The sequence below is a fragment of the Onychostoma macrolepis genome, chromosome 13 (assembly GCF_012432095.1).
Source record: "Onychostoma macrolepis isolate SWU-2019 chromosome 13, ASM1243209v1, whole genome shotgun sequence".
Lineage (NCBI taxonomy): Eukaryota > Metazoa > Chordata > Actinopteri > Cypriniformes > Cyprinidae > Onychostoma > Onychostoma macrolepis.
This window is the reverse complement of record NC_081167.1, coordinates 12,098,370-12,335,792: the sequence shown is the minus strand read 5'-3', so window position 1 is coordinate 12,335,792 and position 237,423 is coordinate 12,098,370. Positions and strand designations below refer to the sequence as shown.

The following is a 237,423-nucleotide window of genomic DNA, read 5'->3' as shown; positions in this document are numbered from 1 at the left end:
TGTAACTGGCCCTTGAGTGCTCTTGGAACGCCGCTCAGCCAATCAGAACCAAGGACTGGAGCATAGTCTGTTACATAAAATGTATACAACAAAGAAAAATCTTCAATTATATGTAAAGAAACTAAAAAAACACACACGCTTCACACTAAAAGTGACACTTATACACACACACATTTGGTCATACTGAGGCATGCTTTTGGATTCACAGACGAAAAAATAACAGATTGTGTGTGGGGGTTGAGTCTGAGACTGTGAATATAATGGTCTTGCCCAGATGTATGTGTCTGGACTGCTCAGACTGGCACAAAGCTGGCCACTGCTCACTGATGGACATCTGGATAGCAAATTGGTTAATGGTGCCTCCAAGCCAAAAGGTAGTCAGCCATCTCTTCTCCCAGCAATGCAAGAGCTGCCGCGCATCTGTGTTCCACCTACCCCAGGAAAACATCCCCCTACAGGCCTGAGAAAAGGCTGGAGTATGAGAGAGGAAGTAGTGCTTAGTCCAAACCAGGTCTCTGTCTGGAGGGGAGCATGTCATGATGTGGGTTTTAAGACCACTGAGTATCCTATAAGGTTATAAATGCAGCATGGACTTGTTTTGTTTTATATATATATATATAAATATATATACACACATATATATATATATATTGTGGGTTTTTTTCAGTGACTCCTTCTGCAGGTTACATTGTTACACCAGTAGGTAGCAACAAATGGTGACAATTGTTCAATTTTAAATAATTCATTCAAAAATGCTGATTCATTAAAGGACCAAAATGTTGCTGTGCTCTGGAGGTCACATTTGTGATCTACGTCTTACAAGGAATAAGTACATTTTATAATGATTACTTTTCCGAAATGAGACATCCGAGATGACATATGCGACTAAAAAATGCAGCCTCCAGAGGGCGCATCCTTTGAAAAAAGACCTAACCAGGAAATATCAGTAAGTCACTAAATCATTCACTCAACCATTTTGTTAAAAAAAGCTGATTAATTATTGTGGCCTTGTTTGGAACTATTTTCAGTGGAGAAATAAAGCTAAGTAAAGTAACTGGCTGCTTAATGTAAGTCACTCAATATCAACTTCTTATTTATTGAAATGTTTTATAAACGTAACATTGCAATCACAATCAAGATATTGGTCTGAATATCAGCAGAGCTGCATAGCACATATATAATGATAACATAGTTTCAAAAGTTTTATTTGTTAACATTATTTAACTACATTTGTTAACAATTTTTTAATGTTTCATTTACTAATACATTTTTATTATAATCCAAAGTTGTATCTGTTCAACAAAGTTGGGGAAAGTTACACTCTTAAAAATAAAGGTTCCACAAAGAACCATTCAGTCAAAGGTTCTCTAAAGAACCATCTCTTTCTTACCTTTTTATAATCTTAAAATTAATAAGGAAATGCCTCTGCCTCTGTACCTCACTCTCAATTTCCCTCAACATGGAGAGCTATCAGTGAATAAATGGGAAAACAAAGTAACTTGCATTACTTATTTGAAAAAGTAACTCAGATATTTCATTGTACATTTTAAAGTAATGCATTCTAAAAGTAATTAATATTTAGTTCATGTTCACTCAACAAATGAGACCTTATCGTAAAGTGTTACCATTATAATATAACAATGTAGTCAGAAGATTTGAATTTCAATGAGTTTTTCAGGGTTGCTAGAAGTGCTAGACTACCAATGGCACATCACGTCCCGCACTGCTCCAGATTCAATTATAAGCAGATGTGATTAGGCAAGCAGATGTGAATGTGTATTAGACCTTGAAATCATAACACAACACATTAATATCTTGGACCTACTGTAACATCTGATACACTGATTTCACGAATGATCCATTCAAAGGGCATTACCGTCACAACTTGAGTAAGCATGTACGTAAGAATTGCTTGACAGACAGAAGAAACGTTGGGAAATTAAACTAAAGCTTCCTTTTTGTGGCCTGATCTCCACCATCTGTGGATAAACAAGTTAAACACACAGCAGTTTCCCCTGACGCCTGAACCCTAGAGGATGTGCCCTCCCCCCCAAACAGATGCAGCACCTCCAGAGGCTTTGGGTGTGCTGTGGGAAAGAACAGCTGTTCCCCTGCCTAATAAGAGGGCTGCAAGTGAGACAGGTAGGTCATGAATTATTTACTTGAAATGTTATTGTTCTTAGCTTCTGTTAAAAATGTCACCGGATCCTCTGATCTGAAGGAAGTGATTTTTAGGGTATGTTTATTAGACTTTACTATATGTTGCAAAGCGGGTACATAACAAGTGCAGTATTGACTTATTTCCTATCAAAACTCATAGAAATACCTTGACTGTAATGTGAATCACTTTAGATAAAAGCGCCTTCCAAATGCATAAATGTTTTTGTCTTTTTTCAATAGCCAATAAGCTCTATAAAGATCATCCTCTGTACTTTTATAAGAGAAAGACTGTACATTTTAAATGCGGAATCTGCTAAAGATGTGATTTTATAAACCTTTACTCATTGTTTAAGAAGACACTAGTGTACAGACGCCTCAAAGCTAATAGGAATGGGCAAAACATAAACTGTTATTGATTGATTGAATAAGCCTAACTCATACAACATTCTAACTTTGTTTTGTAGATAATGTCTTATGCTAAGGTTGTAACTTAATACTTTATGAACTTTAGAATATCTCCCATTGACTCACACAAAGCTTTCAGAATGCTGTCATGGCATCACTGTCATATTTCCATACTGCGTTGCGATTGTTCTATTTTTTATAACTATTTGCATATTGAATTATGGTAGCTTTTGTTTTCATATATTCTACTGGGGATGGGCAATATACCACCAATATAAAGGCCAATATTAACCAATCAATATTGACCAATAAAATTGGTAATTTGCTCATTTTCGCACTTCAGATCTTATGATATAAAGCTCATGTTAAATATATAATGCTAAAAAAACCTTTTTGATCAGTATTAGATCTCTCAGCCTTACAACGTGGTTTTATATGAACTTCTGCTGATTATGTGCAGAGTTCTGTCATGTTGCTTTAAATGTGTTGTTTTGAATGGAAACACACACCCTACTCGAACGACTGATAAAGTTATAATAAATTTTACCCCGCATTTGTATTTCAGCGCAGAGCTATAGCCCTTTTCCAGCTGTGTTATTTATCACCCAGCATTAACCTTCATTTATCAGCATGCTTTCACCAGTTAAAGACGGATTCCTCCATATGGCTGGGTGCTTCATTAAATGCTAATTATTATGAGGCATAATAATTGTGAGGCTGCTGTGTGCACTGGGTGACGTGCTGCTGCAGTGTCCCAAGAGAGGAGGAATAGACTGAGCTCCAGATAAACAATCCCACTGTTCTCCCGAGACTGTGTGATCGCCCATCTGATGATACGGCCACATTTCTCCAGCTCGTCCTCTCCCCTGAGAACATGTCTCTCTGTTGTCTGTCTTTGCTGGGTGTGGAGTAAGGGTGACATTGCTGGGCTGATGTTTCATTGTGCCATCACTGCAGATTTCATATAGCTTTATAGTTGTATGTGTGTATATTTATGCACTACTCTATCCACACCTCGATTTGTAAAAAAAAAAAAAATTTTTTATTTTATTTCTGTTATGCCTCGCATTTTATATCCACAACCCCCAGACGTGGTTGTGTTATATAAATATATGCTGTTCCTGTCTGCTTTATGCCTCCTGCTATTAGGTGCTGTTGTGTCAGCGGGTTTCTTGTATGGGATCCAACTTGGGTCTTTTCTGATGTTGAACATTATACAGTTATTTTAAAGTTGGCCTCTCGTGTTGAAGAGTTTGATGAAGATTTCTTTGGGTTTATTATAAATATCACAATCCTACCTTCTGCCAGCCGGAGTTGTTGTTAGTTGTGAGTAGTACTGAGATGGTGTGGATCATATTATGATGTTGCTGTCCGGATCTTCATCGTCATAAGCCACTCTTGAACATCTGCTATTATGATGGGTACATTCTGGGAACAGAAATTAGAAAATGTATGAGAGAACCTCCCTCTGAATGCATAAGCATGTTTCACCCAGTTCAAATGTAATGGAAGCTCTTATTGATAATATTTGATGTAAATCATTATTCAGTCATACACACACACACACACACTTATTTATATGCTTTTACCAACACTAAACTAATCAAGTATTTTAGTTAAAAATTATTATATACTATGTTTATAAAAAATATTACAATTCTATGCTATTTTAATATTTAAATAAGTCTAAATATATCAAATTAAAATGTTAAAACTAAACATGGTTGTTTTAAATGCCACAAATTTAGAGCTCACAACATTACAATGTACAAAATACAATAATTATGAGATTTGCAAAAGATTACATTTAACAGTGTTATTAAATTATTACTGTTTTACAAAAAAAAAAGAATATTAGATGATGGCACAGGTAAAATATAAAGTAAAAAAACCAATATCAAATAATACAAAAGATTTATTTATTTTTTTAAGCATTGCTATATATGCTTTGATGCTTTGCATTGTTATAGTATATGGAAAATAATCATGCTAATAGACTTTAGTCATTTTAGATGCCACATTGAATTTAACATGGATGAAAACATGGCTGTGGGGGATAGACTTACAGTTTTACAATGGCACACACTGCATAAAGGTCCTTGATCACGTAATTTTCACAACTTCCAAAACTGAAGTTTTTGTTTAGTTTTTTGTTGTTGTTGTTTCATCAGCTGAACAACTGGAATGTTGTTAAACAACAATAAAATCCATTAAATGCACTACATTTATCCCTCACAGCCTCATTTTTATTCCAATCAAAAAATTACTACCCGCTACCCTTATAAGTTTTATTTTACAAAGTACTTTTTGAAATTGAAACTGAGAAAGTGCCCAGTCCAGATGTTAGTGCCAGAATCCAGACCAGAGAAGCTTTGCTCTCTGTGGCTTCATAGTGAGAATAGCCTAAATGTACTTAAGATCTGGACACAAAACCAGCATTGTTAACTCTAGAGCATTCAAACTGACCACAATTTTCAGGACTTTGAATTCATACATTGCTCACTGCTGGGATGACGCAATTCATATCTGCTGTGAGCGGTGAATTTATTAATGTTTGCGTTTGGGGCTGTACATTGTTCATAGTCTTTGTTGTAGTTGTGCAGCTGGACAAGCTCTCTGCTCTAGTGCATGTTCAATCCCATCATAAAGGTCAGAGTACTTGTAAAAACACGTGTTTAGGTCTGTCTAACGGCTCATCTCCAGATGAAATTCCTCATCATTTGGATGAGCATGTACAATTATAGCTTTCCACCACATGTAAATTAATATTTCCAATTTTCCCTATTTTTACTTTATATAACACGCATTCTATACTCTTAAAGTGTGAATTATGTATAATCTTGTGCATGTAAGAATGCACAAAAAGCTTCAGCTATACCATATTTGTATTTATGGTGGAACCACAAACATGGATTCCACAGTGACCTCAAGAGGTGGGAATGCAGAAGTACCTGATTGGGATAAACTGTCAAATGTGTATTTATTGGCTCTCCTAGCATTACAGCCTGTATATATACACATAAATACAGAACATAGTCTTGTTTTGTGTTTGCACATTTTCTTTTTAAGCTTACATTACATTTTCAAACATAAGAATACAAAATCACCTAAAAGACCTCTTGCAAATTCATACTGCTACGGCATTAAAATATACACTTAAAAGTTACCAGTTAATAAAATCAAGTCACGATTATTTCTATTACTGTAACAGTAAAATAAAACGACTTTTACTAGTCCTCTATCGCTCTTCAGAAAACTGCTCTTAGTTGCATAGAAGCGAGGCCTCACATCTTTGACTTCAGTCTGAACAGATGGAGAGAACTCCAGTAAATATCATTTCAAACATCAGCCGTGCTTTGCTGGTGGCACAGCCGCATTCAAGGGACTGTCATCTCCAAAAACCATTTGGGATCAAAAAGGCCTGTTGATTATCTGGTGCAGAGAACTAACAGCAGTTATGCTAATAATTGCAACTATGTGAAACACACAATTTTTTGCATGAAAACAGTTTGGGGATTGTGTATTACTGCTTAATAAAGATTGAAATATTATTATAATATTAAAATAATAATGTGGAAATATTAGTATATTGACTAAATACTGAATAAAATATCTGTGCCTTACAACCATAGATTAATGAAAAGCTAAGTCACGAAAACTTGGAAACATAACATTTGATTTATGTTTCATTGTAATGGATGTGACCTGTTGTGAATAATAACTCTTGTACAGAAGGAATATTGTTGGGTGATGACATGGAAAACACCAACACATCACATGCCTGGACTCATTTGCCACATCAGCTTAATGAGGCCATTATTTGCATTAAATTATAATGTTATTATGTCAAGATTCCGGTACCAGTAGGACAGTGGTTTGTTTTGAAATGTATTAGTAACGCCAATTAGTTTACTGGGACGCATGAGTGTGGGAGCGTGGATGCTGATGGGCGGGTGCGTTCAGCAGCCAAATATGCCAAACACGTGACTGTGTTCACAAGCTCCTGAGTGAACTTAACTAGCGCATCTGTGGACCATTGCACATACTTAGCATTGCAAACGTTCACCTGTTGACTCCGCGATCTCACACACAAACTGTATATGTGGCATGTAAGCACAGGAATCTAGCCTTTAGCACATTGTAAATTATTGTGTTTTACTTTCATTTGATAAAATCCTGCTGCCAATGTTTTTATTTAGGGTCATTATTCATCAATTGATTGATTCATCCATTCGATTGCATTTATTATATTAGCCTATATTATATTATTAGGCTATATTAATTATATTTCTTTATCTAATTGCATTTAATTAATTATTTATATATTTATAAATTATTTATAGTCTATATTTATTTTTTCCAAAGAAAGAGATTTTTGTAATTGTAGTGTATAGGCTAGCCCAAAACATTACCGTGATAGCGACAACACAAACTTTCAGTAACCATATACGCTGCGGTACATTGCATTAAAATTAAGCTCAAATGTTAAACTCCAATAGTGCATTAATGTCGTTTGCCCGCGTATGAAATTTGAATGAATGTAGCCTATTACTAATCTCACAATTAAAGCTGCCACTAAAAGGAAACAACTTGGTAACATTTTAGATGATGATGATAATGATAATTATAATAATTACAATAACCCAAGTTTTTTTTTGTTTTGTTTTTTCATCCGCTTATAGCCCTATTTTGTACGCTAGATATTTGTGCATTACAAGCCCCTCTCAAATGCAATGTTTCACTTAGACTGTTTCTTTTCGTTTTATTTTGTAGTAATAATTCTAGAGTTACATCAGACACTCGCGCCTCTGTTCCTCATTTGGAGTAGGTTTAAGCGGCCGTGTCGTTGTCCCTGTGCCCTATCTCTCCGCAGCGCTGGAGGAAGTTGCAGTGCACCTGTTCTTCACCGCTGCTCGGCCCGTGACTACAGTACCCACGTAACATTGCGCAATGTCCCTCGATCCGCGCGCTGCGCCAGTCTGCTCGAGGAACCCGCTCGCTCGCTCGCTCGGCCTTTTTTTTCTGCTTTCTCACTGTTGCCTGGTGTCAACCTACGCCGAGAAAGAGACATCCCTCCCTCTTCCCCCCTCAGCGGCAGCTTCCAATTTGCCTTCGCTTTTCTTTTCGCCTCTTCCATTGGCTTGCGCGCTGCCAGTCAAGCGCTTCCTCTTTACAGGAGAGTTGAGTAGCAACAGCTCGGAAACATCTGGCTGCCGCAGCTCTCGTCGCTCCGCTCGCCTGCTCCGTCTTTCCTGCCACCGCAGGTTGTTATGGAAAGCTGTTGAAAGTCAATCGAGTTGTTTTTCTCGCTGAGAGGATTAGACGGAGGAAGCAGGAAGACGCTGGACCTGGTTGTCTGTAAGTGCCTGTGATACGAGGTGCTCTTTAAGGAGATGAAAGGGGGGTTGGAGGCACGGGCTGGATTGTTATGGGGAAAAGTAACGATCTTTTTCACGCGACTGTCGGTCTTGACGCGCAGAACGAGTTGCTCGAGCGCGTGGCATCGGGGCCTGTCGCAAAACTGTAACACTGCAGGTTGAACGCTTACTTTTTATTTGTTAGCCACACAAGCTAGCTTTTCCTGAACGTACGGGGTCAGGATCCAGAGAAAGACCGTCGGCAGTGCTCTCTCTCTCTCTCTCTCTGTGTGTGTGTGTTTGTGTAGGAGTAGCCTGCTATAATACCATTTCCTACCTAGGTGGACTCGTAGTTTGTTTTATTTTATGTCTGTTTGTTTTGTATCGTAGCTTTTAAGTTGAAGAAGGGGCTAACTTGGCACCATTGAGATAAGTCTTTCAGGACAACTTCCCAGGTTTGAAAACAAGTTCACTTTGACATGTCACGGTATAAAACAATGCGCTAGCGTGGGCTTAGTTTTTTACTTTTACCTCCATGTTTACCAATTGCTTTGTAAACCAAAACATGCATTAATAAGCAAGTCTAATCGTTCAAGTACATATTGAATGAAAAGCTCTAACTGGCTTAAAAACCTCTGAGACCAAGTGTAATGTACGTGACAGATGCAGCAAACTCTTCATTCTTGTAGCTTTTTATGCATTTAAAAATATTCATGCATATCAATGAGTTAAAAAAAAACAACAACAACTAAATATTCTGTTCCTATTCATGAGTGTGACATCTTACAGAAGAGACCTTCAGATTGTATTTGCGTATCTTTGTTTTGCTGATTTTAGTGGTAAACAGGAAACTGTTGTTTGGCTAGCACTGAAGAAGTTTCTGAAAATGAACACAAATATGAGTGGGATACTTGAGAAGTAATGAGGTTTGTAAGCCCTAATGCGGAATACAGTGCCTTTTGTTTGAACCGTACTTATAAGGCCTGTATGATTGTTCCCATTGTTTCTTATTTCTTTTTTTTTCTTTTTTTCCCTCCTCTGTCAGTTGTCCAAAGGGTTAGTAAAATGAATGACGGTAATGGCGCGGCCAGTGAACCATAAAGAAGTCGAAAACAATATCAGCTGCGTGGATCTGTCAGTTGCAAATGTGCTGTGCTGGCCTTTGTTTATGGTTACTGGAAGGAGAGGGGGGGAAAAAAACTTGAGGGTATTTAAATTCTCAGTGCAGGAAACTAGGTTAGAAAAAAGTGTCGGCTTTCAGACGGACCCATTTCCAAGTTCTTCTTTGCTGAGAGATTACAACTAAAGGGGGGAATTGGCTAGTTTTCTACAGAAGCACCTCACAACACTTCCCTTCCTCCCGTTTTTTAAAGGGGGGAAAGAGAAACAAAGTTGTATAAAGGAGAGGCTGGTGGCAAGAGTGTAGAGGAGTAGCATATGGCACTAAAAGGAGCACAGCTGGAGGTAGCATTTCCATCTGAACATGATGTCAGAGCAGCTGACAGGCTGCCATCCCCCAGTCTTTTCTTCTAACGCACAGACTGGGAGTTAGTGTGTGTGCGGATCTGTGTGCAGGAGGAGGCATCGCATTCCCCTCCAACATCTCCTCCACTTTGCATCTGTCCCTCACAGTTTGATTTTCTCTCTCTTTCTCTCGCGTCTCTACCCTTTCATTGATTCGGCGAAGGGAGTTACAGCCGGCGCTACCACAACAGTGGACTTAATCAAGTTGATGCGTACTGCAGGTACTGTACCGGGGGGTCCGGGCAACAGGGATGTGTTTTGAATAGGGAGCTCTTGTTAAGTCTTTTTGCGTGTCTGCCATCAGCCATCAGAGTGTGTGAAATGGGAAGTAAAGGATTTCGAGCTGGTGTAGTGTAACCAGGCTGGGGGACAAGTGACACTTTTTGTTGCCATGAAGCGGTTTCCAGGCAAGCCTTTGATTATTCTGTTTGTTTGCAGGTCTTCTATTTGGTTACTTCGTTCTCAATGGCAAATTGTTGCTCTGTTGTGACAGTATAGAGTGGCGTTGGTAGGGGAGTTCATTATAGCATTACAGATTTAAAACTAGAAACTCTTATGTGTTTATATGCTGTTAAAACCTGTTTTTGCTTTAAGTAACGAGATGTTTAGTCCATTTAAACCAAATTCCTAATCTTCTAAAGCGACCGAAAATGCAGAAATGCTTTTAGCGAAATAAATCTGCAACTTTATATAATCACGCGTTCTTCAAAACGTCCCTTCGTCAGGCTTTTGCTCAACTCTTTCCTTTTTTTCTTGTTTGTAAGGACTAATTTAGAACTTGCAGATTTGAGCTGCCTGAATTGGCTAGACAGCTGTAATCGCACTCCTCCTAGTCTTAATCTCTTTATCTGGGCAGCAGCTGCCATATGGTCTCAGTCAGCTGGATCAGATGTTCATAAGCCTCCTTCTCCGTCCCTCTCTGTCCTCCCAGTCTCCTAATTTGATCGCTGCTACCTTGTGAGCTGTCCTGCAATCTTTATTTTTAGCCATCTTAGGGATTAGGATTGATGTGGACTACGGGGCACTTAAAGTGATTGTATTGTAAATCTGCTGTGGACCGCCTCTTTGGGGAGGATGTTCCATTTCTCCAAAGATTTGGGGAGGGGAAAAGGGGGAGGAGAGGGCTGGCGAGAGGTTTGTTATCCCCCTGTCCCCCTATAAGCCCCTCATTAATGAAGGTCTGAACGCTGTTTGGGGTGGGGTGGGGGGCTTTGGCTTGCTATCCCAATCAGATTTAAATGAAGATTCAAATGAGTTCATTTAAGTCCGCTGCTTGAACATGACGCCGGTGCATTTTTTTAGACGGGAACGATCTCTGCGGGTAACAGGTGTGATTTCATAATTTTTTGCGTTTATTTTACTTTCAACTTTTTTAGTTTAGTTAAATTGTTTGTGTGTATTTTTTAAAGATAATATATATATATATATATATATATATATATATATATATTTTTTTTTTAGTGCGTATTTTATTTGCAGACTGTCCGTCTTTGATTACGCACGTCACGCTGATGTTCTGCTACCTCAGTTGTCGTAACCTCAGAGATCATGGTATTTATGCAGTGTGCCCATGATGGTGAGCGGTTTGTGTACCTGTAAGCCTGTTACCTATACTTCGCGTCCTGGCCAAAGTGGGTTATTATAAATAACTGCTCCAGGAGCACAGCGAGGAAAAACAGGAAAGATTCTCTCGCGCAGGCATCTGTAGAATCAGGACTTCAGCTCCTTACATCACGCCATCTGATTATATCCGAATGGTACTGATGGGATGCGTACGGCAGTATTGCTTTAAGTTTAATTTACATTTGGGATATTCTTTATTATTTACATTTTTGCATTAATTTCCCAGGTCTCATGCTTTTAAACTTTTAATTAAAAGGGTTAGTGTAAAATGTAATATTAAACACACTACTGTGTACTTTAATGTGCACAAGCGAAGAAAAGGCAATTAGCCTAATATATAATCTGTGATGTTATACTTTTTGCATGTGCTTTTTTGTAATCCTTTTATGTCAGGACTGTGGTGAACATTTTTCCAGTGTTCCCACAGGGGTGGAGGGAGGGAGGGAGAATTAGAGTGTGAGAGTATGTCTGCGTGCATGGAGCAAGAGAGAGAGAGAGGGGACGGAGCGGGTGGGAAAGAGAGAAGTTCCACACAGAGCTGCAGACAAAACAATTGTTGTTCTAGCGAGCCTCACTAACATCTGTGGTCTTTTGCAGGTTATGAAGACAGCATGGAGTTTCCAGACCACAGCAGACATTTGCTACAGTGTCTGAGCGAGCAGAGGCATCAGGGATTCCTTTGTGACTCCACTGTGCTGGTCGGTGATGCCCAGTTCCGAGCCCATCGTGCAGTGCTGGCTTCATGCAGCATGTACTTCCACCTCTTTTACAAGGACCAGCTAGACAAAAGGGACATTGTTCATCTGAACAGCGACATTGTCACGGCCCCGGCCTTTGCTCTCCTGCTTGAGTTCATGTACGAAGGAAAGCTCCAGTTCAAATCGCTTCCAGTGGAGGATGTGCTGGCTGCTGCCAGCTACCTCCACATGTACGACATTGTCAAGGTGTGCAAGAAAAAGCTCAAGCAGAAGGCCACGGCTGAGGCCGACAGCACCAAGCGCGAGGAGGACGCTTCCAGCTGCTCGGACAAGGTGGAGAGCTTCTCTGAAGGTGGGAGCACAGGCCGGCCGGCCACCGCCGACCTGCTGCAGAGCGATGATGAGGACATGGAGAACAAGCGGGACAGCCCTCAGGAGCCGGGGAGCATGTGGATGCGTCTGCCTTCTGACCGGACCGCGTCTCCCACCACTAGCCCCAGGGAGGCGGAGACGCACGGCCCCGACGCTGGAAAATCTCCTGCCGGCAGCCCCAGCAGCTCCACTGGCTCCCTGTCCCGTCGCTCGGCAGTGTCTCGGAGAATCTCCGCTGACACCGATTGCGTGCTTGACCTCTCTGTAAAGTCCAGTCTGGGCGGAGGTCCTGGGGAGACCATGGCTAGCAACCCTTATTTCTGCAGCTCTGTGACCCCAGACAGCCTCCAGAGTGCCCTGGTTCAGGTCAAGGTAGAAAAGGACACGGGCTCGGACGATGATGAGCTGGTGAGCGGCGACTACGAGATGGAGCACAGCGGTGTCAAGGAGCCGCCCAGCACCAACGGGACTCACATCAGCCTCATTGCGCAACGGCGCTTGGGCCTGGAGGCTCACCTCTCGGCCCTACGTGAGGCCTCGCTGGCCAGTGAGCTGGAGCGGGACGACAAAGGAGGCGACGACGACGCAGATGTCTTAGGAGGGGACAGCGAGCGAGCGCAGGAGGCCGCGGGGGTCGAGAACTCCCTGTTGCCTTACGTCTCCAGCATGCTGGGTGCTCCACATACTCAGATCTTCATGTGCCCCTTATGCAACAAGGTCTTCCCCAGCCCACACATCCTGCAGATCCACCTCAGCACGCATTTCCGCGAGCAGGAAGGTGTACGGTCCAAGCCGGCCGGCGACGTCAACGTCCCCACCTGCTCCATCTGCGGCAAAACCTTCTCCTGCATGTACACGTTAAAGCGCCACGAGCGGACGCACTCGGGCGAGAAGCCCTACACATGCACTACTTGCGGCAAGAGCTTCCAGTACTCGCACAACCTGAGCCGACACGCCGTCGTGCACACGCGCGAGAAGCCGCACGCCTGTAAGTGGTGCGAGCGGCGCTTCACGCAGTCAGGGGACTTGTACCGACACATCCGCAAGTTCCACTGCGAACTGGTCAACTCGCTCTCGGTCAAGAGTGAGGCGCTCAATCTACCCACGGTCAGAGACTGGGCACTGGAAGATAGTTCTCAAGAACTGTGGAAATGAAAGCTGAACTGATAGCAGACTGTTTGAACTGCTTGTTAAATTAATGAGAGAGATCTGAGTGGCATTTTGTTGGGGCAGAGAGGTAAAGGTAAGAGTGGGGCGGAGTGACGGCCGAAGGGTCTGAATCAGTCATTTTTCTTGTATGTACATTGCAAATCTTGTTGAATTGCACTTTACTAGCACATGAAAATGTTACTACTGATTTCCTTTTAATATATTTTCTGGTCTCTTTAGGGTCTCTTTTCTTTTTTTCCTGTTCTCCTTGGGTTTTTATAAAACATGGGTGCTGGTCTCAGTAACCAACTTTGACAGAAAAATGATTCATTGGGATTTTCAACTGTATATAATTTACAGTATTTGTATACGCTCCTAAATTTTAAGGAACATCTGCCATGAAAAGCATATGAAGATTTCAGGTAATAGACAGAGGAGTTTAAAACTAAGGACACACTAAACGGGTACTATGGTCATATATTTACCTGTACACACTCGCCTCTTGTTTGAGTATGTGTGTGTGTGTGTGTATATCTATATATCTATATATATATATATATATATATATATATCTATATATATATATATATATATATATATATATATATATATATAATAAATATATATATATATATATATATATTAGTGCACTACTATAATTTGCAGATAATATACCTGATGTGTGACTGTGGCCGTGTGTGCATGTGTATTCATGCGCATACGCACACGCACACATAGTGTGTGAGCAGGTCAGTTTTTTAAATCCCACGAGGAAGCTCTAAGCTCGTGTTACTTAAGCTCTTGTACATTTTTGACTCGTTATAGGAAACTTGACTGATGGAAGACAAACAAGGCACTCATGCAATGTACAGCCTCCTTTTTCATATCAGTTGCCGCATTTTTTCTATCTTTCTTAATATGATTTGAAGTCATTATTTGCGTTTTAGTTGCAGTCTCTCCACATCACTCAGTTGCTACTGAGGTTGGTTTTTACATCGGCTGCATTTCTAGAGATTTCTGTAGTGTTTTATTAAGATTTTTCGTTTTAAAAACGGAATCTGTTGTTGCATGATGTCTGACCTGTATATTGAAAAAGATGTGACTTGCTGTATTGCTGTACACTGTAATTGACTGATTCATTACAGTCAGGGCACCTGTCTGTTGAGAAAAAAAGTACCTTTAATATTACCGCTGTAGAAATTGCATGAATTTTATTTAACTTACTCTTTTTCGTTGTTGTTTTGCATCAGAGAGTGTATTTTTTAATTAACTCATTTGATTCCTTGGTAGATTTGAGTTTTTCCTCTCATTAGAGAATGAATCGGGGGTTCTGGTGAGGTGTTTTTTTCTGGGCTGTGAAGAATGTGGAAATGCACTGACGTTAGGCTGCAGTATCTACACACCAATTGCGACGCGATTCAGTTCGGGCTCGCTGTAGGATTTGGGGGTTAACGAGGGGCCAGGTGTCAGCAGAGGCTGGATCGCTACGTTTATTGTTCAGAAGGCTAGCGTGGCTCCTGCTAGCATCTCCTCGCGCGCTGCTCTTCCCAGTGCTGGGTCCTCAACTGCTGTTTGTCTCAGTGTCCTGTTTACTGGCTGTTGTCATTTGAATCATGTCGGCTCTGTTTGTAATTTATTTATTTATCTTTTCAATTGGCACTTGCTTCAGATTCGATTGCCATGAAGACACATTTGCGTGGCTGATGGTACAGCTCTTCTTTATGGGTGTCCTCAGCAGCGCACATCTATTTGGAGAAGCTGAAGGATCTTTAAACAGCATAAAGCTCGACACACTCTGATCTGAGTGGTTTGTGTGCGTGTGTTTGTTTGTGTTCAATACTTAAGTCTTTTTTTTTTTTTTTTTTGGTCACTAGAACGTGTTTGGCAAGGTTGGTTGCACCTTTGAAGCTTAATGAAATTAGAATGATGTGCAAAAGAGGCCTTTATGAAATGTATACGCTTAATTAATTAACCTAATTGAATTGACTTTGTTACACTGAAAAAAGATCTATAAATTTGTGATTAACTTTTTGCAGCATTTGTGATTTCGAAAAATGTTTATTTTGAAAATGTTAAATTTTTTTATTTTAATTTGCAAAGGTTTCTTTTATTAACAATGTGAAAACTTGTTTGTTTGTTGGTTTGTTGGTTTGTTTGTTGGTTTGTTTCACAAAAAATTTTTTATTGTCAAATTCAGAGAAATAAAAAGCAAAGAAAAATGAAAAACATATGGCTTAGCGCTGTAGACGTAGATCAGTTACTCACATAGTGCTGAAATGCTTGAACTACTTTAGTTAGAGAGGGCCGGGGGCTCCGCACATGTTTGGAGCAGGACAGGAGTGTGCGGCACACGGGCCTACGCAGGCCTCAGGAACTGTCCTACCATATATTTGGCTGGTGCAACGGCTAGTGAAAAGGTTGAGCTTTGCCAACAGCGCACGCTCCTCATGGCGTTTTGCACGGTGGTACTTTTACCTTTTGCACTCTAAAATGTGACAGAAAAAAAAAATCAACTGTGGGGTTGATTTGTTTTCTATGCTTTCTTTTTCTTTATGTTTTTTTGTTGGCTTCTATTGTACTTGACCGCCTTAAACTACTGTTATCAGCTTATACTCAGAGGGTGAAAACTGGAAACTGTCGCTGGAATACTGGATGTCTTTCTTGGACTTTTTTTTTTTTGTTCAATGGAAATGAAGCTGTGAAATGGCCTATGAAGCATATCCATAAATTAGACACCCCTTTAGTTTACTTGAAACCCAGGAACCCCAGTGTGAAGAACAACTCTGTCAAATTCAAACTTGGTGGCTAATGAGTATGGGAAAGAAAATAATAAATATCTGTTGAATTCAAGGACAATCGCTGTCTGGATGGAAAAAAAAAAAAAAGAAGAAGATTCGACTTCACATGTAATTGCTTCCCTTCTGAGATTTTTTTGCTATGTTGACATTGTTCTTTTTATGGATTTAGACATTTAGCTTTGACAATCATAGTATGTTTCATTTTCTCAAGGGAAGTAAATTATGAGGCTGTTTAGTTTTGTACTTTTGGTGTGCTGTTGGTGAAATTTTTAAATTGTGTGCAAACTGCAATAAATTATAAGAACCTTAACCTCTCCGTGCCATTTTTCTGTCAGAAACTTCTGGCGGGATTTGCCAGATCAATGACGACGTGCAGATTGGTGAGACGGTGTTTGTGTTTTTGCATTCAGTTCAATAATCTTATTTACTGTAGATGCTTGTGTGGGTGGAAACATGTTTTCCAGTGCGTGAGGTCTGTGGATTGAGTATACTGTCCGGATGAGTGTGAGTGTGTGTGTGTGTGTGTGTGTGTGTGTGTGCTTGTGCGTGAGCGTGAGCGTGAGTGTACGCAGTCTTACATGGCTCATGTGTATATGCTGCTTTAATGTCTGGCTGGTGCTCCAGTAAAGGCGTGGGTTGGACCTGGGAAAATGTGCAGCAGCTTGTACGAAGACCAACCCCTCCCCCTGCATCTCACACACACACACACACACACACACACAGGCTGCTTCCAAAGCTCCTCAAGTACAGTTTTCCAGCAAACAAATCAGCTTTATCTAATGTCTCGCTGCTCGGCAAACCTGGCCTACAGATGCACTAAAGGCTGACCACTTTTAAGTCAGCGAGCGTTACTCAACAGGCCACTGCCACAGATGGTCTCGTGCTGTAAGCCTGCCCCCCCCTTCCTCACACACACACACATACACACACACACACACACACACACACACACACACACACACACACACACACACAGCACCTCCTTCTAATTGGTGCGAGATTTAGTTTTCGAACTCATTTTGGACTTAAGATCAATTTCCGCTTGTATTATTGAGGAAGTCTGAATAGCGTGCCTTATTGTTTCGTATTTCTCAACAATATTGTGCACTCTTTCGCTGATTTTCTCTGAGAGCTCAGATTTGATTTGTGACATTCACATACAAATCTGCATCTAACATCTGGTTGGAACGGACAGTTGGAGCATAATGGTTTTCTCGCTTTGCTTTTTTACTATGAATTTAGGTCATTAATTTGTATCTGTCCTTTGTTTACTCAAGGAGCAGAGACAAAGGGGCAGCTGTGGAAACATTTGGCTGTGCCGAAGGGTAGTGGGCTCGATGTGATGAGTATGTTACCAGCTTGGGCTTCTATATGTAGCTCCACCACAGAAGTTAGTGGGAGCCGCGTGCCAGCGTACTGGGGGAGAGCGGTGCACATGGCATCGATAGGGCAGCCGTTGCACTGAGGTATGACTGATTCTGCCCACGCAGATAGCTGCCGAGTGCCTTGCCATACTCTGTGACCAGCTCCAAATATAATGTACATTAGAGGAGCGCAGACAGGAAGAGGCCTTTCTGTTTGCTGGCGTTCGAAGAGGAGCCGCAGCAAATGCAGTGCTCCGTGAAGTTAGTGCATTTATTGAATGTCATTAACCCTTTGGAAATTTGAATAGATTATAAAGTGTCAGGTTTATTCTTAATGACACTTTCTGATCTTATGAGAAATAAATATGAACACAATTAATTATAAACAAATTTGATAAAAAAGTGTTAAATTAAGTATATTGAGGCTCTCAGAAACCCCCAGAGAAAATTGATACACTGATTGGTGAACACATGCAGAGATTCCTGTTGGTTGTTTATTTTTATGCATTTATTTTATTAATTTTTTTTTTTGATGAATGAATACCAATCACATTTTTGTCCTGAAGAAACAGATGAAGAACCTTTAATGCCCATGGAACCTTTTTATTCTACAAAAGGATCTTTAGATTATTAAAATGTTGTTCACAGAAAAGGTTCTATTAAAAACTCTTCACTGAAACAGTCTTTACAAACCCAAAATGCTTCTTCTATGGCATTGCTGTGAAAACCCTCTTTATTTTTTGTGTGTAGGTGCTGATTAACATATTAAAGTAATTTGAATGGGAAATGAGGTTCATTTAAAAATTGCTATTATAATTGTTACACAATATGGGTCTCTGGGACATTCCAACATAAAAAATTCAACAGAACATGAAGGTTAAACATATTAATAAAAATAGAAACGATATGAAAATAAACTCAAATTGATATAGGCAATAATACAGAAATAGACTAAAAAATGTAGAAACATAAAAGCCCACAGCTCATTTCTTCTTCCTGACTGAATAAAACAGGTTAACACGAGTATATTATGTAATTATACTCTTATTAATAAATATAAACATAATACATATGAACTATGTAATAATACTTACATGTTTGTATACTTATGTATGTGTATTAACATTAATATACCTAAATAAAATATTTCATTTAGTCTCCTATTCACCACAATTTGGTGAAAGAAAATTTCCACTCACGAAGAGTCCAAAAAGTGCTGGAAATTCAACTGCAGCCAGCAGTTAAGATGTAAAGAATTTGAGGGAATGAAAGGAGCATTAAGTCCTACATGAAAGAGAAAGGAAAAAGGAAAAAAAGTACAAGGGCTGAGCAGATAAAAGGTGAGAAAAGCAGGCAGGAGGGACGACGTCTTTTTTCTTTCAGTTGTCTGCCTCATTTAAAAGGCAGCCATTGTTGAGCGCCCTGTGCACACAGACAGAAGGCAAGCAACAAGCGGCCTGTCTTGGCCCTTCAGACAATGCAGTGGTGCTACAGCCTGTCAGGGGTGGGGGGAGAGGGGTCTGTGTGGGGGAATATTTTTGGTTTAGGGAGGGGCACGCCATGCACCCTGCGTCCCCCAACAAAAGAAGACGCAACCCCAACTTAAATGTTAGCATGCATATGTCTGTCTGTCTGTGTGTGTGTGTGTGTGTGTGTGTGTGTGTGTGTAAGTTGTGGTGCTGTTTGGTGAGGAGTGAGAGGCGCAGACAAGGTTCTCCACACAAGCACATTCAGGGGTCTGTGGAGCTTGCTTGAGCACAGATAAAACAACATTTCTTTTGTGTGATTCTTCCGTAGCAGAAAGAAGGGGGGTTGTCATCTGTACTAAATGATGATGGGGAAGAACTGCAAGTCAGTGAACAGGAGAGTTTAAAGTGTTTCTTAAGTGTCGATTTTTATATTAACATTTTCAAATCCAAAAACCTGTACACCTGACATTGGAATGTTTTAAGGAGACTTTTAATTTAATGCTAAAAAAAAAACCTTCAAAAAGTAATACAAATCCAGTAACACTTTACAATACGGGTGCACAAATATGCATTAAATAATGCTTAACTAATGCACAGATAATCATGAGTTAATGTGTAATCAGCAACTAATGAACATTCGATATGATTCAAAGAGTAAGTAATCAATAAATTGTTATCAGTTAAATGCGTCATAATATATTAACTACCTAATAAATAATTTTATGAACTAATGAAGTAAATTCATATGTTAATTACCACATTGGGTCGAAGCCATGCCTTTAAACTTCCAGTTGTCAGCTTTAATGAATCATTAGCTAATGATTTGCATGGGTATCATTATGTTATGCCTTTAATTGTTGAGGCACATGACTATTAACTAATTATTAAGTAATATGTAATTGTGGTTATAGATTTTGAATTAGTTAGTTAGTTGAGTGCCTCAACAAGTAAAGTCATAACATAATGATACCCATGCAAATCATTAGCTAATGATTAATTAAAGCAGACAACTGGAAGTTTAAAGGCATGGCTTCGACCCAATGTGGTAATTAACATATGAATTTACTTCATTAGTTAATAAAATTATTTATTAGGTAGTTAATATATTATGACGCATTTAACTGATAACAATTTATTGATTACTTACTAGAATCATATAGAATGTTCATTTGTTGCTGATGCAGTAATTATTAATAAATGGTTTAGTTCTTCATGAGTTATATATTAACTCATGATTATCTGTGCATTAGTTAAGCATGAATTAATGCATATTAGTGTCACCGTATTGTAAAGTGTTACCACAAATCCTTTACCTCTTAGTATTTGTCTTGTGGGAGACTATCACTTGATTGCAATTCATTTATGGTTTTTGAAAAACTCTATTCTAAATTCTATTCTATTCTATTTATAATCATACCATTACTCCAGTCTTCAGTGTCACTTCAGATCTTTCAGAAATCATAATATGCTGATTCGCAGCACAAGAAACATTCTTATTTTCAGGGTTGAAAACAGCTGCTTAATATTTTTAAACTAAAAAAAATGTCTTTAATAGAGAGTTTAAAACAACAGCATTCATAGAAATGTCTTTCCTGTCCTTTTTGATCAATTTATTGTCTTTACAGAATAAAAGTATTAATTTCTTAAGCCCGCTGACCCTAAACTTATAAACAGTATAGTGTATACTGATTTTTATAGAGTGATTTGGTTCTGATTGAACAGTTTTGGCATTCAGTGTTCAAATATTTTAGCATAATGACTACTAATGACTCTTATAACTGACAGTTGTCCCAAACAACAGATTTCCTAGCTGTGTTTCTGACATCTCTCTACTTTTCGCTTTCTTACTTCTCAAATAAAAAGAACAATTTCAGCTCAAATCAATATTTCATGTCCACTTAAATGGAAATGAGTGCTATAATGTAGTCAGCCTGAAATACTCCTTAATCTGAGACTTATTGTGCTATAATGACAGGTTGATTTTACATGATCCCTTACATATATTAGCCAATACAATTCAACACTTCAACCAGAAATGATATTTTACAGGACTCTTGCACTTCCCTGTTATACTGCCTTTCAAAGCTGGAGGCCCGGCAAACCCTTGATGTGACTCGTTTGGTCGGCTGTTTCTTTCTCTCAGAACCAGCTGTTGGTAGCACTTTTGCCCACTGTAGATAAGTGGGCAGCAGGGTGTGGGATGTTGATAGGGGGTCTTGGCAGGATTTAGTCAGCAGCGAGTCAGCACTTTTCTTGGGTGCAGTGCTGTGACCTTATTGGGGGTCAGATAGACAATGCATATATACATATGTTTATATATGTATATTAAAAAAGGTATCCATATCTTGCAGAAAAAAATATCGGTAACACTTTACAATAAGGTGTAATTTATTAACATTAGTTAATGTATTAACTAACATGAACAAACAATGAACAATGCATTTATTACACTATTTATTCATCTTTGTTAATGTTAGTTAATGAAAATACAGTTGTTCATTGATAGTTCATGTTAGTTCACAGTGCATTAACTAATGTTAACAAACACAACTTGTGATTTTAATAATGCATTAGTAAATGCTAAAATTAACATGAACTAAGATTAATAAATGCTGTAGAAGTATTGTTCATTCTAAGTTCATGTTTACTAATGTTGTTTAACTAATGTTAACTAATAAACCTTATTGTAAAGTGTTACCAAAATATCATATACACCTCTGTTGAATAGTCTGGAGTCAGTGATTTGTTTTTTGTTTTTAGCAAGGGCACATTCCATTGATCAAAAGTGATGGTGAAGACATTTTAATGTTACAAAAGATTTCTATTTCAAACTAATGCTGTCCTTTTGAACTTTCTACAACTGTTTCAACATTAATAATACAAATTGTTTCTTGAGCAGCAAATCAGTACGTTAGAATGAACTCTGAAGGATCGTGTGACTCTGAAGACTGGCGTAATGATGCTGAAAATTCGGCTTTGCCATCACAGGAATAAATTAGATTTTAAAATATATTAAAATGGAAAATAGTTATTTTAAATTCTAATAATATTGTATCACTTTTACTGTGTTTTTGATTAACTAAATCCAAAAACATCAAATTCAGAACCCAATATTTCTTAACGGCAGTGTAAGTTTAGTAGTTATCCAGTTAACCAACAGGTCAATGCACACCCTATAGACACTTTCAGTGGTGCGTGTTGTAAAAGCTTGTTTTTCCTGGTGTTCTGCAGCACAGTTCCTGCAATAGTCATTTCTAAAGAGACCCCACACCTGTCCACCCCGAACGTGTGACTCAGCAGGGCTCACACACTCTTTACACATGTGGTTGTAACTCCACATGAAGAACACACACGCTGTTAGAGCAGAATATCACACTCCAACACCTTACAGATATGACCATGCCAATACAGACCTCCATACATCCATACAAACATTTCCATAAGGATGTTAGCATCAATACATTTTTGGTGTACCATAGTACGCAAATAAATGAATGCAAACCAACAAGAGTGCAGTGGCCTCATCATTTTCCAATCTTTTTTGTCGTAAGCTAGTTTGCGTACAAAGAGGAGCATTGTCGTCTCAGCCGGAGATGCCAAGCTCTCTGCTCACTGCGAGGTCCGGCAGCGCGGGCCCCATCTGTCGCCTCCACCAACCTGCAGCAACTCAGAGTGGCCCGAGGCCGACTCGCAGGATTAATGCGCACATCCTGAACTGGGTTAGGGAGAGAGAACGTGGGCTCAGCCTGTGGGACCTGGCACAGCCAACGTGCCACATTCCCTCTCACAATGCTGCATTATCCACCACCGCACAGCAACCTTGGCAGGGAGCTGAAAAGAAATCCTGAAGGAGGACGGATGTGATACTGGTACTTTTAACATTGATGCGTCCTCCAAAAGGCCTCTTGATTTTGTCCGTGCATTTAGCATAGATTTGCGCAGAAAATGCCTCTGAGTTTGCAGGTTATTAGGCATTTGAGATGAGGGACACGGCCTGCTGAATGGCCACTGAGCATCAGATCACTCGCTGATGAGATTGTATGTAGACTCTGACAAACGAGACATATTTTACAACCAAGGCAAATGGCATGAAGGCATAAGTGGCAGTCTTGGCTCGCTTGGTACATACTGTATGCAGGATAATGCATGAAGAAAACCCCAAATTTGACATGAATTCCAGCTTTTTTAAAAGGACTTTTATAGAAATGTAGGGATTTTGGGTCTTCTAAAACTATCATTGACTAAAACTATTAAAACTTGTTTGCACTTTTTGAAATAAAGACAAAATATAAATATTATATGAAAACCTTCAAAAACTTGCACGAAGATAGGAAATGTGGCTTTGGACAAATAAAATGATTTAAGCTGAAATACTTAAGTTACTAAAACCAAACCTGAAAATAAAACTAAAACTAAATAGAAATATTAAAAAGATGATGAAGAAGAAAAATGACCAAATAACACACTGAAAAAAAAAAAATACAAATGTCCAAATTGCTAGTAAATTTCACAAATAATTACAAAGTAATGGTAAGTAATAAATTGAATTACACATTAAATTTTTAAGCAGAAATACTAAAATGGTATTTTCTTGTAAAACATACTCAAGTAATCTTATAATAAAATAAATAAATAAAATATTTTTTTTCAGTGTATAACTAAATTACTAAAATGTTCAATTTAAATGAAGACTGAAAATATGAAAATGAAACAAATTTGTAAAATATTAATAAACAACAGTGGCCCATACTGCTAATAACATCGCTTCTATATGATAAAATGTAAAAATAATTTCCAACCGCAATCTGTCAAGGTTTGATGCATATAATTTGTAATTTGGCATCACTTGCACAATTAGCATCAATTATCCAAAATATTTTTGAAAGATGCTGTGATAAGTATATCTACAATAATGCAGTATTTTTCTAGTTTTATTGACGTACAAACATGGCTTCTTTTTGTTAGCATCTATTTGGTAAAATACACACTTATAATAACTTTTATCATTACTGAAATGATAATGGCAGATTTCTTTTTTGGAAGTGACTGGGTGATTTTCTGCCACAGTGTTTTAGACAAACACTTTTTTTTTTTCTTTTTACACATTTATTTTAGTGTTTTAGACAAACACATTTTCACCAACAATAATCATTTTGCTTAATTATTAAAGACACATTTATTTGGAAGTTGCGATTAAAATCCAGTCGGTTTGAAAGGTCATTTGTCAGAAACAGTAGCGCAAACTCAACACTGAATTTCATTAAAGCCAGACGCTCTTAATTTCAGCTTCACGTCTGTATTTCATTTCCTCATTCTGAATGACTCAGTGACTAGTTTTGCTTCACCAACATATTCTTGCAGTAAATATGTAGAACAAATCTGATCTGACACATGCAAAAGTCATCCCACCAACAAAAACATCTGCCTTGACGTCATCAGCTGCGTCCCCCGTCCCAGCCTGAGATCAAGCAGGCCTCAGAGAGTGAATGAGCGAAGAGTCGCCCTCCTCAATGAGCGTCTGCACCCAACACACATCTGCACACTGCATTATCATTAGTGCTCCCGCTTTGCCCAGGATCACTGACAAAATGAACAATACCAACAATCACTCCCTTCAGCTGCAGCCATATGGGCGCCATACTTAGATTGCAGGGGAAGAGGAAAAAAGACAAGCAATTGTACTGGCATCTGTTTGGCAGTCCTTAGAAGCTGTTGCAAGATGAATCTGCTGCGCGAGGAAAGTTTTTCCCTCTGCCTCCCTCTCTCTTTGGACAAGTGAAAGTATTGCAGGTTGCGCTCCTGTCGGCCGGTTCTCGCAACTACTGTACCTACTCTTTAATGTGGCGTCCTAATGGGATGGGTGAGTACAGGCCCAGATGGTGAGACAAAGTGCTTTCTTCCAGATTACCTTTCCCTTTCAGTGCAGCTTTAAAATGACTCACACTTCAGTTACAAGAGGTTTTATCATCAGAAAAAAAAAATTCCAGCTTGCAAGTAGCATTGAGGGTCTTTATCACCTTCAGTGGCCACAAAAAGTGTCTGGACACTTGTCACACTTAAAAATTTAGGACTTTGCATTGTAAAACATCAAAAGCATGCAAACTAGCATTTCGTGTAAATAAATAAATACATTGGTAATACTTTATTTCGATAGTCCACTTTAGACATTCTACTAACAGTAAGTAACTTTGCAACTACATGTCAACTAGCAGTCATTAGAGTATTAGTAGACTGTCTGCTAATATCTTCTAATACTTTATTTTGATGGGACCACAACATACAACATACTACTGACTATGAGAAACTCCGCAAGTATGTCAGCTTATCTTACTAACCATAAACCTAACCTAACAGTTTACTCTTAGAGTTAGTAGACATTGCAAATTAATGAGAATTAGTTGACATGTAGTTGCAAAGTTACTTATAGTAGAACGTCTAAAGTGAAATCAAAATAAAGTGTAACCAATACATTTATTTACCTAATAAAATATCATATTTTGTATAATAGCTTAAAATATTAATATACATACAAATATAAAAGCAAATAATAGTTAGGATAAATATAAAATATAATAAATCTGAAAAATGAATTGATAAATATAAATAAATATATCAATTCATAAATAATTGAAAAATATATATAATAAATATTATATATATACAATAAATATATCAATATATAAATACATTAATAATGGAAAAATATACATAAAAATATATAGATGTAGATATAGAAATCTATAGATGTACTATAATCCTATATGTGTGTGTGTGTGTGTATGTATAAATGTAAAATATAATAAAATGTAATTAATTTAAATAATAATAATAAACACATTTAAATCAATGTATACTATATATACTTAAAATACATAGATGTAGATATAGATCTATAAATAAATGAAAAAAAATATTATAAATAATATTTGGACTTTGTGGACAGTTACTGCGATGATCTACACCTGGAGATACTCTGTTAGGACACCTGTGTGAACTCATTTTACACAACCACTAAAATCACCATGATTCCAGTTGGTTAAAATTAATTAGAAAAATAAAGTGAATCATTTGTTTTCAGATGCCACCTGGTGTAATATTTTGTTTAAAATATAATAATATTCGTCAAACATTTTTAAGTGTCACTTGTGTATCCAGAAGTGTCCCCACACATTTTGGAGCTCCTGTGTAACAATTGGTGAACATCTGAACGTAACTTAAAGACTTCACACTCCTGCAGACTTCAAGTTCTGCTGGCAGGTTTATGTGTTTGTACAGGCCGTGCCTCTTTGTCGGCCTGTCCGTGTTGTTCTCGTCCTATTACACCCAGCCGTGCAGCACTACAAGCCTTGCCCAAACAGGGCAATCCCTCCTGGGCAAATATTTAAAGTCAAAACAGCTCTGGCTCCATAAAGCTAGTTGGGTGGTGTGGCTACATCTGTCAGTTGGGGGAGGTGTGTCGGAGAGAGCGTGCGTGTGTGTGGACGAGCGCAGCAGCTGCTGAAACGAGTCTGGACGCTGCTGACGCCAACACCTGTCTGCTCTGGAGACATGGGGAAGCAAATGTCCAGGCAGAGCTGGCCACAGACTCCCACTGCTGTCCAACCACAGGGTGGACGATGAACTTAAAGAGGGCCACGCTTCAAAGTGCTGCCTTTTCCAGCAATGATCACCATTGTGCATGTGTGCCTTCCTTGCCTGCCAACAAATATTGAGTTACAGTCAGTTTGACTTCAACAATGGATACCATTTAAAGGAATATTCCGGGTTCAACACAAATTAACCTCAATCCACAACATTTGTGACAATGTTGATTATCACAGGAAATGATCTTCACTCATCCCTCTTTTAAAAAAAAAAAAAACCTATCTATCTATCTATCTATCTATCTATCTATCTATCTATCTATCTATCTATCTATCTATCTATATACAGTATCTATCTGTCTATCTGTCCGTCTGTCTGTCTATCTATCTATCTATCTGTCTGTCTATCTGATGTCTGTCTGTCTGTCTGTCTATCTATCTATCTATCTATCTATCTATCCATCCATCCATCTGTCTATATGTCTGTCTGTCTATCTATCTATATACAGTATCTATCCGTCCGTCCGTCCGTCCGTCCGTCCGTCCATCCATCCATATGTCTGTCTGTCTGTCTGTCTGTCTATCTATCTATATACAGTATCTATCTGTCTGTCTGTCTATCTATCTATATGTCTGTCTGTCTGTCTGTCCATCCATCCATCCATATGTCTGTCTGTCTGTCTATCTATCTATCTATATACAGTATCTATCTGTCTGTCTATCTATCTATATGTATGTCTGTCTGTCTGTCTGTCTGTCTATCTATCTATTTATCTATATACAGTATCTATCTGTCTGTCTGTCTGTCTATCTATCTATGTCTGTCTGTCTGTCTGTCTGTCTGTCTATCTATCTATCTATATACAGTATCTATCTGTCTGTCTGTCTGTCTGTCTATCTATCTATCTATCTATCTATCTATCTATGTCTGTCTGTCTGTCTATCTATCTATCTGTCTATCTATATATCTATCTAATGTCTGTCTGTCTGTATGTCTATCTATATACAGTTACAGTGAGGCACTTAGAATGGATGTAAATAGTGCAGATTTTTGGAGCATTTAGAAGTGAAAAATGAGATGGTTTTAATTTTATAAAAGCACTTATATTAATTTTCCTGTTAAAACTTTATTATTATTTATTTAAGTTTTTGTTATATTCATTTTAGGGTTTTAAGTCTTACATTGTCATGACAACAGATTTGAAACATATAAATGTTCTCATATAAGGTGAATTACCTTTTTTTTCTTTTTTTTTTACATAAAAATGTAATAATATGTGGCTGAACTCATGAAACTACGAGTATTTAAAATATTTAAAAAGTGTTTAAAATTAATTTTAGTAATCACCAATATGCCACAAGTGCTGTCAATTAAGCTTAACTTGAATTGAATTGCACTGTTATAATTCTAATAGAAAAAGTAGGTAACACTATTTTAAGGTGTCCTTCTTACACACGTTACATGTACTTGCTATTACAATAACAATAAATGATGCATAATTACATGCAAGCAACCATAAACCAAACCCTAATCCTAACCCTATATGTGACCCTGGACCACAAAACCAGTCATAAGTGTCAATTTTTCGAAAATTGAGATTTATACATTATCTGAAAGCTGAATAAATAAGCTTTGCATTGATGTATGGATGTATGTTAGGATTGGACAATATTTGGCCGAGATACAACTATTTGAAAATCTGGAATCTGAGGGTGCAAAAAAATCGAATTACTGAGAAAATAACCTTTAAAATTGTCTAAATGAAGTTCTTAGCAATGCATATTACTAATCAAAAATGAAGTTTTGATATGTTTACGGTAGGAAATTTACAAAATATCTTCATGTAACATGATCTTTACTTAATGTCCTAATGATTTTTGGCATAAAAGAAAAATCAATAATTTTGACCTATACAATGTATTTTTGGCTTTTGCTATAAATATATCCCAGCGACTTAAGACTGCTTTTGTGGTCCAGGGTAACATATATAGTAAGAACATGTAGTTAATTAATATGACACGGTACTTAATGTATAATTACACTGTACCAAGGACACCTTAAAATAAAGTGTAACCAAAAAGTACTTCCTGGCTAAAACAATGTCAATAAACGGCTGCACGCCACTCCTCCGAAACACTTTGGACACCCCTCCCGGCTAATGTTTTTCCGAGCCATGTGTTGCGTCTATAACCTCCCTCCAAAACCCAACCCCCAGCCCTTATGCCCCACAGACAAACACAAACTCCACAAGTTTCCCCCCAAAAAGCAACAGCCAGTACTCTAAACTCATAAACACCCCCCTGCACACACAGCCAGCCCCCATCTGGCGGCCCCTGGCCCTGCCCCCGTTGGAGCTGGGGGCTGGGGTGGAGCTGAGGTCAGGGATCAGGCAGACGTTGGCCCTTTGCTCAACAGCTGCCCGTGTTCACAAGCCAGGAGGAGGAAGTGGCAGCCGACACTGCAGCAGCAGCACATCTGCTCTAATGAGTGTGTCAAAGCCACTAATGCACAGACACACACACACTGATCTGGCCCTCTCCTGACCTTCTCTTCACACACTCAGCACACCATCGGGCCAGAATGGAGCCCTTTGTGTGGCAGCGTGTCTGTGTGCGGTGTTTCGTGAAAGGTTCAGAGCTCTGTTGTGTAATGAGTCAGCTGTGACAAGAGGAAGAACTGCAAAGACATTTAAATTCATGAAACACACACACACAGACACACTCACTCATTCTCACACTCACACTGTGAAGGGTCTGAATGACATTACACTTATGAAGCAAACTTCAGATCTTACAGTATATCATCTATCTATCTATCTATCTACAGTATCTATCTGTCTGTCTGTCATTCTATCATTTTGATCTATTCTATCCTTCTGTCCATCCATCTATTTTTCTGTCGTAAGAGCTATCGTTCAATCTAACATTCTGCTGTTCTACAACTATAAAAAACAAAAAAAATGTAAACAAATATTTTTGGTTCCTTAAATAACCTTTTAGTTGAACTTTTATTTTCATTGTGTGATGAGCCTACAAACTGTAAGAAACTACTGTTTTTCTGTACACGCAATTATTTTTACCATTCAAAATCTATAAATAATAATTTGTAAAGAATTTTCCTTCACTGTAAACAATTATTTTTCAAAGTTAAACAAAATAATGATCATTGGAGTACGTTTTACAAGAAAATGTAAAAATAATTGTATCAAATATTTTGACATTACAATGCACATATTAATTTAGGCGTACTGTATTTGCAATATTTGTGGAAAAGTATTAACAACAACAACAGTGATAAAATGACAAAACACTAAATCTTAATAAGTTAAATAAATTATTATATCAAAACCAATGATACCGTCAGCATCATATCTAAATCATAATCAGGTTAAGCTTATATGGTTCATAGAAACCAGTGCAGCGAATTTGTAATGAGAGCAGGAAGACTCCTTCAGTCTCCAGAGTGTACAGTATGAGACATCTCATCATTCTCACCACAGTCGTCACCTCCTACTACATCGCACATATGTGTACATTTATATCCAGGCACCTTCACCAGCCAAACAAGCCAACACACATACCTCTAACATATAGATCTGGTTGTGAAAGCAAAACATTTCTATTCCAATATCTCCAGGAACACAATTTTTATGATCTGTACACAGCACTCTTTAGTTTTCATTCATACATGACCAGAACTTTCTACAGCAGTATAAATAGTACTAATATGAAGTGACAAAATTAAAAACAAATTGTTTCACTCTTCTTAAATCATATTAAAACTATAATAATTCAAGCAAATAGTGAAATAGGCTATGCAAAAATCCAGTGTTTACCGAGTGATTTTTTTGCACAAATTGCAGCTATCACACAGGTGTCATTTCCACCTCAATCCACAGTTTTGCTCGTTATAAAGTTTTATCAACATTCCAAAATGTAATTTCCATCAAACAGAAGCTACAGATTGATGTCACATTGCAAGTGACCTGCAAAACGCTTCAAGATGAGGGGGAGAAAAAACAGACATTTTTCACTTCCCTTTATTTAAAAGTACCTTAAACGTTTGTGTTAATGAAAAATGTTTATATCTGTTTTGAATTAGTTCCCAGCTTTACAGCTAAATTTAACCTCAACCATAGCCCATGCATATATAACATTCACCAATTAACATCTAAACTCACCGTAAAAATACGGAGGGAAATCCAAGAACAGAGAGTTATCATTATCTAGGAGTAATTGTGTAGCATCACAAGTTATTGTCAAACGTAATTACGGGGCTCTCTTTTTCTTGTTGTTAAAATCAGCGGATGTCGCCGTTCAGCGTGTATTTCAAGGTAAATGTCTCCCCCTGGTGGTGTGTTGTTGAACCTCGTATTTCCAATACAAGGCCAGATTAATTGTACCAAAATTTACAAAAACTGCCACAAAATAACTGCTAAAAATTAACAAACACAAAAATGAAAGTGTTTCTCACTGTATTACTTTATTGACTGGAGTGTCATGACAGTTGTCTGTCATTCATCCAAGATAAATAAAGTGAGTTAATTTTGGTGCAAATCCCACTAGATGCCTCATGCACACCCATCAGTATCAATCACCAGCAAAGTGTACAGTAACAGTAAATTCAAGAGAATATGGCTTTGTGTTCTGTATATACATACATGAAAACCCAATCAGCAGCAACACAACACAGAAACAGTAAAGGATTTCAAGAAAAGGTTGTGTTTGTGCAAACATACTGTTTTAATGTTTCAGCTTTCCTATGCTTGCTAATTTCATTTGTTCAGAGGAAATTTCGTGGTAATACAAGATAAATGACATGTAATAGATGCTACTAAACAAACAAACAGGTTACACCATTTATTCAGCAGCTGTGAGCAACAGAAAATGCAAAGCATCACACCATCATCAATCTGAAAAAGAGTTATCATTCTGGGTCATTTACAAAGGCTCTTTATATCACAGCATTGATTTATCCATTAAGATACTTCTTTGGATGCATGTACACTTTTGGCAAATGGCAATGACACTAATGCCCTCGAAAAAGCTAAAAGAGGTTTCTCAATTAAAATCCATAAAAGCTCAATCAGATGAAGGATTCGTTTTCAAGTTTCATTGTTCATCTGTATTAACAAGGCACACTTTATGCTATATTACGTATTTATTGGAAGGTGCAATACTGAGACAAAACAGAAGAAGCAATTCTGGGTTTCTGAAACAACCCAGTCATATTTAAACAGGCAAGCTCTGTTTAGATCATTTCTAACATGTGAATTCTGTAAATGTACTACTGGAAGTCAGAAAAGCAGTTGTACATCCTGAGGTGGCGTCTGAATTCACATAAACGTCTTAAGGATCTATACTTTGACAATCTATATTGAAAGGCAAGTTTATTGATATCTCATTACTGATCATTAAAGTGGCTTTAATATGCCTGTGGCATGAAGTTGTACAGTTGAACAATAAACATCTGTGAACTGTGCAAATGTTTACATACATTCAATGGAATAAAAACCCTGGCCTGTATAATAGTATATGCTTCTTGAGGCACATTTGAATTATATACTTTTTTTTTTTTTTTGAGCAAATTACATTGATTCAAATTTAAAGATGCTTCCATAAACTGTTTTACTTCTATTTTTGGAAAAACAGAAAACACTCACTGTAATTGTATTACATTTTGAGGCTGTATTGTACATAATTCGTATTCAGAATCACTGAATACTGAATAACATGAGTTTTTATGCATCTGGTAAAGAAACACTTCAATTGTCTTTTAAAAACTGTATGTTTAAATGAAGTTGACTCGAGTAAGTCAATCATAGTCCATTTAAAACAAGGACAAAGTGTGGTAATACACATTGCATAACCTTTGATTCTTGTATGATAAAACAAACAAAGAACATTAAATATAACATGTATAAGTACCCGGTCTGTGTGAAAAATTGATATCTAACAACAATATACATCACTACTGATGCCTGTTTGAAGTAGTAGCACATGTACAGCATATGGACTCAAGATACTGAGCTTATGAGAGCTCAAAATACCAGAGAAGAATGATGTAAAGCAGATGAGAAACGGTTAAATGATTTAAAAAAAAATAACTATAGTTGAAAAGCCCTTTATGATTTACCACAGGAATTTCATTTTATGACAAATACTCCATTTCAGAGGGCTGTAGGATGATCTGAGTGACACAAAATGATGCTCTTGTCATGAAAAAACGCAAGTGAGGTGGGAAAAGAAACAAATGAGGCAACTTTCCGTCCCCGAGTCCAGAGCGTAATCCAGCCAGTGCTACATGCAGGCCGAGCATCCTCTTAAAAGAGCTGGATCATTGATTCCCGCGACTTCCCAACACCAATCCACTTTACTAAAGCAAAGATGGAGTAAGTCATTAGGATTGCTCTAGTAAAACAACCCAACTGCATTTTAAACGATCAGACTAACAACAACAACAACCCTCCCCTTCATGTCGTTCCAAAGCTGTACGACTAGGGTTGGGAATCGAAAATCGATTCCGATTCCAGAATCGGATACTTCTTGTCAAATTAAAATTCCGATTCCGCCTATCGATTCCTATGCGCTTTTAGACCTTGCGATCTTATTTCTGTTACAAACATTCAAATCACAGAAGTACTGGGATAAAAATGTATAGTTCGGGTATAAACTGATGTGTACGGTAGCAATTACAATAGAGTAAATCACCTTTTGAAAGTAATTTGACACTTCAAATGTAGATTTATTGATTACATTGTTATGCCAGTAGGTGGCGAAAGGGCTGTAAAATGTGTTTGTCTTGAATCATACAAGATATTCGTTCAAGAACGCTGATTTATCCAGTAATGAAACAAGTACATCTTGAGCGAGTCATTGAATCATTCATTCATAAATTACATGTGATTTGGTTTAGTTGTCTGTTTTTTCTTCAGAATCATGAGAGAACCACAACTTCCATTGGGAAAATAAAACTCAATCTATCCAGAATCATGCAGTTCTGTTTTGCACACAAACAGCTCTTAAAGAGTCTAGTTTTTATGTAGCCTGTTGATTTTTGTTCATGGTATTCAGTTCCAATAAATGGTTTGCAAAAAAGAGGCACAGGATAAATCTTTGATATAATTATTTAATCACATTGGAATCGAAAAGAATCGGAATCGGAATTGATCAAATTCAAACGATACCCAACCCTATGTATGACTTTATTTTTTGGTAACCATTTACTTCCATATTTTTTGTTCCACATTTTTGTCTATTTGGATGTCTATAGGAATCAAAACTGTTTGGTTACTGACATTCTTCAAAAGATCTTTTACGTTTCACAGCAGAAGGAAAGTCATACAAGTTTGGAATGACATGAGGATGAGTAAGTGACAGAAGTTTTTGGAAGAACTATCCCTTTAAAGTCTTACCAGGCACAGCCAAGCGATCTTCAATGTAGCAGACGTATTTCTGTGCATTTTCTGGAAGCTCTTCAAAGGTTCTGGCAGCAGACGTGTCTGTTTTCCAGCCTGGCAGAGTCTCGTACTGCACTTCAACCTTCTGTAGTACCTCTTGGTTTGCTGGGAAACATGTATGATATTCAACTACACTAGATTTTATTAAATCTACTTGTGTGATATGGGAAAAGTGCTGCTTACCTGGAAAATGTGGGATGATTTCACCATCTACTTTGTATGCCACACCAACTTTGATCTCAGAAAGCATATCTAAGATGTCAAGTTTGGTGAGAGCTAAGCTAAACAGACATATAGAAGGGTGCATATAAGAAAACGGTATTTTATAGAGCACAGATACAGAAACCAATGGAGACATATCTGAAAACCTACGCTGTGAAGCCATTAATCATGTGGGCGTATTTGATAAGCACCAGATCCAGCCAACCACATCTCCTTTTGCGACCTGTGGTCACGCCCACTTCCTTGCCTCTTGTCTGCAAGAGCTCTCCAATGTCCTATGCAATAAGTACAGTATGCAAAGCGCAACATTTAATTCCTTCATGTATTTACAGTATGTGTACAGGCATTTGAATATTCGCAATGAATGTGTTAAACAGTCAAGCGTTTTAATGACAATTTTACAACCCGAATTTCGGAAATGTTGGGACATCTCTTAAATTTGAATAAAATGAAAACTAAAAGAATTTCAAATCACATGAGCCAATATTTTATTCACATTAGAACATATAACATATAACAAATGTTTAAACAGAAATTGACAATTTTATGCACAAAATGAGCTCATTTCAAATTTGATGTCTGCTACAGGTCTCAAAATAGTTGGGACGGGGGCATGTTCACCATGGTGTAGCATCTCCTCTTCTTTTCAAAACAGTTTGAAGATGTCTGGGCATCGAGGTTATGAGTTTCTGGAGTTTTGGTGTTGGAATTTGGTCCCATTCTTGCCTGATATAGGTTTCCAGCTGCTGAAGAGTTCGTGGTCGTCTTTTTCGTTTAATGATGCACCAAATGTTCTCTGATCTGGACTGCAGGCAGGCCAATTGACCTATCGGAAAGCCCCTCCCCTCGAACGCAGACTAGCCAATGGCAGTCGAGTATCAGTTGCACAGGGAGCGGAACTCGGACATCTTTAGGTTTCAGCGCCATAGAGAAACATTGGAGGATCTGAAGCTTGCATCGGTTTTATGGGGTTTATGCTTCAAAAATGGAAAGACGATGTGCCTGGGGTACTTGTAACACTGATTCCAGGTATCCTGAGAGGATGGGCAATATAATTTATTTTATTACATTTCCTGAATCCAAACAAAACAGAGCAAAATGTCCCTAAGTATTCACCCCAATACAAATGAAGTCAAAAACGTTCATTTTCTGGTTGTCATACACTCATTAAGTTACAGTTTTCATCTGCTCAAGCAGAACGTTAATGTTATCTTGTGCTTTAGCAAGGTATCTCTGGCTAAAACTAGCTAACATTAAAGTTAGTGAGTCCATGCTAATGTACAAACCTAAATAGCGGACTGTTCTCGCGTCTTGTACAGTGTAGGTCAAAAACACACAAACGAAGGTCTACATTTCAGTGCCTCTCCATATTAAACTGGTTAAATGTACATTAATTTAATCATACCCTGCGATACATGAACAGTGTTGATCCGCGATCGTGATGACCGACCGTAATATGAGACTTCTCCCGCTCACATTGTAATCTGTAAACCCTCGCTTCGAGTTACCCACCATATTTATTTTTAAATATGTTATAAATCCCTCCATGGAATATTTAATTCCCATTTGGTGGCCTTCTGTGTCCAAAATTGTGCAAAAACATCATGGGTTTGTCTGAGGGTGCAACAGTAACTAAGGGGGCGGGCTTACCGATAGGTTAATTTAGCACCCGGACTGTTCTACTATGAAGCCATGCTGTTGGAATAGCTGCAGTATGTGGTTTTGCATTGTCCTGCTGAAATACACAAGGCCTTCCCTGAAATAGACGTCGTCTGGAGGGGAGCATACGTTGCTTTAAAACCTTTATATACCTTTCAGCATTCATAGTGCCTTCCAAAACACGCAAGCTGCCCATACCGTATACACTTATGCACCCCCACACAATCAGAGATGCTGGCTTTTGAGCTGAACGCTGATAACACGCTGGAAGATCTCCCTCCTCTTTAGCCTGGAGGACACGGCGTATGTGATTTCCAACAAGAATGTCAAATTTGGACTCATCTGACCATAGAACACTTTTCCACTTTGAAACAGTCCATTTTAAATGAGCCTTGGCCCACAGGAAACGACAGCGCTTCTGGACCATGTTCACATATGGCTTCCTTTTTACATGATAGAGCTTTAGTTGGCATCTGCAGATGGTACGGCGGATTGTGTTTACCGACAGTGGTTTCTGGAAGTATTCCTGGGCCCATTTAGTAGTGTCAATGACAGAATCATGCTGATGAGTGATGCAGTGTCGTCTGAGGGCCCGAAGACCACAGGCATCCAACAAAGGTCTTCAGCCTTGTCCCTTACGCACAGATTTCTCCAGTTTCTCTGAATCTTATGCACTGTAGATGATGAGATTTGCAAAGCCTTTGCAATTTGACGTTGAGGAACGGTGTTTTTAAAGTATTCCACAATCTTTTTACGCACTCTTTCACAAATTGGAGAGCCTCTGCCCATCTTTACTTCTGAGAGACTCTGCCTCTCTAAGACATCCCTTTTAAAGCTAATCATGTTACAGACCTGATGTCAATTAACTTAATTAGTGGCTAGAAGTTCTCCCAGCTGAATCTTTTCAAAATGTCTTGCTTTTTCAGCCCTTTGTTGCCCCTGTGCCAACTTTTTTGAGACCTGTAGCAGGCATCAAATTTGAAATGAGCTCATTTAGTGGATAAAACTTTAAAATTTATCTGCTTAAACATTTATGTTCTCTATGTTCTATTGTGAATAAAATACTGGCTCATGTGATTTGAAAGTCTTTTAGTTTTCATTTTGTTCAAATTTAAAAAATGTCCCGTCATTTCCGGAATTCAGGTTGTAATAATTTGCAATTTTAGGGATAACTGTGTAGCATTCTATCCAGAGACTACAGAAGAAAAAAAATCTGACTCACTCTGGTGTATTTACAGTAAAGTTTATTAATGTTCACTAACCTTATTTAATCAACTAAAAAAACAACAACAATATGCTCTATATGATATAATACGAGCTATGTGATGAGCTAATACTACTGTATTAGCAGCATTATGAATTATGAAGTCTACATTACTATTGTCTTGCCTAAAAAAAAACACTAGATGGAGCCATTTCAAAACTGAAAACTCGAAGTGTTTGAAGTGTAAGAGCAATTTCTAGTAGAAATATATTTGGACTGACATTATATTATGTGTTTTAATATAAATCATAATACTGACATTTCAAACATAATTATATGATACAATGCACTTATTGTCTATATGCATGTTTTTTCATTGCGTTTATAATTGAAAAAAAACCTGCAGTAACTATATCTGCATTTAATTTCTGAAATATTTAATATGTTTTCCTTTAATTTTATTTATTTTTTGGTTAAAGACATTATGTATTGCTATGTACAAGTGTGAACATAAATTTTAACTAAAAACTACACCATTTAGACTTCTTCATGTCTATCTCACAATTTTATTAATTTCCACTGTAGAATCCTAATAGTTCCAGGATTTCCTTGATCGTGGAAGCCCTGCTATTGTTATTTATAAGCACGTATTAAGTCACTGTAAAGCACATTATGAATAGGAAATCATAAATGTCTCATACATAATGTATTCATTGTCATGTAGTGTGACAGATTACTGACTGCTGTTCCTCCAGCCTCATTATTCCTGCTCAAATCTATCCATAACAATAATCGTGTTCGACTAAAGTCAGGGTTATTACTGCCAAAACACTCATAACACTGAATGCACCGGAATATAAACAGTAGTGAGAGCTCATCCAAACAATGCGGAAACAAAAGAGGAATTTAAGTAGCTGCTTACGTTGTTCTGTTCTGTAGGGAAAGCTCCAATCCCAACTCTCGTGGTGTAGGCTTTGACAACTCCATAGACTTCACCCACATTCTGGGGCGGCATGCCCAGACCCGTACACACCCCTCCCACAGTGCAGTTTGAGGAAGTCACGAACGGATATGTCCCTAAACAAAAGCGTCAGATCAGCATTGCTTGCCAGTGAAGCTTTAGGCAAAGTCAGGGTTATTTTCATTACTGTATGCACAATAATAGACCTTTGCGTCTGCCAACGCCTATATTTATTTGTAAAAAGTTAGAGGTGCACAACACTGCTTAAAATCACATCAAATAACCTTTAAAATAAAATTAAGAACTAACAAATGATTTTTACATAGTGAAAAATAAATTAAAGCAACGTTAAACCTATTAAAATAAAAAAATTTAATAATATAATAAAATGTAAATACAATTAAACAAATAGAATTTAAAAGTGACTGAAGTGTTAGTAAAGCTGTAAAGAATGTAATGACACTTATTTTTATCATGTAGAGTAATAAGCATCTCCATCTATCAATGTCAATTTTTTTTTTAAAGTACACACAACACATAAATCATTCAACCATAAAAATAGTAGGAATTATAATATTTAAACATGAACATAAAAAAATCATAAAATGAAAACTGTATTATTGACTTGTAGACTTCTTATTGTTGATAGTTCACAGGACTTAACTAATATGGGAGGACTTTCCCAGAAGTTCACAAATGGGAATCAGCTGGTTAACACATTGCATAATCTTATGTTACACATGGTCAGGGAATGGTATGTACAATGTGTTTCGGTGTATCCATTACTCACCAAAGTCTATGTCCAGCAAGGCAGCATTAGCACCTTCCACCAGAATCTTTTTTGAAGGCCCATGTAGCGCCTCATACATGAAAAAGACTCCGTCTCTCACCATGGGCTTTATCCTGTCTACATAAGTCTGAAAAAAACCAAAAAAAAAAACAGTCAATGTCAGAAAGGGTCAAAAAAGTCAAAAAAGTTAACATTACATGATAAAGATATGTTGTGCATCTCTAACTCTTATCCAAGTCCTATAAAATCTTGTAAACCTAACCTATGGAATTAACTGGCGTGACATCTAAGCTTCTCACCTTGAGTTTCTCAAGTTCCCCATCCACATCAATCTCCAGTGATGGGTACATAGACTTATACTGTGAGGCCAAATGTTTAAATCTGTGAAATAAGACATGAGACTGCTCAGCTGACACTGTGATAGACAAGTAGCGTGATCAGTTACTCTTCCATTGTTTTTGTCAGATTAAGACCTGGATTAAGTGTTTTTACAGAGGGTGAGGCTTAACACAGTCTATGGAAATGTGACATGAATGGGTAAGATAGTTGAGTTGTCAAGCTCATTGGAACAGGTAAGCACACCCTGACCTCTCTGAGAACTCCTGAAAGTCAGCCAGAAGGTCACATATCCTCAGGCCACTGCGAGCTGCTTTGGCAGAGTACACGGGCCCGATTCCTTTTTTAGTTGTTCCTAAACTAGTTGGTGAAACAGAAATAAGGTGAGACTCGTGAGTGATATTCACATGCATTTTTTTCCATGTTGGTTGCTTTAAAACAGGGGTCTGCGACCCTTATTCAGGGACCTCTAAGTGGATTTAGACAGAAGTGAACCTGTTACATACAATATTGAATAAAATTAAGTGTAATTTTGTTTACATACACATTTTTATTCAACACTTCAAACTGATGAAAAGTGAGAGTAAAGACATTTATAATGTCTTTCCTAATCTAAAAGAAATGCTGTTCTTTTGAGCTTTTTATTCATTAAAGAATCCTGAAAATCTTCATTTTGAATACTGACAATAACATTTTCAACATGGACAATAATAAATGTTTCTTGAGGAGAAAATCAGCATATTAAAATATCTAAAGGATCATGTGACACTGAAGACTGGAGTAAAGACTGCAGAAAATTCAGCTTTGCATCACAGGAATAAATCACATTTATATTATATTGAAATAAAAAAATACTTATTTTAAACTGTAAAAATATTTCACAAAATTACTGTTTTTACTGCATTTTTAATCAATTAAATGCAGCCTTGGTGAGCATAAGAGACAACTTTCAAAAACAAAAAAATCTTACAGACCACAAACTTTTGAACAATAGTGTACAACTAAAAGCCATTGAATTAATCATTATTGATGGGCATATTTATTTGTACACTACATTTTAGTTTCACATTATTCTTTAATGTGAGAGGGACTATGAAATATTCATTTTATAAATTCAAAATATAAATTTAATGCCAGATTTAGCCAATATTACATTTAATATTTCATTTGTTTTATTTGTCATATATTAAATGTTATGTTATTCAGAGTATGAAATGTTTTCTTTTTGCAGATATACACACATACATCACATTTCACAAAAAAAAGAACTTGGGACCGAAAGTCAATTACTAAGATCAACCTGAGCGGTTAGAAAAGCCACCAATACACGACTAAAGTTAATCTCTCAAACCATTTTTTTCATTTGTTATGAACTCATGTCATAACATGATGCTAGCGTGTTGTATGCGTGTGCATAAAGCAGGGTTTTTACTTTTTGCCAGCTTGCTGTTGCCTCTCCTGTTCCTGGACTCCATCCACAGCTTGATGGAAATCAAACACTAGAGGCAGGAGAGTGTATACATTACAGTGAGACAACTCATCTCTCTGAACTCTGAACCCAACATGCCAAAGCAGGTCACCATAACAACACTTGGGTTGACTACAATTGATCCTGTGTCCCTTTCATTATAACCACTCCTGCTGAGAATCTAGAATTACAACAATAGTCTAAAGGCATAAGGCTAATGATACACAGGCCACCTTTTTGAGCAATGTTGCTGGGCAACTTTGGTTAATATTGCCGTCAAGTGGCAACCAGGTAAAACACAGGGCCCACGACCAATCTAAAGTATCCAGATAGAAATCGGTTACCCATTCTCAGTGGGAAAGTACCCAAGCAACACGGCTCAAAAAAAGTTGCCCGGCAAAATTGCTCCGAAAGTTGCCCCATGTATCATCAGCCTAATAATTTAAACACAAACCATTATTGATTTTAAAGGACTCTTTGATTATGTGACATTTGAGAGCAATATCTGCCTACTTCAAATCCCAAAAGCTAAAAGCAAAGCATAACAAACACACACAAAAAAACAAAAGGAGTAAAAATGAATCGATGCATCAAACAACATTTTAATGCATTCATTAAATATTATTATTGATATGAAGCTATTATGTCTAGCTAGATTTGCAGTTCCTGAAGGGAATAGCAGTGCTTGCAAGGCATAAAAAGAACAGTGTTAAAGATTTAGGTTCAGGGTTTTATAAATGTGGAGTCAAAGGGAGGTTTTCAAAATTTGATCATAAATTTCATATTTAAAAAAAAAACATATTACTGTAAAAACAAATTATCAGTATGTTAGAGGGGCATCAATAAAATGTCTTGTAAGCATTGTAATAATACCTACTGTATTATGTGTGGTTTTTTTTAAACAAATAACAATTCTTGACAATTTTTGATCAATCCAGAACACCCAATGTACTTAATGTGCATCAGTGCATTAATTTGGCTTAAGTTACGTACACTACCATTCAAAAGTTTGGGATCAGATTTTTTTTCGGCAAGGATACACTAAACGGATCATAAGTAAAGACATTTATGTTACAAAAGTTTTCTATTTAAAATAAATGTGGTTTGAGCTTTATATGCAAAGTATACTGAAAAAAACTATTAGAGTTTCCACAAAAATATTAAGCAGCACAATTGTTTTATTTTTTTTCAACACTGATAAAAATAAATGTTTTTTGAGCAACAAATCAACATAATAGAATGATTTCTGAAGTGTCATGTGACCCTCAAGACTGGACTAAAATGCCGAAAATTCAGCTTTGCCATCATTGCAAATAAATAATATTTCTAAATATATTAAAATAGAAAACAGTCATTTTAAATTGTAATAATATTTCACAATATTACTGTTTGTACTGTATTTTAGTTCAAATAAATGTATTTTTGAATGGTAGTGAAAATATTAAGTATTCAGCATATGTTTATAAATAACTATGAATCGAAAATAATCAATTAGTAAAGAATTGCAATCAAATCAAATTCTTTACAACCATATAAAGCCAAATTGTGCTGTCTTTGGGATATGATGGTGTTTATGTCATAGGAGCCATCAACCTACCAATGTGTGCACGGTCAGAGATGATGAGCCTGTTCTCCCAGCCTTCCAGACCTGCGAGCAAACTCAATGTTAGATTCCAGTCAATGCTCATACAGCCCAAGGGCACAATCAGTTAAGCAAACCTTTTCCTTTCCGTTCATTCTTCTCAGCCTCCTCGAAGAGACCCGGCAGGTGAATGACTACACCATTACCTGCAATCAAATGAGGAGCTGTCAGTCATCACTGTCCAATTCACAGGGCTTTAGGTAAAGCAAGAGATAAAGAATTACCAATTTAAAGTCTGAAAAGCCCAGTTGTGTCATTCCAGGTTTTGGAATGGATAGGAAAGGTTGGAATATTGAAGAAGAATCTTAAAAACCACACACATCAACCCTTAAACCCTGCAACACAGATCTCTGAAACCTGTATAATCTAATGTACTATGAACATCAAGCACTTCCAATACATCATACAGTGCTGACATATGAATCAGAAGGCCAAACACAGTAATGGCCATTAGCAAAATTGGATCTTTGCAAATAAAATGCATAGATTGCACTCAGCTATATTAGTCTGGATATACTGGCCAACATCCAAACACTCTAACAGGAAGCTGTGGTGTTGTTTTCAAAGCAAGGGCTGAGATATATATGCTGCACTGCTTGCATGAGAATGTGCACAACTCATATAAGACATTTTATCCAAATGGAGGGAGGAAATTTGATATATTACTCACCGATGAAGGCAGTGACCTTATGGTTAATAATTCCACTGGGTAGAAGGTGGAAGTCATATTCCACTGAATCAACCACAACTGTGTGTCCTGCATTGTTGCCTCCCTACGGGAGAGAAGAATCAAAAGACTTTTCAATCCTTGAGAAGATGACATACAAATCTGGGATAGTTAGTTCACATAAAAAATTCTGTCATTATTTACAGTACATGGATCATAAAAGATGCTTTGAGAAATGCCTCAAAGTGTTTTTGTCCACACAATGGAAATCAATGCGATCCAATGTTGTTTGGATCTCAAATATCATCTTTTCGTGTTCCAGAGAAGAAAGCAAGTTTTTGGGTGGACTATCTCTAACTATCCCAAGCATTACTATGGTATGGTACAGACATGCTTAGACATGCAGTTGTGAAATGGAAAATTTGAAGCATGTAAACAACACTGATTTTGGTTGTTAGGTGTGGATTTAATGTGAGAAGAGCTCTATTGCTCAATTAGACAAGATACAAGTAGGAAACCAGACGAAATCCATTTCACATTTTATGTATGAATTTTGTGTTGTATCCTTCAGAATAGAATTCAACATGGTAAAATGCATTAAACCGATAGATCTAAAATTACTACATTCTTATTCGAGGCTTAAAGCACAATGAAATTAACCTTGTAAATGAATGTGCAAAGGGCGAACATTCCATATTCCAGTTCTGCAGAGTTACATTTGCTTCATTTTCATTTTATTTGTCATTCCTTAAAGCTGTAAAATTACATTAAGAATGCAAACTTGATTCCTTCCTTGTTGACACGTGACTAAAGAGAAGGGAAACCATAGATTACGGAGCACACTTGGCACGCCAACTGTTACCATCGTCGAGAATCATCGAGAGTCCTAGCATGTGTTGGTTTTCAACATGGCATCAATCAGCTCTGACCTCATGTCACATCTGATGGAGTTCTCATAAAGTGTGCTCAATAAATCAGTCTTTAATCCAGCAAGGAACAGGGCAGAGCTATTTCAGGAAAGGTTTCCTTTGACCAGTTTAGTAGTGCGTGTGTGGATGCCTCTCCTTTTTAGATCCATTTACGATGTTCTCATACCCATTGTGACCAAAAGCGTTGCTGGAGGCACTTAGCATTACAATTATGGGCTCCTATTACAAGGTTGCTTTTGATTCTAAGAGCCCAGCCTGGGAGTTTTTTTCTTTAAACTTATACATCACATTGTTCATAACAGCATGCTGACAATTCAGAAACTTGGGAAGCATTGGCTTCATGTAATGAATGTGGTTTCATTACACACAATTAGTGGTACACCTCCAAATAATCTCTGGGATATCATACATTTACATTTAAGAACATAGAATGCAAAGAATGTCTCTGTAAACCAAGAAATATCAGCATAACACTAAATGATTCATTTGTTCTAAACTATGTGTTTTTATGCAAAAAAAAAAATGGATTGTGAAAAGTTTGTTAATGTCAGCAAATCAATTTGTTTTTTCCCTCTTGGAATATTTTGGAGAATTAATCAGAACACATTGTAAATAGAGTCAATTTTTATTTTGTGTTGACTTTCATTTGTATTTATACTACTACACACCGTATTATAAGATGTAATTTCTAGAGAAAAGATGTTTAGTTTATTTCAGAGAAAACTCAGAAGAGCAGAGTCATATTTTGAGTCAATAATCTGGAACATTTCTTTCATATGACGTTTGTCACATTTGCTCTCATGACTGTCTCTGGGGTTTCAGGCCGTGTTGGATGGTGTCCAGTGTTCCAAACCTGGCATGCTAAAAGTGGCTAGAGTGAGTGATCTTCTCCACCGTCTGTTTGAGGAGGAACAAGTGGTTGAGGAAATAATACAGGGATTTCTAGCAAAGTTACCACCTTCACACACAACGATACGTAAAAAAGCACCAAACCAATTCCATGAAATAGATTGATTACATATTGTTTTCAGTGGTGAGATTAAACTGTTGTGATGTTCTATCTGGTTTGGTTTTTGTAGGTTCCTCAGAATAAAGAGTGGGTACACATTTGAGAATGAGAGTGAGAGTGCATTTATTAAAGCTGCAGTCCGTAACTTTTTTTGGTTAAATTATCCAAAATCAATTTGAGCAAATACATAACCAGCCAGTGTTCAAAACTTCAAAAATCACCTTACCTTAGCCCAATTCACAATGGTAAGTTTATAATAATGTTTTCTAATTTGAGTGGCACTGGTAGGAATTCGCAGGAAATTCGAGCATGACGCTGCGTCATTACATCACATCTGTAAACAAAGAAGTTGTCCCGGCTCCTAGGCTATCGCGTGTGAGGATGTTGCAGGTGGCGGATCATTTATAGCCTATTCTCACAGCAGCTGGAATAATTAAATTTATCATTCTGATGGCGGATTGTAATCCAAAAAGTTTTATGAAACTCAAATGACGGAAATTAGATTATATTCCAGTTTTAAATGTGCATCTGATTGGATAGCCTATGTTCGATTACACAAGTTTTGTATTTTAAAGAGAACCAGTTCTAAGGAAGAGTAATTTTCTCTTTAAGTTTTTTAAAATTTCTTTATATGAAATTTGAATGGTATTGGAGATTGTACAGAAATTGAAATCTACATGTAATGCTAATACACACACTACATACACTAAGTCACGCAATGCTGATGTTGTTAACATTAACAATTTGAGAACAAAGTATAATAATAATTTGCACGGTTTGATGTGATATGAGCTAACCAATGGTTAGATTTAATCACCATTGGTAGCGCGATTTATTGTAATGCTTTTTTCCTCAGTTGGTCAGAACAAAATATCAGACTTGTTACTTCTTCAGATAACAATATCCGGTGAAAATTCTTATTTGGGTCATACTTCCAAGACGTAGAATCTGTGATTTCCAATTACAGTGAATATCCACACTGGTGCGGTGACTGACAGTCACACACATTCCTTAAAACATTAGATTCGTCCGCGCTGAGGAGCTGTGCCGGTGCACGACCCACGTTAAGAAAATTATTGAATGCAATTGCAGGTTTTAAACAGAGATGGCAACAAAGAGGCAAAACTTACAGACTGTAGCTTTAAAGTGTCCCTATTATGGGTAATGAAAGGTTCATATTTTGGTTTTGGGAGTCCCCAACAACAGGTTGACATGCATGCAAGGTCAAAAAACACTTTCATTGTCTTATAATATGCATTTATTTTTTACCTTACTTGCTCAACGACTCCCAAACGATTCGCTCAACGATTCATTTTTCCAAAACACCCTCCTTTGCATGACGCTAATCTGAGGTGATTGGTCCGATTGGTTTCATTTTCATTTCATCATGCCTGTAATGCCTGATAAAACAGCTTTTGTGAGCGCAGTGCTGCTTTGTGTACAGCGTTACCAGGGAAACCGCTGTTTTTACTGCTCCAAAAGCAGCACCTAGTGGCAAAGAATGAATTTGCATTTTCAATCAGACCAAGGCCAAAAGACCAACAAGTGGGTGGGCAATATGCTAATGTTTCATGTTGACATCAACATGAAACGGCTTGGGATTTGTTTTAAAAATGACTTGTTTCAATTATTCAGAGTCGACGCTCTCTTTTGAGAGACAATAACTTTATACAAGGTGCACTTTCAGATTTAAAACTCTGCAGGATGTTTTCATTCACTTAGAGCTGTGTTACACTGCATGAAAGGTGTGTCTCAAATTCACAAGAAAGGACAGTTGGCACTCAAACTTCTCTAGGATGATGAAAGAAACATTCCAAGTCACAAAAAAAAAAAGTTTTCAAAATGCACTCACAAAGGGCAACTTCTAGCTAATGAACCAGTTTTAGAGCTGAGCATACTGTAAAACAAATTTATAAATAAAAAAAACTGATATTTCTACTTATACTTTCTTATCAAAGTCTGTATCTCAAGCTTTGAAATTCCATGACCTTTCTTTTTCTGCAGCAAAACAGTCTTTTAAAGATGCACACCATTTTTCTTTATTTCTTTGTGTCATGGATTGTATGGACTTAAGTTGTCCTTCACCAATGCTTTTGCAGAAATGCACTATTCCCAGTCAGCACCAATTCTTAAATTACTATTAATTTCTTTGTGTAAAACTTTAACTATAAAAAATACTGAATTTTTGTTTTTTTTAATTAATCAGCTGATAAAAAAAAAATGCAATCATACAACACTTCCTGTTATCAAATAAAGCATTTGGGACTTGAATGACACTGGGTTTAAAAATGGCACCTTAATTATCAGTAAGCAACATACTTTGACTCACTGATAAACAAACAGCTGCACATTACACATGACCACTGCAACACTGCAGTCAAGAGACTTCCACAGACTCAATTATCAAGCTGACATTAAAGTCACTTAAGTTAAAATATTTTAGTAGTAGATATATTCTTTGAAGCAAACTGTGTAAATTGCAAAGACAATATAGCAAATCTATATGATTACAGAACTTATCTGTAAGAGCAACAGATGGCCTTTCATTCTTGCCAGATTTGGTGTTACAGTGGCAGACCAAGAAAGAAATGTAATACCAAAAGTATAGCTTAACTAAAGGGTGCTCATATACACTCCTCGAGATGGTTATAAAGCTCAAAAAAATCTCAGTACGTTCCTGTATAACAGGTTAGACTGAAGATAGCGTCTGGTCGGGTCCCACACGCCTGAAAAACCATAAACACTAAGCAAGCCACAAGAAGCACATGATAAATATAAGCCTACAATACCACAATGTGAAAAACAAACCAACTTGTTAACAGATAAAACAGATTTATAGGCTGACATGAGAAGAGGCAATATAAAAAGAGGTTCAACTGCAAATAAAATGTTAAGGGCATTGTTATAAGTGGTCATGCGTTGTGTTTTGATCCTCTGGTTTCTGGACCAACATATCAATTTGGTGTGACATGGAACAGCATGATGGTCTTTTTTCCATTCCATCTGCCTGTAAGGAAAACCAGTCAGACTGCTGAGTGCACTGTTTTTATAAAAAGACTAACACTATCTGCTTTCTGTCCCATCCATTTGCACAGCGCACACATGACGGTTTGCATAGTGCAGCAACGAGTGTCTTGTTTAATGCAGTCACAACCTTGGCAGAATACAAATTTCTTAGGAGAGAATCCTTGCAATGTGAACCTGTTATCAATACCATGCATAGTGACAGGGGGGCGTAAAGCGGCCTGCTATCACTGCGCTCTAGCATAACACAACCACTGCTACGGTGCCATTTCCCCATTTGTCCTCTCTTGACAAATCTAAACATTATACTATATAATTATGTATGTGTAAACATTTAAAAATCACCAGGTCTAACGGAATAAAATAGAAGCATTTAACTCTACTTAGGGAGTCTAAAAAGAAAAACATGGCATACACACACACACACACACACATATACATACATATTTCATGATTTTTTTCATTATACAGATATCTCATATCTAACAGTTTTGCAGTACATGTTATGTGAGAGCACAGCAGCGTCTGAAAGCAATGAGGCTGAAATAGTGACACCTGTTTCTTTCTGACGGGCAGTGTGAGATGTTGACACATGGAGTCATATGCTACATAAACCTTTCTTTAGTACTCTGAACAACTGCTTAACAATATATGTGTAGATTTTTTTTTTTTACAAATTTTTAGAATATATATATATATATACACTTGGCCTGGGGCATTTTACATAAAATGATTTAGGACTATAAACTTTTAACACAGTTCCCATACATTTTCATCAATAAATTATTAACTAAGTTAATTAAGATTAATTAAGTGATTTTACAAAACAAGGACACAGCTATAAAAGTATGTGCGTGTGTGTGATTAGTCTATAAAAAAAAACATTCTAGCAATTGACTAAAATATAAATGTTGCTATTTTTAATGCAAAGTTTAATGCAAAGGTCATGTCTGAAAAATCAGAGAGCTGCAGGATTGTGTACATTTATAACACATGGGCACATGAGACAACTGCGGAAAATCAAGTAGCTGGAGGTTAATGTTCTGTAAAATCAACTAATATTTTAATTATTAACACTTGCAACATCTGCTCTGACTGTAATACCCATATAAACACCACACCTTCGGGCGTCATAGACTTCAAACGAGTCCTGCGCCTGTGTTTACATCCTTTGCAAAACCCTCCGGAAATTCCAACATTAACTGATGTTCTAAATGACATCTGGTGAGATTTCAAGGCTACACTGGGCTGGCCTTCGCTCAGAAATCACGCTGGCTTCAATATCACATAATTCAGTCAAGGTGACATTTGCAAACACCCTACATGGTACACTGCTAGCGAAGCTAAACCAGTATGCTGTATTATAATTGACGTCGCTCGCGTGCAGGCAGCGTAGTTGATAATAATGGAAGCGCGTAGACGCGCGCTGTAATGTCCATTTCCGCTTTGATAATACGGCATCTAACAGTTTACTAAGAATTGGCCTGTAAACAAGTCCTGTAAACACATACCTCAAGAGCTTTCACAGCACTTAACATGCATTCAGTACTCTACAGGCTGCTCTCTGTTCAGCCATGAATATTTCCGTACAAACAAGCTTGTCGATGATGTAAGCAGGGCATCACAACTAACGTAAACGTTACACAGCATACCGGGGATATGTTCACATATTCAAACACTACAGTTCTCATAAACCAACCTGACATCTGCAGACCATGTCAGCGTCCTGGGCCAGCAGGTCCACCACCTTTCCTTTCCCTTCATCGCCCCACTGCGCTCCAAGCACCACGGTCACTTTGTTGCCCACGCTCGGGCTTGTCACCCGGCTCGATCCTCCGTCCTGCGACTGTGCGTTCCCGCTGTCTGACATGACCGTCTCCCCTCTGCTCTCCCTGCAGCTCCGCAATGCTCCTCAGACAGACACACGCACCTGAGCACCGAGGGCGGAGCCTCCTCTCACGCACACGCACAGTAGTCATTAAAATATATATATAAAAAAAAATTTATATATATAAATAGAACTGTTGTAAAACATATTAAAAACATCATATAGGCTTCTGTGTAACATTTCCCAACTGTATGTATTTATATATAATTTGTTTGTTTAAACGTAAACTTCCAACCGTCGACTGTGCAGTTTGTAATGATGCAATAGGAAACAGCGACACTTGAAGTCTAAAGCGAGTATTACAGCTAATAGCTTTTGTCACCCTTTTAGTTACATTAAACAACGGGAAAACACAGCGGAACAAGATGTTAGGATTTGGGGTAGTGTTTACATACATTTTATTTTTATATTTTCAAACTGTCGTCGGAATTTGGAGGTAAATTATTAACCAACTAAACTCAAACATTGATCTTTGGGCGCTTTTAGTGTCACAAAGCTAAGCAATTGATAAGTAAATTATTTGTGATTGCTGTTACTGTTTGTTTATTATCAGATACAAGCAGATTTTGGAGGATAAAGAGTTATTCATCGTAGACAGTACTGTAAGTGAACATAATCTTTTACAAAAATCACTATTGTAAACCACTTAAGTTACAGTTACCGCAACAAAATACCACCGCTAAAATACAGTGGCTTCAATTCTTTTAGACCGATTTCGCCGTATAATCATCCTCGTCGATTTATTTTTGATGTTTTTTCATTTTTTATTTTATTTCTGTATCTACATTTTGGTGGTTGCTATTGTAAATAAGGGATGAACTTGTTCATTGTGATTTTAAGGTTACTCATCTGACGCCTGAGTGAACTGCTTTCTCACCACCAATATAAAAACATGAATAGGTTTTTATCAAAATACGAGCATGTAGTTTTATTTACATAATAAACCACAGATATTATGTTTCATGCAGATTTTTTTAGAGTACGAAGGATCCTCTTTTTTGGAGTGGCAATATCCTGATGGTTGTGATGTGAATGATAAGCGGTAATCCACATATTTACTTAATAAGTATGATCATTTTCTAATGTATAGCTTTATTAATATGTATTTATGTCTAATCAGTTCAATTTAAATTTATTTCTTCGACAAATTGATCCAATAAGATCACCTCATGCTGTTATGTGGTGTAAATCCCCTGGATTTCAAGCTGTAAAGCCACTTATTTCTGTAAGTACACACACAAATCTATCATGAGGTTTCACATATTCTTTTCATCAATTAGATTTTTCAAATATTTCATAATTTCATTGCAGGATGTGTCTACAGAAAAAGAAGAAGAGCGACACCTTTATATAAGTGACTCATTTTTCAGGCTTGCGTGGTATGCTGTTATTCCTTTGCTCAGGTTTTAACCAGCTCAACTTCTTTCAGCTTTTATTGCACTACAAAATGTCAAGAATTGCTCAAGTAAGAAAATACTCAGAATAGAAATATATATGCAAAAGTTTTGTTTTGTTTTTTTCCCCCCGTGTCCATCAGAAATTCACCTGAACATGACCCCCAGGTGAGACTTTTACTCTAATCAGAAACCTTTGCTAGATGCGAACCTGTGTCACATGCAGGTTGAATTGTTTCCTTGTTCAAGACCATGTGGTTTATAATGCCTTTTGGTGTGTACTGTAGACTGTCAGAATATGGATCATTGATCCGGACCGAGCAGATGAGGCTGTAATCAAAAATACAGCAATGATTCCCTCTGTAGTAAGTCTTCTTCTTAAAAATTCTATATAAAATGTTAGTTGTGTATTGATTATTGTAAGTGCCTGAGAATAAATCTCTGTACCTTTCCAGTATTTCAGATATCTTACTAAGAGTTTATTTATCGGTGGAGAGTTTGCAGTCATCGAGTTGTCTTCATTCCCTCAGACAAGCTGGAGTTATTTTACAAATATGGGGTAATGCAGTTCACTTCTATTCAAAGTCAGGCTTTTTCCACGTTTACTGACTTTTTAAATTTATTCCTTAATGTTCAATAAATATATTTACAATAATGATCTGTATGGCAACCCTTCACAATCATGATTTCTTTCAGGGTTTGGGAGGCTCGCATTCTTGGTGTCCATGAATATCATCATTTTCACATGACCAGTCAGTCAGTATCTTTTCTTGGAAATTCTGTTGCTTCTAGTCAACATGTCTTCTACAGGACATCCTCAGAGAAAGCACATGGCGACGAAAAGGTGTCATTACGCCTGCCAACTGGTAGTCGGATGTCGATAGTATGGGGTGCATGTACCCCTCACAGAGCCTTGCTCCTGTCTGACAAAGGCACATTCATAACTAAAAATGCTTTCCTCACTTATGAGGAGATAAAGGTTGATCCTGGAGAATTGCTAATGCCAACTGAGGGTTATTACCTTGTTTTCGATGCCGTCTTGTTGGAGAATGGCTTGATTTTCCGCATAGGAGATGCTCTTTTCTGGAGGGACAACGAGGAAGGAATATTGAGGAGGAATCCTATGAAACTGCTAGGTGAAGGAGTTAAAGGTCTGAGTTTTAGGACTCAATGTGCAGATTACTACCCCTTGCTAGTGAGTGTCTCCCATTTGTAAATATCAGTTGTTTTATCTTAATATTAGGTTACAAAAATGTTGTTTTGTCTCTTGAATTTCACTTGCAGGGGTTTGAACTTGCCACAGTTCTTGCATGGACAGACCATGAGCTTTATAAAGGTGGGAAAGCTCTGGATTGGAAGACTAATAGCAACTACATGTCAAACGTACTGAGTCTTCCCAAAACTACTACTATTCTTACTGCAGCATTTGGATCCCAGCCAGCATGTTTGGGTGCACTGGTGATGTACACAGACTCTGTACAACTCTCCCTGCTCACATCCTGTGAGACTGAAGGCATCTGGAGAACCAGAAACATATTGAGTACAAATGTTCTCCAAGGGCCATTTCAGATGCTCTTTGTCAGCGCAGCCTTGGAAACTCTGCTGGTGTGGAACAAAGACAGTATGCTTTATAGTTTTCACAATGATAGTGAATGGCGTTACCTGCAAATAATGGATTCCTCCAACCTAAGCCAAGAAGCAAGTGGTAGCCACATTCACCACGTGGTCATGGGTGAGTGGAAGAAATCAGATTATCAGAAGTGCCAGCTGTTGTATTTCCTTCAAAATACATTTGAAATTCAAATAAGCTTGATTTCTATATCTAATAAGAGTTTGATTTAAGAATAAAGCTAGTTTACATAAAATGAAATGATCTGATGTTCCACTCTTTGTGACTCTGCTCTACAGACCACTCACGGAACATGTTGGTAAAGATGGAGAACAACGTGCTGTTTTTCTGTAAATTCGGCATGAATAAACTGTTTCGGCTGCCCACCTGGAATGACCCTGGACGTTCTGTAGTGCTCTACCTAAACCAGAAAGGGCAGATCATTATGCTGACAATGTTAGATGGAGGTTTGCATGTACAGAAGTACCCTTTGCAGATGGAGATCAGGAGTGCCATGCGAGGGGAGGTCCACAGCTGTCCCTTTATTGGCTTCACACACAACATGAACAGGCCTGTCTACTACATCGACAAGGAAGAGGCCATTGAGTTTTGGGCCCAGGTAAGTTAGAGTAGATCTACTGTAGCTCATACATCACAAGAGAAGTTACCAAATGTGCTATACCATTTTGGGTTCCCCAAAGAAGTGAGCAATTCATGAAAGAAACACTTTTTTTGTGCGTGAAGAACACACTCTGAACATAATCTGAAGAACCTTTTCCACTACAATGAACCTTCTGTGCAATGGAACGGTTAAAAATATGTTAAAGGTTCTTTGTGGAGCCATAGATGCCAACCAAATATTTTTATACTTCTTGTGTATTTCCAGATAGTCTACCATGAAGGTAAAAACATTAATGTGATGCTAAGCAGGAACAAAGACCATGTGTTGCAGATCACAGAAAGGACCCATTTTGAGAGTGTGCGCCATCTGGATACAACAAACAAGGTCTGGACAAGAAGGGTCTTTTAGTAAAGCCAGTCTTCATTGAGCTTTGTTTAAATACTATTTAGGTAGTTGTTTGTGATGCTTATGTAAGCAAAGTTTAAAAAAAAAAAAATGTTTTAATTGCCTGGTCATATTTATTGACAGTCTCTTTACTTTTTTCCAGACCTTTACCATTTATCAGGATGCAGACTACAGAGACATGACTAACAACTCTGATCTCATGTGAGTGGTTTTTTTTTTTAGTGGCACATCAATGAAAGATTCTTGTACAGACAAATTTAACCATATTAGATAAGACATTTAGTTCTTCCAGCTATTTTAACAACCATCCTGTCCTAGAATTAAAAACAGCCGAAACTCAAGTGATATAGTCACTATGGAGCTGCTACCAACCCAGATTGATAATTCATGCAATCTGCCAAAAAATCAGGTAAATTCTTTTGGCTGCTGGTGGGTTACTGAAGATTTTCTTTTTTCTTATTTGTAGAAAAACATTTCCTGATAAGAGAGCTACTATATGTGACCCTGGACCACAAAACCAGTCATAAGTGTCAATTTTTCAAAAACAGTAGAAAATTTACAAAATATCTTCATGGAACATTATTTTTACTTAATGTCCTAATGATTTTTGGCATAAAAGAAAGATCAATAATTTTGACCCATACAATGTATTTTTGGCTATTGCTACAAATATACCCCAGCGACCTAAGACTGGTTTTGTGGTCCAGGGTCACATATATAAATACTATACCACTAAATAAGGCTTACATTGTTTGTAGATTTCCCATTTCTTTGTGGGCTGCCCACTGAACAGACACATTCGTGTAATAAAGTAAGTGTCATCTGATTATCTAACAATATCATTTAGAATGTTATCCTACAACCATCTACTGTAGCAGTTTATACCTTTTGACCATACTTATCTTGTTGTTCCTTGTAGACCACAGAGAATTCCATGTAAGATGCACGTTTTTGACAGCTATACCATTCCAGGGTAATATTCACTAAAAACATGACACTTAATAATAGAATACATTGAATTTTAACAAGTTCTGCTTAATCATTTTCCCAATTGATCTTTTACAGATTTGTACTTAGTAATTCATCAAAGGATCTGGTGAGAATCCGTCCGGTGTATTTGTAGATAATGATGTTTATTTAATCAGCATCACTGAGATAAGTATGAGAAGCACAGTGTTCTTTTTGTCATTGAGTCAAATAACAGATTTATATAACAAAAAAACAAAACAAAGCAACTATATTGTGATGACCCGTGCTATTAAAAAAATACATGTGAGGCAACTGGTGATAGTCATGAGTTCTCTAATGTCTCACAGACTGTGTTATATGACTGGAAGAGCTTTGGCTGTGTGTTGAGAATCCACTACAAAGATGAATTTCGTCCAGACATTGATCTGTGAGTAAGACACAAGCATAATGAGACTCAAAAGCAAAAGTGAAAATAAACCTGAAACAATAAGCAATATGAGTCACACACTGTTTTACTGTTAGCACCTTACAGTAAAAAAGTGTGTGACTCATTGCTAATCATGAGGACTGCATATTTCTGTGAGGAAGTAGATTGTTATTGCAGTGCATTTTTTATAATTGATCAAATGTGCAATATATAATGTCTTCTGGTATTTTTGTTTTCTCTAGATATGATGGAGAGACATTCGTGCACAGTGTTGATGCCAACTTCATAGTATGGGAGAATTTTAATCGAGAAGACTATTACTTCAATGCAACCATGCATCAGGTAATATGCGTCAGATGTGTGTGTGTTCGGCAGTATGTTTTTGTAGAAACCCTAAAGCTTTGTTTGGCTCTATAGGTAGGCTGCCTTCATGAGGCCCAAACATGGAAATCTATGCTAGTTGATGAGAAGCGTCCTGAAGAGGCCTGGGGACCTCATGTGGGTCTCGTTTACAGTTTTATCTCACTTTAGTTTTCATAACCTGGCTCTCTCTCAGGGATATGAGCAATTGTGTGGTTTATTAGCAATTAAATAAAAAGGGATGTGTTTTATGTCTTTCAGAATTACAAGAGCTGTTTTGTTGACAACTCTGAAAAACTAGGAAACCTTGACCAACCCTATGAAATCATGAATAGGAGTTCCATGAATTATCTTACCTTTTCTCAAGAAAACAGTGCTATTTATGTTTTCAGTGTAAAGATTGTGGACCCAAATTACAGGTGCCTGTCACTTTCTCTTTAAATAGCTCTTAAAGATAAATAGGTCATCTATGTTAACTGAAAAGGACAATGGGTCTCGTTTACTAATAATTACATGGATTATTCATACTTATACACAAAGGAGAACTTTTCATTAAAAATTTCAGAGGAATTTTGAAATGTGCATACATATGCATTTTAGTTTGTTCTTAAAGGGATAGTTCACCCAAAAATGAAAATTCTGTCATTATTTACTCACCCTCAAGTTGTTCCAAAGCTGTATGGGTTTCTTTCTTCTGCTAAACACAAAACAAGCTATTTTAAAGAATGTTGTTAACCAAACAGTTGACGGAAGCCATTGACTTCCATAGTAATTTTTTCCATACTATGGAAGTCAATGGCTACCGTAAACTGGTTACCAACATTCTTAAATATGTTATCTTTTGTACTCAACAGAAGAAAGAAAGTCATATAGGTTTAGAACAACTCAAAGGTAAGTAAATGATGACAGTTTTCATTATTGGATGAGCTGGCACTTTAAATTTAAAGGGGTCATATGATGAGATTTCAAGTTTTCTGAGTGTTACAAGCTGTTCATGCATAGATAAGATCCCTAAAGTTGCAAAGACTAAAGTCCCAAACCCAAAGAGATATTCTTTATAAAAGTTAAGACTCGTCCACGCCTTCCTAAAATGGCTCATTTAAACACGCCCCCACATGTCTATGTCACTGTGTGGGAAGATTTGCATAACACCGCCCAAATGTATACGCAAAGAAAGAGGGCGTGATTTTTATTCTCGCTGTAGTATTGTTGCTGCCGCCTGGAGACGCTGTGCTTCATTGTGAAAGCGAAACTACTTTGTTTAGGCTTCCAAAAGAGGACACAACTAGAAATCAGTGGTTAAGTTGTATTTACAAAACTGTTCCAGAACAGTTCAACCCAAATATTAGAGTGTGTGTAGCGCATTTTACGGAGGACTATTTCCTGAACCTGGAAAAGTATCCTACAATGCCAGCTGAGCACAAAGGCTGTTTCTATAAAGTGGGGCAATTCCAACTTTGCAAGGACAGTCTGGCGCTTCTGACTCACAGCCTGTAAGTATGTTTTCATATTTAAAGAATTTGCTACTGACTATTCAAACACGAGTTTCGAGCTGTGTAGATTAGCGCTTATTGTTTGTCGTTTCTCCGAACACAAATGCAGACATGGTAAAAGACAGTGCAAGTCATTATAATCAGTAATTATGTCCCCACTCGATGCAACAAATGCCTCGTTTGTAATGGGTTTTATTGTTTTTGTCTCGTCGCACCGGGACACGGCGTCACAATACGGTAAGGGGCGTAACATTTCAGTTACACGCTTGAGGTATTTGGCCAATCACAACGCACTGGATAGCTGGCCAATCAGAGTACACCTAGCTTCTCAGAACGATGAGCTTTGTAAAAATCTACGCGTTTCAGAAAGGCGGAGCATAGAGGAGCAACAATATTGTACAGTATGTGGAAAATAATGAGTTTTTTTAACTTTAAAACCACATAAACACATTGCATTACACCAAATACACAAAATAATGTACTTTTTAGCAACATCATATGACCCCTTTAAGTATTCTAAATTAAACACGCCCAAAGTATTTCCATATCAGGTTCTTCCCCACAACCTTTCCTTTACAGCCTTCCTTCCTCATATTTGATATGAACTATCTATTAAATTTAATCTTAACATGTTTATATGGCTCGTTTTTGCATGTCACTTCAGTTTTTCCTACATTTCTTCTTAAATTTAAAATACATTTTTGATTAATTATGATTTATTTAGTAAAAATGTTCATACGCAGATTTCAAACACAAATTCTTGTATAGGCAGTTAGTGAACAAGATCCATTGTTTTTTTTAGGGTGTATTACTGAAGCTAATACTAAATACTAATAACTTGTAGTTTTTAGTTTAAAATTTGTAGTTGACAATCTTGACAACCTGATGGCAGAAACCTTAAATGCTCTGTTGTGAAAAAATATATTCTAATTTCTTTCCACTCAGCTTTTGTGATCTTCGTGCTGTATTTGCAGTCCAAACATACGGAATCCCAGAGTAAGCAATTCATTTCTCCTTTGTTATTCCTCTAAAGATCATCTTGGAAAATGACTAATAAATAAAATAAAATAAAATCTGCTTTCTTCACAGGCTTGATCAGCTCTTTCCCCTCTATGTGTTGTTGTTCCAATCCATCATTACACTCATCATACTGTGCATCAGCTTCTACAGATATACCTCCATCTTTCGAGACATGCTTCAGAAGAAATGTGTGTGAATGATTAGTTAATTACTAGATTGTGTATAATGTACATATGCGTGTGCCTTGTTTGTTATTCATTGAATTTTCTGTTTAAATTATACTTAACCATTCAGTTCAGTGGGACAATTTACGTACAAATGAATTTATGAATGATATACACATCTTATGTTTTATAAATAACGCCCATTGTCAGTTATTTCAAATCACATATATAGATACTGCCACTTAACTATCAATGAGCCTTATTTAACAGAATCAGAACTAATTTTCTAAAATTATATGAAACCATATGTAATTATATGTAAATTGTTGCATTCGAAAATGGATTTAGAAAGTAATGCAGCTTGTTTTATGACCCCCAAATGAAATGTATACAGTCACAAGCTCTGTTGTTAGAGTTAATATTGTTATTTTATAAATTGCTTTATGTATAGATTCAAAATATGTAATAGATAACTATTCTAACAACTTTAATTGCATAATTATTTATAACATTCTAGGTAACATTCCACAAAACAAAATAATTTACATAAATTATCTTGTTAATAAGTTGACATATGCTTGGTTTTAATGTTGTATGTGTGTGTAACGATGCTTTAATGTAATGATGAGGTGTCCATGTGTGGAGTGTGTTTTGTTCTATAAAAGCATTAGAGTGGCAGTAATGCACCGCTGTGAGGTTGGGCATCATCAGGCACGCGCATTCAGTTCAATTCACCGCACTATCGTCAGATACACAAAACGGAGGAGGCTTCTCATCTCGGGTGCTAAAACGTCTTCCTTTTATCTGACGTTCGTCTGCTTTCATTTCCGTTTACTGTAAATATCACTTCGTCGTCTGAATGGCTGAGTCTCCACGCAAATTTTTATCTTTCTCTTGTGTGCCGTTCATTTTTGTCTCCGCTGGTCATGAAGCTAAATGGCAGTTAGCCTAGCAGCGTCGCTACTCCCTGTAGCTGGACTAAAAAAAGTGGCCTAAAGATTCAATCAATGAAAACCCCCTTCAGAACCAGCCTTTGGATGTCTCTAAACTGTTATAAACCAGCAAAGGTCAAGAGGACGCAGCAAAGGTGCTCACAAGGGGAAAGAAAATAAGTCCGTGTGCTGAGAAAGAGAGTGAAAAGGAAAACGGAGGAAAGCAGCAGCAGCAGCTGGTCGGCAGCTAAAGTGAAAGAAAAACACCAACATCCCTGTGATGGCAAACGAGCCGGTTATTCTGAACGTCTATGATATGGTAGGTGACTTTAAACAAATACAGATAACTCGCTCCCGTGACAGAGGTGTGTAGTATTGGCATTAGTTCAACACATTCACTGGCTGTGTCTTAAAACCTTGTGAGCTGCCTACTTAGGCAGCATTTTGCACTCGCTTGAACGTGTATGTAGTCAGCTTGCTATGTTTGAGCTTTGTCAGCATGCATGCATGCATTTTAAAGCTCCATTAGTAAATGCAATGGAAAAGAGATAACATTTTATAGTCTAAGGAAATGTGTGCGGTATTTGGAAGCTTATCAGAGCGGATCCAGCTTTTATATACTTTCATATAAACAGTACTTAAGTTTAACCACGTTCCTGTAGTAAAAGATCAAGTTTATTAGATGTTGAATTTTAAGTATTGAGATGACAGTCTAGCTGAAAGCTTTGACCCAGTTAATTCAACTGCCATTTGAATCCACCTGTGATCTGAGGCAGCTGTTGAGAAGTCGTGCTAAACATAATGGATGCTTTGCTTTTTAAAATGACAAGAGAACAGCTCAATTAATCAGTATCACAGCAATATTACAACCCTCTTTTATAGAAGTTTCAATTAATAGCTAATTAACATTAAGAAACTTGAGTCTCAGAAAACAATTCTGCAGTGTGTAATTTTCTTCTGTCAAACTCAAAAGTATCAAGCTTTGCTTGACAACAAGCAACATGCAGACTAAAAGCCAAAATGTAATATCGCATATTAGTGGAGCGGAGTGACAGGAAGTGCTCCTCCTGGTTCAAAGTGTTCTGTAATCACTTCACTCCAGGTTTTCTATTTCCTGCTCAAGCTCATGAGGGGTGTCAGGGGGCATCTACACCACAACAGCACTTTATGGGCCTAAAAACACAAACTTTTGAAAGTTGGTTTCAAAGGATACATATACTACACAGCAACAATGTACTACAAACAATTTTTTTTGTGTGTGTGCAGACAACAACATTGTCAGAGCGATCCCGTTCACATGGATCCTCGAAAATGACTTAAAAAGCTGTATTATGCATGCCAGACCAGTAGTTGGCGATGTAAAGAAACACTGTGTGAACAAGTATTAGGCCTATGCTTGGCATCACCATTTTCACAAATTCACATTTTTGTAGTTTACACCGAGACCATAACCATATTGTGCACTTTGAAACCTATTTCCAATAGTTTGTTTTCAGGCCTCCAAAATGCAGTTGCCGTGTAAATGAACTTCCAAAACACAACGTTTTTTCTATTTTTAGTTGAAAATTGGTGTAAATGCCCCTAAAGCGCAAGTTCTTGAAAACAATACTGTTTCTGGGGTCCGTGTAAACTACAAAAATGCTAATTTATGAAAACGGTGACGTCATGCACGTGTATTACACATTCAGTCTATAGGAGTGCATAGTGTTTCTTAATAAAGTGACATCGCCAACTACTAGCCTAACATGCGTAATACAGCGTTTTTAGTCTTTTTGGCAGAACTGTCTGAAGGGGGGTCATTTCGACAACATTGTTGTCTGTATGCACTTTTAAAAAAAGCTTTTGCATTGTTGTCATGTAAACTGACCCTCAGAGAGTGGAAGTAGAGCAACAGTCCATTTCAGAAGTAAAAATCCCATTCATCCTCTTTATTCAGAAATTGCTTTTTAACAATAAATTTATTAAAGACAGACCTCTAAGCTATGAGGTGGTTAATTGATGGTATATGCTTTTGTTGGAGCCATCAGACCACATTTTCAATTTATTTTTAAACAATCATGTTCAACAGCAGAATTTCTGGTGACCGTACCTTTTAAGTGTCATTGATCACTGAGTAACGTGAATAGTCTCCATTTAAAGATTTAGTCTGTCTCATGTGTCTCATTGACCCTTTGAAACAGGGTCATGGAAATGTATACTTTCCTTAGGCCACTTCACTCATAGTAGTATGTTGGACTATTTTAAACTCATGTTCTCACACAAAGATTAAAGCTAGAAATTTGAGCTACTCCAGGTTTTAAAAGATGTCAAGTAATCTTAATTTGGATGGGAATCACATTACAAATTGTATGTCCTTAGTTAAGCCTATAAACCATGTGAGATTTGTAGCTTATAAAGCTGGAAATGGGAAATTTGTCAGTAGTAATCTTTCTATTTTTGACATACAAGTGGCCTGTGATTTCTAAAGTGCAGTTTGAAATTTTGAGGCTAATTCATTATTAATCATACATCCACGAATATCATGGGTTTGTGTCATGAACCTAGGCTCCAGCCTTACCATAAGGTCTTTTGCTGAAATAAAGTCCCCTTACAGTAGTTCCCATAGGAACTTATCAGAGTGAGATCTCCAACATAGATTTTATTTTCTAATCACAGCTCTTGGCATGAGAGTACTCTTGCTGAAAATCACACTTAGAAGCCAGTTGCTAATCACATAGAGACTAATCCCCAGTTCTGTGATGAAGGATATGTATAATAAGCTTTGAAGTAATTGAGGCCAGAAGGATAAGTATCTTATTTGACAACCCTGAATGATGAGGAGTTGGAGAATCCTCTAGCTGATCAATTTTTCTTATTCCTTTTCACGTATTTTTGACTAACTTTTCATATTTTTAAATTGCGTTTTAACAAAACAACACTTTACATTGTACCAATTGCTATATTGCACATGTACAGTCATGGCCAAAAATATTGGCACCCTTGGTAAATATGATCAAAGAAGGCTGTGAAAATTTATCTGCATTGTTAATCCTTTTGATCTTTTATTAAAAAATTCACAAAAATCTAACCTTTCATTGGATAATAAGAATTTAAAATGGGGGGAAATATCATTATGAAATAAATGTTTTTCTCTAATACACATTGGCCACAATTAACGGTACCCTTTTATTCAATACTTTTTGAAACCTCCATTTGCCAGTTTAACAGCTCTAAATTTTCTCCTATAATGCCTGATGAGGTTAGAGAACACCTGACAAGAGATCAGAGCCCATTCCTTCATCCAGAATCACTCCAGACCCTTTAGATTCCCAGCTCCATGTTGGTGCTTCTCCTCTTCATTTCACCTCACTCATTTTCTATAGGGTTCAGGTCAGAGGACTGTGACGGCCAGCAGAAGCTTGGTTTTGTGCTCAGTGACCCATTTTTGTGTTGTTTTTGAGGTTTGTGTTTGGATTATTGTACGGTTGGAAGATCCAAACATGGCCCATTATAAGATTTCTAACAGAGTCAGTCACTTATTGATTTTTTTTTTTTAATCTGTTGGTATTTGATAGAATCCATGATGCCATGTGTCTAAACAAGATGTCCAGGACCTCCAGCCAAAATATAGGCCCACAACATAAAAAATACAGCAGTATATTTCATTGTACACATGGAGTACTTTTTATCCCTGTGTTCACCAGTGTTGGCGTAATTAGTTATATTTAATAGTTACTTCTCACAAATAGTAACTGAGTTACATCATTATAAAAGTAACTAATTACCAGGGAAAGTAACTATTGCGTTACTTTAAAAAAAAAATGTTCAAATGTCAAATAACTTTGGATGCCCCCAATATTAAATGTTAAATTAATGAAATGGACACTAAAAAGAATAAATTATTGTTATAAAACATTGTACATTAATCTACACTATTTATCTACTGACACTTAGTATCAGTCAGTCAAGCATTATAATATAATATTATGATAATTTAATATTATATGATGATAGAACTTTAGTAATTAGAATAACCAAGTATGAATGCATATTTGTCAATATAAAACGCACTAAGGATTAATAAACTGCTGGGTTCATGAATATTAATCACGTAGTCTGCGTTTGCTCGAATTGATTTGCTGAAATCAAAACAGGGACGATAATAGGTGAGCGCCAGCCAATGAGATTGTCGTTGCGCATTAGTTCCGCCCACTACCAGAGAAACCGGCAGTTCTTAAAAGTCAAGAATTCCAAAGGAACTCCGTTATTTTGACAGGAAAATACAACAAAGAATATCGTTTACATGTAGCGCGTCAATTCTGCATGTTATGAAAGACTCTCTCGCCTGTATCTTTCTTTGCGTGCGTGTATGTGAGAGAAAGCGATCAAGTAGTCGTGCGTTCACACTAGAGTTTATGGCATGTCAAATACAGCTACACTGCGCATCCATTCAGATGAACTGAAAAATTTAATTCTAATAATATAATATAGTAACGCCACATTTTATTGTCAGTAACGGTAACAGCGTTGTAACGGAGGAAACAGTCATTCGTTTGATTACTCGTTACTGAAAAAAATAACGCCGTTAGTAACGCTGTTTATTTATAACACCGTTATTCCCATCACTGGTGTTCACCAAACCCATCTTGAGTGTTTGCTGCTAAAATGCTCATTTTTTTAGTTTCATCTGACCATAGAAGCCAGTCCCATTTGAAGTTCCAGTCGTGTCTGATAACTGAATATGCTGGAGTTTGTTTTTGGATGAGCGAGGAGAATTTTTCTTGAAACCCTCCCGAACAACATGTGGTAATGTAGGTGCTGTTTGACAATTTTTTTTTTTTTAAGGTTTTCTGACCCCGAGACTCAACTATTTTCTGCAATTCTCCAGCTGTGGTCCTTGGAGAGTCTTTAGCCACTCAAACTCTCCTTCTCACCGTGCATTAGAACGATATAGACACACGTCCTCTTCCAGGCAGTTTTGTAACATTTTATGTTGATTGGAAATTCTTAATTATTGTCCTGATGGTGGAAATGGGAATTTTCACTGCTCTAGCTCTTTTGTTAAAGCCACTTCACTAATTTGTGAAGCTCAATTATCTTTTGCTGCACATCAGAATTATATTCTTTGTTTTTTCTCATTGTGATGGATGATTAAGGGAATTTGGGCTTTGTTTTCCCTCCTATTTATATTTCTGTGAAACAGGAAGCCATGGCTGGATAATTTCATGTTCATAATCACCCTGGAGTGCTCAAAATTGTGAATATGAATGGGAATATACTTCAGAGACATTTTACTCATAAGAATTTCTAGGGGTGCCAAAATTGTGAAAAACATTTATTTCATAATGAAATTTCCCCTTATTTTAAATTCGTATTATCCAACGAAAGGATAGATTTTTGTGAATTTTTTTTTTAAATAAAAGGTCAAAAGGATTAACAATGCAGATTAGTTTTCACAGCCTTCTTTGATCATATTTACCAAGGGTGCCGATATTTTTGGCCATGACTGTAGTTAAATTAGTGCAGTAGGTTAATGCCATAAAAGACATCTAGAAACCAGCTGGTCCAGTGACATCTTATTTTCTGATGACACATAATCAATTGGGGACAGCTGTTGGTTACATCCTTAAACAACAGACCTGCTAATGAAATGCGTTGGGTGTGAACACAAAGGTTTGTCAAACACTGAGTCACATTGCCTGTCTCTGCATCTCCATACGTTACTCTGCGATGTATGTTTGCTCATTTTGAATGTGGCAATAATCTTGGATACTTCGTTTCGTTTAATTGTTCTAACAAATGGTTTTAATAAGTCATAATGGATTAGTAGTGTAATTGTGTAGATAATTTGCATAACAAAACCTAAAATAAATCATTTTAACCTGGACCATGTATGTATGTATGTATGTTTTTAATAATGTTTATAGCTAGCTTATGAATATCCACTTCGGATGCACATATTGCCCATATATTTGGGGCTCCTACAGAATATTTAAAAAATATCAACAGATTTCCAAAGAATTTGAAAGTTCTGCACATCCCTCATTTGTTTAAAAAATGATTTAAGTACCTTAGTCAGGGTATGATTTATTTTGAACAGGAATGAAAACCTTTGGTTGAGGGTGGAAGTACAGTGCATTCAATAGATTGTTGTTTAACAACATACCAGTTGTTTGGCTGACAAAACATTTTTATAAAAAAATAAAAAAAACTTTCAGGAGACAGAAATTACACAAAAATGACACATTTATACTGTACGTACCATTGTAAAAAAAAAATAAGTCTGTCCCTCAGAGTCTCATTTTCATCCATGCTAAATTCAGTGTAGCGTCTAAGTTCATTAATGTCTATAGGAGTGTAATAGTACTGTACACTTGAGTCCATTAAGTCCATAGTTAAGTGGTTTATTGTGCAGAATGAGAATCTGTTGAATATATTAACACTTATTATTAACGTCCTTTTCAGATTTGAACACTGCAAATCAAAACAACAACCCAGTTGTCCTTGAAACATTTTTACCGTTTGACTGTATGTGACTCAGACTTGTTTTGCTTCCTTATAGTATTGGATCAATGAGTTCACTACCTCTCTGGGAATTGGAGTCTTTCACTCAGGAATTGAGATCTATGGCAGAGGTAAGGCTCGCATTATGACTCAGACACCAAATGAGTCAAGCTGCTCAGAAATCCGGTGTTTAACTTGCCTGACTGCAACAAAGAAAGAAGGGGGTGTCTAAACATGACTAAACCTCACAGCGTAGATGATCTGTTGATGCAACAGGAAGAGACCTTGACATTTTAAGCAGTTTCTGCCTTCAAAGGCTTCCAGTTTAATCTGAAGAAGAGGAGATATTTTGTTTGGCAGTTCTAGAGAGTTTGCATTGGCCTTCTTGAATGATGTATGTGTGAACAAATTGACTTAAAAAGAGCACACAGTCTTCCAGGGTGTTTATAAGTATGGACAACGTGTTTTTAGTGGATGTTAATTGCACTACCAGCACTAGATACTGATCATCAAAGTTTGCTTTTCACCTTTACCCCAAATAGACAGATAGACCTATAGCATACTAACATAGACAACATATCCTCACTTCAATGTGTAAGTTATAAAAATAAGTTTATTTACACGATCTACACCCATTCTTGAAGTGTGAAACAGTAACTAAAACTAGTAAAAACATTTTCATAAATTGAAATAAAACAAAATATAAAGATTAAATAATAAAATAATTGTACTGAAAGTACTATAATTCCTAAAATACAACTGAAATAATAATAAATTAAAACGTAATAGAAATATAAAAAGTTAACATAAAAAAACTTAACATTAACTTCAAATTAAATATATACAAAACGTAAAATTAAATGAGAACTGAAAATTATACAGATTATAAAAAATTATATAGTATAAATAATAGTATATGAATAATTATAAAATAACATTATTGTTAAGTGCTTGTCAGAGTGTTTTAACACACCGACTAGGGGTGAGCGATTAAGTAAAAAATAATGTATATCAAATGAACCGAACTACAAGTGTGAACACAAGTGATAAAATGTGCTCTTTATCACATTTGTGTGCTAACAATCTCTCTGTAAAGGCACATACTTTAATAACCTAACTCGTACTTTCTCTTTTACTGCAGAGTTTGCCTATGGAGGACATCCTTATCCTTTTTCAGGTATATTTGAGATAACACCTGGTGACGCCACAGAACTGGGAGAGACATTCAAATTCAAGTGAGTCACAATATTTATCACTATGCTGATCAGACTGAAAGGATATGTCTGCAAAAACCTCTTCGTCTCTCTGCCTTTTTCTCACACCCTCTTTACTTTCTACTTGCTTTCTCAGAGAGGCCATTGTTTTAGGGAGCACAGACTTTACAGAAGAGGATGTGGAGAGAATTGTGGAGGAAATGGGGAAGGAATATAAGGGGAACGCCTACCACCTCATGCACAAGAACTGCAACCACTTTTCCTCAGCACTATCAGAGGTGAGCTGAAGGAAATGTCTGTGTGTGTGTATATACGGTATCTCACAAAAGTGAGTACACCCCTCACATTTTGGCAACCATTTTAGTATATCTTCTCAAGGGACAGTTCTATAGAAATGAAACTTGGATATATTTTAGAGCAGTCAATGTGCAGCTTGTATAGAAGTAAAGATTTGCTGTCCTCTGAAAATAACTCAACATACAGCCATTATTGTCAAAAAAGCTGGCAACAAAAGTGAGTACACCCTAAGTGATAACAGCTATACGTCGTTTAACCATGCAAGGCCACATGTCCTATTCATCATGTTCATGTTTTTGTCTGCTTGACAGGACTATACAAATTTGTGTATCTTGTTTTACAGCAGTTAAAATTTGGTGCTTTGAGTACAATTCTCTCATACTGACCACTGGATGTTCAACATGGCACCTCATGGCAAACAACTGTCTGAGGATTTGAGAAATAGAATCGTTGCTCTCCACAAAGATGGCCTATAGACTATAAGAAGATCAGTAACACCCTGAAACTGAGTTACAGTACAGTGGCCAGGGACATACAGAGGTTTTCCAAGACGGGTTTCACCCTGAACAAGCCTCGCAAGGGTCGATCAAAGAAGTTGAGTCCTTGTGCTGTGCGTCAGGTGCAGAAGCTGACTTCAAAAAACAGACGCATGAGTGCTGCCAGAATTGCTACACACTGCAACAAGTCTGTTTGCATGGCGGTCATCCCAGAAGGAAGCCTCTTCTGAAGCTGGCTTACAAAAAAGCCTGCAAACATTGGGGAGCTGTGGTTCATTGAGGGAAACATGGATTCCACCATGTACTGTGACATTCTGAAGCAGAAGATGATGCCCTCCCTTCAGAAACTGGGCCGATTGGCAGTTTTCCAACATAATAACGACCCCAAACACACTGCCAAGATGACAACTGCCTTGCTGATGAAGCTGAAGGTGAAGGTGATGGAGTGGCCAAGTATGTCTCCAGACCTGAACCCTATTGAACACCTGTGGGTCATCCTCAAGCTGAAGGTGGAGAAGCACCATGTGTCTAACATCCAGCAGCTCCGTGATGTCATTATGGAGGAGTGGAAGAGGATCCCAGCAACAACCTGCGCAGCTCTGGTGAACTCCAAGCCCAGGAGGATTAAGGCAGTGCTAGATAACAATGGTGCCCCTACTAAATATTGACACTTTGGACACAGTTTTGACATGTTCACTTAGGGTGTACTAATTTTTGTTGCCAGCTATTTGGACAATAATGGCTATATGTTGAGTTATATTTAGAGGACAGTAAATTTGTATTTCTATACAAACTGCACATTGACTACTCTAAAATATATCCAAGTTTCATTTGTGTAGTATTGTCCCCTTGAGAAGATATCCTTAAATTGTTGCTGAAATGTGAGGGGTGTATTCATTTTTGTGAGATACTGTGTGTGTGTGTGTATATATATATATATATATATATTAGGGATTGCACCGACTAGTCGATTTTAATGCTCTGCCATGATGACGCTTTAAGCTTGACGTCGACTAGTCGCTGGTCCTATAGAGGGCGCAACAGTACAAGAAATCTCTGAAGGACTTCCACATTTACGCTCCGTTTCCAAACAGTTAAAATGACAAATAAATGCATACTCTGAAAGCGCTCCACAAGACATGTGTGATTATATTACTGGATGCTCGAAATTGAATGGGAGAATGCATGTTTTAAACAGCTTATAGTCAGTGTTGGGCAGTAACTAGTTACTAGTAACTTAGTTACTGTAATAATATTACTTTTTGCAGTAACTAGTAGTGTAACTAATTACTAATAAGATTTCAGTAATAATATTAGTTATTATCCATAACACAGCTTAGTTACTTAGTTACTTTTGATGCCTCAACCCCGCTGATAGTTTGTCGCTGCTTGGTACTTGTTCTTTTTTTGTTTGTTTGTCCTGTCTTAAGCAACTTTTTCCCGATCAGCTTTACTAGAAACGAACTCCTGGACATCAGAAACGGCACACCAAATAACTTTCTGCCTACATTTGAGCATTCAGACCTTTTACTGGACATTTTAATCGGAGGAGCTGCGTTCCTATACAAGCGCTCCAGGCGACCCAGGCGAGGGAAGCGCGCCGGCGCGCTCGTGAAATTCCGACAGCGCGGGTTTAGGACTCCGCTGCCCAGCATTCATCTGGCGAATCTCCGCTCCCTGGCAAATAAATCAGACGAAAGCCTTGTACAAACAGGCCAAATGCACACTGAATAGGGAGATAAGAGTGGCAAAATTAAACTACTCTGGAAAGCTAAAAAAACAGCTTTCAAGCAATGACTCCACATCAGTGTGGAAAGGCCTGAAAGCCATCACCAGCTACAAGACCCTATCCCCCAGCACTGAGGCCAATCAACAACTGGCTGAAGACCTGAACGAGTTCCACTGCAGGTTTGAAAAGACTGGTCTGACACCCCACACCCGCTCCGACCGTCTCACAGCACAGCCATCCACACCCTCACCCTCCCTCCCCCCTACTGTTTCTCAGCCTGTACTCAAGATCTGTGAAGATGATGTATGCAAAGTCTTCAGAAAGCAGAAGATAAGGAAAGCCAAAGGCCCAGACGGTGTCTCTCCAGCCTGCCTCAAAGCCTGTGCTGTCCAGCTATCATCCATCTTCACATTGATCTTCAACAGATCACTAGAGCTGTGTGAAGTCCCCTCCTGCTTCAAATGTTCCACCATCATCCCTGTACCCAAGAAACCAAAAATCACAGGACTTAATGACTACAGACCTGTTGCTTTAACATCTGTGGTCATGAAGTCATTTGAGAGACTGGTGTTGGCCCACCTGAAGGACATTACAGGACCCTTGCTGGATGATAGTGGACTTCAGGAGAAACCCCCCTGCTCTCCCCTCACTCACCATCATGAACAGCACTGTGGCTGCAGTGGAGTCATTCAGGTTCCTGGGCACCACCATCTCTCAGGACCTGAAGTGGGACAATCACATTGACTCCATCGTGAAAAACGCCCAGCAGAGGTTGTACTTCCTTCGTCAGCTGAAAAAGTTCAACCTGCCACAGGAGCTGCTGAAACAGTTTTATTCAGCTGTTATCGAGTCAGTTCTGTGCTCCTCCATAACTGTCTGGTTTGGGTCAGCCAGCAAATCAGATCTAAGAAGACTTCAACGGACTGTTAGGACAGCAGAAAAGATCATTGGTGTGCACCTGCCCAGCCTTCAGGACTTGTACAACTCCAGAGTGAAGAAACGGGCAGGTATCATCATCAAAGACCCCTCTCACCCCGGACACAACTTGTTTGCACTTCTCCCTTCAGGCAGACGCTACAGATCTCTGTGCACTAGAACATCTAGGCATAAAAACTGCTTTTTCCCCCATGCCATCTCCAGCTTAAACAGCTAATACATGAATCATTACCGGTGTTCTGTAATTCATTCTGTAATTCATTCTCCATCTTTAATTATTGCCTCTTTCTCAAGTATTATGTAAATACACATACATATCTGTTTATTTATACAGCTGTATATAGAGTAAATAATGCACAAATCTGTACATAAATCTACTGTTCCAGATTCATACTTATTATTATTATTATTATTATGATTATTATCCATTGTTAAGTCTTACTATTTAAATGTTTTTTCTGTTCTCATGTCAGATGTGTTTGTATGTATGTATGTACCAGGAGCACCTTAAAACCACAACAAATTCCTCGTGTGTTTGCGCACACCTGGCGAATAAAGCTAATTCTGATTCTGATTCTTTTTCTGATTTAAAATCCAACAATCAAAACATTCATAGATTTATTTTCATAATTTTCACGACACTCACATGCATGTGATGTCCCCAGTGCAGCAGGCAAGCTTGGAATATGGAAAAGTTTACATTCAGCAGAACGAAATATTGCATTATATTGATTTTGTCAGGAAAAAAAATGATCTGAACACAGTTGTGTAAGTTGTGGCTTTACTCTACTTTACTCTGGCATCCCACCCACATCCCTCTGATCGGCATGTAGTACATTATATTACTATAATTAAAAATATTTTTGGAAAATTAAACAGTTTCTTACAAACTTATGTGATTTGATAAAATACATAATGAAATATAATCGTATATGGGTAATGGAGAAATTACAATTAGCTTCAAGCTACACATGATAATTAATGAGATTAATACAACACTTCTACTTGAATGCCACTATCAGTCACTATTGAGTGTTTGTAATAACTTCTGACTGCGATCCAATGTGGATTTTGGTCAAATGATGAGGCAGAAATATGTTGTTAGTAACATTCTAGAAGAATTTTATCTGGAAGATACACAGTTACAACTTCTGTGGGGCGTGAAGAAAAAGTAATGTAACTAGTAGTGTAACTAATTACTGTTGCCAGAAAGTAATAAGTAAAGTAACAATATTACTTTTGAAAGGAGTAACTAGTAATGAGTAATATATTACATTCTTTGAGTAACTAGCCCAACACTGCTTATAGTACAGGTCAGTTAATCGCCATTCTAATATAATGCGCTGCTGCTCTGTAACGCACACACATAGGCTTCAGACAGTAGCGCGTACATCACGCGCAGATCGTGCGTGCACAGAATCGTTTAGCGCGGAAATGTATTGTCGACGCTGTTCTGTGATTTCTCAATAAAATAGCTTAGAAACTGAAAAGTTCAAGCATATATTTCTTATTAACTAAATCCCCCAGCTTCACTAGTAGAGAGTCGCTGCCAGGTAGAATTAATTCACACACGCAATCGCTCTCACTAATGCATTCATATGAATGTAATCTTTACTGTGCTACTTTATCTGTATCTGATTTAGAACGAGCAGAAATCTGTGAGAAATATAACGACCCAAAGACAAAAGAACTGATACAAATTAGCTGTTATAGGAGCAATAGCCATGTGGGCAACACTGTGTCATATGCCATAGCTTTGCACAAGGTTTTTGTCACAGCTCCAGACTTATTTGTTCATTAATGACATCATCAGCGACTAGTCGACTTCGACTCGACTTTCATCACATAAAAGTCGACTTTAAAAAATCAGAAGTCATTCAACCCCTAATAAATTAAATAAATATATATAATCTCTTGGGTCCACGTTGCCGTAAAGAGTCTAAAATCTCACAATATCTCCCTCACAGATCCTCTGTGGTCGAGAGATCCCACGCTGGGTGAACCGACTGGCCTACTTCAGCTCTTGTGTGCCCTTCCTTCAGAGCTGCTTGCCAAAGGAGTGGTTGACGCCGGCCGCACTGCAGTCCAGTGTTAGTCAGGAGCTCCAGGGAGAGCTGGAGGAGGCCGAGGATGCTGCGGCCTCTGCCTCGACGCCTTCCTGCGCTGTGGCACCCGCTCCCAGACCTACCCGACACCAACCACGCCGATGAACCCTGCTGCCTTGAGTGACAGGCCACCCCTGCTTTGAGCTGGACCACAGCTCCTGCTGCCAATAGACCCCACACTCCCTCTCCTGAGAGACTAGCAATTCACCAGCGGACTAGATGAAATCCACCGTCTGTGTTCACTGATTTATTTCAGTACGCTCAAGTGACCGTTACGGGCCTGGAAACTATCGATCTTGTTTACTGTAAAACCTTCTATGGGTTCGTCAGTGTTTTGACTTAATTACGTTTTGGCCTTTTATGTTTTGTTTTAAAAACTCAGGACTTGAATACAATGGCTTTTAGTCACCGTTTTTTTTGTTTTCTATTTTTTAATGCTTTTCTTACGCTGGAGTTGAGCACTAGCCTTTTTCCCCTTATTCCTACAGGAAGCGCCTAGTCAGTGAATATGAGACATTTTTATGGAGAACATTTGTTTACAGATTTCTTGCGTTCCAATCCGTGTATGATTGTGTTGTGTGCAGGTTACAAAAGCCAAATTTCCACACTTTTGTAATGACACACATCCCACACTTTGGTGACTGTGCCTGAAGATTTTTACCATTACGTGCTCGGAGAGCTCTGCACTCTTTCTCTACAGATCTCTACCTGTTCGGTCTGCTTTGAGTGGCAGGCTTCTTATCCTATGAGACCTTCCTCAGATGTTTTACACCTTTTTAGTTTTTAGAGTCTTATATGTACTTGAGACATTTGTATTGCATTTTATGATTATTAAAGAAAATATACAAGTCTGTTCTCAAACAAAGTTATCCGTTAATTCTGACAACTCAGTGGAAACATACAAGAGTGTTTCATGTTAAAGGCATAATTCAATATTTGCTCACTCTCGTCATTTCGAATCCGTTTCTTTCTTTTATCAAACAAAAATACAGACGTTTAGCAGAATGTCTGAGCTGCTCTTCTCTATATAATAAAAGTGAAAAGTTACTAGTCTCCAAAAATGAGAAGTGCCATGAATGTAGTCCATACAACTTGTGCACTACATTCTAAGTCACCTGAATAATGTATGAAAGCTTTGTGTGACAAATGGATTGAAAAGTAAGTTACTGAATAATTGAAAATCTTGCTTGAGAGCCATGGTCACCATTCACTATCATTATGTGGAATAGAGCAGCTTGGCTGTTCTACTAAACATCTCCTTTTGTCTTCCATGGAACAACTGAAATCTTGTGGATTTCAGAAGATATGAGGGTGAGAGAATGATGTGTTATGAACTTCAATTAAGTTTTATAATGCAATATGAGTATTAGAATGGTACGTTTTGACTCAATTTTATCTGTTTGCTTTGTGTCCTCTTGCTGATTTTTAATGGCTAAAGTTTGACAATGGTCATTGTGGCACTGAAAAATATTAGTCATTCAAAAATGAAAATGCTGTCATCATTCACTCACCCTCATGTCTTTTGAAATCCACATGATGTCCATTGTCCCATGGAAGACAAAAGGAGATGTTTAGTAGAACAGCCAAGCTGCTCTTTTTACACAATGAAAGTGAAAGGTGACCACGGCTGTCAAGGATGTTTTCTAGTCAAGATTTTGAATTATTCATTGACTAAAACATCTGTCCGTTCCTCACACAAAGCTATCATACATCTTCAGTCAACGCAAGTTTTATGGACTACTTTCAAGGCACTTGTCATTTTTGAAACAAGATTTTTTTTTTTTTTTTTTGAAGAACCGTCAAACCAGCTGTTTGCTTCAATAGTATGGACATTAGGGGGCTTTCACACTAGCACTTTTGGTGCGCAGTGCGCACCCGGGTTCATTTGACATCCGCGAACTGTACCCAAGTCCGCCCAAAAGAGGGGTGGTCTAGGGTACGGTTTGCTTCTGGTGTGAACACAATCGTACTCAGTCACGGAAGAGTGAATTGGTGCATTTATTTGTTTACTCACTCTTTTTCCTGATAAGCATGACTGACGCGCTGCAGCAGAGTCCCGCGTTCTTTTGAACCTTAGCATTACACTCTTGACAAATGTACCCTTGTGCTGTTCTGTGTTGGCGCCAGTGTTGGGCAGTAACTAGTTACTAGTAACTCAGTTACTGTAATAATATTACTTTTTGCAGTAACTAGTAGTGTAACTAATTACTAATAAGATTTCAGTAATAATATTAGTTAATATCCATAAAACAGCTTAGTTAATTTTCAACCCCGCTGATTTAAAATCCAACAATCAAATAATTTCTAGATTTATTTTCACAATTGTCACGACTCGCACATGCATGTGATGTCCCTAGTGCAGCAGGCAAGCTTGGAATGGAAAAGCTTACATTCAGCAGATAGAAATATTGCATTATATTGATTTTGTCAGGACTCAGGAGAAAATATGATCTGAACACTGTTGTATAAGTTTTACTTTTCTATACTCTACTTTACTCTGGCATCCCACCCACATCCCTCTGATCAGCATGTGGTACATTATTTTAATAAAAAGTATTTTTGGAAAATTAAACCGTTTCTTACAAACTTATGTGATTTGATAAAATGCATAATGAAATATAATCGTATATGGGTAATGGAGAAATTACAATTAGCTTCAAGCTACACGTGATAATTAATGAGATTAATACAACACTATCAGTCACTATTGAGTGTTTGTAATAACTTCTGACTGCGATCCAATGTGGATTTTGGTCAAATGATGAGGCAGAAATAAGTTGTTAGTAACATTCTAGAAGAATTTTATGTGGAAGATACAGTTACAACTTCTGTGGGGCGTGAAGAAAAAGTAATGTAACTAGTAGTGTAACTAATTACTGTTGCCAGAAAGTAATAAGTAAAGTAACAATATTACTTTTGAAAGGAGTAACTAGTAATGAGTAATATATTACGTTCCAACACTGGTTGGCGCTATGCAAATTAATCAAAATTTTCAAAATCCGAAGCACAAAAATGAAGCGAGCAAGCATCTTTTCATTTTGCCGTCTTCTGCAAAGTCCTTTACCCAGTAACTGGGGTAAACCGCTGCCACTCTGACGACGCAAACGTACCGTGGTTCGGAACCAAAAAAACAGCAATGAATGAACAAAAACCAGTGGCAGTGTTGCCAACTAATTTTCAGGGGAAAGTTGCTAAAAGAAGGTCGATTTGTTGCTAAAAGTTGCTAAATGACTTTGTGATGTCATTGCGCGATGACGTCATTACGTAATCACGGCGCAAAATTGTCACTACATCAAATCTCAGTCAAAAAATATATTTTATGTTAATTTAGATTTGTTCGTAAAATAATATAAATGCTAATATAATATTAAAATATAATTATTTTTAAATACAAAATTGAATTATTGTTCAATAATTCAATGATTATGATTAAATTTACAAAATTTTTATTTTCTTATTAGTTAGTAAACTAAAACTACACATTCTGAACAATTATAGTTTTTAACAGTGTATTAGTAGTTATTTAGTGTGCTCCACTCTAAGTAAAGTCTGCAAAATAGGGCACAATCTATGTTAATATATATGAATTTTCCTTACTGATTTTTCACAGGTTTTTTTACCTGCATTTTAAATTACGTATTGTATTTTGTGTTTTCGAGTGCAGGGTTACAACGGATAATGGATAACGGATAATATTCTGGAAAATTACTATATAATACCTTTTCCATTTTTCTTACAGTGTACTAACTGATCAACAATCGTAGGTACAAGCTACTAACAAGGTGTATCATAAATGAACAATGATTCAATTATTCAACTATTATTATGATTATTAAATTTAACAATTGCAATCAGCAGCTAACTTAATGTTAAAAGATGTGTGTACTGCTAAGCATCTTTAATTTCCTCTTTATGTAATTTAGATGGAAAATGCATGCCTTTTTATTGTTTGAGTCACTTATCAAAAGTTGCTAAAAGTTGCCAAATAAATATAAAAAAATAGCTAAATTTGTTGCTAGGTGCTTTTGGAAGAAAAAGTTGCTAGGGTAGTCTGAAAAGTTGCTAAATTTAGCAACAAAATTGCTAAGTTGGCAACACTGACCAGTGGGAGGGGGAACAATCGAACTCAGGTTCGGACCAGGCAAGCGAACAAGTGTGAAAGCACCCTAAAACAAAACAACAAACAAACAAAATCTTCTCAAAATGTATTTTGTTTTCCACAAAAAAAGAGAGAAAATTATACATGTTTGGTGAGAGATGAGTAAATTAAGACATTTTTGGGTGAACTATTACAAAGCTGTAAAATGCTAACAATCAAAATTAACTCTTATTAGTTAAATTTGAATTTTCTCAGAGCTGAGTTAAGATCCCAGATACTGTTTCCACAGTGTCTGTATTCACAGAGTCAGTTTCCTCCTGTGTGTTTGTCCTTGCACAGCAGGGAAAGGCCTTCAAAATGTCACCCATTCCATTTGTAAGGAAGATTGAGAGGAAGGGGTCCACCAGTGGGCCAAGATAGAGAAGAAGATCAGATACAAGTCCCAAGTAGTATACATAGGAGCTTAAAGCCAATGCTTTGAGCAGAGTATTTAGGATAAAGGGAAGGTAAAGCATACTGTAATTACACAAGATGACCGCCTGCATACCCAGAATCTTGTTTCTGTTAGTCACAGGTGCTTGCCGTCTTGCACACCACAAGGCTCTAAAGGAATCCAAAAAGAAAAACCCCAGGAATGGTAGTGGGAGAAGAAGAGCTATGGAGAATAAGACGACATATCCTTGGTAAGCCAGGAAAAGTATTGCAAATGGAGCTGCCCACACGGCCAATGAAATCATGCTCGACTGCTTGAGTTTCACGCAGAAGGCATTATATTGTGGACAGGTTACCAACAGATATCGGTCCTGAGCAACACAGACCATGAACACGATGTTGGATATGATCCCAAAGTAGAATATCAGGGAGGATATGTCTGTACTCATCACACTGGTTTTCTGAGCGTCTCCCGCAGATGCCTTTGGCCGGCCGAGTATGTTGAAGATATCTGATGCGAGAAGGCTTATTAGGTAGACGGGAGCAGCCTTGCCAGTTTTTGCTTGCATGCCCATGAGGTAGATAGAAAAGCCGATGCCAGGAAGCCCAACAGCAAATGTGATCCATCTGATGATCTCTTCGATGTGGTCTATATTGATGGTGCCATTGTTCTGAGGAGCCGTGTTATTACCATCCAATACTGTGGTGTTATCCATATGTTGCAGAATCATACTGGTAGTTTCTAGTTCTTACCCAAAATGTGATTAATATATAAAAGCTGATGCATTTGGTTATATGCCATGTCAAGAAGAATATGTACTTCAGTTCCAGTAAGCAATGCGTAAAGCTATGTGGCTCTTTACTGTGGTAAACAGATCGGTATATTTTAGCTATCACAATTTTTATGGCTCTTCTGTGATCTGTTCCTGTAAGCCCTTTCATTGCTGGTTAGTCAATGCAAATATTTCCTATGTATTCACATTAGTTTTATCTATGCAAGCTCTTTGTAGAAACAGTTTGGCCCAATGAGGAGCGTAAAGTTACATATGAAAAATAAGTATATATAAAAATCTTTTAATTAAAATATTGAAATTCAAACTATGCGAAATTTTCTGACATAATTTATTTCATTGACTCACATTATATAAGATGCCAACACATTCAACAATACTGTAAGCAACAGTATGCATTTTATACAGTTTAATAACAGGTTAATAACTTAGACAATAGTAACAAAGCAAACAATTGCTAACTTAAGACCACTTGAATACTGACAATCTCTTGAAGCAAATATTCAACAGTTAATAAATATTGTTATATGATGTCTTCTCTATTTTTGCCCACAGCAGCATTCACCTGATGTTATCCTGCCCTTGCTTGGCACTAAATCTGATCATTCATTCAAATTTGTATTGTATTTTCTTTACAAAAGCACATTGGCATGGCACATTCAAGCATCACAGTCAAGCACACAGAGCTTTTAAATCTTTGACTGTTATTATATTTGAAATGTGAATGAGAATACATTATCTTTCCTGTCTGATACTTGAGTAACTGTTATGAGTATATGAAGAGGGTTGTGCCAAGGAATCACTGATAAAGTAGCGTCTGATCTGTTTTAACGAGAAAAACGTAGCGGTCCTACGCTGAATCATTTAACGTGTGCTTGTTTACAGTACATAAATAGAGCCCCAAAATTGGGGTTTTGTTTACCTTTGGCCTCCTGATTCAGAAGGTTCTGTAAACACTGCATGTATAAAATGACAAATCATAGGATGGAAACAGTTGATAATTGAGGTGCATTCACATTAGCATTTCAGTGACATTTTGTAAGCCACAGCTCACACAGAAGTCGCTTTCAAACTAAGCAGCTTCCTTTTGGTTAATGCAGCCAATCCACATGGCCAACTTGAATCTGTTATGAAATCTGCATGGGGAATTTCCAGTCGGGTGGATTCCCAGTTGAAATGACAGGATTTTGCCCCATTTAAATTCGACGAACAACCACAAATGAGAATGCACATTTGAATGCATGAATTTTATGAAGATAATGTAAGCAATGCTTGTGCATGCAGGACATGATGCCACAATGCTAGGGTGCTGCAGGTAGTTGCTAGAGCAATGCGATAAGATTTTCAATTGTTCTTAGTATGTTGCGATGCAATTGCTATGTGGTTACTAGAGTTTTCGGGTGGATGTTTACTGGTCAAATCACATGACTCGGGTCTCTACCTCCATTTTATTGGCATTTTTCCTGTTTTATCACCCGTCAGTTGAAAACTTTAAAGAGATAGTTCCCCCAAAATTCAAATTCTGTCATTAATTACTCACCCTCATGTCAGTCCAAATCTGTAAGACCTTCATTCATCTTTGGAACACAAATTAAGATCATCAACATTTTTTATGAAATCCAAGAGCTTTCTGACCCTGCATAGACAGCAAATTTCATTTTTTTCAAATTTTCATTTTTGGGTCAACTATCGCTTTAAGTGAAATCACTGAGGAAGCACCACTAATTAAACACATACACAATTTGAACTATAATTCTTTTAGCTAAATACTTGTAAACATGGATCAATGGGGATCCAAATCAGGAAGAGAAAGAAAGGGATTGAATGGATACAGGTATAAAGCAGCAGAAATCATGCTGAATCATCCATTTCATGCCATGTTAATAAAGTCTAATTGTTCAAATGTCCTCAGCATGTCTCATGTTTGAAATCTGTAGCCTTTATGTATCATTTTACAGATTTGGTGTGGTAGATATAATCAAAGCTTTCCAGATGCTTGACTTGATTTATTGCGTTTTTTTGTTATTGGTTTGTGGCCCTAGATAGATTCTCCATTATATCTGTTGTTTTGAAGACTGAATGTGAGTAAGTTTGTTTTTTGGGGCTATCTTAAGTCTGGAGAAGGCAATGAACTCTCTGTAACTGTGTCTTTGAAAGCATCAGACGATGCACCTGTTCCTGCCCTCGGGCGCAAGGCATCATCACACGACCGACTAACACAGCATCTCCTTTCTTCTCCTCTTTTGCCTGAGAGCAGAATAAGAAAGAATGAGGGATTTATTTAGACCCAAACAATGTGGGGAAATGTGCATTTTGTATATTTGTCTTACCTTCACAAAGGAAGTGCAGGGAAAAGTGGCGAAATCAGACGAGACTTGAGCACCAGGCCTGTGAGTCACTACATGTTCAGCAACCTCATCCTTCAAAGAAATAGCTTGCTTAAATAAGTGTAGGAGACATTTTAATGATGACTTTATGATTTTGAAGCATTTTTGGTTTACCTTAAGCCTATCGAGTGTGTCACTGAGCGACTGCAGTCTTGCTGTTTGCTCTAGGAGCTGCGCACTGGGACTCACTGTTCATGAAAACACAAAGACTAAAAAATTATTACTTTATAAAAAACAGAAATCTGTTTTTAAGTGTAATTATGACAGACCTGGAGATTTCCCTGTGATGTCCACCACTTTCACATTGGCACTCATCTGAAGGAGAGTATCCAGTAGTTGGTCTGTTTTGCGGTAGAGGGCGCTAGACAACACCTCAGGCCTGCAGCCCTCTCGCCAGCCCAGCTTTGGCACGTTCAGAGGAGGAAGAGATGCCAGCTGAGCACGCATCTTTTCTGCCTGCAGTCCACACAAACACACACAAAAACAAACGTGAGAATAAATCTTCAGTGCCTGCACTGGGGTAATGTACTTGTGAAGCAGCAGCAGAGACCTTTAGTCTGTTGTTCTCGTTCTTCAGGTGCTTTATACTGAGTCTTTGAGCTTCAATCTGCTGAGTCAGCAGTGGAGAATCTATCACTTGCACTCCTGCAGCCGCACACACACCTTTAACATACACACAACACATTACATGTTAACAAATACTGAGACAATTCATATGTCTTTCTAAAATATTAAATAGAAAAAAAATTCTGTATATACACCACAGTTCAAAAGTTTGGGGTCAGTATTTTTTTTTTCAGAGAAATTAATACTTTTATTTAGCAGTAAAGCCATGTATATACAGGTGCATCTCAATAAATTAGAATGTCATGGAAAAGTTCATTTATTTCAGTAATTCAACTCAAATTGTGAAACTTGAGTATTAAATAAATTCAATGCACACAGACTGAAGTAGTTTAAGTCTTTGGTTCTTTTAATTGTGATGATTTTGGTTCACATTTAACAAAAACCCACCAATTCACTATCTCAACAAATTAGAATATGGTGACATGCCAATCAGCTAATCAACTCAAAACACCTGCAAAGGTTTCCTGAGCCTTCAAAATGGTCTCTCAGTTTGGTTCACTAGGCTACACAATCATGGGGAAGACTGCTGATCTGACAGTTGTCCAGAAGACAATCATTGACACCCTTCACAAGGAGGGTAAGCTACAAACATTCATTGCCAAAGAAGCTGGCTGTTCACAGAGTGCTGTATCCAAGCATGTTAACAGAAAGTTGAGTGGAAGGAAAAAGTGTGGAAGAAAAAGATGCACAACTAACCGAGAGAACCGCAGTCTTATGAGGATTGTCAAGCAAAATCGATTCAAGAATTTGGGTGAACTTCACAAGGAATGGACTGAGGCTGGGGTCAAGGCATCAAGAGCCACCACACACAGACGTGTCAAGGAATTTGGCTACAGTTGTCCTCTCCTGAACCACAGACAACGTCAAAGGCGTCTTACCTGGGCTAAGGAGAAGAAGAACTGGACTGTTGCCCAGTGGTCCAAAGTCCTCTTTTCAGATGAGAGCAAGTTTTGTATTTCATTTGGAAACCAAGGTCCAGTCTGGAGGAAGGGTGGAGAAGCTCATAGCCCAAGTTGCTTGAAGTCCAGTGTTACGTTTCCACAGTCTGTGATGATTTGGGGTGCAATGTCATCTGCTGGTGTTGGTCCATTGTGTTTTTTGAAAACCAAAGTCACTGCACCCGTTTACCAAGAAATTTTGGAGCACTTCATGCTTCCTTCTGCTGACCAGCTTTTTAAAGATGCTGAATTCATTTTCCAGCAGGATTTGGCACCTGCCCACACTGCCAAAAGCACCAAAAGTTGGTTAAATGACCATGGTGTTGGTGAGCTTGACTGGCCAGCAAACTTACCAGACCTGAACCCCTTAGAGAATATTGTCAAGAGGAAAATGAGAAACAAGAGACCAAAAAATGCAGATGAGCTGAAGGCTACTGTCAAAGAAACCTGGGCTTCCATACCACCTCAACAGTGCCACAAACTGATCACCTCCATGCCACACCGAATTGAGGCAGTAATTAAAGCAAAAGGAGCTCCTACCAAGTATTGAGTACACATACAGTAAATGAACATACTTTCCAGAAGGCCAACAATTCACTAAAAATGTTTTTTTTTTATTGGTCTTATGAAGTATTCTAATTTGTTGAGATAGTGAATTGGTGGGTTTTTGTTAAATTTGAGCCAAAATCATCACAATTAAAAGAACCAAAGACTTAAACTATTTCAGTCTGTGTGCACTGAATTTATTTAATATACGAGTTTCACAATTTGAGTTGAATTACTTTTCCATGACATTCTAATTGATTGAGATGCACCTGTATGTATATACATATATATATATAAAACCTGAAAAAAGTATCACAGTTTGCACAAAAAAATATTAAGCAGCACAACTGTTTTCAACATTAATAATGAAAAGAAATGTTTCCTGTGCAGCAAATGAGCATATTAAAATGATTTCTTAAGGATCATGTGACACTGAAGACTGGAGTAATGATGCTGAAAAGTCAGCTTTGCATCACAGGAATAAATAAAACAAAAAAAAAAAAAATTATATATATAAAATGGGAAAAGATTTAAAGGGTTAGTTCACCTAAAAATGAAAATTCTGTCATTAATTATTCACCCTCATGTTGTTTCAAACCCATGAGACCTCCGTTCATCTGCGGAACACAAATTAAGATATCTTTGGTGGAATCTGAGAGCTCTCAGACCCTCCATAGACGTTGGTCCAGAAACGTTGCAAGGAGATCGGTAAAATAATCCATGTGACATCAGGGGTTCAACCGTAATTTTACGAAGCTACGAGAATACTTTCTGTATGCAAAGAAAACAAAAATAAGGACTTTATTCAACAGTTCGTCTCCTCTACGTCAGCGTAGCGCCATTTTGGAGAATATCCGCTGGACGGAAACTGCGTACGCTCTTCTGTGTTAGCCGCGCCACACGGATGCGTCTTCTACGTATATTTACTCTTTGATTTGAATGAAAACAGCGCATCCGGTATGATATGCACTGATGTCACATGGACTATATTTAACGATGTCCTTGCTACGTTTCTGGACCTTGATCGTGTTAGGACCCTTGCTGTCTATAGAGGATCTGAGAGCTCTCAGATTTAATCAAAAATATCTTAATTTGTGTTCCGAAGATGAACGGAGGTCTCATGAATTTGGAACAACATGGGGGTGAGTAATTAATGACAGAATTTTCATTTTTGTGTGAACTATCCCTTTAATAATATTTCACAATATTACAGTTTTACATTATTTTTTATCACATAAATGCAGCCTTGGTGAACTTCTTTGAAAAAACAAAAAAATGTACCAACCCCAAACATTTGCCATGTTAGTGTTTATTAAAATATTATATTATTTCAAAGGGAGCATTTTCTGGGTGGATAATATTAAATCCATTCACTAAATAGAGATGATAAAACGGATACATTAATTGAGATTTCAAATATTACACTGATTTACAAAGTATATATGTAAGTCATAATACGCATTATAAAAAAAAAATATATATATTTATTATTTATTTATAAAAAGTAATTAGGATTTTTTTGATTTAATGTCTAGTTGTCTGTACATTATCATACTTATTAGATGGCTACATATTATATTAGATGAGAAGAAAGAGTGCAGAGAGAGTTTTATGGCAGACATGAAATAACACGCAAGCTGTGAGGAAGGAAACTACACTGTTGAATACTACTTAAATATATTAAAGACAGGAATGTCATGATTGACCAATCATAATCAAGTATTCTGTGCAATAAATTACACCATGTTATGGTCATTTATTGCATGGCTCTTGATTGCAGTACATGCAACTTGTGAAAGGGCAATATAAGCAAGAATAACTTTCATGCACACATGCAGCTCACAGAGAGACCATGAGTGGGAGGAACAGAGAGAGGAGAGATTTAAAAGTCACACTGACAACAAATTTACCTTTTTGCTCTTCTAAAAGGAATACAAACAATGGAAGACATATTAGACCGTTTAAAATAAAGACTTAAGAAAGACATTTTAGCTTAGTGTTGAAGTTAAACTGATTCCCTTATCTGTCTCTTACCAGCACTGATGCCACAAGTCACAATGGAGGCGATGCCAGAGCCTTGACTTCCTCTCAGGCCCTCCATGGTCATCTTTGATTGGCTGTTGATTCTCTGCTTAAGCTCTAATTTCTCTGCCTCTAGTTGATCTATGTCAGCCTGGAGAGCATCCATGGTCTCCTCAAACTCCCTACAGATTATAATACCCATATTAAAAGCATTTGTTACAGTATAATGTCCCCATTACTATACTGGGACATTAAGACCCACATTAGGAGTTATGTGCAACAACCCTCTTTGTCATCTCTTACTTTTCCTTCTTTTTCAGGAGCGAAACGGTCTCATCTAGGACCGTCTGGATCTTCTCCACTCGCTCATCCGCATCTTTAGACGCACTGTCCAGCTTTTTCTCCAATAAACTGAGACGCACATTGGCCTCGCTCAGTTCCTCTCCCTAGAAACAAGTCCATTTTCGCATTATTTCAAGCTTTTTCATCTTACGCCTCTTGGCATGTCTGAGTTTGAGTTCTTCTACCTTTATTTTAAGGGATTTCTTAAGCTCTTTGATGACAGTTTCTCTGTCTTCAAGTTTGAGGCCGAGTCCTTCAGCATCAGTGATTTCTGCCCTTAGTGCCGCTGCTCGGACTTCCACAGGAGATATCTACAACAATACATGCATATTAAAACACAAGTGCAAAGATTCATAGCCGTAGAGTTAGACAGTCAGACTGAACTCAGACTTACTCCATTCTGTGGTCTTTCAGAGTCATATTCTCCCTCCTGCATAGCAGTAGCCATCTTGTTCATTGTTGCAATGACCACACTGCATGACTGGCGCAGACACTCCTGAGCGTTTATGCCCTGTGACCCATAGATCTGGAAAAAAAACAACAACAGATAACTACATTACCATTCGCTATTATATTATATTATTTGAATAAAAATAAAAAATAAAACTTAGAAGTTCCCAAAAATATCAAGCAGCACAGTTGTTTCTTGATGTTACTTGAGCAGCAGATCAGCATATTAGAATTATTTCTAAAGGATCATGTGACACTGAAGACTGGAGTAATGATGCTGAAAAATCAGCTTTGCCATCATAGAAGAAAATTACATTACATTATACAAATTACAATATATTAAAATAGAAAACAGTTATTTATAATTGTAATAATATTTCAAAATGTTACAGTTTCCACTGTATTACTGATCATACACTCTCTACGTTCTTTGTGGCGAAAGAAGGTTCTTCAGATTATGAAAAGGTAAGAAAGAAATGGTTCTTTAAAGAACCTTTGACTGAACGGTTCTTTGTGGAACCAAAAATGGTTCTTATGGCATCCCTGTGAAGATCCTTTTAAGCACCTTTATTTTAAAGAGTGTATAAGTGCTGTCTTGGTGAACATAAAAGTCATAAATGTTTTGTATGTTATTTTTATTTATTTTTTGTGGTGAGCCAGACTTGTTTTCACAAGATTCACCGAAATACTGTATACCTGTTCAGCTGCTTTAAAGGCCATGTCTTCCAGTTTGACGGCTGGCAGTCCCTCATGTTCGCTGAGAGGGGCGATAAGCTGAGCGGCTGCCGCTGCCACTTCCTGCAGCACTGCATTCACCCAGGCCAGCTGCCTTCTGCTCTCAGCCAGGGTCTCGCACACCTACACGCACATAAACCCCAGCAACGGAAGGCTTGGATATCAAAAACACATAAACAATTTAATGTATACATAATATGAACACGAGGGGTGCACATTACCTGTGGTCCAAAGCTGAGGGCAGCTGGGATGCCCGGTGCGTCTGTGCCTGGCATGCGACGACGGATCTTCTTGCAGAACTGTCGTATGTCACTACAGGAAGTGTCCAGATCCTTCAGCAGCACACAAAACGCTTCCTCGTCCTGCCCTGTCTGTATGAAGGCCCTCAGACGCCCCACCTCTACTGCCATACAGTCCAGAGCACTCTGGGTAAACTTAACAGACACATGAAGATGTGTTAAAGGTATGTGTACCGATCCAGGTTCCTCTCTTTTTGTTGAGTTGCTTACTTTGATGTGGTCTGCTAGCTGCATGGTACAGTCCTCAGGCTGTTCGGCGAGATGAATACTGTAAAGGTGCTACAACAAAGAGAAATGCATGTCAATAAATAGTTCTATTTGCTTGAAAGACAAATAGTAGTTCACCACTAGGTAAGTTTAGGTTTCAAGCTTTGGTCTGTAAATGCGGCATCAGAGATACTTTGCTGCAGTCATGATACTGAGTGAACATCTTTTTTTCTGTCAGATGGGTATGAGAATGTCAGCTTATAACTTTGACCAATCACAATGTCATATGTGAATAATATAGCAATAGCAATGATAGCGTCAGTAGTTTTCATCAAGGAGATATATTTGAGATCTCTACAATAACATCTAATTTTTTTTTAAAGAAATTAATACTTTGGATTCAGCAAGGATGGACACATTAAATTGATCAAAAGTGGCATTAACAACATCTATAATATTACAAAAAAATCCATTTAAAATAAATGCTGTTTATTTTGACACTGATGATAATAAGAAATGAGTAGCAAACTGGCATATTAGAATGAATTCTGAAGGATCATGTGACACTGAAGGCTGAAAATTCAGCTTGACGGGAATAAAACACATTTTAATGTTCAATTATAATTCAATTGTCATAACATTTTACGACACTACTGTTTTTACTGTATTTTTGATCAAATAAATGCTGTCTCGGTGAGCATATGAGTGAATTATTGGAATTAGTTGTAGAAAATAATGAAAATATATTAATGTATGAGGAATATTATTACAGCTCTGCAATGCAGGTGCTACAAAATAACATTACGCTATGATACCTGATAGTATTTAATAGCTTTAGTAAGAGGTTCCACATTGACTGTTTCATCCAGCAGGTCTTTGTATAAGAGGTCTATGAGGAAATCCAGGGATCGCTCATGAACGCTCATCTCGGAGTACAGAGAACCCACACGCTTGTACACGTCCACACTGCACTGACTCAGAGCACTGCACAAGACAGATAAAGAGAGGCAAATGCCTTTTGAGGTGCTCAGGAAATATGTCAACAGAAAATAATGCCATTCATTAATATATTTCATGAGATCTTTAATGCTCTTGAAGATGGTAGAAAGTGTAAGTTTAGGCAAACTGACTGTTCATATTTGTGCAGTGTTGCCTGTAGCAGTGTGAGAGAATAGATGAGTCCAGCAGCAAAGCTCAGCTGCTCTCCGACGGCTCCTCTCATTCCAGCCTTCTGAGAGCACGTCTCCGTCAACTCAAACTTCTCCTGAGCCTGCTTACTGATCAGCTCTGCCTGCAGCACACATGCACAAACACATTCAACCGAAACTCACAAAAAGCATATAGCAGATTGGAATGACCATGGTTTAGTGGTTAGCAACATGTATATTCAGAACGTTCACCTTGCAGATGAGTCGTGGGATGAGCAGTAGAGCCAGGATACAGTCATGGTCTCCTCCGTGTTTCAAGAAGGAGTCAGGCATAAAGGAAATCAGCAGTGACACCTGTCTGTTAGCTTGAACTACCTCCATTTTACGCAGCTCCATTTCTATGGCCTAGAATTACAAACAGACATACATTATGAGAGACAAACATCTGCAGTGTTTCCTAAAGGATTTATTTCTTTATTTATTTTTGCCAGCAGGGGGTATCCATCCTCTAACAACACAAACAATAACTAGTATTTAATAGGTAAGAATTTTTATGCTTTTGAAAGAAGGTTTAATGCTTTTGGTCAAAAACACAGTAAAAAATTGATACTATTTCAATTATTTTCTATTGTAATATACTTTACAATGTCATTTATTCCTGTGATGGCAAAGCTGAATTTTCAGCTGCCGTTACTCCAGTCTTCAGAAATTATTCAAAATCTAGAATAATCATTCTAATGAAAATAAAGTAAAAAACATCTATTTAGTAAAACAAGTATAAATGTTTTCAAAAAACACTTTTAACATATATGTGCTATTAATGTGCTAGTATTAAAAATCTTGCAAGCCCCAAACTTTTGAACAGTAATATACACTAATAAACATTTGAAGTGGATCAAAACCTTTCATTAAAGTTGTCCTAAAACCTAAACCAAAATGCATTCTTGTCTTAGGACAACTTTGATGAACTTTTTTGATCCACTTCAAATGTTGACTAGTGTATTTTATTGCTACTCAGCTAAACAATGTCATATGAATAAAAAGACAGCTGTTAACCTCTGGCTTATTTTGAGTTCAATATAATTCTGCAGTTCAGTGAAGAAATTAATCATCTGACAATTCAATTCAAAATTCAAAAAACCAATGACTCCTGTGTTCAGTTCAGACTGATTCATTAAAAACGAACGAAAAACAAATCATGAATTAGTTTGTGAATTTCATCTGTTCAAACAAACTCTTTATTGAAAATCACTGGACTACATAAAAAGAAGCAATTTTTTAATAAAGTGGTTGTATGAACATTTTATTACCTGGATGTTTTAATAAGAATAGCAGTGCAGGAAACGCTGTGTTAGTGTTCAGTGGATTCACCTTGGCGTAAGCTTTGGTTTCTGCAAATTTGATCTTGAAATCGAAGATCTCTGCAGGCTGTTGCTGCTGCTCGGTGCTAGCTTCCTGTTGGCTCATCAGCTCCCTGTTCACCTCCTGCTCCACACACACACACACACACAGATACACACACAAACTGTGTGATGTACGTGTCCCATTTGATTTGTGAGGTCTGCATTTTAAGCCGTATTAATGTGTTGTGGTTTGTATGTTCAGCACCTGCAGGTTTGCGGTGAGCTCTCTGTATTTCTGGATGGTCTGCTGATAGTCTGCCACCGTTTCTTGTGCCGCCTCCACCCGCTTCTCCGCCTCCCTGATGCTGGCAGCACTCAGATCCAACTGCTCTCTCAACTCCAGCTCCGTCTCTCTGGCATTCTCCTGCAGCTCATCATTCATCTCATTGATGGCTTCCTACATCAACACATGCACACAAACCTCAGTATACTGTTACATCATGGCATACACTTCTACACAAACTCTTCAAACACTCACCAGATCTGTGACAGTTTCTCTGAGCTCCCGTACTTTCTCCTCCAGGTCCAGATTACGCTCCGTCAACATCTCCACCATCTCCTCCGCCCCGAGAGCAGCATCCACCTAACACACGAGCACACACATATTAGAGTGATTATTACCACATCTATGACTAGGGGTTCACTGATCTTGACTAAATCACTTTTGCAACTTTAATAATAAGAAATATATATTTAATTTACACAGTGACGAATATGCAGTGTTTTTATGCATGTGATTATACAATTCTTTTTTTTTTTTTTGTGATGACACTGGTGATAAGAATCATGAAATTTCAATGGTATAAAAATTTTTGATATCATAAAGACCATATTTAAAGCAAAAATAACAATAGTCTGATAAATATTGTTACAGTGAAATAAAATTACTCATATCGTGAGACAATTTATGTTACTGCACTGACAAATAGCACCAAAAAGTATGCCATGGTATTATTCTGTTTTATTAGACACGAAACAATGACAATAATTTTATATTTTCATTTTTTAATATAATATAGCCTTGTGGGCAGCGTGTCTATATATAGTGCCTTGTGCTACGGGCTTGAGGACCTTTCCCGATCCCGCCCCCTCTCTCTCTCCCACTTTTCTACACTGTCCTATACTAATAAAAATGCCAAAAATAAATCTTTAAAAAATTTAAATGTAAAACATTTCTTTGAAATATTTTTTTCCTATGAAATTGCAATGGAAAAAACATGGCATTCATTGAAAAGCACTATAGTATTCAGTGCCATAGTATTCTTTGAAGTACGTACCTTATGATATCGTCATGCATTTTTGGACATGGTACCATGGTACATAAATATGATATTCATTCAGTACCATGGTTCAATGATATACCATATGTTATCATCACTGAACCATGATTTCACCTGAGTATTTTTTTGCAAGGGTAGTTAAATGTTACTAGAATGTCCAGTGTTGCAAAAGGACTTTTCTCTTGAAAAATATTATTATATTTATTTTACAATGTAGATAATAATAGTAATAAAAATAAAATTATATTATTACAAATATTATAATATATTATTATTTTAATATGTAACATTATAATATTTATCATATATTTATATAAATGAATTATATCTCTTGAAGTCACAGAAATATAGTGAACTCTAATATCTTTCAGTTTTAATAGTGGCATGACTCACTTGCTCTTTGAGCTCATCAATTGTTTTTTCAGCCATCTTCATTTCCTCCTGTAGCTTCTCTTTCTGGCATCTCAGCGCATCCAGCTCAAAATTCTTCTTTTCCATTAGCTTCTGTTGCTTTGCATGCTCTTGTTTCTCTGATGCAGACAAGTCACGCATCCTAATGCACAGAGCAGTTGATATTATGATCTTCACAGAGCACAACCACAATCAAACAACACTGATGTAAACCATGGGACTCATTACACACTCACCTCACCAAAGCCTCCTTCAGTCGAGCATTCTGCTCCTCTAACTGCTTCACATGGAAACTAGATGCTGCTCCATCTGATCCTGCAGGCCAATTTTTTATAGGTTAATAAGCACATATTGTGGTCTTCAATGAATACTAACACGTACATGTACTGTGAAATTTGGGGGTCGGTAACATTTGTTTTTTTGTAAAGAATATAATACATTAATTCAATTGATCAAAAGTGGCAGTAAAGACATTTCAGTCATGACAACTCGGAACATTTTAGCATGGTGATGGATATGACAATATTAATGTATTTGGTTTTGGCAGAATAGATCTGCTACGCTGCTGCTGAATTGCTGTTGGTTATTGCTGTAGTTGTAGATTATTGCTGCTGCTGCTGCAAGCAAGTACAGGAACTTGCTACTGCCAATGCATATGGCGATACGGTGCCATGAGTATTTAAGACATACTGCTGCTGCACAAATAGCATATAAAATAACCCTGTAGCAAATCTATACAGGTGGAGCTGGGGAAGGTGGAGGGTTTCAGAGAAACTCTGATAGTGTGCTGCAGGAATCTGAAGTGAATGCTAGCCAGCCATATAAATGCAAGGCAGTAAGCTCATTGGCTGCATATGCAGCATGAACCAATCAGCTTGTGCCAAGTCGTTTAACTCTGAATAAACGAATATCAGTTACGTTAACACCTCGTCAGCCTGTGCCATCTAGAGTTTCATGACTGAACTATATATTACGTGACCCCAGACTTCTGAACAGTAGCGTATGTTTAGGTGTGTTTGTACCTTTTTCCTCTATCTCATGTTTGAGTATCTCCAAGTCCATGGTCAACTCCTCCACTCTCTCTTTAAGAGCGTCAGCCTCCAGTTGCAGTGACTCGGCCCGCTCTTCAGCCATCTCCTTATCCAGTGTGGCCATCTCAATGGCATCTGCTGTATCTGCCATCTCTTCCATGTAGTGCTCTTTAGCTTCAAGAGCTTCATTAGCTTCCTACATAACAAGATATCAGCCACTTTCGTTATCCATACTCTGACATTTATCATGATATATTCCTGTGCAGTAACTTGATACCTTCTTGGCCTCCTTGAGTTGTTTCTGCAGTTCATTTTGTTGTTCCTGCATCTTACTCTTCCACTCCTGCAACTGCTCCAGCTGAATCTTGTGCTTCTCAAGCTCCTTCAGCTTTGCCTTGTCCTCTGTCCTCTTCATCTTCAGCGTCTCCAGCTTCTCCTCCAGATCCTTCACCTGGGCACGCAGTGACTCCTCTTCCTGCAAGAGAGTGCATGCATGCATGCAGAGTGCAAACACTGTAAGAGATCTTTTACATTTACATGAATATCAGAGAAAAGTCATGCTGTGGTTTTTGTTGCTCAATAGTTCTGAACTTTCTAAATGATTTGGGTGTTTTTTCAACTACTGGCACTTTTGGCCCTGTGGACTTTTAAAAAACCAAAATCTCGTATAACACACTATTTCTCTCTCACTACTAGCATATTTGATTTGTCCACTAACAAAGTGTAAATATATACATTAATGGAGAATTCTGTAATTTTTTCATTCATTTCTATTACATCTCAAAATATGTATGGTGTTTAAAAGTTTTTGGAAATGTTAGAATTTGGACATTTCATTTCCATTATTTTTCCCTCATTCGTGTTCTTCACACATCACATGTCTCAAATTTCATCTCAAGCTCTTTACTGACACTGTTGTCTCCCTTATAAGTACACTAACTTTGCAAAAAACTTTATCACAGGCAAAATTGTTCCGTGTGATGGAAAATGTGGCACAACTCTGTGACAGATGTTGTTAATTTTACAATTTTGTATAAATAATTTTCACAATATAAAAATGTAAATGGTTTTTGATGATTTTACTCATTGTTTAGATCATGGTTTTAAAAATATTGAGCATTTTGAACAACTTAATTAATATTTTTATGATTGATTTTAATATTTTTAAAATTGAATGTCTGAACCTGGGACAAGGTTAGATAATAAAATCTTTTAAAGTCATCTGAACTGTAGTAAAAATAAATGAATGTATGAAAAAATAAAGAGTTCCCTTGACCGTTTTAATGTGTCTATATAACTTTTTTGCTAATAAAAATCATTCATTCATTCACTACTGTTCAAAAGTTCAGGGTCAGATTTTTTTTTTTTAAAGAAATTAATACTTTTATTCAGTAAGAATGTATTAAACTGATCAAAAGTGTTAGTAAAAGCATTTATTTATATACATAAAATACATGTTGTTCATTTAAACTTTCTATTCAACAAAGAATCCTTCAAAAACTAAATTTAAATTAAATTATTTTATTTTATATTTTATAAAATAATATAACTGTATTTAACATTAATAGTAAGAAATGTTTCTTAAGGCAGCAAATCAGCATATTATAGTGATTTTTGACGTATCATGTAATGGCTGCTGAAAATTCAGCAGAAGGGAATAAATTACATTTTAATAATAAAATGTTTTCAAATAAAAACTGTTATTTTAATTTGAGACTATATTTCACAATTTTTATTTTGTTACTGTAGTAATAAATGCAAACATGGTTAATATAAGAGACTTCTTTCAAAAACATTAAAAAAATCTTGCCCACCCCAAACTTTTGAACAGTACTGTAACTTCACCCAAAGTAAAAAAACAAAACAAAAAAAAACACCCATTTATAATCAATAAACAGATCAATAGCCTTTGGCTGAGTTTTTCATTACATCTGTGACCTTGACAACTAAAAACCTTTACAGACATTTTCGCAGTGAAAATGATGCAAAAGTGAATACTGCGACTCATTCTAGTTTAAAAATTAACACAGAACGAAAGTAGTGGTTATATTTGTGTCTGGAACCATGTGTGACCTTGGTGGGTCCCGGGATGGGAGGAGCGCCGGGTGAGGGCAGTGTTCCCACAGGTGAAGGTATAACTGGAGCAGCCAGTGGTGTTTGGGCAGGCGTGCTGGGTTCACTGCTGCTTATCTCTCCAGCAGAAGCTGATCCTGAGCCCACCTTCACCCCCACTCCAGCCCGCGTTTGCTGAAAGACACATGCAGAAATCACTGAAAAACTCTCCAATGAATCACATCAACTACGAACTTTAATTTAGCAAACACAAGCACACACAGACGAGACCTGCAGGACTGAGCTCACCTTGGGCCTTCTGGTGGTGGTCTGAGGAGAAGACAAACGTATACAGATATATGACCACCACAGGTCAGTAGACAGATGAAGAATAGAGAATCAAGGAAAAATAGGAGAAAACACATATATAGTAAAGATTAGTAACAGAAAAAAGGCACATGCATTAAAAAAGACCTGAAGAATCTGTGTGAGTCTCAATAAACGACTTGCACAATTTTTTCCATCACATGATGATAAGCTCTGCTTGTGTCTTTAATATCAAAAATGTTCTTTTAGCACATAAAGAGTCAAACACTAACCCGCTCTATGGCACTATCTGTCTGCCCGCAAAGCAGAGTGCCTGGCACCAACCGGGTCAAACAAGTACACTCGTTTACATACAGGCATGCACACATACACGCACAGACGGTCAGCACATGTTTGTACTGTTGTAGAGTTCATGTTATTGATATAAACCTGTTGTACATATATTTTATGGCAAACACAATACACATAATATGAAAAAATTTTAAACTGTATGCCAGTTACATAAGTTACACAAAAGACTGGGGTCAGTAAGATTTTAAATAAGTTTTTTTGCTCACTAAGGCTGCATTTACTTTATGATAAAAACAGTAAATCAGCAATATTACGAAATATTTTTACAATTGTAAATAACTATTTTCTGTTTTAATATATTTTAAAATTTTATTTATTTCTGTGATGCAAAGCTGAATTTTCAGCAGCCATCACTCCAGTCTTCAGTGTCACATGATCCTTCAGAAGTCATTCTCTGCTGATTTGCATCTTAAGATTTTTTTTATTATCAATGTTAAAAACAGTTATGCTGCTTCATATTTTGATGGAAACGTGATTTATTTCAGGACTCTTTGCCAAATAGAAAGTTCAAATAAATAGTTTAAATACATTTTTGTAGCATCATAAATGTCTTTTCTGTCACTCTCAGTAAATTTAATGCACTTTTGCTAAATTAAAGTATTAATTTCTTTCAAAAAAAATCTTACTGACCCCATTTTTTTAAATATAATGTATATACATACAGTGCCCCTAAAAGACAAATTATGAATTTCATTCCACTGGAAGAAAAATTAAAAAAAACAACATAAGTGTTTTTTTCACAGGAACTGAATAATTTCAACTATGAATATGATCAACTAACCAGAAAGTGTCCAAATACTAATAATTTTGAACCATATGTCTATTGTTTTATTATTTGAAATCAGAACAAACTTGTACTTGTAAGGTATGATTTTGCTTTATTCATTTAACATAAATACCACATTTTGATATTCTGTATTAAAATATAAAAACATTCAAATATTTTAGGTTAAATACTTTTTGTGGCCACTGTACATCATCAGATCATTTTAGTTATAGTCACCTATTAACAGAACAAAATGTACTAATCACTCTCTAAACACTAACAATAGGAAACAACCTATCACATGCGCTGACATACCAACAATCAAACAGAAAATCATCTCCAAAATCAGTTAGACAATAAACCACTGAGCATTTTGCATGCCACAGAAGTAGTAAACAATCTTTTGTACCTTACGAGTCGTAGGTGCCTGTCTCATATTGACGATTGAAGAGGAAACACACAAACAGGTGCGCACACACACACACACACCAGGTGCAGAAAAAGAGCAGGAAGAAGGATTCAGTCACATTAACAGCAGATCGAGATGAGAGCAGGCCAAGCCCACAGCAAAGCCACAAACACACTCATACAGCAGTTGGCAAGTGCTAGCCAGACACACACACACACACACACACACACAGCGACGGTGTTGCAGGTTGTCTCCGCTGCAGCTGAAATGACTCTCCTCTCCTGCACTGCAGTGATTAAATCCTTTTTTTCCAACCGGAACTGAACCGAGCCCCTTTCTAAACACTTATCTGATTATAACACTGTCCTTGAGGCTCTGCTAAACAGTAGCCGCCTCTCTCTGTCTGCATCCATCTCTGGCTCTCCTGCTCTCTGCACTCGTAAGCTCTCAGTGCCTCTCTGCTGTGCCAACGGCTGCCTAGCAAGCACATTACATCACTACACATCCACCCCTCCCTCCAGACGAGAGAGAGACAGGCTGGAACAATAGCGGAAAGAGGGAGAGAGGGAGGGACTGATGGGAGTCTGGCTCGTATCCTAGCAACACTCCATTAGTATCTCTATGGGCTCTCCAGTCTGTGAATGCAGGCAGACCATGTTTTAGCAACTTATAGTTTAAACTTAGACACAAGTTTAACACATATAGATATGTAAACCCAAAAATATTGTTATTTAATGTTAGTTACATTACGTACTGGGAACTTGTTGTAAAGTCTTACCCTTAGTTCTTTATAAACAATTTTAAGTGTTTCTGTAAGGTTTTAAATGCATTACTGCGGTTTATAAGAGCAGGCACATCGTTATTTGAGGATCCATTACAGAACGGAGTGGGGAGGGAGGGAGACAGATTGATATATCACATTACAGCTCTGCAAGAAAGAAAAGTGATGTGTAGTAGAAAACAGAGAGAGGGATGAACAAACATGAAAAATAATCCTGGACCTTCACTGTTATCTCTCTGCATTCTGTCTTCATTTGTCATGTCATATGAACCGCCTGCATTTATTATTTGTGACTTAGTGCTGAATAGAACTAACACCTAATATTACAGATTTCATATAATGAAGCTTGTTGCAAAGTTTTGAATGCGTTTTATCACAGAACCTTTTTTTGTGATGTAACACTTTGTTATATATATATATATATATATATATATATATAAACCTAAAAATAACATTTAAAAAATATATATTTTTAAAAATTAGCATTAGATGCTATTCATATTAACAGATAGGCTACAATGCTATTTACAGTATATTTGTATTATACAGTGCCCTCCAAAAGTATTGGAACAGTAAAGACAAAATTGCTCTGTTGGCTGTGGAGTCAAGACATTTACAAATATGATTAAAAGATGAATATGAGACAAAACTACAGAATGTCACATTTTATTATTTGGGTGATTCAACACATAGATGTTCTACAGGCTAAGAAGTTCAGCACTTTTAGAGTTTCATCCTCCTATCTGATGTGAGCATAAGTATTGGGACAGTTGCCTCACAGGTCTTTCTAAGTGATCAGCTATGTCCTGTTGCATTAATTCTTCAGATATTAAAAGCAGGGAATGTGTCGCATCAGTTATTTTCATTGATTCTGCATTCTGAATCTTGCATTCGATGATGACACACACAAACCAGGATGAAGATGAGGGAGCTGACTTTGAGGGAAAAGCAAGCAATTTGGATGCTAAAAGAAAAGAGGAAGTCAATTTTGACGACACCAGCAACCAACAACTACCTGATCGGCTGAGAAAACAACAGTAGTTGATGACAGACAAATCATAAAAGCTGTGAAAATGAACCCTAAAAGATGTGTCTGTAAAATCACCAACAACTTCCAGAAAGCTGGGGTGATGCTCTGACAAATTACTGTCCTCAGGAGACTTTGACACAGAGTTACAGATGCTACACAGCAAGATACAAACCTCTGACCAGCTCCAAAAATAGAAAGGCAAGATTAGAGTTTGCAAAAAAGCACAAAGGTGAGCCAGAAGAGTTTTGGAACTGTGTTTATGGACCGATGAGACAAAGATGAACCTTTATCTAAGTGATGGGAAAGCAAAAATGTGGAGAAGAAAAGGGAACTGCAATGATCCCAAGCATACAGCCTCATCTGTAAAGCATGGTGGAGGTGGTGTCATGACATGGGCATGCATGACTGCCTCTGGAACAGGCCCTCTCAACTATACTGATGACTTAATGTATGGTGACAGTAGCAGAATGAATTTGGAAGGGTACAAAACCATCTTGCCTACCAATATTCAAGAAAATGCCACCAGATTGATTGGGAAGTGCTTCATATTGCATCAGGACAATGACCCAAAACACCTGCCAGTTCAGTCAAGGAATTTATAAGGGCAAAGAAATGGAAAGTCTTAGATTGCCCAAGTCAGTCTCCAGATTTAAATCTGATTAAACATGAATTTCACCAGCTGAAGAGGAGAGTGAAGGCAGAAACTCCCCAAAACAAGCAACAATTGGAATTGGCTGCATTAAAGGCTGGGAAAAGCATTTCAAAGGATGAGACCAAGAGTCTATGATGTCTATGGGTCACAGACTCACTGCTGTGATTGTGCGAAAGGGATCTGCAACTAAATAATATCTTTTAATCTTTTACATCTGCCTTATGTTTAACTGTCCCAATACTTATGCTCACATCAATGAGTGGGATGAACTCTAAAAGTGCTGTTCTTTTTTTTTTGGTAAAACATGTATGTGTTGAAACGGCTAATAATAAAATGTGACATTCTGTAGTTTTGACTCATATTCATCTTTTCATCATATTTGCAAATGTCTTGACTCCACATTAAAGGCTGGGAAAAGCATTTCAAAGGAATTCAAAAGAACAATTTTGTCTTCACTGTTCCAATACTTTTGGAGGGCACTGTATATTATATTATACACTCTCAGAAAAAAAAAACTTTCACTGCTACAAAAGCTTACACTGGGCTGTATACCTATATTTATATTTTATATACAATGTTTGCACATTTTTGTGTTGTTTTCTTTATAATTTTGGATTCCTACTAGGACTGGACAATAATTCAATATCAATAGACTATTTACCGCAATGTAATTTTTTTAATAACGGTGACATGATTTTGAAACACATTTCCGATATTTCAATATACATCACCATTAATCACCATTTGTGGCGGTTGACTTCATTGGAAAAACATGAGCACGTTGCGATGACATTTTTCTTTTTTAACTGATATAAAGTAGTGTTCATGAATGCAGCACTGTTTTGTGTGCACTGCAGCCGTTACCGGGGAAACCACTGTTTCTGCCGCTCCAAAAGCGCCTCCTGCTGGCAGAGAATGAATTTGCATTTTCAATAAACCCATCTCCAGCAACATGTTTTTGTTGTTGCTCACTCTTTTTTTCAGTTTTCTGCAGCATATTGATATCGGAATTATATTGTATCGACTGAAATTAAGAAATACAGCCTGTCGTGATATAAATTTTGGCCATATCGCTACAAAGATTTTTTGAGTTTCTTTAGTTATTCACGGATCCACCATGGTTTAATCCATGGGATAAGATTAAGTAACTTCGGTGGATTATTAAAATTGGCAAAAAGCAGCTTGTAAAAGCTTAACACTCACTGTGACTTTAGCTTTAAGCAATAAAGTAAACATAAACCCCACATTTACCAACTGTTGTTTCAATTACCAAATTTATGCTGAGTTTATTTATGTAGAATCAAGGTTTAAGACAGTTAAACACAGGTCCTCTTCTCCATTAATGTCCATTTATACTTTCAACTTCAGGGCAAGAGCACCAAGCAATTCATACTGACAGCCTGAACTAGATAACCTCCTAAATAGCATTACCCCAAGCACTGACATTTAGAAGAAAACGCTGGGATGCACACACACGGCTTTCAAGTCCAATATTTCAGTGGTGATCTTATGACATGACAGTTAATGCTAAGCCAGGCTGCAGTACAAGGTTTGTCTCAGAGGGAAGGAAATGCTCAGTCTTTCATCAAACAGTCTTGTATCATAGTCAAACACAATGCATATTTACAATACACAAATGTACAGTATATATATATATATATATATATATATATATATATATATTTTATATATATAATTTAGTGATGTAAAAATAGTGCATAATCTTTCATGATTCTTTTACATTTTACATCATAACATTTATTTCCTTTCAAAATCCTAAAACTTTCTTTAGGTGTAAACTACATTTTAAATCTTAGATTGTCTATGTGGTCTCAGCCTTTTTTATAATAATTGTATATCGATATAAAATAGTGTGAATATTGGTTCTGAAATGTATATGAGGATGAACAAATATAAATATGTAGTGAATCAATTTAGGGCTTTTGTGTCAATCTTTACCTCCAATTTATGAGATAAATGACTATGATAGCTATAGAGCCCTCACATAAAGAAAGAAATGTGCATTAACGCTCTTAAGAATATATAAAATAATGCATATTAATTAAAATCACACTGACCACAACTCTTTTTTTTTTACTATTTTCAAGGATTCTGCAATCTCAGTAACAAAGACATGGTGAATACCTAACCTGAACACACCAAAAGCACTACATACTGTAAAATATAAGAAAAAATATAAATATAAATATAAATCAAATCTCTTTCACTCACACGTTCACTAGGTCTGTCTCGCACACATAAAAACATCGTACTCAGAATGCTAATTCATAATATCCATTTAAAAGCAGTCATTCATCAAAGTACACTGCCATCCAGCTAGCAAAGCACTCTAGCACACATGAATAAATGTACATAAAATTAACAGAAACAATATAGAAACACTCCTGATGAACACACACACACACACACAGGTAATGTGCTGTTTGTGCGATGCCATGCAGCAGAGCTGTTCAATATTGCCATTGCTATGGAAACAGAGGTTAGAGAAACATGCAGCACCTTTTTGGGTTTGGTTCCTCGCTGCTGACTCAGACGGAGGAGGAAGAGGTGACAGATTAAAGTTTAATCAGTCAGTGTGTTTGTAATGAGCATGAATGTCTCTCACATACAAACACACCAAGACTACCATGTAAACAGCGTAATAATCTTTTTGTATCTTAGACAGAAATGTTATGTGTCTGTGACACAAACAGGTTGCGTTCATGCATGTTTGCATTAGTGAGTGTAGACTTAGGACTACTTGTGAAAAATAAGTGGGTAGTTGACATATTAATGTGTCCTATGGTGTGATGGAAAATAAATAAATAACCTCTAACATTGAAGATAAACCTCTCTCATGCTATTTGTAACTCTAAGAATGAAGATACATTTTTCTCATGTTATTTGTTATGAGCATTAATTTTTGCTATGTCACACCATAGGACACAGTCCAATTTTTATTTGTCAACAACCAAAGTACACTTTAGCATATTTTTAAAAAGAGTATTTATATACTAAAGTGCAAACTGAATGTAATATTTTCAGACCCCTAATAGTATGTTATTTACAATAAATGAAAATGTATTATATTTATAGTAAATGCAACTTAAAATTGCTTTTTGATCCATTTAAGTAGGATTTAAGTACAGCATTATGGGTAATTTCATAATTATTGCATAATTATTATTACAGTTGAATGTACTAACAAGCACTTATGGTAAACTAAAATATACTTTAATATTGTTTCTACTGAAACTTGTGTGACGTGTATTAAAATATATTTGCAATTACACATTTGTGACCCTGGACCACAAAACCAGTCTTAAGTGTCAATTTTTCAAAATTGAGATTTATACATCATCTACAAGCTGAATAAATAAGCTTTGCATTGATGTATGGTTTGTTAGGATCGGACAATATTTGGCTGAGATACAACTATTTGAAAATCTGGAATCTGAGGGTGCAATAAAATCTAAATATGGAGAAAATCATCTTTAAAGTTGTCCAAATGAATTCTTAGCAGTGCATATTACTAATTAAGAAAGACATTTTTATATATTTACAGTAGTAAATTGACAAAATATCTAATATGATCATTACTTAATATACTAATGATTTTTGGCATAAAAGAAGAATCAATAATTTTGACCCATACAGTGTATTGTTGGCTATTGCTACAAATATACCCCAGCAACTTAAAATTGCTTTTGATCCATTTAAGTAGGATTTAAGTACAGCATTATGGGTAATTTCATAATTATTGCATAATTATTATTACAGTTGAATGTACTAACAAGCACTTATGGTAAACTAAAATATACTTTAATATTGTTTCTACTGAAACTTGTGTGACGTGTATTAAAATATATTTGCAATTACACATTTGTGACCCTGGACCACAAAACCAGTCTTAAGTGTCAATTTTTCAAAATTGAGATTTATACATCATCTACAAGCTGAATAAATAAGCTTTGCATTGATGTATGGTTTGTTAGGATCGGACAATATTTGGCTGAGATACAACTATTTGAAAATCTGGAATCTGAGGTGCAATAAAATCTAAATATGGAGAAAATCATCTTTAAAGTTGTCCAAATGAATTCTTAGCAGTGCATATTACTAATTAAGAAAGACATTTTTATATATTTACAGTAGTAAATTGACAAAATATCTAATATGATCATTACTTAATATACTAATGATTTTTGGCATAAAAGAAGAATCAATAATTTTGACCCATACAGTGTATTGTTGGCTATTGCTACAAATATACCCCAGCGACTTAAGACTGGTTTTGTGGTCCAGGGTAACATTTGTAATGATAAAGTTGCAATTAATTTAAAATGTATAATCTTAATTTAAAGCGTGACAAAAGATTCTTGAAACAATGATTTAAAAAGTACTTTAAAGTAAATCTACAAAATGCACATTTTATGTGTACTTAAGTGTGTTAAGAAACAATACTGTATTATCTGCAAGTAGTTTTTTTTGTTTTTTTTAAATATCCTTTTTAAGATTTGAAGTGCACTACAAGTGCACGCTCAATACAATTATGCACACTTCTTTTTCACAAGGTACAAGAGAGAAAGACTATGTGTGTGTTCATGCAATATAGTATGTATTTTTTGTTTGGGAGGAATTACAAAGTGCAAAGGCATGCTTGTTAAATTCATGTACGAGGTGAAATCAGAGGGACATCAGAAACATGGTTCACTTTTACAGACACAGATACAGGATGAGCGATATGGCATAGCCAAAGAGTGTTACTATATCACTCTCTGCTGGAAAGGAGAGGTAATACACATATACTTTTAATGTACAGTAGCCTCAGATGACATAGCCCCACAGTCCATTCTCAGACTGTCAAATGCATATTACACACAAATATGGGATAAGCTCTAATCTGATTGGCTGGCACTACACAACTTTTCAAAGAGCCAACACAATGGGCTCAAGGAAGAAGGGTCCAGTGCATTAAAAACTTGTTCCTATGCCCTGCAAATATAAGTGATAGCAATGAACCTTCAAATAAGAAATAATAATTGGATATGCCAAAGTTTTCTAGAATACTGACAATTCAGAGTTTTTTTTTGAGCCATTCACTAGCAAGTAAACTACATATTCACCAGAAGAACTGAGTATTATGCTTTGGTCTAAATAATAGTAGCCTACGTATTTATTCAGAAATTCTAATTAAATTCACACATTTCTAATAAATTCTCTGCTTGTACAGCCAGCAACAGAACAGACTATTATTGTGTGTATCAACAATTTCAGATAAACTCGTCCCTACATGGCATTTAAAGAATCAAGCTATGGCTGTTGGCTTTTTTTAAGATCAGTCAGACCGATCTTCCCTGTCTGAGTCTTGCTATGTGAGACTAAACACCTTTTCAAACGGGCACTGGTGTTTATATAGGAGGAAAGTTATGAATAGACACACAGTCTCACAGAAACACTGTGCGTATTCGTTATGTTGAAATCCCTTTCCTCACTCACCACTTTGTTTGACTTTGGACCTTCAATTAGCTCTGAGAAAATAAAAGATAAAATGAGATCATTACCATTTCATGTGAAAAATTTGGTTGCAAGCAGATATGTGGGTGGAACTGTTTGCCTACCCCGCTTCAGCATTTTGCCGGTGGCAGCTTCAGGTGTGTCAGGAGATGTCGTGTCGGCCCCATCTTCCACTAACTGGATCTGCAAGAGGGTCACAGCAGTTTCTAAGAAGTCAACAAAAGAACATTTACATGTTTTCACCTGTCAGTGTTTATATATACACAAGCATATTTGGGAGTACCTGTGATTGGCGTACAAATATCCCATGGTTCTCCTGACAGGTGAAATATCGTTTACCCTGCACAGTCCCATCATTCTTGCCTTTAGGTTCCTCTAGAATGACTCCCACCCATTTTCCAGAGGCAAAGAGGGTGTTTCCGATATATGCTACGGTGCCTCGATGACCTTTACCAATGACCTCAACTAGAGAGCCCACCTTAACAGGCCGCCCACCTCCATCTGAACTCATCCTGCTGCTGCCGCTGCTGGTGGTCTGGGGACAAGAGAGAAAAACCCTTAGAGGACAAAAAGAGCTTTTGATTTTATCAAGAAAATGGTAGATTGATGAAATGTATTCGGAAACGATAGTCACACATTCAGTAGAAGTGTAGTGTATCAATGTCATTCAAGTCAAGTCAAGTCAAGTTGAGCTTTATTGTCATTCCGCTACATGCGGGGGCATACAGTGGAACGAAATGTCGTGCCTCACAGGACCACGGTGCTACATAAATACAGGCATACAACAATGAAGTAAAACAATATATCAACTATCCTACTGATAGATTTTGACTATAAATATACTATATATAAAGAAGTTTTTTTTACCTATACATAAACTAAAAAATACAAACTATACAAACTATACGAGTGCTTCAGATAAATACTGTACATGTGCGAAGAGAAACATTGTGAGTCAGCAGCTGGCTGGGGAACAGTGCAGGATGATTTGTAGTGCATGAGCATGTAAACATACATATATTACCAAATCTTTTTGTGGGATTTGTATACACACAGCAGTGTGTGTGAAAAGTGACTAGTGCGCATAGAGGAGGAGAGTGTGCTACTACAGGTGGTTTGTACAGGCCCACTCACCTGTGTGTAGCACACTTCGATTGCACAAAAAAAAAGTTCCATAAGTTTCAGATGGTCCATGTTTCAGGAGGTAGGGGGTTTGTATGGGGTTTCAGAGAGGGGCAGGGTGATTTGAGTTCAGGGCTCTCACAGCCTGGGGGAAAAAGCTGTTGAGCAGTCTGGCAGAGCGGGCTCTGATGTTGCGGTACTGTCTTCCTGATGGTAGGAGCTGGAAGTGACTGTGGGAGGGGTGTGTGGAGTCCTTCACGATACTGTTGGCTTTGCTGGAGCATCTTGTAAGGAAAATGTCCAGGATGGAGAGGAGAGGGGCACCAATGATCCTTTGTATCATTGCATTAGATACAAAATATTTAATCTTGCGGCTTTAAGTTAAGTTAAGTCGTGAAGTATTGTCAATTATGGTGACCCATACTCGAAATGGTGCTCTACATTTAACCCATCCAAGTGCACGCACGGAGCAGTGGGCAGCCTTGCTCCAGCGCCCGGGGAGCAATTAGGGGTTTGGTGCCTTGCTCATGGGCACCTTAGTCATGGTATCGAAGGTGGAGAGAGTGCTGTTCATTCACAATCCCCACCTTCAATTCCTGCCAGCGCGAGAATCGAACCAGCAACCTTCAGGTTACAAGCCCGACTCCCTAACTATTAGGCCACGACTACCCCATTAGGCCACGACTACCCCTTTAATTAGAAAATTTCTCTTTAATTAGAGAAAGCCAGTACAAGCTCACTTTTGAAGAAAAAGTTCAACAAAAGAATCACTAATGATAATTAATGCTTCGCATCGCTCCGCTCGCGTCCGGTGTAGACATGGTGTAGCCTAATAAAAGCAGTTCACTTGTTTCATTTCAGAATGAACGAACTGGTTAAAGGAATGCTTCAAAGCCAAAAGAGTGAATCAACTAGCGTTAAGAGTCACTGAAAAATCCCTACAACTAATACACAGACGGACAGTAGCAAACACAACGCACAAACACAGATCAAATGGAGTGATACAAACAGTCAGTTGTCCCATTGCAAACCCCCCCTCGTTACTGTTGCGATGTCCGACAAGCCATGGCGCTCGTACGCTACACATCATTTTCTCACGCAGTGAAACATACATTGCGGAGCAAAGAGGGAACTGACAGACAAGACAGAGCAGGTTATGTTTTGGTATGTAACAAAGTCTCAGCTTTCAAATTTTGTGATTTTTTTAAGAAATTCAAACAATAAATACCATTTTGTGGCTCCTTAATGTGTTGTGACAGTTCAACCGTCGGCATCCATGTCAACCTGTAGCCCAAGACATGTCACTGAAGCTAAGCAGCGTTGAGCCTGGTCACTATCTGGATGGGAGACCTCCTGGGAAAACTAGGTTGCTGCTGGAAGAGGTGCTAGTGAGACCATTAGGGGGTGCTCACCCTGTGGTCTGTGTGGGTCCTAGCGCCCCAGTATAGTGATGGGGACACTATACTGTAAAAAGCACCGTCCTTCGGATGAGACGTTAAACCGAGGTCCTGACTCTCTGTGGTCATTAAAAATCCCAGGATGTCTTTCGAAAAGAGTAGAGGTGTGACCTCGGCATCCTGGCCAAATTCGCCCATTGGCCTCTGACCATCATGGGCTCCTAACAATCCCCATATCTGCTGATTGGCTTCATCACTCTGTCTCCTCTTCACCAATAAGCTGGTGGGTGTTCTGGCGCATGGCTGCCGTCGCATCATCCAGGTGGATGCTACACACTGGTGGTGGATGAGGATGCTACGACCCACGTTTACTCACCAGCGGCATTGCACTAAAACTTAAAACTGCTTACCTCAACCTCTTTCCCTGTTTCCACTTTTTTTCAGTACACATAAAAACTACAACTGCTAAAGTGTGATTCATCATGCTCTTTTTGTTTACCACTAGCGCATTGCTGATGATGTTTTATTCTTCTATAGTAACGTGTCATAGCCTTCGAGTCAATAGGTCATCATCGTACAGTCTACATGTCGTACACAAGTTTATTAGATCCATGTCACACAGCATGGTTTGCAATCTTATAAGATTGCTAAAATCCTGCAGTGTGTCTCGGGTTTTAATTCATGCGGCACATAAACCGATCATCTTTTACTATTCTAGTTATAGCACACTCTAAAAAATGCGGGGTTAAATACGCTGGGCAAAATATGGACGAACCCAGCGATTGGGTTGTTTAGACCCAGCAGTTGGGTTGCTGCCCAGAAGGTTGGGGACTGTTGGTTGAAAACCCAGCATGTGTTCTGTCCAATAATTACCCAGCACTGGGTTGTATTTAACCCAGAGTGCATGAAATAAACAAGAATGAACATCAGAAAGTATCTTGTTTCAAACATGGAAAGACGTCAATTCACACCATTTTTTCAAGTTCAAGTCCACTGACTTTTATCTACTCTCCTGTCTGGTTTGTTTGTCAGACAAAAATGGCAGATTCAACATAATGAACGGTCAAATCACCTGTCAATAACACTCCCTGCGAAAGGTCAACTGTCCCAGTGATGTTGCACTGTATCTCAGCACTTTTGCAACGCTGCTCAGTCAGTCAGATTCGGAACAACTGTATAATTTTTCAAATGCAATGACATTAAGACATTTTGTGGAATAAAGTTAAAACACTGTGACTAGACAATCTGGGGGAGTTAAAGCTATTTGCAGGCTCCTCATTCGGTCTCTGAACAAGTCTATCATGCCCTCCAGATTATATGTCTAAGAGGACAATTGAGGGTTATTTAGGAGCACTCAGACCAGAGCTCAGGACTGAAAAAGTTTGTGACGCAGCCTTATTCTTTACTGCAGAAGACATCACTGTTACCTGCAGTCACAGTGTGCAATAACTCACACACACAGACTCACACACACCAGCTCATCCTAAGAGACCTGCTCCATTTCACTTGCATTTAGTCATTTAAATTCTCTCTAATCACACAGAGGCTGGGGTCCAAAATGAGTTTTATTTCTGAAACTACTGTATACTAAAAATAAGTACTGGTCACATAAAGATAACAAGATAAGGCACAATATTTGCAGTGTTATTTATTATTCTTGCTGACGCTAATGTAAACTCTAAATGCTCTGAAGAGTTGGGAACATTATTATGTTACAATGGAACAATAGGAAGAGAGCACAAGTGATAGATGTGACCTCTCCTGCAACTCGAAAACAGAGAGCTGTGCTGGCAGCAGCTCACTGAAATGTGACATGTTCATTCATTACACAGATTTAATAACGTTACTGGCTAATTTTAAAATCAGCTGAAGGATACGTCATGTTCACATGCAGGACACAGGAGTTACTGAAAACTGACTTGTGACTCAGCAGAATTAAGTCACTAACTGTGTCAGTAAGGGAGGAAAGCTGTGGGTTTAGGAATGTCATTGCTCATTTGGATCTTGTGGATTCTGTAAAAAAAAAAGTAAAACCAAAGAATTTGTATGATTTCACGTTACTTACGAACTTGAAGCTTAAACGTCAGAGCTTTGCCATGTTTGAGTCATGTGCTTGACATAAAGTGTCTATGTTTGAGGAGATTAAATAAAGGCATATATTTGAGTACTTAACCTCTTCTGTTATAAGAGCTCTTACAATCCACAAAAAATGACATGGAATAAGTACACATGAATAAATAAACACACACATTTGTTTTTCTATCATGGTGGGGACTTCAACTTCTTGACTTTTATTGTTTTTATACTGAACTATTATACTGTATCTTCTAACCCTCATACAATACCTCACCTTTTTATCTTTTTATATTATCATTAAGACATATCTGTTATGATTATTAATATGTTTTCCTCACAGGGAACTCCTGGCTGCTCCACATGTTATAAATGTATTCTGGTTTTATTATCCTTGTGGGGATGCATCACTATTCACTAACAGTCCATTTAAACTGGATTTTTATGTTCATAGTAGTGCTGTCTAATGTTTCATGCAGGAAAATGACATACGATTTATGACTATAGATCTAGCCAGAAAGTTATTACTACGTTTAAAAGGGTTTGAAATTAGACTGATGTTGAGCTAAAGGCTTTGATTCAGTTTGTTAATATTAGGATTTGGGCTGTAGTCAAGTTAAAAGGGATAGTCCACCAAAATGAAAATTTTATCATCATTTACTCACTGTCATGTTGTTCCAAATCTGTATGACTTTGGAATGCAGAACACAAAACAAAATATTTTAAAGAATGTTGGTAACCATTGACTTCCATTTTTGTCCAAAGAAAGTCATAAAGGTTTGGAAAGAGTAAATGATGAGATCATTTTCATTTTTGGGTGGACTATACCTTTAACAGAATCAAATTTAATTTGATTTTACAAAACACTTTTAGTCCAAGATAACATGACATACAGTGCAGACAATCGAATAAAGGCAAAAAAGAAAAACTCGTCAAATAATCAACATCAATGTGTGTCATGTTTTTTTAATGTGTTACTCAGCAACTGTCAAAAATTGCATTACTGGCCTGCAGTAACAACTGCCTCAAACACACACTGCAATTGATTGTACGAGTTTGTACACAAGCAAATGCATTTTAGCCAAAAGCTGAGCCTTACAAATTCCAGAAGACTGACTGAGCCCACGCATGCTCTCGCCTGACACATGCTACAACACCTGCACAGCATCATACACAACTGCACACTAATTCTACTAAAATACAAGTAAAAACATGCATGCATTCACATGTACGGTGGCAGACGGAAACAGAAAGTGTCCGCCGTATGTCACTCACCCTGCTGTAAGTGTATCGTTTCATTTGAGACATGCTGCTCCTGCGTCGCCGTTGACAACGGTTCCTCGCCTTGCTTCAGCAACCAACAAAGGCTTTTCAACCCCCCCAACCCACTGTCTCTCTATCTCTCTGTCTGTCTTTCTCTATCTACACCTAACTCTCATCACTCAAGCCTTTGTCCATATGATGAGTATCAGAGATGTGCGTTTTGGTCCAGCTCCAGCAGAGGCACAGACTGAACCCCAGAGGGGACACAGAGAGAGACACCAGAGGAGGTCCTACTGGATGTCTGAGCTCAGATGAACCCACTAACATGTGAATTGTCAGAAGGATCCCAGCATTAGATTGAGTTGAGTGAGATGTGTGTAAGTCTGTCTGACTGATCTGTGTTGGTAGGTGAGTGTGTGAGAGCAGTGCAACTGCGCTAATGTCTGCGCTGCCTTCTGCAGGAGAGCAAAAGAGGCAGAACTGGGTCCTAAAGCCCTCCACCACTGAATAATCAGCAAAATTATATTAACATGTAAATGTACTGAGTGATTAAAAAAACAAATAGAGAGTCATTTCTCCCAGTCTTCTCACATACACATACCGTACAGGCCTAGAGGATGATCAAATTATAATTTACAGTGCAGCTCAGTATTTTTATTAACTAAAGCTGAAATTAAATTAATTAAAGCTAAATAAGAAAAACAAATGACAAAAGCACATTTAAAGAATGACTAAAACTAATTTAATAAAAATTGAAAATATATAAAAATAACAGCTCATTTAAAATATTAATAAATACTAAAATAGTATATACATAATACTAAATAAGTGCAGCTATATCTAAAATAGTAGTCAAAAGCAAATTAAAAAGACCATCAGCCCATAGTTACAAAATGTATAAATGTATTTATTTACATATATTGACTGCCACTTTATATTCTATGACCATTTCAGACATTAAATAAATTGCATTTTTGTTTATTAAACCACTGAAACAGGTGAATGTGTTTAATTATTTTTTAAATATTTTGATTACATATATTAAATTATTATCAAATTCTATTAAATTATTGCTATACAGCTCTGAAATACTTGATGGCAAAACTCTGTTTAATGATATTTTTACATTATAAAATAATTGAAACTCGAATAAATATTTATGTCTATTTGTTTATTTATGCAGTAAGTAACAATGTAAAAAGCGGGATAATATACTTTATTATTGCAAAATAAACTCCTTCAGGGTGATACAAGAGAGTCCTGATTAAACTGTTGGGATTTGTGATAATAACCAGCTGACTGTTCATTATCCTTTACATATTAATCACTGGATTACTAAAGGCCATGTACGGCTATGATCACTGGCTTTAACAGCTCTTTTTGCTGTGGTACCCTGGGCCAGGATGTTGTTGTTGAAAAACAACATTCACGCACAAATGTTCACATGCTTAGCATATAAGATGATGTTTAAGGCAGCAGGTCTCTTTAAGACCGGCTCTCTATTCAGCCTCTCTGTTTCTCTCCAGGCCTATTTGAATGTGACGCAGCTTCCAATATAAAGCCGAACACAGAGAGTGAGTTCAGTGAGGAGAAGTGCATGCACACAGCCTGACAGACTGACAAACAAACACACATACACGCTGACAGGATTAACACTCTTTATAAACAACAACTGCACTGAATCCCCAGGGGCTTATTTCTGTAAGCAAATGCTGATGTTTGCAACACATTCACTGTTCACTGTTATACAGTTAGAAAGGACAGGTGCACAGCTGAAAACATTGTGCTCACAAAAACCAGTATGCAACTGTGGGTCAATCTGAGCAGATATTCAGACAATGCACAAACAAATCACACAATGACAGCTGCTCTCCTCTGAGCACTCTATAAAACAGTGGCTCTCAGCTGTATCCGTGATACACAGCGTTACAGTCTATCAAGCAAGGAATCAACAGGGCATGTTGGGGGTTTTAGTGGGGAATGAAGTTTAAATCCTAGGAAATGCAGAAAATACAATATAGGGACAGAGAGGATTTACAAAACAACAATATGTGACCCTGGACCACAAAACCAGTCATAAGTAGCACAGGTATATTTGTAGAAATAGCCAAAAATACATTGTATGGGTAAAAATTATAGATTTTTCTTTTATGCCAAAAATCATTATTCATTAGGATATTAATTAAAGATCATGTTCCATAAAGATATTTTGTAAATTTCCTACCGTAAATATATCAAAACTTCATTTTTGATTAGTAATATGCATTGCTAAGAACTTCATTAGGACAACTTTAAAGGGGATTTTCTCAATATTTTGATTTTTTTGCACCCTCAGATTCCAGATTTTCAAATAGTTGTATCTCAGCCAAATACTGTCCTATCCTAACAAACCATACATCAATGGAAAACTTATTTATTCAGCTTTCAGAAGATGCATAAATCTAAATTTCGGAAAAATTTACACTTAAGACTGGTTTTGTGGTCCAGGGTCACATATAAGGAGGAGAACATACTTCAGTGGGGGGAAAATCAGCTGACACAAGGGAGTGTCCACTCATAAATAGTGTTTTAGTTTAATTATCAGTGAGACTTTCCATAATATGTTTTATAAGAATGTGTCTTCTAGTACATAAATGTAATGTTTTAACATGGCTGTACATGGTATTTTTATAATATGTGAAGTGGTTTACTATATTTTGAACAAAACTGTCCCCAGAATTAACTTAAACCGATAAAACATGATGTCCCCAAAAAAGATTAATGAATAAAACGAAACATAACTATTTAATACAAATATAACATTATAATTATACATAACTATAATAAAACTTGCTGTTTTATTGTACAACAGTTGTAATCCATATATACATATATTAGTTATATATATATATATATATATATATATATATATATATATATATATACATACATATATATATGGATTACAACTGTTGTACAATAAAACAGCAAGTCTATAACACTATAATTACACCTATAATAACACTATAATAAAGTTTTATTATAGTTATATTATGATATAACTTATTATAAATGATCAATTTATTATAAAATTTGCTGTGTGCTTCTGTGTGTGTGTGTGTGTGTGTGTGTGTGTGCAACGTCTTTATAAATGTCATATATAAACAATATACATTAATATATATATATATATATATATATATATATAATATTGGTGTCAGTCATTAGGCTACTTGAAGATATTAAATAAAATAGTCTGTTTAATGACTACTCTGAGCATTAATGAATTAAACTATACTATATATATATAAACTAAATGAATGAATTAAACTTGTATAGAAGAGGAATGAAAGCAGTGAGATTGTGCACATTTGCTTATTTCCTGTGCAGTGATGATGCACCTGCCAGCCTGGTCCGCCTGTGTCCCTCCCCCCACATGAATCAACAAATAAATAAATAAATAAATATTGCAGAATGATACGGTCTTCACTGTAATTTAGGTAAATGCTGTAGTAGTGAACAGTAAAAACAATTAATTCACGAGGAGCGCATCGCCAGCAGATCATCAATCCTCCCATCGATCAGCCACCGCCTATTTCTACTACAGCCACTACACCCCTCAACTGAGAATGATTAGTAAATACATCGAAAAAAAACATCGAGGATGTGAGGCCACTGAACGGTTCTTTCATGCTCTTTATTTCAAACCATGCATTTGAACTTACCGTGGTGTTTTGATGCTGTTCTCACTGAGCGTGTTGTGTGTATTCCCGGACAATGTGGATGTGACAGCTACTTCCTGAGGAGCGCGACGTCACACGCTCACCGCGGGAGGGGGGTTTACCTGGACAAGGGTGGTCTACAAAATAGTGTCTGAAACGCTTTCAAACTATAAAAACCTCAGTGAAAGGTTGCTTGACCAAATTGATGACACATCTAAATCCTGAGCAGCCTGCCAGTTAACAAGGTTGTAATTACAGCTAAGGCTTCAATTTATTTATTTTATCTTAAATTGTCTAAATTAAACGAATAGTTCACCCAAATTTAGTCATTTGCATTAAATAATATTGATTAAAAATTTATAAAAACATCATAATAATCCACAAGACTGGACTCCATCAATAATAGATGAAAATAAAAATTGCGAGTTTGCATATGAAAGCACTATTATTCATAGATGTTCAGCTAATTTTCAGTTTTGGGTGAACTATTAATATTTGTAGTTAGTTTAATCTATATTATTTTGGGACAAAATAATGGTTTGTAGTGTTAATTTCAATTAATTAAAGTGATAGTTCACCTTCAGTTGGTCCCCTTTGACTTTGCACAGTGTTTTTTTTTTTTTCTCCATACTATGGAGGTCAATGCAACCTTAAGTAGCAACTTAAGGTGAACTATTCCTTTAAAGACAAAAATATTTTTCTTATAAATCGAATAACAGGGTTAATTTTTTTAGATAATTAATCATGCATATATAAAAAACATCCAATTTGTGCCTCTAATGCTTAAATTAGATTTTTTTAAAAACAATAAAAATAATGTGATATCAAAATACACTATTATCAATCTTTGTGAAAGAATGATGTTTATTTTATATAAAATTAAACATTTTTTGGCAAATGTTTTTTCCTCCATAGGGATCTTGACAGAAATTAACACACTTAGCATGACATGACACCACTGTTTCTGTGTGCATATTTAAACACCATGAAATTAATCAGCCTGGCAGGAAGTGATGGCCACACAAACTCCTCCTCCTTTTCAAACCCGATGCTGTCATAAAGCTTATGAGCATCAGTTTGGACCATAGAGGTGAAAAGCACCACTCTCTTCACATTATGTCTGGCAACAAATTCCAAAGCAGTTTTACAAAGAGCTTTCGCAAGGCCATGACCCCTTTTTCACAGAGATCCTTTTCAGTTCCCAAGCACCTGGCTCCTCCACACAGGGCAAAATGCCCACCGTCCCGACAATAGACCCTTTCATTTCTGCGACCCAAAAGCAGCTTCTGCTTTCAGGCTGCATGTAGGAGTTCCTGATGTCCAGCAGATCCTCTCTGAGCCCAAGCTGAATACCCTGCTCAAAAACATACTGCACTGCCATCCGAATAGCCAGCATAACCCCTCCGACACACAAAATACAGGTCAGGATCGAGCCGGAGAGGATATAAGTGAGAAGACAGAATCTACACAGCATAGCTTGAATCCATGGTTGCTTCAAGGCCAGAAGATACACAGTTCCAACATGCTCTCTGAACCCAGTGGAGTATATTGTCCTCACAGCAGAGTAATCTGCATCCTGATACTCATGGATCTGATACCACAACATCGAGGCTTTAGGACTGAGATTCAAGTGGGATTGTGAGAAAAGCAGAAGACAAGATATATTAGAATAAAGAAAGTGCCTTCTTAGTCTGAGAACATTTTAGAAAGCTAATAGCTCAATGCACCTAAATGCGTAACAAAATGCATTACGTCAAATATTGTTTTTTAAAGCATACCGTTACACAGGCTTCTCCTGCTTGATCTGTTATTCACAGCCCAGATCTATCAGACAGAGACATAAAAGTCACCAAACTTGCTTTAATACTGTTAGAGGTGCAAATATCTGTGCAAAATGTTGTCCAGAAATGCAATTATTTGTTATTACATAAGATAATTAAATTTGAGTTTTTCAATTCAGAGGACCAGGCGTGAAACTTCCCATAGGAAATCACATGACCTTCAGACCACTGATGTTGCTTACCGAGCTAATCAAACCTGAATACAAATCAAGTCAGGATGACAAATCTAACTCAGAAAAGCGGTTCTATGCATTAATATTTATAATCAAAACATGAAAACAGTTCATTCATAAAAGTTTTTATTGATTTAGGTTATTACAACAAATTATATTTGGTTTTATCAGAACAAACAACTTTTTCCAGATGCTCCGAGTTATTTAAACATTCAGTCACAGAACAATCACATTTTTCTATCTTTTAATAAATTAAAAACACAGAATAGAAAAAAAGTCAACTACATGATGATGATTCTGTTATTTCATTAATAAGCTTAAACTATTAATATCGATTAGTAATTTTCACATTCTCGCTGCCATTGTAATCAATATCAACGGCACGGAAGTGGAAATTTAACACATATCATTCGCATTGCAAGCAGTTCCTGCTCAGCACCATCTGACAATTTCACTGAATTTACATCTCATGCCTCTCATCAACCAAATACAAATACTTGACTTACAGGAAACTACTGTTTTTCAGATTTACTGGGTCATAGAAGTAGACAGGCTATGAATAAATAAATAGAAATGACCTTGACCAACATAATCTCAAGGACTACATACTCTAAAGCACACAGCCCTTAAATGCTTCTGCTTCAGTGGTGAGATGAATATTCTGACAGGACAAGATCTGGACATCTTTTATTCAAGGTTTTTGAGGGGGTTCTGTCTCTCAATTGAAAGTCCAGGTAACCAAAACTTCCAAAAAGATCATAAAGGCATCAGAAAACTAATCCACATTAATCAAATATTTTCATCTTTTGATCAATTTATATGATGACATGTTGTATAAACCCACATGCATCAAGCACATTGCAGATGGTAAACATGAAAGCTTGTGCATCTGTCACACGCTAAAATAAACATACTCGCATATCACACATTTGAGAACATCCGTGTTTACAATATGTGATATGCTCTATGTATGTGTGCTGATCATTGTTTAGATGAAAATAAAAGCCTAAATTAAATTTGTTCAACTTTATGACCTTTTGGATTTTCTAGGTTTTGGTTACCTGGACTGTCAATGGAGGGACAGAAACCTCTTAGGTTTCATTAAAAATATCTTCATTTGTGTTGAAGATAAACAAAAGTGATACAAGTTTGGAATGACATGTAAATGGTGAGTAAATGATGACTGAATTTTCATTTATAGGTGAACGATCCCAAATCAGATTTTTTTTTTTTTTTAAACAATCAATGTTTTTCTATTATGAACAGTTCCTTATAAAAGAAAAGTTCCCTTTTTTTTTCCACGGTTGATGATTTAAATTAGATAGATAGATATAGTGGTGTGCTTCATTAGTGATTTGAACCAGTGTGTAAAAAAAACAAAAAGGTCTTGGTGGTCTTGCTGAAGTGGGAGATCTCAATCTCAGTTGTGATGTTGTTTGAGGATGAGCTGGTACTCTATCAATGTGAAATTAGTCAGCTTGGCAATCGCCTCCGGAGCACTAAATTCGCTAACCTTCTGGTATCCCATGTGCTCATAGAGCTTCTGTGCATCTGTCTGGACCACCGACGTGTGAAGCAGTACTCCTATAAAACCACGCTCACGAGCGAAGTCAGCCACCATACGGCAGAGCGTTTTGGCGATGCCTTGTCCACGGTGAGTCTTTTTAACCGACATCCGCTTCAGTTCCAGGAAGTTCTGGTCTTTCTCAGCAGGCAAACACGCTACTGTACCCACAACACGACCCTGGCTCTCAGCCACCCAGAAGCAGGCGTTAGGTGGATCCAGGTAGGTCTGCTGAATGTGGTTGAGATCTTGCTCAAGGGAGGTCTGGATGTACTTGGTGAACATATAATTCACACCCTGCCTGCCTGCGGCCAAAAGCAGCGTGACTGCTAGTACAGGTAATAGGATGGACATTGAGCTGGTCAGCAAGGCGCAAAACACACATCCCAGAAACATCTGCGCTAGGGGCTGTTTGAGAACGTGCATGCAGGACGTTGGGATGTGCTCGCTCATCCCGAGAGTAAAAACCTCCTTTACTTCTTCATGGTCTTCCTCTTGGTAGCGGCGAATCTGCACCTCAGCCATGACCTTCAAATCAAGCATGACATTAGAAACAATTACACTGTAAGCTAAAGACTATGTTCATCAAATCCTATTACACTTGTCTTGTCATTATCATGTTTTGTAAGTGAACAACATTTCAGATCTAGATATCGATTTAACTGATAGATTTACATGCATAACAGATTTTGCATGTACTTTGCATAACAAAACATTAGATAAACAGTGCTATTTCACTTTTCCAGCTTTAGTGTCTGTGTTTGTATCAAAGACAAATGAATTATAAAGTGTCACAGAAACTCACAGCAAATTTCTCGATTACCCGCACGCCTCGATCTTGATAAGAAGAGATTTCCAGGTGACTGACCTTTACTCGATGACTGCGGGCAGCCAGTGAGGAAATATCTAAGGCATTTGTGTTTACGGAAGTGTTTACAGTGTTTATTTACAGTGGCCCTTCCAAGGAAAATTAACTGTAACAATATGCATTTAAATTTATGCGAAACGAACTAGGCTTTTCCCCTGCATTTTCGTTCATTTTAAAACAAATAACATAGACTTATCTCACCTGTTCTGTAAATGATCCTACTCAAATTAATGCTTTACTTTGTTCTCTACTTCTTTTCTTTCAAATTGACAGTTTGAGGGGAAGCACTATCGCCATCCACTGGAGAGGAGGAAAAGTGCGATGCATTTGGTGGACAAGGCAAAGTATGACATTTTTCTTTCTTTTTGATGAAGTATTAAGATATTGGCTTGAATGTATATGTATGAAAACCGGGTTTACAAGGAACTGTGCTGTTGCCCAGATTATGCAATTTTTAAACACTCATTTATAAAAATCGCAAGGTTTTGATTTAAAGTCCAATTTCATTAATATTTGTTTAAAAGTCCAACATTATGAAGCTGCAGACTCGGAGCCTGCTGCATCCACAGTCCCACACCCAGAGTCCCGCATTCTCAGACCCCTCGTTTTTCGAGACAGCGCCTCCTGCTGTTCGGAAGATCGTATAACACCCTTATCCAACCGCACCCAGATGCCATTGAAAACATTAGAATGCAGTATTACGGTCTCTTTTTATTTAAAGTTATCCAAATAAATATTTGCGTTCCCTGCTTAATGCATGTGGCAAAAAAAAAAAATCATTGTGTTCTCAAACTAACTAATTACCCAGTATTTATTTTTTGAGCGTGGGTGTAATTGAAAGGAAATTATTGATGTAACGGATACACATACAGATTGAACTATCTTCTGAAAAATATTATGTGATATTATATTGCTACAATGTTTGTTTTTGTACAATGTTTCAAATTCCATTTTTTCTTTCAGTTCAACATATAATGGTCTAATTAACATTATACCATGCTAACATTACAAAACCTGTTTTTTGATATTTTGAATGTGAAGCAAAACTCAAATAATAGACAAAACACCAATAATAAACAATTCTGTACTTTATTTAACGATCGCCTTAATCACTGTCATCTTGCTGTAAACAGGAGAAAGCAAAGAAAAAAGGAAGAAAGAATTGTGTTAGTGACTTTATTTTCGTCTTCAATTGCATTCAAAAAACCTCCTCATTTATAAGTCGCTTTGGATAAAAGCGTCTGCTAAATGAATAAATGTAAAATGTAATGTAAATGCATAAGGTAAAATAATTACTTTCTGGTAGGCAAATGTTGCTTCTTTTCTCATTCTTTTTGCAATCACCCGGTCAAATTCCTCAACTTCACTAAAATAAAAGATGAATGCCATTGTCAAAAATACTGTGTAATAATAAACATTTTTTTGCAAATGCAAATTACAAGCATACCTAGGGTGATAAGTAGGGCCACGAAGGAACACCTCCTCAGCCTCCTGCCAGGATAATGCTTGCAGCTTACATAGGCCATGAATGATGGCCTGTCCATATAAATAAATACATTAATTAATTAATGTATAAAACATTTCATATATGGCAATAATAGAAACAATCCAATAGACAAACATGTGCAGGCCTACCTCAGGAAAAAGAAAACTACAAATGAACTCCACTTCATTTGTGAAGTTCAGTTGAGTTTTACAATTGTGTAGCAGAGCTTTGAGGTGTTCAAAAAGAATGGCACACTGCTGCTCACTGTCCATGTAGACTGGCATACGTGGCTTTAGGGGAACCACTTTGATGGTTTCCCATTGAGAACATTCCTGCGGGCAAACAAAAGTGTTGTTTATATATACACAAGCCATCAATGAATAATTGGCATAACCATTAAAAATATAGCTAAAGAGCATACTGGATAATCAATTGACAATGTTGAAGTTGACAATGATCACAGCCCTGGGTGAGTCATTTAGGAATGCTAATCTTTAAATGGTGAAAAATGACCATTTGAGTACCACTAAATGCTGCTCTGTTCCCTTTGAAGTCACAATGCAGTCCACCAGTGCTTCTTCAGTTCTTGTCCGATCTTGGACTGACTGCTTGGACGTGCTGTGGGACATCTTGTGTGGTGCTTCTACTTCTTTTTAGCCTATACAGAGGTTGAGTTTTTGCCTCTAATAAGCATTTTGCCTCGTCTGTCCAGAAGGCAAACCTGCGCCCATAGCTTGCAAAAAATAATAAATAAAAAATTATAGGAAAAAAGAAATTGTCGCTTAAGAGAGTTATTAAGGGTGTTTTGTTACTCATGCTAAATAAAATGTTGTATTGAAAAAATATTCAAAAGTAATATGACAAATTGAACTCATATATGGGACCTCTGAATAATATTTTACCAAAATGTACAATACTTTTTGACATACCCGTCAATTTGAAATCGTTCCATTAGCATAAGGCACCACCATTTTCTAATCATGGGCATGTCAACCTGAAATAAATGCCCAGTTAAAGGTCATACTGTTTTCTACTTTTACCAAATAAACTTAAAGTAAATAAAATAAACATAAATTTCCTTTTATTAACTTACCTCTTGGAAATCGAAGTCGATGGCACAGACCATTGAGAGGGTGTACTGAAATACACAAATGTTTTTCCGATCCAATTTGATAGGAGGCGCTGTCTCGAAAAACGAGGGGTCTGAAAATGCGGGACTCTAGGTGCGGGACTGTGGATGCAGCAGGCTCCGAATCTGCAGCTTCATAATGTTCTAAAAGTCAGTGTTCAGTTTAGGCATTGTTTGTTTCGTTTTAAAATGATCAACAACTGCTAATAACGCTGGCTTGACCACTAGTGGCTGGCAAAAGACAGATTGAGTATCAAAACATGTTCCTAAATTATTCAGACAGTCACAAGGAGTATCATTTAAAATTCATTAAATTCAAATTAAATTCAGAGAACTGCAGATGCTATTAGATTTTTATAAACTGGCAGTGTAATGCAAAGAAAGAATATGGTCAAACCGCAAATCCTCTCTATATATAGGCCTATCGGCAGTCTCTGAACATATGAACACTAGCGCCATCGACTGGACAGAAACAAATATAGTCTGCCTCTGAAGCAGAAACTAACGATGACTGTGTCATTATCACCCTAGGACAAAAAAAAACAGACACAGAGAAAGCGAGGCAATTGTATTTCTATGGTACATTTACAAAATTAGATTAAAAGATTAAAAAAGATGATAACATTTTTATTGAAAGCCCTATGGGGCGGTAACCAAAACATGTACAACAAACAAGCCCTATCACCACAGAAATAATTGATTTTGTGACCTTTATTGCTTAGTTTTACTTCCAGCACACATTAGAAGTGATTCAAACTTCAACTGCTGACCAGTTTCCCTGCTCTCCCCTTGACTCAGGATCACCACTATTCTCAATGACACTGCATTTGAAACCATTTCCAAAGGTGTACTGACACATGATGAGAACAGTTTAATCAGACTATCCCTGCAATGATTTGCAGGTCATACAGCAGCACAAATACGTTGTCATAAATTGCATCACCACATGTACCATGTTCCACATCTACAAACTTCCTGATTGTCCTGGTGCCCTTATCAGTAACAACACTTTTCATGTTTGTTACAATTGTGCCACTCTGCTAATTATTATTTTTTTATTATGTTATAAATCTCTAATTGTTATATGACTCTTATCAGGAGGTCAGTGTGTAGAGAAAAACAAACAAAACTGAAGTATCCTGGCATATAATGATGGCTATGGGTGTTTGGTGAACTGTACATTGCTATGAATTGTCGGAATATATATACTGATTCATAATGTACAGTATATGTCATGATTCCTTGAAACAGATTGTCATGATGTGTTTTTATGCATGTAATGGCATTATTAATTAATGATTATTGATTAGTGTCAAATTTTAACACTATACTTTGTGGTATATTAGCATTAAATTAATAACTTATTTTATACTTTTTTTTCTTCTTTTTTTTTAAGTTAACACTACTATTGACAGGAAAATGGAAAATGTCACATTCCTAAAGCAAAATACATTAAATTTAAATATAGAATATAAAACTTTAAGTGATATATAGAACACCATGTATGAAAAAACAAAACCTTACAGAGAGCTTATTGGCTTTTACTTGCCATTGTACTACAGCAAACAATTATTTAAATATTATCTGAAAAATATATACTTTGTGTAAAAGTTAAAATCTCAACATTTTCTGCCCAATGTTAAAATTTAGGAGAAACATCTTTAGTTCAATTCATATTTATTTGTATAACTCTTTTCAGAATAAGTACAATTAAAAAGCAGTTTTACATAAAATAATGGCACATATAGCCTATAACTAGTGAGCTAAAGGTGACAGTGGGAAAAAAGCCATCTAGAAAGACAACAAACAAAAACAAACTAGAGAGATGAATGTTTAAATAAATACTTTTTTCACAATGTACATTTTGTTTTTTAAATCTTTAAAAAAAAAATACATTTGGTAGAATACATTTTGTATCCCAGACCTTGTTCTAACTCAATGGAAAGGCATGAAAGGTTTAAATTCACTTTCATTTTCTTTGGTTAGAGACTGTGTGAACATGATATGGTCTCACTCAAAAGGTGCTTCAGCATTGACATTTGGATGACAAAGCTGCTCAGAGACTCAGTGCTAGGCTGCTACTGCCACTGAGGAATTCCTCCTCACACAGCGCTGTATTGTTGCCTGTTCACGTCAGACACTAACACTCACATCAGTACAACAGCAAAATCTCATTAAACAATATAATAAAAATCATGTACTCCAGGACCATATGATTGTGTTATGTTTTTCCCAACAGCAAATACAGTACAAGTCTAACATACTGTACAAACAGAAAAACCAACAGTGTCTGTTTCAAGTATTTGGTTTCTGGCACTGAAAACAATTGTTCCTTGTTTCTCACTTTCATTCGCTTCTGTCTTTCTACCCCAGATTGATATCTCCAGCAAACAGGGTAATAAGCAAAATTACAGTGAATCCGGTGAGCAGCCCAGCATTTTGGATCAGGAAGAACACAACCCTATCTCGATAACCTTTGGTATGTGAAGCCATGATACTGTTCATCTCTGGGAACTGGAAAAATGGCAAATATTGTAATTAGAAAGTTCATAAAAAAATAAGTTGAGAAAACTCAAAAATCTGCTGAAGCTGATTGCCTTAAACTTTTAAAGTTTGCTCAATTTTTTTTTTTTTTTTTTACAGTGAACACAATGGTAAATTTGTACTTTTTCTTGTATCACAGCTCGGACTTTGCTCATTCTTGTTTCTTGCAAACGCAACTGGTGGCATCTTGCATTAGATGATTTAAAAAAAACTGTAAAATTGTTGATATGTTTGCTTTATAGCTAGGCCAGGTTGTGACAAATTGGGTTCTCCCTCAAAATTTGATCTTCATCTAGTTGTACCATGTACACACAAACTATAATAATTTAAAATATACAGTATCTCACAGAAGTGAGTAAACCCTTCACATTTTTGTAAATATTTTATTATATCTTTTCATGTGACAACACTGAAGAAATGACACTTTGCTACAATGTAAAGTAGTGAGTGTACAGCTTGTATAACACTGTAAATTTGCTGTCCCCTCAAAATAACTCACAGCCATTAATGTCTAAACCGCTGGCCACAAAATTGAGTACACCCCTAAGTGAAAATGTCCAAATTGGGCCCAATTAGCCATTTTCTCTCCCCTGTGTCATGTGACTTGTTAGTGTTACAAGGTCTCAGGTGTGAATGGGGAGCAGATGTGTTAAATTTGGTGTTATCGCTCTCACTCTCTCATACTGGTCACTGGAAGTTCAACATGGCACCTCATGGCAAAGAACTCTCTGAGGATCTGAAAAAAAGAATTGTTGCTCTACATAAAGATGGTAAGACTATAAGCCAAGACCCTGAAACTGAGCTGCAGCACGGTGGCCAAGACCATACAGTGGTTTAACAGGACATGTTCCACTCAGAACAAGCCTCGCCATGGTCGACCAAAGAAGTTGAGTGCACGTGCTCAGTGTCATATCCAGAGGTTGTGTTTGGGAAATAGACATATGAGTGCTGCCAGCATTGCTGCAGAGGTTGAAGGGGTGGGGGGTCAGCCTGTCAGTGCTCAGACCATACGCCGCACACTGCATCAAATTGGTCTGCATGGCTGTCGTTCCCAGAAGGAAGCCTCTTCTAAAGATGATGCACAAGAAAGCCCGCAGATAGTTTGCTGAAGACAAGCAGACTAAGGACATGGATTACTGGAACAATGGCCTGTTGTCTGATGAGACCAAGATAAACTTATTTGGTTCAGATGGTGTCAAGCGTGTGTGGCAGCAACCAGGTGAGGAGTACAAAGACAAGTGTGTCTTGCCTGCAGTCAAGCATGGTGGTGGGAGTGTCATGATCTGGGGCTGCATGAGTGCTGCCGGCACTGGGGAGCTACAGTTCATTGAGGAAACCATGAATGCCAACATGTACTGTGACATACTGAAGCAGAGCATAATCCCCTCCCTTCGGAGACTGGGCTGCAGGGCAGTATTCCACCATGATAACGACCCCAAACACACCTCCAAGACGAACACTGCCTTGCTAAAGAAGCTGAGGGTAAAGGTGATGGACTGGCCAAGCATGTCTCCAGACCTAAACCCTATTGAGCATCTGTGGGGCATCATCAAACGGAAGGTGGAGGAGCGCAAGGTCTCTAACATCCACCAGCTCCGTGATGTCGTCATGGAGGAGTGGAAGAGGACTCCAGTGTCAACCTGTGAAGCTCTGGTGAACTCCATGCCCAAGAGGGTTAAGGCAGTGCTGGAAAATAATGGTGGCCACTCAAAATATTGACACTTTGAGCCTAATTTGGACATTTTCACTTAGGGGTGTACTCACTTTTGTGGCCAGCGGTTTAGACATTAATGGCTGTGTGTTGAGTTATTTTGAGGGGACAGCAAATTTACACTGTTATACAAGCTGCACACTCACTACTTTAAATTGTAGCAAGTGTCATTTCTTCAGTGTTGTCACATGAAAAGATATAATCTTTCTAAACTTCTGTGAGATACTGTATATATAATTGCTTTATAATGCATTAAAAACAATGGGACAGTGTAATTATCTTTGACTTTACATTTAAAATTACATTTTACATTTAACTGTTAATTACAATAAGAACGACAACTTTAATAAACACTTATTATTTAACACTTAATTTAACACGTTATTTTAAAGATCGTTGTGATGTGTGTAAACATGTGGTGTATTAGCTAAGCTATCAGGCTAAGCAGGTATTGATAAGAAACAGATATTAATGGCTTTTAAAATGTAGTTCAAATGACATGTTGCGATTTTGAAGAAATTGTGGTCAGGCATGAAAGAAAACCATTAAAAGTTCTTTAAACTTGATTTCTAGGGAAGATCTGATTTATCATGACACCAGCTGTTTTTTTTTTTTTTCCTTAGTGGAATCCTTAAGGTATAATAAAAGCTATAAATTAATTCAAACTGAAATCAGTATTTCATGGACATGTTTTATGCTGAGTTGTAATAAGTGGGATAATGTACATTCAGGCAGTCATTACTGAAAGAAGATGTCTTACCATGTCTGCAAGGGAGATATAGAGAAACATTCCACCAGCAATGGCAAAGATAGCATTTGGAGCAAAACTACGGCCCAGCAGGATCCCCAATGCAAGACCGAGATAACAGCACATCGCTGACAGCAAATTAAAACACGCAGTCTGACCAACACTCATACCGGAGTTCAACAGAATCACAAAATCACCTACAGAGAGACAGAAAGAAAATCTGACATTAAAAAATGATATGATCTTTTGATGATAGGTCTCTATGTCTGTGTTTTACCCAGCTCATGAGGGAACTCTTCACAGAAGATGGCAATAGAGGTGCTGAAGCCGGTGAGTAGAGAGAGTGTGAAGGACGCTCCGATGGCCAGACCGTCGATGAAGTTATGCACAGCGTCACTGACAGTGATCATCCACGCCACAGTCTTTATATTAGACATTCCATCCCCTTTCAGCCAGCGACAAGTTAATAACACACATGCATTCTGCACAAATTTAACAGAAAACAGACACTGTTAAATCATTCTGATCTGCCCTAATGTAATAAAGGTAAAAATGCCACTATCACAAGAAATATAGTCACAATTGTGGCTTTTAAAGTTATATTCTGACATATAGGCCTAAAGTTGCTATTATAAGAAGTAAATTCGGACTTGTGTAGTCTAGCAGATGTTTACCAAAAAAATAAAAATTTGTGGTGGAACACAACTGTGCTTTAACTGTGTGGATGGCATTAGTTTAAATATTATTAGATGGTGAATGAACATTTCTGAGACAACTGAAGGAGACAAAGTAAACAAACAGCAGTTGAGCATATAACCACATGCAAGATCAATAATGCGCTTCTGTAAATCATTCATCTTTAATCTAAAATGTATTGTGCTTTCACTACATCAGGAAATCATGCACATTTCCTGGAGGATCTGGTAAACAAGCATCTCTGGGTACTGTCGTGGCTCGAGAGAGTAGATTTCTTCAATGAAGTCAGAGAAGCTCAAAAAGCAGAGTTTCAGATGCCAAAATAAGACTTTATTAAACAAAGCCGAGAAGACAGCCGCCTCATCCATTGCCTCTAATTCTCTGTCTGTCCATACATATTTTTATACCTTTTTACTAACCAAATTTGTCTGTTTTTGCCACAATTTATTACCAGCCCACTTGGCCCATTTTTATTGGTGGGATTTGGTCAGATCCGCCATTGTTCAAGAATGGTTACATCAAAATGGTTACATAAAATCTGCTACATTAAATTAGTTTACACTCCAATGGAAAAAGACTCTCTCTGTGCTTTCCCACGAAACAGTGGTGTTATTTTGTATCACTTTCAACCTTGAAAATCTTCCCCTTAAATTCTGTTCCCACACCAGTACTGCCCAATGGATGGCCTCTTATATTTCACAATTTGTATTAAGATCTTAACATCTAGTATTGGAATAATTCAGCATATTAATCAGTATATGGATTGCTTTCATGATCATACATCATATTGTAAGTAAGATAATACCATATTCAGTAAATATCATAATATAGAGTAAAATAACACAATAGTACTAACAGGCAAATAGCAGTGTAGCATTAATGATTGATAATCCTGCATGTTTATTTTTTTTTGATTATGCATATGAATTCTGTGTGTTACCTGTTCAACGGCTGGACTCTCACTCGGGTTGTTGGACTTTTCATTGATAGAGTTCATTTCATGATTGGTGTTGTTTGTGATGATGTCACCGCTGATGTTATTTATGACAGCGTCATTGCTAAAGGTGGTGATGGTGACATCAGCTGACTGCAAGGGAGGGAAATGACTGTGTCCCAGCTGCAGTGCAGGTGAACCATTGAGTTAGGTCTGAAAACAGCTCTATCTGCTCTAGTGAATAATGTCCAAACACATGCAAGCTCTTACCTCTGGATCTGCTTTCAGTACCATCTTTAAAACTCGTTCAGTGAAGAACAAAATGTAAAATCCACCAAAAATCCCAACTACGTTTAGCACATAGTTATCATCTTTAGGATCCAAGCCAAGGGCCTGTTCAGTTGACAAAAAAAGATAAGAATTAGGACCGCATGCATGGAGATTTTGAATAATTGACTGTTTTTGGCCAATCTGATAACGTTTCCCCCCCTAGAGCTACATATTTTTCCATCTAAACCTTTGTAAGCCATTTTATTTCTCAAATCTCATCTCATAATCTCACTGTAACTCATTCTTACCTCTGGGATAAGTTGCAGTACAGCATTTGAAAACAGTGTCCCAATGGCCAATGCAATGAAAAACGTCAAGACTTTTGGAAAATATGTTTTTTTAGTCAAAGGCACCAGAAATAACCCCAACAGAGCAGCCAAGTTTATCACGGTCACGGCCAGGAAACCATAACCCCAAACTACAGGAAGGGGGAAACAGATTTACACATAGTGAGGCATATGAAACTTATTTCCATCAATTCAGTTCAAGATGTGAGGAAAAACTGTAGCTTCAGTTTATCACAATTTACTGCAGCTCTACTTCGCTGCATCCCAACACAGGAAGTGCATTAGGTTTCGGTACTGGGATGCAGTGAAGTAAAATACTATCTCTTGTACAGTCTGTTAGTGAGGACATCATTACCATATGAAATGTGATCAGACAAAGGCTGTTTTTTCTGAATGTGAAATGAGAAACTGATGCTGCACAGTTCAAATCCTTTGAGTGAATCAACAATGTGACGATGGGTCATGGAAAATCCACTTATCAGTTCAAGTGTTTGCTCTCTAAAAGAATGTGTGTGTAATGTGTGGAGTGGTGATAATATTAACTTTTAACCATTATGATTCATAAGCAAAAAGGGCAAAACCATGATTACACAGTGTGTATTTCTTGCTTGAGTAAATACACTGTACTCCCAAAATAAATACTAGGAAATCAATCTGTAACTCACTGATAAAATGATAAAACAAGATATAGTCTCCAGATATGATATGGTCTCCAGAGGTGTTATTGTAATCTCTGCCCATTTCCTCATTACTCAAAATATATTTTCCTGGCTCCATACAGCACATTTGATTGTCACTTGCACCAAGGTGAAGCCATTTGTGGTAATCATACTCACCTTTGTGATCAGGTAACAATGAAGAATCATTACGGTTTGAGGGGGAGGTGTAAGGGCAGGCAGGGAGCAGGACCTGACTGAGAATAGCTGGACACATCATCTCCAGATCATTGAGACTAACGGCAGAAGCATTGCTCAGTCCAAAGGCTGACAACAGCTCTAACAATGAAGAACACTACCAAAAAAACAAATTTAACATTTGCATCATCAAGAATTACAATGTGGCACTGATTCTTGAGACATGGGACAAAACATGTCTCATGTCTAGTAAGCAACACCAGTTAAACAAAATTATTACTGAATATAATGTTTGATATGCAAAATATGGTTTGGTTTGGTTTTATTCCATGTATAAATATCAGTTGAAACTATATGGAGTTTCAGTTCATTTATTTAATGAGGTTATCATACTTTACAGGAACCCCCTGTTTTCATTAAAAAATAAATAAAAACATTTTAACTTTATTTTTAAGAAACCAGTTATTTATGTAGCCAGAGTTAAACAGTACCTATATATTTTCATCTCGTTTATTTATATATCTACTCTAATTTAAATTAGACAGCTTTCAAGTAAATATTTTGAATTTTATAAATCAGATTTTCGGCTTCCAAACCAATAACAATACATAATGCACAAATACATGAAAATACACATATTTTGTTTTGTACATGTATTAAGTAAAACAAAATACATCGATACACCAAACTATGCGGATCGCCAATAGTTAGATCAAAATAGAAAGAAAGAATAAGGGGTGATTAAAATCAAATAAACAAGTCCTATAATCCTTATGCCTCAAGATGTAACTGAAAACAAGTTCCCACATTTTGTCAAATTAAGATGCTGCTATAAATATTATTTTTTTTCAAAACAGGTAGAGGTGCGTCCCGTTAGCCAAACAGAAAAGAGAGGCCTCGTGCTCTCCATCCACAAAGGCAAAATAATTCCATAATGATGAAAAGGTAATCTATATTCGGGCTGAGGCTCTCCAACAAATTCGACCATGCAAAATATTTATTTTCTCTTGTGTTGCTTGTATGTTCTAATAGATAAAGCGCTGTTTGCCAAAACAAACAGATATAAACTTTCCACTTGCATTTTTATATTATAATGGAAAAAAATCCTAACAGAAAGAGTGAGTCGAAGGGGTAGATGTGTGTGAGACGGGACGCATCTTCATTACCTCGGTGTTCTTCAGCGGATTGGCGTCAGCATCGACCGACGGCGCGCGGCGGCTGGTGATGAGGCGCAGAAAGTTTTCCAGGTTTCCCGTGGACAGCGAACCGCTTTCACCGTAGAAGCGCAACACATTTTGAATAAAACTTTCCTCCATGGTTCTATCCTTTCGATATGAATAACTTTACAGAACTATCCGAGAGCAAGTCTAAAGTCGAGACGGATGGAAACCACACGCGCACGTTCGAACTAATAACAGAAGCCGCGGGTTAATACACGAGAAACCCAATTCTTTCATTTCCTTTTCAGAAATGAGTTGCAATCTCCCGGAGGTGGGAGGAACAGCTATTTGTCGACTTTACTAATCAGTCGCAATCAGAGATAGCGGAATAAGTTACACCTCATTCCTCAGCAGAGATGGCGCGAGGAAACTGCTGCTGGACGGAGGGTCAAAGTCAAAGAACAGCGACATGCTGTTGCCCAAACACTGCTATACCAGCCATCACTCCGTGTGTCAATGAAGCCTTTGTTTGCGCTTTTCCAGACATTCTTGCAACGTGTTCAGGTCTGACTTGAGTAACTTTCAAGTGATCAGCCATTGAAAAGAACAGAATCTCAATATTTACACATTTCTCAATCAAGCCTATTTTTATCAACATTACGGACCAATCATGACTTGTGTTTTCCAAAAATAGTCACGTTATTAAGTAAAAATCAAAATATAAAGAGATTAAATATATTATTGTAAAACATTTATTTCAGTTGATTCATTATTTCACAACAATGGACTATGCACTTTGTTTTTATATGGTTAGAAAAATAATATTTTAATATGTATATAAAAGTAGCCTAATAATTAACAGTGCACCAAAATCTTTTATTAATTTGCTTTGTATAGTTGATTTTAAAGAAGCTGTCATTCAGACAACTTGACAAGAATATCATAAAATCAGTAGACATCCCTGAGAGACGTGATATGAAGATTTGCAGTGATTTCTTCAGCAGTGGTAGGTCTCCATGCTCCAAAAATAACTGTGGACTTTTTGGACAGCATCAGGAAGCCATTGACATCAAAGTGACCAGGAATATTATCAACATCCAGCCAAACATACACAGCAGGAAAGGAGCAGTGCAGAGTCACAAAAAAGTTCTGCACAATTCCAGTGTCCTTTACAGTAAACTGCAATATACAAAGAAAATAAAGCTGTCAGTCAGTTGAGGAATTCGATTTCTTAAGGACAAGCTCTTTGCGTTCAGTAACATCTCTGTTTGTAAAGAAACATATTTTAGGAATGTAGTAGGCCTAAATGAGTGAATCATCTAAGGTGGGTGTGTTTGCAAATGGTGTGTGATGGTTCTTACTGTGATGTTGGGTTTCTGCAAACCCTCTGCATATCGTGGAGAGCTGAGGAAGATGTGATTGTGAGGGCTGATCATTTGACCTTCCGGACTACTGAGATGAAAAGCAACTATGCATGAGCGCCGTGTGCAGTTCCCACATTGCGTCAGCAGAGCAGATATAGAGTGCTGAAACACAAGGGTGCTTCCTCCTGCTTTTATTGTAGTCACGTTGGACTCTAAAGAACACACAGCGTTAAAGCTGCTCCAGCTGTGTAATTTCACCTGTGAACATGAGTATAAATAATATAACTTCTGGTCAAAATTCAGAAATAAACTAATGCAAGTAAACACAAGATGAAAATGTTTACGCTATAGCACCGGAAAGTCTTGTGGTACTAGATGAGGTCTGTCCAACACAAAGAATGAGGAACATGGTTTTGGGCTAGTTTAGAGATATAGTATGAATGTTTTATTAAACTAATAGTTTGACCAGAAATGGAAATTTGCTGAAAATTTACTCACCCTCAGGCCATCCAAGATGTGGATTAGTTTGTTTTTCATCTGAACAGATTTGGAGAAATTTAGCATTAGATGCTCACTTGCTCTGCAGTCCAAACAGCTGATGAAAACATCAATTAACAAAAAGCTGCGCATTTGCAATAAAGTCCATCGAGGCGTTTTGACTTTAAAGCATTGCTTTAAAGTCCATAATAACACTTCCTCCAGTGAAAAGTCTATCCACTGTTTCCCCTCTCACATCAAAATCCAACAACATATTTGTTTAGAACTGTTTTTTTTGTTATCAACATTTTTTATTTTTCATACATAACATCCAAAACAAATAAACAAATAAATAAAAAATACAAAATAATAAAAAAAACAAAAAAAAAACAACAACAACAGACACATACTCAATATCTCAAAGTCCAGTCAAAGGGAGGGAGAGAGGGAAGGACAAGAAAAACATAAAAGTCACTCCTTTATACAGTCACGTATATCAAAGAGAAAGCATTGCCAAGCATCAATGGTAGAAGGCTTGGCCCCATTGATTCGTGCTGTTGTACATTCACAAGTCACTATTTGCAGGAGGCTACGGATCCAATATGTTTTTCCACACATGTGCGGTGTAAACCAGTTTTGTATTATTGTCTTCTTTGCAGCTGTAAAACCAGCAAACAACATTCTCTTTTGCATTGAAGTAATACAGAGGCCACAAACTTGGATTAACAGACCAATCAATATGCAGTAAGGATGATAGAACCAGGTTTACATGTGTCCATAGACTGATGACGACAGGACATTCCCAAAACATATGCAGAAAAGTACCTGACGATGTAGTATTACATATATGGCAGTTGAGATTCGGTTGTAGTTTCATTTTAAATCTTTTGTAAGGAGTTATGTATGCTCTATGAATGACTTTGAAGTGAATAAGACGATGAGCCAGATTTTTAGATGTTAAACTGAGATTAGACCACACTCTCTCCCAGTCGACAGACAAATTAAGGTCAGATAATTCCCTATTCCAAATAGTTTTAATAGAAAGAGGTTTTGTAATGCAATCAATAATCTATATTATATATTAAAGAAACAGACGGCCGACCAACAGATGGTGCAATCCAATCTTGCATAGGATGAGAGGAAATGGGAGATGCCCAAGGAACTCCATACGCTTTGAGAGCAGAACGTAATTGAAGAAAGACAAAATATGCGGATGCTGGTAGACAAAATTTGGTTCTTAATGTCTGAAATGAACATAAGCCCTGGTTATCATATATATCACCGCATGTGTTTACACCCAAAGAGGACCAAGAGGGTTGGACAAATGGACGATTTCCGCATACAAAATTAAAATTGTGCCATAAAGGTGTACTGTTACAAAATTTGAAGGTTCCACCTATCCGACGTTCCACCGTTTTCCAGACGTTTAGAACTGTTTTTGTCTGTTTTTAATTGTAAACAGTGCTTAAATTGTGCATATTTCTCTCATAATTCAGACAAGGCATAGAGGAACCGTTTTCGAAGTTAAAAACATCCTAACAATGGATTTTTTTTTTATTACAAACAAGCAGCTTTTCACTTCACAAGACAAGATTTTCATCAGCTTTTTGAACCCTTATTCTAACTGCACACATTCACTGCACATGAAATCCACTGGTGAGCAAGTGATGTAATGCTACATTTCTCCAAATCTGATGAAGAAACAAACTCATCTACATCTTGGATGGACTGAGGGTGAGTAAATTTTCCATAAATCGATTTGCATTACTAAATTAAAAATGTCATACAATTTGAACATTCTCTGATCATGATATAAATAAAAAAAACCAACAACAGTCAATGTTACAAAAAAAACCCATCTTACCTTAGCTTTGACCGTGTGCTTCTCAGAGTGGCTGTCAGAGACAGCATAGATCAGCAGGTCTCCCTTATCCTCAAACCCCGCTGAGAGTATAGGAGCATAAAAATCTGTAGCCCAGTAGTGTAGCATTTTCCATTTACCGCCAAACTCTGAATGTACAAGAGATTTTCCAGTCAACAAGCATACTTTGGCTTTGCATGATCACGTGCACATATAAATGACAAATTACTTTCAGTAAGCAAGCATGCTTTCTTCTATATGGTGATGAAGAGTGGCAGTCATGTACATGATTCATTTACCTACAGAGGACCAGGAGGGCCCCTGCCAAATGTCATTAAGCTGCCAGTAAAGAGTGCCCATCGTATGACCTTTCCCCTTAACAATGTCACTGCGGCTGCGGCGGTAGAATTCTGTTTGGATCTTCACACACTGTGCCTGCATCACCTGTTCAAACCAAAGTGTGTCATCCACTACTGTTCAAAAATGTGGAGTTGGTAGGATTGGATGCAATTATTTGATCAAAAATAGTCAAAACAGTAATATTGTGAAATATCATTACTATTTAAAATAGCTATTTTAGTATATTTTAAAATTTTATTTCTTTCAGCTTAAAGGTGATAAGTGTGTGTTCACCTGAGTGATGTAAATAGTGTCTCTGTATCTCTGCACCGGGTCTGTGCTGTTAGGGAGAATGTAATGTAGTTCTGCTTGCTTTAGCATCTGCTGATTTCCATCTTCATGATGCTGACGATGAGCTGAGAAATTGCTGCTGAAATCCCAGTCTGAAGTCACTGAAACCTGGTTGAAGTTGAAAAACAAGGGTGTTTGATGGTGTTACATTCCCCTTTGAAAAAGAAGCATGCTTAATTGTACTAAATGTGCACTTGTAGTGCACTTCAAATCTACATTATATTTATATTAAAAAATGTGCTTGCGGATAGTGAAATATTAATGAAACAAAAGGCCATTATGTGTACTTAAAAAGAGTACAGTTTCATTGGGATCAGAACATAAACTAGTACTAGGTGTTCCATACTGCGACTGTTAACTCTCAAAAAGCAGACAGATTTGTATTAAGTCTAGTACCTTACTAAGTGTGGACAATGAAGGCCAGGACTGGAAGCCATACTCAGAAGCAAAGCGAGTGCGAGGGAAAGCAGTCCAGTCCCAGCAATCCTTGTAATAGCTGTAGAAGTGGGTGTCTCCATAGTGGGGGTCATAGGGGTCCTCAGCCACCCAGCCTTCCTTCTCAGACTCAACCCCATTGGTTGGGCTGGATACCAGAAAAGGACGGGTGCTGTCCTCCTGAATTAAAGCACAGCATCCTTTGGTATGGCTTAAGAAGGTACTTTAATGTTATTGTGTGTATCTCAGTCTCACCTGCAGAACGATGTCTCTGATGTTCTCAACATACAGATTGACATAGTCCTTCACATACAGCGGTCGTGCAGCAACAGATATGTTGAACCAGTCAGTTGCTATGGCAGCTTCATTCTCATTGTTCCCACTCCAGATGACCACAGAGGGGTGAGATTTCAACCGTCGGACCTGAAAAAAAAGGTCCATGTAATTGTAAATAATAACCGGTGGGTCAATGATGCTCATTTTCTTTCTCCTGGATGTGTCATTTATTCAAGAGATACATTAAAAATGCAATTCACACATACGATGGCTTGAATACACTTCTTCTAATTTTTTAATTCAAATTAATTTTGAAATATTTTGGGGGGCATAAATGTCAAACATGTCTTGCTTTCTCTTAATAATAGTTAAGAAACATTTGACCCTTGCAGCAGTGTTATTAGTATTATTTATATTATCATAATACTTAATATTTTTGATTAGCTTGTATTTTATGTTTTCTTATGGAGTTTTGTCATTTCTATTAGTTTTTTTTTTTCAGGTTTATATTGAGCTTTGATTTTTTTATTTTAATTTTAGTAAATTTAGTACTTACTAAAAACTTATTCTATTTTTTTGTTGCCAAGCAACATTTCTAATTATCATTTAATGGTTTTATTTTTTCATATAATATATTTATATATAATCTAATATTTTATATATAATATATGTTTCCATTTTATTTCAATTAACAACAATTTATAATAGTGATAATACATGATATTTGTACTAAATACTTTAATAAAGTATATTCTTTTGTGTTTAACATAAGAAAGAAACTCATATAGATTTGGAACGACATGAGGGTGAGTAAATGACGACAATTTTAATTTTTTTGGTGAACTATTGCTTTAAAATAACGATTAAGGAATGTACACTCACAGTATTCAAGATATATGGGAAAAAATATATAATTGTTCTATTAAAATATAGACTCACAACATGAAATTTTAGAATCATTCCATTTAAGCTTTTCTTGAAAATGTTTCTAAACACTCTTAATATGTTATTAACCAATTTATTTGTCATTTATTTGCGGTGAACATGACAATGTATGCAAACCTGCTGAGTGACCTCTTCCCTCACGGTCTGTATAAAATCCTTTTCTGTAGGGTACAATGCACAGGCAAACATGAAGTCCTGCCAAATCTGACATGAGAGCAAACAAATAATCAAATCCATTATCATTTAAAGCATGTCACAGGTGGAGGATGTCATATAATAAGCTTACCATGATTCCATACATATCACACAGGCTGTAGAAGATGTCTTGCTCATACACTCCACCACCCCACACTCTTAAAGCATTCATATTGGCCTTCTGTGCAGACCGGAGCAGGATTGTGATCCTGCAATGCCAATGCAGAAACATGACAAGATGACTTGGTTTCAAAGTTTCAAAGTGATTTTACATTAAACAAAATTCAGTCTGGCCATTGAACTAGGCTGTTTTAGGCTGTAAATCTACTCACATGTCAGTGGTCACTTGGTCCTGAAAGGCATGAACAGGAATCCAGTTCGACCCCTTCAGGAAAATTGGTTTCCCATTGATCCGGAAGTAGAAGCTGAGGCCAGGGGAGGTGGGTATAGGCTCCTGGACCAACTCCACTGTGCGGAACGCAACCTGAAACAGAAAACCACAACACAAGAGTGAAATGATGCAGATTGAGAAAAAAAAATAAATAAAATAAACAGAGAGAGACATTACCAATCGGTCTGCATTAAATGTCTCTCCACCCTCCAAGTTGACATCTATAGTCAGGTAATATAGAAACTGCTCTCCATGTCCAAACGGCCACCACAAACTGACACTCTTAAAGTGAACACATTAGTTATCCTCATATATATCAAGGTTATTAATGTTAACTAAGACTAAAATCATTAAAATATTTACATTATTTGAAATTAAATATTTAAACGATTAAAATAATAAAACTGAAATAAAAATTAATAAAACTCTACAAGACACACATATATATATATATATATATATATATATATATATATATATATATATATATATATATACAAAAATAACAAACTAAAATTAAAACAGAAAATAAAAAATAAAACTAATTTGAAATATTAATTAAAAACTATAATACTATCTCGATGATAATAAAATAACAGTTATACATGTGATATTTCCTCTGAAATGTATGTTAAAATGACATGCGGTGGTCATAAAGAAGCAAACTAGGCCTGATCTCACCTGATTGAGCTGTAAGACAAAAGACTTTTTACTCTGCCCAGGTGTAAGAGACAGTTGAAATTCTGCCTTTGACTGCAGTAATGGTATGGACAGATGGACAAGACCCTTAGATGCAACAAAAACATCGAAGAACAATTCCACTTCAACATTCCAGCTTGAATGTTCAAAGTCTGGATACAGAGAAAGACAGAAAAACATGGACAAGAATACAGAAGAAAGAGGGTTTTGCTATTATATTAATATCTAAAACCCCTTCTCCTTCATATGCAAATATGTGTGTGTACCATATTTTGGATTTGTGGTATAACTGAGAACCCTTGAAGTGTTGAAGACTTCCAGGCGAACTCCCTTCCAGATGCCCAGAGTGGGGAAAGATGGACCCCAGTCCCAGCTAAATGAGCTTTGAGCCTGCAAACACCAAGAGACCAAAACCTCAATTAGGAAACCAATAACAATAGCGTTTTTTAGTATGTTATTTAATTAATTAAATTCATATTGGATATATATTTATTTAACCTCAGTACTTCAACAACAACAAAAAAGAGGTATCGCCATATACTCTAATGAACTTTTTGGGTTTGCGAGTGTGACATTGTTTGTACCTTTCTGATAAAGTTAACATGACACTCTCCTTTCTGTACAGGAGGAGGACAATCAGGTGGTACCCTGTATTCAGTGTGGGCATGACTCTTCTGAGATGCGTAAATCACAGCTGACATAATCCACACCTGGAGAACATTCTCTTCATCCTTCAGCAATCCAGTGACTTCAAAATCCTCAAAAAAAAAAATTAAGGACAAATATTTAAGGACTACCGTTGTTGTTATTATGCTAGAGTTTGTAAACATACATATAAAGCACAATTCAAAAAAACTTGTACTTATGTACTAAACAATTTTTCATTTACATATCTGCGGAACATGTTGTCTGTCTTTCCGATGGTGACTCCATTGAGAGAAATTGTTGAGACTGTGTCCACTCCTTCAAACACTAGGACGGCTTTCCCTTTTCCTCTGTAAAGAGTACATTGTATTCATTCTGGGGTACTGTCTAAATATCACACTATTGTTATCATATCATAAATCATATCCTTGACATAACTAGCTCTAGATCAGAGGGTAGGTTTAGTTGGACTTTGAGGGCTGCTGACTCACCTAACATGAGAAGGTACTGAGAAGGATGTAGTGTAAATCCAGTTGTCAAGTGAAATCCATCTGTAGGCCAGGTCATTAAACCTATAATATGGATCCTGTTGACACAGAATGAAGGTTTGAGGAACACTAATTTCGCAGTGTTTGGACTGTTAATACTGACTTCAGAAAATGTGTTTATACCAAAATGAATCCCTGACGCTGCAGAGCCGTATGAACACAGCCTGGCACCTCCGCACTGAGAGAAACAGATGAGTTTGAGTTCATCAGCTGCCATTTCCCGTCCAGAGAGATAATATCAACTCCCAGACTGGGACTCTTCACTTCAGCAAGTGCGCAGTCAAGGAAAGGGACCTCTAAAAGGTAAAAGCACGCAAAAGACCACACCACATAATTCATGTTTATTGCTCATGGCAGACTCGATACTACCAAAGTCATTTCTGTATTATATAGTTGAATCACGGGACGTGAAGCCATAAACACACCGCCCTGCTGTTTTCTGCTCCACTTCCCGGTTCAAATCAAAAGCACAAGCGATCAGCTGCTCTCTCACGTGGATGCAAAAACATCCGGTGGCGTTAAGGGTATGTGGTTGTCAAATATTCTACAAAAATAATTTAAGTATATTAATTGCATTTAAATATAATGATAGAATTTTAACAATGTTTGAAATGCAATTAAATGCTGTAGTGAAAACAACTAGCTGTCCGAGAAATTAAATTATGAGGGCTTTTATTATGCCTGCACTGCTACCTTATGTGGTGGGATATTTATAATCTTTTGAATTAACTCATTAAAACATTAATTCGCTGATTTGTTAAGTTATTTTATTTAAGTGGCTGAACGCAGGAAAGCATTCACGCGCTTTAAAAGGATCTAGTTCACCCAAAATTCTAAATTTGGTCATTATTTACTCACCCTCATGTCGTTCCAAACCTGTATGAATGTCTTTATGTTGAACATAAAATAAGTTATTTTGAAGAATGCTGGTAATCAAAACAGTTGATGGTTGCCGTTTATATCAATAGTATTTCTTTCTCTACTATGGAAGTCAATTGGGACCAACAACTGTTTGGTTCTTCAAAATTCCTGAGCAACTTCAATATCTTCTTTAACATAAGAAAGATTCTCATATAGTTTTGGGATGACATGAGGGTAAGTAAATGATTACAACATTTTCATTTTTGGGTTAACTATTTCTTTAAAACCAGAAATACAAGAATGAGAACACTTTTAATTAGAAGACATTTTATGTCTTAATTATCATCACTTGCTAAAATATTAAAGAAGTCTCAACTTTTTTGTTTTATGTTACAATACAATTTTTTTCCAAGATAAATATTAATTTGCCCTGACCAAACCTTATTGAGCACACTAACAATCATATGATTATTTCCAAATTTTTCATGGTCTTAAATGGTCATTTCAAGTGAAAAACCATAAGCACTTTCCATATTCAATACGTCAAAAAAGTCTAATCTATGTTTATTTGAATACAGACAATTAAATTCAAATAGAAAAACACAAACAAGTAGTATGAGTTATACATCTTTATTGAAAGGAAAAAGTAGCGGGATTTTAAATAGATATTTAAGCCAATTGATTAAGTTGTATCTCAGTGTCATGGCTGTGAAAATTTTGGGCCAGGAGCTGATCAGAATGTTGCAAATCTTTACAATCAAACAGGATATAGGAATCAGTCCCAATCTCCCACTGATGTACAACACCTGCCCTTTTCTCCTGCGTTTGCATGCATTCCAGGAGTAAGGCCCCAAAAAAGCAGAACAACCTAAAGACATTCTCTCTCCGAGCGGCTCAGAGAGAACACACTCTGGTCATACAGGCATGACGTGTTGTGGAGTGAGAGGAGTTGATTGGTAAAGATCAAAGATAGGCAGAGCTGAGAGTGGAGGAACATCCGTCAGACTGGCGAGGTCCATTTCAAGACTTTGTAGTGTGGAAAGGCCAGGAGCAGGCCTGCATTCCTGTTTGAGCAGAAAACTTGGATTGTGCCTCCATAAGAGACAGATGGAGAAATATGGTCTTGCAACAGTGTCCAAAACATGAGAGAACAAACAGTGTATAAATGTGTCCAGCCAACATCACATGGCATATTTCTGAGTCCATTCCCGCGCTATTCTGTTGTATCTGCAAAGAGGACAGAAAAACATTAGATATTTGAAATCAAGTGACCGAAGAGTGCAGCTCAGTTTCGAACCTTTCTGATGATTCCAGTTACTATGTAATTTCTCCTTTATTAATGATGCACTTCAGTTTATCAAGTTCATAAACATTTTTATTTGAAGATTTAAGGCAAGACACCCCAGATGAATAGGAAAACAACGAATACACATCACAATTAGGGATGCTCCGATCGATCGGTATCGGCCGATAATCACATTTTATTACTCACAATTTGATGACATCAATGCGTGAGGACGTACATGATGCATGGGGACATAAATGATTTGGCGCCGCAGTCATGTCATTGCCGGTTTGAAAACGTTATTTTTGTTATTTGTGGTGTACGTTTTGCATGATGATTGAATGGATATTTCAGTTTTTAACAGCAGATTCAGTGACGTTACAGCTGATCTGTGCATCACTGCACGCGGGAACCGGAGCTGATCGCGGTCGCTCAGTCAGTGCTTGTGTTTATACCAGCCACGGCTCTCCACGCTGCTTGGCTAAAAAGTATTTTGTGAGTTGTCACAGCGTGGAGGACGGAACAAAACCTCATCGGAGCCGTAAGGGGTAACCGTAACATAATACGTTGATCGTGGTTTGCTTTTAAATGAACATTTATTTATAAAACAAAAATATCTTCTTTGGCCATATTAGCCTACTCAATAGCATTAACACAGGCTTTACTCCTTTCAAACTTTATCTGGAACGTCACCGTTTCGGTCACTGCAACTTCCCGATCAGGAGAAAACACAAATTAAATCGTCTGCCTGATGAAAAACGTATTTAAAAAAATTTGTTAATATTTGCATCATTTATGATTTATTCTATCCACCCACCATCCACCTGCAAATAATCAATTTTTTTTTGTTTATTATCTGACCCACGGATTATCCGCATATATCTGTGGATAAACCGTAATCGCACTACTCCGTTTTGTTCTTTCAGTAGTTAAAATGTTTCTAGTTCTTTTTCCTCTTCAGTCTTATTGGACCGTATTAAACCTTATGAGTTACATCAGACTTCTCCATGTTGGAGTTTAAATGTTTCTATTTATTTTGTCCTCTCTCTAACATACATAACATGGATAATCAAAACGTTCTCATCTTGAGCAGAAAAGAAAGATAACGGTTTCAAAGTTTAAATTCCAACCTAGACATCTAACAACAATTTATATATATTTAAATGTCCTTAGCCTACAGATTAATAATGCTAAATGTAGATCAGAAACATTTTGTCACATCTGGTTTGAATACTCAAGAGTCATAGGTTATAGATAGATAAATATAGATAGAAAGAAAAATAACCATATTTGCAGCATTGTTGTTTTCTGCTGTGTTTTAGTGAAAGTAATTATAATTTTTTGCTGCTCACCGTGTTTCTGTTGTTGTTAGAGTAACCACGTCATCGCAGCTCTTAAACTTGGCGCGTTTGGCTTTAGATAAAAAATACTAGAGGATATAGCATATGTTATGCATAAACACCATTTTAAATGAATATTAAAATGTTCACTCTATAAGGAATATCTTTTGTGATTATTTATATAACATTATTACATATGTTATATAAAGCTTGATGCATCAGAATCGGCCGATCACCATGACAAGAAATCGGCACTCGGTATCGGCTGCAAAAATCCTGATCGGAGCATCCCTAATCACAATAGTTGATTGATTACATTAAGAATTGCAAAAAAACAAAAAAACAAAACCTATATTACAGGTTTTCTGAAATTTTATATTGAAATATTCAAATTATCTAACCAAATATGCACTTATTTACATACATTTCCTGAACAGAAATCTAAACATTGGATACAACCAGGTAAATCAGAAAATACTGTTAGCAGCCAGAAAAAAAGAAAAAGAAAAATCTTTTAGGAATAACTACTTGTATAAAATCAGGTGAATAGTATATGACAAAAACCCTCTGTAGAATACCTGAATAGGAATAAAACTAAAGAGTTCTAATTCTGAGAAAACTGCCTTTAAAGATATATATTGTAATTGAAATCTACAGATGCAAATAAAGTACGATAAAATAAACATTTAAGTGTAGGTTTCTTTCCACTAGTCTGAATGCATTATGAAAAGCCAAATAACCGAACTGCCTGTAGTATCTTGCCTTAATGTAGGCTATAATATATGTTTCTACTAGCATCCTGATGCTTCTCATGCAGTGCTACAACTAGCTCACACGAAGCAAAAATGCTCAGTCATTACAATTTACAGCTCTAACATTTTTCACTTAAAAAAAAAAAAAAAAATCATGCTGCTGTAAGACTCTATGGCTGGCCATGCTTACTGCAAGGTTTAATGCAGAACTAAATAAACCCTATCAAATCACAAGACACTGCTGTGTTTGACAAAGATAAAAGCATATCTGACTTTTCACTTGAAAACATTCTGTGCTTTTTCTCAGTCATTTCAGAGGAGACATGACAGCATGTATTAGTGATGCACACCTGCTGTGGCCACACGCTCATGCTGCACCACACCGGAAGCAACAGTTTGCAGTGCTTCACTCTCTCTACAGTACCTCTAATGTTCACAATGCAGAGTTGACTTTCACCTACAGCATGGCATATTTCTCTGTCCATTCCTTTGCCATTCTATTATACCTGATAGAGCATGACATAAGGTGCCCTTATTTATTACATATTTTATTTTTTACAACAGATATTAATATTATCTGTGATAAACTGCTGTAATTTGGTGCTGACTGCATTCAAATAAACTTTTTGGATCAGACTTACAATGTAAATGTAACTGGCTTCTCTAGCAAACAAAAAAAACTATATATATATATATATATATATATATATATATATATATATATATATATATATATATATATAAATTGCTTTCACTTATCAAGCATAAGCAATGATTTTATGGTCTTGCAAAAAATGTATAAGAGATTTAAAGATTTTAAAAATTGTAGTAAGTTCAAATGAAACATAAGTGGAAGATAACAAAACACAATAAAGAAGAACTGACAATGTAAAAATATTTTTTTTAAATGTTAAAAATAGTAAACAGTGTATAATTTAAAAATAACATCTATACCAGATGTTGCGCACGTGTGTAAGAGAATATAATAATTGTGCTTCAGTCTGTACTTACTTCTCTGTGTCTGTTTTATAGATTCGGGCAATCTCTGGCACAAGAGGGTCGTCTGGATTGGGGTCACATAAGAGTGAGCAGATGGACAGGAGAACTACAGAGATGTAGACACATACACCGTGTCATTGACATATAACACAAGGAATTCAATTATACAAAATATCACGTTGCTTGTCCAATCAAATTAGTGGACTGGAGCTAGCTTATGTATTTATTATAGGCCTAATGTGTTTCCAGTATTAGGACTAACACCTATTATAGTGTGTACCTTTAGAAATAGTAAGTGCAGGAGACCACTGGGACCTGAGGATATCCAGACAGATGCTGCCATTACTGTTTATGTTGGGATGGTAGATTCTTGTAGTAAATGCAACCTAACATAAGGAACACAAATGTTATACACGCCTACAGTCAAACAGGTGTTCGTTTGTTTTTTTGTGTTGTTTTTGGAGTTCCTACCTTTGGTGGTTTAAAGGGGTAATCTGTTGGGAAGTGTATGGTTAGGAAAAAAACACCACCCTGATATGGACTTTCATTCTGTTTATAAATAAAAAAGGGAAAAATATTTTTAGTACATTCACACTACTGTTTGGGGTCAGTAAGATTTTCATTTTAAAAAGTGATAGTAAAGACATTAATAATGTTACAAAAGATTTCTATTTCAAATAAATGCTGTTTTTTAAACTTTTTGTTCGTCAGAGAATCGTTAAAAAATGGTTTCCACAAAAAAAGATATTAAGCAGCATAACATTTTCAACATTAATAATAATTGGCATATAAGAATGATTTTTGAAGGATGGAGTAATGGCTGCTGAAAATTCAGCTTCACTATCACAGGAAAAAAATACATTTAAAATAATTTAAAAATAAAAAAAAAAACAGTTGTTGCTGTTTCTACTGTATTTTTGATCAAATAATTGCAGCCTTTGCTAGCATAAAAGACTTTTCCCAAAAACACAGTTTGTATATTTTGTGTCAGAACTATACTATTCAGTAACATGCTTCTACAGCAGTGTTTTATTGTACTCACCGGCCCCATGATTGTTGCCTGCCAGTGGAACACTGCAGGAGAGATTGCATGTACAGCATCAGTTTACAGTAAATACATTCAGCCATAAACACCACACAATATATGTAAATTCTGTAATCTCACCATCATCCCCCACTGGACCTGCTGAACACTGTGCAGGAGGATCACGTGCCAAATCATTCAATTCCTACAGGGAAGAGTCAGAATGAGTGAAACACAAGCACGCAGAACTACTGAAAAGACACAGACTCTCCATAACGAAGGGTCAATAATGGCGCTTTGCTCTTTTATCACTATGGTGACAGCAAGATGAAACCAGCAGATTGAATGTGTAGCAGCACAGTGTATTTATAGTTCCAGAGGGGTCATGAGGGAGAAGAGCTGGAACACAACCTGAAGCCCACAGGCATGTCCGTCTGCGCTCCCTACTTTAGGAGCACTACGTTTATTTTTATTTCAACATGTCTGTTGAGTGGGAAGACACCTGGGGGTATTTCATGACAGGGGGGTAGAAAAGTGCCATCAATCTAGAGCTTTTCCATTGCACAACTACAGACAGGCAGGAACTTCGCAACACACTGGCAAGTTTACTTCATAATATGGATACAAAACTATTTAGGACCCCAAATTGAACCTTGCAGTCCATAAAGGTCAACTAAAAGAGGAGAAGTAAAAAGGGACCTCGACGTCAAAACGTTTAGGAATTATCGCATTAATATAGGCTTTAAAAAAAAAAAAATTAACTAAAAGACTATTTTAGTTTTTGTTTCGTTTAATTTCATAAGAATAACTATGGTAATAATTTACTGCCCACACCACGAGGCAAAGTGCCAATACTAACAGCAATCATTTGAATCCTTATTATGAATTAAATATCGATGTGAGATTTATCATTTATAATCTAAACATTTTATAGTGCCACCCATGAATCATCGAGACTGTCTTACGTAAATAATTATTAGCTGTCAAGACCTTTATTCACACTGGTTGACAATGGCGCGTTAAAATTGTATACACAGATTTATGGAAAATAATAATAATATTAAAAAACGACAGGTTTGATCTCCTAATTAATAAACAAAAAAATCGTTCGTCGCTTGTATCAGGAATAAGCGTAACGTTACATAAGCAATACGGCGACACGCTGATAGCCGACTAAAATATTTAATGATACACTGGTTTATAATATGTCTGGCTGATGTATTTATACTCGATATAATTTCCCACTTACCTTATGGATTCGTTTAAGCGCCATCTTCCCACTGGGTGTAGTGGCTCCTGAATAACTAGCGCCCTATATTTCGCTCTCTTTCTCTATGTGTGAGCTAAACTGAGAGCTAGCCAGCTGCCTAGATAAAAAGTAACATTAAAAATGTCAGGATGTCAAAAAATATCTTACATTCAACGACTAAAACAAATGATATGGCAATCAAACGCGTGAATACAGACAGGCCCTGACCCTGTCGGTGCCTGTAATGCTGATGTGTGTACACTTCTCTTTCAGTTTGTCTGCGCTGACAAGATGTCCGTGAGCTTGTTGTTAGCCTCTTCTTCTTCTCGCGCGGGTTAAATGGCGAATTAAAGCGCGATAATGAGCCGAGCGCCACCGTGAGCGCCGGATGACAGCACTAATAACTAAAAATGCAAAAATATGAACGTTTTTAAAAAATTACAACTTACAAGAAGGAGAATTATAAAGGGATTATCCAGAAGCATTTTACGTACCTCCTTGGAAGTGAAATGTTTCTTTTGAACGAGATGAAAAGCAAAGATAATGGTCATGGTACAGTGAAACCTACACAATGGCAAATTTGAACAGCAAAAGGAGAAATTTGTGAAATGTAAGTGACTTCACCATTGGGCCTTGAATACAAAATAGTTCAAATACTACTCTGTCTGAGTTATGGTACAAAGATGGTATCAAATTCCTTTGGACATTTGATGTATATCACGGCAGGCCTGCAGTCTTGGGATGACTAAGATCTTGAATAACTGGTTAATGATTAAAAAATATATATATAATTTCTACACCCAAAACTATTTTAGCTTGGGGATAACTAGAAAAATGTGTATTCATTATAAAAACTTACATGGAGTTTTAATATTTTATTAATTTATGGATTCTTGGATTAGGTTATTATTGGAGTTTTATGATTTTACTAATTTATTAATTATGATTTTATCAAATTAATTAGGCAATTTATTCATCCAGGATTGGAGGGAGTGAATTAAAATATCTTGACTTTTAGTTCTTTTGGCTTTTTAATTATTTAAAATTAAATCATTTTAATTCATCATTTTAAATCACTTTGAGGCCCCCTGGTTGAGAACCACTCATCTATGGGATTTTTTTTTTTGTATTCAATGATAACCATATTCATGGTATTTAAAAGCTTAACACAAAGTGGTGCATATACACAAAAAAACGTGACTCTGGACCACAAAACCAGTCGTAAGTCACATGGTATATTTGTAGCAATAGCCAACAATACATTGAATGGGTCAAAATTATCAATTTTTCTATTATGCCAAAAATCATTAGGATATTAAGTAAAGATATTTTGTAAATTTCCTACCATAAATATATCCAAACTTAATTTTTGATTAGTAATATGTATTGCTAAGGACTTCATTTAGACATCTTTAAAGGCAATTTTCTTAAAATTTTGATTTTTTGCACCCTCAGACTCCAGATTTCAAATAAAATAGTTGTAGTATAAATCTCAATTTCAAAAAATTGACTCTTATGACTGGTTTTGTGGTCCAGGGTCACAAATAGCATTACCAGATTTTAAACACCAGGATACTGCTAACTGCTACATACTAGACATTTAGTAGTTCACTTAAAAAAGACAAAATAAGTAACGCAGAAAGCCCCCAAAGTACTTGAATTAAATATATAAATAATAAATATATTAGCCAGCAATAATGTATGTTGTTTTAATCATCATACAACACTACGGCAATAGAAGAAACAGTGAACTAGACACAGAACTGTCTCCAAATCACACAGATGAAATGAAACCAGGCAAGAGTAAAACAACTTTTTTCAATCAGTGTGATTGTATAAGCCTTTAATCGTTATTCTCTGCTCTTTTAAACATAGCCTCAACTGGAATCTCCCCAATAACAATGATCTGATCTTTGCTTTATGCACAGCTCACAACTTCATTGACTGTCTTTTATCCATTAATTCAGGCAGAACTCATCCACAAACCATAATGTATTTGAGAGAATAATCACCATGACTCCCTCATTACAACTATATAATGTCAGTTCAAATAAACGCACACAATGGAGCGATACAGAAAAAGTCAGAGGCACAGATATTAACAGATCTGCATCACGGATGAATGAATGAAATTCACACATGTACCATAACCTGTATCTGAAATAACTCAACAGAAAAGTCCCAAATGACAAAAAAAAGAAAAGAAAATCACAGAATTAGTAACTGCCAACAGGAATTTGTTTGTAATACATCTATTCTTTCTTGTGTTCCTTAGAACTGGACAATCATCATTGAATCATCCAACTCTATATCTTAACAAATGTCAAGAAGAGATTCTTCGAAATGAATATCATTTGGTAACTATCATCTAATGCTGCGGAGGTGCTGTGGTCGGCTTAGTCCTAGCACAAAATCAGCAGGACGTCTTCTGAGTAAATGATGCACCTGCAGGCTTTCGCAGCATTTGTGTCTCTGTTATTTGTAACCCTCTATTGTTATGGCTTCCTTTCAATGCGTCCCACTTTCTCTGAGCTCTGTTCCGTTTTCTGCCACTGTCAGTCTGTCTTGTTGCCATGGCAGTTTCTCTGATTCACACTTCTCTGGCTGAGCTTATGTTTCAATCCGCTTCCCTAAGCTCCTGAGAAGCCACTTCTGGGTCCCCATGCGATGAGCAGCTGGGTCCAGGATTTGCCACACCTTGTGAATCACCATTGGCACCGTAGTGCAAGTGTTGGAGACTCTCCTTGCTACAATTCCTCTCGGAGTTTGAGTATTTCCTTTCAGACTCATCACAATTCGTCTCTGCAGAGCAAACATGGTCTCCCTGTGATCCCTGCTCTTCCTCCTGACGGGTCTCAGGAGAAGGCTGTTGCTCTGATGGAGGTGGGTTTTGGTGGGTCGGTGGAGCTTCGCCTGCTGCAGCTGTCGGATTAGCCGAGGAGGGTTTGATGGAGGCATGGCACATGGGGCATGTCTCTTGCACATAAAGCCACTTTCTCAAACAGTTGCCATGGAAGAAATGACCACAGTATGTGATCACTGCTGATGTCATATCCTGCAGGTTAGAAAAAATGGACTTTATCATCATCATTGTCATGCAAAGTATAATTCGATTACTTCTGTAACAGTGTTAATTTTGGCAGGCATTTTTGATTTAGTCTTAGTCTTTATCATGAGACGAAAATGCTTAATAGTCTTAGTCACATTTTAGTCTTTCATAGTTTTAGTCGACGAAAAGTCATTGCATTTTTGTCAACTTTTAGTCATTACTTTTAGTCAAACTGCAGTTACCAACATTTATTTTGGTAGCCCCTTTTATATGTAGTCTTCAAACAAAAATATTCATTAATTAATCTCTCTTTAAATCAATTAAGCTTATGAGAAATTTGAATCAAGGATTGAATTTGGAAAAACTGGAATAAATATTCATTTTTTGGTAGAGATACAAATTAAACTCATTTTTCAGATACAGTAGTATACATTTATTTAACATTAATGACACAAATGGGTATTTAATATGCTGTCCATTTAAAACGGATGCATGTAATACTGACACATTCAGTTTTCACCCACCTATTTACGTTCACTTAAGCCATATCCGACTGTATTTACGTGAGATATTCTACTACACAATAGACATTTGGACTGCTGTGTATGTATTTGAGTACCGAGTACTGAGAACTGATCGCGCGCTGTATGAGAACTGAAGAAGTGGAGCGTGCGCGAGAACACTTCTATCAGCGCGATTCCGCCTATCCCACCTTCACTAACTTTAAGTTAATCGACAACGAATTGTGACTCCCGGGAAAAACGGGACGTCTGGTCACTCTATCGCTAACGCGTCAGGTGCTGAGGCCATTGTTTCAGATCGCTAGTTCGCGTTTTGGTAGCTAATCCGTCCGCGGCTGCCATACTGAGACTAGATATACGAACGCCCCTCATCTGATTGTAATCCAATGACAGGGACGCACATTTTGAAAGACAAGACAGTTAATTTAGCCTATAGGATGTATTTTGAATGTCCGGTAGTCCTCAAATAACATTTTAGTCCCGTTTCGTCTAGTTAACAAAGACGCGGCATAAATTTCGTCATAGTTTTTATCATCAGATATTATTTTTAGCTTGTCTTAGTCACAGAAAAAAGGTTCATTAACGAATATTTTTCGTCGTCGTCCTCGTTGACGAAATTAACACTGTTCTGTAATCGATTCGATCCTATACTGTTATCATTTACACTACTGGTCAAATTTTAGGAAGAATAATAAAAATAAAATTAAAAAAATCCCTTCTGCTGCATTTACCTCATCAAAAATAACTAAAACAGTAGTATTATGAAACGGTTTTCTACTTGAATACATTTTAAAATTTGATTTATTCCTGTGATAGCAAAAGCTGAATTTTCAGCATCATTACTCCAGTCTTCAATGTCACATGATCCTTCAGAAATCATTCTGAAATGCTGCTTTGGTACTCAATTATTATTGATAATTAATCATGGTAACACTTTATTTTAAGGACCTATTCTCACTATTATCGAGTTGCTAATTAGCATGCATATTACTAGTATATTATAATATATAATAACATAATATTCTTATTTTTATCAACGCTAAAAATAGTTTGTCCTGCTTAATGTTTTGTGGAAGCCATGCTACATGTTTTTCATGATTCTTTGATGAATATAACATTCAAATGACAGCATTTAGTTGAAATAGAAATCTTTTGTAACATTATAAATACCTTTACTATCAATTTAATGTGTCCTTGCTAAATAAAAGTGTTTAGCTCAAAGTGTATCAGTTTCCCAGAAATATTAAGCAGCAAATTATCATTTTAGAATGATTTCTGAAGGATCATGTGACACTGAAGACTGGAGTAATGATGCTGAAAAGTCATCACAGGAATATATTACATTTTAAAATATATTCAAACAGAAAACATTTATTTTAAATGGTAATCTTTCACGTTGTTACGGTTTTTACTGTATTTTTGATTAAATAAATGCAGTCTTGGTGAGCATAAGAGACTGCTTTCAAAAACCAACTTTTGAATGGTAGTGTATACACCCTTTTAAATATGAAAACATTCTCACAACTTCCACTAGCATATTTGAATATGTTGCAAGTCAAGGACAAATCTTGATTCTACCCTAACTATGACATACAGAACACCTGCACTTTTATGCTTGTTCTGACCTGGAAGCAGATGGCACAGACATCATTGTGGTCCTGCAGCTGCTCTGCACTGGCCTGTGGAAGTACATTGATTTTGCGAGCAGCTTCTTGTCTAAGCAAGAAGCTTTTCCAGCCAGCCTGGGCACGTAGCCACACATTGCAGTAGGAGTGGATGATAATGACCGAGGCTCCCATCCAGCTCCACTCTCCCCACAGCGACTCCCACGCCCCGTACGCCACAACACACACAGCCACCGCAAACTCCAGCACCCGACACACTCCATTCACATAATAAACAATCTCATCCAATCCGGGCAGGGCAGCACCGCGCCAGACCTCCACCATGAACAGGCTGTAGATCAGCAGAGTGCCTGTCACCTATAAAAGGGAGCACAGCATGCTGTGATCTCAGAAAACAAAATGAAACAAACGAGTTCATAAAACAGAGCGTACCTGCAGCGATGTGAGCATACAGCTAGAGACCAAGATCAGAAGCCAGAAATCCATGTTGAAAAACTGAGAGATCTTGTAGGCCATGAATCCCGGAAACAGCAGCAGAAAGCCACACATAGATAAACCACGCAAGTGCTTCCACACACTCCTGTGGAGACAGAAAGAAAAATTTGGATTTGCTCAAGCATAAAAAAAGCACAATGTTCAGCTCTCAGATTAAACATGCTAACGCCCAAAATAACAAAGTAGGTAACTAAACCATTGTCCACATTTAAAATAAATAATAATAATTTAAAAAAAAAATAGTCTGTATGTATATATAATTTTATGAATATAATTATGTTTAATAATAATTATGTTGCAAAAGATTAAATAAATACTGTACTTTTTATTTTCATTTTCTAGTCGTCAAAAAAATCCTGGGAAAAAAAAAAAAAAAAAATGTAGGAAATTGATCAAACTTTGCCACCACAGGAAAATATTATATTTTAAATATATATTAAAATAGAAAATGGTTATTTAAATTTTTCAATATTTCACAAATCAGAATATTACTGCTTTTACATCAAACAAATGCAGCCTTAGTGAGCATAAGAGACATTCAAAAATAAAATATCAACCCCAAACCTTTGAACACATACATATATATATATATATACATGTAGATATATATACACATGTAGATATATAGATATATGTATGTATGTATGTATGCATGCATAAAATGAAATCAGAACTACTTTTGTTAATTCAGTGAATTAAATACATTTAATTAAGTCCATTATTTGTTTTTTTTGGAATTCGGTACACTGGTAAATTAATTCATACTTGAATAAGTCTAGCATCAGTGCAAAAACAGCTGTTTCAACAAAAGTAAAAAAACAATGACAGTCAACAGAACAAACATATTTCACATACACATTTCCACCAGCACAACATTTTTTGCATGTATCACTAGGTATATACTCTGTCATACCTCCAGTCCGTCATTAATATTGTCATTTGTTCAGGTTGTAAATGGAATCGCATACCTGTTTCTACTAGCTCCGAGCCCCAACACAACAGGCTCTGTGATCTCACTCATGCTTTGTAGAGTAGATGTGAGAACGATGAAGAGGATGATAAAGAGCAGAAAGCAGCGCTGTAGAGCTGCCATGTCCAACAACCCAGTCTGCAGGGCCAACAGCAGCAGAGTCACTCCCTCTGTCACACCCCTACAATATATATAAAAACATGAACAGTTGAACTGAACAAACACATGCACATAGTAAACATACATCATCCTCGCTTACCTGTGCATGACATTATGGTTCTGGAGAGCATTGAATCCTCCAAGGTAGAACTTACAGAGACTCAGAAGTCCCAAAGCCGTATAAGACACCACAAACGTTAAGCCAAGCAGGGAATATGGGCTAGCACAGCATTCAGACACACTGAAAAACACACGCACATTAGATTCAATTCGCATTTGATATGGCCATTCAATGAGATTGAATACCCTGCCATTTACCTGGTGAGGAGGTAGAGTAGCGGACCCTGTTGGACGGCAGTGATAGTGGCATAATTGGTAACAAGTTGCACTCCAAACAGCACAAACCAGAAAACACTAAACAATACAGGCACAGCAAAGCCATGCCAGAGGGACACACCGACTGCCATCAGTCTGTACAACTCAGTCACCTACAGAAACAACAGACATTTAGAAAAGAAGAACTGAGGTGATGTGTGTGAGAGATGTAAGTATGTGTGTTTGTGTTTTACCTCCATCGCCATTATCTCTCTGTAAGCTGCTCTGGCCAGTCTGTATGGCACAAAGAGGTTGGCGAGGAGGAAGACGGCCACCTCGGCCCCTGTGATCATCATGGACACAGAAGAGAGTGTGAGAAGCCAGTCTAGAGGGACAGACACCACACGCGCCAGAAGAGGGAGCAAGTGCGCTGAGAACAGCCACACGCGTTGAGTCCGCATGAGGAACGCACACAGCGTACTGACTATTATCTGACCTGCAAGTGATCACACACACAGACATTGTAAAAGAGTGTCATAATCAGTACTGATATGCACAAATATATCAAAGGTGACTGTGCCATTGCACAAACCATACAAAAAATTGCATGACAGACAACGCACTTTTTCTTGCACCCTCTCTGAAGGGCTTAAGTTATCATTTTATGGAAAGGTAGTACTCTTTTCAACACTTTCCAATTTATACCCAATATTTTAATTGCTAATCAAGTTCTTTATGTGGGAAACAGATGATGTCCACATGATCCTTTAGGAATCTGCTTGTGCTTCTTAATATTTTTTGGGACCTGTGATACTTTGTCGGCTGTGATTCTTTGATAAATAAAAAGTTAAAAAGAACAGTGTTTATTTAAAATACTTCACAGGAATAAATTATATTTTAAAGTACATTAAAATAGAAAATTGTTCTTTTAAATTGCAATAATATTTCATCAAAATAGTTTTTTTCTGTATTTTTTAAATATATTATTTTCAATGTTTTTTACACAATATATTAGCCTGCAAGAGTACAAAGGAAACCAAACAATACAACCATAACAACCCCAACAAAACAATACAAAACAAAGCAAGCAAAAAGGTTATTAAAGAAAATTCAATTATTACAGTGAGAACAATAGTAATACACCACTCAGTTTTGAGGAAATCCACAAAGGGTTGCCATACAGTTTGAAAATGGGCAAAGAGATTTGGGCTCTAAGGAATGTATCCTTTCCAGTTGTATGACATGAAAGAGTTCACGTTTTTTTCAGTATTTTTGATCAAATAAATGCAGCCTTGATGAACATAAGAAACATCTTCAAAAAACATTAAAAATCTTACTGATCCCAAACTTTTGAATGGCACTGTACGTATGCATGTATATGTATATGTATGTATATGTACAGTGAGGAAAATAAGTATTTGAACACCCTGCTATTTTGCAAGTTCTCCCACTTAGAAATCATGGAGGGGTCTGAAATTGTCATCGTAGGTGCATGTCCACTGTGAGAGACATAATCTAAAAAAAAAAATCCAGAAATCACAATGTATGATTTTTTAACTATTTATTTGTATGATACAGCTGCAAATAAGTATTTAAACACCTGTCTATCAGCTAGAATTCTGACCCTCAAAGACCTGTTAGTCTGCCTTTAAAATGTCCACCTCCACTCCATTTATTATCCTAAATTAGATGCACCTGTTTGAGGTCGTTAGCTAAATAAAGACACCTGTCCACCCCATACAATCAGTAAGAATCCAACTACTAACATGGCCAAGACCAAAGAGCTGTCCAAAGACACTAGAGACAAAATTGTACACCTCCACAAGGCTGGAAAGGGCTACGGGAAATTGCCAAGCAGCTTGGTGAAAAAGGTCCACTGTTGGAGCAATCATTAGAAAATGGAAGAAGCTAAACATGACTGTCAATCTCCTCGGACTGGGGCTCCATGCAAGATCTCACCTCGTGGGGTCTCAATGATCCTAAGAAAGGTGAGAAATCAGCCCAGAACTACACGGGAGGAGCTGGTCAATGACCTGAAAAGAGCTGGGACCACCGCTTCCAAGGTTACTGTTGGTAATACACTAAGACGCCATGGTTTGAAATCATGCATGGCACGGAAGGTTCCCCTGCTTAAACCAGCACATGTCCAGGCCCGACTTAAGTTTGCCAATGACCATTTGAATGATCCAGAGGAGTCATGGGAGAAAGTCATGTGGTCAGATGAGACCAAAATAGAACTTTTGGTCATAATTCCACTAAACGTGTTTGGAGGAAGAAGAATGATGAGTACCATCCCAAGAACACCATCCCTACTGTGAAGCATGGGGTGGTAGCATCATGCTTTGGGGGTGTTTTTCTGCACATGGGACAGGGCGACTGCACTGTATTAAGGAGAGGATGACCGGGGCCATGTATTGCGAGATTTTGGGGAACAACCTCCTTCCCTCAGTTAGAGCATTGAAGATGGGTCGAGGCTGGGTCTTCCAACATGACAATGACCAAGCACACAGCCAGGATAACCAAGGAGTGGCTCTGTAAGAAGCATATCAAGGTTCTGGCGTGGCCTAGCCAGTCTCCAGACCTAAACCCAATAGAGAATCTTTGAGGGAGCTCAAACTCCGTGTTTCTCAGCGACAGGCCAGAAACCTGACTGATCTAGAGAAGATCTGTGTGGAGGAGGGCCAAAATCCCTCCTGCAGTGTGTGCAAACCTGGTGAAAACTACAGGAAACGCTTTGACCTCTGTAATTGCAAACAAAGGCTACTGTACCAAATATTAACATTGATTTTCTCAGGTGTTCAAATACTTATTTGCAGCTGTATCATACAAATAAATAGTTAAAAATCATACATTGTGATTTCTGGATTTTTTTTTAGATTATGTCTCTCACAGTGGACATGCACCTACGATGACAATTTCAGACCCTCCATGATTTCTAAGTGGGAGAACTTGCAAAATAGCAGGGTGTTCAAATACTTATTTTCCTCACTGTATAATGTGTGTGTGTATATATATATATATATATATATATATATACACAGTGTACATACACACACGCACACATACATACATACAGTATATATATATACACACACACACACACATATAGGTGTGTTAAATAGTAAAAATGGTTAAATAGTAGCTATATGTAGCGTCTCAAAAAGTATTTAGGCACTAACGCATTAAAAATGTAAATAAAATATAAAGTTGTAGAAATTGGGGCATTTATTAAATATTACGTATTGCACAAATTACTTTCACAAAATAAAGTTTGTTAGATCTTGATGGTCAGGCTTTGTGAAATATGTTCAGCAAAAAAGCTAGTAAGCTAATATGTTTGCCAAAAACTTAATAGCTTTACAGTCTAAATACTTTATGGCATTACTATCAGGGTTGTGATTTGTGACTTGTAACTTACTGGTGAGTGCAGTCACGAAACGGTTCAATGCCGGAGAGTCCAGAAAGAGTGCACCGTCATAGCCATACTGAGCTTCATCTCTTACATAATCTCTGTTAACACAACAAAACCCTTTGAAAAACTTACCAACAAACTGATAACTTTATTCACATTTTTTAAAAATTTGCAGTGACCCAATTCGCATTCACACCTGACAATCTGATGACCCATGTAAAGAAGCAGGGCGCAGAGAACATGCAGGTAGAGCTGGATAATATGCCCAAGTGGCAACAGCAGCACCACGGTGCTCACTATGTGACCTGCAAAACACACCAACAACAATCTCACATATCACATATTTAGTCAAATCTACAATATAATAACTCATGATGATCACATATTTACCCAAATAATATGTGTTCCAGATGACATATTTGTACTTGAAGAGCATGTCTTCCGTCCTCGCTTTGAGATGATCCGTGAAGCTGTCAATGTCACATTTGTACAGCATGTCCAACACCAAGATGCTGGGCACCCTGAGGACAACATTAGCTACCTCCTCTAGTCGTGGCATCTTAACATGGACACAATAACCTCCTGCACCATGTAGGAAGGCTCTCACATTATGACATTTGTCATAATATCATGCTCCTGTATTCTGCTTCTGCTTGGCGGTCCTCTTGGAAACGAAAGGACATTGTTTGGTGTGGCAATCAGTAGATCCAATCTGAAAACTGTGGGAAGAGAAACAATGACATATCTTTGTTTTACAAAACATCAAGATGCGTTTCTGATCGCTCGCAGGATAACGTTACAACAGTCCTTCCGGCTTGATTTCTGTCATTTATCAAAAAGGCTTAATGCTTGATTCAGCAACTAAGACATCTTAAACCAGTCTTAGATGGTCTCCCGGCCTGGTTTTAAATGGGCTTTGGGAACTTTTCGGTTTAAGACAGGCTGAGAGACCATCTAGAGCTAGACGACCTACTAAGGACCAGCGTAGCTTACCATAAACCAAGTAAGACAAGAAAACTATCTTAATATAGAGAGTCATTTGATCGCGATTTAAAGGTTTAAAGATGGGAAAATAACACGGACTTTCGTTTTTTTTAACCTCAGTGTATTTTAAAGACGCTTGCACCCCACCTCCAGTCTGTGTGTTTGTAGCATAATGGCAGCTCGCGGGTTATTCGTCTCAAAACAAAAGCGCCTCAGCAAAATTCATCCTCGAAAAATACACAGTTTCCACACCTGTCACGACCGCACACTGTTTAGAAACTACCGTCAACTACAAACACACTTCCCGTTCTTCTTCTTCTTCTTTTGTGTTTAATGGCGGTTGGCAAACCAGCTTAAGGTGCATTTCCGCCACCTCCTGGGATGGAGTGTGAGGCCTTGATGAACGAAACTATTATCTAAAAAACAAAAACAAATAACAAACTAAATTCTTCTAATCAAATCAGTATCTCTCAAATATTTTAGAAGAGAATCATAAACCCTTAACTGTTTCTGTGCATACTCCTCTCCTCTTCTCCACTATACACAGATGTTGAATTTATTATCCGTATTGTTATAGCTTTATGCATAAACATGCCCAGTCACAAAAAGCTAAAGCTATACCATGACTTTTTATCACTGTTTCCTTTTAACATTTTGAAGGTCTCACATACCGTCCATTTTGGCCTTCATTTGCTTAATTGCTTTTACTTAAAAAAATGGGAGAGACACACCGTGACTCATTTGTGTATTTCTTTATTTGTGTACATTATTTAAAGAGGGAAACTGCCACTTAATTTCAAAATACACATAATGATGAACGGAAATAGAGGATTGTAAAGATATTTTGGACCTAGGCCTTCATTGCATCTATTCTGTGTTTGTATTTTATGTTTTATTTCTTTATGTATTCATTCATGTTCAGTGTCAATTGTAATTAATTCATGTATTCAGACAATAACTTTTTTTATAGCACTGTCATTTTATGCTACAATTTTCCATGTCAATAAAAAAATAAATGTACCTATTTAGCATGAATTTCTGACAGTCCTTTTAGGTTAAACCCTAATAGAGACTAGAAGGTATTAAAGGCCATGTAGAGGGGTAAAAAGCACAATATTAATAATAAATAATATAATATTTATAATGAAAAACCATACTTTAAAAGGTTCTTTATGACACCACTAAGATTCTATCGTACACATGGCTCTTTTTAGAACCTAAAGGGTTCTGTTTAGCACAAAACAAATGGTCTGCTAAAGCTCAAGAACTCTAATCTGGTACTGTTTAGAACTACTTTTTTGTACTTAATTTTACTAAATTTCTTCTCTTATGGTCTAAACGTTCATTTATTCACTTTATCCAATTTTGTATGTATTTTTTTAGTTATTGAATTAATCTCTGATCTATACGTGATAAGTAAATATCAACTGCACTATACTTGGTTTGCCGAGCTGTCTGCTTCCTCATTCCCCTCCCTTCACATCAAACATAAAACAAACAACAACAAAAAACTGCACCTCTACATTTCCTCAGTGTAATATTCTGTATAAATTTACATAAGCCTATTGGGAATTTTCAACACCATTTGTTTCTGAACTGTATATGGCAGAACTGGAGTCTGAGCCTATAATTCTCTGCCGTAACCTTTCATTCCACTGTACGGCCTGCTGTGAAGGAATCTTCTAAGGAAACTAGTTTTAGTCAGACTTCCAAGGCACCATAGCGTCATGGTCTAGAATGGATTCGTGTGAGCTTTAGTCATAACCAAGCAAACATTGAATAATGCTAGAAATTAAATCATGCATTTAAAAAAATTATAAAATGAATTAATTTGTTTTCAGACGCTCCTCTACATGTTATTTTTCATCTATTACTTTACACATTTTAATTTACATAAGTTTTGTAAAGTCATCTAAACATTTCCAGTGTTCCCCAATTATTTAATTTCAACAGTATTCTTCTTTTTAAATTAAGATACTGACAAGAATTAAGTACACTGACATTAAGACAAGAATTTCCAAAGAAAGCTGTGTAACTGAAAAATTGTCAAAAAATAATAACAATTAAAATCAAATAAAATATCAACTAGGTAAATAAAGTAAATTGACATATTTCACATCAAATCTGACTAACTCATGAAAGGATTTTAAAAGAGGATAGTGAGTTCTTCTATGGCCTGACAACTGTAAGTTTAAAAAAGATAGCAATAAAGAACTTCCGCCACTGCATTAACCTCACTGATTTTGCACAAGCCGTTTACAAGAAATAAAGGCAAGGTCCACTTCTGCTAATTTCAGCAATCATCGCTTTCTTCTTAGTCATGCTTCTCAACTGTGACACTGGCTTTTGGGAAGGCATCATCACGCCAGAGACCATACATGGAGGAGGAAAATACATCGAACACTGACCTCGGATAGCCCTCACCTAAGGAGAACACACACATTGAGCGTTTGAGAATGGTAACTATTAAAATACGTTGCAGGTGAAAATCAGTGGGTGCTGTAAAGGTCTGAGTCTCTGTGAGCAAGGGGGAGAGGAAATGGGCTCAGTGACCTTTGCAGCCAATTTCCCCTGTGTTCAAACAGCAGCATGAAAGCCAGGTCTGTTTCTGAAGTCTGTGCAAAATGTCAATTGCAACTTATCCCACCAGCAGAAGGATTTGCTCTGAAAGTAGATTCCCTTATTGTGGCCGTTAGCTTTTAAGTCATTGCACATGGATGGTTTGACCCTATCCTCACTCCTTCTTAGTATGTGTAATTTTTTAGGAACAACCTACAAATTATTTAGAGACTTCAAAATGACTTTATTAATAAAGTGCTTTCGTTTTTACATCATCTTCCATCCTGGCATATATATTTTTTAGAAAATAATACTGATTATTTTCCATGTCATCATTTGGTGCAGTGCAAAAACACAGTTGTTTTTGTTCATATTGTGGGGTAAATGTACACTGGGGGAAAAAAAAGTGCTTCATGGGTTAACATCTAAATGAAATGACAATGAAGTTAACAAATCAAAATTTAAGAGTTGTCTCAGGAAGAAATAGCTCCTAAAAGAATAATTCATCCCAAAATAAAAATTAATTCATCATTTACTCACTCTCGTGTCATTTCAAAACTGCTTACTTTCAAAATATCTTCAAGACTTTTTATTTTGTATTTTTTTGACTATATAATTAATATCAATGGTTCCAGAATAACACTGGACCCCATATTGTATGAACAAATAACAGAACAAATCTCTTCTCTTGTGTTCCACTTATGGAAGTAAGTTTGTAACAACATGAGGGTGAGTAAATGATCACAGAATTTTAGTTTTTGGATGAACTAACCATTTAAGGTAACAACTGCAGGTTACCATATGCCAAAATTTCACTATAAATAAACTATTTCTTCCATAACAACATTAGTAACTGATCTGATGTTTCCTTTACATACAAAATAATGAAAAACAACCATCATATCCACACAAGCAGGCAGCTTAAATACTGTGCCGTCAATGAAACTATGTAGGCTATTTCAGTAAGGAGGGTGTGAAATGTTCAATGACTTCATTTTACAGTAAGCGATAGATGGAAGTAGTGTGGGGAGTGGAACAACTGTATTCATGGTTTTAACACCACACCTCATTATGATGCAATGTACATGTATCAGTCAGCAGAAAATTCCAATTGACCACTTTTTAACTATTTTTGTCAGAGACTTCATCACATGTAAACATGACATTGCAAATGTAGGTTCCACATGTGCCATTTCCATTTCCTTTATGGAAACACGGCAGCGTCGTTGCTGCCTAGTCTCTGCTAAGTCACTGCTCTTGTCATGAAACTGCTCTTTTGCAATAAGGGGAATTCCTGGTTCCCTCTCTGACAAGCCTTTTTTTTCTTTCCGTCTCCCTTTTTCCCTTTTTTGTTTTATGGGAATTGAGGGCTGAACCAGTGAGATGTTTTTCCTCAGAAGCGCTTTGTATTGATTCATTATGAGGGGGCGGGAGACTCCCTCCCACTGCTTCCTTCTTACTGGGAAGTGATTGCAGGCTTACGGTACTAAAAGAGCATGAGGGAGTGAGTGAGTGAGTGAGTGAAAGAGGGAGATAAAAACAGAAAGAGAGCGAGAGAGAGTGATATTTAAGCTGAGCGAAAACTGAAGTCATATATTCAGAGGTCACAAGAACACCGCTCATCTCTGGCTTTACATGTGAGTTACGGGAGTCTCTAATGGCAAATAAGGATTGTGGAATTTAAAGCAATGGCTTGATCCATGATAGGCATAAACGCACGGGAACGAAAGATATGAAGTTGATCCTGACAAACTGGGATAATCGTGCCTCTCTCCTTATCAGATAAGTATTGGATGTTCAGTATGACATGTGTTTTGGGAGAAAAATAAATGCAAAATGAATTATGAGAGATGTGTGGTGGGTAAAAATAATATATCACTGTATCTATAAAATATAATTATTGAGTTTTCATGACATTTCTAATGTCTGAACCGTGAGCTTATACAAATGTAGTTTTTATATCAATTCAAAATGTGGTGTGTTGTTCATCAGAGCATTAAAAAAAAAGAAGCTATTTCTGGGACTTCAGAGGGGGTTTCCAACTGTGCACCCATCAGGGCAGTTTTACTGGTTCAGTGCCGTTTATTGGGAAGAGACAGTTTCCTGAAAGTCCTCAGGTGTGGCAGGTTCTCCGTTAAGGACATGAAGTTCAATGCTTTTTCGCTGCAGTTAATTAATGATCAAACATTAAACAAATATGTGATGGAGATAACATTGAGACAAAAACGTGAGGTGAATTACGTCACTAACCCTGTGGCCTTCGCAGAGATACACCTATGAATTTATTAGCTGTGCTTCTCTTGTTCAAGAAAACAGCAAAAGTGTATCAGAACTCTTGAACTCTGTAACGGCCAAATTAACAGGGCTTCTTGGTTGTTTGTTCATGTATTTTTTTTGTAAGCTTTGAGAAGTGTTCAGCTTTGGGCTAATGAATGGACACCGTTTTAGTCGAAGCAACATAGATATAAAAATTTTAAAACACCCCACAGACAACAGCATATATGTATCATTACCAAATGAGTGTGATTTAAGAAAATTCATGTTAAGTAAATACTGACAAAGTTGGTCTTGAGCACTTAAGCCTTGAGAACTGAATTCCATAGATGGTGATCATAAAGAGTTCATCTATGGGCTCAGTTCTTCTGGCATTGTGTTCAATGTCTTCTAAACAAATGTACAAAAAAGACATCAAATAATTTAAAATATACATTCTATTCTATTGATAATAATTCTATTCTATTCAAAATTTTATTTTGATATATATAATTATTTACAATTATTAAAATTATATTAATACAATTATATTTGTGTGTGTTTATATACAAGTTATTTCATGTCATGTTACAGTGCCTTATGATATGTATGTTTTATGTGTTCTCCAATAAATATTCACTGATTTTTTCAAAGTACCTTCTGTGGCTGTTTTTAATTTATTTGTATTTTATGTTTCAGTGCATATTTTGTTAAATGCACACTCTCATTTATCAGACACTGTGGGTGTGCTTATCAAATGACCAAAGTCTGTCCACTACTTCCGTGTCGTTTTTCAAGTACAGGGCACTTATAAGTAACATAGGTCAGATGTTTAGCAGTGCCTTTTAGAGGGTGTATGATGTGGATTCATCTTGTATGTCTGTGGGTTGGATATAAATGTATTGCCAGACAACATGGCCAGATTTTTCAGTAAAGCCAGTGGTGAGCTGACGTTATGCAAATGATGCACTGACTCCCACGCTATAACCGCAGGCATGTCTTATCTCTTATTCCCAGCAAATGACTCAGGATCGATTCCTTGGAAATCTGGAGTAATAGACACCCTCACAAGAAAATTGTTCATGACCAGTATGAATATCATAATGATCTGGTCAACACTCATTCAATGCAGAGACTATAATATTGGTAGTGGCCATCTGAATACAGTTTGGGGTGTCTATACATCTGTGATCTTTTTATGCATTACGATCACTCAGATACTGGTATTTTGTGTAGCGGTGCGTTCTCATTTCACCATTGTTTTGCTGAAGTGTTACTTGCTTTTGCAAATGTATGTTTTATGTTATTTATTAGTGTTAGTTGAAGATTAAATTAATGAATATTTTTCCCAGCTGATAATAACAAATATATTGTTTGTAAAATGTTTATTTTTTCACATATCCAAAAGAAATACATTATTTTTAATCAGTATTAAAGGACACTTTAAAGATGTGAATATAATTACGTGTGTGTGTGTACCTGTTTTTATATTCAGGTGGGGACTTAAACCTGACTCATGGGGACTCGTGTCACGGTGGGGACCTAAATCGAGGTCCCCACGTGTAAACAAGCTAATAAATCACACAGAATGAAATTTTTAGAAAAACTAAAAATGCAGAAAGTTTCCTGTAAGGGGTAGGTTTAGGTGTAGGGTTGGTGTAGGGCAATAGCACATACAGTTTGTACAGTAGAAAAACCATTACGCCTATGAAGAGTCCCCACAAGGATCGCAAACCAAACGTGTGTGTGTGTGTGTTTCACTGAAAAATAAGATTGTGGGATTTACTTTGAGACAATTTTAACTCAGAAATTGCTAGTAGATTTCATAAATAATTACAAAGAATTGCAAAGCAACACAAAAGTAGTAAAAAGTAGTAGTAGAAAAAATAAAAAAAAATTTGTTTTATTTACCACTTTAAAACTCATTTTTATAATGTGTAAATAAGAATAATTGTAGTGTGTCAAATTAAATTGTGGGTAAACAAAAACTATCAAAACTGTCGGAATGTGATGCATCCATTTACAAACAAATAATTTTACATACCATTGATATGAAATGAGATTTTTGTAATGGAGTGGATTTTGTACATTTCATGAAAATACTATTTTAGTTTTTCTACTTTAAAATATCACGTTTAATTCAACGTGTTACTTGCAATTTCTTTTTAATTATTTGTCTTTGAAACGTGTTTCTGCACCAATTTTTTTTAGTGTACATCATATTTTAATTTCCCAAACTTCATTCATTCTTGTTTACACACTTGATTTGTCTTATATAATCACTTTTTTATTTTATTTTTTTATCTCAACTGACAGTAGATAGCACTAAACAGAAAGATTACAGCAATATAGTCACATTGTTTTTTGCCTTCTTTTTATTCTCTTTTATTTCACTCACAACATGCCCCTCTGGAAGACTTGTCTCCTTTCGCAGCACCTTCTTTTCCACCCTATATTCCTGTTGTTCACCCACACGAGGGCTCCCTCAAACTAAAATCTCCCCGTTCTGATAGCTGATCCTCACAGATTACGTGCTGGGGTAAGTGCCATACACCCAACTCAGATCCTCTTTCACAAACTCTGGAAGCTCTCAGTTCACGCCGAGCACTCTCTGGAGTTTCCCTCTAGAGCAGCTCCCCTCTGAACCCTTCCGGCCATGCTTCACTGGCCATCTCATGGTGACTGAATCCTGGGGCTTGTTTTGGAGCAACATTTGGCAGAGGAAGCACACTTGATTGATAGTACCAAATAGGACTAAAAGAAACTTTTTGGTTTGGTCCATAGAAATAGTGGTACTCTATATGCTCAGCTGTGTCTTGATAGCTCTGACAGCAAAATACACACAGAAAAACATAATTGGAGTATTAGTAAGAACCTAGTATGATTATGTAATTTAGGAAGACAAAATTACACAACAACAAAAATGTACATCAACAACAAATAAGTAAACTGTGTAATGCATACAGTTCTACTGACAAAATATAAGCATTATGTGTAAATTTAAACAACTCTGTACATAAATGTACAGGAGATTTTTCAAGTTATTGCAGCAGCAGCCATGAATTGAGGCGTAAACAATGAAAATCTTGCCTGCTGCATCTCTTGCAGCAACTAGTATAACGAGTTTTGGTATCCAAGTACCACGTAACATCAACATGTAGCCTACTCATCTTATCAGTCATAATTGCCATAAACAGGCCTTGTATATAAATAATCTGTTCTGACAAGCTGCATAATAGCTGATTTTCTGGAGAAAGTGTTGTTAATCTCTGAATTTTTTTCTGTTATAATTTTGGGCATAAGCATATTCATAGAATGCAGAAAGACAAAATATACTAACTAAAACTCTGGCAAAACACTATACCAGATGGCTGCTGCCAAGACAACTATGTGTAGTGTAAACATAAGGATACATTGTTAAAAGATATTACAATAAAACAGAATTAAAGAAAGCTTTTAACATCAGCAATGACTAATAAACCACATGAGGCCATCAGTTGACCTCTCTGACTGCTGGAAGTGAAACATTAGTGTCATTACATCACTTTCCAGAACTTATGACTTATGATCTTATCTTTGAATAAACCAAGGGCAAGATATAAAACTAAGAACACAGAACATTCATAAAACAAGAATGAGATTCATCCTGTTAATTATGATGTTTTCATAATATATTGTCATCTTACATTATTGTATAACATAAAGTCCAGGCGCATGTTCAGTTAATAGTCTGTCCAGCAGGTGGCACTAAACCTTTACGTACTTTGGAAAGTACTGTTAGTAGATTCCCAAATTTCGGCTTTAGCAATAATAACAGTACAACGCCAAAATGAAATAGATTTTTGAAACAAATAGATAAATTACTAAAATTTCTGGCATGTGAAAAATACAGTTTAAGTGTCATATTAGCAGTAAATGACTGAAAAAGTAAAAAAAAAAAAACTACAAAAACAAAAAAAGATCTAAAAAGTATTAATGAAAATAGATCTTGTTTTCTGGGGGGGGGGAATTAAAAATGAAAAAAGAGGGACATTTACAAAAATGAATAATATATTAATTTAATTATGCATGCGTGGTAGGCAAAAACAAAAATTCAACAAATTATGATTGGAATGTTAACAGAAGCTATTGAAATGTAATGAAAATAATACATTAAAAAACTGTCAATTTCATCTCTAAATGGCGCAAAAGTAAAAAAAAAGAAAAGAAATAAGAAACAGTTGTTTATGTGAATGGCATATATTGGACACTGAGCCCCACCTCCACATGGATCAACAGCTAACAAATTTATTAATCACAATACATTCGTCCAATCGCATCGCGGCTCTCATGTCGTATCTTTCTAACAGCTGTTCTGATTGGGTGGCTCAAGCGTCAATCAAAGTGTTAGCCACGTCCCCTTTTTGGACATCAAACACAGAGGAAACTGCAACAGGGGCTAAACATAGGGGGGAAAGTGTTGCAAGTCGTTTTTACAATATCGGTGGTTTAATCGCCTTTTTTAATCGTAAATTTTAAAGAATACCGTTTTTTCCTGCTTCTCGACAACTTTTTTCCCAGTTTGGTGCGGCCGTGTGGGGATGGATGGGATGCGGCCTAGCAGCGGAGCAGCAGCGCACCTCGGCCTCGCCTCGATCTTTCCCCCGGGATTGCAGGCCATTTATGGGGAATGCAGGCGTCTGTATCCCGATCAGGCGAACCCGCTGCAAGTCACAGCCATTGTGAAGTATTGGTGAGACGTCTGAAGCGTTCCTATTTTATGTTGTTGCTTGATATGCACACATAAAAACAAGTTCAGTAAAACTGGATTTTATTCCAAGAACTATTCCAGAACTAGTTTGTACTATTAAAACACTGAGTGGTGATCAAAGATAAAATCTAATTTCAGTCCGCAGAAGCATTATTAATAGGTAAATAACAAACTTTCAAGTGTACTTTTCCATCTCAGTGACTCACTTTTTCCTCCCATGATCCTCTTTTCAGGTTAGGGGGTCCAGATCCTTTGGACTACATTAGTATGTACAGAAACTTGGGATGTCCTGGACAAGACGTACCTGAACACTGGCACTATGTCAGCCTGGGTCTAAGTGACTTGTATGGGGACAACAGAGTTCATGAGTAAGACAGATTATGAGATGAAAGTTTCATTATATGACAGTTGTTACAGCAATACCCAGCTAGTTTAGTTCAACTTGTATTCATATTTACATGATGTATTCACTTGCATGAAGTTTCTGCAGTTGAATGAATTTGACGTTTAGTTTTATGTGAAGAGATGTATTGATAGTAGGTTGGCAGGGATTGAATTTCAGCTGTATTCTGCTTCTTTATAGATTCACAGGTCAAGAGGGCCCAAGTGGTTTTGGTTTTGAGCTCACATTTCGGCTGAAGAGAGAAACAGGAGAGACGGCACCCCCTACCTGGCCAGCTGAGCTCATGCAAGGCTTGGCTCGTTACGTGTTTCAATCAGGTACTGTACCTGTACCCACTCTTTAGGGCTTGGAGTTTTATAATTCCTGGGAGCATTCCTTCTGTAATATCAAAACAATGTAGCAGCTGTTGTTTTCAGCTTTAACAGATTTAAAGTCATTTAATATATGGTGTAAATGGTAAAAATGTAGTTTTTCATGATCATTATTTCTCAGCCTGATAGTATGAACCATTTAATGCTTATAAGCGACACTTTTACTGTCTTACAGCTGTAATAATCAAGCTTGAGTGGGACATGCAAATGTAAAATAAAGCCTTGAAATAAAGTTTGGCTTTGTATAACTGTAATACTATAATATAATCAAGTTGAAAAGAAGTACAGTGGTGTCTCAGGATAAAGAGAATCTGCAAAAAAGACCTTTTTTCCCCATATATTTGCACTTCAGATCAAACCTAAAATCCAGATTTAGTTTTTGCCTGCCAGTTTTAATAAAATAAGACCTCCGCATATCCAACTGAGTGATATGAGGTGCAGCATGTGGAATCACACATCTAAATATGTGCAGACTGTATTTAGCAGAATGTGGCTTTCTGCTTTATTTTAGTAGCTTTTTTATTTGAAGTACAAACAAACTTTTCTTAGTGTTTTAATGTGAAAATTGCAGATTTGTCCCAGAGCAGGTATCTGTGTCTATACTCTATTGCATGTACTGTATGCAATATATTAGAGTTGTCAAATTAAAATCATATTTAAATATTACTCTCTTGAAAGTATACAGTCCTCTCAGACGAATCGTTTGCTCTGCAACAGAAAACACATTCTGTAGTGGCGATCACATTTCGTGGCACAGTCCGTTGGACAACAGCGAGTCTAGAATCCAGCATATGCTACTAACGGAGGACCCTCAGATGCAGCCGGTGCAGACCCCCTTTGGTCACGTCAGCTTCCTTCAGGTCAGGCACAACAACCCAGCTGTTTCAAAAAGTTGTTGACTGTAGGCTAATATAAAATCACATTTATTTCATTTTCTTATTTGTTTCTTTAGCCTTTGAGATCGGTTTCACACATGTTTATGTAGCTATTTAGGTTCAGCTGAGCCCCACCGTTTATTTGAAATGACCTTAAGACATTACATTTATTAACCTTGTCCTCCTATGCATGCGTCTCCTTGTGATTGGTGTAAATTAAGTTTTTCCTTCTGTGCTCATCAGATTGTGGGTGTTTGCACAGAGGAGCTGCAGGCAGCGCAGCAGTGGAACGGTCAAGGCATTCTGGACCTGCTGAGAGGAGTGCACATGTGAGTAATCCCACAGCCAGCCATGAGACAGGCCAAGGACATGCTTGTGCTCAATTGGTGGGAAAACTGCGTTAAAGAAACTGCAGGACTGATTTAACCAGCTGAGAAACTAAATGAATGCCCTTGATATATTACTTTGTCTCTGTGGCATTTATAGAGGGGTGAAGTTATAAGTTTGTGTTAAATTTACTGTAAGCAAATGTAAGAATATGTGTGTCGTCGTACTTGAATGATGTTTCTTTTCCACTAAGTGGGTCAGGAGCTTTCATTTGCACTGAGATGCTTTGTTCTGTTCTTGTTTTTCATTAATTCTGCATTGGGTCTTGTTTCGTCTGCTGTTTTGTTTGCAGTGCTGGGGGTCCATGGTTAATCACTGACATGAGAAGAGGGGAAACTATATTTGACATTGATCCACACTTGCAAGTAAGGCTTTCTGAATTTTGCATGTTGTTGAACGGAACATATCATTCACATGAAAATGCTCGTATTATTTACCCTGATATTGCTGCTAAAAGGCTTGCTGTTATTTTTTTGTGTGTGAAAAACGAATTTTGAAAAATGTACATGTTCATCTTTACCATATGACAACTGTTCATGGTTATTTGCTCAAACTCTTCTTTTTAAGATGATTTTAAATAATATTTCAGTCTGCTCTTCACACATTTTACTTAGTATTTAAGTAAATTATCAGTATTGATTGATGTTGCATATACGTCGGTCGATATTGAATATTACGCTAGTATGAGGTTGGTAAAAATGTTATTGTTTTGGAAAGAAGTGCTCACCCAGGCTGTGTTTACTTTATCATAAATACAGTAAAATAACAGTATATTTTACATGTAAGCAGTATATTTTATTCCAAAGCTGAATTTACTCCAGTCTTCAGTGTCACACGATCCTTCAGAAATCATTCTAAATATGCTGATTTGGTGCTCGAGACATTCTTATTGAAATTATTCTAATAAGTATTGATTTTAGACAGATGTTTCCAAGTTATTTTGAAACACTAATTTTATAACACTGTTAAATGTAATCTTTAGCAGATCTCAAAATGAATATCCATTATCAAACTGCACATGACATTATGTAGTGATGCCTAAATCTACTTTTTTTTTTATGTTACCGTTTTTGGTGTTTTATTTATTTATTGAATTTTAATATTAGTCATTGGCAATATTGGTTATTAACCATAACATAACAATAATTGCTTGCTTATCTGTATCAGCCCTTTGAATTATTCCTTTAAATATAGGTAATTGTTAACCGTGTTAAGATACTTTTGTGAAATGGATCCAAGCTAAATTTGTCATATCCTATGATTTATTTATTTATTTATTTTTTAAACACATCTCTCAAGTAATGAATGATAATCATTCCTGGCGATTAAGGTCATCTGTTATAGCTCATACTGTGCTCCAGGAGTGATGGGAAAAGATGGAGTGTAATTAAGTCTGTGGCTGTTAAACTCAACACCTCCAACTGCTGTTAGTCCTCTGCCCCCTCTCTCTCTGCGCTGAGACGGACACATGTCCAGCCATGCTGATCTCCTGCTGATTAGTGCGTGTTGATTGCTCATCCCAAGCAGGAACGAGTGGATAAGGGCATAGAGACGGACGGCTCTAACCTGAGTGGGGTCAGTGCCAAGTGCGCCTGGGATGACTTGAGCCGACCTCCTGAGGATGAGGACGACAGCAGGAGCATTTGCATTGGGTCACAGCCACGCAGGCTGTCCGACAAAGGTGAGGGGTTCTAAGGACAAGTGCAGCCCGATTTAAAAACCAAACACCAAACTCCATATGCTTCAGATATTTTGTATTGGCTCAAATTACTGTGACGTTGTCATGAGTATTTGTGTATTGTTCATATAGACACTGAACAGATTAGAGAAGCCCTGAGGAAAGGACTGGAGATTAACAGCAAGTCTGTCCTGCCTCCCATCAGCAGTCAGAGGCACAGTCACGACCGGCCACAGTAAGTCCTGCCCTTTCATGACAATCAGAGCTTCTGGACTGCGTGATTATACTGGTCAAGCGGAAGTATGGTTTAGCCAGTGCTGTGACCTTAATTCTGGAAGTAGAAGGTTGAAGAGTTTGTTTCAGGACACCAAACTGCTTTGGTTTTCTATGCCACCTGTTCGGGACAGGATGGCATCATTATGGTTTATGGCTAGGAGACAAAAGATGTTTGGTGCCGGTGCCAGGGCCTGGGCACTATGACTGTATATACATAGTGTGTCACCAGGTAGAGATTTTGCTATATTGTTTATAGTACACAGGGCTGCACAATTTATCAAATAAGTGATTGAGATTATGATTATGGGTGCTGTGAATCATGAAAAGCGATGTGGGTCTACTGCCATCGCCATTTTTTCCAGTGGTTGAGCAATGTAACATCACAGACATTTCTGTTGTGCGCGTGATTGCGTAGATGTGCAAGTTGGTAGGGCTGGATTGATAATATTGATTTCTTAATTGTAATCGATCTTCATTTTGAACTGATATCGATGTTTAAGTTTCAAGATCGATCTGTCAGTCTGTGCTGTTTTCAGCTGATGATAGCACTAAACAATATACGTAATGTTCAACTCCCATCCACTAACTTGTCATCTCTTCAGCTTTAGTACTACACTGTAAAAAATGGAACGGGCTATTTACTTAAAAAAATTATGGTAACAATATTACACTTTTTGAGTAGTTTTTAAGGCTTGATTTAAAAAAAAAAAAAAAAAAACACATTTATTTAATAGAATCTACCTGAATAAATCATGTAAAATCTCCTAAATTAATTCATCTATGACACAATGAATTTCATATAATTTGTGAAATGTGCTCATTTATTTTAAGTTGACTCTCAAAAGTCTGTGATTTTGAGTGAGGCCTGTTTGTATTTGACTTTGAGTTATTTTGTACATTTAAAAGACTGTATACAGCCAAATAGCTCAAGTAGGAAAATACTTGAGAAATACTGGAAAGTACTGCACTAGCACTAGCAAAGCTACTGCTCATTGAACAAGGCTTATTGCCTTATAGGAGTAGTATCCATAACCATAAGCTCTACTCTTCTGCACAATGGTAACGATTGCACTGCACAATGGAAACTTCAATGTAACAGAAACTATTTCAAATGTCAAACATAACTGAACATTAATAGATGTTTCCCTTCACTCAAAAACACATAAAATAGCATTTAACTTCAAAATTTACTCTCCATATCCAGCCATATACAAAGCATGCTGGGAACTAACAATCACCTCTAAAATAAAACTGCAAAAGTTAGCTAATTCTATTAAAATAAATAGGTAGCCTTCTTTCCTTAATTTTTCTGCTTAAGTTTCCTTTAAAAAAAGAGGAAAACGCATCTCTTGGTTTTATTAGTAAAAAGTCCTCTATTTTCTATACAACTCTGAATATACTCACTATTTTTAATTATCATAATTAAAAAAAAAAAAAGAAAATTACAAGACCCATGATTCATTTTTTACAGTGTTATATCATGGAATAAACATGAATTAATATCAGAAGGTATGTTGAAAGAAAACGTACTGAAATGTATCATGTTTCAGTTGCGGAAAGACGCCTATAAAACAGCTTGCAAACGATGTAATGTTACATTTACCTCAGGTAAGCTGTTTAATCACAGCTTGATAATTTAACTAGAAAATTTAAGTTTTGTTTACTTTATCTAAAAATAAATAGCAATTTAATAGTTTGGACTTTAAATTTTAACCTTTAATATTATGGCAAAATACCAACTGACATGGTTGTATAGTTTAGTTGAGAGACTTTTCCCTTGCGAAAACATCGATATGTACTGTACCTGATACATATCCATTCCAAATGAATTAATATTGAATTGAGATCAGAATCAAATCAGTTTGTGAAATCAGTGTCAGTTTCCACCCCTATAAATCAGTCTGTAAGCCTGTTAATATTATCGCTGAAAACCCATTAGGAATGATTATTTTCAGCATTCATAGATTTCAGTTGGTGGCACACAAAAATGAATACTTGGACATCCAATGTATACTGCACCCAAACACCCAATGCATACTGCAAGAAAGCAATGTGGCAAAAATCTGCAAAATTAACTGATCATGAATGATATATATGTGATGCAGTACTGTTATATAAGGCCGCCCACCCCTATTTGGTGCACAGTTAAAAAATGGCTTTTAAACAGGTTTGCAATTTTTTTGCAAGAGTTAGGAATGAATTTCATGAACTTTGGTTGGTTCAACTCAACCGCTATATATATCAAAATCACTATTGGTTTGACAGCGACTCTGAAGCCTGTCCAATATGTGGATAATTACCTGCAGGTATTTTTCAGATACAGCCTGTCCCTTCAGTCTTAGTCCTCAAGAGTGCTGACTCTTGCCAGCTGGCCTGCTATTGTACAGCAGTGTTACTAGCTCATGAAATTAGCTTCAAGTGCCAATAGTCTGCCAGTACAAATGTGCTTTTGAATTGGGTACTGTATTATGCTATACTGTCCTTAGACCCATGATTATTTGTGCTGTTAGACATTGCCTGTAATCTTTATTATTAGGTCTGTGATGGTAGCAGTTAGCTGGGGTGACCGTTTTAAGCACTCCATCCTCATCTCATTAAACGCTGTACAATCCAGATCATCTCAGTGCATGGTTTGTCTGGGTTAATCTCACTATCCTGTTGTCTGCACCCCCTTGTTTTGCTCACGGCCCCCTGCTACTTGTAGCCCAGCCAGAGATTCAGACATACTTCCTGGAGCTCAGCCTGACTGCCGGCTGAAATTGGCTGTGTTGCCTGTTCCAAATAATCATGATGAATGAGAAACATAATGCTGAAGTGATGTACAATGACAGTTTTCTAATAAAGATCTTCACTTCTGTACATACTTTCTTTATGGAGAGGAAAAGGATTTCAGGCTTCTGCACTGACTGAGTATCATAAAGAATTTAACAGTTCTGGTTCAGATTCCTTTTAACGATTTCATTAATGATTCTTTTAGTACTTGTGATCAAGTCGTTGTGTTGAATTTCAAGTTTGACATGATGAAAGTAATGACTTGCAGTTTCAATAAGTAAGTGATTCATTTACTTACCCCCTCCGATTGATTCAAACATATTTTGTTTTACTAAAAAGAACCAGCTCATAAGATTAATTAGTTGGGGAATTTGACTACTATGGTCAACAATGTATTTTTCACACGATAGATTCAGCAGCCGTGCAAGTTAAAGAACAATTAACAGAACCAGACATGATGAAAATGAGTTGAATCCTGTATGTAATTTTATTTATTTACAAGTTATCATTATGCACACTTAACTGACAAACTTTCAAGACCGCTTAAGTGTGTCATGAATTTATTTGTCAGTTGTTGATCAGTTGCTTGACCTGTGTTTGCCACACTTGCTCCACTGATGCATCTGTCCAACATTTTATGCCTAAAAGGCCTTACAGTAGCAACCGAATTACCCTGAATTACAAATATGTAGATACATTTAAAGGAGCTATTCCAATCTCTTAAAAGAGGGAAAGTTTACTTTTTTCTAAGTGGCTTTTGGAAAGAATAAAATTGATTTGCCGTTTGGCAGTAGTGGTAAATGCATTCATTCACTTCGCTGTGGTACAAATCTGCCCCTAATTTCTCCATAGACAATCAGTTGGACATTTCCAGACCCAGCAGATATCAAGGTAAGAGCCAACTACGAGTGAAACTGAAACTATTTCTCCAACAAATGGACTACGGAGACTATTCTTCTTTATTCCACTTTGAAAATGGGTTTTCAGTGCAGTGTCTGCAAGTTACTTTTTGTTACAACAAAATGGAAACACAAATCTCTGCACTATTTCTTACTTTAAAAAAAAAAAAAAGTATTTAGATCCTTAAGCTACAAATGTATGAATGACATTGCACATCAGTATTTGGAACATTTCTGGTATTTAAACTTTAGTGGATCAGGTTCATAGTTAATGTGATGAACACGGTTACAACGAGGTTATCTAATGCAATGACTTTTATATAGTTCAAATGTGGCACTTGGACACCCTCATTCTGTTTTTTCCTTATGTTTTCCCCTCTTCTATTATCCCAGGAGCCGTAAGGACAGTCTAGAGAGCGAGAGCTCGGCTGCTATTGTCCCTCATGAGTTGGTGCGAACACGACAGCTGGAAAGCGTGCATCTGAAGTTCAACCAGGAGTCTGGGACTCTTCTCCCACTGTGCCTCAGGTAAGGCAGAACTCCGTTGGGAGTGTACTTGCATACTTAAAAGTCATTTGCCATACGTTTTCTTGAAATTCCCCAGGGTCGGAAATAAATTTTTCTGTTAATTCAATTCAAATTCAGTTCCAGGTAATTTCCAGGGGCATTTTTGTGCTGTCTTTGTCAAATACTGCAGAACGAATGTTTTGAGTGGTGACTGAACACCTCTGATTGGCCATTGCCATAAACTCAACAGAAACCTGGGTCCCACTTTATAGACCCTTTTTGTGCTGACGTCACGATTACGTCACAACGCTAGCTGGAGGCAAAACAAAGGGAAAACTGGAGGCGGCTAATTCAAACCAGCGCAGATTCGGCTACATAAGGAGCTTAAAATATCATCTTGTTGTGATCAGGGTTCCCACGGGTCCTTGAAATCCTTGAAAGTTTGTGAATCTGATTAAAAATTTTCAAGGCCCTGGAAAGTTTTTGAAAATAAACAAACATATATCTACAGGTTCTTGAAAATTCCATATTATTCCCTCCGGTCCGCTAATGTGTTATTTCGCCAACACTTTGTGGCATATGCATACTAGCTTGCTTGATTTACGTTAGTTATGCACATTTATGCGTTACGTTAAGTGTTTCCTATTTGAGGTACTTTGTGTTGTTTGATGCCATGACGTTCACACGCACACAAAACTACTAAGATGGTACCTCAACATTTCACAGACACACCGTGCACATTGCAAAAATAGGCTGAAACCGCTGAAACGTGATGCCTGGAAAATGCAAGTTTCAAGATATTTGGCTTACCAAAGAAGATTACAAAGAATGGCTTGCCAGAGATCCAAAGGATGTAATGTTGTATTACTTTGCTTGTTAAAATAATGAAAAGCCATGAGGCAAGAAAAACTTAAGTATATTCAAATATCTTAAAACTTCTGGTTACATGAGCCTAAGCTCTTTTCAATAAAATCCATGCAAAAGTTAATATCAGATCATTTTAGAATACAGTATAGTATGTACAAAGTATTATTCAGTTTTATGCAAAACAGAAATATGACAAATAGAATATCAGATTTCTGTCATATGGCCAAAAATAAATGCAAAAAAAAAAAAAAAAGCTTTTTTGCATAGTTGTGTTTGAGGCATGAAAGCTGTAACAATGTATCTTACAAGGTGACGCAATGTAACCTTGCTCTCACTTGAACTGTGTCCCCACATTAAGTCCTTGAATTTGAGGGTATTGGACCTGGAAAGTACTTGAAAGGTCCTTGAATTTGAAGTTAACCAAGGTGTGGGAACCCTGTGTGATGTTGGATGCAAGAATCGACGTAGTACAGGCTCCTATTTTAAATTTTAACGCATACCTGCTGCCACTCCCAGACAAAAAACCAACAACAGCTGTGGTTAAACCAGATAAAACGAGTGGACTTGACAGAAACAATCATCAAAAATGCTCGCGTTTGCAGTGCACACTTCTCATCAGAAAAGGTTAAATAAAGTATCGTCTTTTGTTATGGATTATGGTTTGTGTTACGTGTCTAAAAATTTCTTATGCATCTCACAACTATGAAATAATGTCTGTGCGCATGTGTGTAAAACAACAAACTGACGATGTATATGCTTAATCATCTGTAATATACATTGTTGTGATTGATAGTGGCTGGACTTTCTAAGAACTTAGTAAGAAAGAATAATCAAATTCTAATTCACAGCTTCCTTTAAATGTACTGTATGTATTGTTAACTTGCATAATTTACAGGATGTATATACTTTAAAATAACTATTTGGCCATGATACATATTTTGGCCCAGTTCACTCTCACATCTCAACATTAGCTGTAAAAATAGTTGCCTGCTGAAACTGAAATATATGTACATCTTCATGACTAGATAGACACAGGTGAGCTTCTCTTTACTACTCGTTAGGTTTCTCTAAGGTTATATGTGACTCGAGTCACTCAATCGGAGGTAATCCTGTCAGATCGTCCATCCATGAGCATAGGGTCGGCCAATCTGATTTTGTCCGTTAAAGTTAACTTATTTAAATAACAATCATGGTCCTGCACAGTGAGTGACCTCACATATGCAGGTAAAATCGGATTTTCTCCAGCCATTGTTAAAAAAACAAGGTAACAAACTTCATAGCTAGCGTTAGTGAAGCGGTCAGTGGAATCTTTCTGCCTCCACCTAAGCGTCACAATGTTTACTAACATAAAAAGGGTTTATATTAGGTGGCCTTAACTACTATGTACTTACATTTGAATTAATCATTTGGTACAATGCACATGTTTTTACATTATACCTATATTTTTAAAAATACCTATATGTAATTACATTTGTAATTTCTGTAATTATATTTATAATTACACTGTTGACCCATCCCTTACACTTTAACCCACCCTTAAACCTACCCAGACCACCAAACCTGTCCCTAACCTTACCCGTATCCCACCTCAATAGCAGAAATAGTGTTTTGCAATACACTATGAGCACAATAAGTACATTGTACTTATTTTTTGATGTAAGTATATAGTAGTTAAGGCCACCTAATATAAAGTGTGACCGAAACCTGTGATATGATGTCATAATGCGTAAAAATACATCATAACCTGATGTAACACGAGCAGATCGAAATGTAATACCGCTATCAACATTTTTTTCCATTTTCATATTTCACTTTAATCATGACATGTCTTAATAGATTAAGTTTACTTGTGTATGTGCATTTTGCTGGCATTTGCAAATCCTTTTTGTTGAGGCTTGAACTTTATGATTATGGGCAGGGATTGTGATTTCACTCAGAAGTGAGAAGTAGAAGTACACATTGTACTAGTGTGCTGATTTGCATTTGATGATCATATTACAATATATTACAGTTTACAAACAAATTGAGCTCACTGAAATGCTAACAGCTCTGATATTGCTGGCACTGAAAGAGAGGGATATGAGTTTTATGTAATCTCCTTGTTTGGACAGAAACAGAGACAAGGCTCACAGAGAAGCCTTTGTTTAAAGTCCAAGTGAGAGCAGGGAGAAAGTGAACATCAGGTTACTTATAGCTTTATTTCCCGCTTGCGTTAACAACACTTATCAATGTCTGTGTAAATGATTAATTCAGCTTTTTTCTTTTTAATCTTTTCTTGTAGAGGTCGTCTGCTTCATGGCCGACATTTCACATATAAAAGCATTAATGGAGACACGGCAATCACCTTCGTATCCACTGGGGTAGAAGGGGCCTTTGCCACAGAAGAGCATCCATATGCTGCTCATGGACCGTGGTTACAGGTAACAGACATGCATTACTATTATATCCCAAAAAATGGCCTGGTGATGAGTAAATGTTCAGGGAAAGTTTCATTTTTGGTTGAACAGAAGTTCAGTGTCGTTCCATGTGTGTGACGTTTGTTCTGATCCCCTCACTTTAGATACTACTTACTGAGGAGTTTGTAGAGCAGATGCTAGCTGACGTTCAGGATTTGAGCACCCGTGAAGTGGTAAGATTTTAGACCTCACATTAAGATATTTCACTGGTTTTGTAACCTTTTAAAACTGGTTGTGTTTTTAACATGCTATATATCTCTTTACCCTCTCACCCAGTCTAAGCTGCCGAAGGAGTACAGCTGGCCCGATAAGAAGCTAAAGATCTCTGTCCTGCCAGACACAGTGTTTGACAGCCCACTGCAATAAGACTGGGAGCACACTGTCCCTGATTACAAACCCACATCTACAGAAAGGAGCTCAACTCTTTGTGCCTACAGACAGCTGAAGGAAACAGACATTCAGACACTTCCCCTTTTCCCAGAGAGCATCGTAGATGATTGCACATGACACATTTCTTTTACATGTACAACATTTTGTGTTTTCCGTTATACCACTTGTGTTTGCATCGGTCTACCTATTCACTCTTAAGGAAAAATTGTTGATTGTTTTTCTGGTCTGTTTCAAAAAACACATTTCTTGTTGAACGTTTAGCAGCACGAGACAATGTGCAAGCACTGGTGCCTTTTTCACCTTAGAATGGACTGAAGTTACATTTTAAAAGAAAATTTGCTTTTCTAAATCCTGCTTGTAATGTGAAGGAAAGCATGTTTTTAAGCATGTTTATAAAAAAAAAAAATCTGGTTTGCATATATAAAATACAGCTGTGCCTATTTAAGGTTGATGATATTTCATAAGGTCTTCATTTAGTTGTCAAACAATAGGTGGTTAGTCAGTTCACCTTCACAATACCAAAGCCTGTACAGAATGGATGTTTTCTAAACCTCATGTCAAATGTTAAGTTGAGAAGCATGAAATAGTTCCCTGATCTTTCTTTTGTTTATTTTTGTTAACTATTTTACTTGTATTGAAGTTCATTTCATTTGACTTTATGATTGCATTCCAAGCCTCTTTATAGGGAAGCAAACTAACTGGTTCCTGGACGGCAGTCTATTTTCTAGAATGTGCATTTGTTATTTTTGGGATGTGTGCTCAATAATATAGGTCAAAGTTTAAAAAAAGAACCTCTATTAGTGCTTTTGAAAAGATGAATTTAATTAGTGTACTGGCGTTTTTTTTTATATTCTGGAGAATCACTACACTGCCTGTGGTTTTGTTACCCTTAAGTGCATTAAAGTTATTTACATAAATCGGGATGTTTGTGTTGATTTTGATGATACAACCTGAAAAAATGCCATGTTTTACTTTTGCACAGAATCCTTCTTTCACATTAAATGATACAGTATTTTCTGATGACAACCAGGCACGAAATTCCTCCGAGAGAACCAGCAAGTTTGCCTGTGACTGAATTATAAGCTCTGTATTTTGATGCGGTCTCTTTAAGATCCCAATGTAAATGCCCTCTTTGCATGTGGAATAAGTAACAGCATTCTGGTGGGCTGGTCAGATAATAGATGGTACATTCAAACACAGCTGTTCAGTTCTAAAACCCAGAAGAGAATTTGCCTTATGGGTTCCAATTCCAATATTTACTTGACATTTTTATTTTATTTATTTTATTAAATTGACTAAAATTGAGTGAAAAACTCGTTAAGAGACACTTACTACTGTAAATTACATGCACCAACTCCTCAAACTAATTCTGAACCAGCTGTGTTTTCAAAAAGGTAAGTTGCTAAATAAATATTTTTGTTTTTTCCTCTAAATAAATGTAATTGAATGTTCCTGTACTTAAACGCTTCTTAAGCCATCGCTATTGGGAAAAAAAGAAAAAGGCTTATTTACTGGAGAGAAACAGAATTTAAACCGTTGACAGCTCACAAAAAACTAGAGGTGTGTCCCTTTAAATCAAGCCCCGCCCCTGCTTAATAACCCCTCCCACTTTTATGTATCAATTCCGCGCTGATCACGTGATCAGGGAAGGGGGAGTATGTGAACTGTATCCTGAGTTGCAGTCCTGTCCCTGCATTCCTCTCATCTAGGATTAGCTTGAAAGGGAAAAAATCATAAATAATAACAGACGCAGATTGGAATACGCCGCTGAAGCATCTGTTTTCAATCAGGACTATCGTTTTAAAGGACGTGATATCCCTGGATGATCGCAGAACCGGATCTCTTTGCTTTACGTGAGCCGTCTATATAAAGGGCATACAAATGAGAGGAAAAGTAAATAGATACGTCGTTTTTAATTCGCGTTAAACAGGAAAACAAAATGGCTGATGAGCGATAACAAGGGCCAAACGATATCGTCTCCTTTAAGAGCAACAAAGGTATCTAGCTTTAATACATGAATATTTTAGGCGAGTTAGCGTCGTCAAAATAAAATACAAGACATTAGGCTCTAAAAATGAACGCAATCCGTCTCTGGTAAGTGCGGCCAGGTAAACATCAGTCGAAACATGGACAGGGATCAGGCTGTGGATTATTCTATAATGTTTAACCAACACAGATAGCGAGAGAATAGCTCTGATAATGATAAAATCGCAGCTCTTTGTGGTTTAATGTTACGAGAGCATGTTGGCACGCATGTATACGCGTCAATTGTATGTTCATTCAAAGTCGTATCACTATAACAGATAAAATAGTCTTTCTAGCTTTACCGGCTGCCTTATAGCTTATAGTTGTAGGGGACAGAAAGCCTATCGATATAGTGTTTCACGAGCAGCACCGAGGCTCAGGTCTACTTTATTATAATTCCAGCAGGGCAAATGTCATGTGCCCTGGGCACAAATCAAATGCGTGATCGACTGCTTCAGTAAATGACTAAACATACAGCTGCTTGCGAAAGGACGTTTTCAGCGCAACTTGTGGCGTCACCCTTTTCCTGTTTTAAACTGTTTTAAACGACGATACAATATTTACATTTGGATTTAACTGATCTTATCTCGACTGACACTGGATGTTAGACGACGACGTAGCCTTTAACTAGTAGTTCAAGTTATCTTTCAGCGGATAGTCACCGAGACATTTAACGCGTGCTCCGTCTGACTCGGGTTTGATTTGGGTGCCGTAATTGGAAATAGACTGATAATTGGTTTGGCCGATGCTTTTTAAACGCATTCTGCGCGTTTATCGATTCGTTTTGACCGATAAATGGTATCATTTACGGGGTCTCTGAAGAATAGTGTACAATAATGTACAATATATATATTTTTTGTAGTCATTCATTCTGAAGGGAGTCAATGTTTAGCTTTACCATCAGACAAAGACGAAAATATATGTGCCACTATTTGGATCACAAACAACTTTGCATAAATTAAATTATCGTTACTGTCGTAAACAATTCATTACGGCGTATTATGTTTTTTAGTTGTCAGACTATTAAAAATCGGATATAAAGTTCGTAAAACGAACACAATGGTTAAAATGATTTTTCATAATAGCATTTTAAATTAGTTAAGCCATTTTCTGTCATGTTTCGCTCGCCCTAAAATATTACCATAATTAGTGTTCTTTTTATGATTATCGTTTGTCGATAGATTTTCGAAGTTTCTCTCGTTAAAAAAAAATAGTAACCCTCCTGAACGTCAGATTCCTCCTTTCACACCCGGCTGTGGTATTTGATTGCTGACTAACTTTGCCAGGAGCAGAAACGCTCCCTTGGCATGTTTGGGTTTGATCAGCAGCTGTTTCTCTGGGGCTTCTGTGCTCGTATGGTCTTCATCGACTGACCTAACACCTGGATCTAAATGAAAGAGTCACGAGAATGAGCGAAACCTTGTTGGGACGGTGCTAGAACTTGATGTTTGCCTTCCGCGAGCGGATCAACTCAAAACTGGATGTCTGATCAACTGGATGAGATGGCTGAGACCTGGCGGAACTGCTTCGAGGAGGAACTCATTTGTCCCATTTGTTTGCATGTGTTCGTGGAGCCTGTGCAGCTGCCGTGCAAACACAACTTCTGCCGGGGCTGCATCAGCGAGGCCTGGGCCAAAGACACGGCCAACGTGCGCTGCCCTGAGTGCAACCACGCCTACAGTCAGAAACCCAACCTGGAGAAAAACATCAAACTGACTAACATTGTAGAGAAGTTCAACGCGCTGAACGTCGAGAAAGCTCCGGCCGTACTGCATTGCATTCTGTGCAGGCGAGGGCCTCCTCTGCAAGCGCAGAAAGTGTGTCTGCGGTGCAATGCACCGTGTTGCCAGTCGCACATCCAGACGCATCTCCAGCAGCCCTGTCCCGCTCCTGGACACCTCCTGGTGGGGGCTGAGGAGGTGCGGGCTTGGAGCTGCCTGCACCATGATGAGTACAGACTCTATCACTGCGATGCGGAACAGGTGGCGGTCTGCCAGTACTGCTGCTTCTCCAGATGTGCGCCCAACCACGGCCACGCGGTGTGCGACGTGGAAGTGCGCCGCAATGACATCAGGGTGAGTGCTTGACCTTCTCTGTAGGGGTGTAACGAGACTCCTGCATCTGGGACTGTGGATTAAGTTAACCTGGTTATAACTCGTGTCAGGGTTTACAGCCCTGGTAAATGCGTGACCCCCTATCGAAGTGGTGTATGACCATAATAAACTTAGCTAACGTAGAATAATTAATTCAAATGCACGGTTCTCGAAATTTCTTTTGAGGGAGATCAGATAAGCTATCCAGTGTAAAAGTGCAGTAACCGTGTATATTAAAGTCTCGACGAAACAGAAGTAGCAGCAGATTTTTCTTCTATGTTTTGGAGTACTAAGTGTTTAGGGCGGGGTTTAATCATTTGTTGGTTGGATGATTGGAGAGATCCTGCATACCTCATCAAAGAGAACTCTGTTGTTTCATGGGAAGATGGAGTTATGATCGTTTTTGATTTGAAAATTACAAGAATTCTAAATTTGATTCAAAATTAAACAAACAAATGCATTGTATGCATAGATGAATTATTAACACAAGATCATAAAGAAGTATTTATACATTTTCAATGAACTTTTCACTTAAAACTGAAACTGAGATTAACGTTTTCATATAGCAAAACCCGAAAAGGAAAACTCAGGGTGTCGTGTTTTCAGTCATTAAGATCTTTGGCAACAAACTGGCTTTCTGTATTTCAGTCAAACAAATTTTACATATTGCAACTCAATTTTTGGTCAGAAGCGCATCAACACTGCTGACAGATTTACCTGTTGTAGATCATCCATGTTATGTGCATGAAACAGACCTTGCCATTGTCAAAACGCATAATCGGAGAAGTACTAAATACATGTCACTGTTTGGGCCAATGGTTTCAGCCCTCCAAAACTATTTTGACCAAAACCATAAATCCTTTTTTTGTGTTTCAGCCAAATATTTTTGGTTTCCGAAACTGCAGTTTCTGAAAGCTGGTTTGGAGGACTATTCTTTTAATATAATTATAATTGCAGGAAATTTGTATTTATTTAATAACGTTTCATTGTCCGTATTTATTATCCATTTATTCTGTAGCAATAAATAGTAGTAAGAGAAAGTACTTGTCTTTAGTAGAAATTAATATATTTACACTGTAACACTGTGAAAAGTTTTGGCTTAATGAGAAGCTAAATTTAGCCTAATTAGACAATCAAACCTCAATTAGACAATCAAAGTTCTGAGGACTTGAAAGGACTGAACTTTGTCTCCCTAATCAGTTTCATGATTCATCATGAGTGGACTTATTGGATATGGATGGGGTGAGGAGTGAACTCCCTTTCAATGGCTGAAGCAATCACTTCCTCTTGAAACATTAGCTGTCCTGGAACATAAGTTTTATGCTACCATTCCTAGTTACTTCTGTCATATCCTGAGTCTCTCTGCCCTGTCAGCTGAATGTTAACGCCGGTATAATGAGATTGTTAACACTCCTCAGAGCGAGAAACATCGGGACTTCTGCTTTATTAAGTTAAAAGTGACTAATAGCCTCAAAGTGAGTGTAGAACAAGTGTAAAAAACTAGCTTTAGTGCCATTTGTATTGTTCAGGGCAAGTAAAATGGTTATATCTGTTCCCTAAGTTTATCAAATTCGAATGAAAGCTTTATTAATCAAGTACTTTGATGTCTAAAATCAAATTTTAAAGGTAAATTAAGAATTAAAAAGTAAATCTATGCTAAGAAGATTTATTTTTTGGCTCCAAAGAGGTTTATTCTCAGAGTGCTTGATTTGAAATGTTCGCTGCATATGCCACCTACACATGTTTTCTTCTTTCCCGTGAGACTGATTGCCAAATAGCAGAAAGAAATAATGAGTTTGTCCATAAAACAGGCTTTACAGAGTAGCACTTCACAGAGGAATACTTATCTTGTTTGCTTTATAGATTAAACTATTTACATAGACTTATCATGTTAAAAATGTTTTCATATCTCAACATCAAGCTCTTGAATACTGGGAAATTGAATGTCTGATAATCATACACCAGCAAATACATACAGTGAGGTCCACTTAAATTGATATAAATGGAGAAATGTTTCAGATTTCTTGGTAGGTAAATATGTGACATTGGTCAGATGTTCTTCTTTCATTGAAGCTCTTTGGATCATCTTAAATCATGCTGGACAACATGATCATCAGGTTTTACCAAAACTTAATGTAGCTCGAGTGTGGCTGCCATTAAAGCAAAAGAGAGATACAAAGACGATTAGAAACTCTTGTTGCCTTTTCAGTGAAATTTTTACTCAAATTGTCATGCTGATAACATCATTTGTAAAGGGAACGAAAGAATCGTTCTATTTTTATTTCCTGCGTTTATTTGTCTTGATCCCCAAAGCTACTTATTAAAGCTCATTTTACCTATCAATTAAACTGTGATGGATATGCTAATGAGAAAATTAGCTGGGGCATTCTGCAGTGTAGGAGTGAAAAAACACGCTGTTCCTTCAGCTGCCTTCCAGAATAATGAACTGTTGTGAGGTGAGCTGCTGCTGGACTTGGCAGGGACGACTTCTGGATGCGTGGAGGAATGCTTTTTAGATGGCCAATGTGTCATGGCTCCTAAAGCAGCCAAGTGTCTGTAAAAGGAGGGGGAAAGAGAGGGAGGAAATGGACACAAGGCTTGCTCTACCCACAGCTGCTGTTGAAAGACACACACATCCCTCTGTTCTTTCTTTCGCAAGTGCATAAATTTAGAGAGTGTGACTCAAGTGGTCCCACAGTAAAACTGCCTGGCCTTCTTTGCTCCCTCGCCTCTTGTTCAGGAATAGGACGTGGGTTCCAGGCAGACACAGGAAGGGAGTGACCTCAGTTCCCTCTCTGCTCCGTTCCCAATAATCCGCCTCCTGTTCGCAGGATGACATCATGGGAGATCCGATGGAGGAACACCCCGCTATCTCTTTTCCTCCTTTTTTCTTTCTTTCCCCCTTTTTTATGACAGGAGTCTGCTTGAAACCTGTTTACTCTTTTGGACGCTCCATAATATAACTCCTGTGTTTTAAATATAGGACGCAAGCAGTGAGGAATTATGTGTGGATGCCTGGCTCAGCCCACATTTGACCATTTTCTGCAAATTAGTCATGCTCTCAGTTGGACCAGATCATTCGGAATGTAATTGTCCTCCGGATTTTGCTCTAGAAAGACTTGAAAATTGATTGTGGTGTCACTGAATAATTTGAGAGGCCATTCTTATCACACCGCTGCACGCAGGCAAGCCCAGACAGCGTTATATGACTCTCGCAGTCGGCCTTGAGAAACGTTCGGTACAGTCGGATGACTTCAGATGTTTGGAATCACAGTCATATTATTGTGAAAGTGGTGAATAAATACCATTCACTCTTTGCCCCCATGACATGTAAGTTCTGCATAGGATCACATAAACACGTAATCATTTGGAGAAAAGTGTTCTGGAATGAACTGCAAAAGCAAACCTTGAGTGAAACGAGTCTAGTAGGAAAATAAGGAGGATGTGGACTAGTAAGCAAGCTTGCCTTATCAGCTAGACATGTTGCCGGCAATGTCTTTTGTGATGGCGATTCATCTGGACAAAGCTGCTGCTGCTGCAGATGAATGTACGATGTGATTATGTGGAAGCAGTTTGTACTGTAATATGGTGCTTTGCTTCATCATGCTGGGTGCCACGCCATTTCCCATTGTCATCATGCCTCTGCCAAGATAAACAGACCTCTCGTCTTTAGTGCTTTTCATGATATTAGATAAACTGTTCAGATTTAACAAACAGGTTGTTTTTATTTCTTACTATTGAAATAATTTATTACAAAAGTAAGATGTGTATCTTTAACTACATCAGTGGTCACTAATCCATCGATCGCGATTGCTTGGTAGATCTTTATCACTGTCCCAGTACCGTTAGCTCCCGAAAATAACAAAAAAATAAATACAAAAATACATTACATTTCTCCAGTTTTTGTACTTTTTTTTTTTTTTTTTTTTTTTTGTACTAATTTTTCTGTTATTCTTGCGAGCTACTGGAACAGTGATAAAGAAAAATACCGTACATCATGCCTGAGTCTGTAAACAGGAAGTTAACTGAGGCCAGAGACGCTGATGTACTGTAGCAGGCAGAGCAAGCCCACTGTTCATTATGAGCAAAATGTAGGCAGAAATGTATAAATGTATTACTAAAGGAACCTTACTGTCTTCAGAAAAGTTGCATTTTCTCCTCCTCTTACCTTCATATAAAATAGTATTTACAAGCACAGCGCTGCTTTGTTTACAGCAGTAACCTGGTAAACGCTTTATTGCTGCTGCTCCATAAGCGCCACCTGCTGTCAGACACTGAATTTGAGTGCTGTTTTTGTTCATGCAGGTATGTTTTATGTAGCATAATTTCACAAAGCTAAAGTCAGGCTTTTCTGTTTGTGCTTTAAATCTTGAAATTATACACTCTAACTCAAAAACAACTCATGCAACATGTAGCGTCTTTGTTTGGATCGTGATTAATATGTCCCTAATTTCAAATGGCCAGTTTGCATGTTATAGAGCAAATACACAAATACATTTGCTTCAAAAAACAAAAAGGAATCTGAATTGACCATGAAATGAAAGGCCTCAAACTGGAAGTACAATCTGGGCTTTTTTCTTTTTCTATCAATTCTTTAACAGGTAGATTTTGTCTTTCATAAAGGCCGAGGTCAGGGATCTTGGGCTTAAAAAGGTTGGTGACCACTGAACTACACGTTGTTGTATTTTTGAGACAGACTAGCTGGATGGTAAAAATTTGCAGTTCAGTAAGCAAATCAGATGTTGATTCAGTAACCACTCTTTCTAATTAAGTGATTTCTTTCAGTGAAGGATTTGTCAGGCCATTGTTAAACTGCTAGCTTGTGATTGTGTGATTCTTTTAAAATGATTACCACATAATAAATTATAATTCATTTGAATTAGTGGTGGTGAAACGGAGTACAGAAAACTTTTATAGAGCATATAAAGTTAGCTTGTTGAATATATAGAGATGCTTTATACATAAAGCAATCAATCTCAAGATGAGGTGGAAGATACAGTTATGTCAGCAATACCAAATAATTTAGTTATATATATATATATATATAGTTTGAATCTATCCTTGGTTACATAGCATCTCCACTGAGGTCATTTAGGCTTTATACAGTAAAGCCCCATTGTTGAATATTATTGTACTACACAACAATAGTTATATTTCACTTTTAGGAGATCAATCTAAATGTGACCTCAGATGTTTTATTTTCTGTTTAGCAGCATAATTCAATTTCAGTTTTTGCAGCCTTTTTATGGAACATGTTTAAAAAAAAAAGTGGCTAAATTTAATTAAATTGGTTAATACACTCTAAAAAATGCTGGGTTAAATACAACCCAGCGCTGGGTAAAATATGGACAAACCCAGCGATTGGGTTGTTTTGACCCAGCAGTTGGGTTACTGCCAAGAAGGTTGGGTCAAACATTTTACTCAAATGTTGTTTGTAAACAAACCAATCGCTGGGTTTGTCCATATTTTACCTAGCGCTGGGTTGTATTTAACCCAGCATTTGTTTTTCTACAACTAATTGAATATCAGTTCACCAGAGTATGTCAACTTTTTTTTTATACAATCAATGAGATCAAGACCTTTGAAATGGGACAGGCCATAATCACCATTTAAGAGGGGGTGTAAATATTAAATGTGCTCATTATATTGGTACTTTTCATGATAGGTTAGATTTATGTTAGGTAATGGTTTATGAAACATATCTAATAGTTCTCACCGCAAATACTCTTTCTTATATCACAGAAAGGTCACTGTATTCATGGAAGGTGTCAATCTGTATGTAGGATGTGTCTATAGTGACCTTTCTTTGAATGGATCTGTACTCTCATCTGTTTTATGAAATCATGCACCATTCATTTAAAATGTTTTATCTGTGATTATGAATGAATACTGCGAAGCACACGTGAGCTTTTGTCCCTTATAAGTGAATTATAAGTTATCACAATGCTTTCAGAGCACTGTGCAGTTCACACATTTCACATATAGCTGCCGGGATGCCTGACCTTTTGTCTTTGCTGTGAATGTACGTAGGTTGTTTTGAGTCATTTACAAACTGCAGAAATAAATCAACTCAATCCAGAATTTATCTGTGAAATTCACACACGCCCCTCACACTACCCCACAAAACCAGATTATTCTGGTCTCAGTCTGAGCTCCTATTTTCTTCACCTTTTAAAGCTTAAAAAAGCCATCAACAAGCCTATCATCAGGCGTTGCATCACTGCAAATTAAATGGCTCACATTTATCAAAGAAACAGTTAATTGTCTGTAGAAGTCTGTAGGTTCTTTAGATGCTACCTTCCGTGCTTCCAATCTAAAGAGATTGACGGATCGTATCTGCACATCTGCGTGTTTTGAAACGAGAAGTGCTTGCGCAGATGTATAGTACACGGATACATTCATTTGTATGCCAACAATTGTAACGAATTAAGAACCTTAAATAAAAGGTCCTCTTTTGATTGCTGTCAAGCTAAATGGCACCAGGAGTGCAGTAATTTTCTGTAACTTCCTGCTGGTGTGTTGCGTGATGCTTTGGCCATTGTCGAGCTGAACATGTACAGTTTCCTGTACTCGTAACCATGTGTAATCAGTGACTCAGTCTGATACCACTGTTGACATGGTGCTCGAAATCCCGGTATGTAAGACTAAAGCAATGGTACACTCATCTGTTTAAAAACTATTGATCTGTTCCACACCGTAGTGAGCTGTTCTGCTGCCTTTAATGACAGCACGCTAACTGAAATGGAACGCTCTACATGGGCAGCAGCTTTGCTCACCACACAAACGGATCTCCTCACGCAAAGCTCAGGAGAGATCAAATTTCAGTTGTCTTTGAATTTGGCTTTAACATGTTGTTAAGTGATCCAGTACTTTTTGGTAATAAATAAATTAAGTAGATTTGTAATCAATATTTCATCTCGGATTTGCAAAGGATGATTTCATGGTTTTTGTCAGTAAAACTCTAAATATTTGTAATTTTATTGGTAATTCACAAATAATTAATAAACTTAAATAGTTAACATAAATAATTTAATTACACTTTAAAAAACGACTTAATTTTTAAATAAAATAAAACCCAGCTTTAATGAGCTCCCAGATCAGGCATTCACAACTCCTTTTTTTTTTTTTTTTTTTTTTTGTTAGCTGAAAATAGTTTTTCGAAGTACCCCTTGAGGTTTTAATTTTAATATTTCATAATTCAACAACAACACATTCAGATGTTCTCTGATGTTGACTATTGGTCACGACATGCAGGTTAAATAAAATATTTAATCTTGTTTAGTGTTTTGATTGTTCTTTAAAATGATAGGGCTGCACAATTTGAACACAAAAATGATGTTGTAATTATTTTGTATCATATTGTGATTTGAACTGCCATAAACACTTAACCTCAACATTAAAAAGCATCTTGTTGCTGCTGCTGAAACGTGCAGGTGAAAAGAATGTTTTAATATCAACATTCATTATTGTTTTTAAATTATTATTTTCAACTCTAATTATAAAATAATTAGCATAATAGAAATGTGCTGTAAAATGAAAATGAATATTTGATCATTATAATATCACTATTTTTCATTATTGTTTTTTTTTTTTTTTTTTTAGCTCTTCATTATAAAAAAACAAACAAAAACAAATTGTAACAATGCAAATGATAATTATAGCACTTTATTTTACTACAAGTTATAATACATATGTCTTTAATTCTTCAATTAATTATGCAGATGTGAAAATAAATTGATCCTGGCACACGTTGTGTTACAAATAGCATGCAGTTTGTTTAAAGCAGCATTTATTGTAAACCAAGTTGCTCTGAGACACTGAAAGCAGATCGTTCGAAACTGATGCGCTGTATTAATTTACAGCTAATGCACTAAATTGCAGCCTAACCTATATTGCAATTTTTATTTTATTTTAATAGTGCAGCCCTATTTATTTATTTTTAATTTTACATTTTTATGATTTAATTAATTATTAGCTTTTCATTAGCTAGGTTTCCATCCAAACATGAAGCAAATCTTTTGAAAATTTGCAAAAACATTTGGAAAAATACTAACGTGAATTAGGTGCATTTCAATCAAGGTGTGTTTTTTTTTCCGTACATTCATCTGCAGGTCAAAAACCACCTAAAGCGAGACTTTTTTTTTTTTTTTTTTTTTTCGAATTATGAGATTTTTTTATTTTATTTTTAAATTGTTTTCATCACTCTTTTCTGATGCAATACTTCAAAATGGACATAAAAAAACAGGTGATGGAAACCTAGCTAGTACCAGTCATAAACCCCTAAGGGGTGTGATATCTGGTATATCAATATATATAGCGATACAAGTTCTCTGATTGATGAATCCTGCTTCATAATGGTGGATAATGTATTTCATTGTTAATTTGCCATTTTAACAGATTTAAAAAGGAAAAAAAGTTGAAATGACACTGACTTGTGAGCTCATGTCTGTTTCTCTATGGAGAAAATGAATGTGATTTTTACTTCCGCACTGTTGTGCTCTATCATGGTGTCCATGGTGACCAGTGACCGCTGTTAACAGTTGACTGTAGAGATGCTGTTTGTTTGCCTGGCACCCATGCAGGGGTTTGCAGGAGCCCGGGTTGCTGTCGGCCTCAAGAATGTGTCTCCTCTCATGTGACCTACAGATCCTGCAGTGGTCCCGTGCACATCTCACTATGCTGGGATAACATGACAATCTGTCACTGACACTGAAAGAAGCCCGTGCAAACAAAGAGAGAGATAGCGAGCAAAATGAGAGGCCGAGGCGGCCTTGCCCCCTCACGCTCTGCTTCAAATTTCCACACTTATTAATGCGCACACTCGTGCATGCACAATGTGCGTTATTGTTGTCATGACAGCTGCATTCTCCCTTTGCAGTCGGCCTATTGCATGTTGCATGGACGTTTATGTGATTAAACGACTAAATTGGCTTGTTATTCAGCATCCTGTGGACTTTGGTGTGGTGAGGTGCAGTGTTCTTCTTGTGGGCATGTGAGACCGAGTATAAAGGGGATTATAAAAGCTTCAGCACACTGTCAGGCTTTGATTTGGCTGGGGGATGGGGGAGCTTTGGGGTTAGTGGCTTCCTCTGAATCCAATTTAAAACCTGTCCAGACACCTAATAGCAGGCAGCATCACAAAGCAAACGTGCGTGTGTGATTCTGATGAATTAGTCTCATTGCCGACAAGTTTTGTTTTCCTCATTTGCTTTAATACAATTTTTTTTGATGTCAGAGAGGGCCTGTGAGATGTTTGGGTTTGGATTAGATGGGGAATGTATTGCTTTTGTTAGCTTGGGTTTGAATTTAAAATAGAAAATATTTCTAAAAATAGTTCAGTTGTTGCAAATTATGTTTTAACGTCTTTTTCCCCCCTCTAATTTCATATTTTAATCATCATCTTTCAATGAAGATTTTGTTTAACAGTGACCTCCCACTTTATTTATTTTCTATTGGTATTTCATAGAATTCTTAATTTTTATTTTTTTTTAAACTTCACATAATTTAAGCATTTAACAAGTGTGTAGATCAGAGATTCCCAAAGCTTTTTGTCAGCTGAACATGATATTTTCTTGCAGTACCCCTTGAGATTTTAGCTTAATATTTTAATGATTCAACAATACAGTCAAATGTTCAGAGTTCTCTGATGTCGGCTAATAGTCATATGACAAGCAGGTAAACAAATAAAATATTTAATTTCTTTAGTAAGCATTTTATTTTGATTGTGTATCATTTCAAATGATTTATTTACAGTAAAGAGCTGCAAGATTTGGTCCCAAAAATTGTTGATTTTTCATATTGTGATTTTTAAACTGCCATAGATAAATGTTTTCCTCATTTGCTGTAATATGAGTTATAGAGAGAGAGGTGGGGGGGGGGGAGATGTTTGGAGTAGATAGTGAGTGCATTCCTTTTTTTTTAGATTGAGTTTGACTTTAAAATGAAAAATATTTCTAAAAATAGTTCATAGTTCAGGTGATCCTTGATCCTGAAGTCGTTCTGTTTTGTTGAGCTTGACAGATCATGAATCTGTGGAAAAAGGTTTGATTTGTGTTGTTTTTCCCTCCCTTCAGCATATGTTAATGAAGCAGCAGGATCGCATTGACGATCGAGTGAAAGACATTGAGGAGCAGCTGTATAAGTTGGAGTCTGACAAACTACTGGTGGAGGTAAGGAGATGTTGATGGGAGCATGCACACACACGCTTCTGTCTATCTGTCTGCATGTCTCTCCCCTCACACTCTACTGCAGCTAATGAATATGTAAGAGGCTGTTTTTGGTATGACATTGGTAGCGTCTGTGCTTAAGCCTAGTGTAGACCTTTTCTCCCTGTCTGCAGTTTTATTTTTGCTGTTTAAGGAAAAAGAATTAAACGGGTATGTTGTATTACAAAACAATAGTGTCGAGGAGAGGTCTGGTCGAAGTCTCCATGTTTTGGATTTGAATCTCTTATTAGCTTTAACAACAGCTGCTGGTTTCATGAGATCCACATAAAAAATCGGAAATAACAATTAATATTAAAGAGAAGTTAAAAAAAAACACAGGAATAAGTAAAAATAAAATCTAATCTAGGAAGCAATCAAATCATAAAGACATTTAATTCAGCCTGTGTACATGAACAGCAAAACAACAGAAGTGCAAGATCACATAACAGAGCTAAGCTGTGCTGACACATGTGGAATGTTCTTATATGAAACTACAAAAACAAAATTATCAGAAACAAAATCTGACTGACTCCTCTCGACTGACATAATGACCTGCACGTTTTGACATAAATTTGAAAGTGTTGTTAATATTAACTAAAACGAAAACGGTAACCCTTTACAATCAGGTTCATTAGTTAACAACATTAGTTAACATGAACTAAGAATTAACAGTACTTCCACAGCATTTACTAATGCATTACTAAAATTTCAAGTCGTGTTTGTTAATATTGGTTAATGCACTATGAACTAACATGTACTAACAATGAACGACTGTATTTTTATTAACTAGCGCTAACAAAGATGAATGAATAGTGTAATAAATGTATTGATCATTGTTTGTTCATGTTAGTTAATACATTAAACACAGTGTTACCACGAAAACATTTAAAAATACAATATAAATATTACATGAAATAGATAATTAAAAAAAACTTACAAATTAGATGCAGTCTTTGTAACTAATTGAATGAGTTGACCTTGAAGTAGTAAAATGACTAAAACCTAAATAAAATAAAGCAAAATTTAATGATTTTTTTTTTTTAAATGAGCAAGAGCATAAAACAAAATTACTAAAACCTCAACTGAAATTAAAATGAAAACTGAAAATATAAAAACAAAAGCTAATTCCAAATATTAATGAATACTTTGAGTATATAAATAATATTAACAGAAAAATGGTTAAATCAAATTTCTAACAAGTAATCAAATAATCACATTTCTAATTTCTAGACAAATATCTAAGTAAAATGCAGTTTAATGATCAGTAAGGTTAAAAGTTGACCTTTTATACAAGCTTTTCTAAAAAAAAAAGGTGGTGTGTGGTTCCAGATGTTCTTGTGAAAGTATATTAAGATTCTAAATTGTAATTTAGTGCAGATACCCATCTTTTGTGCATCTCACAGAATAATAAACCTTCAAAGCTGTCTTCAGTCAGCTGCGCTGCAAACACCATCAAATGCACATTGTTGTTTTCCACCTTTTATTTATTCAGAGGATATAAAATAGTTTAATTTGAAGTAAGATTTTGCTTTTAAAGCTTTAGATATTTAGGAATTCAGTTTGGATTATTAATCTCTTTATTGATCTTTGTCTCTGATGTGATAATTTTTCAATACGGTAGGATTATAGATCTATTAAATAAATGTGGATGGCTCATTTTGGGAGAATTGCAATGGAAAGTCCTTTTTACATCTCGGTCTTTTGATTTCATATTTCGGTAAAGTCTGAGACATTGTTGTGATCTTTTCTGAAACTAGAAACCGAAACTAGAATACTGCTGGGGATTTTTCAGAATCAGAAAAATTAAACCGATTTAACAATATTAAACACAACTCTTGATATCTTTAGTGTTGTATACAGTTTCCTTTCCTACAGAGCTATTTCTTTAGGTGTTTACAATGAGGGAGACTATAGAAATTCAGTATGCGTGTGTGTGTGTTGTGCAGGATAAGGTACGGCAGCTGAAGGAGGAGGTGCGTGTGCAGTATCACAAAATGCACCAGCTCTTAGAAGATGACCTGGGGAGAACTCTAGAGGTGCTGGATAAAGCACACTCCAAATACTGCCAGGAGAACTCGACCCAAACCCTCCAGCTCAATGAACGCCGTCAGGAGGCCAAGAAACTGCTCAGCTCTGTCCAAGTTGTGTTTGACAAGGCAGAGGATATTAACATTATGAAGGTGAGGTCGATTCTCACATTCATCCTTCACAGATGCCTTCATCTGCTCGTCCTTCACTGTCTGTGATATCCCACAATCCTGTGTGTGCGGTTTGGAAGCTGCTGGGGAAAAATGCTGTCTGATGAAGTGTTTGAAAGTAAATGAATTCATAAATGTCATTTTTGATTAATGTAAACAAAGCTTAATTCATAATTCTTTTGTTTTCCACATACGATTCCATGTCTAGCAAGAAAAAAGCCATATAGTCGTTAAATAATGCCTGTTTTTGATTATTAAACTTGATGTCTTGGAAGTGTGTCTGAAACCAGTTTCTCTCTGACTGATTGGACTGCTATGGGTTTCGGACGCAGTGAATATTTCCTCGAACACACTCCCATCTGACTTATGCTATAAATCCCCTTGCACTCACCCACATACTCTCGTAAACACACAGTGTGAATGTGCCCATACCTGTGAGAAATGTTTCCCTGTCTGTGTGTGGTTGTTATCAGCAGATCTGCACTTCCAGATTTTTCCGTGTTTACAGACAAAGAGGCAGTCAAGCAGCAGCTTGTAGACTGCAAGGAGATTAATATTCTGTTCTGTTTTGTTTTGCTTTGTAGAACACAAAACCAGTAAAAATACTCATGGACAGGTATGTCGTTTATAATCCAAAGTGCAGTAATGTATATAAATTGAATACTAAATCACATTTTGAATATGTATTAATCTGGTCATGTCTTTTTTCAGATCACAGTCATGCACGGGCAATGTTCTGCCTCCTTACAAAGTGGGTCATCTTAATTCCAAAATATTCCTGTCTGAAGTCTCAAAAAAGGAAAAGAACTTGAGAAAAATACTGGAAGGTAAGTAAAAATTGAGTGGTTCAGTGACACCTCTTTTCTAATTGGATCACTGATTCTAGAATAAAACAATGGTAAATGAAAATAAAATTCCACTAGCTATGTAATCATGAATAGTTTTTTGGCACAAATTTATGTCAGTTGGTAGAAGCAAGCCAAATTAGACCGGTACCAAAGTAGAATTAGTTTTTTGCACCTTTTACATTGAAAATGCAATTCATACATGCATGCATAACTTCACCTCCTTTATGATGAGCATGTTTTAAAAATTCTTAATTAAAATTAATTTAGATCTTTTTGGCGGTGTAAAATACAAAATGTTAGGATGATGCACAAGAATAAAAACGGGTCAATAGTCTTAAATATCAGATAAATTTACCTTTTTATGACAAAGCAAGGTTAGTTCAGGTTGTCATTCTGTGCAACTCCCTAGAAACTTGCATATAGTTTTTATAATGCATGATATGTGTAAAAATACTTTGGTAACACTTTACAATAAGGTCCCATTAGTTAATGCATTAACTAACATTAACAACGAGTAATACATTTGTTACAGTATGTATATTAATTGTCAGCGTTCATTGTTAGTTCATGTTAGCTCAGATCCATTAAATGGTATTAAGACACAATTTTAGTTTTTAATGATATATTAGTAAATGTTGAAGTTAACATGAACTAAATGACATTTGTATTGAAAAAAAGTTTGTCAACCCCATATGAAACCAACATGAATACAAAAAGTACACTGACATGAACTAGATTTTAAACGATTTTTCAGCTTCTTCATCTCTTATTCATCATTGACCATGGAAAACCCTCATCCTCAATCTCAAAAAACAATAAAAACATGCAAGAAACAATAAATACTGTGCTTTAAACTTTTGTATAATAAGCCATTTTTGGTTGTACATTACTTGCTGTCCCAAATTATAATCTAGGTCCTTAAGCACAGCCATTTGAGATCACTGACTTTGCTTGTAAAAATATTTCTGTTCAACATATTGTTTTTTCCACAAATCAAACTCTTTGTCCTCGTCCCCTTGTTTCCAGCACCATTCAGTACTCCCGCGCACTTCCTCCAGAGCGTTTCTGTCCACCCCTCCAGTGTGAATACCTCCGGGGGTGAGAAACGCAAACACTCCACGGCCTTCCCTGAAAGCAGCACCAGCCTGCTGGAGTCCTCATCAGGCCCCATGAGCAAACAGCAGTTCCTGGGTCAAGGTTCCAACACCACAGACGGCCCGACGTCGCAGCCACCCATGGCTCCCTGTAGCTCCACCCAGCACATTGTAGGCCTCAGCAGTAGCAGCGGTGCCCAGTCTGTCCATCATTCCAGCTCTGTTTTTACTCCCGCCGACTACCCCAACCCCAGCTCGTCCCAGCAGGCCATGCTGCCACAGTACGGCGGCCGTAAGATTCTCATGTGCACGATGGACAACTGCTACTGCTCTAGTGTCCCATCCATATCGAACCACCGCGGCCATCCTCCCTACCCGCGCTCTGGATCTTTCCCTTGGACACAGGATTACACCCACCCCCTGCCCTCCACGCCTTCAATGTCCCAGCCTCTCCAGGGGCTCTCCATGCACGACTGGATCGACGCCTCACAGAGCCATAGGCACCCTGATTTCTATGGACTCTACGGGCAGTCTTCCACTAAACCATACGTCACCAGTTAACTTCCACTGCAACTCTGGTTTATTTCCAATAACTCACCCATTTCCTTAAGGTTCGGTCACATTTGCGAAATTTCAGTGAAATTTTGCGTGCGAAAACAGGTTCATTGTCAATAGCATAGAGATGTATAAAGTCTGCTTCAAACCAAGTGAATTTGAGTGACCAACTTGAAAATGAGCGAAACCCGTGTGGGGAATACCCAATTGCATGGATTCCTATTGGAATGACTGGATTTTGCCCGCGAAATCTTGCAAAACAATGGCAAATGTGACCACACCTTTTTAGACCATTTTTGCCCGCCTGCCTTTCGAAATCAGGCTGGTTAACATCACAATCTAAAGGACAGCACTTTTTAGCATGCAATGCAAGCCTCTCGGCTTCAAAACACAGATCTCTTCCAACTTAAGCATTAAAACCTTTTCTGTCCCTGCATAAAACATGATAAGGGAATCTTTCTTTGAGAAATGTGGAGGCGGGACCCAGCTGAGTTTTTAAAATTACAAACAGATTTTGGATAATTGCAGAGGGTTCTGACCCGGAGCAGATAATGATCGCTTGTAAATGGAGTTAGTTTTAACTCCTTTCACCTCCCCTCTTCCTGCCTTTAGGGCATCTGGAATCTGGTTGGTTTTTATGACGTGGTAAAGATTCCTTTTAACATTGTTATTAAACTTCTACAGTTTTATTAATAGTAGATGGGGAATATTGTTATATAAAATAAAGAGGGATAGAGTGCGTTTATTATTTTTCATATTTCACCTCTACCGAGCTTAAGTTTCTGCTGAACCGCTCCACAGGTAGCCATGTGACTGGGAACTCTGATTATGGTTTGACGTGTTACTTACATTCCTTAGAGGCCAGAGGAGCTTATTTTTCTGTTATGTTTACAATTATGTATTAATATTTGTTTTCATTAAATTTCGGTAGGTTGGAAAAGATCAGTACAAAAATTCAGTGCAGATTCATTGGAGGCTTCAAAGATTTTCCACCAAGCATGTCATGAGCTAGTACTTCTGGATTCTGCTTCCTGTCAGATAATGTTACTTCCTGCATTCAAGCACATGTGAAGCATGTTCAGGATGATTGGTGCCTACACACACCTCTCAGTCTTATAACGGTGTAGATATACTTCCTGTTTTAGCCGGTGACGGTGAAGCCCGACGGGGTCTGTGGTCACCGTGAAACACTGATTGTCATGAACATGCTGAAAAACTTCCTGTTTGTGATTGTAGACATGCAGGAAAGCCTTTCTGTGCACTCAGAACTCCAAGAGACTCAACTGAGTGAGACTAGAGGACAGTTGGTGACATTTTTTCACATATTTTATACAAGAAAACTGTATGGACTGCATACATTTGGAGATCAAAATAAATGTGCTTCAAAAAAGTATTAAATGCTGGTTTAAACAAAAGTGTACTGTGTAATGTAGATTCTTTCTGCTGGTGGAAGTTATGACTCTAAACTGCACAGCTTCTCAATCAGGAGGCCTCAGCAAACTTCTAGTCATGACTTAAAATAACCACTAAAATTCAGTATATTTTTTAATACGATATATAATAATATATTCAATACGAAGGAGTTTGTTGTTTTGTTTTTTTTTAAACCTGGAAAGGTCATGCAAATTAATAAAATGTTATGAGTTCATGGGCATTTTAGTACATTTTATAAATATACATTTTTCTAGTTATTCCAAACTCTGAAATCTGTTATCAATTAGAAATTGTGAGTAAAAATATATTTATTACAACCTAATCCTTATCCAGTAAATCACAAACAACTGGAAAAGTCTTGGGGGCCCTTGAATACTGTAATGGAGTCAAAAAGGTGACATTTGCAGAAAAAAAATCCTGAGACATTAGCATGTGCTTCATAATATTTTCATGCAAGAATGAGAATGAAATTCTGATTTAAATCATGAAATTCTATGTGAGCACATAAAACATCTACCTGTCTGTGGCAAACTACATGAAGAACATGTTGCTAAGTACCATTATTAGGCATAAATAATTGTCACTGTTATTAAAAAGAAGCATCAAGAACTTCTGTGTGATTACAGGGATTACATATCGTTAGATCTCTGCTGTTGCAGATCCAAAGAAATCCCATATATCAAGCATGACTGTGTTCGTCTTTGGCTTGGATCATTTGCCTAGACCTTGTTGTTGATTATCAAAACAGGTTTGGAGGTTATATTTGAAGTGAGGTTAATCATTCGTGAGGCAGTTAATCATTTGTTTACGAGATGGCAATGGCATTACGAGCAAGTCCGAAGCGAAACTTAGGCAAAATATGTAGTTTCTTAAAAAAAAAAGGCCAGACTCTTTTAAATCATTTAAATATAGCAGGCTAATGATTTATGCCAGACTTTCCAGCTCTTCCTCATGGGTCAATGGGAGCATCAGTCACATTTTTCCATTAAAGCATGGTGGGATGGGGGCGCAGGGCTGGCTGGGGTAGAAAGGGGATGGGGGAAGTAATCAGGCTTGAAGAACAGCTCATCATTTATTTATAAAGTGTAACGTTCCAGCCCCTCTCCTCCCACAAACCCCATACATTCACCTTTACCGCGCTCTCAAGCCAGCGCAGTCAACATTTTGTGACCAATTAGAAATCTGACTGGATTCTACCCTCTTTTTTCCCCCAGCTTGCTGTGGGTGGACACGCCATATGCTCCGAGAGCTCCACAATGGGTTTGTTTTTCTGAGCTCTGCCGTCCCATGATGCTAATCATGCTGGCTGCTCATGCTGGCTCATTGCAGCCCGTGGGAGGACTGTAGCCTGCCGGAAGGATCGATTGCAAAACACAACAGAGGCTGCTCGGCTCCAGTCCTCTATACATGTGATCACATAGGGATGTATTTGAGGCCTGAAGTGAAAAGGAACATAAAAAGCACCCAAAACATGGGGATTTGTCATCTTTGAATTTGAGAATTTCAGGGTGTGGATGTGTTTGTACAAAGGCTTTGGGGTCTTCTGTGCTGCTGTTCCCTTTGAGGCCATAACAAACAGACCAGCTGTAGTCTAAAGACTCGTTTTTTGCAACAGCCATATTTGCTTACTCTTCCTTTGCCATTTGAATTATTAAATCCTGCCCAGTTATTCAGGGAATGATGTCCTATGAATATGGCTTTGCTGGTGTTTATCACATTTGCGCTTTTGATTTATATTGCTCTGTTTAACATAGTTTAAGAACTTGCTTTAATTTTTTACAAAGAGGTGTTCTAATCTATTTTCTATCACACTGAAAACCAGTGACACCAAAGATGTATCCGAAATTGCATACAGTCTATAAGGGTTCTATATTTGGTTTGAATCTTAATTTACAACCAATCAGTGGTGGACAGTAACAAAGTAATTTACTTCGTTACTGTACTTGAGTGCAATTTTCAAGTATCTGTACTTAACTGGAGTACTTTTATTTTGGGAAACTTGAACTTTTACTTCACTACATTCCAAATCATAATATTGTACTTTTTACTCCAATACATTTCATAAAAACATGTTGTTCCTCATCATTTTGAACTGGATATATGGTCATGCACTAGCGTGATAGCAGTGTCCCTTTCGTGAATGAGCTAATTCTTTTCAATTATCCTGTTAAATCGGTTCGCATATTGCATTGAACAATTAATTCGCAAATTGGATTGAGCTGATTGCAACTGTTCTTGAGTCAACGACTCACTGATTCAAAAGATCAGTCTCCAGTTAACAATTCACTAAATTTACAAGTCTGACCCAAAATAAGTCAAGAACAGGAGATCCTCGGAGCTTAAGTGCACTTGCGACAGATGGCGCGAAAAGTAAGTTACTAATGGCGAATTTTTGCATTCATTATTTTTATATACATGTATTTTTAGCAGGAGGATAGAGTTGGCTATATAAAGTTGCAAAATAAATAAACATTTATGAATAATTTTAATACTTTTAATACTTTTTAATAGGCTACTACTAAAGTTGTCATCGGATGCAAAATTCACTTTTACATGTCGTTTGAACTGAATGGCAGTGTGTGTACACAACCACCCTATAATGATAAGAATCCACCCAGTGTTTTTAAAAAAAATTCAGATAAATAATATCCACTTTTTCAAATCAAGCTGTTCTCAGATTCTTGGCTGTGTGACATCACACAGACCCAGGCCCTCCCACGATTGTTGATTGACACTAGCGTTTTACCTTAGACCCGCCCTGAGTGAGTAATACTTTTTTTAGTACATTTAAAAATCTAGCAAAATTAAAAAGTAGTACTTAATACTTTTACTGGAGTAATATTTTATATGGGTACCTGTAGTTTTCCTTAAGTAGGCTACTTGATTTGTGTAGCCTACTTTATCCATCTCTGTAACCATTAAAATAAATATAAGTTCTATACAGTATGAGTATGCTGTTATGAATGAAAATTACACATACATCTGCCATGTTGTCATGTTGCTTGATTTTCATTCACAGCTCCATTCTTGTGGCCTCATGGAATAGCAGTGTCAATTTAATGCGCACTTCACAATCTCACCAGAAGTAGGTCATTCGTCTACTTTTTGCCTACTGTTTTTTGAATAATGTGAATTTGGACAAACTACTCTTTTGGCGTGCTGTCTTTCACCTACTATATAGTTGGATAGTAGCCCGAAAGCCATACTTTTTTATAACAGCAGCAGCTCTGAGCATGTGACCATTTCCATTTTGCAATGGAAAAGAGAAAAGCATTGGACTGCATTGTTTTCTAAATGACATTTGAGTTACAATTCCTATCACCCAATGTAATTTCATGAACCAATTCGGAAGGGACCAGAGGTGTGTTTTCTAGATGTGGATTCTGTGGTTACAGAAGGTCATGTGACATGGTTGCATGCATCACAAATGATATATCTATGTCTTTTGATAAAATATTTATTGATATTATATTTAAGTTTATAGAAGTGGCTGCTTACAATAAAACCACGTAAGTGAGCAGAGAAATCGAGACATGTATTTTACCTGACACTGATGCACACAGACATGGTTCGGACAGGATTAGATTTTACTGAAAAACATCACGTAATTTGCTCTGGAATTTATACAGAGGATTTGTGAGAAAAACAGACTTGGCAAATTCAGATATAAGATTAAAATTGCGAAGTACATCAAAGTACAAATTTCTCTAACATCCTCTGGGAAAAGTAGCCCCATCCGTTTGAATTTAAAATGTTAATTGTACCATATTTACACACCAAACATTCATCTTGGTGTGAACAGGCCTTGAGGGTACTGAGAGAAGAAAAACATAAATGATGCATAGCACTTTCTCAAAAAAACAAATCCCCAGAAACCTTAGGGGGGATCTGCCTGAGGAGAGTGCCACCAAACTGATTGTCCTTATTTGATCAGATGGTTTTTCCATAAAAAAGGTGAGTAGACCGTTCTTTACTGACGTACTGGGTGCATCAGAGTTCATGCTACGAATTCAATGCGGTTACATGCACGCCTTCAAATGCAGTTTGAGTGTTCAGGTCATAAGACGTTGTGGATCCCATTTACACCTTATTTAGTGCTGACCACTTCAGCTGTAAATCTGAGAGATGTTAATACCAGATGTATGCAGAGCCTTTGTCTTTTCCTGCTTCCCATTCTCACATTGCTTTTTACACCAATACAGTCCTGGAGTGAGAAAGAAAGACACCGAGGGGGAAGGGATAAAGTTTTCAAGAGATTTACAGAAAAAGGAAACACTGAAAGATGAGACGAAAGAGGGAAGAGGGAAAGGCAGCATCTAAATTGGAATGTCTGTCTGTGCCTCACATGCTCAATAATCTATTTACCATGCAGAATTAAGATTTCTGCTATCCAGCACATTGCAGCTCCAATCCCTAAAGCCAGGACGGATAATCCAAAATCCCTCTTAGGTCCTGTGAGGCCAGCCCTGGAGCAATAGAGTCAGGAGAGCTGCAGGGGCCCCTGGGTGCTTCAGAGATCTTCTGCACTTCCATCTCAGTGTATTTGGAGGTATTTAAAATGTGGGAACTTGACTCAGTTTTAGTAATATCAATTCTGAAGCCTGGAACTGAATCACATTCACACATTTTTATTGTTCACACATGCTCAAAATGATAAATGGACACCAGTCACTGTGAAAAACAGAGCAGGACAGGGTTTGGGGGAAATGAACAAGAGATGTTTTCAGTTTGTTGTGCTTGGATTGGAAGAGCATGAAAAGGCGAGGAGTTGAAATGAGTAAACCAGTGTCACCAGTGTGTCAAAATAAAAACATTTCTCAATTAACTTAAAAGGGATACATGAAAATGCTGGCATCCTTTACTCATCCTCATGCCATTCCAAACCACATGCTGCTATTGTTTCCGTGGAAACATTTTGAATGATGAATCACACTGCTTTTTTCCATACACTTAAGAGTTCATAGTGACCAGGCTGTCAAACTCCACAAAGGATCCAAAAAATGCCTAAAAAAGAACCATAAAAGTAATTAGATTCCATGTGTTCTGTAGTATGATAAGGTAGCTTTGTATGAGGAACAGATTGAAATTTAGGTCATTATTCTCTGATAATCTTTCCCTTTATAGCAGCTTTCAAACCTCATACACTACTGTTCAAAAATATTTTTACAATTTAAAATAACTGCTTTCTATTTTAAAATATTTTATTTAAAATGTAATTTATTCCTGTGATAGCAAAGCTGAATTTTCAGCATCATTACTCTAGTCTTCAGTGTCACATGATTCTTCAGAAATCATTTCAATATGCTGATTTGGTGTCCAAGAAACACCGCTAAATTCATTCCACCGTGTCCACACCAAAAATCATCCGCGCCACGGCTGCAGCTTCTCAGAGACATCACGCCTCTCACATCTTCACAGTCGGGTCATTAGTGGAGAAGGCAGAGCATGAATTGAATTTCAGCCAGGGTAGTGCGCATAATTCTACTCATTCCCCGCGCTTACAACGCTATGACAGAATGTGTCATTTGCACGTGCTTTTGAGTCTTGCCTATTTAAAGTGAAAGAGAACTCAATACAGTAGCCTACTCGCGCACTCAGATCACGATAAACTGTGACAGCTTTTAATAATTATTAAGGGAGCTTGCAAATGTGATATTGATTTAATACAATAGTTCAATAAACAAGAAGTTAATATTAAGTGACTTTAGTTGTCTGACTATAACACTATTGCCTGATTTCTCATCAACGAAAATAGTTTCAAACAAAGTCAGAGCAGAGCCGCTGCTCATCTCCAAGCAAACACAGCGGTGTTTCATTTATGAATGAACATACGTTTTTAAACGAATCTAGTGAGTCAATGATTCAATGAGCCATTCAGAAAGACAGTCACTTACTTCATTCCTGAATGAATCAGCCTTTGAACGAATCAACTGAATGAATGATTCAGTGATAAAATCAGCGACTTGCCGCCATTACTTGCTATCAGGTTTAGTTTTAAAGTATAATTTCAGTTATTTAAATTATTTAATATTTCTATATTTAAAAAAGTTATATTTAAAACATTAATCTCAACATGAATTTATGAATTTAGTTGCACTCATGCCGCCTCTGATCCTCATTAAACATCTGAAAATTTACCTACAAGCCACTTTTGTGTTCTTCTGTGCCACCTCTGTAGTACAAATTAATGTTTTATTAATACTAATTTAATATGATTGGTGACTTATTCTTCTTATTCTACTTCTTATTATATTGTTAATTTGAAATTTTAAAAAGCTTATAAATATATATATATTTTTTTTAATTTGACATACTTAAAAAAAGAAAAGAAAAATGCAGTAAAGAATTTCTTTTTGGAATTTTTGATCAAAATTTTTAAAGTGCTCCTAAATTTTTAAATCAGGAGCAAGAGCGCTGTAGAGGCCAGTGTAACAGTATATCAGTAAATTAGATCTTAGTCTTAAAGATACAGCAGCTTAAATAAACCTGTTGCTGTCTGTCATTACTGTCTATCTATTCAGTGTTATTTTACAGGTGAATAGATTATTCCTATATATTACCTAACTATATATTATAGTTAGACCTAACTGAAAAAAATAATGTACTGTTAATTTCATTTGAATCTTGTTATTGTTTTTGTTTGTCATTTATTATTTGTTCTAATTTCATTACTTACTATTTACTTGTCTTTTTTTTTAGTTAAAATCAATTTAATTCTGAGTTTGAGTGCACGTGATTCTTGGGTGGGGAGGGGGTGTGGTCCATGGGAAACAGACCTGCCACCACAGCTGTAAAAAATCCTAGAAGAAACACTGAAATGCTGAAAACAGTTGTGCTGATTATTTTTTTATAGAAACTATGATACTTTTTTTCTGTGAATAGAAAGTTTTTACTGAATACACATTTACTTTTGATCAATTTAATGCATTTTTTTGCTGAATAAAAGTATTAATAACTTTAAAATATAAATACTGACCCTAAATGTTTGAAAGCTAGTGTATTCAAACTGACGTCACATTTGGCTTCAGCACGTGCAAACCATTTCCCACTAACGAAATCAAATCTAATATAACCATGTCGATTTGTCCTTTTTTCTAAATGTGAATTAGATTTCTGAGCAAACAACTTAAATTTAGTTCTGTTCCACATACAAAGCTATCATACAGACATCATCATCATGCTATCAAGACATGGAATACAGCGCATGAGTCTGGTTTTATGGTGATTGCGTTGTGCTAACTTTGTTGTTGTGGCTTGTTTGTGTTGCGTTGTGCTAATTTAGTTGTGTTGTGGTTTGTTTCCGTTGTGTTGTGCTAACTTTGTTGTGTTGTGGCTTGTTTCCGTTGTGTTGCGACTTGTTTCCATTGTGTCATGCTAATTTTGTTGTGTTGTATCTTGTTTCCGTGGTGTTGCAACTTGTTTCCATTGTGTCATGCTAATTTTGTTGTGTTGTATCTTGTTTCCGTTGTGTTGCGACTTGTTTCCATTGTGTCGTGCTAATTTTGTTGTGTTGTATCTTGTTTCCGTGGTGTTGCAACTTGTTTCCATTGTGTCATGCTAATTTTGTTGTGTTGTATCTTGTTTCCGTTGTGTTGCAACTTGTTTCCATTGTGTCGTGCTATTTTTGTTGTGTTGTATCTTGTTTCCGTGGTGTTGCAACTTGTTTCCATTGTGTCATGCTAATTTTGTTGTGTTGTATCTTGTTTCCGCTTGTGTTGCAACTTGCTTCCATTGTGTCGTGCTATTTTTGTTGTGTTGTATCTTGTTTCCGCTATGCGTTGTGCTAACTTTGTTGTGGCTTGTTTGTGTTGCGTTGTGCAAATTTAGTTGTGTTGTGGTTTGTTTCCCTTGTGTTACAACTTGTTTCCATTGTGTTGTGCTAATTTTGTTGTGTTGTATCTTGTTTCCGTTGTGTTGCGACTTGCTTCCATTGTGTCGTGCTAATTTTGTTGTGTTGTATCTTGTTTCCGTTGCGTTGTGCTAACTTTGTTGTGGCTTGTTTGTGTTGCGTTGTGCAAATTTAGTTGTGTTGTGGTTTGTTTCCCTTGTGTTACAACTTGTTTCCATTGTGTTGTGCTAATTTTGTTGTGTTGTATCTTGTTTCCGTTGTGTTGCGACTTGTTTCCATTGCGTTGTGCTAATTTTGCTGTGTTGTGGCTTGTTTCCATTGTGTTGCGACTTGTTTCCATTGTGTTGTGCTAATTTCGTTATGTTGTGGCTTGTTTCCGTTGCGTTGTGCTAACTTTGTTGTTGTGGCTTGTTTGTGTTGCGTTGTGCTAATTTAGTTGTGTTGTGGTTTGTTTCCGTTGTGTTGTGCTAACTTTGTTGTGTTGTGGCTTGTTTCCGTTGTGTTGCGACTTGTTTCCATTGTGTCATGCTAATTTTGTTGTGTTGTATCTTGTTTCCGTTGTGTTGCGACTTGTTTCCATTGTGTCGTGCTAATTTTGTTGTGTTGTATCTTGTTTCCGTGGTGTTGCAACTTGTTTCCATTGTGTCATGCTAATTTTGTTGTGTTGTATCTTGTTTCCGTTGTGTTGCAACTTGTTTCCATTGTGTCGTGCTAATTTTGTTGTGTTGTATCTTGTTTCCGTGGTGTTGCAACTTGTTTCCATTGTGTCATGCTAATTTTGTTGTGTTGTATCTTGTTTCCGTTGTGTTGCAACTTGTTTCCATTGTGTCGTGCTATTTTTGTTGTGTTGTATCTTGTTTCCGTTGTGTTGTGGCTTGTTTCCATTGTGCTAACTTTGTTGTTGTGGCTTGTTTGTGTTGCGTTGTGCTAATTTTGTTGTGTTGGTGCTTGTTTCCGTTGTGTTGTGCTGCTGACTTTGTGTTGCACCTTGTTTCCGTTGTGTTGTGCACTACTGGGCCACTGTACTGACAGCTCCTGGTCACAATGCTGTCTTTGAATGGACAGGAGCAAACCAAAATGGTCCTTTTATGCTCCACAAAAGAAACACCATACAGGTTTGGAATGGCATGAGGGGGAGTAAATGACAGAATCTTCATTTCATTATATTTAAGGCTCACACTGTTCCTTTAAGTAACTGACATTCCTATCTGTATGTTTTGTTAATACCAAGGATTTAAAAATCCTGGTTAAATATAACACTAAACTAGGCGTATAGCAGTGTGGCTTACAGGAAACACTGTGCGTCTGTTTGGAGGCTGAATTCCCAGGCTCCAGTGTTAATAATTTGGAGATACTCAGGTAACAAAGAGGGCAGCCAGAGCAGCAGATTTCCCCCTCGTCTCCAGTTACTCATTACAGGAATATGAAACCAGAGGATCGCTGTAGCATTTGCTGGCCTGACGAGCCCTGCGCTGTGTGTGGATGTCTTTGATTAGGCTTTGGAATTAGAAGTGTGATGTGTCAGAGAGGAGATGGATAAATGCGCAGGGCTTTGGGCCTGCTAATGCAAGCGGCAGCTGCACAACAGCTGACGGGTTCCCGGCGGAGCAACAGCAGTAAAACACACCTTCAGCGAGGCCCCTACACTGAGGCATGTGCACGCAAACACACACACACACGGTTGCCATGGCAACACACAGCTGTCAAGTGCATCAGACCACACCCCAGTGAACAGGCAAATACACACCAACGAGGTGATCTACCGATGAGTTGACACTCACAACACACACTATATCTGCGTTTCTTGGTCTCTCTTACACAAACAGACACGAACAAACTCGCCCTCGAGCTCCAAATGGAAAAATGATGACACAGGGGAAGTATTAAGCTATTCAAACAGAAACACTTAATGTGATCATGTTGTGTAAATGAAAGATGTCATCATCTCATTAGACATGGTTAGGCTGAGGATTGTGGCACAGCTCTCTCTTCCCGCTTTCCTTACTGTTACAGCTACCTATGTGTTGCAATGTTCATTTTGAAACAGCTGAAACTTTTACTGTAAACCTCACACATACGTGGTTATGAATCATCAAGCGAGGAGGATTACTAGAAAAGACAACACCAGGTAAATGGAAATAGGAAATGTTGTCAAAGGCAAAAGTTAGTAACTGCGAATAGAAAAACTTTTAACGTCACTGGATGCTTTCCGTAGGATTCATGGTTCCTGAATGTAGCAGCACGGAGCACAAAATGATGATACTTCCCACCTGAATACTGGACATTTTTCAGAGACAAGTCAGCATGAAATGACAATGTTTCCTTCCCATTTGTAATTTATGTCCATGTACAATTTCTTCTTAAAAGAAATAAAATAGGGTGAGACTTCATTTTGAAAAGAAAATTATTTATAATAAACACTGGAATAAGAATGGTCAATTTAAATTTCAAGGTGACTTTAAAAATTAATTTCTGTTCATTCATGTCATTCTATACCTGTAAACCCTTCTTTATTCTGTGGAACACCAAATATATATATATTTTTAAATCTAACATTTATTTATATGGCAATTTATACAACACAGATTTTTACAAAGCTGCTTCACATTAATAAGCCGGAAAATAACAGTATAAATGTAAAATGATCAATTATGAAACAAATTCAATTTAGCAGCTCTTCAGAATGCAATAATGTCATTATTCAGCTCAGTTCAATTAAATGATGATTCAGTTCAGTTCAATAACTGTCAATGTTTATCAGTTTTAATTTAATCAGAAATTAGTTCAATTCAGCTATACGAGCAGCTCATAAGGCAATAATATCATAATTCAGCTCAATGCACTTCAGATTTTTTTCTCATGCAGTAGTGTCAGTGCAGTTTCAGATAATATTAAGTATTAATTGTTTGAAAGTCAATAGGGTCCCATGTTGTTTTGGACCATTGAAATGAACTATATGGATAAAAACAGTTGAGACCCCCTTCTTTAAAACAATAAAATCATACAGATTTGATAATGACAGACTATTCATCTCTTTAATTTAACAAAATATTGATTTAAACAGGTTTGTGGCTTGAAAATATTAACTTAAATGGGTTTTTTTTAACCTAGAAAGTGGAATCAGAAGTCTGGGTCGGCTTCACCTGCATGCATGTCCTTGTCCTTCACAGCCCAGGTGGCCTCTGTGGAGAATTCCAGTTCAGTGTCGTTCAGGGGACAAACTCAAAAACTGTTGCTCACTCATTTGCGAAGGAAGGTGCTGACAGTCCCGGTGCATTGAAGCCCATCCTATGTCTCTCTGTTTTAAGAGTGCAGTGTTTGCTGAGTGCTTGGACTGAAGACTGGGCCAAGCAAGGAGTTGAGTGAATGTATACTCTGAGGAATGAGTTCTTTTGTGAAACCACACCATCACTGAGTGCTTTGTCTGTCAATCAGGCATTGGATTTCCAAGTAAGCTTATGCATTTCAGTTACCAAGAATAAGGGATCAATATCTATGAGTTATTCCAGAGAAAAGCGGGCAGTGCCTTTATGCATTTATGAAACAGCAGGTCTCTACACATTTAACAGTTCTGACATGACCATAAAGCAACTGGAGCAGTTGCCATGGCAACGTAGGGTTTGATGGAGGTGTGACATTAGCCCTGCCCTCTGAGGGGGAGGAGAACCTCAGTGAACACAAGGTCAGGGTCATACCAGCTGCCCACATCTGCCTCTCTCAACACAGAATGATCAATATAACAATAGATAGGGAAAGAACTATATAGACAGACAGACAGATAGATAAATAGACAGACAATACATACATAGATAGATAGACAGATAGATAGATAGATATAAAGATAAATAGACAGACAATAGATAGATAGATAGATGTCAGCTTAGTTTGGAGAACAGAATTCACAAAAAATAGTAATGTTAGTATTTCCTGCGTGAAAACTAGCCCCGTCTCCTTGTGGTTTTAAGTTATAGCCTGCGTCCCAATGTGCATACTATCCATCATAAATTCTATGTGATATTAGTAATTTTCAATACTATTTAGGGCAGATAGGGTGGATAGTATGCACATTGGGACGCAGGGATAGTTTTAGCTAGCCACCTTACCATCACTGTAACCGGAAATTACCGTTAGGAAATTAAATGACCAGAAATTTGCGCTTTCCTTCCTGCGTTCCTGCATTGTGCTGACTTCATTTGACACTGACGGTGTTTCATATGTAAATTAAATCACGCACAATGGACGTTGCTCACATCTGGTAAATGCAGGTCTCTTTACATTGCGATTTTAAGATCTTTTAATCTGGACTAAATTTACATTGATTTAAATTATTATTATTATTTTTTGTTATGCTGGTTGAAAGTCTCTTCACATCCCGATAGCAATCATTAAGTTGCGTGGTCTAAATGCATTTATATGTAGTTATATACAACCTGAATTCCGGAAATGTTGGGACGTTTTTTTAATTTGAATAAAATGAAAACTAAAAGAAAGAGATAGTTCACCCAAAATATTTTTTGTTGTTGTTAATTACTCACTTTCATGTCGTTCCAAACCTATAAGACCTTTGTTCATATTTGGAACACAAATTAAGATATTTTGGATGAAATCAGAGAGCTTTCTGACCCTGCATAGACAGCAATGGAACTACCATGTTCAAAGCCCAGAAAGGTAGTAAGGACATCATTAAAATAGTCCATGTGACCAACCATCATTTTATGAAGCTACGAGAATTCTTTTTGTGTGCAAAGAAAACAAAAATAATGATTATTCACCATGTCAGACCCGCGCTCGTGACAGTATCACGACACATAGTTCCATTGCTGTCTATGTAGGGTCTGGAAGCTCTCAGATTTCATCCAAACTATCTTAATTTGTGTTCCTAAAATGAACAAAGGTCTTATAGGTTTGGAACGACATGAAGGTGAGTAATTAACGACAGACTTTTTTTATTTTGGGTGAACTATCTCTTTGCCTCTCCAATCATTTTAGTCAATGTGGATATTAATCTCTGCCTGTAAGACATTAAATTACTCATTTGACTTTCTCCATTAAATTTGCACCTTCATACAGACATACAAAAAGATTTATGGATAAAATTAAAGTGTTGAAAACAAGTAAATGCAAATGAGAAATATTTCATTTTCATGTTGTAGACATTTCTTAAATATTTCTACTCATAAATTCTAATGTATTGTTTTGTAAGGGAGAAAAAAGACAGAATGATAATAAGTATGTGTGGTTAACTGAAATAATTTTCTGAAAGCAGGAGTCATTATTCATCAGATCAATTCATCTTAACATCCAGCAAACACCCTCCCTCATTCCTAAAAACTATTGAGTAAAAAATGCAGGAAACACACCTCTTAAAATGGCCTGTTTTAATCTTGTGACACAAAATCACAGAAGAAAAATCCAAAACATTAAGAGGTCATAAATGCCAACTACTTCTGATTTCCTGTTTGTGACTAGAGCATCTGTGCCACTGATCTGGTGCTTCATTCTTCTGACTTTTATAGGAGGCATCATGTAAATATAATGCTCTCAATCTCATGTCCTCAAAGAAAGCCAGATGCTTAAATTTGCTAAACATGTTAGAAGCACTCATCCCTCAGTAAAGTGTCTATTTAAGAGCTTGGCTTTCATAACACTTTGGTTCAAGCCAGACAAATAACAGGCTGTGCAAGAAACATTGTTAAAAAAATCTAGCATAGTATAAAACATCTAAAAGAAATAAATCATAGAAATCCAAGATAGTGAAATAGATTCCAAGATCAAACAGACTAAATAATAATAATGCAAAAACACTTATTTCACTCACTTCAGTGGTTAATTGTACATTATAAATCAAATTCATACTGAGTATCATGCTATTGCACAGTGTTTATGGAGTGATTGTGAGTCAGACCGATGACTGAGGAATTGAGGCAGTGGCTGAGGTGGTTCAGAGGAGAAAAAAAAAGAAAAGCCTTTCTGAACCTCCTCATATCCCTTTAACCTGCACGAGCTGGTAGGGAATCCACACAGTCCGCAAAGTTTGCTTTTTACATTCCCTGAACGGCTGTAGAACATACACTAGGTTCACTGCTTCTTCTTTGCAGTAACGTTTTTGCAGACCCAGTTCATGCCATCCTGAAAGAAGGAAGCACTTTATGTGAAAACCAATCTCTGATGGGAAGGTCCAAAACAAATGCACAGGTAAACAAAAGAAGGCTGATGACTCACCTGAACTCCCTCTCCTGTAAGTGCAGAGCAGGACTGAATTTGCCACATGCGGTCCCGAATAGTGTGCAGCTTCAGTCCCTCTGCAATCTCAGAGGCTGGAGCAGCAGTCAACAGGTCTTGCTTATTGGCAAAGATCAAAACAGGTACTCCACTAAGTTTCTCCTCATCCAGCAGCTCGGCCAACTCCTGCACATCACATGAACCATTCAAAATAGCTCATTCAAATACTTTCAGCATGCATTTGCTTGAACAAGTATATGCTTACACATTTCTTTGGAGCAATCTAGAGTTTCACTTCAAATCAGTGTGAAATATCAGTGAACCGTATTAAGCTGGAAAATGTAGCAAAACCTAAGAAAGTGTGAAGCCACATAGTCTGAGAAATATCCTGCAGAGGCTTTGGATGCACACACACAAACAAAACAAGCAATAATAAACAGATGTGCTATATATACCTGCCCCGTTTCCTCAAATCGCTTCCTGTCTGCACTGTCTATGACATAAATCTGAAAAACAAAAACATAAATGTAAAACATTATAACATTAAGCAATCAAATATGGGAAATATCTCTTATACAAGAAATATAAATACACTACTGTTCAAATGCTTGGGGTCAGTAGCTTTTTTTAGTTAATACTTGCATTATATTGATCAAAAGTGACAGTAAAAGACATTTATATGTTGCAAAAATGCATTCTTCAAATAAAAGCTGTTCTGAAATCAGTAAAGAAAAAAGAAATCTGTTTTCAACATTGTTAATAATAATAAACGTTTCTTGAGCATCAACATATCAGAATGATTTCTGAAGGATCATGTGACACTGAAGACTGAAGTAATAGCTGCTGAAAGTTCAGTTATTTAAAATTGTAATATTTCATAATTTATTTTTATTTTTAACTATTTTTGATCTGATAAATGCAGCACAGGTGAGTGCATAAGACACTTCTTACTTAAAAATCCAACCTCAAACTTTTGAACAGTAGTGTATATGAGAATAAATGAACTATAAACGGACACTTTATTCAGTGGTCTAATCTCTCAAGAAACACTCACAAGCACGTCAGTATTTTCAAAGTAGTTTCTCCAGTACGGCCTTATCTTCCTCTGGCCTCCAATGTCCCAGACATTCAGTTTGAAGCCCTGAGACTGCACGCTCTTAATGTTAAAGCCCTGGCAAGGACAGAAGAATTAAAAGCAACTGGGCAAGGAAAGCAGAAGCATTTAAGAGATTACTCTATGAAACAATGATAATAAACTTCCCAAATTTTTACAAGGAAATTTGTAATTTCTGCAAAAGAGAGATAATTTCTAGTAGCTACTTTTTGTGTGTTACCTGTGTTGGGGTGATGTGACTAATATCCTCAGAGGCGAGCTGTTTGAGAAGTGTCGTCTTTCCACCATTGTCTAATCCGAGGAGCAGAATGCGTACCTCCTGGTCTGGGGCACTCTTTAGTTTTCTAAGAATTGACAACAAACCCTGGAATAAACATAATAGAACCAGATAATTATGTCTCAATAACCAGATTTTAAACGAGACAGCAATGACAATGACACCTTGAGGACATTTTTAGGGAAAAAAACAAACAAACAAAAAAAAAAAAAAAACACATTCTCTCAGTCAATAACCTTCTCTAAGAAATTATTAAAAAGACAATAAGATAATGTTTTTCAGTTGATTATTGTAAATACAAAATGGAGCACAAAAGATGTTAGAATGACAGCCCAAGTCACCATTCACTGTCATTGTATGTAAAAAAATAAATAAATAAAATGCAATGAAATAGAAAAGTGACTGAATGAAGACAACATTTGGTTCCTTTTTTTAACTGGCGTCTACAATATATCATAAATGTTTATCAATACTATTGTAATATTAAATAAATATTTTACGTATAGATGTCAGTAGAAAAAGAGACAGGAGCTCTTGTACTTATTTTATTTTAATCAACACAATGTCTAAATTTCTTGATTGGGTGAAATCATTCCTGCTTAAATATTCGGGAAAATAAGTAACGTTAGCGGGACAGCAACTAACTGAGCCTTAGCGCCGCTGAGCCATCAGGTTTCACTCCTACAGAAAACCCGCTACTGCTGCTAATAATCCAGATTACACGCTCCAAGTTCCGATAAATTACGCGTTTTTTCTAAATTAAATAAATAAATAAATCCAAACTCATTATCAAACACACAAAGACATGACTACAGGCAGATAACTTCTCACCATCTTTCTCCGGGTATCTTCCGAGACGCCGACGAGGGTTACTAGGGGGAGTTAAGTGACGTCACCGGCCGTCGGCGTCATCTTAAAGGAACAGCGATTTTTTTTTTTTTTTAAACATATCTCTGGTCAGGTTTCAAAGTCACTATCTGTATCCACCAATAGAAAGGCAATCAAAACTGTCCGTTTGTGTTCTGTCTTCAAAATATTTGAGTAATGTAAAGGTCAAGTTTGTTTTTGATTGTAATCTTTTTTTTTTTTCCTTTTCTTTTGTCCTGTGTTTCCATGGTTTTATATTGTCTGTTGTATCGTTTTGTATCTGTTGTTTAAAGCATAATAAAAAAATAATAATAAAAACGACCTGTATCCACCTTATTCTTCAACGCGGAAGTAAGCCAATGGGCGACACTTGAATTACAACGTGCAGTAAACGGTAAAACTGTTTGCGCTACAAACCAGTGTGTTCATAATTAAGATAATACATTAAAATAATATGGTAAGACACACCAATGTGAAATATCAAGCGGCAAAACGAGTGGTTTTATATGACTAAAAATAGCTGGAAGAGAATGAGACCGGAAGCTAGACTCATAGAAATTACAAATGGCCACGCCCATATTTAAGGGAACAATAAGGTGGATACGTTAGTCAGGTATGACTATATTACAGCTACTGAACATTTTCAGCGTTATTGCCCGAGAAAAACATACTACGCAACACATTTTGTCACTCTATATGGGGTAAGTTGTCACAATAGAACCTACCATTAAAGAGTCTACTATAGGCTTTTACAAATAATAGAATTATGAAACGAAAATAATGTAAAAGGTAAAGTACAAAAATAATGAATGGATGAGTTTAATTTAATAACATCTAATTTGATTATCTAGAACACTCTTATCTGAATGTATACCTTTGTGGTTTTATTGTGATCACATTGCCCTTCTGATTATCAAATGTTCTATATAATTATACTCAAATTATTGAGAATGTTAATACTGTATAATATCATGATAAAAAATTGATAAAATTGTATCAAACAGTAACTGTTATTACAGCTTTCATCATCAGTGCTACAAAACCAAATTTGCCAAAACGGTTATAAAGTGAGCTTTTAAAAAACAACAATTGCACTGATTCTACTAAAACAACATTTTATTTACAGTATCTGTAAATAAATCTGTAAAAATACAAAAACAGCAACCATGGCAAGTCCTTCTAGACTGATCTTGACATAAAATTCACCATGCAAAACTTCACTCTATCAGTCCTTCAAAATGGGACTAAGATTTAAAAACCCAGACTGCCAAAAAAAGTACAACAAAATTTCAAACAACAAAACAGTGTTAGAGGATTATCTGTAGAGAAGAATGCTGGTGTTTTCCCAAAGGCAGAAGAGTGACAGGCTGTCACTGACAATATCATTTTACAGTATGTTACAGGGATCGAACATCTGGAATCAACCCGGCGTGAAGTGCCTCACTCCAGGGCTCGGTGGGAACAGGACTGTGAATTCTCAGTCCCTGAACTGAGAGTGAATCTGAAGTTTGGTGTTGGCAGTTACTCATGTACACATAAGTAACGGTATTAACTATTAAAACATTTTCAACGAAGTAAATGTTCATGGAGCTGGTTGTATGGAGGCTTTAACCTTTCTATTTCACATTTGCAACCACATCTGAAAGTACAAAATTCCATTAAATTCTACACCACTCTCCGTCACGACTCATAGTAGAACATTAAGTCTAATACTGTATAAAACGTATAAAGGTCTGGTGTAAACATCTCTAAGCTTTCTGTTTTTTCTTGGCTGGTTTGACTGAGGGCATTTCCTCCTCACTGACATCATCGTCATCGTCATCATCTGATAATTCAGACTCTTCATTCTCTGTGGCTGAAGAAGAATTTATTAGCACCATTCATTTTCAAGAAAAAAGATAAAATAGCTTTAAAATGTAATTTTGTGACAAAGCGCTACTGTGTGCTCACGACAGTGCGTTTATTCCTCACCAACTAAATGTAACCCACTGACGGTCACTGGTCCAGTTCCAGATTTCAAGCGTAGTGTGACAGGAGCCATCAACTCAAACTCCCCGAGGCTTACCTGAGTAAAAACAGATGTGAAAAACTGATTTAAAAACTTCCAATATGTTGGAACACTTATAACGTACAGCAGTATAATAAAAACAAACAAAAAAACAACACAGAAATGCATAGCATTACCATAGGCAGGCAAGAAATGTTGAGATTAGCTACAGGCACTGATGTTTTCTTTCCTTGGTGATTCATAGCAGTCACTTCCACCACGTTATTCTCCTCTTTGGCACCATCACCCAGACAAATCTAATGGTTTGAGAGTAAGGGAAATAGTTATGCGTTTAAAGGCACTTCATCAAGCTCTCAAATCTCAAAATCACAATGAAATTGAAGAAGCGACAGATCTTTTCTTCTATATTGTGACATACGTCAGAAAAGAAATAATTTAGGACAGGGACTTTCATCGGTTGTTCACTGGATTTTGTGATGTGGGCACTGCACTCAAAGTGGAGGCAGATGAATGTGACCTCTATCGTGGTTCAGCAAATTTTCGCATGCAAAATCCAGTCATTTCAATAGGAATCCATTTAATCTGGAATTTCACAGGAGAGCAATTTCACATGGATTCACCGCTTTCACCAGACAATGGACAACAGACAATTAATGGAATTTCTATGGACAATCTTTTTGCCTGCACAATTTTTATAATCTGCCAACATCTTAAATGATTGGAGAAATCCTGCATATGTTACCTCTGGCCACGTACACACTGCAAGTTTCTACTAGTGACACAACCGCATTTAAATGTGGGAGTGAGTCCCGTAAATTATTGTTGCATGTGTGTACGGAGCAGCAATCACTCCCGCATTTGTAACCACAGCAACATTTTGGACTTTTGCGGGAATGAATAAGAATTTAGCCATTTGGTATCTGCCATTTTTTGCTAAAGACTAATTTTGTCCGTAGATTTTAACTAAACGACCGCTGATAGACGTGCTGTTTTGACGAGGCTGACTCCAGCTTCTTTTTCGCCGAACTATCCATTCCACCTTAAAAATGTTGGGTGGTTGTTAACTATTAATTATTATGTTGATGACATTTACAGTATCATTTTATTCTGGAGAGTGATGGAAAAGCAACACTAATATGGGTTTCTTGTATTTAACCATCAGGTATTGCTTACAATGTGACCAACCATACAGCTTAACTATTTTACAGTGAAATAAATGTTCTATATTTTAGTTCAATTATATTTATTTAATATTTTGAGGATATCTTTTGGTACTAAATACTATTTGTGCAATAATTATGGTCCATTAATGACTTAATATATTTTTTTCTAATATTTCTATTACTCGTATTACAATTAATGTAGTATAAAATAAATATTAGGATAAAATAGAGAAAAGGGTTTTAAATTCCAATGCAAAGAGGCAAATTAGAGTCATTTTGTGGTCGGAAAAAAATCATTTTCATTTGTCATACTGTCATTGCAGGTCATACCTGCTAATTTTTAAGATTTTCATTTGAATAATCATTTAGAAATAATTAAACACTAAACAGTTAAATGTGAAATTAAAAAAAGTTAATAACTTGCATCCTTTTTTAATGATACTCGTATAAGTACACACAATGAATGCAAGCAAATACTGAATTTAACCCCAAGTTTAAAATGGTACTTGCATTCAACAAAAGATTTGTATCCCCTTATATGTACAGTGTATACATATGAATCAATATTGAACGGTGACCCATACCGAGGCATTCAGGTTTGGAACAACACAGGCGGACTGTTCTTGTAATAAAAGTGTCTACGAACCGTTCTAAGCTCGAGAAAATGTTCCACATCGTCATCTTCATCTGCTTGAAATGTGTAAAATGGAACTTCAGAAGACAACTCACAACCTAAAGGAGTCCAAAAAAAAAAAAAAATCACAATATTAAATAGGTGTTATATTTCATTTAAATGTATAAATGAATGGAATTACTGAAAACGACCACGTTTGAACTATATCTTGATGCACAGTGATCCAGGGTTCTTTTGATGAACGTTAAACACCAAAAAGTTAACTAAAAAAAATTATTAAGAGAAAATACAGACAACTATCGTTGTCCCACGTGTTAGCAAATGTACAATGCATGCAGCGTGTCTCTGTTGATCTTACTGAACACATAGCTTTCCAATCGCGAGCGCGAGTCCACTCCACTGTCCGATACTTCGTCCTCCACAAACGACATAATTGTTCACACGTTACTAATATCACTTAAATAGAGGCTATAATAGTCACAGTGCAGGTCGCGTTTTCAAAACACATGTGATGGTTACGCAAAAACCGTCGCAGGAATCAAGACGTCATCAACATGGAAACGGAAGCGGGCTAATCTTTTTATTTATTTTTTGTTTACTAATTTGGTATTATTGTCAAATATTAAGAATAAAAAGATGGGGTTTTGTTTTTGTTAATAGCTATACACTATTACAATACTTTGTTAATACCACAGTGATTTTTGTTTTTGTCCTCGTTGATATGGCTGTTTTTTTGTTTTGAAGTTTAACATTTATTCGTTTTAGCCTAACCTTAATTTATTTAGCCTTTAATAGTTTAATTTAAAAAAAAGTTGATTGTAACTTAAATGGCATAATTTATTTTTTATACAGCGGTGGCCGAGATTATTAGAACACTAGTATTTTCAGCAGCTAAAAAATGGTTTTAAGACAGTTATTGCTATATTTTGCTGTAGTGCATCAGTAGGAAATCTGAGTTTACATTTCCAAACATTGATTTTGCCATTAATTATAATAATCCAGTGAGATTTTAGTTTGCACAATGAGTCTAACAGCCACCGCTCCAGACAGAGATCTGATCATCATCAGTCTGTTTGGAATGACATGAAGAAACAGAACAAACTGAGACGGACTAAATCCAGAAGAACTGTGGCAACGTCTCAAGGCGTGCTTCAAGAAACCTACCTGCAAATCTATGCACAAGTGCACCTATGGCAAAAGCTGCTTTAAACACAAAGGGTGGTCACACCAAATGTTGATTTAATTTAGTTAATAGATAAAGAAAATGTATTTATGACATTATTTTTGACAGCATTTTTACACAAGTTCCTAAAACTTTTCACAGTACTGTAGCTTCGCAGGTAGGTTTCTTGAAGCATCTATCCGTCCGTCTGTCTCCTTCCCTTCCAGGACTATTAATTACATATTCTAGCATGCAATAAAATTTGGATTGTTTACATTTTTAACAATTTAAACCACCTGCAAAGAAATAAGAGTGTTTGGAAAGGGCAGCAACTGTAGCCCTAGAGCATTTTTCATTTAACTCACTAACCACAGATGATATTATTTTTTTCCTATTTAACATTTTAATAGTCATCTTAATTACATACAACCCTTACAGAAATTACAACTATATTACATATACATAATCATAATTACGTCAAAGTACAGAACGGTCTTCATTTAAAAAAAAAAAAAAATGCATTGGATATGACCTTAAAAAAAGAAAGAAAGAAAAAAGCCCTTTACATTGGATGATCAACCAAAATAAGATGAAACAACAAGCTATATAGAGATAAACAATATCCTTTTTTTTGCGTACAAAGTTCCCTTAAATGGGGTGGAAAAACAGTCAAAACTGTTGGCCCATCACATGCACAAAACTATTTACATTTTTCTTTAACTCAGGCATTTTGAACATTACATGTGGGAATCTGCAGGAGCCTTTTGTGCTCATTTCGTTTTTCAGAATATAGCACAACAATACAAAAAAAAAAAACATGAAAAGAAATCTGTCAGTAATTTTGGTTAGGGGAGTAAATGCAGAATAAACCGTTTCTTTTGTACCTACATTCAGGCAAATAATCCTGGCACTGACATTGCAGAGTGGACTTCAGAGAAACCCAACTTCAAACTGTAGGGATTTTTAAATGTATTGACAAAGAGGCAGACTGTCACTAAAGAACAAGCAAAGTTATTCTCTTCAGGCAACAGAAAAAAAAATATCTCAGGTATTTTAAAGATAATTCACTAATGTACCTTCATTTATTTTTAGTTTTCACTCTAATTTGGGACAGGGCATTGGTCTTGAGGTTTACGTTACAAATTTTACTGTTTTTTTTTTGTTTTGTTATTTTGTAAACACATCAGCATCTCAGAATTATAATGTAACCCTGTTGTGTCTCAGAATTGTATAATTTACCACTTTAAACAAAGGAAGAAGTAGTGTAGGAACTTACTTTTCATTACCCTCAAATATATTCCAGAGGAGGGCAAGGGCCGAAAGGCATTTTTGTACATAATGAAAAATTGTATCGTTAAAAGATACACATGCTAAAGGCTTACACAAAAGTATATCATGCGGTCTTAAAGACAACAGACTTTATGGTTTAACTGTATTTACTCTTCTGCCTGCTCAAAGTTCAATTTCAGTTTTTTCGTTTCTAAATAATACCCGAGCAGCATACCAAAACTTAAAGGATAGCTTTAGCCTGCTTTGTTCTCCATACGAGAGCTCACAGACACTGTTTGAACCTGGAAAACATCAGAATTTATTACAATGTCGTGGAAAGCAATAACACAAACCCAGACTATTATGAAGTCCTTCTAGATTATTGCTTTGAACACTGTAAAGCACTGAAATTAACTATTAAAAACAGCAAAGTGAAGATGTCTCTTTATCAAGTAATGGCAAGTTTTTAGTCTGGAGAATCTAGATGTTAACTTAAACATGCACATATGCTGAACACAAACTGCACCTCGGCCATATCTAAGAGATTTAGTGGGCTCAATGGCACTTGGCCAACTCAAGCGATCAGTCCACCAGAAAAAACTCAAAGTAACTTGTGTGTCACAAATTACCCTTGCAGACTCACTTCAATTCTTTTTCCATTTCTGTTCACACTCACTTTCAAACTTCGACCACAAACCGGAAAAATGAATGAACAGCACCTAAAATTCTAGAAGTGCCTTTGGCATATGATGTGAATGAAGCTACAGGCCACCAGAGTTGCAATTACAAAACTTGTGATAGTTACATGAACAGGTAGCGTGTTGGGGCCAAAGCTTTGTGCAGTTTCTGGGAGGCTCCTTCTGTATGCTTTTTCTTTCTTCTTTCTCAGATTCACAAACTCCTCCCCATCATAATAATGTCTTTTGGGAATCCCTCCATTTTGGCCACTTCAAAGCAGCCCAGTTTGCTATAAAAGTCCAACATCCTTTTGTCTATCTGCCGGACCTCACAGAAAGCACCATGTGAGCCTGACAACCGAGGAGGAAAAGATGTGTTTATGAAACAAAGAATTCAAACAAATCACTGCAGCTTTTCATGTCCACTAGCATGTCAACATCCGATATTTATGAACTATAAATACTGCTTACTAAAGTCAAAGTAAAGTATTGATCGGGGGGGGGGAAGAAATCACACGGAATTTAAAAGTAGCTTTAATGTACAACGTATTAATTAATTACTAATTACTGTGTAATAACAATGTTATTACTATAGTAATTAATAATGATATCATGTTAAATAAATGCACATGCCACACAACCTAACTTTACCTACCATTGGCTTTCAATGATGAGAGGAGACATCCCATCATGCTTTTGGCAACACTGGGGTCAGTAACCTTTGCGTGAATGTCCACTTTAATGAGTGATGGGAAGTTACTGAGGAACGTTTCTGGTAAGCCTTCCTCCTCCTCATGGAAACTTAGCATCATTTTCTATAGGGGAAAAAATGATTAAAGCTGCCATAAATCTGTTCTAAACATAACATATTTGATACAAGAAAGGCCTCTAAATTATCAACTTGATCAAAATTTCTAATATATATATATATTATTTTTTTTTGGCAAAAAAGATTTTGTCTGAAAGTTTAATAAATTGTTCCATAAAAATAATAGTTTGATGAAGACATGACATGCTAACCTCAGCCTCTGACAGGTCCTTCTCTGTGTCTGGCTTGTTGTATTTCTCCTGCATGAATGGAATCCAACTCATCTTGCATTTCTTCACAAAGGGTTTGACATCCACAGTGCCCAGAGCATAACCACAGATGCCTTCCTCATCCTCAAGCACAAAGCCATAGTCTGGGCTGTGCGTCAGGAAACCTCCTACTAACCTGCAATGAGGAAGACGATGGTACAAAGTTCACATGTTATAAAAAATAAATCACCCATAATACATTAATGTGACTAAAAGTGAAAGCGCAAACCACACCTGTCTCCAATAAGGTCCGGTGAATCGTCTGAGAAAGAGATACCGTCACAGCCCTCAGTGAACATCTCTTTGCAGATCTTGTAGATGGCAGACTGAGGACAGAGTGAGAGAGATGCAGTGTGTGAAGACATCTGACAGCTTTCATTCCACAAAGTGCGAGCCCTCTAAGGACTAACAGGTGGACCAGACTGCTGTTTCAGCAGAATGCTTCAGATGTGCTGCAAATAAACCTAAAAGCACAGCTTAAACTGGGACACCTCAGCTGGGAATTCAAGCAGCCAACAGCAACGTTTTATTTAGACAGAGCATCTACACAGTTTTCATACTACAGACAGCTTGCCGTAGACAAGTCATGTCCTCAACAAAGCACAAAATTAACATCTTGGGGCCGCCTGCACAGCTGTGCGCAGGTTACAACTTAGCCTAGTTGCAATGTAAATTGGCATTAAGATACAAATTATGCACTACTAAATGTTTTTGCGTTGCACCATTAAACTTATTTGAAATGTAACTATGTATAAACTAACTATTTATATAAGCCTGCAACCAGGTGATAAGGTCTAAATAAAACAGCAAATTGATTGAATTGCATCAATAATGCAATGTTCATATTTTACCTAACGTACTTCAATCCTTTAGATATACATTTACACTTTACATTTTAAAAAGAGAGAACATTATGTAAACAACTGACTTAGCTGCTCTTCAACACAAATCTAATTATTTGTATTTAGTATTTATTGCTCATTAATTTAAAGTTTAAAGTACAGCTTTTGAATTTTATTTACACGTTATTTACAAAATACCTACTGTGGTATTTCATGCTTAAGTATCAGTGGAAACGTATTTTTAATTATTTACGTGAAGCAAAAGGATCAACCATAACAGCATAAATCGAAAATCAATGCATTTCAATACAACTTCTGCTTATGAATTAGAACGCATTTTTTTTTGGATCATTGGAGGTAAATTGAAAGCTTATGAACTACTAGCTACATTCTGCCTTAAGAATAAATAGTGCAAGCAAATTAAGTAGGTAGTTACAAACTAGCTAGTCTAGTAGTTACTTGACCCTAGTCTGGACTTCACGTTGTAAGAACTTACAAACGGCTGATGCAAACCTTCCCCGGTGACTAGTGTTTCATAAAGTTGCATACACAAAATTTTTGCTAAAATAAAATGGCTGATATCAGTGGCTTGATGCCCATCCAAAACCTACCTCATCTTTGGGAAAGTAAGGCCTTATGGTATAGATTTTGGAAGTTGGCATTGGTGGTGGCGGCTGGTAGAAAAGATCATTTGCCCCATCAATTGGTAACAGTCTCTGTGGAGACCAAAGCAAAAGCATTGCAGAGTTTAGTATCTCTCTAGATTTGACCATGTGACTGCACTGCTACTGAAACTTTAGCTGCTGTTTACTTGCTCCAGCTGAACCGATCTCACACAATGGAGCTGAACAAGAACGTGCCTAACATTGGCATGGGAATAAATCGCTTCACAAGTAAACTGGCTTCTCTGGTAGGTCAGTGTACAGCAAGAGCACGTAAACATCATACATAAGATATGCACCATATGAAAATCATTTCCACCTTTTTTTCTGAGAGAAACAAAAATGAAACAAAATTGCGCAGGCTTGGTCTGAGAAAGGCTTAACTGGCTAAAGGAGATGCTCCTTTCCCGCTCTTTTTCGCTGCGCAAGATCTTCCTGTTGAGAAAAGGATGAAGCTGGCGCGCAAAGCAAAACTCCATGACCAAATATTTCCAGCTTAAAACATATTTTCCTTGACAGACCATTTAAAATAGCTGAATCATTCTGAGATGTTAAGTATGCTGAGGTTATGGGTTACTAATAATTTGTTCATGGAGCTTTGAGCAGGCTCGCTGTCGCACACGCAAGCGCAGTGTTGTGGACGCAGGCGCAGACAAAATGTGGCAAAAAATTTTGCGCTGTTTCCTGCAAAGAAACAAGATTTCATAAAATAAAACCTAACCATGCCGCGCTGTCGCAAGCGCAGGGGGAAAAGCAGCATCTCATTTGGGCAGTTGCTGAAAGAAATCCAAATTTAGGCTGGGTTAGAACACACCATCACCCCAAACACTGGATCCGACCCATTTCAGTTTACACTTCAGAAAAAAGCCCAAGTGGCTCTCAACACCCCTACGTTTTTCTATGCAGCTGCTGACAGCTCACCTTAAACAGACCAACCCGTACCGTTTCGCAACCATACGAACATCTACAACAAATGAAAATATATCTTCGTGTAACATTTTGCTGGTAATTCAATATTGGATACCTGGAACTCTCCTGCTAGACCGCCCCTAAAGGCCCAGGGCTCTTGGTCGCCACTTAAGAACTGTGCTGACGACTGACTACGACACCCTGTTGAGATCAGATCCAAGCGGAGAACATTATGTGAGGGGCTTTCTGGCATAATGAGGGGGAAGGGGTATAGGGTAGAGGCGTCTTATTTCCAAATAACTTCATTAAAAAAAAAATGTAGATACTACAGTAATGGAACACACCTCAAGATTAACAACAGTGAAAACTGCAGATATCTTCTGCCTAGGGCTCAAGCAGCTTAAGCTTACAATGACAGAGGGCTTACACTGACTGCAATGCCAGATTTGGGCACATTACTGAAATGATTCATTTTTCACAGGATTCTTAGGCCTTTAGAATTAAGTGAGGTGTGTGATGCAATCTAGGATATGGTATCAAGCACTAGCTCTTCAACTACATAATATTGCTAGTCTGTTTTGAAGACATGAGGCTCTCAAGAATTACTGGCTGTATCGCTTTTCCTACATTTTAGACAACCTGTTGTTGGTGATACGTCATCAGTTTGCTCGCTGGTACTAAATAAGCTTCAGCTGTTTAAGCCCACTGAATTCTAACCTTCATCTGAAGTCACATTTAGACCTATCTGCCTTGTCACATGACTATCAAGCATTCTTCATCAGTCACCACCGTGGACAATTTCTTTAATCGATTAAAAAAAAATCATATCATATAATCTTACATGATCGATGGAGCAATTCTGGACCCATCATGGGCAAGTCACAAAATAAAAACCTAATTCAAAAGTCTGCAACAACTGAATCTTTCCAGTCACTACGCCTGCTTGCTCCTGTAGCAGATAACTATGATAAAATTGGGTGATTTTCATTGCTGTTGAGCAGACACAAGCTCTATAGTGCAACTGGAAATCCAGTTGTTTCTAAACAACTGTACCAATGTGAGGAGATGAGGACTCGGCGTCATGTAACAAGACAAATGCAGCGCAGATGCAGGAGACAAAGTTCTCCTGTTTTCAATCAATTTGATCATACTTAAAACACATCCTGTGATGAAATGGCAGGACACACAACACACACATCATCTGAGGGGAATTTTACCACTTCCTTTGCTTTTTTTTTTGTTTATCCAGAAAATTATTCTCTTTGTAACTTAATAGTCTTAATATGGAGGTGTGTTTAGATGACTGAGGCAAGGGTATCAGTTTTCCCCTAAGTTGGTGTGGTAAAGCTGGTCTGAGCCATTTCAATTGGGCCTACTGATAGAAACAAAAATCATGTTAGAGCTGCCAAAGAAAAGAATTGGTGGGTTAACACCTAACACTTGAGCTATCGCAGCGCAAATGTGACTTCATCCAAAACCTTTCCTTTCCTGAGATATTGAAAAAAATAATAATTTGTACACATAATGAAAAAGAAAATATCCATAAAACGCAGAAAAAAAAAAAAAGATAATCGCAGCACTGTGTGCATACACCGGGCACTGTCCATCCAACAGCAGTAGAAACTTGTGCTGAGGATTCTTCCATCTGTACATAACGAAGGGAAAAGACAATAAAAGAGCTCATTAGTAACTGATCTCAGCACAACAGCAGTGAGCCGCTGACTGAATGCCATCTGCACTGCTTTGGACAGTGTAGAAATGCTGGCTGAAAATGTGCTAGGATTTGGACTGTCCGAGCAAACAGAGGCTAAAAAGCATATTGAGAGGGGACAGTGTGAATAAATAAATCCAAATAAATTTACACTAAAGGAACAGTTAAATTAACATCAAATTTTGTCATCTCAAATAAAGAGAAGCCTTTATGGGTGTTCTAAAAAAAACAAGTTTGATTCAGATTGTATAGAACACCCTCATTAATGCAGAAGATTGTACATTTGATTTTCCCTTCCATCAGTTAACGACAACTTAGATGTGGCATGCCAGTTTTGGTTGCTGCCTGCTGTGTTGCTTTGTTATAAAGCTGGACAGAAACCTGTGAATGAAATGTGGTTACCAAGGTAACCCAGGCCATGCTGGTGCTATAATTACTCAACCAACTTCCAACAAAAACCTCATTTAGAGCAGAATCCATTACTCTAACTGTACCGTAGCGATGCCCGTGTTTGTTATCCATATAACTTCTGGGCATTCTCAGTAAGTGACAGGTCTCTCAATAAAATCATCATAAATAAAAGGGCTGGCTAATGACCCAAGCGCTTCTCAGATAAGAGACCCTTCAAATTCGCTGATTGCACAACTGTATAATAGGACCATGAGAACGGTGTACAGTTCACTGGAATGTAGTGTGTGGACCGGACCAGGCCAGACCAGACCAGACCATACCAGCTCAGTTAGAGTAAAGCATACGCTGAGGTTGTTTGTGGAGCTTCTTCTTATAATGCTCATGATCATCATATATGGTAAAAGAAAATCCATAATATACATATATACAAATTATTCATTCATGATGCACCAGAATAGCCTTACACAGCCGCCTTGCTTTCCAAGATCGCATGCGCGGCGCGCTAGGGGCTTATTTTCCTTCACGATCACACCCTTGTTTGAAAGACATTGCAACAGATGTTGCCAAGTTAACGCACAATGATACTGAATGCACAGCAAGCAGCAGGACCCACCCTGGCAACTGTGACCACAGCCGTCCAATTCATTCTACCTGATCAAGAGTGGCCTGAAGAAGAGGCACTGGCTAGCAATGAGGACAGCATCCAGTCAGTAAAAGAAAAAAAGTCTTTACACATTACGTGAAAATAAGTAAAGAGAAAGCAAGTGTACACTAGACTGAATTTCCATGAATGGCAGACTTTGCCCAAGAAATTTCAGTAGCGCAAGTGGAAGCTGTTCATACTGTGAGTGAGAACTAAAGTCTTATAACTGAGTAGAAAAGTGTTCATTTGCTCTTAACTCTAAAAATATGCTCTGCCATCTGTTAAGAAATGCATTTTGAGCACCTGAAATCTTAACAGCGTCACTATAAAATGGTGCACTATAAAAATGTGTATGTTTTATTAACTGGTGACTATTGAGTGCTCATTCTTTTTGGATTCTACCGAATAACGTTCAAGTATTTCATGGGGTCAGCATGGTTAAAAAGTCTTGAGGAGCAGCAAAGAGATGTCGCCATACCTACCTAACCACTGAACAAATGATTTCACCATTGAGATGATACTCTTTATATCCCAGATATAGGGATACAGGTCATAAAGAATGGTCCTGTTGGCTGAGTTGGAGAGTCTGGTGAACATCTGGATGACGGAGCAGCACATCTCCTCAAACTTTTCCGCTCTGGATTGCCATTCAGCTACCTATGTGAAACATATGAATACCACCTTTATTATATTCACACTATCAAATGTCTCCTGCTTCAACACAGCTCAGCAACAATTGCAAAAAATGTGCAATTACCTACAAAGTGAGTCATAAAGGCACCACCATGTGGTGAAAGTAATTACTGCATTTCCACCATTTTGTGACTAAAGTATGTTGAGCAAACATTTTTGTTCATATTTAATTTAATATGGACAAAAACGAGGCCATGACAGATGAAGAGAGTTCATATATTTTGACCAACAAATTTCTATGACTTTTACATGTTCTTACCATTAAATCGTTCAAACCTACTCAGATTGGCAAATTAATCATTCAGATTCATTTGTGAACCAGTTGATTTGCGGATTAGACTCAAATCAACCAACTCTAAAGAATGATTATCTCACAAATCAGACAAGGATGTTTTAACCTACACAAGAGCAAAATTTAGCCTGTTAAATATTTAAGTCTGAAGCAGCAATTAAAAGTACATTAATTATAGGAATTGATGAATCTTAAAATGATATTAATCTCCATGACTGTCCAGGCCTAGATAAACACAATTTTAAAAAGTTATCCATGACCATGCAAGTAGAGAGTTTTTGTTCAGTTTGATGTGAAAAGTTTGACACCTAGCTGTACAAAACTACTATTTATTGATCAGATTCCTCAAAACCTCGTTTTTAAACATGACAATTCTCACCTTCTCTGGATCCTTTGCTTTGGAGTTTACACTAACATAATTGCTATTGACTCTCAACCAGTTAAACTCTTTCAACATCTGTACTGCTTTAGGACCGTGTTCGTACGGCAGGTAGAAAAGTTCAGCTAGCAGGGTCAGATCCTCCAGAGTAAGTGGCTCAGCAGTAAACAGTGGCTTCTCATTGGGTCCTGGAAGAAACACTTCCTTATTGAGCTGATCATCAGTCTGCATCGGTGCAATGTCGCTGCCTGAATCCTCTTGAATGGACATCTCTGGGGACTTGGACTCTGTCAGGCTCTCTTTGTCTGTGTCCATGGGTTTGAGATCTTCTGTCATTTTAGCCTTGACAATCTCTGTGAGGATCTGGTTGACATTTTTCGTGTCCACCTCGTCGTGTTTCTCCACGACCATCTCCATGGGTTCTTCGTCGGACTCCTTCTTCTCCACCTCCACCTCCACCTCCACCTCCTCTTCTTTGCCAAGCACATGCGGTTCATCGCTAAGGGGCAAGGTTGGACTCATGATGGGCTGTTGGAAGACTGTAGTCACTGTAGTGGAAGTGCCCAGACTGGGCACAGTGAGTGCAGGAACATCTATAGAAGTGCTTTTAGTTCCACTGTGAGGAACCTGCCGACCTGCAACAAAAGAAAGAAAGAAAGGTTAAGATATATGATACCAAATTCAGAACAACTAATATCACATTACATACTATCACACAAAGAAGAAATAGTTACTGTTGTACTGATGAGGCACTCCAAACTCGCTAAGCCATTCAGTGAGAGCCAGCTTGAGCGCGATCTGCGGGCTGTAGAGGATGTCTGTTTCTAGCTCCTCATCACTGCCCTCGTTTTCCAGTTTTATCTGGATGGACACAGTACTGTCTTCACTGTCCGCTAAACACAGAAATGAGAAGCTATGAAACTACGATCAAACAAGATTAAACACACAAATGTGATATAATGTTGATGAATTAAGTCACTCTTGATCAATAATAGGAGCAAAACGTTTCACTTAGTAAAAAACAGCACTCTGCCATAACTTATGTTGAACATCAAGATTAAAGTAGAATTTATAAGGAAAAATCCATCCATAATAGCTGATCTAGGGACATAAATGCATGTTTGAGGTTCGATTTATTTATAAAGCACATTTAAAACAACTTTAGTTGACCAAAGTGCTGTACATGAAACATAAACCTAATTACAGCATTTAAAACATGGACAAACCTAATCGCTGCATTAGTATTGCATAGGCTTCAATACAACAGAGAAAAAAACAAACAAGAAAACAACCCATGACCATTTAACCATGTTAAAATATTAACTGCTTTGAGTCAACATAAAACAGAAATTGCAATTGTCTTTTCTATTGTGATGACAGCTTCTCAAATGAGAGAAAAAAAAGTCCATTTGGTTTCGATTGGATCATTGTCATTTGCTAACTGAAAGATCTGAACAGATATATCTTTTTTAAATTTAGAACTTATTTTTTGTCCTTAGAATGAAAATATATTGGAATATTATATTATATTATATTAAAAAAGACAGTCGTACAGGTTAGGAATGATATGTGGGTGAGTTAATGATGAGCATTTAAATTTTTCGGTGAACTTACCTTTTAAGAGAAAAACTTTGCTCATTTTAATACATAAACATATTATAAAAACAATCTTTTCATAAAGACACTTACTCATGACAACATCTTTTCTCACTCCATTCATGTTAGACTTATACCATGTGGCTAATGTGTGAATGGCCACAAAATTAGACTCAAATTCACAGTTTGGGTTGGTGAGGACTCCCTTCAGCCGAGGGATGAGTTCTGTGGACCTGCCTTTATAAGGCCCCAAGAAAAGTCTCTTCTGATCGTAGTCATTAGCATGAATATTGTCCCAGATGACAGGAGCTCTCCTCAGTATCTTTGTGACTTCTTCAATAGATTCAACAGTTATGTCTTTAGAAACTACCTTGGGACCTGTCAAACACGGAAAGGCATTTTTAAAATCCACAAGAGAGCAAAATAGTCCCCTCAGTCCCCTCAATGAAAACACAACTCACCTGTCCACAGCACCTCAATACCAGGAAGCAGCTTTTCACCTATTGTGCGCAGGTAAGGCGATTGTGACACATTTGGGTAACAAAATGTTCCACAATACTCTAAGGACACGGAAACATTAAATAATTATCAGAAGGTATAAAACAGAAACGATACGTTAGATAGCATTACACAAAGCACCATGGTTAGTTAATAATAATAATCATCTTACCTGTGGGGCAAAATAAAAATATTTCAGGTTCTCCCAAATATTGGAAGATCTCATTGGTGATAGACACTTGAGCATGTGCAAAGGAGCTGAATACCTCCTTGTCAGCTGGACACATATTATGATCAATGTCATCAAACAGTAAAGCAAAGGACTTGCACCCAAAATGAGTGACCTGCACAAAAGATAGACAGAGATTGTAGGTCATAAAAACACTGACACCAGCGCAGTATAAGCATCTGAATAGGTTCATTCTCACCTGGTCTAACTTCCTTTTAAGTGTCGACACCTCCTTCTGATTTGAGAACGTAATGTCCAGGCCAGGGGAAATGGCATAAATGAACTCAATCCCATGCTCTTTAGCAGCACTTATTAAAGTTGTGAGTTGTTCTTTAAAAGCAAAAGACATTAGATTCATAAACTCAAGCCAAATAAAGAATAACGACCAGTACATTTTAAAAAGCATGAAAAAAAAAAATATATATATATATCACCTGCTTCCTCAACAGAATACATTTCTCTCCAAAACATTCTGTGTTTGTAGTCATCTTTTGGGGCATACAGATAGGTGTTCAAGCCCCATTTCTGCTGCCTGAAACACATCAAATATAAATTACAAAAATAGTATTAGCGATTACAATAGCATGAATACACTTGTCTAAAAGAAACAGAATGAGATTTAGTGCCAGGTTGAATCAGAAAGGGGCAGGATGTTTGCACGTTTGCACAATACCTCCTGAAAAGCTCTTTCCTTTGTTCCATAGTCCATGGCCGTCCATAGAAGCCTGTGGTGAACAAAATAATAAAAACAAATGTTTTTTTTGTTTGTTTGTTTGTTTTCTGACAAATGCAGAAGCTACAGTCAATCAACACCTATGCAATATATATATAAAAAAAAAATTCTAGCAATATAGGTGACTAATTAGACTCATTTTATTGGTTGCATATGCTCTACTTTTGACAACATCACGTTGGATTTGTTTAAATTTGCTCACCCTCCACAACACCAGTGATGAATTTCCTGCGGCCTGTTCGTTCAACTCCGATACTGGGCTCGTCCACTGGACACTGCGTATCCACAACAGCTTCGGTGGGTAGTGGATTTGCTTCACTTTCTGACTGTGTCGACTCGATTATTTTGTCTTTCTGCACCATTTTGAATTGTACTTAATAATGTCTATTGGAAGTATCGGTCTAGTCGTCAGCCAAAGGTTTTCTTCCGCAGGAACACTAACTCGTCGCTCGCTTCACTAACGTTACTGGGTTAGTAGGTCACTGAGTCACCGGTAGGGAGCGGAATTCTATCGGATGCAGATTATCTGCACGAACTAACGTTAGCTGCAAATTTCTTCGTTAAAAAACACGACAGTAAGTCACGTACAGTACTGAAAGCTTTCTGGACTATATCTGGACTGTCTGCTCGCGCTCAAGCAAGCGACCTGGACCCGTGTTTCAACGATGTCAGAACCGCTAATTAGCATTACCCGATATTTTCTCTAATAACTTTAGTCGAGTCGACTTTACATCATGTGCAAATCATAAATTAATGTCGTTTAAGCTTACTGTACACCTGCATCGCGACTTCAAACAGATCCTGTCAATGTAATGCAACGTTCGTCGACACTGTTTAATTTTGCACTCTTCTTCCTGTTTACACTTACTGCGCAGACTCAGAAAACTGGTTTGAACCAGTAAAGGACGGTTTGTGCGAGTCTGAAACCAAATCTCTAGCAAAGCTCTTAAAGGGGCAGCGGGAATATTAGCTCTTGTCCCGCCTGAATGAGAATGGTGGATGGCGACCTGTTCATTTAATTCATTCTATAATAATTATGGATACCTTTTTCTATAAATATACGTGTAAATTTATTAGTACAAAGGAACTTTGTTGTGTTTCTGAACAAAATCAGAGACACTGACATGATCGGAGACTCTTTGCATTAAAAAGATTATAAAGACCAAGTCATTTTTAAGCTGTATAAATTTTTCTTTTGTATCTTTAACCCAATGTCCTTTTCCTTGTTGATTATTTATTGTATTGTATAAGGTTAGTGTTCTCTGAATTAAAAAGAGGGTAGAAAACGACCTATATTAATAATCTTTGATGATTTCTGTGAAACAGGAAGAGAATTGAGATGAACATCTCTTACCTCCACAGTCTCTGTGCAGACGTGCGCATACTTAAAATGTGGTTATGAATAATGTTTATAAAATAGTAAAATAGCAAAGACATTACAATATAGAAATTACAACGATATATTTTTGGATAAAATAGTTCAGCTAGGGTATGTTTAACTATCACATTTGGCGGTCATTGGCCTCTTGCTTATGAAATATCACCCCTCTATGTATCGTGAATGGTTCGTTCCATTGCTTCAGCGCTACTTTCAACGCACATGTTTGAATAATGTGGAAGTCTTCTCCTGACTAAACGTCCATAAATGTATTTATAAGAGAGGCATGTCATTTGATTAATTTTAGACAAGTTAAACAGAGACAAAGCAGAAAATTGTTTCTTATTTTCTTGCATCACCGCAGTTAAAAAAAAAAAACCAAACTGATTTTTTGCTTCGTCTCGGTTTAACTAACGTTAGTGTTAAATCGATCGAATGTCATGCGTTTATTGTTAGAAACACAGTGAATATACAGCTCACGTTCTGGAAAAATGTTTGTATTTCAAGAGTTGTTATTGTTGTTTATTATTATTATTATTATTATTATTAGAGAATTGTGTTTAACTCGAGCTGTAAATATTTACAGTAAATTGAGCTTTAAAGTAGCACATATGTCTTGCTATTTGGGTTGTCATTTCCATACTGAATTCCTGAAGGCCAGTTAACATTCCAACAGCGTCACCACGCAGCAGTTTATTTGCACCTGAACATTCTATTGCGATTATATCGTCATGTATAGACGGTTTCATCGGGCGCACGCGCCTGGACCTATGTTAACTTCCGGTCTGTTTATCAAATGGCTTAGTTGAATAAACATGAGCACGTAATGCACGTTTAAAAATCAAAACGAGGCGCGGGTGTTTTATATCACTGTATTTCTGAAGGACAACTTTAGAAAATGTTCGATGTCATTTTCATTTCATCTAGCAAATTATATGCCTGATAAAGCAGCGTTTGTGAGCTCAGCGCTGCTTTGTGTAACGTACAGCCCAACAGCCGTTTCCAGGGAAACCTCTAGTTCTCCTGCTTTAAAGCGCCTCCTGCTGGCAGAGAATGAATTTCCATTTTTAATAAATCCGTCCAAGTAGTTAATCGCTGCATCTCACGCCCGTTTCACACCGCAAGCGTGAGCGGCGCGTGAGCAGCGCGTATTTTTTTCGGCGCCCATGTTAACAAATGAGTGTATTCACACCGGCAGCAGGAGCAGCGCGTGAGCAGCGCTGCAGCTATGGTTTCGGCGCCGAGTCTATTTTTGCTGCGCCGCTCACGCTCAATTAAAGTGACAGCACACTTTTGATGGACAAAATAAATATGATCTCACACAAAACGTGCTAAAAATGCACAGAAATGACAGAATAAGCATGTCGTGTGTTTTAAGACGAATTGGAGTATGTCAGGAAAGAAAATGAACAATCAAAAATATGTATAGAAGATTTACCCATTTTAACTTTTTTCATTTTTAATCGCCATAAGAAAATTCTAACTTAAAGCATTTTATCAAACTCACAACGAACAATTAATCTTGCTCAGGATCGTAAATTACAATGGAGTAGGCTATATACAGTAGGCCTACATAAGAAATTCATTATTCATTCATTATTGACAGCTTCTATAAGAAATTGAGATTATGGGTAAAAGTATATATTATTAAAAAAATAAATAAAAATAAAAAAACAGTATAAACAGCACTTTCTATATTTGAGTATGACTGAAACATCATGACAGGAGCTGTTTTTGTTGTTTACCATTTACAAGCGAATCCCCAAGACTTCAAAACTTTCATAAACAAAAAAGTTTATAACTGACCAACTTCTAAAAACAAATTTATAGTTGTCTTTGTAAAGAAATATGTCGCTTTGGAGCCGCTGCTGTGACGCTGAACAAACGCTTCCAGTGTGAATACTCTGGTGAGTCTGCAGCTGCAGTGACGCTGTAGTTACGCTGACGCGCCGCTCACGCTTGCGGTGTGAAACGGGTCTGTCTGATTTACGCAGCAAACATATTTTGCTTGTTATCAAAACATAATCTACTCCTAGAGGGACTGTTGTTACTGATTGTATTTGGATGTCTACCGGAAGTTAAGTTAGGGCCATAAAAGCGCGCATGCGCAGTAACGTTTGTTTATGTTGTTGCCGTTGAAACCGTCTATACTGGAACCAGTGGTGTATAAAGTACCTGAAAGCCATACTTGAGTAAAAGTACAGATATCTTACCAGAAAATGACTTTGGTAGAAGTTGAAGTCACCGTTTAGAATATTACTTGAGTAAAAGTCTTAAAGCATGTGATATTTATTGTACTTAAGTACGAAAAGTATTTTTTTAAATCTTAAACATACTTAAGTATTGAAAGTAAAAGTACAAGTAAATGCAAAATGGAAAAGAAGCAAATAAATATTTATATAAAATGTTAATACACAGCTTGAGTAACATGATTGTGCTCAGTTTTAACTTTTTTTTTTTTTTTTTTCCATTTTGTACTTTTGGGTAAGAATAAGAAGCACTTCATCCGGTACTTAGTGTCTTTCATTCCAACATAAGAAAACATTTCCGAAATCTGCATCTGAAATAGCATGTAGATGTATTTACACAGTTTAATGTATCTTAGAGGGGACATGGATGCATTTAAACTGCAGTTACAGATGCATAAATAGGCCTAATGTTTTGCTTTTAACATAAAAATGTTGAATACTGATATTTGACATGGAAAAAAAAGTCAAAATGTGAAATTAAAACCGCCAGTAGGTGGCAGCATGTGACTGCTAATGAGTGAGTCATTGAGATTCAACTGATTCATTCAGAAACAAAGCATTTGACCGTGTTAATGAGTGAATCACTGAATCATTTATTCAACAGATTCGATCAAAAAGCTGATTCATTCAATGAACACCGTCCATGGCTCAGAGACGCAAAACAGTGCTGTGATCTTTGTTTGGAACTATTTTCTTTGGCAAAATTGAGCAAAAACAAGCAATAGGCTATTATGTCTAAAATGTAAGTCACATATTACTTTACTGATCTTGTATAAAATGATTAAATATGTTATGCTGATATCTTCAGGGAAAAAAAACGGTACTCTGTGTGAAATAGATTAACTATATTAAATTATATAAATAAAAAGCATACAGAAGCATTTTTGCCGCCTACAATTTAGGATGCCTGGATTTTTAATAAATCAACGTGCGTGCACTGTGTGTGATTTTGATGATATAGCCTACTTGATAATGTCAGATCGCACATCGTTACAACACTTACCATATTATCGCAGAAGATATACTCGCACACCGCAGACTCGACTTGGGTGGAAAATGAATCATCCGCGGTTGTGCGCGCACTTGT

At 37.0% G+C, this 237,423-nt stretch overlaps 18 protein-coding genes and 2 long non-coding RNA genes across 48 annotated transcripts; 6 read left to right on the top strand and 14 right to left on the bottom strand.

Moving 5' to 3' along the window:
• Positions 1–7,771: 7,771 nt before the first annotated feature.
• On the top strand, positions 7,772–16,396 carry zbtb18 (zinc finger and BTB domain containing 18). Of its 6 annotated transcripts, none has more exons than XM_058796348.1 (2): positions 7,772–7,923; positions 11,667–16,396. In XM_058796348.1, exon 2 carries the CDS (start codon positions 11,681–11,683, stop codon positions 13,292–13,294), a length of 1,614 nt encoding a protein of 537 aa, XP_058652331.1. In that variant the 5' UTR covers positions 7,772–7,923; positions 11,667–11,680; the 3' UTR covers positions 13,295–16,396. The 6 variants fall into 6 exon arrangements, with proteins under 6 accessions (XP_058652331.1, XP_058652330.1, XP_058652329.1 ...); XM_058796347.1 differs by lacking the exon at positions 7,772–7,923 and adding an exon at positions 8,819–9,667; XM_058796346.1 differs by lacking the exon at positions 7,772–7,923 and adding an exon at positions 9,680–9,853.
• A 14,951-nt stretch (positions 16,397–31,347) lies between these two features.
• adss2 (adenylosuccinate synthase 2) lies at positions 31,348–49,827 on the bottom strand. Its single transcript, XM_058795478.1, has 13 exons — positions 49,573–49,827; positions 42,915–43,017; positions 42,322–42,390; positions 42,200–42,250; positions 40,567–40,633; positions 39,387–39,494; positions 39,098–39,179; positions 38,799–38,925; positions 37,970–38,124; positions 34,335–34,459; positions 34,146–34,243; positions 33,918–34,067; positions 31,348–32,878 (listed from the first exon to the last, which is right to left on the bottom strand). The coding sequence occupies exons 1-13, from the start codon at positions 49,741–49,743 to the stop codon at positions 32,826–32,828; spliced, it is 1,359 nt and encodes a 452-aa protein (XP_058651461.1). The 5' UTR covers positions 49,744–49,827; the 3' UTR covers positions 31,348–32,825.
• LOC131552058 (cation channel sperm-associated auxiliary subunit epsilon-like) lies at positions 48,859–58,595 on the top strand. 8 transcript variants are annotated; one of them, XM_058795472.1, is made up of 24 exons: positions 50,041–50,197; positions 50,315–50,363; positions 50,730–50,803; positions 50,923–50,986; positions 51,073–51,164; positions 51,299–51,323; positions 51,443–51,520; positions 51,611–51,714; positions 51,852–51,915; positions 52,135–52,350; positions 52,440–52,887; positions 53,064–53,383; positions 53,651–53,770; positions 53,934–53,992; positions 54,110–54,200; positions 54,550–54,602; positions 54,711–54,764; positions 54,857–54,887; positions 55,108–55,187; positions 55,430–55,529; positions 55,605–55,685; positions 55,809–55,966; positions 57,986–58,036; positions 58,130–58,595. In XM_058795472.1, exons 1-24 carry the CDS (start codon positions 50,127–50,129, stop codon positions 58,254–58,256), a joined length of 2,610 nt encoding a protein of 869 aa, XP_058651455.1. In that variant the 5' UTR covers positions 50,041–50,126; the 3' UTR covers positions 58,257–58,595. The 8 variants fall into 8 exon arrangements, with proteins under 8 accessions (XP_058651454.1, XP_058651455.1, XP_058651453.1 ...); XM_058795470.1 differs by having other exon boundaries at positions 51,852–52,350; XM_058795471.1 differs by lacking the exons at positions 50,041–50,197; positions 50,315–50,363 and adding an exon at positions 48,859–49,097 and having other exon boundaries at positions 51,852–52,350.
• A 191-nt stretch (positions 58,596–58,786) lies between these two features.
• On the top strand, positions 58,787–73,439 carry desi2 (desumoylating isopeptidase 2). The gene is made up of 5 exons (XM_058795479.1): positions 58,787–59,475; positions 65,698–65,770; positions 66,781–66,874; positions 66,990–67,131; positions 72,280–73,439. Exons 1-5 carry the CDS (start codon positions 59,437–59,439, stop codon positions 72,520–72,522), a joined length of 591 nt encoding a protein of 196 aa, XP_058651462.1. The 5' UTR covers positions 58,787–59,436; the 3' UTR covers positions 72,523–73,439.
• Positions 73,440–76,283: 2,844 nt separating this feature from the next.
• Positions 76,284–77,830, bottom strand: si:ch211-132e22.4 (ovarian cancer G-protein coupled receptor 1). Its single transcript, XM_058796386.1, has one exon. The coding sequence runs from the start codon at positions 77,677–77,679 to the stop codon at positions 76,768–76,770; it is 912 nt and encodes a 303-aa protein (XP_058652369.1). The 5' UTR covers positions 77,680–77,830; the 3' UTR covers positions 76,284–76,767.
• A 223-nt stretch (positions 77,831–78,053) lies between these two features.
• On the bottom strand, positions 78,054–113,106 carry dctn1b (dynactin 1b). Of its 7 annotated transcripts, none has more exons than XM_058796382.1 (30): positions 113,010–113,106; positions 103,734–103,985; positions 103,555–103,633; positions 103,433–103,464; positions 100,454–100,477; positions 95,471–95,488; positions 93,927–93,947; positions 93,639–93,812; positions 91,843–92,040; positions 91,557–91,761; positions 90,771–90,849; positions 90,517–90,676; positions 89,322–89,426; positions 89,049–89,240; positions 88,812–88,925; positions 87,693–87,845; positions 87,423–87,583; positions 87,108–87,276; positions 86,296–86,364; positions 86,008–86,220; positions 85,748–85,909; positions 84,996–85,127; positions 84,787–84,912; positions 84,563–84,705; positions 84,272–84,441; positions 80,677–80,789; positions 80,396–80,582; positions 80,241–80,314; positions 80,070–80,159; positions 78,054–79,986 (listed from the first exon to the last, which is right to left on the bottom strand). In XM_058796382.1, exons 2-30 carry the CDS (start codon positions 103,959–103,961, stop codon positions 79,849–79,851), a joined length of 3,729 nt encoding a protein of 1,242 aa, XP_058652365.1. In that variant the 5' UTR covers positions 103,962–103,985; positions 113,010–113,106; the 3' UTR covers positions 78,054–79,848. The 7 variants fall into 7 exon arrangements, with proteins under 7 accessions (XP_058652365.1, XP_058652361.1, XP_058652362.1 ...); XM_058796378.1 differs by lacking the exon at positions 113,010–113,106 and adding an exon at positions 109,318–109,712; XM_058796379.1 differs by lacking the exon at positions 113,010–113,106 and adding an exon at positions 109,318–109,712 and having other exon boundaries at positions 100,454–100,474.
• An 812-nt stretch (positions 113,107–113,918) lies between these two features.
• Positions 113,919–114,819, bottom strand: LOC131552784 (probable N-acetyltransferase CML5). The gene is given in 3 exon segments (XM_058796879.1): positions 113,919–114,183; positions 114,185–114,625; positions 114,785–114,819. Coding segments are annotated over 2 exon segments (666 nt in total). The 5' UTR covers positions 114,613–114,625; positions 114,785–114,819; the 3' UTR covers positions 113,919–113,945.
• A 310-nt stretch (positions 114,820–115,129) lies between these two features.
• nat8 (N-acetyltransferase 8) lies at positions 115,130–117,790 on the bottom strand. Of its 3 annotated transcripts, none has more exons than XM_058795788.1 (3): positions 117,654–117,749; positions 117,390–117,490; positions 115,130–117,112 (listed from the first exon to the last, which is right to left on the bottom strand). In XM_058795788.1, the coding sequence occupies exon 3, from the start codon at positions 117,107–117,109 to the stop codon at positions 116,441–116,443; it is 669 nt and encodes a 222-aa protein (XP_058651771.1). In that variant the 5' UTR covers positions 117,110–117,112; positions 117,390–117,490; positions 117,654–117,749; the 3' UTR covers positions 115,130–116,440. The 3 variants fall into 3 exon arrangements, with proteins under 3 accessions (XP_058651771.1, XP_058651774.1, XP_058651772.1); XM_058795791.1 differs by having other exon boundaries at positions 117,390–117,465; positions 117,654–117,701; XM_058795789.1 differs by lacking the exon at positions 117,390–117,490 and having other exon boundaries at positions 117,654–117,790.
• On the top strand, positions 117,014–122,519 carry LOC131552186 (uncharacterized). The gene is made up of 3 exons (XR_009273922.1): positions 117,014–117,148; positions 117,726–117,796; positions 122,441–122,519. It is a non-coding gene; the product is annotated as an uncharacterized LOC131552186 (long non-coding RNA).
• LOC131552184 (PWWP domain-containing DNA repair factor 4-like) lies at positions 118,035–119,249 on the bottom strand. Its single transcript, XM_058795792.1, has 4 exons — positions 119,088–119,249; positions 118,900–118,988; positions 118,749–118,818; positions 118,035–118,575 (listed from the first exon to the last, which is right to left on the bottom strand). Exons 1-4 carry the CDS (start codon positions 119,220–119,222, stop codon positions 118,558–118,560), a joined length of 312 nt encoding a protein of 103 aa, XP_058651775.1. The 5' UTR covers positions 119,223–119,249; the 3' UTR covers positions 118,035–118,557.
• On the bottom strand, positions 119,295–120,086 carry LOC131552185 (uncharacterized). Its single transcript, XR_009273921.1, has 3 exons — positions 120,032–120,086; positions 119,868–119,932; positions 119,295–119,671 (listed from the first exon to the last, which is right to left on the bottom strand). It is a non-coding gene; the product is annotated as an uncharacterized LOC131552185 (long non-coding RNA).
• slc39a8 (solute carrier family 39 member 8) lies at positions 120,694–129,929 on the bottom strand. The gene is made up of 8 exons (XM_058795787.1): positions 129,338–129,929; positions 128,154–128,328; positions 127,279–127,448; positions 126,971–127,093; positions 126,707–126,883; positions 125,348–125,552; positions 125,083–125,267; positions 120,694–122,581 (listed from the first exon to the last, which is right to left on the bottom strand). The coding sequence occupies exons 1-8, from the start codon at positions 129,485–129,487 to the stop codon at positions 122,432–122,434; spliced, it is 1,335 nt and encodes a 444-aa protein (XP_058651770.1). The 5' UTR covers positions 129,488–129,929; the 3' UTR covers positions 120,694–122,431.
• A 136-nt stretch (positions 129,930–130,065) lies between these two features.
• Positions 130,066–138,346, bottom strand: manba (mannosidase, beta A, lysosomal). 2 transcript variants are annotated; one of them, XM_058795786.1, is made up of 18 exons: positions 138,283–138,346; positions 137,981–138,153; positions 137,801–137,895; positions 137,554–137,659; positions 137,249–137,422; positions 136,931–137,054; positions 136,647–136,816; positions 136,143–136,247; positions 135,907–136,058; positions 135,666–135,783; positions 135,497–135,583; positions 134,414–134,581; positions 134,120–134,338; positions 133,667–133,831; positions 133,333–133,477; positions 133,037–133,182; positions 130,693–130,953; positions 130,066–130,510 (listed from the first exon to the last, which is right to left on the bottom strand). In XM_058795786.1, exons 2-18 carry the CDS (start codon positions 138,062–138,064, stop codon positions 130,280–130,282), a joined length of 2,550 nt encoding a protein of 849 aa, XP_058651769.1. In that variant the 5' UTR covers positions 138,065–138,153; positions 138,283–138,346; the 3' UTR covers positions 130,066–130,279. The 2 variants fall into 2 exon arrangements, with proteins under 2 accessions (XP_058651769.1, XP_058651768.1); XM_058795785.1 differs by having other exon boundaries at positions 137,981–138,333.
• Positions 138,347–139,332: 986 nt separating this feature from the next.
• On the bottom strand, positions 139,333–145,750 carry ube2d3 (ubiquitin-conjugating enzyme E2D 3). Of its 3 annotated transcripts, XM_058796358.1 has the most exons (9): positions 145,596–145,750; positions 145,368–145,485; positions 144,260–144,323; positions 144,137–144,168; positions 143,566–143,643; positions 143,375–143,480; positions 143,107–143,200; positions 142,520–142,601; positions 139,333–139,945 (listed from the first exon to the last, which is right to left on the bottom strand). In XM_058796358.1, exons 2-8 carry the CDS (start codon positions 145,389–145,391, stop codon positions 142,553–142,555), a joined length of 447 nt encoding a protein of 148 aa, XP_058652341.1. In that variant the 5' UTR covers positions 145,392–145,485; positions 145,596–145,750; the 3' UTR covers positions 139,333–139,945; positions 142,520–142,552. The 3 variants fall into 3 exon arrangements, with proteins under 3 accessions (XP_058652341.1, XP_058652340.1, XP_058652343.1); XM_058796357.1 differs by having other exon boundaries at positions 145,368–145,691; XM_058796360.1 differs by lacking the exon at positions 142,520–142,601 and having other exon boundaries at positions 145,368–145,687.
• Positions 145,751–147,065: 1,315 nt separating this feature from the next.
• On the bottom strand, positions 147,066–157,214 carry zmp:0000000662 (RING finger protein 145). The gene is made up of 11 exons (XM_058796636.1): positions 157,045–157,214; positions 156,304–156,632; positions 156,110–156,218; positions 155,920–156,011; positions 152,756–152,997; positions 152,505–152,674; positions 152,287–152,427; positions 152,026–152,208; positions 150,995–151,142; positions 150,563–150,919; positions 147,066–148,422 (listed from the first exon to the last, which is right to left on the bottom strand). The coding sequence occupies exons 2-11, from the start codon at positions 156,470–156,472 to the stop codon at positions 147,985–147,987; spliced, it is 2,049 nt and encodes a 682-aa protein (XP_058652619.1). The 5' UTR covers positions 156,473–156,632; positions 157,045–157,214; the 3' UTR covers positions 147,066–147,984.
• An 8,869-nt stretch (positions 157,215–166,083) lies between these two features.
• sufu (suppressor of fused homolog (Drosophila)) lies at positions 166,084–179,276 on the top strand. 6 transcript variants are annotated; one of them, XM_058795320.1, is made up of 13 exons: positions 166,084–166,441; positions 166,693–166,827; positions 167,043–167,179; positions 167,912–168,093; positions 168,352–168,437; positions 168,788–168,860; positions 170,023–170,176; positions 170,306–170,408; positions 174,074–174,112; positions 174,514–174,648; positions 177,776–177,914; positions 178,055–178,123; positions 178,227–179,276. In XM_058795320.1, exons 1-13 carry the CDS (start codon positions 166,290–166,292, stop codon positions 178,314–178,316), a joined length of 1,494 nt encoding a protein of 497 aa, XP_058651303.1. In that variant the 5' UTR covers positions 166,084–166,289; the 3' UTR covers positions 178,317–179,276. The 6 variants fall into 6 exon arrangements, with proteins under 6 accessions (XP_058651303.1, XP_058651305.1, XP_058651302.1 ...); XM_058795319.1 differs by having other exon boundaries at positions 166,086–166,441; positions 170,020–170,176; positions 178,227–179,275; XM_058795321.1 differs by having other exon boundaries at positions 166,091–166,441; positions 167,951–168,093; positions 170,020–170,176; positions 178,227–179,274.
• Positions 179,277–179,996: 720 nt separating this feature from the next.
• On the top strand, positions 179,997–198,951 carry trim8a (tripartite motif containing 8a). The gene is made up of 6 exons (XM_058795318.1): positions 179,997–182,440; positions 192,532–192,627; positions 194,610–194,843; positions 195,446–195,477; positions 195,573–195,688; positions 196,736–198,951. The coding sequence occupies exons 1-6, from the start codon at positions 181,847–181,849 to the stop codon at positions 197,362–197,364; spliced, it is 1,701 nt and encodes a 566-aa protein (XP_058651301.1). The 5' UTR covers positions 179,997–181,846; the 3' UTR covers positions 197,365–198,951.
• A 12,752-nt stretch (positions 198,952–211,703) lies between these two features.
• arl3a (ADP ribosylation factor like GTPase 3a) lies at positions 211,704–215,627 on the bottom strand. The gene is made up of 6 exons (XM_058795941.1): positions 215,086–215,627; positions 214,198–214,341; positions 213,918–214,034; positions 213,319–213,369; positions 212,864–213,049; positions 211,704–212,770 (listed from the first exon to the last, which is right to left on the bottom strand). The coding sequence occupies exons 1-6, from the start codon at positions 215,086–215,088 to the stop codon at positions 212,720–212,722; spliced, it is 552 nt and encodes a 183-aa protein (XP_058651924.1). The 5' UTR covers positions 215,089–215,627; the 3' UTR covers positions 211,704–212,719.
• A 592-nt stretch (positions 215,628–216,219) lies between these two features.
• npm3 (nucleophosmin/nucleoplasmin, 3) lies at positions 216,220–219,473 on the bottom strand. The gene is made up of 5 exons (XM_058795916.1): positions 219,285–219,473; positions 218,939–219,024; positions 217,306–217,425; positions 217,093–217,186; positions 216,220–216,976 (listed from the first exon to the last, which is right to left on the bottom strand). Exons 1-5 carry the CDS (start codon positions 219,355–219,357, stop codon positions 216,870–216,872), a joined length of 480 nt encoding a protein of 159 aa, XP_058651899.1. The 5' UTR covers positions 219,358–219,473; the 3' UTR covers positions 216,220–216,869.
• Positions 219,474–220,468: 995 nt separating this feature from the next.
• On the bottom strand, positions 220,469–233,664 carry oga (O-GlcNAcase). The gene is made up of 16 exons (XM_058794932.1): positions 232,912–233,664; positions 232,650–232,701; positions 232,411–232,508; positions 232,176–232,306; positions 231,920–232,091; positions 231,711–231,809; positions 231,343–231,627; positions 230,388–230,546; positions 229,654–230,288; positions 228,772–228,946; positions 225,640–225,725; positions 224,565–224,669; positions 223,346–223,437; positions 223,055–223,247; positions 222,690–222,849; positions 220,469–222,385 (listed from the first exon to the last, which is right to left on the bottom strand). Exons 1-16 carry the CDS (start codon positions 233,069–233,071, stop codon positions 222,249–222,251), a joined length of 2,739 nt encoding a protein of 912 aa, XP_058650915.1. The 5' UTR covers positions 233,072–233,664; the 3' UTR covers positions 220,469–222,248.
• Between the last annotated feature and the right edge of the window lie 3,759 nt (positions 233,665–237,423).

Excerpts from the sequence above, each read along its gene's own strand:
- zbtb18 (XM_058796344.1), top strand. The coding sequence starts at position 10,726 with ATGACGCCGGTGCATTTTTTTAGACGGGAACGATCTCTGCGGGTAACA. Across the intron at positions 10,775-11,666 it reads ACGATCTCTGCGGGTAACAG|GTTATGAAGACAGCATGGAG; the intron begins GTGTGATTTCAT and ends GGTCTTTTGCAG.
- adss2 (XM_058795478.1), bottom strand. The coding sequence starts at position 49,743 with ATGTCAGACAGCGGGAACGCACAGTCGCAGGACGGAGGATCGAGCCGG. Across the intron at positions 43,018-49,572 it reads ACATGGTCTGCAGATGTCAG|GGAGGCAACAATGCAGGACA; the intron begins GTTGGTTTATGA and ends TCTCTCCCGTAG. Across the intron at positions 34,244-34,334 it reads ATGATTAATGGCTTCACAGC|CTTAGCTCTCACCAAACTTG; the intron begins GTAGGTTTTCAG and ends ATGTCTGTTTAG.
- LOC131552058 (XM_058795470.1), top strand. The coding sequence starts at position 50,127 with ATGTTAGGATTTGGGGTAGTGTTTACATACATTTTATTTTTATATTTT. Across the intron at positions 51,715-51,851 it reads AGTTATTTTACAAATATGGG|GGTTTGGGAGGCTCGCATTC; the intron begins GTAATGCAGTTC and ends GATTTCTTTCAG. Across the intron at positions 54,888-55,107 it reads GTAATTCATCAAAGGATCTG|ACTGTGTTATATGACTGGAA; the intron begins GTGAGAATCCGT and ends AATGTCTCACAG.
- desi2 (XM_058795479.1), top strand. The coding sequence starts at position 59,437 with ATGGCAAACGAGCCGGTTATTCTGAACGTCTATGATATG. Across the intron at positions 59,476-65,697 it reads TTCTGAACGTCTATGATATG|TATTGGATCAATGAGTTCAC; the intron begins GTAGGTGACTTT and ends GCTTCCTTATAG. Across the intron at positions 66,875-66,989 it reads GGAGAGACATTCAAATTCAA|AGAGGCCATTGTTTTAGGGA; the intron begins GTGAGTCACAAT and ends TTGCTTTCTCAG.
- si:ch211-132e22.4 (XM_058796386.1), bottom strand. The coding sequence starts at position 77,679 with ATGATTCTGCAACATATGGATAACACCACAGTATTGGATGGTAATAAC.
- dctn1b (XM_058796378.1), bottom strand. The coding sequence starts at position 109,350 with ATGTCTCAAATGAAACGATACACTTACAGCAGG. Across the intron at positions 85,910-86,007 it reads CCCTCAGCTTTGGACCACAG|GTGTGCGAGACCCTGGCTGA; the intron begins GTAATGTGCACC and ends ATGTGCGTGTAG. Across the intron at positions 85,128-85,747 it reads CCTTTAAAGCAGCTGAACAG|ATCTATGGGTCACAGGGCAT; the intron begins GTATACAGTATT and ends TTTTTTTTCCAG.
- nat8 (XM_058795789.1), bottom strand. The coding sequence starts at position 117,109 with ATGGCTGAGGTGCAGATTCGCCGCTACCAAGAGGAAGACCATGAAGAA.
- LOC131552184 (XM_058795792.1), bottom strand. The coding sequence starts at position 119,222 with ATGCCAGTCTACATGGACAGTGAGCAGCAGTGTGCCATTCTTTTTGAA. Across the intron at positions 118,989-119,087 it reads GTAGTTTTCTTTTTCCTGAG|GCCATCATTCATGGCCTATG; the intron begins GTAGGCCTGCAC and ends TTATATGGACAG. Across the intron at positions 118,819-118,899 it reads GGCCCTACTTATCACCCTAG|TGAAGTTGAGGAATTTGACC; the intron begins GTATGCTTGTAA and ends CTTTTATTTTAG.
- slc39a8 (XM_058795787.1), bottom strand. The coding sequence starts at position 129,487 with ATGGAGGAAAGTTTTATTCAAAATGTGTTGCGCTTCTACGGTGAAAGC. Across the intron at positions 127,449-128,153 it reads ATTGTTACCTGATCACAAAG|TTTGGGGTTATGGTTTCCTG; the intron begins GTGAGTATGATT and ends CCCTTCCTGTAG. Across the intron at positions 122,582-125,082 it reads ATATCTCCCTTGCAGACATG|TTCCCAGAGATGAACAGTAT; the intron begins GTAAGACATCTT and ends CCATTTTTCCAG.
- manba (XM_058795785.1), bottom strand. The coding sequence starts at position 138,196 with ATGAATTATGTGGTGTGGTCTTTTGCGTGCTTTTACCTTTTAGAGGTC. Across the intron at positions 136,248-136,646 it reads TTGTCTTACAGCTCAATCAG|AGTGTCAGTTTGTGGTGGCC; the intron begins GTGAGATCAGGC and ends GTTCACTTTAAG. Across the intron at positions 136,059-136,142 it reads CATTTAATGCAGACCGATTG|GTTGCGTTCCGCACAGTGGA; the intron begins GTAATGTCTCTC and ends TTTCTGTTTCAG.
- ube2d3 (XM_058796358.1), bottom strand. The coding sequence starts at position 145,391 with ATGGCGCTTAAACGAATCCATAAG. Across the intron at positions 144,169-144,259 it reads AGGTCCAGTGGGGGATGATG|TGTTCCACTGGCAGGCAACA; the intron begins GTGAGATTACAG and ends TCTCTCCTGCAG. Across the intron at positions 142,602-143,106 it reads TATAAAACAGACACAGAGAA|GTATAATAGAATGGCAAAGG; the intron begins GTAAGTACAGAC and ends ATGCTCTATCAG.
- zmp:0000000662 (XM_058796636.1), bottom strand. The coding sequence starts at position 156,472 with ATGCCACGACTAGAGGAGGTAGCTAATGTTGTCCTCAGGGTGCCCAGC. Across the intron at positions 152,675-152,755 it reads GAGAGATAATGGCGATGGAG|GTGACTGAGTTGTACAGACT; the intron begins GTAAAACACAAA and ends TTGTTTCTGTAG. Across the intron at positions 152,209-152,286 it reads AACCATAATGTCATGCACAG|GGGTGTGACAGAGGGAGTGA; the intron begins GTAAGCGAGGAT and ends TATATATTGTAG.
- sufu (XM_058795319.1), top strand. The coding sequence starts at position 166,290 with ATGGATGGGATGCGGCCTAGCAGCGGAGCAGCAGCGCACCTCGGCCTC. Across the intron at positions 166,828-167,042 it reads GGGGACAACAGAGTTCATGA|ATTCACAGGTCAAGAGGGCC; the intron begins GTAAGACAGATT and ends GCTTCTTTATAG. Across the intron at positions 167,180-167,911 it reads TCGTTACGTGTTTCAATCAG|TATACAGTCCTCTCAGACGA; the intron begins GTACTGTACCTG and ends CTCTCTTGAAAG.
- trim8a (XM_058795318.1), top strand. The coding sequence starts at position 181,847 with ATGTCTGATCAACTGGATGAGATGGCTGAGACCTGGCGGAACTGCTTC. Across the intron at positions 195,478-195,572 it reads GTAAAAATACTCATGGACAG|ATCACAGTCATGCACGGGCA; the intron begins GTATGTCGTTTA and ends GTCTTTTTTCAG. Across the intron at positions 195,689-196,735 it reads CTTGAGAAAAATACTGGAAG|CACCATTCAGTACTCCCGCG; the intron begins GTAAGTAAAAAT and ends CCTTGTTTCCAG.
- arl3a (XM_058795941.1), bottom strand. Across the intron at positions 214,035-214,197 it reads GTCACATCACCCCAACACAG|GGCTTTAACATTAAGAGCGT; the intron begins GTAACACACAAA and ends TGTCCTTGCCAG. Across the intron at positions 213,050-213,318 it reads GATTTGAGGAAACGGGGCAG|GAGTTGGCCGAGCTGCTGGA; the intron begins GTATATATAGCA and ends TGTGATGTGCAG.
- npm3 (XM_058795916.1), bottom strand. The coding sequence starts at position 219,357 with ATGTCGTTTGTGGAGGACGAAGTATCGGACAGTGGAGTGGACTCGCGC. Across the intron at positions 217,426-218,938 it reads ATTTTCTCGAGCTTAGAACG|ATTTGTCTGGGTGATGGTGC; the intron begins GTTCGTAGACAC and ends TCAAACCATTAG. Across the intron at positions 216,977-217,092 it reads CAGTGGGTTACATTTAGTTG|CCACAGAGAATGAAGAGTCT; the intron begins GTGAGGAATAAA and ends ATTCTTCTTCAG.
- oga (XM_058794932.1), bottom strand. The coding sequence starts at position 233,071 with ATGGTGCAGAAAGACAAAATAATCGAGTCGACACAGTCAGAAAGTGAA. Across the intron at positions 231,810-231,919 it reads ATTTTTATTTTGCCCCACAG|AGTATTGTGGAACATTTTGT; the intron begins GTAAGATGATTA and ends CCGTGTCCTTAG. Across the intron at positions 230,289-230,387 it reads AGTGCCTCATCAGTACAACA|GTCGGCAGGTTCCTCACAGT; the intron begins GTAACTATTTCT and ends CTTTTGTTGCAG.